Source organism: Coregonus lavaretus (assembly GCF_964263955.1).
Source record: "Coregonus lavaretus genome assembly, chromosome: 8".
Taxonomy (NCBI): Eukaryota; Metazoa; Chordata; class Actinopteri; order Salmoniformes; family Salmonidae; genus Coregonus; species Coregonus lavaretus.
This window is the reverse complement of record NC_139995.1, coordinates 13,282,755-13,571,112: the sequence shown is the minus strand read 5'-3', so window position 1 is coordinate 13,571,112 and position 288,358 is coordinate 13,282,755. Positions and strand designations below refer to the sequence as shown.

Sequence of the window (288,358 nt, the reverse complement as noted above, 5' to 3'; positions counted from 1 at the left end):
TGTATTTGGATGAGCCAGTTTCGCCAAATAACCAGGCTCATTTCGAGGAGAAACAAAAACAGGACACAGCTCTTTTTCCCACAAAAATCCTTCACCGGGGCACCTCAGCAGTTCCCGAGGCGTGAAGGAAAGGGTCTAGGCCAGAGGCGGGATACCCCGGGCCAGGGGGCGGCTTCAAGGTCGGTTTTTGATCGTCTTGGTGCTTCTGGGCAGTGGCGGACGTCTTAGCACAGACGCCATGCTGGGTCGAAGGAGAGCGGAGTGAAAGAAGCAGACCTTGCCACCCTAGCTGGAGGCCGGGGGAGTGTTCTTGGGGCCCTCCTCCCCAAGCACTTACGGTGCCAACAGTGCTCCCAAGTGGCTCTCAATGGGAACAAGTTACTGGTTGCCGAAGTCCCCGTACCCGGTGTGGGCTGGGTATCAGAACGGCGGTACCACGAAACCACATTGTTTCTACCCAAAATTCCTCTGTGTTCAGGGGTATTGAGAGTGTGCTGTCGTCCAGATGTGGGCATTCCCCACATTCAGACACACGGTTGTCATGAGTGGTGGATATGAAAACAAGCATGACAAAAAAAAGTAATATATCCCAGTCCTCAGGGTGGCACTCTTCCCCTTCAGGAGATAATGTTTGGGAGACTGGCAGCGTGATCTGTCCAGTGGCGGGCATGCACAGTTTCACCATGTTTAATGAGGACGGTGACGAGGAGGTACTGTTTGCGGTTCGCTGTGCATCCTCCTCCTTTTTGTGGCATCATTTTGTCAATGGTCCTCGAGGTCCTAACGTCTGTCTTGAGAGAGATTTCCTCTCTCCTTCAAAAGCAGCCTATTCGGGTGGTCCCCATGTCAGAAGTACAGAGTGGTGGGTACAGCCGGTACTTCTTAGTTCCCAAGAGTGATGGAACGTTGTGTCCCATCCTGGACTTCCGTGATTTAAACAAGCACCTCAAGGTTTGCAAGTTCAAAATGCTCACACTTCACCGGCTATTGTTGTCAGTGCGTCCCAGCGATTGGTTCAAATCCATAGATCTGAAGGATGCGTATTTTCATGTGGCCATACATCCTCCCCACAGAAAGTTTTGGAGGTTTCATTTTGAGGGTGTGGCCTATGAGTTTCTGGTCTCCCTATCACCCGCACCTTTTCTATGGTGGTGGAGGCGGCTTTGGCACCGGTGTGGTGCCAGGGAATAAGAGTATTGGTCTATCTGGATGATTGGCTGGTCGTAGCGGAGTCGAGGGAGCATGTGGAGCTCTACACGCTGGTTTCCCATATTCAGTGTCTGGGGTTCATAGTGAATCTCAAGAAAAGTTGTTTGATGCCGGCTCAGCGCATTCATTTTCTGGGTCTCATTCTGGACTCAGTTCTGAATCATGTGTTTATGTCACAACAGAGGATGGTCGCATTCCAGCTCTGTCTGGAAAGGTTTCAGCTGGGGCACTCGGTGCCTGTGGTTATTGGGTCTGATGGCCTCTATGATAGCTGTGGTGCCTATGGGATCCACGACTGCTGTTGCAGGGGGTACTCATGGGCCAGGTAGTGTCCCACAGGGTGATCACTACAGATGCATCCTTACTCGGATGGGGAGCGCTGTGTGTGGACTACTCGGAAAGAGGGATTTGGTCAACAGCGCAAAGAGCGCTGCATATCAATTACCTAGAGCTACTGACTGTTTTGCTAATGTTGAGGCGTTTCCTTTTGATGATGGAAGGCCAGCATGTGATGGTAAGGTCTGACAACAGGACGGTGGTGGCGTACATACAGGCAGGGGGGGACGCGGTTTCTCTCTCTCCTAAACCTGGCCTGTTATCTGCTCGTATGGAGCAGTGCGCATTTCCTGACGCTCAGGGCTACATATCTTCCCGGATCTCTCAACGTGGGTGATAGAGAATCATTGTACCATCTAAACCGCTGTGAAATATATTTTTCATAACCAAAAATATTGTATTTTCAGCTGTTTGAAGCTGGTGTACAAAACCAAAAATAAAAGACGCAAAAACTAAACTTATGAACGGGAAGCATAGAAATAGCCACATTGAACAGATCTACCGCTTCTTAGACTTGCTTTCAATGAGAATGACAGATCTATAACACACGTGAATTTGGTCAGGTCTCCCAAAAAGTTACATATTGCAGCTTTAAGTGTGTGTTATTGAACAGTGAATTGCATTTCATGTCACTGTTTACATTGTATTAATCCTGCACATGTAGAGTTTAGCACACTATATTTCCCTCAGAGTTTAGTAAGTGTAATGCTGTGTAGTCAGCAGCTGTGTTAATAAGCTAATAAGTAAGTTAGCATGGTGTATCTGTAGCATGGTTAGCGCCTTAGCACTTCATATTGTGTATTTGCATAGAGAACTTGTGAATAGCATCATTCTCTTAGTAACCGCTTACACGCAAGTTCTGACTGAGAACTGGTGTAAGCAGACCACTATCTCAAATCAACTGCTGATAATCTGAATAATCCTTCCAAATTTTGGCAAGTAGTTGTAAGTCTGACATCATAGAGCTGTGCCTCAAGGATACATTTTAGGTCCACTGTTGTTAATTATCTATATCAACAACATTGGGAGACATTGAGACAGCTGATGTACATTTTTATGTGGATGACACTGTTCTCTATTCAAGTGGCAGCAGATTGACTTTGGTTTAAAAACAAACTCAAATGGCTTTTAACATCATTCAACAGAATCTGTACGATTTGAAGCTTGTTCTGAATTCCTCTAAAACCAAATACATGGTATTTTCCAATACGAAACACTCTGAAAACCATGTCATCACTACCTTGGAAAGGAATTCTATAGAGCAAGTCAAGACGTACAAATATCTGGGAGTTTGGGTGCATGAGAAGCTGAGCTTCACTAATCATGTTGAGAACCTGCTAAAGAAGATAAAGTTGAGAATAGTTTTTTATTACTGGGATCAGACATGTTTTTCGTTGGAGGCCAGAAAAGAGCTGGTACGGTGTAGATTACCCTCTATCTTGGACCACGGTGATGTGATTTATATGCAGACCTCAAGCACTACCCTGAAGGCACTTGATTCTGTGGATCATGCAACGCTTAGGTTTAGTACCAACCAAAAGCATCTGACACATCACTGTGATCTCTATCGTGCTGTCGGCTGGTCTTCGTTGACTCTACGTAGGCTTAAACATTGGTATGCTATGACCTATAAGGCCATTTTGGGAAAACTGCCACTTTATCTCTGTTCTTCTTTGATAAGGTCAGAAAATAAATACCAGCTACGGTTTCACTCCTACTTACTTTTAACGGTCCCTACAATCAGAACGGATCATGGCAAAAAGTGTTTTAGCTACTCAGCTCCGTGATCTTGGAATTCTCTACAGACCAGCTTGAAACTCCAGGATCGTGTTTCCTTGGAGGAGTTTAAAAGTTTGGTCGACTCACATGTTACTGAGGAATGTGATTGTCATTAGGAATTGATGCGGTGGTACATATGATTGATTATTTTATCTATGGCGCTTGTATGTTTCTGTAATTGAAATGTATATGTGTCTACCTCAAAACAAAATGTATGGTGTGTCTATGTCTGTAAGTTGTTACAGTATGTCTGATATTTGTCTCAAACATTGCTCCCCCCTGCTGCTGTCTTGGTTGGACCAGGTCTCTCTTGAAAAAGAGATGTAATCTCAATGAGACTAACCTGGATAAATAAAGGTTAAAAAAACAAGTTTGTTTAATTATTACCACAGAGAGTTTATAACATGTGCATCCGTGGTAATCCTTTATTAGTGGACGACGGGTCGCAGCCATAACAGTTATTTCAGTTATACTGTATGAGGAGTTATTATACACCAGTCTATTATATTGATGGATGCCTTTGCATACTATTTGGGTCATGATAGCACTTTAGTGCCTTTCCAGTGTATTAATACAGTTAGTATTTATTAGTTAGTCAAGCCTAAGATGGCGCCGGTGCACGTTACTTCAGTAATTGTGTTGTGTCCCACCCTTTCCGGTGTCTTTATGGGATTCAGTGAGATTCCATCCATTCAGTTATTAGTGATGGTATAGTCATTAATGTGCTACTACTGCTAACTAGTGGTGCTTTAGTTTAAGCCTTTGATGTGTAGTAACCTGTTATAGTGATGCCATATAGTTTCTATTGTCATGCAATATCATTGTATAATAGCTGTATATCATTCCTGATATTGATGGCACTTTTGTTAACTGCTTCTTCCTATAGGAAAACCACACATACACACACATACACGGACGCTTTCACACCGAAGTGTGCCTTGTGTCAAGCTATAGCTCTGTACATGCTGTGCTGCCTTCATACGGTGCTGTTATATACTGTCTATCTTCAAGTCAACTGCAAGTCAACTATTCACTGTTTCTTCCCATCAATGCATTCTGACCGACGCCCAGATGCAAGCACACCCATACCAAACCAACAACCTAAGAATAATACAGTCCTTTAGCCCACTATATTGTGGTCCGTTTGAGCCGGATAAAAGTGTTTACTCCCGGATCGAGATGCAGCGAGTTACCGGTGAAGCCTGGACCTGGTCTGATCAACCATGGCACCAAGCCTCACCTTATCCAAGTTATAGTAGCACAGCACAGTATGTACATGGGCAAGAAGACGACCTTCAGCCTCGCATGGAGGGAGCTGCCAAGACGACACCCCTCACTCCACCCAGTCCCTTCCTCTCCAGCCAGGCCAGATGGGACACAACTCCAGATGAGTGGGAGACCTTCAGAGAGTACAGGTCCGTCCTAGACTCCCATCTGACCCACGAGGACAGAAGGACAGTCTCACTCAGCTATGTGAGCAACAAGAAGAGAGCTCATACCCCAGTCTATAGCTAGACTCTCTCCCACTAAGCCAGCCTCTACAGAGCCCTCATCACGAGGCATCCCTGTAGCAGAGAGAGTTCTGCCGACACCACCACGGCCCGCATCAGAGCCTGCTGAGCATACGGAGCCATCACCCAATGAAGAGGATAAGACTTGTGAAGGACAGTATGACAACTGTGAGTTGACTGACCCTCCACTGTGGCCTCCAGTTAGTGATGAGTCACTACTGCTGTGTCATCAGAGTGACACTCCAAGCCTTCAGTGCGGCTACCAAGAGCCTTCTCCAGTAGCTATGAGTTCCCTCAGTCCCGGCACTCACCACACCTGTCTGAAGGCTATTCATCCACTAGTGGTCCAGCTAAGAGACATACTGTACCTACCTGTCAGCTCCCAGACACTTCCAGTGTGGAGAACCAGCCCGCTGACGGTGGTAGGGTGTATCCCTGCCACTGGTTCTCAGTTTGCTTTCAGCATGGGTATCCATCCTGTTCCTGACAAGGTGTTCCAGTCTGCCCCCGCTGGGGACTCATCAGCCAACAGTAGCCTTCAGCCAACCGCTGTTACAGAGTCGCCACGGGCTCCTGCTACAGAGCTAAAGTTAGTCAGCATGGTGGACTCTTCAGCTGATCCAGCTACAGAGCATCAGTCAGCAGTAGCCATCATGGAGCTCCAAACCACCTACCCCTGTCCCGGAGCCCAGACCAGCTACCACAGATGGGTCCCAGACTGCCCTTACCCCAGGGTTAATGCTGATTACAACAAAGCTAACTCATTCTTCCCTCAGGTTACAGTCTGCCAAAGAGTATGGGGCTGAGCCTACCCCTGTTAGGTCAGACTCAGCGTCTTCCACTCAGGAGGGGCAGCGTTCTCTACCCATGGGTGCCCAGCCTGCCTCTATCATTGAAGACCCGCTGCCTCCTACCCTGGCAGCCCAGCCAGACCTGGACCTGAAGGTACAAGCTGGCCCTGTCTTCAGGTCCCCACCTCCTGCAACAGAGATCCATCGTGTTGTAGCCACAGGGCCACAGACCGCTGTTGATGCAGATCATCAGCCAGCACCTCCCTCTCTGCCACCAGCCGCAGCCCAGGGATCCTCAGCCCCTGTCACAGTATCTCTGCCACCAGCTGCAGCCCAGGGGCCACCACCTGGCTCTAAGCTAAGAGTCATCCCTGTTCCAGTTAGGGGGCTTCAGAAGCCAACAATAAGCCCCCACCTGCCCCTGATGAAGAGCCCAGCTCATCTCCAGCCACGGGCCCTCCCATGTTGCCAGGACTACAGTACTACAGTATGTCTTACAGGTCCCTAGCTTTCAAACTGTTCCCTTTCTCACCTCCTCTGTTTGCTTCTAGTGAACAATGGAGGTTGCATGGCCTGTGTCTGGTGTGTGCTTTACGTAGGTATATGAATAGGACCAAGGATATCCCAGTTTTTGACCATCTTTTTGTCTGTTTTGCTAATCCAGCTCGGGGTAGGGGCGCTTTCTAAGCAGCGTCTTTCTAATTGGATTGTGGAGGCTAGTTTCCAGTGTGTTTGAGCCTTAGGCTGCCGTGGCAGAGCAAGAATACACAGTTTCCAGGTTACTGCAGGTTTCCTGTGGGTTTGAGCCTCGGGCTGCCGTGTAGCCTCCTGTAGCTCAATTGGTAGAGCATGGCGCTTGCAACGCCAGGGTTGTTGGTTCGATTCCCATGGGGGGCCAGTATGAAAAATATATGCACTCACTAACTGTAAGTCGCTCTGGATAAGAGCGTCTGCTAAATGACTAAAATGTAAATGTTCAACGACTCTGGTCATGTTATGCAGCGTGCATGTGCGCTTTGACAGGTGTTCTGTTGTTTTAGACTTGCGGTTGCTTATACAAGTTCTGATGTTTCAGGCTCGCAAGGTAAGTAGTGTTCTTGGAACTGTGGGGTCTATGGACTTTGGCTGAAGTGGTAGCGTTTCAGTTGACATAGCCAAGTTGGCCTCATGAGGCTCTGACAGTTGATGCTGCTCAGGTAAGTATTAGGGAAAAAGGTGGCTTCTGTAACCCCTTTTTGGAGCCGGTGGAACCTGTGTGTGCTTGGGCTGCCGTGGGCCTCCTAGTTTGGTAGTTTGACCCTCTGAGCCGGCTTGGGGTGTGATTATATGTCCCCATAGTATGTTATACCGAGTGACCAACTGAAAGGGAACATACAGTTCTGACTATAACTACTGTTCCCTAAAAGAGGGAACGAGGTATGACATATTTTGGCCCCGCGCCAACAGGGGGTTTGGGTTTGCTGACGAGCGGTACTGAATTGATTAAATGAATGCGAACGTTGGTATTATAGCCAGGAAGGTGGGGCTTCCAAGGGCAGGCTCGGCGTCAATTGGCCCATTGGGAGTGATTTCAGTTCTCTTCAGGTGAATATGATTGGTTGTTGACTCCCCATGGTATTGTATACCTCATTCCCTCCTTCAGGGAACAGTAGTTATATTCATAACTGTACGTTCTCCCTCCTACTATGTTCATTCCTCAGGTTTGCTCATCTTCGTACTAGGTAGGTACTACATAAACAGTACAGTTTACCTCAGCAGTGAAAAAGCCTAATGCAAACCAGATAAAGAATGTGACGAGACACATACCTTTTAAAATAGTCATGATCAATCTAATGGAAACAAATCTCACTCTCACTGTTTCACACAGAGGAACATGTAGGTGTTGTATTTGAATTCAGAAAGGAGAAGAACAGTACACACACACAGTCTGCTCTATTCTGGAACTGAATGTCTGAACTTAGTCCTGTCAGAATGGGCCAGCTTGAATGGGCAAGCTAGAGGAGACTGTGAAATTAACACCTTTCAAGAAATCCTCATATTCCAGCCATTTGTTGTTGGATAGAGATACATATTAGATTATTTAAAACAGTATGAGGATGGGATATAATCTTGTCCTGCATTGCTTCTAAACGTCTGTATATATGTGCACAGGCTCACAGGAAAGAGACACGTAAACATACTGTACATGTTTCTAGTCTGATTGAAATTATAATAGTAATAATAGTAGCAGCAGACAAGGGTTTCAGACAAGAGACAGGACATTTATTTACAAAAGCTACAGCATGTTGGAGCTCTGCTATGTTCTTCAAAAGCAGTTCAGGCTCTGTAGATAGAGTGAAATTCCCCTGACTAAGATGCCTGTGGTGGGTTGATAGATGGGCAGAGAGAGATAGTCACTGTAGGCCGATGTTGAGGAGCATGATGAAAGTGAACATGTTTCCCCCTGAGAGAGAGAGAGAGAGAGAGAGAGAGAGAGAGAGGTGGAGAGAGAGAGAGAGAGAGAGAGAGAGAGAGAGAGAGAGAGAGAGAGAGAGAGAGAGAGAGAGAGAGAGAGAGAGAGAGAGAGAGAGAGAGAGAGAAATGTTTCAGGCCACTGTCTCAAGACTCTGTCTGTGTCCAGGACCCTTGGGTGTAGCCTCTGTGGAAGCTCCCAGTAGCAGCCATCATGGTTCTCCTGCTCATGTCTGTGACTGTGCTGCATCTGCTCACTCTGGCCATGCTGTTCATCGCCACCATGGAGAAGGTGAGACACTCTCCACTGTTAGCCAAATAGTATTCATGCATAAAAAACTAATAGTGAAAGAAAAGCATTGTAAGTTAGAATTTTGTAAAGTTAGTGTGGGAGAGGTGGAACAATTATTGTTATCGATCAATAATGACAAACCTCCTGGCATTGACAACTTAGATGGAATGCTACTGAGGATGGTAGCTGACTCTATGGCCACTCCTATCTGTCCTATCTTTAATCTGAGTCTAGAGGAAAGTGATTGTCCTCCACTACCCAAGAGTGGTAAAACAGCCTTTCCTGGTTCTAACAGCAGACGTATCAGCCTGCTGCCAGTTCTTAGCAAACTGTTGGAAAAATGGTGTTTGACCAAATACAATGCTACTTCTCTGTAAACAAGTTGACAACAGACTTCCAGCATGCTTATAGAGAAGGGCACTCAACGTGTACTGCACTGATACAAATGACTGATGATTGGTTGAAAGAAATTGATAATAAGAAGATTGTGGGAGCTGTACTGTTAGATTTCACCATAACCTGTTGTTTTATGGCTTTTACATCCTCTGCCATATCATGGATTCAGAGCTATTTACAGTGGTGTGAAAAAGTGTTTGCCCACTTCCTGATTTCTTATTTGTTTGCATGTTTGTCACACTTAAATGTTTCAGATCATCAAACAAATTTAAATATTAGTCAAAGATAACACAAGTAAACACAAAATGCAGTTTTGAAATGAAGGTTGTTATTATTAAGGGAAAACAAAATCCAAACCCACATGGCCCTGTGTGAAAAAGTGATTGCCCCCTACAACCTAATAACTGGTTGGGCCACCCTTAGCAGCAATAACTGCAATCAAGAGTTTGCAATAACTTGCAATGAGTCTTTTATAGCGCTGTGGAGGAATTTTGGCCCACTCATCTTTGCAGAATTGTTGTAATTCAACCACATTGGAGGGTTTTTGAGCACGAACTGCCTTTTTAAGGTCATGCCACAGCATCTCAATAGGATTCAGGTCAGGACTTTGACTAGGCCACTCCAAAGTCTTCATTTTGTTTTTCTTCAGCCATTCAGAGGTGGACTTGCTGGTGTGTTTTGGATCATTGTCCTGCTGCAGAACCCAAGTTCGCTTCAGCTTGAGGTCACGAACAGATGGCCGGACATTCTCCTTCAGGATTTTTTGGTAGACAGCAGAATTCATGGTTCCATTTATCACAGCAAGTCTTCCAGGTCCTGAAGCAGCAAAACAGGCCCAGACCATCACACTACCACCACCATATTTTACTGTTGGTATGATGTTCTTTTTCTGAAATGCGGTGTTACTTTTACGCCAGATGTAATGGGACACACACCTTCCAAAAAGTTCAACTTTTGTCTCGTCAGTCCACAGAGTATTTTCCCAAAGGTCTTGGGTATCATCAATATGTTTTATGGCAAAAATGAGATGAGCCTTAATGTTATTTTTGCTCAGCAGTGGTTTTCATCTTGGAACTCTGCGATGCAGGCCATTTTTGCCCAGTCTCTTTCTTATGGTGGAGTCATGAACACTGACCTTAATTGGGGCAAGTGAGGCCTGCAGCTCTTTGGATGTTGTTGTGGGGTCTTTTGTGACCCCTTGGATGAGTCGTCGCTGCGCTCTTGGGGTAATTTTGGTGGGCCAGCCACTCCTGGGAAGGTTCACCACTGTTCCATGTTTTCGCCATTTGTGGATAATGGCTCTCACTGTGGTTCGCTGGAGTCCCAAAGCTTTAGAAATGGCTTTATAACCTTTTCCAGACTGATGGATCTCAATTACTTTCTTTCTCATTTGTTCCTGAATTTCTTTGGATCTCGGCATGATGTCTAGCTTTTGAGGATCTTTTGGTCTACTTCACTTTGTCAGGCAGGTCCTATTTAAGTGATTCCTTGATTGAGAACAGGTGTGGCAATAATCAGGCCTGGGTGTGGCTAGAGGAATTGAGCTCAGGTGTGATAAACCACAGTTGAGTTGTGTTATAACAGGGGGGGCAAACACTTTTTCACACAGGGCCATGTAGGTTTGGATTTTGTTTTCCCTTAATAATAACAACCTTCATTTCAAAACTGCATTTTGTGTTTACTTGTGTTATCTTTGACTAATATTTAAATTTGTTTGATGATCTGAAACATTTAAGTGTGACAAACATGCAAACAAATAACAAATCAGGAAGGGGGCAAACACTTTTTCACACCACTGTATCTACGAGAACAGAGGGTTTTCTTTAATGGAAAGTTCTCTAATGTCAAACATGTAGGGTGTGGTGTGCCGCAGGGCAGCTCTCTAGGCTCTCTACTCTTTTCTATTTTTACCAATGACCTGCCACTGGCATTTAACAAAGCCTGTGTGTCCATGTATACTGATGATTCAACCGTATACGTGTCAGCAACCACAGCTAATGAAGTCACTTAACAAGGAATTGCAGTCAGTTTTGGAATGGGTGGCCAGTAATAAACTGGTCCTGAACATCTCTAAAACTAAGAGCATTGTATTTGGTACAAATCATTCCTAAGCTCTAGACCTCAGTTGAATCTGGTAATGAATGGTGTGGCTGTTGAACAAGTTGAGGAGACTAAATTACTTGGTGTTACCTTAGATTGTAAACTGTCATGGTCAAAACATATAGATTCAATGGTTATAAAGATGGGGAGAGGTTTGTCCGTAATAAAGAGATGCTCTGCTTTTTTGACACCACACTCCAAAAAGCAAGTCCTGCAGGCTCTAGTTTTGTCTTATCTTGACTATGGTCCAGTCGTGTGGTCCAGTGCTGCAAATAAATACCTAGTTAAGCTGCAGTTGACCCAAAATAGAGCAGCACGTCTTGCTCTTCACTGTAATCAGAGGGCTAATATAAATGCTATGCATGCCAGTCTCTCTTGACTAAGAGTTGAGGAGAGACTGATTGCATTACCTCTTCTCTTTATAAGAAAAACTAATGTGTTGAAAATTCCAAATTGTTTGCATAGTCAACTTCGACACAGCTCTGACACACACACTTACCCCACCAGACATGACACCATGGGTCTTTTCACAGACCCCAAATCCAGAATAAATTCAAGAAAGCGCACAGTATTATATAGAGCCATTATTGCACGGAACTCCCTTCCATCTCATATTGCTCAAATGAACAGCAAACCTGGTTTCAAAAAACAGATAAAGCAACATCTCACGGCACAAAGCCTCTCCCCTATTTGACCTAGATAGTTTGTGTGTATGTATTGACATGTAGGCTATGTGTGCCATTTTTAAATGTATGTAGTTCTGTCCTTGAGCTGTTCTTGTCCATTAATGTTCTATAATATGTCATGTTTAATTTTTTGTGTGGACCCCAGGAAGAGTAGCTGCTGCTTTCGCAACAGCTAACGGAGATCCTAATAAAATAGCAAAATAACAAATCCAACTCTGCAGCACTCCCTTTCCTGGCTTATGTTGCTGATATGAGTATCAAAGGCTGAGGAGAGCAACCACAACATTGTTGAATGTCAGCATATTGATAGTGCTATGGTGCTGAAGAAAAACCCACCGTGACCTTATATAATATGCAGGAATTTGATTTATGGATACCTAATCACATCTAAAGCTCTGAAGGAATCCAGCAGTTGGTAGTAGCCTACCCAGTTTTATGATTTGGGCAGATTTCCTGCCTACTGAACTAAACCTTTCTTGTATTGTGTGTCTCTCTCTAGTCCTGGTGGGTCTGGGCCGATGCTGAGTTCACAGACCTCTGGTATAACTGCATTCATGACAACGTAACGGGAAACTGGCTGTGTGCTGTCTCTAATGAAAATGGTAAATAAAATAGGACATTTTATCTAGTGATCTTTATGATCTAGTCTCCATGTGATTGAGGATGTATATTTATGTAACTGTGTCCAACCAGTATTCTGTGTAATTATGCCTTTGAGTGATCATGTGCATTATGTTTGTGTTTTGTGTTTCCAATATAGTCTTCATATTCAATGTGTCTGTGTGTTGGTCCCAAAGACATGGAGTCTTATGGCTCTTCTCTTGTTCCTCCAGACTGGCTGCAGGCTGTCCAGGCCCTGATGGTCTTCTCTGTGGTCTTCTCCTCTATCTCCTTCCTGGTCTTCCTGGGTCAACTTTTCACCATGTCTAAAGTCGGGCTCTTCTATTTCACAGGCCTTTGTCAGGTCTTCGCAGGTACTGTACTGGACAAGAACTTACCAGTTTATGGCAACCAGTTATTTTGTGTGTGTACTTACTGTATGTTATTTGAGAGGTTTTGTCATTAACCTAAATAAGTTGTTTCCTCATTCTCTGTTAGTTGTGGTTATTCATTCACACACATTTATTCTCTGAAGAGAATTTACCCTCCCTGTCCCCTATCTGCTTTGCTCCTCCAGGATTCACATAATTTGCTGCCTCGCTCATCTTCACGTTCCACCGTAAGGAAATCCTGGAGGACTCCAGAGACCTGAGCATGGGTCACTTTGGCTATTGCTTCATCCTGGCATGGTCCTGTGTACCCCTCCTGCTCTTCAGTGGAGTTCTGTATGTCCACCTGCGCAAGAGGCAGTGAGCCAAGACAGATGTGAGGGCAATAAGCAGCATCATTCAGTATTTCTTGGTATTGTTAGCCTGTTATCACTTGACTGTAGTGAACAACAACAGATATGCAATGTACGATGAAAGAGAGGTCTTTATTTTCTCTGTATTAAATTTCCAATGGGATTTATATACACTACATGACCATAAGTATGTGGACACCTGCTCGCCGAACATCTCATTCCAAAATCATGGGCATTAATATGGAGTTCGTCCCCCCCTTTGCTGCTATAACAGCCTCCACTCTTCTGGTAAGGCTTTCCACTAGATGTTGGAACAGGGGGCATTGTCATGCTGAAACAGGAAAGGGCCTTCCCCAAACTGTTGCCACAAAGTTGGAAGGACAGAATCGTGTAGAATGTCATTGTATGCTGTAGTTTTAAGATTTCCCTTCACTGGAACTAAGGGGCCTAGCCCGAACAATGAAAAACAGCCCCAGACCATTATTCCTCCTCCATCAAACTTTACAGTTGGCACTATGCATTCGGACAGATAGCGTTCTCCTGGCATCCTCCAAACCCAGATTTGTCCGTCGGACTGCCAGATGGTGAAGAGTGATTCATCACTCCAGAGAACGCGTTTCCACTACCTCAGAGTCCAATGGCGGCGAGCTTTACACCACTCCAGCCGACGCTTGGCATTGCGCATGGTGATCTTAGGCTTGTGTGCGGCTGCTCGGCCAGGGAAATCCATTTCATTAAGCTCCAGACAAACAGTTATTGTGCTGACGTTGCTTCCAGAAGCAGTTTGGAACTCGGTAGTGAGTGTTGCAACTGAGGACAGACCATTTTTATGCGCTACGCGCTTCAGCACTCTGTGAGCTTTTGTGGCCTACCACTTCGTGGCTGAACCGCTGTTGCTGCTAGACGTTTCCACTTTACAATAACGGAACTTACAGTTGACCAGGGCAGCTCTAGCATGGCAGAAATTTGACAAACTGACTTGTTGGAAAGATAGCATCCTATGACGGTGCCACGGGCTCTTCAGTAAGGCCATTATACTGCCAATGTTTGTGTATGGAGATTGCATGGCTGTGCACTCGATTTTATACACCTGTCAGCAACGGGTGTGGCTGAAATAGGAGAATCCACTCATTTGAAGGGGTGTCCACAAACTTTTGTATATATAGTGTATGTATTGTGTACATACTATTACTTTATCTGTGAAATACACTTTTTATATTTAATCTATCAATTGAGTCACTTCATTTTATAGAACATTTTTGACTGTCGGCAATATTGCTGCAGTTTGGGTTAATTCTGTCGTTTCTGTGATAAAGTATTTGATTGCAGAAAATCTTCCTCATGATCAGCAAGAAAAGCCTCAAGACATGGAATGAACTGGAGAGTGGCACTTGTGCGTTTAATTCCCTTGTGAAAGCTTGTTTATATTCATACCATATGCCCATTGTGGAGAACTCCAGTATGCCATACTTTAATAGCCATTATGTTCTTGGAGTTTCAGAGACACTCCTGTGAAGGGGCATTCATAGGTAGCTACCACACTTACAGTACACCACAACATTATCTTTCTCTAAAAACACTTTATGGATATGGTCAAATAACATCAATAACTGACTAAATGATTGTTCCACTTTGTAGAAACCCATATCTCATGACATCATTTTGAGCACATACGGTGGAAATTCGACGAGAGTCAATAGAAGGTGTGGAAAGAGAGGACTGCCTCCAGCGAGGCTTCACCAGATACCTAGGTGTCTGGTTAGACTGTAAACTCTCCTTCCAGACTCACATAAAGAATCTCCAATCCAAAGTTAAATCTAGAATCGGCTTCCTATTTCGCAACAAAGCCTCCTTCACTCATGCTGCCAAACATGCCCTCGTAAAACTGACTATCCTACCGATCCTTGACTTCGGCGATGTCATTTACAAAATAGCCTCCAACACTCTACTCAGCAAATTGGATGTAGTCTATCACAGTGCAATCCGTTTTGTCTCCAAAGCCCCATACACTACCCACCACTGTGACCTGTACGCTCTTGTTGGCTGGTCCTCACTACATGTTCATCGTCAAACCCACTGGCTCCAGGCCATCTATAAATCACTGCTAGGCAAATCCCCGCCTTATCTTAGCTCATTGGTCACCATAGCAGTACCCACCCGTAGTCTGCGCTCCAGCAGGTATATCTCACTGGTCATTCCCAAAGCCAACACCTCCTTTGGCCGCCATTACTTCCAGTTCTCTGCTGCCAATGACTGGAATGAATTGCAAAAATCTCTGAAGCTGGAGACTCTTATCTCCCTCACTAACTTTAAGCATCAGTTGTCAGAGCACCTTACCGATCACTGCACCTGTACACAGCCCATCTGAAATTAGCCCACCCAACTACCTCATCCCTATATTGTTATTTATTTTGCTCTTTTGCACCCCAGTATCTCTATTTGCACATATTCTCTTGCACATCTAGCATTCCAGTGTTAATACTATTGTAATTATTTTGCACTATAGCCTATTTATTGCCTTACCTCCATAACTTGCTACATTTGCACACACTGTATATATATTTTCTGTTGTATTTTTGACTTTATGTTTTTTTACCCCATATGTAACTCTGTGTTGTTTTTATTGCACTGCTTTGCTTTATCTTGGCCAGGTCGCAGTTGTAAATGAGAACCTGTTCTCAACTGGCTTACCTGGTTAAATAAAGGTGAAAAAAAAAAAAAAAAAAAAACAGGCAGTCAGGGGGAGTCTGACTCCAGTCCTGATCCTGCGGCCAGCAGACCTGCCCGTCTGGCTAGACCGGTCAGAGGACAGTCTCAGGAGTCAGCTATGGTTTTCTTTCATCACCACATAATAGATACAGTGGGGGAAAAAAGTATTTAGTCAGCCACCAATTGTGCAAGTTCTCCCACTTAAAAAGATGAGAGAGGCCTGTAATTTTCATCATAGGTACACGTCAACTATGACAGACAAAATGAGAAAAAAAAATCCAGAAAATCACATTGTAGGATTTTTCATGAATTTATTTGCAAATTATGGTGGAAAATAAGTATTTGGTCAATAACAAAAGTTTCTCAATACTTTGTTATATACCCTTTGTTGGCAATGACACAGGTCAAAGTTTTCTGTAAGTCTTCACAAGGTTTTCACACACTGTTGCTGGTATTTTGGCCCATTCCTCCATGCAGATCTCCTCTAGAGCAGTGATGTTTTGGGGCTCTTGCTGGGCAAGACGGACTTTCAACTCCCTCCAAAGATTTTCTATGGGGTTGAGATCTGGAGACTGGCTAGGCCACTCCAGGACCTTGAAATGCTTCTTACGAAGCCACTCCTTCGTTGCCCGGGTGGTGTGTTTGGGATCATTGTCATGCTGAAAGACTCAGCCATGTTTCATCTTCAATGCCCTTGCTGATGGAAGGAGGTTTTCACTCAAAATCTCACGATACATAGCCCCATTCATTCTTTCCTTTACACGGATCAGTCGTCCTGGTCCCTTTGCAGAAAAACAGCCCCAAAGCATGATGTTTCCACCCCCATGCTTCACAGTAGGTATGGTGTTCTTTGGATGCAACTCAGCATTCTTTGTCCTCCAAACACGACGAGTTGAGTTTTTACCAAAAAGTTCTATTTTGGTTTCATCTGACCATATGACATTCTCCCAATCCTCTTCTGGATCATCCAAATGCACTCTAGCAAACTTCAGACGGGCCTGGACATGTACTGGCTTAAGCAGGGGGACACGTCTGGCACTGCAGGATTTGAGTCCCTGGCGGCGTAGTGTGTTACTGATGGTAGGCTTTGTTACTTTGGTCCCAGCTCTCTGCAGGTCATTCACTAGGTCCCCCCGTGTGGTTCTGGGATTTTTGCTCACCGTTCTTGTGATCATTTTGACCCCACGGGGTGAGATCTTGCGTGGAGCCCCAGATCGAGGGAGATTATCAGTGGTCTTGTATGTCTTCCATTTCCTAATAATTGCTCCCACAGTTGATTTCTTCAAACCAAGCTGCTTACCTATTGCAGATTCAGTCTTCCCAGCCTGGTGCAGGTCTACCATTTTGTTTCTGGTGTCCTTTGACAGCTCTTTGGTCTTGGCCATAGTGGAGTTTGGAGTGTGACTGTTTGAGGTTGTGGACAGGTGTCTTTTATACTGATAACAAGTTCAAACAGGTGCCATTAATACAGGTAACGAGTGGAGGACAGAGGAGCCTCTTAAAGAAGAAGTTACAGGTCTGTGAGAGCCAGAAATCTTGCTTGTTTGTAGGTGACCAAATACTTATTTTCCACCATAATTTGCAAATAAATTCATTAAAAATCCTACAATGTGATTTTCTGGAAAAAAAAATCTCAATTTGTCTGTCATAGTTGACGTGTACCTATAATGAAAATTACAGGCCTCTCTCATCTTTTTAAGTGGGAGAACTTGCACAATTGGTGGCTGACTAAATACTTTTTTCCCCCACTGTACTTGTCTTAAATGATCTCCAATGTACCTGTCTGATTAGGATGAATAATATCCAACAATATCTTTTTAATTCTAGGCGCTATGCACTTTGCTATAATTTTTTAAATCACAACAAAGAGATCTGCATGGAGGAATGGGCCAAAATACCAGCAACAGTGTGTGAAAACCTTGTGAAGACTTACAGAAAACGTTTGACCTGTGTCATTGCCAACAAAGGGTATATAACAAAGTATTGAGAAACTTTTGTTATTGACCAAATACTTATTTTCCACCATAATTTGCAAATAAATTCATTAAAAATCCTACAATGTGATTTTCTGGAGAAAAAAATTCTCATTTTGTCTGTCATAGTTGACGTGTACCTATGATGAAAATTACAGGCCTTTCTCATCTTTTTAAGTGGGAGAACTTGCACAATTGGTGGCTGACTAAATACTTTTTTTCCCCACTGTATCTCACCATCGGTTGAGACACTGCATTCTCCAACGCCTTACTCACCCTCGGACACAGGGAACAAGACAACAACCACATAATACAAGAATATCCATACAAACGCTGACCGCCCCTAAGATGGTGGCTGCTATGGTTTTCCATTTACCAAACATTTCATCAAACCACCCTATCCACGATGTACTAACTTCTGAGTTCTCAGCTCATTCTTCACTTAGAGCAGTTAATTCTGCAAGAGCTCTGGTGACCGTCCCATCCGGTGTGGTGTTGTTAGGGATAAATGTGCAACAATGGCTTACCATTCTATAGACACCGCCCCTTTCTGCCTGATCTAGAGCCATCCTCTTTTCCTAAGTCATGAGTGAGATGGCGGATAATTGTTCAGAGATCCCTTTTACTGCATCCCTAGTCTGGCCAATAAATAGTTGTTGGTCGTAATAGATATAATTAATCCAATCCACAATTTTGTTTATTGTCACCCACCAAAAGAACGTGGTAGTAAACCCTTCCCCTAATTGTTTCATAGCTTGGTATCCATCCGATACCCCCCTTGGTATCCCAATCGCATCCATCTAAATAGGGCTATTCTCCTTCTTGTTAAAACTCCTCCTACGTCTGTTTAACCCTTTCCTTGGTTCCTGGTGACTAATTCTAACTAGCTGAATCAGTAGAACCAGGGCGCCCGTATCTAGCCACCCTTTTGGTATTCTCTGCCTTCTACTTTACTGGCACACGCCCACCACACATCGGTTACAGGGGCTGTAAGGTTCAGAATTCTCTCCTGTGCTTCTGAACTTAAGTCAATCACATTACTACTATCTCCAATTGATAATTGGTGATGTCTTTGTTTCTCTTTACCCCCCATCTGGATGTTCAGTCCCGCCCGGTCTCATATCCCCGTCCCCAAGTGTGTTTAAACACTTGAGTCTAGGAACAATCCGCCGTGGGGGCCGAACACGAATATAATGGGATTTTATAATCCCAAGTTGCTTATTGACATGTACCCCACCCGTTGGCTACGTCCCTAACCCTTATTTTGAATCCTACAGTCTGCCCTTCTCTGACTCCCATTTTGTAGGCCACTCGTCCTTGACGGTCAGTATGTCGGTCGCTTCTCTTCTCTTTTACTTCTTAACAATGGTAAGGGCATAGCGTAATTGGTGGTGGATCTTGACATATCAAGACCATTGCCGAGACTATGATGCAGCTCAAGTCACCCATATTCCCAAAAACCGCCAACCCTCTCCTGTCCTCAGTCTTTCTGCTTCGTACTACCCCATACTCACACCCTGAGAACACACTACAGTGATGATAGGTCGGGGTAGGAGATCTTCGTTAACAGAGGTGATCCCCAGACCCTATTGTTTCAGTTCTTCTCTCTAACTCTGCGTGTGTTCAGTGGTGCTTGTATGTGTTCTTACCTTTTTGCAGTGGGTAACGTGGACCCAGGTTGCTCTTTCTGCTATTCTATTGGCAAAGGCAGTGACCAATATAACCAGATAGGGCCCTTCCCAACAGGCCTGCTTCCAGTTTTTCTTCTTTAGGGACTGGATGCTCACCAGTCACCTGGTTAGATAGTGTGGGTCACCTTCTCCTTTAGTTCACCTGTGGGGCACAAAACCTCTGACATACCGGTGTGGTTAATAAACTACCTTCCCACGTTTTCTGCTAGGGTGCTCTTAATTTCTATTTCTGCCTGCTCCAGTCCTCCTAACTCAGGCATTCTGTATGGTCTACCAAATCCCTTCTCCAATGGCAATAACCCTTCTTCATCTGGAGTTCTCCTGATCGTCATTAATACTATCGGTAGACCTTGTACCCCATTTCTTCTTGCTCTCCTGTGTGTTTTCCTTAACCCCTCTCTAATCATACCGTTCACATCGGTATTCTCTTTCTAGACTGTATCTAAAAAAAGTTTTTTTAAGTATTTTGTCCGCTCCTTCATATATTTAATCCTACCATCTACTATCATCCCCCCTTTTGACACATGTCTCTGCCCATGTGTCAATATTACCACCTACCTAAACAATCACTTAGGTAATATTGGTAATTTATCATCCAATTGCCATCCCTTATTTATTTTTAAGACTGTCCCTTGCTTCTTTATTGCTCCTCCCACTTCCTTTTGTCTTTTATGGCGGCTAAATTCGACTTTTATTCAGTTCAGAATCAATAGTAATCCAATCAATCAATCCCTTATCTTGTAAAAACACTCATGTTTAGTTCAAACTCTGTTCTACCCCGGCTCTCCCGGGCTTGACCTGAAGACTGATGGTTGGACATGACAGGTCCATACTTAATTCTTTCAAACCTAACACAAACCCCCCTTCATGCTGTAATCAATCAAGAAGATAGCAAAGGAGAGACAAAGGTTTTAGCCTGAACTCTGCTCAACCCTGGCAGCTTTTTCCTCTCTGTTTGAGGAGAGAAGCAAAAGGCTCCCTTCTGCTTTCATTCACTGATAACGTAGGACAGCCATAGGACAGCCATGGATTCCCACTTCACTTACACACTGAAATAACCCAACTAAGTCTTCCGCCTAGCAACAAAGAATTCAAACTCTATGTTCGTGATTAACCCAGTTATATCTAATAGTCCACTAAAAAATCTCCCTCATCACCATCTTTCTTAATCACAACCAATGTCATATATCCCTCTTTACTCTCTACCATTTGGGTAAAATCCCTGTTATATGTAGGAAAAGCTAAGACTGTTTGGGAAGTGAGCAACTTTTTTATCTTCATAAATTGTTCCTCCTCCTCAGAGTTCCAAATGATTTTACCATGGGCTGCCATTGCCTTCCCATAGATAAGATCACTTAATTTACCAGTATGCAGTACATAATGGAGTACCCAAGCTCTACAGTAGTCTATCATTCCCAAAAAGCTCATCATTTGTTTCTTGTTTAATGGTTTTGGTACTTCAAGTATAGAAGAACACAAATCTTTCTGTATTTCGTCTCTGCATTTATTCCTTAACTCATCCTTCTTCATCTATTTCTGGACAGCTAGTCCCTATCCTAAATTCTCCTATCCAGCTTCCTATTATTACTATCTTCCTGATCTTATTACTAAATCAATGATCTAGGTAATAGCTGTTTCGCATTAGATTGTGCCTTCCTCTGATTACTGCAGCTCATTGCATTAATTTACTTTCAAATACCAACTTGTTGTTTATTAAAACATAATAAAAATGAAATTTAAATGACAACATTTGATAATATCTCAACTTACTTCTATCCCGTAAAAGTAATCCAAGATTAGTACAATTGACTAGCAACAGGTATCCCTCATTCAGGGAAAGCTCTCTCTCTCTTCTGTTATTTTATGGTTCAAATCATATTATTACCAAATTATAATCTTTTTCACAGTATTATAAATTACCCTCAACTTGATAAAATAAACTATCTTAAAGTCCTCCTCTCATGCCTTTAGAATTACCAGTGTGGATGATTAATTAACACCAGAAAGTCAAAACAGAGTTCAGAGGCCATTGAAATCATTCAACAAACTGTTCCATCCCATAGTATAGTAAACATTACCATCATTCTAAATATTTCATAAATGTTACTTATCCCAAGTGTTCATTAAGTCCTCATGACATTTATTCTCATAAGAAATCATGTATACCCTAAACTCAGTCAAAAACTGAAGAACTCCATAAAATTCACTGTGTGCTTCTTTAAGACGTATCACCTTTGAACTGTTGAAAACCCCCTAAATTCAACATAACAACCCTTTATAAACATCATACTAGGTGTGTTGTTTTTTATTTGAAAAACCCAATTGAAAAACAACAACCAAAAATAGCCAGGCCCCACTTAATTTGGTAGCTCACTTTTACGACCTAAATACTGCATAACTTCACTACTGCTCCCCCTAGCCCTGGGCAACATTCCAATGAGATAAGCTAATCTCTTTCTCCTGGAAGAGGAATTATACATTTTGTTAACCTTCAATTACCATCAGTAATCTAAAGATGGTAAGTACACACAAAACATGATACAGATATCCCCAGTCCTAACTCATCAATAATCGTTTGTATCAATCTAATTCCTCATAACTAATCTATAAAACCACTCAAAATTCCTAGAGTATACAATGATTATGTTTAATTGATTACCCTTCAGATCATATCCTCTTTAAATCTCACAATGATTATTGAACCCCTAAATCTGCTCCATGTGATCTCATCTCAAATGATCCATTATCAATTATTTGACCAACACCATAGGAAAATCTGTCACCCCTTCTATTGTTCCTGTCGCCCCTGTAAATGTCATATTTCATTCATTAGCCAATACAATCACATACTCCATGTAAGTAAGACATTATATTTTATCCCAGGCACATCCTTAACATAATGCTATAGGAGACTTCCATCAATCCTGGAAGACACTATATAATACCACGTTTCATTAAGTTCACTACACCTTCTAAAATAACCCTATAACCCCTTTCTATTAATTTAATCATTGCAACCTGTTGCATTGATGTTTTTAAAATATAAACCTATTGTTGAATAACTTCATACTTATAACCAATGTTTATTCAATCCATCATACTAATAGTCACAACTATATCCCATTGTTCAACGTACCATAAACAGATTATCGTTTTAGATATCACCAATTATTTTCATACACCACTGGTGTTACCCAACCTATACAATAAAGTAATAACCATTAGACTTTGTCAAAGAAATGCTTTTCATTCAACTATTCAAACTTCTGCTCGATACAGTCAAGCAAGTACAACTCTTTTACCCGGGAACTAGAACCATAAATTATTTTCCTTTGTCCTCAACTCAAATTATTTTCACAGCTCTATCGCAATTTTCAGTTTGCTATTCAATTTCTTTAACTGTTCTCTCTGATTAGGCCCTAATTAATAAAACAAATACTTGCTATCGTTGATAAGCATACATTTAATTATATTCCTATCATTTGAACTATGAACTGTCTCTCACCCCTTCCCCCCCCCCCTCCCCCCTGCTCCTTCCTACACAACGGGGGAGGCGCGGGGACCTGCCCTAATCATCTTCCTTCTTACGAAATCATGTCATTAGTACTTTTCATAGACCTTTTTAGAATATTCATCTACTTAAGCTATCTAATTCAACCTTTCACATTTCTCAATCCACCTAGTAATCTAGGTCCATAGCCCCAATGCGAAAGCTTTACCCACTGTCCCTACCTGGGTTCGAACCAGGGACCCTCAACATACAGTGGGGGAAAAAAGTATTTAGTCAGCCACCAATTGTGCAAGTTCTCCCACTTAAAAATATGAGAGAGGCCTGTAATTTTAATGGGGCCATGTATCGTGAGGAAAAAAATTAATGGGCCATGTATCGTGAGATTTTGAGTGAAAACCTCCTTCCATCAGCAAGGGCATTGAAGATGAAACGTGGCTGGGTCTTTCAGCATGACAATGATCCCAAACACACCGCCCGGGAAACGAAGGAGTGGCTTCGTAAGAAGCATTTCAAGGTCCTGGAGTGGCCTAGCCAGTCTCCAGATCTCAACCCCATAGAAAATCATTGGAGGGAGTTGAAAGTCCGTGTTGCCCAGCGACAGCCCCAAAACATCACTGCTCTAGAGGAGATCTGCATGGAGGAATGGGCCAAAATACCAGCAACAGTGTGTGAAAACCTTGTGAAGACTTACAGAAAACGTTTGACCTGTGTCATTGCCAACAAAGGGTATATAACAAAGTATTGAGAAACTTTTGTTATTGACCAAATACTTATTTTCCACCATAATTTGCAAATAAATTCATTAAAAATCCTACAATGTGATTTTCTGGAGAAAAAAAATATCATTTTGTCTGTCATAGTTGACGTGTACCTATGATGAAAATTACAGGCCTCTCTCATCTTTTTAAGTGGGAGAACTTGCACAATTGGTGGCTGACTAAATACTTTTTTCCCCCACTGTATATATCGTTACAAATTTATAGGTACCTCTCAAATAATCGCTTCGTGGTGTTTTTAGACAATTCTTAATCAACACAAATCACTTCTTCAAACTTTTTACCCGTGGAACCAAAAAATAGACTGTCATTTCCCGGACACTGCCCTTTCCATTATCTCTGCAGTCGCGATGGTTATGACCTGTTTTGTTAAAGTATTTACACGGCGCCTCACACTCTCTTGCAAAATTACCTTCCTTGTTACAGTTAAAGCACTTCCTCTTATCTCCTCCCATATTCTTTCTCCCTGGCTTATTATAGCTATCTAATCTCTTCAACTCTCTGTGTTTAAATTCTCTAGTCTTTCCTGACTCTTTCGAGCCTCCAAAAACCATACTCTCGCTGTCTCTAGCCCCCTATTCTCGCTGTTTCTTCAAATCCGTTCCACAGTTTACATGCATCCGCCTAATCATAGCCTCTAATTTCTCTACATCGAGATGCCCAATAAATCCATACCTCTTCTCCCAAATTGATCCATAATCAATATTCCTTTGATCTCTTCCTAACATATATCTTTCATTCCCCGTTAATTCTCGGACCTCTTTAGAATATTTATTTCCCATGGTAGAAAAATTAGAAATCCCCCCGTTTAGTAATAATTCAATCAATAATTATTTTCTTTGGGACTTATTATTAGGTGCGACTTTTGAGCAAATGTTATGATCTGCTTTTGTAATCAACCATTTAAATTATTCAACCCGTAACCCAGAGTTTTTTAAGACCCCAGTTTCATGAAACGGATGGGACAACCATTTTTTTCTCACGCGACCTATTTTAGTCCCTTCCTTGAAACAATTATCACGTATTTCGATGGATCATTAGGTCTCACACGTATACAACCTTATACGATTTTTTGCTAACACTATCCGTAACCTAGAGGTCGTAACTGCTCTAGTTTCATGAAAGAGTTAGAGCAAATCCCCAGTTGTTTATGACTCTTGACTTGTTTAATGTATCTATCTCACACAATGATAATATCTCCCTTCCTGTTTATATTGTAAACACTGTACCCCGTACAATCTCAATATTAACTAGTTTATTTTGGTAATGGCCTATTACCTTGAGTCATTTCAGACGCCCTTCCTTCCTTTAAGTTACTGTGCTTTACCACTCTAGAATATGGCAAGTCTTATGAGATTTTGGTAATTATTCTCTGCCCTTCACAAGAATTACTATTCTTATACAAGTTCAAATCATTTCACCAAAACCCATGAATAAAAATTACTGACCTTATCCTTGCAGTTGGGATTTAAATGCTTTTTCAGATCTCGTCAACGTCTTTATCGTTCATAAGGTTCATCACCGGCCTGTTTATAACCTTAACGTCAAAGGCCAGGTCTATTCTATACGGATGTTATCATCCGCCCGTGCACGGTTTTCGGTGTCCTCAGAACGACAAAGACGTATTTTTGAGATCCGGCTCGAAGGACCATTTGTCACGACAATTTATATCTCTAATTAATCAAACTTAATGCTCTGAATAATTCCCAGAGGGTGTAAGGCTCTGGTTTAATCATGAATTAAACAAAGGTCCACAACCGGCAAGAATGATCTGTATGTTTAATCATGGAGAGCTCTGCCGCCAAAAAACACATATACAGCTTTTATACCACTTCACACAAAGGCACTTTGCTCCGCCCACCTTTAGGAGGCCTTTAACCAGTTTCTCAGTTCCCTTCATCCTGGAATGTTTGTCTCAGCAGTTTCTAACTCACCCCCTCTGTTAGTGGGTTTATAATGATAACCCTAACACAGTTCAGACAGTCATCATCAGTATTGGGGTTAACAATTTTAGTCATAATCATAATTCCTCTATCACCGTGAAGCACAGGGGTGGCAGCATCATGCTGTGGGGGTACTTTGCTGCAGGAGGGACTGGTGCACTTCACAAAATAGATGGCATCATGAGGAAGGAAAATTATGTGGATATATTGAAGCAACATCTCAAGACATCAGTCAGGAAGTTAAAGCTTGGTCACAAATGGGTCTTCCAAATGGACAATGACCCCAAGCATACTTCCAAAGTTGTGGCAAAATGGCTTAAGGACAACAAAGTCAAGGTATTGGAGTGGCCATCACAAAGCCCTGACCTCAATCCTATAGAACATTTGTGGGCAGAACTGAAAAAGCATGTGCGAGCAAGGAGGCCTACAATCCTGACTCAGTTACACCAGCTCTGTCAGGAGGAATGGGCCAAAATTCACCCAACTTATTGTGGGAAGCTTGTGGAAGGCTACCCGAAACGTTTGACCCAAGTTAAACAATTTAAAGGCAATGCTACCAAATACTAATTGAGTGTATGTAAACTTCTGACCCACTGGGAATGTGATGAAAGAAATAAAAGCTGAAATAAATCACTCCCTACTATTATTCTGACATTTCAGATTCTTAAAATAAAGTGGTGATCCTAACTGACCTAAGACAGGGACATTTTACTAGGATTAAATGTCAGGAATTGAGGAAAACTGAGTTTAAATGTATTTGGCTAAGGTGTATGTAAACTTCCGACTTCAACTGTATGTACATGTAGGTAGGGGTAAAAGTGACTAGGCAATCAGGATAGATAATAAACAGAGTAGCAGCAGCGTATGTGAAGAGTGTGAAAGAGTGTGTCTATGTGTGAGTGTGTGTGAACGTGTGTGTGTGTGTTGGAGTGTCAGTGTAGTATGTGTGAGTGTGTGGGTGGAGTCCAGTGAGTGTGCAGGTGGAGTCCAGTGAGTGTGCATAGAGCAAGAGAGTTAGTGCAAATAAAAAGGGGGGTCAATCCAAGTAGTCCCGGTAGCCATTTGATTAACTGTTCAGCAGTCTTATGGCATGGGGGTAGAAGCTGTTCAGGAGCCTTTTGGTCCCAGACTTGGCGCTCCGGTACTGCTTGCCATGCGGTAGCAGAGAGAACAGTCTATGACTTGGGTGGCTGGAGTCTTTGACAATTTTTAGGGCCTTTCTCTGACACTGCCTGGTATAGAGGTCCTGGATGGCAGGGAGTTCGGCCCCGGTGATGTACTGTGCCGTACGCACTACCCTCTGTAGCGCGTACGGATAACCAAGCAGTTTCCAAGCGGTGATGTAGCCAGTCAAGATGCTCTCAATGGTGCAGCTGTAGAACTGTTTGAGGATCTAAGGGCCCGTGCCAAATCTTTTCAGCCTCCTGAGGGGGAAGAGGCATTGTCGTAACCTCTTCATGACTGTGTTGCTGTGTTTGTGACCTGCTCCGACCCGCTCCAATACAGCCCCGTCGATGTGAATGTGGGTGTGCTCGGCCCTTCGTTTCCTGTAGTCCATGATCAGCTCCTTTGTCTTGCTGACGTTGAGGGAGAGGTTGTTTCTGACCTCCTCCCTATAAGGTGTCTCATCGTCGTCGGTGATCAGGCTTACCACCGTCGTGTCGTCACCAAATGTAATGATGATGTTGGAGTTGTGCGTGGCCACGCAGTCGTGGGTGAACAAGGAGTACAGGTGGGGACTAAGCACACCCACCGTGTTGAGGGTCAGCGTGGCGGATGTGTGGTTGCCTACCCTCACCACCTGGGGGCGGCCCGTCAGGAAGTCCAGGATCACGAGACACGAGACTGTTAGGCTATGGTTCAACCCAGCACTCAGAGAAACAAACACGACTAAGGGAGTGGAAGAAACAAAAATTATTTTAATAAAAGTTCAAATTGTCTTAGTCCAAAAACAACTGAAGTAAAGGAACAGAGTGGGCTAGTCGGCTCCGGAGGAAGGAGAGGCTGAGGCAGGCAGGCAGGCAGGCAGACCGGCAGGCAGGAAGGCAGGCAGGCAGGTTGGGAGGTATGTCTGAACTGAAGACAAAACAAACGACAGGTTAAGGAGAGTAAAGAGCCAGGCTGAAGACAAAGACAAAATAACTCTACTGGTGAGCCAAGTTACCGCTCTGGTAAGAACAACGATCTGGCGCCGGTGGAGAGCCATGCCCAGGAATTAGTAGTGCAGGTTGATGAGAGAATAGGATGCAGCTGCGTAGGCAGGTGTCACGCCCTGGCTCTGGGGACTATGTTATGTTGAGCCAGGGTGTGTAAGTCTATGTTTATTTTCTATGTTGGTCTGAGTGACTCCCAGTCAGAGGCAACGAGTGTCAGCTGGGTGTCTCTGATTGGGAGCCATATTTAACTGTTTGTCTTGCACTTTGTGTTTTGTGGTTTCTTGTTCCTTTTGGTTTGTGTATCAAAGGACTTCACGTTTCGTTCTTTGTTTTGATCACGTGATCTAGTCATTAAATATAAATATGTTCACCCGCAACGCTGCGCCTTGGTCCTCTCTGTTCGACGATCGTGACAGAAGAAACCACCTTAACCAGACCAAGCAGCGTGTTCAGGAGCCATCGCTGGCAGATCTCCATGGCAACCTCGACTGGATCAAGCAGCGGGACGAGGAGAGAGGATGGACGTGGGAGGAGATGATTGCGAGTCTGGCAAGAGGGAGGAGAGACCCCCAGGAAATTTTTAGGGGGGGGCTCACGACGTCGGGCCAGCAGGTGTACGGGTTAGAGCGGTGCAAAGCGTTGGCAGAGAAGGCCGGCAGGTTAGGGGGGCCACTGGGCACAGAGGAGAGGGAAAGTGTGGAGGCACGGCGAGAGGTACTGGGGTGTGTTACCAGTCCGGTCCGGCCCGTTCCTGATCCCTGCGTGGGGCCAGTGGTGTGTGTCCCCAGTACGGTCCGGCCTGTTCCTGCCATTCCCACCAAGTCAGTGGTGCGCGTCGTCAGCCCAGCCCGGCCTGTTCCTGCCATTCCCACCAAGTCAGTGGTGCGCGTCGTCAGCCCGGCCCGGCCTGTTCCTGCCATTCCCACCAAGTCAGTGGTGCGCGTCGTCAGCCCAGCCCGGCCTGTTCCTGCCATTCCCACCAAGTCAGTGGTGTGCGTCGACAGCCCAGCCCGGCCTGTCCCTGCTCCACGCACAAAGCCTACGGTGTGCGTCGACAGCCCAGCCCGGCCCGTTCCTGCTCTCCGCACCAAGTCTGTGGTGCGCGTCGCCAGCCCAGTCCGGCCCATCCAAGCTTCCCGCACCAAGCCAGTGGTGTGCGTCGTCAGCCCTGTCCGGCCCGTTCCTGCTCTCCGCACCAAGTCTGTGGTGCGCGTCGCCAGCCCGGTCCGGCCCGTCCAAGCTCCCCGCACCGGGTCAGTGGTGCACGTCGTCAGCCCGGTCCGGCTCATTCCTGCTCCCCGCACCAAGTCAGGGGTGCGCTTCGTCAGCCCGGTCCGGCCGTTCCTCCTCCACGCATCAAGCCAGGGGTATGCGTCGTCAGTCCAGCACAACCCGTGCCTGGGTCATGTCCGGAGCCGGATCCGCCGCCGAGGCGGAGTGCCCACCCGGTCCCTCCCCTGTTGTGGTTGTTTGGCGCGGCCGGAGTCCGCGCCTTTGGGGGGGGGTACTGTCACGCCCTGGCTCTGGGGACTATGTTATGTTGAGCCAGGGTGTGTAAGTCTATGTTTATTTTCTATGTTGGTCTGAGTGACTCCCAATCAGAGGCAACGAGTGTCAGCTGGGTGTCTCTGATTGGGAGCCATATTTAACTGTTTGTCTTGCACTTTGTGTTTTGTGGTTTCTTGTTCCTTTTGGTTTGTGTATCAAAGGACTTCACGTTTCGTTCTTTGTTTTGATCGTGTGATCTAGTCATTAAATATAAATATGTTCACCCGCAACGCTGCGCCTTGGTCCTCTCTGTTCGACGATCGTGACAGCAGGAATCACTGGAAACAACCCGCAGCTGCACAGGAGAGGCAGATCCTGAGCACGCCCCCTGATCCACTCCAGACACACCCACATAAAGGGGACAAACACACATACAGATACAACAGACAAAGAGGGGACAAAACAAGGAGGAAGGGAAACAGAAAAGGGAGAGACAAGCTGCCCACATAACAGAGACTGTCTTACGTTGTGCCAACTAAACTGTCCCTTAGTGGTAGAGCGTGCTCACCCCCTGGACGTTGTGTGCTGAAGATTGTATGGTTCTCAAAGTTTCCTAATCACAAACAATTAGTTATTCTTCAAATTGCTTGACTTGGCTATAGCATTAAGTAAGATGGCTAGCACGACCGAAATGACGAATGCTAACCAGCCGGGTTCTGGTTCGCGAACATGCCCCAATGAATTAAAAGATACTCACGTTTGTTGACTTGTATGCCTCGGCTCGGTACATGCTCAGGCTGCCGTCGCTAAAATCAGTTTGTGTGCGAGACTAGGGGATGGCTGGCACTGTTTCCCTACTAGTCCGCCGTGCAGGTTCTCTTGACAATAGTGTAGCATTCTTTAAGGGGCTTGACGGTTCCGATAGTGACTTCCTCTCCCGGGTGCCCGTACCTCAGCTCAGTCTGACTTGTGGGAAGCGGAGATGGTTTGGGTCATTGGTCGAGTCGAATGTCTCCCGGCTCCTGTACGCTCTGTCACCGGTTACGGGAGGCTTGATTAAGCACCGCTTGCCTCTCTTCCCAGAAGGTTGCGGGTCCCACCTCGGTGATCCGGTCCTACGTAAACTTTTGAGACCAACCTAGCTAACAAGCGCTGCATAGCATGTCCCTGGTTGCCTCAACTTGGGTGCAGATATTTTATCCAGGTGGGACCCGCACCCTTCTGGGAGAGAGGCAAGCGGTGCTTAATCAAGCCTCACGTAACCGGCGACAGATCGCTTAAGAAGCCGGGAAACATTCGACCCGACCAACGACCCAAACCATCTCCGCGTCCCACAACTTGTATGCGCCCACTCCACCATTCTGGCAGCGTCTTGGGCGTTGTTTAAAGGGTTGACCATAGTGAAGGTGTCATAATACCCATAAAACCTAGCGGTCAAACAGGGAAATGGTTCCAATCGTTTTTCCACCATTCATTTTTCCCATAGGGGATTTTAGAAACTTAAAACAATGGCTGTGTTTCGTGTAGGCTTACCTTGGTGTGACGTTTTGATAACCATGTAAATCTCTCTCATACAAGGTGACAATTATCAATATATTCGGCTCTATTTACTCTCAGATTCGAAAATGCTAATTAGCATCAAAATAGACATCATGCTAGACTACAAATCCCTGCTAGCTCCTGCACGTCATCTCTAGCTGGCATGGGTATTTATGGGTATTATGACTCATACTGTGGTACTCTATAGGATATATTTGTGCTGCGGCGAGTTGGGCATCACCACACACTTTTTTGAGGTTTTATCGCTTGGACGTCACTGCTGGGACAGGGGAAAGTCACTAGGCAGCGCGCCATGTTTGCAATACCTAGACTGCCGCATTTGGCAGGGTCAGGTCTGGGTGGTCTCCCATTGGCCCTTTCATTTAGTATCCATTGGGGTCGGCTTGGGGTGTGGTTATGTTTCCCCATAGTATGTTGTACCGAAGTTGACTGACTGAAAGGGAACGTAACATTATGAATATAACTACTTTTCCCTGAAGGAGGGAAACGAGGTACAACACCTGTTTGGCCCCACGCTGCCTGTTTCTCGGCTTGGTGAAGAGTGGTATTAAATTGAAGGAATGAATCCGAGCCTCACGCTTATCTCCTGTGGAAGGCGGGGCTTCCAGCGAGGAGTGGATTGCATTGGCCTTGTCAGGCGTGATTGTAGATCCTTCAACCGAAGTCGTGAGAGTATGACTCCCCCATAGTATGTTGTACCTCGTTTCCCTCCTTCAGGGGACAGACGTTATAGTCATAATGTTAAATTCTTTACCACTGTGGTTTGCTATAGTTCAAGTTAACTTTTTTTGTCCCAGAGTAGGCAATAAAAACATAAAATCCACAGTCACAAACAACAATGCTATTCATTCTTCTTATAGTTCACACACAAGCTATTATACCTGAAAATATTGACAACCTTTGGAAATAATTGTATTTTTACTGTATTATGTTTTGAGTTATAACATGATTGGATTTTCAGCATGATTTTCCTCCATTTCCATTCCCACCTCTCTGAATTATGGTCAGATGATGGTCTGGTTTGACAGGAAGTGCATTTGTAGCAAGATAAAGTTTCCCTACCCTGAAAGTCTAGACAAATAGGTCTGTGAATCGTGTAATGTAATCACTGTGTCTGTCTGTTTCCCTGCCTCAGTCTCATCAGAGACAGCACAACAAAGACAAGCCCTACAAGTGTCCGAACTGCTACCGTGCCTACTCGGACTCCGCCTCACTGCAGATCCACTTGTCTGCGCATGCCATCAAAAACGCCAAGGCCTACTGCTGCAGCATGTGTGGCAGAGCCTACACCTCAGTGAGTAGGCTATGGGGCAGCATGAGCTAATGTTTTCACAGGATGTGGGCAAACATTGTCAACGTCGTTAGCGACGGAGTCCTAGTGTTGTTTCTTAATTCTCATTCAATATATAAATTGTATTGGTACTGTAGATCAACACTCTAGACTCTTTTTAAAATTACACTTTTGGGGAAGCATTTGTACCTCGTTGTCTACTGAGGCTTGGTGTTAACTGAACCTTTATTTGATGTTTGTCCTCAGGAGACCTACCTTATGAAGCACATGTCCAAACACACGGTGGTGGAACACCTGGTGAGCCATCACTCTCCACAGAGGATGGAGTCTCCAAGTATCCCCATACGGATCTCCCTCATCTGAGCACTTCACCCTGACACCCTACCCGACACCCATGGAGGAACCCCCTGTAAGGTTACCCCTCCACTTAAGCGTAATCAATCCCAGATATTGGCTTTTATTTGTTTGTTTGTATTCCCCCATGTGGGTTCCAAAAATGTGTCAAACTGTATTTGTACCTTATCAAGAGGTATACTTTCTTTCTTTTTTTACACCTCCCTGTCATCTAAATGGTGTGGTTGGGTAATGTTTGGGACATCCAAAGATGATTTTACAGCACTTTCAGGCCTCATAGTATTGGCCAAAAAGGTTTTTAGTCTACTAAGACTATAAAAGGCATTGCTCCAGGCAGCTAAAAAGTTAACCATAGGTGTTATAATGCATTATAGGACCACTCCTATTTTCTTTTTATATTGTCCTTTTCTCTCTTTACTCTTTGCAAAAGTATATTTACATTGGGAACTTTACCTTCCTTTTGGTTAGGTCAACTGACTGTCACACCCTGGCTCTGGGACTCTATATGTTGAGCCAGGGTGTGTTCATTCATTGTGTTCTGTTTCTTGGTTGGGATGTTCTAGGTTGTTGTATTTCTTTGTTTGAGTGACTCCCAATCAGAGGTAACGAGTGTCAGCTGTTGGCTCGTTGTCTCTGATTGGGAGCCATATTTAAACTGTCTGTTTTCACCTTGTGTTTGTGGGTTTTTGTTCGTAGTCAGTCATTGTCACTGTGGACTTCACGAATCGTTATTTGTTTTGTTGTTTCGCTTTAATTAAATAAAGCATCATGTTCGTGCAACACGCTGCGCTTTGGTCTATTCCTTTCCAAGACGATCGTGACAGAAAAACCCACCGTAAAAGGACCAAGCAGCGTGTCCAGGAGCAGGCAGACTGGACATGGGAGGAAGCGCCAGGAAAGGAGATAGAGAGGCTGGCGGTGGGCAAAGTGTGGTCCTGGGAGGACATGCTCGGGGGCAAGGGACCTTGGGGTAGGATCAAGGCCCTGGCGAGAGAGGAGCAGCGGCGTCAGCAGTGCCATCGTCGGACGGACGAGAGGCACCCCCAAGAATTTTTTAGGGGGGGGCACACGGCATGGGCGACTGGGCAGCAGGAGGCTGCCACAGGGCTTATTGGGCGATTTGGAGAGGAGGCCACCGGGTTTGGGGGGCCAGAAGGCAGGTTCGCGGAGCCTGGACGGAGAGCGGAACCAACTTCCCGTGCTCAGGCATGGCAGCATGGGACGGGGCAGGTTCCGCGGTATGCGGAGCGGCGTACTGTGCCACGAGTGGTCCGGCATAGTCCTGTACGTTCTGTGCGAGCACCCCGCACGTGTCGTGCGAAGGTGGGTATGCAGCCAGGACGGAGTGTGCCGGCTCAACGCTCGTGGTCTCCAATGCCTCTCCGCGGTCCCGGATTTCCTGCTCCAGTGTCACGTGCTGTTATGCCAGTACGGGTACACAGCCCTGTACGTCCTGTGCGGATGCCACACACAGTGCGTGTGAGGGTAGGCATTCAGCCAGGACGGGTGGTGGCCGCTCTTCACTCCAGGTCTCCTATCCGTCTCCACAGCCCAGCCCGGCCTGTCCCTGCTCCACGCACCAAACCTACGGTGTGCGTCGCCAGCCCAGCCCGGCCTGTTCCTGCTCCACGCACCAAGCCTACGGGGTGCGTCGCCAGCCCAGCCCGGCCTGTTCCTGTTCCACGCACAAAGCCTACGGTGTGCGTCGCCAGCCCAGCCCGGCCTGTTCCTGCTCCACGCACCAAACCTACGGGGTGCGTCGCCAGCCCAGCCCGGCCTGTTCCTGTTCCACGCACAAAGCCTACGGTGTGCGTCGCCAGCCCAGCCCGGCCTGTTCCTGCTCCACGCACCAAACCTACGGGGTGCGTCGCCAGCCCAGCCCGGCCTGTTCCTGTTCCACGCACAAAGCCTACGGTGTGCGTCGCCAGCCCTGCCCGGCCTGTTCCTGCCACTCGCACCAAACCTACGGTGCGAGTCGTCAGCCTGGTCCAGCCCGTTCCTGCTACTCGCACCAAGCCAGGGGTGCGAGTCGTCAGCCTGGTCCAGCCCGTTCCTGCTACTCGCACCAAGCCAGGGGTGCGAGTCGTCAGCCTGGTCCAGCCCGTTCCTGCTACTCGCACCAAGCCAGGGATGCGAGTCGTCAGTCCGATGAGGCCCGTTCCGGCTCCACGCACCAAACCAGGGGTGCGTATCGTCAGCCCGGTCCGGTCCGTTGCTGCTCCACGCACCAAGCCAGGGGTTCGCATCGTCAGCCAGGTCCGGTCAGTTCCTGCCTCACGCGCCAAGCCAGGGGTGCGCGTCGTCAGTCCGGTGCCTGATCAGGTACCGGGCAGCTGCTCCACAACGGAGCTTGAGCAATCCGCTCCGTCGATGTCCGGTCCAGATCCAGCCAGCGGGGTCAGACCGGACCGGGGGCGCTACGGGGGAATTGTGGAAGGGTGGTGGTCAAGCCCGGAGCCGGAGCCGCCTCCGAGGAGGAATGCCCACCCAGCCCTCCCCTGTTTGGGTTTTGTTAAGGCGCGGTCGCAGTCCGCGCCTTTAGGGGGGGGTACTGTCACACCCTGGCTCTGGGACTCTATATGTTGAGCCAGGGTGTGTTCATTCATTGTGTTCTGTTTCTTGGTTGGGTTGTTCTAGGTTGTTGTATTTCTTTGTTTGAGTGACTCCCAATCAGAGGTAACGAGTGTCAGCTGTTGGCTCGTTGTCTCTGATTGGGAGCCATATTTAAACTGTCTGTTTTCACCTTGTGTTTGTGGGTTTTTGTTCCTAGTCAGTCATTGTCACTGTGGACTTCACGAATCGTTATTTGTTTTGTTGTTTCGCTTTAATTAAATAAAGCATCATGTTCGTGCAACACGCTGCGCTTTGGTCTATTCCTTTCCAAGACGATCGTGACACTGACCAATAAGACAAATTCCTAAATCATGAATCCAAGTATTTGTTTTTGCTACTCCTAATGTCAATGTTTGCATCATTTTGTTACTTAAAAAGGAATTGTTCTCATGTAAGCTTTATCACGTTTAAGTATGTCTCTTAGACACAATGCACACAAAATACTTTCCAATTGGAGGGTCAATACCTATGTTTTATTGTTGTAGTTGTATTTTTCATCTTGTTGATGTTATTGTCCATGGTATTAAAAAGGACACTGCTGAAGGCAATCCTGAAAAGCACCAAAATATATTTTTAATCTGATGTTGGTATTTGTAGAAACTCAGCATGTAAGAGTAAAAATATTTTGGTTCGCCTAATTTATGTATTGAAGAAATGTAGCACAAAAAATTGTCCATTATGGAACTGATATATTTGTTGGTTCAAGCCATTCCAGTACCTGACAGATTTTCAACAAGATTTTAATGGAGGCAGACAACTAATTTCTTCAAACACACATTTTATTATAGGTAGAGGGTTCAATGTGACTCGATTGAACCCTCTACCATTTGTCATGCTGTGGTAAATGACATGCATGAGCTCTGCCTGTGTGGTACACATATTTGTTTTGACCGACGTTGATGAGGAAGGGGTCTCCTCATATTTCCTTTTATCTTACCTATGAAATAGGAATGAAAAGTACAAATACGAGAATTCACAGGTTTGCAACCAAATGAATGTAATCCTTTTAAATTGTTATATTTTCCCCATGTCTGCCAGTGATGGATATGGTGTGCTATCTGGTAGAAAATGGCAGAGCACATTACAAAATGTGATCCCTCCTGGCCTTTCATTGGTTAACACCTGTGAAACTCTTTGCGAAGAACAACATGTGTTGCCTCATCACTGTCTCCTTTTCTATTGAGTGATTATTTGTACATTTATTCTGCAGCTATGTCCTGCAGGTTATTTTATGCCCTTTAATGTTTGAATTGAAAATTAGTAAATTGCTGTTTTGGGTGTCCCATGAAATATGTATAGATATCTTTATGTACTAAAAGACCTCCTTGTGTCTTGTAATCACTTTGCTCTCATGTCTAAATATGAATGATTAACATTTTGTTAATTTTATACACATTTAAGCCTTAACTTTTATCATTGTATTACATTTTATTTGCCCCATATTGATGCTTCTCTGTAACCAGAGTTTTATGCATTTTTATTTCATAGCATGGAATATACTGTAAATAAACTATATTAACTGTTAACCCCTTTTCTATAGGAAATGATTATATAGGTCTAGCTATTATTACAAAAATCATTTTTTCATTTGTCATGCATTGTGGTACCATATACACATTACACACAGTCAAGACTTAGAGTGAATTTACTTTGTGTAAGAATTAGCAAAAAATAAAAGTATGAAAATGTTCCAATAGTTTTGGATTATTTTTATTGGCCAATATGTCCTTACATAATAATGTATAAATTATACTTCAAGACCTACATAAGCATTTCTTATCAACTGTTGTTCCTTGGCAAACATTTATTTCAAATATGTATATGATGCTGGAGATACTTTGCCTTTCAGTTAGGCTACCTGAGTAAGGTATGTACTGCAGTCAGGAATGGTCACCTCATCCACCTGAATCAACAGATTCCCTCATGCCTGTTCATAGCCCCAAATTGACTCCCATACCATTCTATGACCTTTTGATGCCAATAAGCATTTGAAATTGTACTCTTGATACTCGCCTGGTGATGTTCAGCACCACGCTTTCGTGATGGTATATCTCGCAATTTATTTTGACCTGTCCTTGATTCTTTTCCCTTGTTGCTTTGGCACACACGCCTCATCTCGAAAGTATCTCGCTCAGTCGTGTGATATGACAAATGAACTCAGGATAATCCGACGAATTGTCAGATGAGTCATGTTGGCATGGGGAAAGATGCCGCGTTCACGTGCTATCCGAGTTATCGGAAGATCTTAGTTCCAAGTGGGACATTTCATTTTAACGACCCTACAAGACGTAATTACAGGGAAGCTCGGAGAAATGTTTGTTACCTGAGTTGCCGAGTTGTGACGTTTCACCACTTACCTTTTACCTTTTCAACCATATGACAACACGTTTCCCACGAGCACATGAAGCCACCCAAACTTCTCCCCCAGGATACTACTTCTCTTGAGATTAATGCCGCGTTCTGATTCGTTGAACGCTGCAGTTATATAACTACAACCAGCTAGCAAGTGATAGTTTCCTAGTTCTGACTAGTGATAGTTTCCTAGTTCTGACTAGTACTTGAAAGCGGCATCAGTTTATTATAGACGCATCAACAAGCAGGTGTGTTTACAAGAGCAGGTAGGCTACAATATTTCCATCTACACCTGATGACATTGATGCTGTTTTTAATTTGTGTTAACGCACTAATTCATGTTTTTGTGATATTTGTGCCTTATCCCTGCTGTATTTAGGCTACTTTAGAATCACATATGTATGATAAATGTATAGCCTAAATTTAAGTAGGCCTACATTTTATTAACCTAAATCCAAGTAAATAATTACTTATCTTTATAATGCGCTGTTCATCATGGCCATAATAACATCAGTTTGGTATTCACTTTAACAATGTAAATGTAAATCCCTCAGCATATTCGTTTCACTCCGTTATACCATCTGAAACAGACTTCGGAAGAGAAAAAAAAAACGCATTGGCAACACAATGAGGTAGGCTATGACTTATGTGATGATGCATGTATGTCATCTATGTTAATAGACTTATTATTTAAGATAAAGTTAATTACCCGTTAATTATATTTATTTAAAATTCATTTTGGGGTATTCATTCATTCGAACAAAATTAAACACCTTGACTGGGACCATGCTAATCCAAACTCCCGGGTTCACGTTCTAGTTGGAACTAGCAAAAAATATATATTTTAAATAAAATCCCTCTCATAACCCCTGAACTAATAAAATTGATCACAATAAATGAAAGGGTCACAATGTTGGGACAATAATATTTCACTGTCAAAACAGACTTAAAAATTAAAACGTCCTGGTCTTTTATGTCGTTTTGCCATGTTTTCAGGTAAAACAGGAAATATAGGCCTACTGATGACAGTTATTGCCTTGACTCCCTATTGCACCTTCTGAAAATATTTTCTTTTCTATTTTCCAGCAGATTAATGTACAAGGCAAAGTGTGTATTAACATTTGCATTCTGTGCCTCTGTGCTGCTCTTCATAGCCTACTTCACACCTACATCAGTAAGGTAATCATTTTCCAAACAGTAGCACCCCACCCCATGCATCTCTCTACCTAAACCAAAAAATTAACATACCATACCCTCTTCCTAATCAAACCGATAACTCCTTCTCCCATTCGCCAATCAATGGCTATATATTTCACTAAATCCATCTCATATGTTGAAGGTATGGTTGTTATCTAGTGAACTTTCCATAACCAGAAACACATTACCAGTCACACACAATAGAAACAATCCATACACTTCACCTAGAAACAGAAAGGTGTGTACGTTTTGACCCAGCATGTTGCGTTGCATTGCAGGTACTTGGAGGGGTTCCTTCCCATGAGCCGATGTCCTCTAGCCCCTGCAGAGAAGCTGAAGCTGGGGAACAGTATAGATGCCTCCCTAGACCTGTGGTAGGTAGCTTAGTGGGTAAGAGCGTTGTGCCAGTAACCGAAAGGTCGCTGGTTCTAATCCCCGAGCCGACTAGGTGAAAAATCTGTTGATGTGCCCTTAAGCAAGGCACTTAACCCTAATTGCTCCTGTAAGTCGCTCTGGATAAGAGCGTCTGCTAAATGACTAAAAATGATTGTCTGCACAATGACATGCCCAGAGCATGCCATTACTTTCACTGTGTTCACTACTTTTATTTGTTTTGTGTTGGAGGCTGACAATGAAATCTCAAGATCTTTTTAATGACGTGCATTGATATCAAACTGTGTTATTGGTAAAAGTATGGGGCTAAGCTCAACACAGTTCTATACCACAAATAGTTCCTTGTAATAGGTTACTTAGTGCAATGTCAACCACATAATCTGCTTGTTCAACCTGCTTGGCAGTATATTTGGGAGAACGGGCAGTGGTTTTAGTTAGAGGTATGTTTGTTTGTCAGACACTGTATGCACAATAATTAGCTAGTCAGCCAGCAGTCAAATGCTTCATGCTTTAGTGCAGGGGTATTCAAATGTTACCCTACGAGGTCCGGACTACCCCACTGGGCACACGCTGGTTGACTCAACGTTGTTTCCACGTCAATAAAATCACGTTGAACCAACATGGAATAGACGTTGAATTGACGTCTGTGCCCAGTGGGACTGCTGGTTTTCTGTTCTACCGGGGCGGCAGGTAGCTTAGTGGTTAAGAGCGTTGTGCCAGTAACCGAAAGGTCGCTGGTTCTAATCCCCGAGCCGACTAGGTGGAAAATCTGTCGATGTGCCCTTGAGCAAGGCACTTAACCCTAATTGCTCCTGTAAGTCGCTCTGGATAAGAGCGTCTGCTAAAATGACGTAAATGTAAAATAATTAATTGCACCCACCTGGTGTCCCAGGTTTAAATCTGTCCCTGGTTGGAGGGGAAGAATGGGGAAAAAACCAGTGGAACTAGCTTTGAGTTCCAGATTTGAATTTGAGTGCTTTAGTGTATACAGTGCATTCGGAAAGTATTCAGACCCCTTAACTTTTTCCACATTTTGTTACATTACAGCCTTATTCTAAAATGGATTAAATATATTTTTTCCATCAATCTACACACAATACCCCATAATGATTAAGAAAAACCGTTTTTTAGATTTTTTTGCAAATGTATTAAAAATAAAAAACGTATATGACATTTACATACAGTGAGGGAAAAAAGTATTTGATCCCCTACTGATTTTGTACGTTTGCCCACTGACAAAGAAATGATCAGTCTATAATTTTAATGGTAGGTTTATTTGAACAGTGAGAGACAGAATAACAACAAAAAAATCCAGAAAAACGCATGTCAGAAATGTTATAAATTGATTTGCATTTTAATGAGGGAAATAAGTATTTGACCCCCTCTCAATCAGAAAGATTTCTGGCTCCCAGGTGTCTTTTATACAGGTAACGAGCTGAGATTAGGAGCCCACTCTTAAAGGGAGTGCTCCTAATCTCAGCTTGTTACCTGTATAAAAGACACCTGTCCACAGAAGCAATCAATCAATCAGATTCCAAACTCTCCACCATGGCCAAGACCAAAGAGCTCTCCAAGGATGTCAGGGACAAGATTGTAGACCTACACAAGGCTGGAATGGGCTACAAGACCATCGCAAAGCAGCTTGGTGAGAAGGTGACAACAGTTGGTGCGACTATTCGCAAATGGAAGAAACACAAAATAACTGTCAATCTCCCTCGGCCTGGGGCTCCATGCATGATCTCACCTCGTGGAGTTGCAATGATCATGAGAACGGTGAAGAATCAGCCCAGAACTACACGGGAGGATCTTGTCAATGATCTCAAGGCAGCTGGGACCATAGTCACCAAGAAAACAATTGGTAACACACTACGCCGTGAAGGACTGAAATCCTGCAGCGCCCGCAAGGTCCCCCTGCTCAAGAAAGCACATATACAGGGCCGTCTGAAGTTTGCCAATGAACATCTGAATGATTCAGAGGAGAACTGGGTGAAAGTGTTGTGGTCAGATGAGACCAAAATGGAGCTCTTTGGCATCAACTCAACTCGCCGTGTTTGGAGGAGGATGAATGCTGCCTATGACCCCAAGAACACCATCCCCACTGTCAAACATGGAGGTGGAAACATTATGCTTTGGAGGTGTTTTTCTGCTAAGGGGACAGGACAACTTCACCGCATCAAAGGGACGATGGACGGGGCCATGTACCGTCAAATCTTGGGTGAGAACCTCCTTCCCTCAGCCAGGGCATTGAAAATGGGTCGTGGATGGGTATTCCAGCATGACAATGACCCAAAACACACGGCCAAGGCAACAAAGGAGTGGCTCAAGAAGAAGCACATTAATGTCATGGAGTGGCCTAGCCAGTCTCCAGACCATAATCCCATAGAAAATCTGTGGAGGGACCTGAAGGTTCAAGTTGCCAAACGTCAGCCTCGAAACCTTAATGATTTGGCGAAGATCTGCAAAGAGGAGTGGAACAAAATCCCTCCTGAGATGTCTGCAAACCTGGTGGCCAACTACAAGAAACGTCTGACATCTGTGATTGCCAACAAGGGTTTTGCCACTAAGTCATGTTTTGCAGAGGGGTCAAATACTTATTTCCCTCATTCAAATGCGAATCAATTGATAACATTTTTTACATGCGATTTTCTGGATTTTTTGTTGTTATTCTGTCTCTCACTGTTCAAATAAACCTACCATTAAAATTATAGACTGATCATGTCTTTGTCAGTGGGAAAACTTACAAAATCAGCAGGGGATCAAATACTTTTTTCCCTCACTGTAAGTATTCAGACCCTTTACTCAGTACTTTGTTGAAGCATCTTTGGCAGCAATTACAGCCTCTAGTCTTCTTGGGTATGAAGCTACAAGCTTGGCACACCTGTATTTGGGGAGTTTCTCCCATTCTTCTCTGCAGATCCTCTCAAGCTCTGTCAGGTTGGATGGGGAGCGTCACTGCACAGCTATCTGTAGGTCTCTCCAGAGATGTTCGATCAGGTTCAAGTCCGGGCTCTGGCTGGGCCGCTCAAGGACATTCAGAGACTTGTCCCGAAGCCACTCCTGTGTTGTCTTGGCTGTGTGCTTAGGGTCATTGTCCTGTTGGAAGGTTGAACCTTCGCCCCAGTCTGAGGTCCTGAGCAGGTTTTCATCAAGGATCTCCCTGTACTTTGCTCCGTTCATCTTTCCCTTGATACTGACTAGTGTCCCAGTCCCTGCCGCTGAAAAACATCCCCACAGCATGACGCTGCCACCACCATGTTTCACCGTAAGTTCAGGCCAAAGAGTTCAATCTTGGTTTCATCAGACCAGAGAATCTTGTTTCTCATGTTCTGAGAGTCCTTTTGATGCCTTTTGGCAAACTCCAAGCGGGCTCTCATGTGCCTTTTACTGAGGAGTGGCTTCCGTCTGGCCACGCTAACATAAATGCCTGATTGGTGGAGTGCTGCAGCGATGGTTGTCCTATTGGAAGGTTCTCCCATCGCCACAGAGGAACTCTGGAGCTCTGTCAGAGTGACCATCAGGTGTTTGGTCACCTTCCTGACCAAGGTCCTTCTCCCCCAATTTCTCAGTTTGGCCGGGCGGCCAGCTCTAGGAACAGTCTTGGTGGTTCTAAACTTCTTCCATTTAAGAATGATGGAGGCCGCTGTGTTCTTAGGGACCTTCAATGCTGCAGAATTTTTTTGGTACCCTTCCCCAGATCTGTGCCATAACACAATCCTTTCTCTAAGCTCTACGGACAATTCCTTCAACCTCATGGCTTGGTTTTTGCTCTGACATGCACTGTCAACTGTGGGACCTTATATAGACAGGTGTGTGCCTTTCTAAATCATGTCCAATCAATTGAATTTACCACAGGTGGAATCCAATCAAGTTGTAGAAACATCAAGGATGATAAATGGAAACAGGATGCATCTGAGCTCAATTTCGAGTCTCGTAGCAAAGGGTCTGAATACTTATGTAAACAGGGTATTTCTGTTTTTTTATTTTTACTTTGTCATTATGGGATATTGTGTGTAGATTGAGGATTGTCTTTGTTTTTAATTTAATCCATTTCAGAATAAGGCTGTAACAAAATGTGGAAAAAGTCAAGGGGTCTGAATACTTTCCAAATGCACTGTAAGTCCTGCAATATTCAAATGCACTAAAAAGGGCCACTCCCTTGAGCATTGACAGCATGTTAACCTTGCTTCATATCTTCCACGGTCTCTAAAAAAAGGGGTTAATTACCCTTATTACCCTTTTATTCTATATCATTTTCCTGTTGTCTCCCTGAATGCTCCGATTCCATATACCACACAGTACACACTACAGTGAAGCCACTGTTTTTTGGCCATTGTTTGTTCTGAAACCCAGACCTCTGTCGGTTCTTTTCTTTCCTACCAGGTCCAGAGGTGATGTTCAGACCTGCACTTACTGGGGAGCCCCTGTGATCTGGGATGGGATGTTTGACCCAGATCATTACGACCAGGAGCACAGGAAGAACCACTCCTCTGTGTCTCTCACTGTATTCGCTGTGGGCAGGTCGGTTTTTCATCTGTTACCAGTTTAAAATCAATTTATCAATTCTTATGAAACACTTTTCAGTCACGTAAACAACATATTTGGAGATGTTCTTCTTGAACCAGAGTTTTACTCCTTCCCATCCCAAGGTATCTAGATGCCTACCTGAAGGCATTCCTTCTCTCTGCTGAGCGTCACTTTATGGTGGCTTTACCTGTGACATACTATGTGTTCACGGACGTTCCCGAGAGGGTACCAGACATCCAGCTTGGTCCTGGGCGTAGCCTGAAAGTTGTGAGGGTGCAGAGACACTCTCGCTGGCAGGACATCTCCATGATGCGTATGAGGGCTATCGCAGATGCCATCGAGTCACAGATTCGTCACCACAGCCGCTACGTCTTCTGCTTTGACGTGGACCAGGTGTTTGTGGGTCGGTTCGGCTCAGAGACTTTGGGAGACTGTGTGGCTCTGCTCCACGCCTACTACTACCACCGACCACAGAGCCTCTACACCTACGACCGCAACCCCAGGTCCAGGGCTTACATGGAGAGTGGGGACTTCTACTATCATGCTGCTGTGTTTGGAGGCTCGTGGCAGACAGTGAAGAAAATGACAGAGACCTGTTACCAGGCCATCATGGAGGACAAGGAGAACCAGGTGGAGGCTCTGTGGCATGACGAGAGTCACCTCAACAAGTACCTGTGGCTCCATAAGCCCAGCAAAGTGCTGTCTCCTGAGTACTGCTGGGACAGCAACATCGGCTACCGTGGTGACATACATGTGACCCGCCTGCTCTGGTCAGAGAAAAAATATGACACACTCCGGGTTACAGAGTGAGTAATCAGAACCTGTGTGCAATAATCTAATGAGCAAAAGCCCCTGAAGCTTCAAACATAGTCCACAGTACGGAGCTGCGATAGTCTACAGCCCAATGTGACTTATGCCCATGCCTTGTTCAGAGCAATGAGGCTTGTAAATATGTCACAATGGGCTGTCAGATTATTGGAGCTGTGAAACTGTGGAATCTTTGGCTTGTGTATTGAAACATGATTTTACCAAGTAGTACGTTTCGCTTCAGTTGTCTGGCGGTATTGTCTCTCCACCCACCCAGCTTGCTGTCTGTGGCTGCCAGGAATTCCCCTGTTAAACCCGGATGTCTAGTCTGGAACAAATGGGAAATGTATGCAAATGATTTAACTTAGGCTATGCTTGCACTGCTTCTTTTGTATGGTTAATATTTATTTGAGGATTATGAAGTAAAAATCTGTTCTATAAAGTTGTATTAGATATTGGAAATTGTTTTTTTGTATAATTAATTTTACAAATAAAGATGGATACCTTATCCAAGTTTATTTTTTAAGAACTTGTCAGGATCCACCCATAGCAACCCCACTCCAAAATAAGGGCTAGATTCGATCAGTAGCACTACGGGTTGAATCTAGGCCTAACTGTCTAAAAATGACAACATCTCAGGTTGGGGATATTGCATGCCTCTAAGGACAAGGATTTACTGGCCACATGTCTTCGAATAACAACATTCTTAAAGGGAGGCTGAACTCACTGATTTTGCCTGGGTTTTTCTGCTACTCATTAAAATGAGATTTGCTTCTTTGGGGTGCGATTCAATGTGGGTGAATTATGTAAGGGATAAATGCCAATGTTCTGTACATTATCTTGAAAAAAGTGGATGACGCAATGGGACGGCGAGTTAGCCCTTCTAGCCTGTCAGAAACAAATATTCAACAATGCTGTGGTATAAGTTCGCTATATCGTACCCTGGCAGTTATTGTTTGTCCCACTTTACTCACCGTAGTTGAGTCATCCCAAACATCCTGAGCCACCATACGATCTCTGACCTTGCCTAAAGGAATAACTGTTGTTTGTGATGCTAATGTTAGCTCAGGAATGTTTAGATGTTTGAGTTGGGGTGGGGGGTAAAACCAAAACAACTTTTATAAAGAACAAGTCTTGTTCTTTCAACATAACATTGGCGACGATTGGTAGTTCTGCTGTCTGTAAAGAAATGGGGGGACAGTAGGTTGGTTCTGCTGCTACGATTGGATAGCGTGTACAGCAGCACACGTGCAGCTGTGCTCGGGATGATGTGGGTGCTGCCAGCAGTGCCAGGCAACGGTCCCGTGTGGGCAGGATTGAAAACGGTGATGTTCTCGATTCTTTGACAAATTATCCTATTTACACCCCTTTTAACAAATTATTACTGTTTTTCTAAGTCTAAATACTGTTCTACTAATTACTCTCCTTGGTTTAAACTTAAAGCAGCAATCAGCAGTTGAAACAATAACAGAGCGTGCTGCCCACCCGTTTTGGTAAGAAGCTGAGGGATGGGGCAGGAGAAAGCTAACCTCTCAAATGCATAGACAGAGCTATGGATGCAAGGATTGATCAAAATTATAGTTTGAACCATGTTTTGAGGCTATATAGTGTTTGTTTACAAACGTTGTAGTAAAACAAGCTTATATTTTGGGTTCTGATGGGGTACGACAGTTGAACTAAGCTCATGAGGCATTTACAGTACCAGTCAAAAGTTTGGACACACCTACTCATTCAAGGGTTTTTCTTTATTGTTACTATTTTCTACATTGTAGAATAATAGTGAAGACATCAAAACTATGAAATGACACAAATGGAATCATGTAGTAACCAAAAAAGTGTTAAACAAATCAAAATATATTTTATATTTGAGATTCTTCAAAGTAGCCACCCTCTGCCTTGATGACAGCTTTGCACACTCAACCTGGAATGCATTTCAATTAACAGGTGTGCCTTCTTAAAAGTTAATTTGTGGAATTCCTTTCCTCCTTAATGCGTTTGAGCCAATCAGTTGTGTTGAGACAAGGTAGCTCTATTTGGTAAAAGACCAAGTCCATATTATGGCAAGAACAGCTCAAATAAGCAAAGAGAAACGACAGTCCATCATTACTTTAAGACATGAAGGTCAGTCAATACGGAACATTTCAAGAACTTTGAAAGATTCTTCAAGTGCAGTCGCAAAAACCATCAAACGCTATGATGAAACTGGCTCTCATGAGGACCGCCACAGGAAAGCAAGACCCAGAGTTACCTCTGCTGCAGAGGATAAGTTCATTAGAGTTAACTGCACCTCAGATTGCAGCCCAAATAAATGCTTCACAGAGGTCAAGTAACAGACACATCTCAACATCAACTGTTCAGAGGAGACTTCGTGAATCAGGCCTTCATGGTCGAATTGCTGCAAAGAAACCACTACTAAAGGACACCAATAAGAAGAAGAGACTTGCTTGGGCCAAGAAACGCGAGCAATGGACATTAGACTGGTGGAAATCTGTCCTTTGGTCTGATGAGTCCAAATTTGAGATTTTTTCCAACTGCTGTGTCTTTGTGAAAAGCAGAGTAGATTAATGGATGATCTCCGCATGTGTGGTTCCCACCGTGAAGCATGGAGGAGGTGGTGTGATGGTGCTTTTCTGGTGACACTGTCTGTGATTTATTTACAATTTAAGGCACACTTAACCAGCATTGCTACCACAGCATTCTGCAGCAATACGCCATCCCATCTAATTAGCGCTTAGTGGGACTATCATTTGTTTTTCAAAAGGATAATGACCCAACACAGATGGATTGATGGAGTGCTGCATCAGATGACCTGGCCTCTACAATCACCCGACCTCAGCCCAATTGAGATGGTTTGGGATGAGTTGAACCTCAGAGTGAAGGAAAAGCAGCCAACAAGTGCTCAGCATGTGGGAACTCCTCAAGACTTTTGGAAAAGCATTCCAGGTGAAGCTGGTTGAGAGAATGCCACGAGTGTGCTAAGCTGTCATCAAGGCAAAGGGTGGCTACTTTGAAGAATCTCAAATATATTTTGATTTGTTTAACAGTTTTCTGGTTACTACATGATTCCATATGTGTTATTTCATAGTTTTGATGTCTTCACTATTATTCTACAATGTAGAAAATTTTATAAAATAAATTTAAACCCTTGAATGAGTAGTTGTGTCCAAACTTTTGACTGGTACTGTATGTGTTATTCTTCAAGAATCAATGGGTACATATCATTAATATAAGTCAAAAAATGGATGTAGCAACTGCTGATTGCCCCTGTAAATACTGACAATGTGAAAATATCACAGAAGTTATATGACACAAAATAAACTTTAATAGACTGTTAATCCACAATGCATAGAATATATGTAATATAAAAATAAAACAATTAGTCCTGTCATGGCATTATTCATTGCAGCATTCCCGTCCTAGGTTTGGCTGTAGCTGCCTGTCTGTCTGTCCTCACACATCGTCACTGTCCGAGCTCAGTGCATCTGAGTGGGTATGGTGGTCTGCCCTGGTCAGAGGGGAGGTCAGGTTCAGATTGCTGTCCCACACCCCTGGGGATGAGGTCAGGTTCAGATAGCCCGTCTCCACAGGCTGCATGGTCAGGGTAGAGAGTTGAGAGGTGAGTGAAGAACTTGGAGAGGTGGCTTCCTCTGTGTGACTGGCCTTGCTCCTATAGATGTTGTCCAAATGGCTTCTCATGTCAAATGCTCTGGGCAGAACTCTGTTGACCACAGAAAACCCATTGTCTTACTTTAAGGGAAGTGCAACAAAGATGCTCTGTTTAAGTGGATACGGTATCCTTTCAAGACAATGGCTGTTTTGGAACAAAATTAGAACATAAACAGAACAGTGACGTTTCTTTACCTGGTTTTCAGATGACTAGACGTTAGCAGTGTGCTCTCAAAATGAGACATTTTCTTCAATTCCTGATTTAAAAAACAAACGGAAATGTGTCACGTTATGGTGAGGCAAAATCCCACTTTCAAGTCAACCTCATGCCCTGTCTTTTAACCTTATCCTGCACTTTTAAACATATCCTGAACCCCGAGCTAGCATTCTCCAGCCACAACTTTATCCATCTTCATACACACACAATCAATTAAAAACTCTCTGTTCTGTGCAGTGCTGTGTTTTAGGACTTAGATTAAATCATAAAATAAATTCCATATAGCAAGAATGCATCCAGGGTAAATCTAGGCTCATGAAAACATGAGAATGTGGAACGCACAACTAGAGTTGTTTGTTGACAACCTTAAAGTGCAATTCCACCACTTTTCAATCTCCTTTTCATTATCTCCAGCACAATAACAGTGTCTATGTGAAAACTGTGCATTTCTATGAGATTCGCAGTGACGTGGGGAGTAATAAAATAACATCCCTTTTGCTAGAAACTCGTTGCAGGTTTTGAAAATCATTGTTTTTCTTACTTTTAATCCTACCCTGTGATGTCATAGAAGCATTTTTAGGACCTTTCTTCTCTTTTTAACTACAGATTATAGAAACACGCTGTTTTCACATATGTAGACACTGGTATTTTGCTGGAGATGATAATGAACATGAGGTTGGAAAGTGGTGGAATTGCCCTTTAACAATCTGCTACATTGCCCCTTTAAGGGAATCTGTGATTGCTACATCAATTTTTTTCTTTTAAATTCATGATATGCCCTATTGAATCTTGAAGAATACAACTTATAAATTCCTCATGAGCTTAGTTCAATTGTCTAACCCCATCATGCCCCAAAACAAGCTTGTTTTACTCCTTTGATGATAAACAATGTAATTGGAAACAAACACTGTATATCCTCAAAACATGTTTAAAATTTAATTTTGATTGATTTTTTTGTAGATTTTTTGGACAATTTTAAACAACACAACCACATGTACAATGGATGGTCAGACCTTGCATCCATAGCTCTGTCTACAAATTTGAGTGGTTACATTTCTCCTGCCTCATCCCTGAGCTATTTACCAAATCAGTGGCAGGGTTGGCCGTTTTGTTATTGTTTGAACTGCAGATTGCAACTTTAACGCCACTAAGTATGAAGTCCAATTATGACTGGCTTTCCAAGAATACAGACTATGGGCAATTTAAATCGTTTGATACTTTGACAACTTAAACAACAATCCACATTTCTACGCCACCCAATGTACCTGTACATTAGCGCTGCGTGCTTTATGGAGATTATTTAGAGCGCGCTGCAATGTTGCTCCATTAGGTATCAGACCGGACATCTCCACTATGGTGTCCTGTAAGTGCTTGCTTTCCTTCTCCAGGAAATCCACACTGGAGAATGAAACACCACACTCAGACACTCCACAGCCACATCCAACACTCAACAACACTACAGGAGGTTCAGTAGCTGTGCTAAATGATGGCGCTGTAGTCTCATTCCTGTGCTAAATGGTGGAGCTGTAGTCTCATTCCTGTGCTAAATGGTGGAGCTGTAGTCTCATTCCTGTGCTAAATGGTGGAGCTGTAGTCTCATTCCTGTGCTAAATGGTGGAGCTGTAGTCTCATTCCTGTGCTAAATGGTGGAGCTGTACTTTCATTCCTGTGCTAAATCAGAGGCGGTTAGTAGTACTTGTGTTTAGTAGTATTGGTGGGGTTCAGTACTGTATTGAGTGGTGTTAGTGGGGGGGGGGGTTCTGAATACCTGCATTGAGTGGTAGTGGCAGCAAGCACACTGTTGATTGTTTTCTCCTCCACGTCATTCAGTTTTCCGAGCAGATCCCTCTTCTCTGCCAGCAGTTTCCCATTTTCCTCATTCATGTTCACTATTATCTCTTTCTCCTAGAGAAAACAGAGAAAGTTTCTTAGTTCAGTTTTGCATAAATGGCATCAATTGGCATTGTCCAGATTTAGGGCTTGGACAGACCACAATACTCCGCACCTCTGCAGTCATTTTTGTGTGTGTTCAAATAGCACAGTACATCGGCCGTCAGCCTTGTTAAAATACTCCAGGCCAGAACGGGCAGTAGCGTTGCTTGCTTTGTTTCCGTTGGTATGTCCATGTTCTGTAAACGGCCAAAACTACCTTTTCTGCGCTAATGTTGCTAACTAGCTAGCTAGAATTTGTATAATGTCCTTGCTCATACTTTAGCTAGATGGCCACAACTAGATAACTAGCTAGGAAGATCATGAAGAAATAATTTAATTCACTCTCCATTATACGATTATGCCAGTGCTAGCTAACGGTTGGCATCATCATTCGCTAGCTAGATTAAGACTCGGTCAAAGATTTTGGGAACCTTTCATCTGTGACTCCGTACTGCACTGACATTCGGCAGACAGGCATTTAAATTACTTAATGAAAACAAATTCATTGTAGGGCTGCAACTAACGATGATCTTAATCAAATTCTGTCTTTCTATGAAAATGCCTTTTCATTAAATAAAATACCAGAACAATGCACATCTACTAATAATGAATAAGCTTTTGTAGCAGGTGAAAGCATTAGACTATAGAAAATGAACACAGGTCTCAATAATAATAAGGCTGCAATGGTGAAATAAACACTCTCGGCCAACGCACCGCTTTCATTGCACAATTGCGAAAACACGGCGCTCTTTTGACGCTTCGGATTCGATTTCCAGCATTTCAGCACCATCACCTAATCACGCTTGGAAATTATGTTCCGATCGGCGCATATCCAACCGGCAAGATGATGATTTTACCAAGGAGAAGGTTAGAGTGTGTAGCCGATTCGGTGTTCTTGGTGATTTTCGTGGTCACCACTTCTCTTGGAACGGTTTTCGCCAAGGATACGGCTTTTGTGGAAGTAGTGCTGTTTGAGTCAAATCTAAATGGAGATTATACTACATACACGACCGGGTTGCAAGGACGATTCTCAAAGGCAGGAGCCACTATCAGCGCGGAGGGTGAGATCGTGCAAGTATGTACAACTCCGTTAAGTTGTGGGAATGACATATCCTATATGTTGCTACGGCTGTGTTTGCTTATCAGTAGAGCCTGGGCGTTCATTCTATTTTGTTACTCTACTCTAAAACTTTTTCGGTGGGGGGAGGGGGGGGGGGGGGGTGGGGGGGGGGGGTGTTAGTGTGAGTTGAGTTGCACTGTGTCTGTTGTATGTGTGAGGATGGTACTAGCCTCCTACTGCTAGCATATGTGATTACAAGATGGCTTCTATCTTTTGGAACTCATTCACATGCACATTGCAGGTTATTTTCGGGATAAAAGCTCAGATTCTCCCAGAATCTGCCATGGCATATACGTTCAATAACCTTTTTTCCCGGATAAACATGGTTATTACACTTGTAAACGTTCCCAGGAAAATCATAGAAGTTGTTCATCATAACTTGATCAGAGTTACAATTGATAGAGATGGTTGGTCACAGCTGCATCAAATAGGATATTGTCTGGAACTAATCAAGAAACGTTATGTCAAATAACGTCTAATGATTTGATTCAGCAGTAGATCTATAGGTAATTTCGTACTCAATTAATTGGTGGATGGTTGTTTGTTTTCATAATTGACTTATTTTTTTATTCTAATGTAAATTGAGTTCAACCAATAGAACTCAACCTCCTACCTACTGTACCGTCTCGTTGCTAAGTTACATTATCAATCTTTAACAGACAATTTCTTTGAAGTAGGCCTAGGCTAAGTGATTGTGTGTGAATATTTTGTAACAACATAAAAATGGAACAAAGTTGAACAAACTATCCCGTATATTTTAGTGTACAAGCTTGTTACTTAGTTTTGGTATGGCGGTTATACATAACTACTTCACCAACCATGTGATGTTCGTAATCATTTCCCGTAAGCACCATCCGGAAAGTGTAGCCTACTAAATCCTTTGATGGTTGACCAAGACTGCAGCGGTGTGGATGTTGGGCCACCCTTCCAACCCCGCTGTAGCCTACCCTACATGAAACCGGGGCAATGTGGTCTATTACTATCAGTCATGATTTTGAGAACTATGCTGGGAGAAGGAAACTTTCTCTGAGCTAGTTGTCTTTGAAAAATTATAAGTTACATTTGTTAACTGACGAACGTGCAGTGACATTAAGTTTGAAAAGGCCAGTGCTGGAGAGAATTGTAAAGATTGGCCTAAAAGCCCGCTTAAGGGAAGTGTGCCCCCCTGGGTAAAGAATGTACTGAGCCCCTCACTCTCTGATTATTGTCTGGAGTGGGAGAAGGCAGTGCTGTTTTTGTAAATGTGGAATATAGTGTGTTTATTATTAAAGAAAACATAATAGACTACTTAAAAATAGTCTTTATTTTCTTCATGTGATTTATTTAGAATTATAAACTGGTGGTTCGAGCCCTGACTGCAGATTGGCTGAAAGCAGTGATATATCAGACCATATACCACGGGTATGACAAAACATTTATTTCAGTTTTTTTTTGGTAACCAGTTTATATAATAGCAATAAGGCACCTCGGGGGCTTGTGGTATATGGCCAATATACCACGGCTAAGGGCTGTATCCTGGAACTCCGCGTTGCATTGTGCATAAGAACAGCCCTTAGCCACATGGTATACTGAACAAAAATATAAACGCAACATGTAAAGTGTTGGTCCCATGTTTCATGAGGTGAAATAAAAGATCCCTGAAACGTTCCATGCGTACAAAACTGGTTTTGTTTCAGTAGTTGCTATTAGTTGCTTATGTGTTTGTGATTGATTGACTAAGAGAGATGGCAACCTTAAGACTGTATTTTTGAATTGTTAAAGTAATGGCATTTCAAACCATAGAGGCCTTGTTATAATGCATTAGTAAGCCTTGCGTAATGCAAGTGGGTAGGTCCTCACGCATGATACTTTATGCACCAGACCTTATTATGTTTCTGAAATGATTACTTTGTACCCACAGGTATAATGCAGTTATAATGTGAAGATACCAGCATCCCAATATGTTTTCCATGGCAAAAATGAAAACACGATCAGACCATACTCTTTGATCTTTAAAAAACCTGCTGGATTTAAAATATTGTGTGCTATAGCTTGTAAAATCTATAAATGTGACTTTGAATGACAACATAATGTTTGTTTCCAACATTAGGGTTGTTTTCCTAATGAAGTTAAACCCGCTTTGTGTTCTGTTTCCTTGATACTTGATACTAATGAGTATCGCGATACTGGTATCATCCTGGCCCTTGTTATAATGAATTGTAGAAATTGATATAATCATACCAAAATACTTTCACTACTGTCCCCTCTAGGGCTGGGAATTGCCATGGACCTCACGATACGATATTATCATGGTACTTAGGTGCCGATACGATATGTATTGCGATTCTCATGATTCTGTATACTGAGGAAACCAAACATTACGAATACCCTCAGAACAGCCTCAATTCGTTGGCATGGGCTCTACAAGATGTCAAAAGCGTTCTACAGGGATGCTGGCCCATGTTGACTCCAATGCTTCCCACAGTTGTGTCAAGTTGGCTGGATGTTCTTTGAGGGGTGGACCATTCTTTAAACTGTTGAGCATGAAAAACCCAGCAGCGTTGCAGTTGTTGACACAAACCGGTGCGCCTGGCACCTACTTCCATACCCCGTTCAAAGGTACTTACATTTTTTGGCCCTCTGAGTGGCACACATACACAATCCATGTCTCAACTTAAAAATCCTTCTTTAACCTGTCTCCTCCCCTTCATCTACACTGATTTTTAGTGGATTTAACAAGTGACATCAATAAGGGATAGCTTTCACCTGGTCAGTCTGTCATGGAAAGAGCAGGTGTTATACTCAGTGTATGTATTGCGATTCGATACTGTGATTTTATTGTGATTTGATGTTCCAAACATATTGGGCGGCAGGTAGCTTAGTGGGTAAGAGCGTTGTGCCAGTAACCGAAAGGTCGCTGGTTCTAATCCCCGAGCCGACTAGGTGAAAAATCTGTCGATGTGCCCTTGAGCAAGGCACTTAACCCTAATTGCTCCTGTAAGTCGCTCTGGATAAGAGCGTCTGCTAAATGACAAAAAAAAAAAAAAAAAAAAAAAAAAAAAAAAATCTCTCAATCACAAGCCTCCTTCATTGTAAGTAGCCTGCTAATATCTATATTTCAAGTCTTGCCACTGCCGACTTGAATCTAATGTAGCTAGCTAGTGAACGCACCCCCCTGTCTGTCTACATCTGTTCGAACAGCATGTTAGCCTGTCCACTTTGTTTAGATGTTGAAATGAAGTGGCCTACCCGGATAAGAAGATGCTTATTTAGAGCTCAGAATGAGAACGAGTTGCTTATCTACTTTATGTAGCCCACCCACTTAATTTAATAAATAAAATCGTTTTTTTCTCACGTAGTATAAGCACTCGGATGCAAGCGTTAGCATAATTAGCATTCACATAGAGTTGGAACTGCTTGTTGTGAGTGGTAGGGCTTGGTTTGTGTATGTGATTAGGGGGGATGGTGCAGAGCACAGAAAGAGCGAGGGAGACGAGACCAAAAACAACACAATATGAGAACGCAAAATCAGCTAACATTCAATCTTGACGAGTACTCGATTATGAAAACTCTAATTGAAGTCGATTTTAATGAATAATCAATGCAGCCCTAATTCATTCTGATTTGTTACTACCAATTATGTATATAAACCCCATTCGGTTGCTACCTACAGTGGCTAGATAGCTAGCTTTTGGAGGAACCGTTCCAATTTGTTTCATGTGAAGTGTGATTGGCTTAGCTAATTACTGTATATTGTCAAACTTAAGCAAAATAATGTATATCCTTCAAGCACAAAACTCCCTTAGCTAGATGCAAGACTTGCAAAAAAAACAACGTCAAAATTAGTTGCAGATGTTTTATTTTAGTTAAGATCCATTTTGACTGTTTTGAACATGAAAGTGGCTGTCCAGGAAAAGTGCCCTCCTCGCTAGCTGAGGTTCATGCTCTCTGATTGGCTCAGAGTTGTCAGGCACACAGCAGGTGGTACCTATTGTTGTGCCAGGCAAGGGAGCTGACCCCTATGTGAAGGCTGACAATCTCGCTGGTGGGTCTGACCTCTTACCCTGGCTGATGAGGTTAAGGCGAGAGCCAGGTCTCTCTCAAGGCTTTGAATCTTCTCATCACGACATCCTGTCTCCTTCAAAAAAATCTGTTTGGCTCGCCGCATTTTGGCTTTGTGCTGAGATCGCTTCTCTGCGTTCTTGCTGTGGGAGCAGAGGAAACCAAACCACACAGCATTGTTGAGCACCAGAAGAGAGTGAACGTGTGACCACAGTAGCCAGGCTAAGTCCCTGGTTTTGCTTTGTGAATGTTCTCTAGGCTCTTTACCTTTTCTGTAAATCCAGGCACGTGAGGACTTCCATGAGCTCCTCTGTCAGTTTCTCACAATCCTCCTGCCTTGCCTCCAGGCATTCCTTCAGGATGACATAATCAGCAGGAATCTGTGGTCAGTCAGACAGGCAGGCAGACAGAAAGAAAATATCAACATCTACATAGGCTAGATGAGGGTCTCAGTTTACATTGGTTCCAATACCATGACATTCTGACTGAAACACCGATACAGTGGGGTCTGAAATTATTGACACCCTTGATAAAAAGATGAGCAATAATGACGGTATAAAATAAATAATTCAAATACTGAGCTATGTTGTATGCTAAAATTGTTTTTGAAATTATTATATTTTATACTAATACTAGTATGCTAGTATGCTAGTTTTATATGAGAACCTCTCACCATGAACAATAACAGGGGAGGTTAGTATGTCTTGGGGGTATGACCTTTGACCCGCTGTCACTTTCTCACTCATTATTATTTGTAATCATGGTAGCATCCACATTAATGTAGAAGTGTTTAGAAACATATTCTTATTTAGAATAAAAGTGACTCCAAAATGATACAATACATTATTTACCATTCATTTCGATTGGGCACAAAATAATCTCTAACCAAAACTGCAAATGCGTAGAGTCACAAGCTTGATGTAGTCATTGCGTGCTAGGAATATGGGACCAAATACACAACTTTTGACTACTTTATAAGAATCTTTAGGGGTGTCAATAATTTTGACCTCTACCTTTTGGGAGAAAATGTTTTATTACTATTAACAAAATCTCTTCCTCTCAGCAATTCTATTAGTTTAAAATAATATAATTTCCTCTTTTTTTTGGCATACAATATAGCTCAGCATTTGAATTATTTATTTTATACAATCATTATTGCTCATCTTTATCAAAGGTGTCAACAATTTCAGACCGCACTTTATATTAGTAATTTGACAGCTTCCTCTTGGAATTAAGAGAGAGTGCCACGCCCCACAGTCAGAGGGTGCCAAGACACTCACCTCCTGCCTGGCTGTGCTTGTCTGACTCTGTAGGACATCTAGCTGTGTCTGCAGGCCTTTAAACCGGCGGCTCAGCTCTGAGTTAGTGCGGTTCAGGGAAGCCTCCACCTCTCGCAGGGAACGCACCTCCTCCTGCAGCTCCTCCTCCCTCTGCTCCCACAGCCTCCTGAATGAACCACACACACTGTTAGACCAGGACCACAGATCTACAACTGCACAAGCTAACCGCTACAAGACCATAACCGACCATCACACAGCTGGTTGCTGGTTTAAAAAATTTAACTGAAGCAGCAGAGGGGCCTTTAGTAGGAGAAGGTACCTGTGGAGCTGGTTGTCCTGAGTCCTAATGGTCGTGTACCTTGCCTCCTCCTCTTGCTGGCCAGACTCTGTGTTGCGGTTTCTTTCCACGTTCAGCTGGTGCTCTGTGCTCTTCAGCTGCTGCTGCAGACCCTGCATCTGGGTCAAAGAGGCAGTGGAGGGAAGAGGTAATTTACCTTATGTTGTGTGGAAAGTATTATTATTCTGTTTTGCTTGGTCAGAGAGCTCAGAACTACAGATATATACAGTTGAAGTCGGAGGTTTACATACACTTAGGTTGTAGTCATTAAAACTTGTTTTTCAACCACTCTGCAAATTTCTTGTTAACAAACTATAGTTTTGGCAAGTCGGTTAGGACATTACTTTGTGCATGACACAAGTAATTTTTCCAACAATTGTTTACAGACAGATTATTTTACTTATAATTCACTGTATCACAATTCCAGTGGGTCAGAAGTTTACATACACTAAGTTGACTGTGCCTTTAAACAGCTTGGAAAATTCCAGAAAATGATGTCATGGCTTTAGAAGCTTCTGATAGGCTAATAGACATTATTTGAGTCAATTGGAGGTGTACCTGTGGATGTATTTCAAGGTCTACCTTCAAACTCAGTGCCTTTTTGCTTGACATCATGGGAAAATCAAAAGAAATCAGCCAAGACCTCAGAAAAAAATGGTAGACCTCCACAAGTCTGGTTCATCCTTGGGAGCAATTTCCAAATGCCTGAAGGTACCACGTTCATCTGTACAAACAATAGTACGCAAGTATAAACACCATGGGACCACGCAGCCATCATACCGCTCAGGAAGGAGACGCGTTCTGTCTCCTAGAGATGAACGTACTTTGGTGCGAAAAGTGCAAATCAATCCCAGAACAACAGCAAAGGACCTTGTGAAGATGCTGGAGGAAACAGGTACAAAAGTATCTATATCCACAGTAAAACGAGTCCTATATCGACATAACCTGAAAGGCCGCTCAGCAAGGAAGCAGCCACTGCTCCAAAACCGCCATTAAATAGCCAGACTACGGTTTGCAACTGCACATGGGGACAAATATCGTACTTTTTGGAGAAATGTCCTCTGGTCTGATGAAACAAAAATATAACTAAATTACACAATTTTCTTCATAATTCATTTGGTACATGTTAAAGAGGTTAATGTAAAATAATGAAATATGTCGGCTTTCACTTGTGGCACTTCCAAGGCCTTTCCATTGTGATTGTTATGGTTGTGTCAGTCATGTTATGTGCTTGGGCTATTGTAACGCGTTCGGCCAGTTGGCAGGTCAGAAATGTCAGTTTCCTAGTACCGACTAGCACTTGAGTGCTGTATTATGCCAACTTCACGTTCTCGTGGAAAATGGGAAGTTGTAGCTCTGACATGATTGTGTTCAAGTGGTTTTGAGGTCGGAACAATTCTTAGACCAATGAGATTGGCAACAACATTTTCACTATTTCTCACTTGTAATTCCTACTTGGAGGGTCATTCAAGTGAAACTTCCCAGTCGGAACTAGGTATTTCCGATAACTCTGATAGCACCCTGAACGTGACATTAATATGTGTGATCGACAACAGTAGGGTCTGGGTCCCGGCGTGTCCAGTCCCCATACCCATTCCATAGGAGTGAGTGTCAGTAGCCTACTATATGTCCATGCTATGTAAAGTAAGTATGGTGATTATTATTAAGGTTCTGGTCGTCTGAGATACCAACAAGTAAGGCTATACAACATACAATATCAATAAATATATATATATTTTTTCCTATTAGTGTATTTGAGTTTGTTCTGTCGTTTCTGGATGATTAAATTGAAATTGCAACCAACTTTCTATGGCTTGTTTTAGATATAGTGATATTTGAGAGATGATTTCATTTCAAATAACTGAAAGTGAGAGGTTGTGATCTGAATAAAGGGGTAAAATGCCATTATTGAACATGTGGTGATTAGAACAAAAGATTTCACTCTTGACTTTGGCGACTATTATTGCACGGCAGTGTCCTAATGCACGCAGTGGACTATTGGCATCGTTTGCCATAGCAGGCTGGCATTAGATTAGAACAGAAGATTTCACTCTTGACTTTGGCGACTATTATTGCGCGTAAAGGCCGGCAGTGTACTATTGTTTTGGGCGCGCAGTGTATTATTGCGGGCGCACGCAAAGTGTATTGTTTTGGGCGTGCAGTGTGTTGTTTTGGGCGCGCAGTGTATTGTTTTGGGCGCGCAGTGTACCGTTTTGGGCACGCGGTCATAAAAAAAATAAGCAAAGCATCCCTTCTGATAGCCGACAGCTCCGCAACGGGCCAATCGGGGTGGTGGGGAGATGGTGTCCAATCAGCAGATGCCACTGCCGGCTTTATACATTTCACATGGGCATTTCGAGGCTATACTCCGACTGTCTAAGAAGGAAGCTAGCGCCATGGCCAGAACCAAGCAAACCGCTCGCAAATCCACTCGTGGCAAAGCCTACAGGATGCAGCTCGCCGCCAAGGCTGCGCGCAGGAGCGCCTCCCCGTTACAGGCCCGGCACCGTGTCTCAGAGAGATCCGTCGTTACCAAAGCTCCACTGAGCTGCTCATCCGCAATGTGCCCTTCCAGCGCCTGGGGAGAAAAATCGCCCAGTTCTTCAAGACTGACCTGCGCTTCCAGAGCTCCGCCGTGATGGCCCTGCAGGAGGCTAGCGAGGCTTACCTGGTCGGTCTGTTCGAGGACACCAAACTGTGTGCCATCCACGCAAAGAGGGTGACCATCATTGCCCTAGGACATCCAGCTGGCCCGCCTTATTTGCAGAGAGCGCGCGTAAATTATGACCTGATCTCCAAAATCCCACCTCAATATTTCCATCAAAAAGGCACAATTGATCTATTTATACGTGGTCCTCTGTAGCTCAATTGGTAGAGCATGGCGCTTGTAACGCCAGGGTAGTGGGTTCGATCCCCGGGACCACCCATACGTAAACATGTATGCGCACATGACTGTAAGTCGCTTTGGATAAAAGCGTATGCTAAATGGCATATTATTATTATTATTATTATTAATATTATTATTATAACTTTTTGGCCATAATGACCATCGTTATGTTTGGACGAAAAGGGGGTGGCTTGCAAGCCGAAGAAGACCATCCCAACTGTGAAGCACCGGGGTGGCAGCATCATGCTGTGGGGGTGCTTTGCTGCAGGAGGGACTGGTGCACTTCACAAAATAGATGGCATCATGAGGAAGGAACATTATGTGGATATATTGAAGCAACATCTCAAGACATCAGTCAGGAAGTTAAAGCTTGGTTGCAAATGGGTCTTCCAAATGGACAATGACCCCAAGCATACTTCCAAAGTTGCGGCAAAATGGCTTAAGGACAACAAAGTCAAGGTATTGGAGTGGCCATCACAAAGCCCTGACATCAATCCTATAGAAAATATGTGGGCAGAACTGAAAAAGCGTGTGCGAGCAAGGAGGCCTACAAACCTGACTCAGTTACACCAGCTCTGTCAGGAATAATGGGCCAGAATTCACCCAACTTATTGTGGGAAGCTTGTGGAAGGCTACCCGAAACGTTTGACCCAAGCTAAACATTTTAAAGGCAATGCTACCAAATACTAATTGAGTGTGTGTAAACTTCTGATCCACTGGGAATGTGATGAAATAAATAAAAGCTAAAATAAATAATTCTCTCTACTATTATTCTGACATTTCACATTCTTAAAATAAAGTGGTGATCCTAACTGACCTAAGACAGGGAATTCTTTACTAGGATTAAATGTCAGAAATTGTGAAAAACTGAGTTTAAATGTATTTGGCTAAGGTGTATGTAAACTTCCGACTTCAACTATGGGTGCCAATCTTATCCACAGTAATGCAACTGACTCAACTAACTGCATGGAATTTAAATGTGTTTAATGAACTGGAACAAAGTTGATTGGAACAAATTTCACCGGCCCTCTGCGGATATGGATTGGCCACCCCTGGCTTGAGACTATAGGCTGAAGACTATGAATGACACTGCACTCCTGCATGGTGTCTCACCTCTGCCTCCATGGCTTTGAGCTTGGCCCTCTCAGCGCTCAACTTCTCCTGCAGACGGCTGCAACTGTGGGCTTTCTGGCTGCTCTGGGCCAGCCCCTCCCTCAGCTCCCTGCTCTCCTGCTGCAGAGCCCTCTGCTCCAGATGGCTGACCTTAGCCTGGTCCTGCTTCAACTCAGCACACACCTGAACACCACCACAACCACACACACAACCAGTACATTTAATTTACAGTGCCTTGCAAAAATATTCATCCCACTTGGCGTTTTTCCTATTTTGTTACATTACAACCTGTAATTTAAATGGATTTTTATTTGGATTTCATGTAATGGACATACACAAAATAGTCCAAATTGGTGAAGTGAAATGAAAAAAATAACTTAAAAATAAAATTCTAAAAAATAAATAACGGAAAAGTGGTGCGTGCCTATGTATTCACCCCCTTTGCTATGAAGCCCCTAAATAAGATCTGGTGCAACCAATTACCTTCAGAAGTCACATAATTAGTTAAATAAAGTCCACCTGTGTGTAATCTAAGTGTCTCAGTATATATACACCTGTTCTGAAAGGCCCCAGAGTCTGCAACACCACTAAGCAACGGGCACCACCAAGCAAGCTGCACCATGAAGACCAAGGAGCTCTCCAAACAGGTCAGGGACAAAGTTGTGGAGATGTACAGATCAGGGTTGGGTTATAAAAAAAATATCTGAAACTTTGAACATCCCACGGAGCACCATTAAATCCATTATTAAAAAATTGAAAGAATATGGCACCACAATAAACCTGCCAAGAGAGGGCCGCTCACCAAAACTCACGGACCAGGCAAGGAGGGCATTAATCAGAGAGGCAACAAAGAGACCAAAGATAACCCTGAAGGAGCTGCAAAGCTCCACAGCGGAGATTGGAGTATCTGTCCATAGGACCACTTTAAGCCGTACACTCCACAGAGCTGGGCTTTACGGAAGAGTGGCCAGAAAAAAACAATTGCTTAAAGAAAAAAATAAGCAAACACGTTTGGTGTTCGCCAAAAGGCATGTGGGAGACTCCCCAAACATATGGAAGAAGGTACTCAAGGAAAACGCTATGTCTGGCAAACCCAACACCTCTCATCACCCCGAGAACACCATCCCCACAGTGAAGCATGGTGGTGGCAGCTTCATGCTGTCGGGATGTTTTTAATCGGGAAACTGGTCAGAATTGAAGGAATGATGGATGCCGCTAAATACAGGGAAATTCTTGAGGGAAACCTGTTTCAGTCTTCCAGAGATTTGAGACTGGGTTCACCTTCCAGCAGGACAATGACCCTAAGCATACTGCTAAAGCAACACTTGAGTGGTTTAAGGGGAAACATTTCAATGTCTTGGAATGGCCTAGTCAAAGCCCAGACCTCAATCCAATTGAGAATATGTGGTATGACTTAAAGATTGCTGTACACCAGAGGAACCATCCAACTTGAAGGAGCTGGAGCAGTTTTGCCTTGAAGAATGGGCAAAATTCCCAGTGGCTAGATGTGCCAAGCTTATAGAGACATACCCCAAGAGACTTGCAGCTGTAATTGCTGCAAAAGGTGGCTCTACAAAGTATTGACTTTGGGGGGGTGAATAGTCATGCACGCTCAAATGTTCTGTTTTTTTGTATTATTTCTTGTTTGTTTCACTATAAAAAATATTTTGCATCTTCAAAGTGGTAGGCATGTTGTGTAAATCAAATGATACAAACCCCCCAAAAATCCATTTTAATTCCAGGTTGTAAGGCAACAAAATAGGTGAAATGCCAAGGGGGGTGAATACTTTCACAAGCCACTGTACAAACAGAGAAACCATGATTTGTTTTCCAAATGTAATCCATAGAATGGTCCTTTATTTGTTGACATATATTTGACATTTGTATCTAAAAGCATATTCGAGAAATAATCAAAGTTGGCATATTTATTAGATTTTGGCCTTACCAAGGCATCCTTTAAGACTCTATAATGTTTCATCTGTAGGTGCTAGCTAGCAAAAATTGGTGTCATATGAATCTTTACCGCTTGCTTTGTAATATGAGTAGTATTTTGGTTTCCACAAAATATCTTACATGAATTTATGAATATTGAAAAATATAAACATGAATATTGAAAAACCTAAATGTTTGGTTTGGATAATTTTCCTATATATTGTAGAACATAATAAACTCTACGGGCATATCAAAGTTCCAGAGTGGGATCTCTGCTAGTTTTAACGTTTTGGCCCATTTTATACAGAGAAATTGGCATAGTAGGCAATGTAACCAATTACAGCCCTCCTTTTACTTGTATCATTGCACATCCTGCAAATCACCAGCAGAGAGCAACCATTTTGAATAAATTTTCACATTCACTCTGTTGGTAATGCTTACCAATTGGATCATAACTCTAAAAGTAGCAGAAATCCCACTCTGGAACTTTGATATGCCCGTAGAGTATATTATGATTTCGTTTTTTCAATATTCATAAACTAATGCAAGCAAATTGTTATTGAAATCAAAATACTACTCAGATTACAGCGCAAGTGATAAAGCTTTATATGACACCAATTTCTGCTTGGTAACATCTACAGATTAAACATCATGGAGTCTTAGGCCTGGGTAAGGCCAAAGTGTCACAAATATTCCAACTTCAATTAATTATGCTTTAAGATATAAATGTCAAATATATGTCAACAATCCTTCCTCCAAAGGACCATTCTATGGATTAAATGGAGTAAAAATTACAAAAATCATGGTATTATTTTGTCCTGTTTTCGTAAGGAATCACTCCTGAGTAGGGTTGTAAAGCTACCGTTAATTTTTACATTTTAGTCATTTAGCAGACGCTCTTATCCAGAGCGACTTACAGGAGCAATTAGGGTTAAGTGCCTTGCTTAAGGGCACATCGACAGATTTTTCACCTAGTCGGCTCTGGGATTAGAACCAGCAACCTTTCGGTTACTGGCACAACACTCTTACCCACTAAGCTACCTACCAAATTTACCGGAATCTTCTGTCATTTTGGTAATTAACTGGTAATCTATGGTAATTTTGGTCATTTACACTTGAATAACTTTTAAATGTATTTATATATAGTATTCATTTTTGATATCTCTGTCCATATTGTCCATGGAAAGACAATAGTGGATAGACCATATGGTTAAAGAGAAAATAGCCTAATTAATGAAAAAAAGCATATAATCAACAATGGCATTATTTTTCAATTAACTCTGCATCTCTTCCAACTATTAACATAGTAGACCTATTGACATAGTAAAAAAAATAAAAGTGTGTAAAAAAAATATAAAGGATATTTCATGCTGAAACCCTCCTATTAGACACCAGTGGTATTCACTAAGTTGATAGTTTGTATTTAGGATAATGTTTTACAGCTTTCTTTCAATTTTATTTTATTTTAAAATCATCTTATTTGATTATTTTATATATTTCACATGTGATAAAGCCACACAGAGGACCAGAGATAATTACAGACACCTGTGATAATCTGAAGTACCCAAAAAGGGCCACTAGATGTAATCTGTTAAAATTCCCCAAAACCTTGAAAGTTACCAAAATTCTGGTAGATTACTGGTAAACTTAGAAAGTTTCCAGTAATATACCTTCCCTTTGCAACCTACTCCTGAGTACTTGGAGCACCTGGAGCAGCAAATGCAGCAAAACTGCCCTTATAAATGCCCTATTTATAAGTAATCAAGCAATGTACTGTACAGTGAGTCTATGAAGTTACATTGGACCATGATGGAAAGATAGGTTAGCTTTTCTAAGTTGTTTTACTAGGGGGGGAATTCAGACCCGAGTTACGAGCGTGTAAATGGAACTTTCTTCCCTTTTATGTAATTTTCTCTCTACGCATATTCTGACCTCATAATTCCACCACCTTTATGCGTGAGGCAAACGATGAATAAGGTCGAGCAACTGGTCGGTTCCAAATGGAAAAACATCTAAAAAAAAAAATCCATTATAGAAATAACACCATTCTCCATGCACCGTAATTTACTAATTGATGAGAGCTAATGATAAGAGCTAGGTAAATGAGTAATCCGTTTGGATAAGGGGATTGTAAATATAAATTACAATTGTTTTAGATGTATCTTACCTTATGATCTTTGGAGACAAATGTGAAACTAGTCATATAGCAGCAAACTGAAGCATATCAACATGACAGGTAGGCTATGTGTACCCCTTTCCCACAGTGAAATATATGAAATGATGTGCCTACAGAATTTAAATTGAATGGCCTTATAACTTGCAGGGATAAATCTTGGAGACGCAAGCCAAATGAGATGACAAGCCAAATCCGTGCAGAGTGACAGTTGGGCCAAATTTAACCTTTGTGCGCTCTAGAATGTTTCGATTTCAGCCCTATTGCTCACTAGCAATTATGGATAATATTTAACATATTACAAGTTGTTCAATAACTTGGGACATGTAGCCCACTTCATGGAATCATCATGGAACGCAGACCAAGCCTGGCAGTTTAAACCTGGAGCCTGGCACATGGTTTACGATGACTGGACTGTTGTCATATCAGTTCCATGATCAGTGAGGATTAAAGTCGATTTATAGGACTGCTGGTCAATCCCTACTGTTACACGTTTCTCCCCTTCCAGTATTAAATGGATTGAACAACTGAATGGCCACTTTCAGGATTAATCAAACCACTGTATTTTTTATTCAACAATATATTTAGTGCATAAAGGCTCTCCAAACCGTTTTTTTAATGAAGTAGGTAGATTCCTAAATAAGTTTCTAACACTAGATAATCTACAAGATCAGATTATTTTACCAATTGGTGCTGAAACTGAGATATTTTGATAGCTTTCTTTCATTGATCCCTACTATTCTGAACCCGTTCTCTCTATATATTATAGTGAGTCTGTCGAGAAAATTCAAATAAAATGCACACCGTATTACAACATCCCGGAGTCGCCTCTTCACTGTTGACGTTGAGACTGGTGTTTTGCGGGTACTATTTAATGAAGCTGCCAGTTGAGGACCTGTGAGGCGTCTGTTTCTCAAACTAGACACTCTAATGTATTTGTCCTCTTGCTCAGTTGTGCACCGGGGCCTCCCACTCTTCTTTCTGTTCTGGTTAGAGACAGTTTGCGCTGTTCTGTGAAGGGAGTAGTAAACAGCGGTTTCTCGCCTTCATTTCTCAGAACAAGAATAGACTGACGAGTTTCAGAAGAAAGTTATTTGTTTGAGCCTGTAATCCAACCCACAATTGCTGATGCTCCAGATACTCAACAAGTCTCAAGAAGGCCGGTTTTATTGCCTCTTTAATCAGAACAACAGTTTTCAGCTGTGCTAACATAATTGCAAAAGGTTTTCTAATGATCAATTTGCCTTTTTAAAATGATAAACTTGGATTAGCAAACACAACGTGCCATTGGAACACAGGACTGATGGTTGCTGATAATGGGCCTCTGTATGCCTATGTAGATATTCCATAAAAAATCAGCCATTTCCAGCTACAATAGCCATTTACAACATTAACAATGTCTACACTGTATTTCTGATCAATTTGATGTTATTTTAATGGACAAAAAAATTGATTTTCTTTTGAAAAAAAATGACATTTCTAAGTGACCCCAAACCTTTGAACGGTAGTGTAGGTTGCGTTCCCCTGCTCAGATGTTGCATGCATCAACCAATGGTTGGGTGCCACATCATCGACTGGCATCGGGCACCAGATTGCTATAACATATGTGGTTAGCTGTTAAGTAAAATACCTATCCAGGCATTGTAAGATCTAGCATGCGTCAGCAACGCCTAGGCAGAGGAACGCGCCCATGCACTCCTCTGCCCATAGACTGGGGTTTAATTCCCCACTCCAACCCTTCAAACTGTTTCTCCCACGTACCTGCCACGTACCTGTCTCCCCTTCTGTAATTTCATAACCGTCTCAATAAAGTGTCAAGATACCCCCCAAAAGACAGGTTGTTTTCTAATCAAATCATGGATTAACTGAGATTTCCCTATTTAGACAATATCTCTTTAGCCTGGGTACCAGTCTGTTTCTGCTATCTTTCCACTTCTTTCCACTCCTTGATTTTGGCATGACAAGGATTATAGGCAGTGGAATGTTAGCTTAAAACAGGATCTGGATTTCACTAAGCATTTACTGTCTTTTTGACGTCCGTATAAGACTTATTTTCGACATCTTGAAAAGACGCCTTCTAACCCTTCATTCAGCACCTGAAATACACGCGATATCAACCTCTGGAAAGGATGTCTAAAAGACGTCTCTTCAACGTAAAGGAAAGGTAGTCAGGAAAGAGGATTAACATTTTAAGATGATTTTTAAGATTAAATATAAGGTGTATTTAAGCAATTTGTTGTGAGATAAATCTATATTATGTTACTATTCTATCAAACTTAAAACTTGCAATTTCATTCCATTAACAAATCAGATAAATATTGGCATTGACAATAGGCTAGGTCCTAACCTTAAACACATTATTGGTCCTAACTAACCCATTCACACTAATTATGTAGCCCCTCCTAGTGGCCACAGAATAACACTACACCATCAGACGTACAGGAGTCATCCTCACCTTAAGCTGCAGTTCCACTGCCTGGCTACTGTGCTGCTGCTGCTTGCTCCGGCCCAGAGCTTCATCCAGCTTCAACTCCAGCTCCTCCCTCATATTCTCCAGATGTTCATATTCCTTCTTCTCCTCATCCATCTTAATCTTCAGATCCTCATACACCCTCTCCACCTCCCCTTTCTTAGTCTTCAGATCCTCATACTCCTCTTCCACCTCCTCTTTCTTAGTCTTCAGATTCTCATACTCCTCTTCCACCTCCTCTTTCTTAGTCTTCAGATTCTCATACTCCTCTTCCACCTCCTCTTTCTTAGTCTTCAGATCCTCATACTCCTCTTCTACCTCCTCTTTCTTAGTCTTCAGATCCTCATACTCCTCTTCCACCTCCTCTTTCTTAGTCTTCAGATCCTCATACTCCTCTTCCACCTCCTCGGTCTTATCCATCAGCAGCTCCAGAACCTTCTCCTCCTCTTCTCTCTGCTTCTTCAGCTCCTCATACTCCTCGTCCTCCTCTGCCTTCTTTGTAACATTCATCAGCTCATCGTATTTCTCCTGCAGCCGCTGCAGTTGATGCTGCACATCATTTAGTTTGTCAGTGATTTCGGGCTGCTGGAGGTATCTGCATGAAAGAGAGACAAAGACCATCTGACATCACAACAAATTCCACTTTCCTTTCCTCTTTCACTCAAATGAATTAACTGGAATAACATCTACTATCAACCAACACAAATCTGAGGCATATACTGGGTTTGGTTTTGGGCTAAGTTCTAGAGACAAAGTTAAGGTGGGACCTTTCATGGGTCTTGTCCTGGTCCAGGAGCACTAGATCTGTCTGGAGAGAGACAGTGTGCATCTGAGGGGCGGCCATCCCTTCTCCCTGACACACACAACACAGGACAGGCAATTAAGTGACACTTCAATTATTTTGAAGCAACAGATATTTCTATAAAGATGGTGATATCAATAGCTGATTAGTTGTAGTTTGATGGGGTCTCATCTCCATACTGTGTTTGGTTGTACCTTAGCCAAGTTATGCTGCAGTGCTTCTGGGTGGATCTTAGTCGCATTGCCAGAGTCCTTCATTTTCTCCACCTTAGGAACAACAGCATGTCCACATTACATACAGTAACTATCGTGACCTTCACCCCCCTCATACAGTGTAGCCAAAATGACTGCATCTTGTCTATTGTCAATTTCTTTATGACAATTTAAGAAGGGGGGGGGGGGGGATAACTGAATCCAGGAATGGCAGATTACCATCTCTAGGAGGGCCTTTCTCTCTGCGTCCATGGTGCGCACCCTGGTCCTGAGGGCTCTGATCTCCTGGTCCAGACGATCATTCAGCTCCTTGGCCTTACGCAACTCCACCACGTCTACGGGAGGGACAAAGGGACATTTTACCCTCCAAACTGTGGGCGTCACTGTCTCCACATCAGTTACAGTTAGTCAGTCTACTTCTGGAAAAGCCTAAAGAGATATTGTGCAGTTCCTTTGACATTCTGAAAGGCTCTTCTCTGAAAATACTCCACAAAGGATTATGTTTTCCGGTAATCCAAAAAGGAAAGGAAATAACTTCTTACCACATTTCTTGAGCTTTTCTACTTCCTGTCTGAGCTGCTCTACCTCCTCCTGGGCTCCCTGCAGCTCTGGCTCTGGGTAAAGCACACACACACTTATTCAAGACTGACATCGGAGAAATACATAACACACAACTGATACACACAGACCAATGACAACACTGGCACACAAAACATGCACACATTAATACAACAGTAACCCTCACTTAGCAGAGAAAAGGGCTGTGTGAAATCTGGTCTCACCATAGGCACTCTGGGTCATGCGGGCTGACTCCAGCTCATCGGTCAGACGTCGGATCTCTCTGTGGGCCATGGCCAGGCGGCGTGACGCCTCCTCCAGGTCTCTCTCTAGACGGGCCCACTCCCGCTCCACACTGAGCCCTGACCCCGGCCTGAGCTCAACCTGGGGAGAGGAAGAGAGCAGACCACACCACTGATCATGGAGAGGAATCTATTATCTCTGTCTACAGGAGTACCATGGATTTGACTAATCATTCTCTGCAGGAAAAGTCATTTGAAAAATCATTGTTGTGAGTCATTAGCTGTTCCTCAAGCTGAGAAAGTTAAAGGGGGTTAAAACAGAATAAACAGAAATATTATATATTTTTTATTGGTCAGGAAATCACACGTGCAGTACATGCATTTTGTTTCGACAGGATACCATTGACACTGAGGGGTGCAGACTCACAAAATACCCATTACATCCAGACACCCAGAAACATGGAACAATGTTAACTAGAAAGAGGTTGTGTTTTTTGTCATGAAACCTGTTCTTGAGGCAGCTCTTCGGAGTGGTCACTAGCTGGCACAGCCACAAAGTCATAAAATCATTAACCCTAACCTTAACCACATTTTGACTTTGCAGCTGGCCCATCTAGCAAAAAATCGCTCAGTTCTGCCTCCAGGACAAGACTCATCCCAATAAACGTCAACCTGCAAAGAGAACAGGATGAAAGAAAGAGATGCAGCAAACACAGAAATTAGAGGGCATGCACAGGGGTCCCCACACCATGCTAAAGAGTTTCAACATAAAATAGAGCATCTTATTCAGGCTTGGCTAAGTGTTGATGGGGATGCAGTATTATCTAAATGGACATACTGAGGCAAAAGTCAAAGCCTGTTTGCGCTGAGCTGCCTTGCGGAGTCCAAAGAGCCTCTTCCATGGGCTCTGGCCACATGCCCCCTTGTGGAAAGACAGTGGAATGAATGAACAGTTTAGTCACAGACAGGGGTCTGGATCATCTTCTCTCTCCATGGTCTTACCAGTGGAGCTGCAGCATGTCCACTGTGTCTATAACACCCTGATTTAGCGAATTCACTATAACAACATGAACCAACTATAGTATTTCCATGTAACTATATATCTCCATGTAACATTTGTGACAGTTACTAAACCACTGGAATGGAATGAACAAGAAAGAAATGTGACTTCTAAAGTACTTTGGTTAGCCCTAATTCTTCTTTCTAAACTCAGTATAATCTTGGACTGAGAAAAAGCATGAGACAGCGAGTTGGTCTCACCTGGTCCATGCTCTCTTTGGGGCCCTGAGTCTGGGACTGAGTCTCCTGATGACTGGCAGAGGGGGTGCCTGCCTGGGCATCGGGGGCCTGCGGGGCCTGGGGGTCATCAGGTCTCTCCAGCAGGGAGGCCCTCTCCACTAGCAGGTAGGCCACCTGTTCACTGGGGGTGCTGGGGATCACTTCTGCCAGGCCCTCCTGGTACAACATCTCAGCCACCTCATTCATCTGGGCGTCTGCACACACACACACAGTAAGGAAGAGAATCAAGTGTAAGTACAGTGTAACAATTACTTATTACAATACCTACTACACTTCACTTAAAGGGGACTATTACACATTGATAAGGACACTAATGACACATATGATAGGGAATGGGATACACATTTGAATCCTACAGACGAAGAACCATATGTGTGTTTAGATTGTAGTGTTATAGACTTCATGAATCATTATAAAAAGTAAGGAAAATATGTATGAAATCAAAAACTAGAAAGTATAATTGAAAAAGAGAAGTGTGATGTCATGATCGTTCAGTAATTACACTTGATGAGGTACAGTGGGGAAAAAAAGTATTTAGTCAGCCACCAATTGTGCAAGTTCTCCCACTTAAAAAGATGAGAGAGGCCTGTAATTTTCATCATTGGTACACGTCAACTATGACAGACAAATTGAGAAAAAAAATCCAGAAAATCACATTGTAGGATTTTTTATGAATTTATTTGCAAATTATGGTGGAAAATAAGTATTTGGTCACCTACAAACAAGCAAGATTTCTGGCTCTCACAGACCTATAACAACTTCTTTAAGAGGCTCCTCTGTCCTCCACTCGTTACCTGTATTAATGGCACCTGTTTGAACTTGTTATCAGTATAAAAGACACCTGTCCACAACCTCAAACAGTCACACTCCAAACTCCACTATGGCCAAGACCAAAGAGCTGTCAAAGGACACCAGAAACAAAATTGTAGACCTGCACCAGGCTGGGAAGACTGAATCTGCAATAGGTAAGCAGCTTGGTTTGAAGAAATCAACTGTGGGAGCAATTATTAGGAAATGGAAGACATACAAGACCACTGATAATCTCCCTCGATCTGAGGCTCCACGCAAGATCTCACCCCGTGGGGTCAAAATGATCACAAGAACGGTGAGCAAAAATCCCAGAACCACACGGGGGGACCTAGTGAATGACCTGCAGAGAGCTGGGACCAAAGTAACAAAGCCTACCATCAGTAACACACTACGCCGCCAGGGACTCAAATCCTGCAGTGCCAGACATGTCCCCCTGCTTAAGCCAGTACATGTCCAGGCCCGTCTGAAGTTTGCTAGAGTGCATTTGGATGATCCAGAAGAGGATTGGGAGTATGTCATATGGTCAGATGAAACCAAAATATAACTTTTTGGTAAAAACTCAACTCGTCGTGTTTGGAGGACAAAGAATGCTGAGTTGCATCCAAAGAACACCATACCTACTGTGAAGCATGGGGGTGGAAACATCATGCTTTGGGGCTGTTTTTCTGCAAAGGGACCAGGACGACTGATCCGTGTAAAGGAAAGAATGAATGGGGCCATGTATCGTGAGATTTTGAGTGAAAACCTCCTTCCATCAGCAAGGGCATTGAAGATGAAACGTGGCTGGGTCTTTCAGCATGACAATGATCCCAAACACACCGCCCGGGAAACGAAGGAGTGGCTTCGTAAGGAGCATTTCAAGGTCCTGGAGTGGCCTAGCCAGTCTCCAGATCTCAACCCCATAGAAAATCTTTGGAGGGAGTTGAAAGTCCGTGTTGCCCAGCGACAGCCCCAAAACATCACTGCTCTAGAGGAGATCTGCATGGAGGAATGGGCCAAAATACCAGCAACAGTGTGTGAAAACCTTGTGAAGACTTACAGAAAATGTTTGACCTGTGTCATTGCCAACAAAGGGTATATAACAAAGTATTGAGAAACTTTTTTTATTGACCAAATACTTATTTTCCACCATAATTTGCAAATAAATTCATTAAAAATCCTACAATGTGATTTTCTGGATTTTTTTCCTCATTTTGTCTGTCATAGTTTTTTGTACCTATGATGAAGATTACAGGCCTCTCTCATCTTTTTAAGTGGGAGAACTTGCACAATTGGTGGCTGACTAAATACTTTTTCCCCCCACTGTATACACATTCCAAAAAAAGACATTTAACAATATCAGATTTTTTGTTCCTCGTTGCAAAGGTTTTGTTTCCATAGGGTTAAATTTTTTACATCTTATCTGGGTTCTACAGTACATCAGGTCCCACCTTGCTGGAGTGTCACGTGTTGCAGCTGGGCCCTGAGGACCTCATTCTCCTGCTCATACTCCTGGGCCAGGGCATCCCTCTTCTCTGATAGGCTACGGATGTGCTCCAGGTACCTCTGCACCTGAGATAGACACATGAGATAGACACATATCATCAGCTCAGGCCCTGAGCTTTGGCTGAAACCAGAAGAGTGAGTTCCTGTACCCACCACACGGACACACCACATGGTACCATGGGGCCAATCAGAGAAACATTATTGAGATGAATGTATGTGCAGCCTGTAAAGTACAGTGTAGCATCATATCACAGACAAAACTCTAGGCGATGGCTCACCTCGGCCATTTCAGCAGAGTGGCGTGCTCGTAGGCTGTCCAGGTCATGGGTCACGGCGACGAGGCGTCCCTCGCTGTGCTGGAACAGCCTCCATAGGAAACCCAGCTGCTCCTTCACTGAGGCCCCGGGGGCCATGCCCTTCTCCTGCAGACAGAGGACCACATACCCCAGTTCCTTCTGCTCCTCCTGGGGTTAACATGACAAAGAGACAGGGACAGACCACAGAGATCAGATACTGATAGGCACCTTCTATTGAATGGAATGTCTCAATGCTGTTTCTTGTATTTGTATTTGTATTTGTATTGATTGACTATCAGCTATAAAGCAAATTGCTGCTCGGGGATAATACATCTCTACTCTACTCTACTATGAAGATGGTCAAAGACAAGGAAAAAAGAAGAACATCCTTCTGCTCTGACAGGATTGGGATCTGCTCTGGGTACTGGGCAATGGTTTACACCTGAGAGACCTGAGACACACTTATCATCAGTGTCTCAAGGTATCAAGGTAACTTTTAGGTAACATAACCCTGTGTTGAGAAAGATTAGTGCACTCTCTGAGACTAATTTGATTTAATTGAAGGAAAAAATGCTGAACTTGTCAGATCACCTGCCTTGCCAGGCAGTTTCTTACTTATAAAAGTTTTAATATGAAGCCTGTCAATGGCACTTTGATGAGGAGGCATGGATTGTATCTCTGACACATAACTTATTAATGTTTCATCCACATCTCATGCACTGTACTGTTCAGTATGACAAACTAATTTTACAAAACATACAGTAGACTTTCTTGGGTTAAATGCAGAAGACACATTTAGGTTGACTGCATTCAGTTGTGCCACTGACTAGGTATCTCCTTCCCCTTCCTTCTGTTCTCTGTGGAGAACTATGCCCCATACTGTTGAGACTTTGGATCCACATGACCTTGGGAAACAACTGTTGCTTATTGGCGTCAACTGCAGTTGGGATAGTCAAGAGAGGTTTGCCTGAAATGTGCAGCTGTTTAAATGCCCCCCATATTTTATCCAGACCTTCCCAACTATTTTAAGAGTTGTTTTTGGAAAGGAATCTTACATTTATAATTCACTATGAGAAAAATGCCCAAGGTAAATCATGGTAAATCAAGTCTGCGGTTAATGACAGTTGATTATAGTCATCATTCTAGTTTTGCCAGAGAAAGTCTGTCACTGTCATGGAGGGTTTGTAGCCTAGATACTGCACTCACTGTAAACTTCTTTTGACGGGTTGTCAGAAAAGTTGAATGGTAAATGTTGATCAACAGTTGCAAATCGGCTAGTATAAAGTCGTCAACATCAAATTGTAAAACTATGAAAGAAAGAGGGACTTACCTCACTCTGCTCCATATATTCCATGATAGGCGAGACAACTCGAAACAACTGGAAGATGACTATTATTTAGGCGTTTAATCCCCCAAAATAAGCGATGCGAAACATAAAAGTGATTTGCTTCTGCAAAAAAAATGGCTGGAACAAACTCGCTTTCTAAAGTGGAACACATTATCGTTATGCGACGCAACAATGTTGCATTGCATTCCAGAGCCACGCATCGCGTAATAAGGCATTGAGCAGTCCACGGGTTTTTAGATCGGACATGGCTGAATACAAAAGGCGTTAGCAGACCTACTGTAGAAACCCTCACCCAGTGAGACGCATGGACGACGACTCCCAAGCCAGCACAATTTCCAAACAAGGATACGTTTTTTTATAAGCTATTCTCTGACTCCTTTCTCTTTATAAACCTTATTTCAAAACATGATCAATTTATCTATTCTATTTTATTGTTAATTTTAAGTGTCATGATTGTAGTTATTTTTCTGTCGTCTGTTTTTAGTATGCCACGGATCAGTGCACAGATGGTCTCACTCCCTTCCCATCATAGGCTACCGTTATTTTTGACTGGGTGGGTTTTCTCGGAGTCGTGAACGCGCACCGGGATACCAGCGCACCCTTCGCTTCTATTTTCTGGCTACAGAATATGAAACACCGAGGAAAAAATAAATTGACCCACGCCACCGTGTCCTATAAATCTGTTTAGAATATGTACGTTTTTGTAGCCAACTCTCCCAATCATAGGCTTTAATATTCCTCATGTTAGTTTTTTATACACAGACCTACTACTTAATTAGGAAATAATCTTCATTTGTATCGAAATAATACGGTGAATGTAACTGAATGACAGTAACAGAGATAGTGAACTTTGTCTCAACTTGTCTCAACTTCTTCTCCATAACAGCAGAAACACTAGAGGGCGCACGTATAATGCACAACAGATATGCAACAAAAGACCAAGCTGAAACTCTGATCAAGATAGGGGGGTCATTAGATAAAAAATAAACATAGATCTAGTGGTCAGGATAGAGTAGGATAGACAGTAGGATAAAAGTACTAAGCCTAACCATAGCCCTAACTTAACCCTAGCTTCATGCCTACACCCCAGTTCAACCCTAACCCTAGTATCAGCCTAATCTTGGCATAACCCTAACCCTAGCCTTATGTTCAACCCTGGCTCAAACCTTAGCCTAACCCCTCCAAATAGGGCTCCAGGGCCTCTGAATTCCCAATTTAATTGTGCTACACCTAGAATTTAGCAGAATTTCTACATTGGCCACTTGACCCAACTTCCACTAGATAGCCCAGCCACAAAGTCAAAACAGCTTTCCCATTTTGACACAGATGCCTGGTGGGAGAAATCAATAAGTGAGTCACAACACTGGCAGGTTAGTAATACTGTGAAACACTATCATTCCACTATTACTGCAGCTATATTATGGACATTTTCTGAAATTACAATGCAAAAATATAAATACAAAACATATGTGTAGCACCTTTAACCCCTGTATGTAACCATAGACCAAGCTGCAATTCAGATCAAAATAGGGGTGTCATTATATACAAAAATAAACATCAGTGTTCAGTTTAATGGAATTGAATTACATTGAATTTTATCAAGGCACTTTATGGAAAAATGTAAATTAGTTAATTTGGTTTCTTTTTAGATTATTCTATTTTATTGTATGTTTGTTGTCAAATATTGCCTTTACATCCAAATAAAACAGATTTTGTGTTGTGAAAATATTTTAGTTTGTCTTATTGTGTTAACTTTTAGCCTACTTGTTGAGGTTTCTTGTGTGGTCTCAGTTATCCCGCTCACTAGGAATCAAAAGTGTTCTCTAATGAGAAGCAATTTCCTCCCATTGACTGAATCCAGCCTGGCAACAGTAGCCTACTGTCCTGTACTACAGACAGACTAACCCAGAATGGGTTATACAGTACATCTCCCATATTCCCACACAGTCACCTCTAGATCAAAGCAATGGATCACTTTAAACTGGTAGTCTACCCAACTATAGTGTGACTTTGGATACAACTCGACAAAACAAATACATGAGGTACATTTCTCCTGACAAATGGAATAATGTATGTTGATATGACAGTTTAGATCCTTCTGTCTCTATAAACTGACACATACACTACCAGTCAAAAGTTTGGATACACCTAGTCATTCAAGGGTTTTTCTTTATTTTTACAATTTTTTTACATTGTAGAATAATAGTGAAGACATCAAAACTATGAAATAACACATATGGAATAATGAAGTAACCAAAAAAGTGTTAAACAAATCAAAACATATTTTGTATTTGAGATTCTTCAAATAGCCACCCTTTGCCTTGATGACAGCTTTGCACACTCTTGGCATTCTCTCAACCAGCTTCATGAGGTAGTCACCTGGAATGCATTTCAATTAACAGGTGTGCCTTCTTAAAAGTTAATTTGTGGAATTTCTTTCCTTCTTAATGTGTTTGAGCCAATCAGTTGTGTTGTGACAAGGTAGTATACAGAAGAAAGACCTATTTGGAAAAGACCAAGTCCATATTATGGCAAGAACAGCTCAAATAAGTGAAGAGAAACGACAGTCCATCATTACTTTAAGACATGAAGGTCAGTCAATATGGAACATTTCAAGAACATTGAAGTTTCTTCAAGTGCAGTCGCAAAAACCATCAAGCACTTTTATGAAACTGGCACTCATGAGGACCGCCACAGGAATGGAAGACCCAGAGTTACCTCTGCTGCAGAGGATAAGTTCATTAGAGTTACCAGCCTCAGAAATTGCAGCCCAAATAAATGCTTCACAGAGTTCAAGTCACAGACACATCTCAACATCAACTGTTCAGAGGGGACTGTGTGAATCAGGCCTTCATGGTCGATTGCTGCAAAGAAACCACTACTAAAGGACACCAATAATAAGAAGAGACCTGCATGGGCCAACAAACACGAGAAATGGACATTAGACTGGTGGAAATTTGTCCTTTGGTCTGGAGTCCAAATTTGAGATTTTTGGTTCAAACCGCCGTGTCTTTGAGAGACGTGGTGTGGGTGAACGGATGATCTCCGCATGTGTAGTTCCCACCGTAAAGCATGCAGGAGGAGGTGTTATGGTGTGGGGGTGCTTTGCTGGTGACACTGTCTGTGATCTATTTAGAATTCAAGGCACACTTAACCAGCATGGCTACCACAGAATTCTGCAGCGATACGCCATCCCATCTGGTTTGGGCTTAGTGGGACTATCATTTGTTTTTCAACAGGACAATGACCCAACACACCTCCAGGCTGTGTAAGGGCTATTTTACCAAGAAGGAGAGTGATGGAGTGCTGCATCAGATGACCTGGTCTCCAGAATCCCCCGACCTCAACCCAATTGAGGTGGTTTGGGATGAGTCGGACGGCAGAGTGAAGGAAAAGCAGCCAGCAAGTGCTAAGCATATGTGGGTAGTCCTTCAAGACCATTGGAAAAGTATTCCAGGTGAAGCTGGTTGAGAGAATGCCAAGAGTGTGCAAAGCTGTCATTAAGGCAAAATTAGCACATACATTATTTTATCGAACCCACAACCCTGGCGTTGCAAACGCCATGCTCTACCAACTGAGCTACATCCCCTTGGCGAGGTCATGAATCTAGAGGGTATGGAGAAGGCAGGGCTCGTTTGCAGACCGATGGATGGAAAGCTGGTGAGTAACTAAGCTCCAGAGGCTAACAAGGGGGCTAATCCTAGCACAGTGCTTCCGAATAAACAGTGCCGGTTCTTGGCAGATCAGCTGGACAAAGTGTACCAGGCTGAAGGTGTGGTGGCCCAGTCGTTGAACGTGGTCACAATGCTGCAGATGTATCATATCGATTTGCTGCAGGAGCTGAATAAGACCGTGGAGGCGGGGAAGCCGGTTTCAGAGCTTCTCAACTAAATCCGTGCTACGGCTGATTTTGTGCTGCGTCTGTCCCACTGTGCTATCCTAGTTGTGGGGAAAGTATGGTAGCGACGGTGGTGGCTCAGCGCCACCTCTGGTGGACGTAGTCCCAGATTCCTGAGAGGGACAGGCGGATGTATTTGGATGAGCCAGTTTCGCCAAATAACCAGGCTCATTTCGAGGAGAAACAAAAACAGGACACAGCTCTTTTTCCCACAAAAATCCTTCACCGGGGCACCTCAGCAGTTCCCGAGGCGTGAAGGAAAGGGTCTAGGCCAGAGGCGCGATACCCCGGGCCAGGGGGCGGCTTCAAGGTCGGTTTTTGATCGTCTTGGTGCTTCTGGGCAGTGGCGGACGTCTTAGCACAGACGCCATGCTGGGTCGAAGGAGAGCGGAGTGAAAGAAGCAGACCTTGCCACCCTAGCTGGAGGCCGGGGGAGTGTTCTTGGGGCCCTCCTCCCCAAGCACTTACGGTGCCAACAGTGCTCCCAAGTGGCTCTCAATGGGAACAAGTTACTGGTTGCCGAAGTCCCCGTACCCGGTGTGGGCTGGGTATCAGAACGGCGGTACCACGAAACCACATTGTTTCTACCCAAAATTCCTCTGTGTTCAGGGGTATTGAGAGTGTGCTGTCGTCCAGATGTGGGCATTCCCCACATTCAGACACACGGTTGTCATGAGTGGTGGATATGAAAACAAGCATGACAAAAAAAAGTAATATATCCCAGTCCTCAGGGTGGCGCTCTTCCCCTTCAGGAGATAATGTTTGGGAGACTGGCAGCGTGATCTGTCCAGTGGCGGGCATGCACAGTTTCACCATGTTTAATGAGGACGGTGACGAGGAGGTACTGTTTGCGGTTCGCTGTGCATCCTCCTCCTTTTTGTGGCATCATTTTGTCAATGGTCCTCGAGGTCCTAACGTCTGTCTTGAGAGAGATTTCCTCTCTCCTTCAAAAGCAGCCTATTCGGGTGGTCCCCATGTCAGAAGTACAGAGTGGTGGGTACAGCCGGTACTTCTTAGTTCCCAAGAGTGATGGAACGTTGTGTCCCATCCTGGACTTCCGTGATTTAAACAAGCACCTCAAGGTTTGCAAGTTCAAAATGCTCACACTTCACCGGCTATTGTTGTCAGTGCGTCCCAGCGATTGGTTCAAATCCATAGATCTGAAGGATGCGTATTTTCATGTGGCCATACATCCTCCCCACAGAAAGTTTTGGAGGTTTCATTTTGAGGGTGTGGCCTATGAGTTTCTGGTCCTGCCTTTCGGGCTCTCCCTATCACCCGCACCTTTTCTATGGTGGTGGAGGCGGCTTTGGCACCGGTGTGGTGCCAGGGAATAAGAGTATTGGTCTATCTGGATGATTGGCTGGTCGTAGCGGAGTCGAGGGAGCATGTGGAGCTCTACACGCTGGTTTCCCATATTCAGTGTCTGGGGTTCATAGTGAATCTCAAGAAAAGTTGTTTGATGCCGGCTCAGCGCATTCATTTTCTGGGTCTCATTCTGGACTCAGTTCTGAATCATGTGTTTATGTCACAACAGAGGATGGTCGCATTCCAGCTCTGTCTGGAAAGGTTTCAGCTGGGGCACTCGGTGCCTGTGGTTATTGGGTCTGATGGCCTCTATGATAGCTGTGGTGCCTATGGGATCCACGACTGCTGTTGCAGGGGGTACTCATGGGCCAGGTAGTGTCCCACAGGGTGATCACTACAGATGCATCCTTACTCGGATGGGGAGCGCTGTGTGTGGACTACTCGGAAAGAGGGATTTGGTCAACAGCGCAAAGAGCGCTGCATATCAATTACCTAGAGCTACTGACTGTTTTGCTAATGTTGAGGCGTTTCCTTTTGATGATGGAAGGCCAGCATGTGATGGTAAGGTCTGACAACAGGACGGTGGTGGCGTACATACAGGCAGGGGGGGACGCGGTTTCTCTCTCTCCTAAACCTGGCCTGTTATCTGCTCGTATGGAGCAGTGCGCATTTCCTGACGCTCAGGGCTACATATCTTCCCGGATCTCTCAACGTGGGTGATAGAGAATCATTGTACCATCTAAACCGCTGTGAAATATATTTTTCATAACCAAAAATATTGTATTTTCAGCTGTTTGAAGCTGGTGTACAAAACCAAAAATAAAAGACGCAAAAACTAAACTTATGAACGGGAAGCATAGAAATAGCCACATTGAACAGATCTACCGCTTCTTAGACTTGCTTTCAATGAGAATGACAGATCTATAACACACGTGAATTTGGTCAGGTCTCCCAAAAAGTTACATATTGCAGCTTTAAGTGTGTGTTATTGAACAGTGAATTGCATTTCATGTCACTGTTTACATTGTATTAATCCTGCACATGTAGAGTTTAGCACACTATATTTCCCTCAGAGTTTAGTAAGTGTAATGCTGTGTAGTCAGCAGCTGTGTTAATAAGCTAATAAGTAAGTTAGCATGGTGTATCTGTAGCATGGTTAGCGCCTTAGCACTTCATATTGTGTATTTGCATAGAGAACTTGTGAATAGCATCATTCTCTTAGTAACCGCTTACACGCAAGTTCTGACTGAGAACTGGTGTAAGCAGACCACTATCTCAAATCAACTGCTGATAATCTGAATAATCCTTCCAAATTTTGGCAAGTAGTTGTAAGTCTGACATCATAGAGCTGTGCCTCAAGGATACATTTTAGGTCCACTGTTGTTAATTATCTATATCAACAACATTGGGAGACATTGAGACAGCTGATGTACATTTTTATGTGGATGACACTGTTCTCTATTCAAGTGGCAGCAGATTGACTTTGGTTTAAAAACAAACTCAAATGGCTTTTAACATCATTCAACAGAATCTGTACGATTTGAAGCTTGTTCTGAATTCCTCTAAAACCAAATACATGGTATTTTCCAATACGAAACACTCTGAAAACCATGTCATCACTACCTTGGAAAGGAATTCTATAGAGCAAGTCAAGACGTACAAATATCTGGGAGTTTGGGTGCATGAGAAGCTGAGCTTCACTAATCATGTTGAGAACCTGCTAAAGAAGATAAAGTTGAGAATAGTTTTTTATTACTGGGATCAGACATGTTTTTCGTTGGAGGCCAGAAAAGAGCTGGTACGGTGTAGATTACCCTCTATCTTGGACCACGGTGATGTCATTTATATGCAGACCTCAAGCACTACCCTGAAGGCACTTGATTCTGTGGATCATGCAACGCTTAGGTTTAGTACCAACCAAAAGCATCTGACACATCACTGTGATCTCTATCGTGCTGTCGGCTGGTCTTCGTTGACTCTACGTAGGCTTAAACATTGGTATGCTATGACCTATAAGGCCATTTTGGGAAAACTGCCACTTTATCTCTGTTCTTCTTTGATAAGGTCAGAAAATAAATACCAGCTACGGTTTCACTCCTACTTACTTTTAACGGTCCCTACAATCAGAACGGATCATGGCAAAAAGTGTTTTAGCTACTCAGCTCCGTGATCTTGGAATTCTCTACAGACCAGCTTGAAACTCCAGGATCGTGTTTCCTTGGAGGAGTTTAAAAGTTTGGTCGACTCACATGTTACTGAGGAATGTGATTGTCATTAGGAATTGATGCGGTGGTACATATGATTGATTATTTTATCTATGGCGCTTGTATGTTTCTGTAATTGAAATGTATATGTGTCTACCTCAAAACAAAATGTATGGTGTGTCTATGTCTGTAAGTTGTTACAGTATGTCTGATATTTGTCTCAAACATTGCTCCCCCCTGCTGCTGTCTTGGTTGGACCAGGTATCTCTTGAAAAAGAGATGTAATCTCAATGAGACTAACCTGGATAAATAAAGGTTAAAAAAACAAGTTTGTTTAATTATTACCACAGAGGGTTTATAACATGTGCATCCGTGGTAGTCCTTTATTAGTGGACGACGGGTCGCAGCCATAACAGTTATTTCAGTTATACTGTATGAGGAGTTATTATACACCAGTCTATTATATTGATGGATGCCTTTGCATACTATTTGGGTCATGATAGCACTTTAGTGCCTTTCCAGTGTATTAATACAGTTAGTATTTATTAGTTAGTCAAGCCTAAGATGGCGCCGGTGCACGTTACTTCAGTAATTGTGTTGTGTCCCACCCTTTCCGGTGTCTTTATGGGATTCAGTGAGATTCCATCCATTCAGTTATTAGTGATGGTATAGTCATTAATGTGCTACTACTGCTAACTAGTGGTGCTTTAGTTTAAGCCTTTTATGTGTAGTAACCTGTTATAGTGATGCCATATAGTTTCTATTGTCATGCAATATCATTGTATAATAGCTGTATATCATTCCTGATATTGATGGCACTTTTGTTAACTGCTTCTTCCTATAGGAAAACCACACATACACACACATACACGGACGCTTTCACACCGAAGTGTGCCTTGTGTCAAGCTATAGCTCTGTACATGCTGTGCTGCCTTCATATGGTGCTGTTATATACTGTCTATCTTCAAGTCAACTGCAAGTCAACTATTCACTGTTTCTTCCCATCAATGCATTCTGACCGACGCCCAGATGCAAGCACACCCATACCAAACCAACAACCTAAGAATAATACAGTCCTTTAGCCCACTATATTGTGGTCCGTTTGAGCCGGATAAAAGTGTTTACTCCCGGATCGAGATGCAGCGAGTTACCGGTGAAGCCTGGACCTGGTCTGATCAACCATGGCACCAAGCCTCACCTTATCCAAGTTATAGTAGCACAGCACAGTATGTACATGGGCAAGAAGACGACCTTCAGCCTCGCATGGAGGGAGCTGCCAAGACGACACCCCTCACTCCACCCAGTCCCTTCCTCTCCAGCCAGGCCAGATGGGACACAACTCCAGATGAGTGGGAGACCTTCAGAGAGTACAGGTCCGTCCTAGACTCCCATCTGACCCACGAGGACAGAAGGACAGTCTCACTCAGCTATGTGAGCAACAAGAAGAGAGCTCATACCCCAGTCTATAGCTAGACTCTCTCCCACTAAGCCAGCCTCTACAGAGCCCTCATCCCGAGGCATCCCTGTAGCAGAGAGAGTTCTGCCGACACCACCACGGCCCGCATCAGAGCCTGCTGAGCATACGGAGCCATCACCCAATGAAGAGGATAAGGCTTGTGAAGGACAGTATGACAACTGTGAGTTGACTGACCCTCCACTGTGGCCTCCAGTTAGTGATGAGTCACTACTGCTGTGTCATCAGAGTGACACTCCAAGCCTTCAGTGCGGCTACCAAGAGCCTTCTCCAGTAGCTATGAGTTCCCTCAGTCCCGGCACTCACCACACCTGTCTGAAGGCTATTCATCCACTAGTGGTCCAGCTAAGAGACATACTGTACCTACCTGTCAGCTCCCAGACACTTCCAGTGTGGAGAACCAGCCCGCTGACGGTGGTAGGGTGTATCTACCCATCCCTGCCACTGGTTCTCAGTTTGCTTTCAGCATGGGTATCCATCCTGTTCCTGACAAGGTGTTCCAGTCTGCCCCCGCTGGGGACTCATCAGCCAACAGTAGCCTTCAGCCAACCGCTGTTACAGAGTCGCCACGGGCTCCTGCTACAGAGCTAAAGTTAGTCAGCATGGTGGACTCTTCAGCTGATCCAGCTACAGAGCATCAGTCAGCAGTAGCCATCATGGAGCTCCAAACCACCTACCCCTGTCCCGGAGCCCAGACCAGCTCCCACAGATGGGTCCCAGACTGCCCTTACCCCAGGGTTAATGCTGATTACAACAAAGCTAACTCATTCTTCCCTCAGGTTACAGTCTGCCAAAGAGTATGGGGCTGAGCCTACCCCTGTTAGGTCAGACTCAGCGTCTTCCACTCAGGAGGGGCAGCGTTCTCTACCCATGGGTGCCCAGCCTGCCTCTATCATTGAAGACCCGCTGCCTCCTACCCTGGCAGCCCAGCCAGACCTGGACCTGAAGGTACAAGCTGGCCCTGTCTTCAGGTCCCCACCTCCTGCAACAGAGATCCATCGTGTTGTAGCCACAGGGCCACAGACCGCTGTTGATGCAGATCATCAGCCAGCACCTCCCTCTCTGCCACCAGCCGCAGCCCAGGGATCCTCAGCCCCTGTCCCAGTATCTCTGCCACCAGCTGCAGCCCAGGGGCCACCACCTGGCTCTAAGCTAAGAGTCATCCCTGTTCCAGTTAGGGGGCTTCAGAAGCCAACAATAAGCCCCCACCTGCCCCTGATGAAGAGCCCAGCTCATCTCCAGCCACGGGCCCTCCCATGTTGCCAGGACTATAGTACTACAGTATGTCTTACAGGTCCCTAGCTTTCAAACTGTTCCCTTTCTCACCTCCTCTGTTTGCTTCTAGTGAACAATGGAGGTTGCATGGCCTGTGTCTGGTGTGTGCTTTACGTAGGTATATGAATAGGACCAAGGATATCCCAGTTTTTGACCATCTTTTTGTCTGTTTTGCTAATCCAGCTCGGGGTAGGGGCGCTTTCTAAGCAGCGTCTTTCTAATTGGATTGTGGAGGCTAGTTTCCAGTGTGTTTGAGCCTTAGGCTGCCGTGGCAGAGCAAGAATACACAGTTTCCAGGTTACTGCAGGTTTCCTGTGGGTTTGAGCCTCGGGCTGCCGTGTAGCCTCCTGTAGCTCAATTGGTAGAGCATGGCGCTTGCAACGCCAGGGTTGTTGGTTCGATTCCCATGGGGGGCCAGTATGAAAAATATATGCACTCACTAACTGTAAGTCGCTCTGGATAAGAGCGTCTGCTAAATGACTCAAATGTAAATGTTCAACGACTCTGGTCATGTTATGCAGCGTGCATGTGCGCTTTACCAAGTCATGACAGGTGTTCTGTTGTTTTAGACTTGCGGTTGCTTATACAAGTTCTGATGTTTCAGGCTCGCAAAGTAAGTAGTGTTCTTGGAACTGTGGGGTCTATGGACTTTGGCTGAAGTGGTAGCGTTTCAGTTGACATAGCCAAGTTGGCCTCATGAGGCTCTGACAGTTGATGCTGCTCAGGTAAGTATTAGGGAAAAAGCTGGCTTCTGTAACCCCTTTTTGGAGCCGGTGGAACCTGTGTGTGCTTGGGCTGCCGTGGGCCTCCTAGTTTGGTAGTTTGCCCCCCTGAGACGGCTTGGGGCGTGATTATATGTCCCCATAGTATGTTATACCGAGTGACCAACTGAAAGGGAACATACAGTTCTGACTATAACTACTGTTCCCTAAAAGAGGGAACGAGGTATGACATATTTTGGCCCCGCGCCAACAGGGGGTTTGGGTTTGCTGACGAGCGGTACTGAATTGATTAAATGAATGCGAACGTCGGTATTATAGCCAGGAAGGCGGGGCTTCCAAGGGCAGGCTCGGCGTCAATTGGCCCATTGGAAGTGATTTCAGTTTTCTTCAGGTGAATATGATTGGTTGTTGACTCCCCATGGTATTGTATACCTCATTCCCTCCTTCAGGGAACAGTAGTTATATTCATAAGTGTACGTTCTCCCTCCTACTATGTTCATTCCTCAGGTTTGCTCATCTTCGTACTAGGTAGGTACTACATAAACAGTACAGTTTACCTCAGCAGTGAAAAAGCCTAATGCAAACCAGATAAAGAATGTGACAAGACACATACCTTTTAAAATAGTCATGATCAATCTAATGGAAACAAATCTCACTCTCACTGTTTCACACAGAGGAACATGTAGGTGTTGTATTTGAATTCAGAAAGGAGAAGAACAGTACACACACACAGTCTGCTCTATTCTGGAACTGAATGTCTGAACTTAGTCCTGTCAGAATGGGCCAGCTTGAATGGGCAAGCTAGAGGAGACTGTGAAATTAACACCTTTCAAGAAATCCTCATATTCCAGCCATTTGTTGTTGGATAGAGATGCATATTAGATTATTTAAAACAGTATGAGGATGGGATATAATCTTGTCCTGCATTGCTTCTAAACGTCTGTATATATGTGCACAGGCTCACAGGAAAGAGACACGTAAACATACTGTACATGTTTCTAGTCTGATTGAAATTATAATAGTGATAATAGTAGCAGCAGACAGGGGTTTCAGACAAGAGACAGGACATTTATTTACAAAAGCTACAGCATGTTGGAGCTCTGCTATGTTCTTCAAAAGCAGTTCAGGCTCTGTAGATAGAGTGAAATTCCCCTGACTAAGATGCCTGTGGTGGGTTGATAGATGGGCAGAGAGAGATAGTCACTGTAGGCCGATGTTGAGGAGCATGATGAAAGTGAACATGTTTCCCCCAGAGAGAGAGAGAGAGAGAGAGAGAGAGAGAGAGAGAGAGAGAGAGAGAGAGAGAGAGAGAGAGAGAGAGAGAGAGAGAGAGAGAGAGAGAGAGAGAGTAATGTTTCAGGCCACTGTCTCAAGACTCTGTCTGTGTCCAGGACCCTTGGGTGTAGCCTCTGTGGAAGCTCCCAGTAGCAGCCATCATGGTTCTCCTGCTCATGTCTGTGACTGTGCTGCATCTGCTCACTCTGGCCATGCTGTTCATCGCCACCATGGAGAAGGTGAGACACTCTCCACTGTTAGCCAAATAGTATTCATGCATAAAAAACTAATAATGAAAGAAAAGCATTGTAAGTTTGAATTTTGTAAAGTTAGTGTGGGAGAGGTGGAACATTTATTGTTATCGATCAATAATGACAAACCTCCTGGCATTGACAACTTAGATGGAAAGCTACTGAGGATGGTAGCTGACTCTATGGCTACTCCTATCTGTCCTATCTTTAATCTGAGTCTAGAGGAAAGTGATTGTCCTCCACTACCCAAGAGTGGTAAAACAGCCTTTCCTGGTTCTAACAGCAGACGTATCAGCCTGCTGCCAGTTCTTAGCAAACTGTTGGAAAAATGGTGTTTGACCATATACAATGCTACTTCTCTGTAAACAAGTTGACAACAGACTTTCAGCATGCTTATAGAGAAGGGCACTCAACGTGTACTGCACTGACACAAATGACTGATGATTGGTTGAAAGAAATTGATAATAAGAAGATTGTGGGAGCTGTACTGTTAGACTTCACCATAACCTGTTGTTTTATGGCTTTTACATCCTCTGCCATATCATGGATTCAGAGCTATTTACAGTGGTGTGAAAAAGTGTTTGCCCACTTCCTGATTTCTTATTTGTTTGCATGTTTGTCACACTTAAATGTTTCAGATCATCAAACAAATTTAAATATTAGTCAAAGATAACACAAGTAAACACAAAATGCAGTTTTGAAATGAAGGTTGTTATTATTAAGGGAAAACAAAATCCAAACCCACATGGCCCTGTGTGAAAAAGTGATTGCCCCCTACAACCTAATAACTGGTTGGGCCACCCTTAATAACTGCAATCAAGAGTTTGCAATAACTTGCAATGAGTCTTTTATAGCGCTGTGGAGGAATTTTGGCCCACTCATCTTTGCAGAATTGTTGTAATTCAACCACATTGGAGGGTTTTTGAGCATGAACTGCCTTTTTAAGGTCATGCCACAGCATCTCAATAGGATTCAGGTCAGGCCTTGACTAGGCCACTCCAAAGTCTTCATTTTGTTTTTCTTCAGCCATTCGGAGGTGGACTTGCTGGTGTGTTTTGGATCATTGTCCTGCTGCAGAACCCAAGTTCGCTTCAGCTTGAGGTCACGAACAGATGGCCGGATATTCTCCTTCAGGATTTTTTGGTAGACAGCAGAATTCATGGTTCCATTTATCACAGCAAGTCTTCCAGGTCCTGAAGCAGCAAAACAGGCCCAGACCATCACACTACCACCACCATATTTTACTGTTGGTATGATGTTATTTTTCTGAAATGCGGTGTTACTTTTTCGCCAGATGTAATGGGACACACACCTTCCAAAAAGTTCAACTTTTGTCTCGTCAGTCCACAGAGTATTTTCCCAAAGGTCTTGGGTATCATCAAGATGTTTTATGGAAAAAATGAGACGAGCCTTAATGTTATTTTTGCTCAGCAGTGGTTATCATCTTGGAACTCTGCGATGCAGGCCATTTTTGCCCAGTCTCTTTCTTATGGTGGAGTCATGAACACTGACCTTAATTGAGGCAAGTGAGGCCTGCAGCTCTTTGGATGTTGTTGTGGGGTCTTTTGTGACCTCTTGGATGAGTTGTCGCTGCGCTCTTGGGGTAATTTTGGTGGGCCAGCCACTCCTGGGAAGGTTCACCACTGTTCCATGTTTTCGCCATTTGTGGATAATGGCTCTCACTGTGGTTCGCTGAAGTCCCAAAGCTTTAGAAATGGCTTTATAACCTTTTCCAGACTAATGGATCTCAATTACTTTCTTTCTCATTTGTTCCTGAATTTCTTTGGATCTCGGCATGATGTGTAGCTTTTGAGGATCTTTTGGTCTACTTCACTTTGTCAGGCAGGTCCTATTTAAGTGATTCCTAGATTGAGAACAGGTGTGGCAATAATCAGGCCTGGGTGTGGCTAGAGGAATTGAGCTCAGGTGTGACAAACCACAGTTGAGTTGTGTTATAACAGGGGGGCAAACACTTTTTCACACAGGGCCATGTAGGTTTGGATTTTGTTTTCCCTTAATAATAACAACCTTCATTTCAAAACTGCATTTTGTGTTTACTTGTGTTATCTTTGACTAACATGCAAACAAATAACAAATCAGGAAGGGGGCAAACACTTTTTCACACCACTGTATCTATGAGAACAGAGGGTTTTCTTTAATGGAAAGTTCTCTAATGTCAAACATGTAGGGTGTGGTGTACCGCAGGGCAGCTCTCTAGGCTCTCTACTCTTTTCTATTTTTACCAATGACCTGCCACTGGCATTTAACAAAGCCTGTGTGTCCATGTATACTGATGATTCAACCGTATACGTGTCAGCAACCACAGCTAATGAAGTCACTTAACAAGGAATTGCAGTCAGTTTTGGAATGGGTGGCCAGTAATAAACTGGTCCTGAACATCTCTAAAACTAAGAGCATTGTATTTGGTACAAATCATTCCTAAGCTCTAGACCTCAGTTGAATCTGGTAATGAATGGTGTGGCTGTTGAACAAGTTGAGGAGACTAAATTACTTGGTGTTACCTTAGATTGTAAACTGACATGGTCAAAACATATAGATTCAATGGTTATAAAGATGGGGAGAGGTTTGTCCGTAATAAAGAGATGCTCTGCTTTTTTGACACCACACTCCAAAAAGCAAGTCCTGCAGGCTCTAGTTTTGTCTTGTCTTGACTATGGTCCAGTCGTGTGGTCCAGTGCTGCAAAGAAAGACCTAGTTAAGCTGCAGCTGACCCAAAACAGAGCAGCACGTCTTGCTCTTCACTGTAATCAGAGGGCTAATATAAATACTATGCATGCCAGTCTCTCTTGACTAAGAGTTGAGGAGAGACTGATTGCATTACCTCTTCTCTTTATAAGAAAAACGAATGTGTTGAAAATTCCAAATTGTTTGCATAGTCAACTTCGACACAGCTCTGACACACACACTTATCCCACCAGACATGCCACCATGGGTCTTTTCACAGACCCCAAATCCAGAACAAATTCAAGAAAGCGCACAGTATTATATAGAGACATTATTGCATGGAACTCCCTTCCATCTCATATTGCTCAAATGAACAGCAAACCTGGTTTCAAAAAACAGATAAAGCAACATCTCACGGCACAAAGCCTCTCCCCTATTTGACCTAGATAGTTTGTGTGTATGTATTGACATGTAGGCTATGTGTGCCATTTTTAAATGTATGTAGTTCTGTCCTTGAGCAGTTCTTGTCCATTAATGTTCTATAATATGTCATGTTGAATTTTTTGTGTGGACCCCAGGAAGAGTAGCTGCTGCTTTCGTAACAGCTAACGGAGATCCTAATAAAATAGCAAAATACCAAATCCGACTCTGCAGCACTCCCTTTCCTGGCTTATGTTGCTGATATGAGTATCAAAGGCTGAGGAGAGCAACCACAACATTGTTGAATGTCAGCATATTGATAGTGCTATGGTGCTGAAGAAAAACCCACGTGACCTTATATAATATGCAGGAATTTGATTTATGGATACCTAATCACATCTAAAGCTCTGAAGGAATCCAGCAGTTGGTAGTAGCCTACCCAGTTTTATGATTTGGGCAGATTTCCTGCCTACTGAACTAAACCTTTCTTGTATTGTGTGTCTCTCTCTAGTCCTGGTGGGTCTGGGCCGATGCTGAGTTCACAGACCTCTGGTATAACTGCATTCATGACAACGTAACGGGAAACTGGCTGTGTGCTGTCTCTAATGAAAATGGTAAATAAAATAGGACGTTTTATCTAGTGATCTTTATGATCTAGTCTCCATGTGATTGAGGATGTATATTTATGTAACTGTGTCCAACCAGTATTCTGTGTAATTCTGCCTTTGAGTGATCATGTGCATTATGTTTGTGTTTTGTGTTTCCAATATAGTCTTCATATTCAATGTGTCTGTGTGTTGGTCCCAAAGACATGGAGTCTTATGGCTCTTCTCTTGTTCCTCCAGACTGGCTGCAGGCTGTCCAGGCCCTGATGGTCTTCTCTGTGGTCTTCTCCTCTATCTCCTTCCTGGTCTTCCTGGGTCAACTTTTCACCATGTCTAAAGTCGGGCTCTTCTATTTCACAGGCCTTTGTCAGGTCTTCGCAGGTACTGTACTGGACAAGAACTTACCAGTTTATGGCAACCAGTTATTTTGTGTGTGTACTTACTGTATGTTATTTGAGAGGTTTTGTCATTAACCTAAATAAGTTGTTTCCTCATTCTCTGTTAGTTGTGGTTATTCATTCACACACATTTATTCTCTGAAGAGAATTTACCCTCCCTGTCCCCTATCTGCTTTGCTCCTCCAGGATTCACATCATTTGCTGCCTCGCTCATCTTCACGTTCCACCGTAAGGAAATCCTGGAGGACTCCAGAGACCTGAGCATGGGTCACTTTGGCTATTGCTTCATCCTGGCATGGTCCTGTGTACCCCTCCTGCTCTTCAGTGGAGTTCTGTATGTCCACCTGCGCAAGAGGCAGTGAGCCAAGACAGATGTGAGGGCAATAAGCAGCATCATTCAGTATTACTTGGTATTGTTAGCCTGTTATCACTTGACTGTAGTGAACAACAACAGATATGCAATGTACGATGAAAGAGAGGTCTTTATTTTCTCTGTATTAGATTTCCAATGGGATTTATATACACTACATGACCATAAGTATGTGGACACCTGCTCGCCGAACATCTCATTCCAAAATCATGGGCATTAATATGGAGTTCGTCCCCCCCTTTGCTGCTATAACAGCCTCCACTCTTCTGGTAAGGCTTTCCACTAGATGTTGGAACAGGGGGCATTGTCATGCTGAAACAGGAAAGGGCCTTCCCCAAACTGTTGCCACAAAGTTGGAAGGACAGAATCGTGTAGAATGTCATTGTATGCTGTAGTTTTAAGATTTCCCTTCACTGGAACTAAGGGGCCTAGCCCGAACAATGAAAAACAGCCCCAGACCATTATTCCTCCTCCATCAAACTTTACAGTTGGCACTATGCATTCGGACAGATAGCGTTCTCCTGGCATCCTCCAAACCCAGATTTGTCCGTCGGACTGCCAGATGGTGAAGAGTGATTCATCACTCCAGAGAACGCGTTTCCACTACCTCAGAGTCCAATGGCGGCGAGCTTTACACCACTCCAGCCGACGCTTGGCATTGCGCATGGTGATCTTAGGCTTGTGTGCGGCTGCTCGGCCAGGGAAATCCATTTCATTAAGCTCCAGACAAACAGTTATTGTGCTGACGTTGCTTCCAGAAGCAGTTTGGAACTCGGTAGTGAGTGTTGCAACTGAGGACAGACCATTTTTATGCGCTACGCGCTTCAGCACTCTGTGAGCTTTTGTGGCCTACCACTTCGTGGCTGAACCGCTGTTGCTGCTAGACGTTTCCACTTTACAATAACGGAACTTACAGTTGACCAGGGCAGCTCTAGCATGGCAGAAATTTGACAAACTGACTTGTTGGAAAGATAGCATCCTATGACGGTGCCACGGGCTCTTCAGTAAGGCCATTATACTGCCAATATTTGTGTATGGAGATTGCATGGCTGTGCACTCGATTTTATACACCTGTCAGCAATGGGTGTGGCTGAAATAGGAGAATCCACTCATTTGAAGGGGTGTCCACAAACTTTTGTATATATAGTGTATGTATTGTGTACATACTATTACTTTATCTGTGAAATACACTTTTTATATTTAATCTATCAATTGAGTCACTTCATTTTATAGAAAATGTTTGACTGTCGGCAATATTGCTGCAGTTTGGGTTAATTCTGTCGTTTCTGTGATAAAGTATTTGATTGCATAACATCTTCCTCATGATCAGCAAGAAAAGCCTCAAGACATGGAATGAACTGGAGAGTGGCACTTGTGCGTTTAATTCCCTTGTGAAAGCTTGTTTATATTCATACCATATGCCCATTGTGGAGAACTCCAGTATGCCATACTTTAATAGCCATTATGTTCTTGGAGTTTCAGAGACACTCCTGTGAAGGGCCATTCATAGGTAGCTACCACACTTACAGTACACCACAACATTATCTTACTCTAAAAACACTTTATGGATATGGTCAAATAACATCAATAACTGACTAAATGATTGTTCCACTTTGTAGAAACCCATATCTCATGACATCATTTTGAGCACATACGGTGGAAATTCGACGAGAGTCAATAGAAGGTGTGGAAAGAGAGGACTGCCTCCAGCGAGGCTTCACCAGGTAGTCAGGGGGAGTCTGACTCCAGTCCTGATCCTGCGGCTAGCAGACCTGCCCGTCTGGCTAGACCGGTCAGAGGACAGTCTCAGGAGTCAGCTATGGTTTTCTTTCATCACCACATAATAGATAACACAAGGGCAGAACGCATAAAACGGCTTTATTGTGGAAGATAGCCACACAGAATCCACAAGTTGGAACACAAGTTGTCAGCTGTGCACTTCAGGGTAAGTGGTGATTATCTCGAGGAAACAGGGTAGTGATCCGACCCTGGCTGTGAGAGACTGAAAGGCTCTGTCAGCAGAGCAGAACGCTTGGAGCAGAGCGAGAGGCAATGTGAGCAGAGAGACGAGGAGGAAGGTGAGAGGGAGGGAGGAGTTGTTCAAGAAGGGGAGGAGGATAAGAGAATCTGTAACCAGTTGGAGGTAATCAGTCCTATTTTAGGATGTGAAGTGTGAGGGGTGAGTCTATCTTCTGTCATCACTAACATTATCTCCATATTTTCATCGTTTTTAGTGGTTAGAATCTATTTAGATTATATATCATAACTCAGAGCTATTTGTTCCTTATGTCAACAAGAACTTGTGACATGTTTGTGAAAGGCTGGGAATTTTTTTTGCCAGTGTTTTCAAGTTCTTTCCCCTGAAGATATATCTGGGTCACAGCCTAAGCTGTTTATGGAAATTAACTTATTTAATTGATTGCTTTCAGTGACATCCAATGCGAGAAACAAGATTCATTGGTGACTGCATTTCTTTCAGAGGAAACAGAGGTATTGAAAAGGAGAATTCTACCGTACACAATGTTCCAGTAACAATTAGCATATCATTACTAGCTAGTGTAATTGGTGTAATGACTTTGGCTGGACCTGTGCTGCCCTAGTAGTGCTTGTAGGTGGGGGGGGGGGGACCCCCCCAGAGTTCAAAAGACAATCCTCATTCCCAAAGACCGAGGAGGATATATACTGTACAGCCATGTCAAACTCCCAGGAACAGAGTCTGAATAAGGACGTGATATTTCTGCCGGTGTCTGAGTCCAGCCCGGAGTACCTCCACTGCGAGAGGGAGCGCTATGCGCTAGAAGGCCTGCTGAGTGCAGGCCCCGGGGCCTTCTACTCCAAGCTGAGTGCAGAGCACCTCGTCCCTTTCCTCTCCCCAGAGGAGGTGAACCAGATCAGTGGCTGGGTCAAGGACTACCACAGCAGCTATGAGGAGGTGGAGGGGGCTGAGGAGGGGGGCAGCTCAGGGGTGCAGAACTTCTCTGCCAGGTACTTCCCCACCCACTCAGACACCCCTGCACCCTGCCTGGAGCTGGGCTGGCCTGAGGGGGTCACCTGGGTGGGAATGGGACACGCCATGGTCTACACCAGCCCACCAGCGGATGGACAACCTCCTATCAGAGAGATCATCAGAAGACTACTGCAGGGGGCTAGCAAGGTATGTCTGAATGATTCAATATTATATAGTCTTAAGGCACAATAATATAATTTGGCCTACATGCACTTGGTACATCAGTAAAAATCTTGATTGTATGATGTAAATTAGTAGCGGATGGCTGAGTTCATCGCAACTACCTTACTGAGACCTAGAGGTACTGTCACCCCAGATCCAGAAATGCCTTTGCTTTGCTGAGTCTGTGTTATTGATGGTGCTTCTTGAGTATGTTGTGTTACGGTTCAGAGGGTTTTGAGTTTGCGAACTGATTGGGAGGAATATCCAGTCTGTCACATATCAATATTCCTCTGATGGAGTGTCTGCTATACAGGTTATTGCCATGGTGACAGACAGACTGACAGATAGCACTGTGATTGGTGATCTCCACACCATCGCTTCACGGGGAGTCCCTGTTTACATCATCCTGAACCAGAGATCCAACCAGGAGAACTTCCCCCCTCACAGGCTGAGGCATCCGGTGAGTAACTACACCATATAAGGACTCAGAAGTCCATATCACTACAGACTCTGACTCATGATGTCATTCATACCACATAGCCAATCCCACATAACTTCTCAATTCACACAGTACCAAAACAGCTCAACATATTAATAATCTCTGTCACAGTGCATCAGGTTTCATAAGAGCAGAATGTCATGAACCTGACGTCTGGCTCTTCAGAAGCTGACACACACCCAGGCTGACTATAGTCTCTGGTAACTCCTTTTTTTGCATGTGTGGAATGTAGCATCTGGGTGAAGCAACACAACTGAACAGGTTGTTCTGCATTCACTGTGTCAGTCTGTGCGTCTCTTGGTGTGGCTAAGGTCACGTCTGTGGTAATGATATACTGTATATGCTGGCAGAATTGAAGTCAATCCAAAGTCTATGTCTGAATCGACAGGGTTGAAATAAAGTTGATTTCCATGTATTCTGCTCTTCATAGAATATGCAGGTTCGTGTTCTTGGAGGAAAGACCTTCTGTTCGCGGGAGGGAAAGATAGTGATGGGGGAATTGAAAGACAACTTCCTCCTGGTGGATTTGGAGACAGTGGTTAATGGTAGCTACAGGTAAAGTAGCTAGGTGTTTTCCACTGTTTCTAACCTATTACACACTCAGTTTCCCTCTGACATCAAATAACAGCTTGTTATTGTGTTCACCAGCTTCACATGGTCAGACGCCCACCTGCACCGGCAGCTGGTGACAGTGCTGAGTGGCCCGGTGGTGGAATCCTTCGACCGAGAGTTCCGGATCCTCTTTGCAGCCTCACTTCCAGTTCCAGACACATGGAAGGCCGGCAGGGCCCCGATAGATGAGCCCCATCACCACTCAGTGCTCCTTGACCTCAACAACCAGCCCAAGTATCTCCCTATGGATCCTATCGACAGCCCCCCTCCTACCCCACCTGCAGACTCCACCCTGGACTGGGAGGCCCTGGGCGTTATCCACAGAGGAAGTCCTGTCAATCAACACAGTGAACCCATGGACATGAATATGAACATGGAAGAACCACTGCAACATTTTACAGCAGTGAACAAAAAGCCACCTTTTGGGGAGGAGTTTTGTCCGAAGGAGGTTGATCACCGCACAACTACGCCTGTGAATGAGAGAAGGTATGTGTGATGAAACCAGAGGGATTCCCACAATGTGATTCCCATACTTGTGTTTATGCCACAGAAGGCCAGATTTCCTAACCATTTGAAAACAGTGACAAGTTTTTGATAAGAGAGTATAAGGCTCTAAAGTGTACAAAAAGTCACTTTCATGCATTCAGGTATGATCATTTACCTTTCATTCCCTTTTAAACATATGTCAACAGGTGCAAACATAGGACCCAAGTGGTTAATATAAAGATCCAGTCCATTAAAGAAATTGGAGGCCCCTTACACTTCATTGTTGTGATTTAAAAAATTCTAGCAAAGTGCATAGCGCTTAGAATTAAAAATATATTGTTGGATATTATTCATCCTAATCAGACAGGTACATTGGAGATCATTTAAGACAAGTACAGTGGGGAAAAAAAGTATTTAGTCAAATCAAATCAAATCAAATGTTATTGGTCACATGCGCCGAATACAACAGGTGCAGACATTACAGTGAAATGCTTACTTACAGCCCTTAACCAACAGTGCATTTATTTTTAACAAAAAAAGTCAAAATAAAACAACAACAAAAAAAGTGTTGAGAAAAAAAGAGCAGAAGTAAAATAAAATAACAGTAGGGAGGCTATATATACAGGGGGGTACCGGTGCAGAGTCAATGTGCGGCGGCACCGGCTAGTTGAGATAGTTGAAGTAATATGTACATGTGGGTAGAGTTAAAGTGACTATGCATAAATAATTAACAGAGTAGCAGCAGCGTAAAAAGGATGGGTTGGGGGGGCAGTGCAAATAGTCCGGGTAGCCATGATTAGCTGTTCAGGAGTCTTATGGCTTGGGGGTAGAAGCTGTTGAGAAGTCTTTTGGACCTAGACTTGGCACTCCGGTACCGCTTGCCGTGCGGTAGCAGGGAGAACAGTCTATGACTAGGGTGGCTGGAGTCTTTGACAATTTTGAGGGCCTTCCTCTGACACCGCCTGGTATAGAGGTCCTGGATGGCAGGAAGCTTGGCCCCAGTGATGTACTGGGCCGTACGCACTACCCTCTGTAGTGCCTTGCGGTCGGAGGCCAAGCAGTTGCCATACCAGGCGGTGATGCAACCAGTCAAGATGCTCTCGATGGTGCAGCTGTATAATTTTTTGAGGATCTGAGGACCCATGCCAAATCTTTTCAGTCTCCTGAGGGGGAATAGGCTTTGTCGTGCCCTCTTCACGACTGTCTTGGTGTGTTTGGACCATGATAGTTCGTTGGTGATGTGGACACCAAGGAACTTGAAGCTCTCAACCTGTTCCACTACAGCCCCGTCGATGAGAATGGGGGCGTGCTCAGTCCTCTTTTTTTTTCCTGTAGTCCACAATCATCTCCTTTGTCTTGGTCACGTTGAGGGAGAGGTTGTTGTCCTGACACCACACGGCCAGGTCTCTGACCTCCTCCCTATAGGCTGTCTCATCATTGTCGGTGATCAGGCCTACCACTGTTGTGTCGTCGGCAAACTTAATGATGGTGTTGGAGTCGTGCCTGGCCATGCAGTCATGGGTGAACAGAGAGTACAGGAGGGGACTGAGCACGCACCCCTGAGGGGCCCCCGTGTTGAGGATCAGTGTGGCAGATGTGTTGTTACCTACCCTTACCACCTGGGGGCGGCCCGTCAGGAAGTCCAGGATCCAGTTGCAGAGGGAGGTGTTTAGTCCCAGGATCCTTAGCTTAGTGATGAGCTTAGAGGGCACTATGGTGTTGAATGCTGAGCTGTAGTCAATGAATAGCATTCTCACGTAGGTGTTCCTCTTGTCCAGGTGGGAGAGGGCAGTGTGGAGTGCAATAGAGATTGCATCATCTGTGGATCTGTTGGGGCGGTATGCAAATTGGAGTGGGTCTAGGGTTTCTGGGATAATGCTGTTGATGTGAGCCATGACCAGCCTTTCAAAGCACTTCATGGCTACAGACGTCAGTGCTACGGGTCGGTAGTCATTTAGGCAGGTTATCTTAGAGTCCTTGGGCACGGGGACTATGGTGGTCTGCTTGAAACATGTTGGTATTACAGACTCAGTCAGGGACATGTTGAAAATGTCAGTGAAGACACTTGCCAGTTGGTCAGCACATGCTCGGAGTACACGTCCTGGTAATCCGTCTGGCCCTGCGGCCTTGTGCATGTTGACCTGCTTAAAAGTCTTACTCACATCGGCTACGGAGAGCGTGATCACATAGTCATCTGGAACAGCTGGTGCTCTCATGCATGCTTCAGTGTTGCTTGCCTCGAAGCGAGCATAGAAGTGGTTTAGCTCGTCTGGTAGGCTTGTGTCACTGGGCAGCTCGCGGCTGTGCTTCCCTTTGTAGTCAGCCACCAATTGTGCAAGTTCTCCCACTTAAAAAGATGAGAGAGGCCTGTAATTTTGTGGTCCTCTGTAGCTCAACTGGTAGAGCACGGCGCTTGTAACGCCAAGGTAGTGGGTTCGATCGCCGGGACCACCCATACACAAAAAAAAATGTATGCATGCATGACTGTAAGTCGCTTTGGATAAAAGCGTCTGCTAAATGGCATATTATTATTATTATTTTCATCATAGGTACACGTCAACTATGACAGACAAATTGAGATTTTTTTTTCCAGAAAATCACATTGTAGGATTTTTAATGAATTTATTTGCAAATTATGGTGGAAAATAAGTATTTGGTCACCTACAAACAAGCAAGATTTCTGGCTCTCACAGACCTGTAACTTCTTCTTTAAGAGGCTCCTCTGTCCTCCACTCGTTACCTGTATTAATGGCACCTGTTTGAACTTGTTATCAGTATAAAATACACCTGTCCACAACCTCAAACAGTCACACTCCAAACTCCACTATGGCCAAGACCAAAGAGCTGTCAAAGGACACCAGAAACAAAATTGTAGACCTGCACCAGGCTGGGAAGACTGAATCTGCAATAGGTAAGCAGCTTGGTTTGAAGAAATCAACTGTGGGAGCAATTATTAGGAAATGGAAGACATACAAGACCACTGATAATCTCCCTCGTTCTGGGGCTCCACGCAAGATCTCACCCCGTGGGGTCAAAATGATCACAAGAATGGTGAGCAAAAATCCCAGAACCACACGGGGGGACCTAGTGAATGACCTGCAGAGAGCTGGGCCCAAAGTAACAAAGCCTACCATCAGTAACACATTACGCCGCCAGGGACTCAAATCCTGCAGTGCCAGACGTGTCCCCCTGCTTAAGCCAGTACATGTCCAGGCCCGTCTGAAGTTTGCTAGAGTGCATTTGGATGATCCAGAAGAGGATTGGGAGAATGTCATATGGTCAGATGAAACCAAAATATAACTTTTTGGTAAAAACTCAACTCGTCGTGTTTGGAGGACAAAGAATGCTGAGTTGCATCCAAAGAACACCATACCTACTGTGAAGCATGAACGGTGGAAACATCATGCTTTGGGGCTGTTTTTCTGCAAAGGGACCAGGACGACTGATCCGTGTAAAGGAAAGAATGAATGGGGCCATGTATCGTGAGATTTTGAGTGAAAACCTCCTTCCATCAGCAAGGGCATTGAAGATGAAACGTGGCTGGGTCTTTCAGCATGACAATGATCCCAAACACACCGCCCGGTCAACAAAGGTGTGGCTTCGTAAGAAGCATTTCAAGGTCCTGGAGTGGCCTAGCCAGTCTCCAGATCTCAACCCCATAGAAAATCTTTTGGAAAGTTGAAAGTCTGTGTTGCCCAGCGACAGCCCCAAAACATCACTGCTCTAGAGGAGATCTGCATGTAGGAATGGACCAAAATACCAGCAACAGTGTGTGAAAACCTTGTGAAGACTTACAGAAAATGTTTGACCTGTGTCATTGCCAACAAAGGGTATTTAACAAAGTATTGAGAAACTTTTGTTATTAACCAAATACTTATTTTCCACCATAATTTGCAAATAAATTCATAACAAATCCTACAATGGGATTTTCTGGATATTTTTTCTCATTTTGTCTGTCATAGTTGATGTGTACCTATGATGAAAATTACAGGCCTCTCTCATCTTTTTAAGTGGGAGAACTTGCACAATTGGTGGCTGACTAAATACTTTTTTCCCCCACTGTATATGGAGGATACAACCATCACAGCTCTGCAGATTTTGCTACGAAGAGAAAGAATCATTAGATCATTTGTTTTGGTACTGTCCATATGTAGCTTGTTTTTGGTCACAGGTCCAGGAATGGCTGAAGAATTGCAACATCTACCTGGAGCTAACTCTGCATATAGCACTGATGGGTGATTTAAAAAGTCATAGTCAATTGATCAATAATATAATAATACTCTTAGCAAAAATGTTGATCTTTCATTTACAATATGTAGAATCTATAAGAATAGAAAGATTCAGAACTTTTGTGAAACATCACAACACAGTTGAAAAACTGGATGGTGTTCAGAGATCGATGGGAGGGGTTGAGTGGAGCTGAAGGATGGGACTAAAATCAAACAAAAGATAACTATTGTAAACTATACTGTGTCCGTAAAATGTATATAGCGTGTATAAGCTGGAAGTAGAAGCCTAAGAGTTGTTGTCCATTAGTTTGCTCCAATTAGGGGAGGAATGGTAGGGTTAGGGGAAAATAATAAAGGAAAATATATTTTAAAAGATATATACAGTACCAGTCAAAGGTTTGGAGACACCTACTCATTCAAGGGTTTTTCTATATTTTGACTATTTTCTACATTGTAGAATAATAGTGAAGACATCAAAACTATGAAATAACACATACGGAATCATGTAGTAACCAAGAAAGTGTTAAACAAATCAAAATATATTTTATATTTAAGATTCTTCAAATAGCCACCCTTTGCCTTGATTGCAGCTTTGCACACTCTTGGCATTTTCTCAACCAGCTTCACCTGGAATGCTTTTCCAACAGTCTTCAAGGACTTCCCACATATGCTGAGCACTTGTTGGCTGCTTTTCCTTCACTCTGCCGTCCAACTCATCCCAAACCATCTCAATTGGGTTGAGGTCGGGGGATTCTGGAGGCCAGGTCATCTGATGCACCACTCCATCACTCTCCTTCTTGGTAAAATAGCCCTTACACAGCCTGGAGGTGTGTTGGGTCATTGTCCTATTGAAAAACAAATGATAGTCCCACTAAGCCCAAACCAGATGGGATGGCATATCGCTGCAGAATGATGTGGTAGCCATGCTGGTTAAGTGTAAATAGATCACAGACAGTGTCATCAGCAAAGCATCCCCACACCATAACACCTCCTCCTCCATGCTTTACGGTGGGAACTACACATGCAGAGATCATCCGTTCACCCACACCGCGTCTCACAAATACACGGCGGTTGGAAACAAAAATCTAAAATTTGAACTCCAGACCAAAGGACACGTTTCCACCGGTCTAATGTCCATTGCTCGTGTTTCTTGGCCCAAGCAGGTCTCTTCTTCTTATTGGTGTCCTTTAGTAGTAGTTTCTTTGCAGCAATTCGACCATGAAGGCCTGATACGTGTTCCATAATGGCGTAAAAGTGCGGTCGTGTATTCTGTTGTGTCCTTGTGTAAATGGGCAGTTTTTTGTTTTTTTGTCTTTCTTTTCGTATATATTTCTCTATCTCACGTTCCATCCTTTAACTAAATATACTTTCCTGCAACCCGCCTCACCCAATGTGGAACAGATTCTATTATTTCTTTATTTTTATCAAGAACCTACGGCTGAAACTAGCCAGCTAGCCATCTAACTAGCTACTTGCTATTAGCCACTGTTAGCGGTCTTCACCTCTGACCGTGGCCTGCACTACCTACCAGCCAGCTCTAGCCTGGACAATTATCGGCCAGTCTGCACAACGTGCTATCGACCCAGAGCATATCGGATTTTCTGCCGGAATCACTGAATCACTGGACCTTAACACCGGATCATCGCAACTAGCTAGGTGCAACTGAATGGCTGTTGTTGGCTAATCACCACTGTCCCGACGCACCAGTTAGCCTTGAGCTAGCCTCGAGCCAGGCCCATCTCCCGGCTATCTACCTCTCTGTCAACCGGATGAGACCTCCTAGTGTCGACACGGAGCCCCGCCGATCCATCACGACTGGTCTGCCGACGTAATCGTCTGATGTGGTTTCAACAGGCTTCCCGTTGCGACGACCACAAAGATCCATCTGCTAGCCCCGGCCTGCTAGCGCGCACAATCAACAGCCATGCCTCCTGCTCGCCTGTGCTGTAGCAGCCTACGAACTGCTCCAGGACTTACCTATTGCTGTTCACTGGACCTTCTGATAACTCAGCTACACAGCTGATGCCTGCTGGAATGTTCCTTTACATGGTACCCCATCCTGTTTATCTGTTTAGCCTCAGCCCAAACTTTCATCGCCATTACCAGTTGTTGTCTTAGCCCTCTCAAATAACACCTGTGATTGCGTTATGCCTCTCTCCCATGTCGATATGCCTAGCCTATTGCTGTTTGGGTTAGTTCTTATTGTACTATTTCACTGTAGAGCCCCTAGTCCCGCTCAACCTGCCTCAGATAGCTCCTTTGTCCCACCCCCCATACATGCGGTACCTCCAGTGATGCCATATCTTTCATCGTTACCCAATGCTTAGGTGTACCTCCACTGTACTCATATCCTTCCATATCCTTGTCTGTACATAATGCCCTGAATCTACAACACCCGGAAATCTGCCCCTTTTATTCTCTGTACCCAACGCACTAGAAGACCAGTTCTTAAAGCCTTTAGCCGTATCCTTATTCTATTCCTCCTCTGTTCCTCTGGTGATGTAGAGGTTAACCCAGGCCCTGTAGCACCCAGTATCACTTCTACTCCCCAGGCGCTATCATTTGTTGACTTCTGTAACCGTAAAAGCCTTGGTTTCTTGCATGTTAACATCAGAAGCCTCCTCCCCAAGTTTGAGTTATTCACTGCGTTAGCACACTCTGCCAACCCTGATTCACCAGAAATTCAGAAATGTCCATCCCGAACTACAACATTTCTGTCTAGATAGAACTGCCAAAGGGGGTGGAGTTGCAATCTACTGTAGAGATTTTATTTATTTTTATTTTATTTAACCTTTATTTAACCAGGTAAGCCAGTTGAGAACAAGTTCTCATTTACAACTGCGACCTGGCCAAGATAAAGCAAAGTAGTGCGATAAAAACAACAATACAGAGTTAAAACTTAAAGACAAAAATACAACAGAAAATATATATACAGTGTGTGCAACTGTAGCAAGTTATGGAGGTAAGGCAATAAATAGGCCATTGTGCAAAATAATAACAATTAGTATTAACACTGGAATGATAGATGTGAAAGAGATGATGTGCAAATAGAGATACTGGGGTGCAAATGAGCAAAATAAATAACAATATGGGGATGAGGTAGTTGGGTGAGCTAATTTCAGATGGGCTGTGGACAGGTGCAGTGATCGGTAAGGTGCTCTGACAACTGATGCTTAAATTTAGTGAGGGAGATAAGAGTCTCCAGCTTCAGAGATTTTTGCAGTTCGTTCCAGTCATTGGCAGCAGAGAACTGGGAGGAATGGCGGCCAAAGGAGGTGTTGGCTTTGGGGATGACCAGTGAGATATACCTGCTGGAGCACATACTACGGGTGGGTGTTGCTATGGTGACCAATGAGCTAAGATAAGGCGGGGATTTGCCTAGCAGTGATTTATAGATGGCCTGGAGCCAGTGGGTTTGGCGACGAATATGTAGTGAGGACCAGCCAACAAGAGCGTACAGGTCACAGTGGTGGGTAGTATATGGGGCTTTGGTGACAAAACGGATGGCACTGTGATAGACTACATCCAATTTGCTGAGTAGAGTGTTGGAGGCTATTTTGTAAATGACATTGCCGAAGTCAAGGATCGGTAGGATAGTCAGTTTTACGAGGGCATGTTTGGCAACATGAGTGAAGGAGGCTTTGTTGCGAAATAGGAAGCCGATTCTAGATTTAACTTTGGATTGGAGATGCTTAATGTGAGTCTGGAAGGAGAGTTTACAGTCTAACCAGACACCTAGGTATTTGTAGTTGTCCACATACTCTAGGTCAGACCCGTCGAGAGTAGTGATTCTAGTCGGGTGGGCAGGTGCCAGCAGCGTTCGATTGAAGAGCATGCATTTAGTTTTACTTGTGTTTAAGAGCAGTTGGAGGCTACGGAAGGAGTGTTGTATGGCATTGAAGCTCGTTTGGAGGTTTGTTAACGCAGTGTCCAATGAAGGGCCAGATGTATACAAAATGGTGTCGTCTGCGTAGAGGTGGATCTGAGAATCACCAGCAGCAAGAGCGACATCATTGATATACACAGAGAAAAGAGTCGGCCCAAGAATTGAACCCTGTGGCACCCCCATAGAGACTGCCATAGGTACAGACAACAGGCCCTCCAATTTGACACATTGAACTCTATCTGAGAAGTACCGTATTGGTCCGAATATAAGACGACCCTGATTATAAGACGACCCCCCGTTTTTCAACACAAACATTTAGAAAAACAGATTTGCAGACTAGATTTGCCGAACAAAGAACTTCATTTTATTTTAAAATAACAATATTAAAAACACAGTGAATTAAACACAAAGGCAAACTATGTACAGTATGATTCAAAATTAATATCAAGCAATAATAAAGCAACATTTTTAAATAACAGAGAAAATACAGGCCACACATTTAACTAAACTTAACAAAAATTCGCCAAACTTCTCCTCCGATGTCTCTCTATCCCTCACACACGTCCTCTGCCCCGCTGTGTTCGCTCTCGCTGTCATCGCTCCCCAGCTGCTCCGCTTCCACCGGCTCCTCCCAAAGCACGTCGTCCTCGCTGCCGTCCAATGCATTTGAGATGCAACATTTTTTAAAGCCATCGATGATGCTCTGTGAGGGAATAGCATCCCATGCATGCAGGATCCATTCACACAGTAGACTTCTCTCCGAAGTCTGACGGCAGGCGTTGGGCCAAACTCGTTCTCCGTCTAAGTGACAGTCCATTACGCCGCATCATCCTACGACACCAGCCGAGGCTGGCTTTAAATCCAGTGATGTTGAGCTCTCTGGCGATTTCCAGGGCCTTAACCTGGATGACAGCTCTGGTAATGGGCATTCCCTCACTTCTTTTTTCCCTGACATATTCAAAAACCCTCCGGTCAACCTCAATGAAACGACCACTTTGAGGACCACGGAAGGATTTTCGCTGACTGTTAGCATCTTTTAGACGTTGTTTTTCTGCTCGCCATCTTCTTACATTACACTCAGTGACCCCGAATGTCTTGGCAGCTTGGCAGTTGTTAGATGACTCTGCCTTATTGACAACCATTATTTTGAAATTGGCATCATAGCTCCTCCGCTGTTGTTTATTGACCTGGCCCACTTTTGAGCCACTTGTCTCTAAATGGTCAGCCTGTCTTTCCATCTTTAAACACCGGTAACGGGCTGGTTGTTAAGGACGCCTCTTCCCTCCGTCCGGAACGAATTTTTGGCGCCATCTGTGCCCGCGAATGTGTATTGACATTTAAAGGGAGCGCCGAAGAAGAGAAACTGCGCTCTGAATACTAGACCCCGAATATAAGACGACCCGACTTTTTTGGACCTATTTCGAGGGGAAAAAAGGCCGTCTTATATTCGGACCAATACGGTAGTTGCTGAACCAGGCAAGGCAGTCATTTGAGAAACCAAGATAGCCTGCAGAGCTCTATCATACTATCCAGGTCTGTGCCCAAACAGTTTGAGCTTCTACTTCTAAAAATGCACCTTTCCAGAAATAAGTCTCTCACTGTTGCCGCTTGCTACAGACCCCCCTCAGCCCCCAGTTGTGCCCTGGACACCATATGTGAATTGCTTGCCCCTCATCTATCCTCAGAGTTCGTACTGCTTGGTGACCTAAACTGGGATATGCTTAACACCCCGGCCGTCCTACAATCTAAACTAGATGCCCTCAATCTCACACAAATTATCAAGGAACCTACCAGGTACAACCCTAAATCCATAAACATAGGCACCCTCATAGATATCATCCTGACTAATTTACCCTCTAAATACACCTCCGCTGTCTTCAACCAGGATCTCAGCGATCACTGCCTCATTGCCAGTGTCTGTAATGGGTCCGCGGTCAAACGACCACCCCTCATCACTGTCAAACGCTCCCTAAAACACTTCAGTGAGCAGGCCTTTCTAATTGACCTGGCCCGGGTATCCTGGATGGATATTGAACACATTCCGTCAGTAGAGGATGCTTGGATGTTCTTCAAAAGTGCTTTCCTCTCCATCTTAAATAATGCCCCAAAATTCAGAACTAAGAACAGATATAGCCCCTGGTTCACCCCAGACTTGACTGCCCTTGACCAGCACAAATACATCCTGTGGCGTACTGCATTAGCATCCAACAGCCCCCGTGATATGCAACTTTTCAGGGAAGTCATGAACCAATATACACAATCAGTTAGGAAAGCAAAGGCTAGCTTTTTCAAACAGAAATGTGCATCCTGTAGCACTAACTCCAAAAAGTTTTGGAACACTGTGAAGTCCATGGAGAATAAGAGCACCTCCTCCCAGTTACCCACTGCACTGAGGCTAGGAAACACTGTCACCACGATAATCAAGAATTTCAATAAGCATTTTGCTACGGCTGGCCATGCTTTCCACCTGGTTACCCCTACCCTGGCCACCAGCTCTGCACCCTCTGCTGCAACTTGCCCATGCCCCCCCCCGCTTCTCCTTCACCCAAATTCAGATAGCTGATGTCCTGAAAGAGCTGCAAAATCTGGACCCCTACAAATCAGCTGGGCTAGACAATCTGGACCCTTTCTTTCTAAAATTAGCTGCCGAAATTGTCGCAACCCCTATTACTAGCCTGTTCAACCTCTCTTTCGTATCATCTGAGATCCCCAGAGATTGGAAAGCTGCCGCGGTCATCCCCCTCTTTAAAGGGGGTGACACTCTAGATCCAAACTGTTACAGACCTATATCCATCCTGCCCTGCCTTTCGAAAGTATTTGAAAGCCTAGTTAACAAACAGATCACCCGACCATTTCGAATCCCACCGTACCTTCTCCGCTATGCAATCTGGTTTCCGAGCTGGTCATGGGTGCACCTCAGCCACGCTCAAGGTCCTAAACAATATAATAACCGCGATCGATAAAAGACAGTACTGTGCAGCCATCTTCATCGACCTGGCCAAGGCTTTTGACTCTGTCAATCACCACATTCTTATTGGCAGACTAAATAGCCTTGGTTTCTCAAATGACTGCTTCGCCTGGTTCACCAACTACTACTCAGATAGAGTTCAGTGTGTCAAATCGGAGGGCCTGTAGTCTGGACCTCTGGCAGTCTCTATGGGGGTCCACAGGGTTCAATTATCGGGCCGACTCTATTCTCTGTACATATCAATGATGTCGCTCTTGCTGCTGGTGACTCTCAGATCCACCTCTATGCAGACGACACCATTTTGTATACATCTGGCCCTTCATTGGACACTGTGTTAACAAACCTCCAAACGAGCTTCAATGCCATACAACACTCCTTCCGTGGCCTCCTACTGCTCTTAAACGCTAGTAAAACTAAATGCATGCTCTTCAATCGAACACTCCTTGCACCCGCCCGCCTGACTAGAATCACTACTCTCGGCGGGTCTGACTTAGAATATGTGGACAACTACAAATATATAGATTTTCTATTGTGATATTGACTGTACGTTTTGTTTATTCCATATGTAACACTGTGTTGTTGTTGTTTTTATCGCACTGCTTTGCTTTATCTTGGCCAGGTCGCAGTTATAAATGAGAACTTGTTCTCAACTGGCTTACCTGGTTAAATAAAGGTGAAATAAATTTTTAAAAAATCACACAGTCCCTTCTGAACAGTTGATGTTGAGATGTGTCTGTGACTTGAACTCTGTGAAGCATTTATTTGGGCTGCAATTTCTGAGGCTAGTAACTCTAATGAACTTATCCTCTGCAGCAGAGGTAACTCTGGGTCTTCCATTCCTGTGGCGGTCCTCATGAGAGACAGTTTTATCATAGCGCTTGATGGTTTTTGCGACTGCACTTGAAGAAACTTTCAAAGTTCTTGAAACGTTCCGTATTGACTGACCTTCATTTCTTAAAGTAATGATGGACTGTCGTTTCTCTTTGCTTATTTGAGCTGATCTTGCCATAATATGGACTTGGTCTTTTACCAAATAGGGCTATCTTCTGTATACCCCCTATTTTCTCTCTGTATATTTTGAATACTTTTATCTTGTGGGGACAGTAGCAGTTTCTGTATAATCGGTGCTGAGGTCTGTTTGTTCTTTTTATGTTACAGAATATGGGCCAACAATACCAGTTTGGTGACAAAAATTCAGCTGGATAATCAAACGACTATTAAGTCAGTCCACTCTGGAAATATGAGACTCATATGTGCTCAGTTTGCAATGTTATGGCATCCTTAAGAAGATAATGAGTTTACATGAGAATAACTTTCCACAATACATGAATAGTAATGTTATAACACCTGTCTTTTTCAGATTATTTTGCAGCAGAGCTTTACCCTATCAGACAGATAACCAGCCGTCCACTGAAACAGAAACCCAACACAAGTGTGTAACGCTGTGATAATTGTGACTATAATTGTGATTGTGAATTAACTTTCAGAACTCCAATTAATGAAATGGGTACATTACCATAGTAAACCATACTTGGTCAGTAAATAGTGCTACAATGCCATTTTTCTCTTTAAGGGTCCAACCCAAAACATATGTCAGACACCTCTCCAAACAGAGGAGCTATGAAGTTTATGAGAAAGAGTCTGTGGGGCCCAGTGAAAACAAAATGGAGACAGGCCCACGAGAAGAAGTTGTGGCCTTTCCCTCCAGAGAGAGAAAATATCGTCCAACTAGAAGGGAAGATGTTATGGCAGTGGAGTTAGGCTCAGAGGCAACCAAATCTGGAGTCAAGTCTGGTGCTGATAGCCCCTCTACTTTTAGGGTGAGTCTCTGGTTTATAAATATACACACAGTTCCACTGCTACTGATTCATCCTGTATGGAATGACGATTCTGTATCATTTGGAGTAAAATAAAATCCGATACTGTTCAAGGACAGAGTATGGACAGTGAAGGTTTGCCTTTCTCTCATGCAGAGACCTCTGATACTGAAGGTGCCTCAAAGTGAAAGCTTCACCTCTTTGAGTGACATCATGAGGAGGCTCCAGCCTCGTCAGAGCTCTTCAGCCCAGCTAAGGAGGGGTGCTATGACCACCGTGTCAGATCTCAGCAGTTCCATGATGGACCTGAGTGTGATGCATACAGACCCAGGCTTTAAAGAGAGGGGACCATCAGTGCCACAAGCCAGTGTAAGTGTAAGGATTTAAGGATTTATGATTTGTGTGTGTGTGTGTGTGTGTGTTCCTTTCCCTGTGTGTGAGCAAGATAAATATAGAGTCCATCTACTGAGACATTCTCTGGTTTACTCTTTTCCTGACAGTACTTTGACCCTATTCGAATGACCCCAGCCCTCACCCTGATGAGGAAGAGGAATGATGAGTTTAAAACTGGGATCCTTAGGCCTCCCAAAACCTTTCTGCCTCCTACCACCAGGCCTCGCAGTGGCAGCTTTGGACTCCAGAGGGATTGGAGAAGGCCTCAGAGTGACGGGGATCTAGGGAAGGAGGAGAGAAAGTGATTGAGTGAAGAGGTTGGAAGAGAGCAGGGAAATGTTACTATGCGAATGGGACAGACAATGGTAGCTGCATTGAGAGCAGAGCCTAATGTTGAATCACACTGACAAATTTGATGTGCAACTTCAGTGAAAATGGTTACTGTATTTACCTAGAAGATGAAGCAGGGAAGCCATCTGTTAATGACAGCAGGTAAAGGCATTTATGGAGGTCCTTACGTTTGAAATGTATTGAGCTGGATCAATAAACTCAGTTGATCATCTCTCATAATACCGACATTGTAAGTCCTACAAGATGGTAAAATGCTCAGTAGAACAAATCTAAATAACTACAGTATTCATGGTTTCAGGCCCCACACAAATGTTTAAGTACAGGTCTTGGACTAGAATAGTAGATTTCTTGACATATTAATTTGTTTCTTATGGAATATTGGATTAGGACTGTATTTCATTAATAAATATAATAAATATAGATAATAAAAATAACCTTTCATAGTGTTAATTCACACAGTTTCATCTGTCTAAGATAACTTTCAATCTTATGACATTTTGTTTACTATCATGATTAACTGTGTCTCTGTCCTCGCAAATACACCATATTTTATAGTCCAAGGAACACTAAAATGTATAGGATCAGAGGATTGGAGAAAATTCATATTTTCCACAGTATATCTTTCCCTTTCAGCCAAATAGTCATATTCTGGTTCAGTCACTAGATGGCGGTAGTATTATGAGTATGGTGTGCTTGAGGTTATATGGAAGAAACTTGGAGAGGCTGGGGTCCTTCAGGTTCCTTGGGGTATACTTTGATACTAGACGGACCTGGGCAGAACACATTGAAAGAGTGGTGGGAAAGTGTAAGAAGGTGCTAAATGTGATGCGCTGTCTGACGGGGAAGGAGTGGGAGGCTGGGCGTTCCTCATTGAGGACCATGTATGTTGCATTGATCCGATCCATAATAGACTATGGCTGTATAGCGTATTGTTCGGCAGCCCGGACCTCAGTGGAAAGCTAGATGTCATACAGGGGCAAGGACTCAGAATATGTAGTGGGGCATTTCGGACCTCCCCAGTGGCTGCACTACAGGTGGAGATGGGGGATATGCCATTGAAGATTAGGAGACAGCAGCTGGCAATGAATTATTGGGTCAACCTATAGGGACATGGGGTGTCTCATCCTGCGAAAGGGATTTTACAGGCATGCTGGGAACATGAGCGAAGACAGAACACAAGCTTTGGGTGGGTGGGTAATACCCAGGCGAAGGAGATGGGACTGTATGGAAGGGAGTTTAGTCCAACGGTAACTAATCCTGTAAATCCACCATGGCTACTCCCGCCTCCAGTAGTTGATCTAGAAGTGTTGGAGAGACTACAGAAAGATAGGGAGGGTGTTGATCCATCTGATTTGTTTAAGAGTCGTCTGGATACTGTGTATCAGGATTTTGTGGTCATTTACACAGATGGTTCAAAAGATCCAAGGACACGACATACAGGGTCAGCATTTGTAGTGCAGGAATGTGGGGTGGCAGTCAGGAAACGTATTACAGATAATCTGGCTGTATATACGGCGGAGCTGATGGCCAAACTGTTGGCCTTACAGTGGGTGGAGGAAGTCAAGCCAGACAGAGTAGTTATTTTCTCTGATTCATGCGCAGTGTTGATGAGTCTGCAGTCTTTTAGCTCACGTAGCAGACAAGACCTGCTGTATGAGGTACTACAAACCCATGGTAGGGTTAGACAGATGCGTATAGAGACAAGCTTTACTTGGGTCCCAGCCCATGTGGGGGTGGAGGGGAATGAGGCAGCTGATGTACTGGCTAAACAAGCACTTAGTAGTGGGGATGTTGATGTTGTAGTTTTAATGAGCAAGGCAGAGGCAAAAAGCCTGATATGGACAGTGATGGTGCAGAGATGGCAGGAGCAGTGGAATAGAGATAATAAGGGAAGGCATTTATTTCAAGTACAGAGGAAAGTCGGGGAGGGGAGGACGGCCGGAAGGGACAGAAGAGAGAAGGCTATTTTTACAAGATTAAGGGTGGGACACAGCCGGTTGAATAAGACTTTAAATGTGATAGGAAAACATCCAACAGGAAAGTGTGATTATTGCCAGGAAACAGAGACTGTGGAGCATGTATTGCTACAGTGTGGGCAGTATCAGAGGGAAATAGAGAGGATGAGAACTTCATTAGATATAGTCTAAAATATTTTGTTATATTTTTTAAGAGCAACGGGGCTGACAGTTAGGATTTAGTTTCTCCCCGTCTCTGGCCCACACTCCAGTACAGTAGGTGGCGGTAATGCACTATAACGTTGGATGCCAACTGCCGATAAACCCCACCGAAGAAGAAGACGAAGAAGCCAACTGGCGTAGAACAACCCGGAAGCACGTGGAAAGAAAATAGAAAATGTGACGCTGCTGGTAGTTGCCAACAATTGTTTGTCAATTTCAAGTTTATTGAGTCACGGGAATAGAGACAGCATTATTACCACCCCGAGGACTTTAATTATGTATTGATATATTATGCTTGTCATATTTATATTTGGAAGATCACCTTTCTAGCAACTGAAAAAGTTATCCCACTAGTAAGATAGCTAGCAAGCTAACGTTACTCCACTGATCTTCTCAACATGGTTCGAGCGCTAAGGTACGTTAGCTAGATTTCTTTGTATAAACAGTCAACTTTAGTTCAAGATGCTAGACATCTAACCTCTGAATTGTCATATGAGATGGCAAGAATGTAGTGTTTATGACGTCCAGGGCCCCGTTTTTCAAAAGTTATTTATCAAGATGCCGCCTATCGGATACGATTAAATGCATATGAATAGAACGGGAGTCCCCATTAAAGTCAATGATTTGTCCGTTCAATTCATCCAATTTCTATGCATTTAATCCTATCCGGGAGGTGAAATCCAGATAGATAACTTTTGAAAAACTGGGCCCTGGCTTGGATGTGACAACTTTTGCCCCTCGCTCCACTCAGAACCAAACGAGCCCCTAAGGTGAAGAAGACGGAACAGTTTGACAAAGATGACCCTGAAGCATATAAGGACATGCCTGTCCCAGATAAGGTACAGTATATTAGGTATATATGTTATGGAGAAGCCTGTGTGAACAGAAGTATGATTAACTTCATATGATATCAACATCTGCACAATGTTGATTGTCAACAAAGCTTATGGAGTTTGTCCTTTACTTGACCAAGAGTTGTCATTGTTGCTTTAGATCAATTTTAAGTTACCATTCAATCTCCTTAAAACTTCAAATATTTTTAACAGAGATCCTCACAGTATACGAAGGATAAGGTCGATGAGTTCCACGAAGACAAAATCTCGGTGAGTCTCCATCTATATTTCTGTAGTTCAAGTTCTTTCCTGAAATCTTTGAACCCTACTCAGTCTTAATGTTGTATATTTTTGCCACTAGAACCTCCTGGCACGTGGTGTTCAGATGGACAGTGACCAGGAAGATGGTGATGAAGAGGTGAGTTAAAGGCCAACAACTGCAAGTAAACAGTATCTTATAGAGCAGAACTTGAATGACTTATCCATGCAGACATCACATTGAGCTGATGATTATCATGTTGTTTGCAGGAGGAAGTGATGGCTCTGGACCTCTCTGACTCAGAGGATGATGAAGAGGAGGAAGAAGAGGAGGCTGATATGGACAGTGATCTGGAAGGGAAGAAGGATGATGGTAATTATACAGCCCAAAGTCAACCTACTATAGCAGTTTTTGTACCCACTCAACTATTGACCTGGTTTTTTATGTGCATGTGTATTTTGCTGAATTAACATATTAAATGTGGTTGTCTGCTCCTAGATCTCCCCAATGATATGGCATGGGGAAACAGGAAGAAGATGTTCTATGACTCTGACTATGTGGCTGCCAGTGAGTATTTCAAATTGTATTAATTCATTCTTCTATCATTCCTGAATATTTCAATCTGGTTGATGTAGTTATGTTTGTTTGACATAGGCTGTTTCCTTGAAACTACTCACTTTTTGTTGTTGCAGAGGGAAAATCTCAGCAAGACGTAGAGGCAGAGGATGAAGAGGAAGAGGAAGAAGCTAAGAATATTCAGAGACGATTGGCTGCCAATCTTAGCGAGGAGGACTATGATCTTAACCTCCTTCAGGTATACATTATCAGCAACAAAGTATACATGCTTGAGCCTTCAGCTCTATCAAAGTAAAGAAACACATTTTCCTGTTGTCCTCATTGTGTGTGTGTGTATGTGTAGGAGTTCGCTGTAGAGGAGCAGGGGGTAGAGAAGGGTGTGGAGAAGGAGAGGATTGTGAAGGACCTGAAGCAGATGTCCCAGAAGGAGAAGATGAAGCTGCTGAAGAAAGAGTCACCAGAGCTACTGGAGCTCATTCGGGACTTTAAGGCAAAGGTATGATAACCACAACCTAACCACTACTGTATGTACAGCAGAATAAGAAACATACAGTATAATCCACACTTCATTTTGTTGAACCTGTAACGAGTTGCAGTATGTTGGTGTTAGTTACTACTGGTGGTGTTGAGTGGTAATGCCGTACTGTTTGCCAATGGTGTTGTGTGCAGTTGGCAGAGCTGAAGGACGAGCTACAGCCCCTTTTGGAGATGGTCAAAGATGGACGGATCCCACCGGGAAAGGGTGCCAACTACCTCAAGACCAAACAGCAGCTTTATCTAAAGTAAGTGTGAATGTTATTTGTAACATAAATTGCATAAACAATGCCAATGAGAATCAACTCGCTTATTGTTATTTCTGTCCTTAGTTACTGCACAAACATCAGTTTCTACTTGGTCCTGAAAGCAAAGCGTATTCCCGCACACAACCACCCAGTGATTGAAAGACTGCTGACTTACAGAAATGTGAGTAGATGCATTGTCGTTTGTGATTGATACAATTGTAGGTATACCATGTGTAGTTGGTATGATTCAGATCGTGTCCTATAATAATAGTGTTCTGACTGTCCCTGCAGCTGATAAATGAGATGGGTGAGGTAGACTCTCGGCTTGCCCCACAGCTGCACCAGCTGCTCTCTGCAGACCAGAAGGAGAAGTCTGCTAGAAAGTCAGAGAGCAGCAAACCGATCACCAACAAGAAGGTCAAGGTGAGAAATTAGTTTGATGTTGGTCCATTAGGTGATATGGATGATGTACATACTTAAAGGTAGACTCAGCGATATGACGTAGATGCACAAAGTAAACATAGTGGGTGAATTTCCTCAATTTAGAGCGTTGAAGCACAAGGCTAAACTTCCCTGCTGCATTGGTCCTGTTGCTACCACGCTGTAACAGCGTAAAGCGAACCTGTGAACATGCGCAAATACTGTGTGAGAGGGAAGTCTTGTGTCTTGTCAAACACAAATCTGCGATGATGCTTGTGGCAACGTCATTTCGCTGAGTCTACCTTTAAACTGGACTGGTCCCTATGTTGTCAGGTGTCTGAAGAGGCTGGGGCGGAATCATCTGAAGACTCATACTCTGACTTGGATGAGGAGGCTGCCCTGCGCTTCTACAGAGGAGTGGAGGAGAGGCTGAAACTGAAGAGGAAGAGCAAGGACCCACAGGATCAGGAAGGGTGAGTGTTACCCAGGTACATTATAGAGCCCCACAGTGAAGGTGTCATAATACCCATAAAACCTAGCGGTCAAACAGGGAAATGGTTCCAATCGTTTTTCCACCATTCATTTTTCCCATAGGGGATTTTTGAAACACTCCAAATAAGGGCTGTGTTTCGTGTAGGCTTACCCTGCGGTGACGTTTTGATAACCATGTAAATATCTCTCGGACAAGGTGACTTTTATCAATATATTCAGCTCTATTTACTCTCAGATTCGAAAATGCCAATTGGTATCAAATTAGACATCATGCAAGACTACAAATTTCTGCAAGCGCCTACACGTGTAATCTCTAGCTGACACCTTTGCTAACAGGTATTGTGTCAATTAAAAAATTGCCCAATACCGTTCACAGAATTATCAATATAAAGAAATGTTGCCAATTCATTCATTACTACATTTAGCTAACAGATAGTTAACCCAGAGATTCTTAAGGTTGCCTCGATTCGGCAGTCTCGTCCAGATCATCATGGCATTTGTAGTTCTTTTTGATAGCCACATTAGCAGCTAATTAGCGTTTCATTGGTTGGGGGTAAATACAGGCGAATATATTGATAAGTCTTCTTTATCTTGGCCAGGTCGCAGTTGTAAATGAGAACTTGTTCTCAACTGGCTTACCTGGTTAAATAAAGGTTAAATATATATATTTTTCAAAATAAGTCACCTTTTCCAAGAGATTTACACGCTTATCAAAACGTCACGCCAGGTTAAGCCTTCATGAAATACAGCCCTTATTTTATTAAGTGCCCTTACAAAAAAAGATTGCTGTCTGAGTCCAGTATAACTGCAGTTTGCTGCAAATACTGCATCCAAAATAAGTTTTTTTTTACTACAGTAGTTTTGTAGTGTAACTGCAGTTACAGTGCAGTATAACTGCAGTACTCTGCAATTACTGTGTCCAAAATACCACAGTCGACTGCAGTTACTGCAATCTTTTTTTGTAAGGCTGTTTCTAAAATCCCCTATGGGAAACATTTATGGTGGAAAGACTATTCTAACCATTTCCTTGTTTGACCGCTAGGTTTTATGGGTATTATGACTCATACTGTGGTACTCTCTTCAAGTTCACAGAGTAGGAATGAGATAGGCAGGGCTTGATGGTAGATCTATTTCCTCGTTGCAGATTGGAGGAGGCAGGAGATGAAGAGGAGGTGGATCCAGATGCAAAGAGACGCATTAGCTACCAGGTACAGTGTAACACCCTCTGAGAATTAGAAATGAATTACACACATTCAAGTATACAGCAGCAATGATTTATTGTTCATCTTAGCCTTCATGTACAATATTAACTTGTTTTCATGTCTCTTGTTCACATTTTCATTGTATAAAGCACAGTATGAGACATTTATTCTCCCAATATATCATGACCTTCATATCAATCTTGTGCTTTGTATGTAAGAGTATTATATTCCCTTCCTAGTTTAAACCATTAGTCTAATTAGTACATGCTGCTCTATCCTTTCTGAAGATGGCCAAGAACAAAGGGCTTACACCAAAGAGGAAGAAGATTGACCGCAATCCCAGAGTCAAACACAGAGAGAAGTTCAGACGAGCCAAGATCCGCAGAAAGGGACAGGTTTGTAGACTACATTTAAACTTGAAGTTGCAGTGTATAAAATGTATACAAATGCTATGGATGATTGATTTATAAGTGCTTCGCAGGAATTACTGACACCTTCAGGCAGATCTTTCAGAACCGCTGCTGTATACTGATATTATATACAGTATTTGATAGCAAAATTGACAACTTGTGTCAATTATGGGCCAAATTTTAAAGACTGTTGGAATTCATAGTTCTTCAAACAAATCTACATAAGTATTGAATGTATTCCAGGTTCGTGAAGTCCGTCGTGAGGAGACAAGATACAGTGGAGAGCTGTCTGGTATTCGTGCTGGAGTTAAAAAGAGTGTCAAACTCAAGTAACCAGCCCAACTGTTTCCTTTAAGGAAGATTGTCAACAGTTCCCTGTGGACTGATTTGTCCAACACAATGTTGAGGTTTAATGTCCCAAGTCTGTCACTTTACTGATGTACTATTGTCTGTGACATTACTCTGACAATCTGCTTTGTTGTAATGAAACTGCTATAAAGTTGTTCTTAATCAAGTAAAACTTTATTGTTTGGCCTTATCATTCCACAACCCACATGTTGTAATCTGCTTCCAGACATAAGATGGTCAAGGATCGTTTTGCTGTTTTTATGTAATGTATTTTTTATTTTATTTTTTTACAGCAGACAGTGAGTACTGAAACCTACTTACCCATGCACATTGTCTGATCTAGGTGGCGAAAGCCAAGCCAGATAAAATAAAGATCCAAAGTCGACAAGCATGAACTAAAGCCAGATGTAAGCAGAGTTTAGTACAAAGAGATTGTCCCAAGCCCAGGGACTTGTACTGTCCATTAGTGTTTCTACAAGTTGCCAGGTCTCCTAGTAAGCAGCATTGTTTAGGGCTGACCCCAATTAGTCAACTGGTCGATTGTTTGGTCGACAGAATGTTTTAGTCAAGCAGTAACCTATATATATATCAAGCATAATTTGGCTTTTAGTTTAGGCCTCAGCAATGGATTAGTTCATGGAGATGGTTGCAAATTTGCAACCATCTCCGTGAACTAATCCATTGCTGAGGCCTAAACTAAAAGCCAATTTATGCTTGATCTGAAAAATGTGGTCGGAGGCTCCATTATGGATGGTGTGACGCAATTGCTGAGCCTCCCAGGACCGCATCACCATACGCCTCCCTAATTTTGTAACAATGCTGTGAGCTCAGTATAGCTCCGCGTTGACATGATTGGTTGACGGTAGGTGGGGGCGGTACATCCTATATAAACACAAACTCACTTCCTTGACAACAGCTCTGCACTGCTCTATGACTCACAAGAAGTATGAGTGCCCTGACTTCTGCTGAGGCCATATCACTGTAAATGCTGCATGGCCAATGCAGACGTGGGATTTACCCAGATGCATAATGCACTTCTCCCTCCAGAATGAGCGCTCTCCCGACAATGTGATTCATAACTTAATTGTGTGAATTGTTTGCGTTTGTTAGTGTATATCAATTTCTCATTGCATACATCACCAGTAGTAGGCTACATTTACCGTTAATTCCTATAATTTCTAATCTACAATGTTTGTTACATTGGTTACAGTAATTATTTTACTGCATTCAATATTATTATTCCAGTCTTCCCGTTATCCTTGTCCGAGTGGGCACATTGTTTTCAGAGTGCACAACCTATGCTACACTTGTGAGAAACAAGTGTTGGTTTATTTACGAGTTTTGTCAATTTAGTCATTGTCTTTTGTTTGGAGCGCACGCATAAAAGTAGGCCTATAGGCTACCTGGCCTGCGCGCAAATGTAGGCATATAAATGTGGCCATTTGGGGATCTTATTGTATTCTGATTGGCTTAACGCACCACCACTAATGACCTGTGGAGCTTCTCAAAGTGATGTTTTCTTCACCTCAAACAGCAAGCAAACTAAGTCTGTTTTTACATCCATTGAGAATTACAATAGTTCCTCAATGTATTTGAAAAATCTTTCCAGCTCTCTCCCTTTCGTTAACTACTCAGCGTGAAAGGAAAAAATGTAATGCTCTGATCCAGTGGAAACGTCACAAAATAGGCCTACCTGATTACTTCTTATCAGTGCTTGACTTGGACTGAAATAGGTTCCGGTACTCATTTTGGGTGCTGGTACTGTTTATATTTTGGTGCAGGAGCGCCACAATACTTTTGAGCTAATATTCTATAAAGAGGGCCAGGAGCTCAAGCAGTAGAACATTTGAGTTGCCCGTACTCTGCTCCGGTGAGCTCCTGCCCAATTCAAGCACTGCTTCTTATCCCTTGCGCAAACAGAATATTTTACACTATTTTGCAACTTTGCTAGTGCAAGCTTCGGGCTGGACCCAACTTAATAGTTGATACAATGTTTCAACTTCGTTGCAGACAGGCATGTGTAGCCAATGTGATTTATAGGATATTTATTTTTATCAGGTTATTTTCTACCTGGAGGCTGCAATGTTTTCATTTGTTGGCTTTATGTAGGCTATTTTTACTTTTTAGGTTGATCATTTAGATTTGGATAGAATTTTGATTAACCACATGAATATGATTTTGAGATATGAAGACGTTATTTTAAATGAAATGAAACTTTAACAAAAATGTGATCGGTAGAAATGGTAAGATAAATTGGCATGTTAGTGGCAACTTCAGGAGAGTAATGGCAGAATCTGCGAAAGCCGGGAGGAGAATAGTTGGGTCATGTTTTCTTCTGGTTATCTAGATCTCTGGCGCCCTCTTGAGGCATGTCTTATTTAATCAAACCGTGAGCTTAAAGCATCAGACAAGCTCAAAGCATATAGTTGATTTTATTAAAACACATAGGGTGTGTCAACAGTACTAGTTAAAAGTTTGGACACACCTACTCATTCCAGGGTTTTTCTTCATTTTATTTTTTACATTGTAGAATAATAGTGAAGACAAACTATGAAATATAACATATGGAATCATGTAGTAACCAAAAAAGTGTTAAACAAATCAAAATATATTTTATATTTGAGATTCTTCAAATAGCCACCCTTTGCCTTGATGACAGCTTTGCACACTCTTGGCATTCTCTCAACCAGCTTCACCTGGAATGCTTTTACAACAGTCTTGAAGGAGTTCCCATATATGCTGAGCACTTGTTGGCTGCTTTTCCTTCTCTCTGCGGTCCGACTCATCCCAAACCATCTCAATTGGGTTGAGGTCGGGGGATTGTGGAAGCCAGGTCATCTGATGCAGCACTCCATCACTCTCCTTCTTGGTCAAATAGCCCTTACACAGCATGGAGGTGTGTTGGGTAATTGTCCTGTTGAAAAACAAATGATAGTCCTACTAAGCCCAAACCAGATGGGATGGCGTATCACTGCAGAATGCTGTGGTAGCCATGCTGGTTAAGTGTGCCTTGAATTCTAAATAAATCACAGACAGTGTCACCAATAAAGCACCCCCACACCACCTCCTCCATGCTTTACGGTGGGAAAAACACATGCGGAGATCATCCGTTCACCCACACCGCGTCTCACAAAGACACGACAGTTGGAACCAAAAATCTCCAATTTGGACTCCAGACCAAAGGACAAATTTCCACCGGTCATTGCTCGTGTTTCTTGGCCCAAGCAAGTCTTCTTATTATTGGTGTCCTTTAGTAGTGGTTTCTTTGCAGCAATTCTACCATGAATGCCTGATTCACACAGTCTCCTCTGAATAGTTGATGTTGATGTATCTGTTACTTGAACTCTGTGAAGCATTTATTTGGGCTGCAATTTCTGAGGCTGGGAACTAATGAACTTATCCTCTGCAGCAGAGGTAACTCTGGGTCTTCCATTCCTGTGGCGGTCCTCATGAGAGCCAGTTTCATCATAGCGCTTGATGGTTTTTGTGACTGTATTTGAAGAGACCTTCATGTCTTAAAGTAATGTAGTTTCTCTTTGCTTATTTGAGCAGTTCTTGCCTTAATATGGACTTGGTCTTTTCCAAATAGGGCTGTCTTCTGTATACCCCCCCTACCTTGTCACAACACAACTGACTGGCTCAAACGCATTAAGAAGGAAAGAAATTCCACAAATTAACTTTTAAGAAGGCACACCTGTTAATTGAAATGCATTCCAGGTGACTATCTCATTAAGCTGGTTGAGAGAATGCCAAGACTGTGCAAAGCTGTCATCAAGGCAAAGGGTGGCTATTTGAAGAATCTCAAATATTAAATATATTTCGATTTGTTTAACACTTTTTTGGTTACTACATGATTCCATATGTGTTATTTCATAGTTTTGATGTCTTCACTATTATTCTACAATGTAAAAAATTGTACAAATAAAGAAAAACCCTTGAATGAGTTGGTGTGTCCAAACTTTTGACTGGTACTGTATATATGGAAAAATACACAATCGACTGGTCGAAAGAACAGACAACTTTCGGTCAACAAAGATTATATTTAGTCGGAGACAGCCTTAGCATGGTTAACTGGGGTCTCAGCCTTGTTGGGTTATGAATTGGCTGTGAGCTGCAGTCAGATTACTGACAATCCTGTCCTCAATCTCTACATCTCTGCTTGCTTCCTCATCTGTGAGTACCAGCTCGGCCTGAGTGTCAGGGGTCACCACCACTACGTAACCTCGTCTGGTGTCCAGTACATTTGCTACCACAGCCTGGTGCCGGTAGGTGTCCAGGGCCCGCCGCGCTCTGTCCAGCAGGATGGACGGGTCTGTCTCCAGCTTGAAGGAAATCACAAATGCCTGTGGAGCCCAGTCCTTCACCAGCGGCGACAACATCTTGGGGACCATCTTCATACTGATCTATAGGACAGAAAATAGGCTTTACTTAACAGTGGATCTGTAATAAAGATCATGTGCTTTTGTATTTGATGGCTTTCTTTACTCACCTGAAGTGGTCCATTGGAAGACTGGATCTTGTGCTCTGGCATGTCAGATGCTGGGATATAGAAATCCGACACTGCTGCAGCCAAATAAAACATGGCATTGGACCCTGAGGGGAATGAAAACAGAGCGCATGTTAGTTATCCCAGCACATGCAGGTACTGTACATCTTAATAAGCCCTGCTACTTCTAGTTGAGCGTCAGTACCTACCTATGGGGCTGAGTGCCTGTGCTGCTGCTTTGAGGAGGTGCAGGTACTCAGACAGGGTGCTGAACTCCACAGGCAGAAGAAGCCCTGCCTCTTTCACCGCCTGGTAACGCATCAGGACTTTGGCAATGTTGGGAAGTGCCTGCTGGTTGACCACGACTTGGTCAGAGACCGAACCGACCTTTCCACTCTCCAGCTGCAGGCTGTCCAGCAGATTAATCCCAGAGTAGAGGCGTGTGAAAGGATATAAGGAACGGTGTCTGTGCAGGAAGATCACAGCATAGCCTGACTCTAGGAAGTACTCTGCCGAGGAGGCTCCGCGCCGGCCACTGCTGAAGTTATCCAGGAAGCGCACAGTGCGAGACTCCAGGGGGACTTTGGTGCCTCCTGAGGTGATAAGCACCACCCTGTGCCCTGCAGCCCTGTGCTGCACAGCAAAAGCTGCCATCTGCCCTTTGACCTCCTCTACATGGGAGGGAACAGCAAACTCTTCAGACAGCTTCCCTTCTGCAGTGAGGGTCCCGGGGTCTGCCATGCTTGGTTGGCCGGGGAGAGGGGGGGAACATCAACTTACAAGACAAAAAAAACATTGAAAAGGAATGTGAAACCTAACATGCATTGCCAAGTGTGTCATTTGGTTTAAAGCTGCAAAATGTAACTTTTTGGGTGACCAAACCAAATTCACATAGAAATGTGACTTATAGATCTGTCATTCTCATTGAAAGCAAGTCTAAGAAGTGGTAGAACTGTTTTGTGTGTTATTTCTATGCTTCCCATTCTTAAGTTTCGTTTTTGCATCTTTTGCACACCAGCTTCAAACAGCTGAAAATACACTATTTTGGGTTATGGACAAGATATTTCACAGCGGTTTAGATAGAACATTGATTATCTACCCTATACTTGTTTGTTATGTCTCACACTGAAATTAGGCGAACTATTAGAATTTTAACAACCAGGAAATGGCGGAGCATCTTTAAATGTCAATGAGAGGAGCCATGCCATGAATCTCTAGAGTTAAATAATTAAAGTTTGTGGTAGGAATAGGATACTTGTGACCTTCACAAACTTTTGAGGGGACGAATAGTAGTCACTGGTTGATTATTTGAACGTGTATCTGGTTTGCCTATAGGATAAGTATGTTAGACTCACCTTTGTCTACTAGCTACAACTTTAACTGCACTTTACAGCAGATATGCCTTAGAAAATGACAGGTTCAGTGAAAATGCGGTTCACACTCGCTGCTATTACTAGGATGTTCATTGGCACGGGCCTAAGATCGTTCGTTTAATGTTGCAGTTGTCAGTGAATTAGCTTAATATTTATATGAATCTTATTCATGAATAGAAACATTCCTTACTTTTAAAGGCACCGAGAGTAAGAAGTAGCTGATGATTGAGAAGTATCGTGCGACTTCCGGATGCTGTCTGGCGTGACGTCTTCTTCGATTAGCTTCATTCATTGGAATGTAAAGAACTCAAAATTATGTCGCCACCTAATGTCGTGGAAGCTGAATTGTCAGGTGACTTTGCATTACAAAGTATTCCAACAACAAAAGGAATGTAGGGGCTAGCCTATACATTGTGTTTCAGTTATTTATCACACTTAAACAATTTTGTCAGATATAATAATAACCCACGTAGTGATTGAGTGGCCTTTATCTAGACACCTTTAGTCACAGGCAAACAACCTCCTGTGCCATAAAGGTCCAGACCTGGCAGAGGCTGTAGTAAGCCTCCGTAGAAAGGCTATACTAATAAGGCAAACTTCAAACAAAAGCCTGAGACTGCAGGATCACCACACTGCTACCAGCAATGCAGTGATTGAAGGGGTTACAGCTGGGCTAAAACCAGCGACAGGACAAGTGCACTACCTACAAGTCCACATCTCTTGGCAGAGGCTGTAGTCCTGGAAGGAGCGTATAGGAGAAGATGGTGGAAACTGAGGTTTTGTTTGAAACTGCTAGTGAGTCAGGTGAAGATAATAGCACAGAGAGGAATGGATTGTGATTGAATAAGTGGGATGGGTTTTGTTTATTGACATGCCTATTTCTGTATTTTGTATGATGTTGTTTTTCCCCCTTTCACGCAATGGATTTTTATTTTCTCATTCAATACCCCGTCCAGCTGGTGGCGGTAATGCACCATTAATATTGGATGCCAACCGCCGTTAAACCCCATCGAAGAATAAAAAGAGCCTGTAATCCGCTTTCACAGTGAGCTCCGGAAGTATTGGGACAGTGACAAATGTTTTGTTGTTTTGGTTCTGTACTCCAGCACTTTGGATTTGAAATGATACAATGACTAAGAGGTTAAAACGCAGACTGTCAGCTTTAATTTTAGGCTATTTTCATCCATATCGGGTGAACCGTTTAGAAATTACAGCACTTTTTGTACATAGTCCCCCCATTTTAGGGGACCAAAGGTATTGGGACAAATTCACTTAAATGTGTATTAAATTATCCAAAAGTATTTGGTCCCATATTCCTAGCACGCAATGAATACATCAAGCTTGTGACTCTACAAACTTGTTGGATGCATTTGCTATTTGTTTGGATGTGTTTCAGATTATTTTGTGCCCAATAGAAATTAATGGTAAATAATGTATTGTGTCATTTTTGAGTCACTTTTATTGTAAATAAGAATAGAATATGTTTCTAAACACTTCTACATGAATATGTCCTGAATGAATCGTGAATAATGATGAGTGAGAAAGCTACAGACGCACAATTATCATACCCCCATGGTAACCTCTCACCATTACAATAACAGGGAAGGTTAGCATTTTTGGGGGGAGTATGACGAATCTGGGTTTGGCGGATGCCAGGAGAACGCTACCTGCCCGAATGCATGGTGCCAACTGTAAAGTTTGGTGGAGGAGGAATAATGGTCTGGGGTTGTTTTTCATGGTTCGGGCTAGGCCCCTTAGTTCCAGTGCAGGGAAATCTTAATGCTACAACACACAATTACATTCTAGATGATTCTGTGCTTCCAACTTTGTGGCAACAGTTTGGGGAAGGCCCTTTCCTGTTTCAGCATGACAATGCCCCCGTGCACAAAGTGAGGTCCATACAGAAATGGTTTGTCGAGATCGGTGTGGAAGAACTTGACTGGCCTACACAGAGCCCTGACCTCAACCCCATCGAACACCTGTGGGATGAATTGGAACCCCAACTGCAAGCCAGGCCTAATCGCCTAACATCAGTGCCCGACCTCACTAATGCTCTTCTGGCTGAATGCAAGCAAGTCCCTGCAGCAATGTTTCAACATCTAGTGGAAAGCCTTCCCAGAAGAGTGAAGGCTGTTATAGCAGCAAAGGGGGACCATCTCCATATTAATGCCCATGATTTTGGAATGAGATGTTCGGCGAGCAGGTGTCCACATACTTATGGTCATGTAGTGTATTTAGGCAGGAAGAAATATGATTTGCAACCTGTTTGAAGCTCAAGTGAAGCATTTTCAATGTTAATCCACTGGAGGTGCTGTTGCCTCACCAAAAACTGTATGAGGAAGCTGAAACGATACTGTACTAGACTAGTAGTGATCAGACGTTTTAGAGTCCAGCAAGGTATGATGAATTGACCAAAATGTCAATACATGTCTCATGAAGATGAACATTATTAAGATAATGATCCATGTAGCTGACAGGATGCTTCTAACAACAGTGCAATAGATCTAAAGTGAAGAAAATAGCAAAATTATTAATTTATTGCAATTAAATATTACCTCTTGTAGTACTGTAGTAACTCCTGTAGTAAGATTATTAAGAGCTAACACCTCGATCACACCTACAGTGTCATTACGCAAAATGGTACACAACATCATCTGGATATGTGTGCAACAAAATTTCAACTTTCACATGCTACCATTTCCGTCAAGCCATCAATGCATACAATTCGATGTATACGTTCGATAAATCCAATGTATGCACCACACAGAGCGCACTGCATCTGACTCTGCAACGCAATGCTGTAAGGAAAATGCAGTGTTCCATTGGAAATGAATGTACTTCTGGTGTACCAAAATGCGAAGATAGTGTTGGTGTGATCGAGGCGTAAGAACACATAGAAACAACTTGTTTTTGTATCATATTTTTTATTTTGTAGTTATTATAATGATTGAGTAAATATGTGTCGTTATTCTTATTGTTATTCTTACTACAGTTATTATGATTGTTGTTTTATTAAAGTAGTTGCAGCAGAGAGAGAGAGAGAGAGAGAGAGGACAGTGAAGTAGGGGACTAGTTTTTGTGGCTGTGTACATCTCCAAGTGCAGTTTGTAATTTGTGTCGTTCTCATTATTAAGATAATGCTCCAATAGGCTGACAGGATGCTTCTAACAACAGTGTAATAGATCTAAAGTCAAGAAAATAGCTAAATGAATAATTTATTGCAATTAAATACAACCTCTAGTAGTACTGTAGTAAGATTATTAATAGCTAAGAACACATAGAAACAACTCTTTTTAAAATCATGTTTTATTTTGTTGTAATTTTATGATTGAGTAAAAATGTGTTGTTGTTATTATTATTACAATTATTATTATTATTTTATGAAAGTAGTTCGAGCAGGCAGAGAGAGAAAGAGAGGGCAGTGAAGTAGGGGACTAGTTTTTGTGGCTGTGTACATCGCCGAGTGCAGTAATGTAGCCAGTGCAGTATGTAATTTGCGTCGTTCTCTGAATTGTATTGAAAGTAGTTCCGGGTATTTTTTGTAGCCTGTGTAGAAAACGACAGAGTCCCGGATGTTGGCTGTCGAGACTGGACTCGAGAGAAAGGCGAACGAGAAAAGGCAGAGAAGCCGAAGAGGGACGACACTGGCGAGAGTTCAACGGGTCTTACCTAGGACAAACGCACCTGAGCATAGGCACCTGAGGGACTTTCTTGTTGAAGAAGACGTGAAAGGGGAGGGGCAGATATTTCAACACTGCCCTGGACCAAGGCAACGACCTGACATACCCAGGGGTAAGTGAGCTGTAAGAACATGGGAATGGTAGTTGAACTGAGGCCCATGAAATGGACGACTTTCATGGGGAAGTAAGCTGTACTGAAGTTCTGGGGATTGAGTTCAGCAATCAGGCCTTGATAGTTTTATTTTAGCTGGGACGGGGCATATGGGGACATCATTAGTAACGATCCAGGTAGCTCGTTGCCAGTTTGCTAACATGATAACTAGCATGCTTGATCACACTACGTAGATAGCTATAACTCTCGAATTTGACAGCTAGCTAGCTAGTTAGTTAGCACCATTGACAACTGAGCAACTTTGACAGCAAACGCCACGGTAACATTCGTTCTTCCATATATTTAGCTAACTAGCCATATTGCAAAGAAGCCCGACCATTCTTTGACACGGTGTGTTGCTAAAATGTTAGCCAGCTATTTACCCTAGCTAAGTGGCTATCGTTAGCTAATTTGGGAATGGGTCACACTGTGCGCACACACTGTCTTTAGCTAGCTCGAGCTAGCCAGCATGACTGTTTGGTACGTTTGGTCCCTCATCAGCTGTTGGAATGCGTTTCGTCTGTCAATTTAATGTTGTCTGACTTTGTGGGATTTCCCCAGATATGGATGATAACTAGTCTAAAACAATCAATTATGTCTTAAGCGTCTGTACTTTAACTAGCTAATCAGAAATGTATGCATTGTCAAAATGTCACTGGCTAGTTTAGCTACCTGAAGTGAAGAATTAAAGGGGGAAAAAGCACTTGAGGGCAAGGCTGTGTTGATTCAGGTTATATTAGTTTTGACTTGAACAACCTATGACTCCAGAACCAGGGATGTAGCATCCACTCCTGATTTGTTAGCTACAGATTGTACGCCAGATAATGTGATATTACCAAAGATTGTTGGTGTCCATACTGGGCGTTACAGGAAAGCCCCATACAAACCGCCGCCATAGATTTAGTAATTTACCTGTACATGGCGATATTTTCTTCGTTCTCGATTCCGTGAAAAAAGTATCTTAATGTCCGTTTCCAATTACAAGTAGTTCTACAAAAACCAGCGAAAACAAAAATATATTAAATCCATGGTTTGTACTGCGTGAGGATGTTCCTCGCCATCGTAGCTTCTGCACATTTAGCATTTCCCAGCATCTTTGCAGGAACCAGGTGTTGGAACCGAAATTATTTTTCCAATAGTTCTGTTCCGAGCAGAACCTGTATTAAGTTCTGAACCGATTCGAACCCCCATAAGTTACGGTTCATATAGTTCCCTTTCGTTGAATTTTTGGTGTGAAATCAACATCGTTTTTACTTTTAGCTCATTAATTTACTCCCATAATTAGCGCCGATAGAGCAGCAAGGGGTAAGATAGTTGTTTACATGTTTGATTGGTCAGATAATTACAGGAGCTAGATGTAACTGAAATTTCACAGGTGGGGAGAGCAGGGTGGACATGGAGGGGGATTGGCTTGAAACTCTGAACGTCATGACGTTAATTTGAATGTGTTTAGGCAATTACTAGCACCATAACTTCACCGAATTAGAGAGTTATATAGCTACTAGACATTAGAAAAAATAAAACATTGTGACCCAAAAATAACATTATTAACCGGTTCTCAAGATTTGAAATGAACGATTCCGTTCTGGAACACTAGAGATCACTTTAGTTCCCGGTCCTGTTTCCGTTCCTCTGAAAATGTACTTATTTTCCCTGAACCCGTTCCAACCCCTGGCAGGAACTAGTCGTTTCTATGCGACATGGCCGCAGCCATGTAGTAGTAGATGACAGCGCGTCATACAATGTGACCAAAAACAAAGTTCTGCAAACATGCAAGAGGTATACAGTGCATTCGGAAAGTATTCAGACCCCTTGACTTTTTCCACATTTTGTTACGTTAGTCTTATTCTAAAATTCATTAAATTAAATGTTTTCCTCATCAATCACACACTACCCCATAATGATAAAGCAAAAATAGGTTGTTAATAAGTAAGCAAACATTTCTAAAAAAATATGTATATCTTATTTACTTAAGTATTCAGACACTTTCCTATGATACTCGAAATTTAGCTCGGGTGCATCCTTTTTAGCACAGTTGACAGTGCATGTCACAGCAAAAACCAAGCCATGAGGTTGAAGGAATTGTTCGTAGAGCTCTGAGACAGGATTGTGTCAAGGCACAGAGGGTACCAAAACATTTCTGCAGCATTGAAGGTCCCCAAGAACACAGTGACCTCCATCATTCTTAAATGGAAGAAGTTTGGAACCACCAAGACTCTTCCTAGAGCTGGCTGACCGGCTAAAATTGAGCAATCGGGGGAGAAGGGCCTTGGTCAGGGAGGTGACCAAGAACCCAATGGTCACTCTGACAGAGCTCTAGAGTTCCTCTGTGGAGATGGGAGAACCTTCCAGAAGCACAACCTTCTCTGCAGCACTCCACCAATCAGGCCTTTATGGTAGTGGCCAGACGGAAGCCACTCCTCAGTAAAAGGCACGTGACAGCCCACTTGGAGTTTGCCAAATGGCACTTTAAAGAGTCTCAGACCATGAGAAACAAGATTCTCTGGTCTGATGACACCAAGATTGAACTCTTTGGCCTGAATGCCAAGCGTCATATCTGGAGGAAACCTGGCACCATCCCTACGGTGAAGCATGGTGGTGGCAGCATCATGTTGTGGGGATGTCTTTCAGTGGCAGGGACTGGGAGACTAGGCAGGATTGAGGGAAAGATGAACGGAGCAAAGTACAGAGAGATCCTTGAAAACCTGCTCCTGAGCGCTCAGGACCTCAGACTGGGTTGAAGGTTCACCTTTCAATAGGACAACGACCCTAAGCACACAGCCAAGACAATGCAGGAGTGGCTCAAGTCTCTGAATGTCCTTGAGTAGCCCAGCCAGAGCCCGGACTTGAGCCCGATGGAACATCTCTGGAGAGACCTGAGAATAGCTGTGCAGCGACGCTCCCAATCCAACCTGACAGAGCTTGAGTGTATCTGTAGAGAAAAATGGGAGAAATTTCCGAAATACAGGTGTGCCAAGCTTGTAGCATCGTACCCAAGAAGACTCAAGGCTGTAATCGCTGCCAAAGGTGCTTCAACAAAGTACTGAGTAAAGGGTCTGAATACTTATGTAAATGTATTTTTAGTAATACAATTTTTTACATTTGCAAACATTTCTAAACCTCTTTTTGCTTTGTCGTTATGGGGTAGTGTGTAGATTGAGGGGAAAAACTATTTCATCCATTTTAGAATAAGGCTGCAATGTAACAATGTGGAAAAAGTCAAGGGGTCTGAATACTTTCCTAATGCACTCGATAAAAAACGATTTTAATGTCTTTCTGAATTTATGTTTTTTGTAGAATCAACTGCAACTGGAAATTTCAAAGAGTTTTTTTCTCCGAATCAAGAACGAAAAAAGTATCGGCAAGAATAGGTTAGTTGAAAAATGAATGGCGGCGGTTTGTATGGGACTTTCCTGTAATGTAAAATCTTTGGTTATATCACATTATCTGGTGTAAAATCTGTAGCTACTGATTTGTATGTTCACATGTCAACGAAACAGAAGTTAGGTTTTTGTCTATTTCTGTGCCATCTCTGCTATATGTCCTACTAACAAATACAAACACATCTCCAACTTAGTCCCACAAAGGTAGCCCAGACCTGATTTGTCCTAGTCATCCATTATTTAAAGCTACAATATAACTTTTTGGGCAACCTGACCTAATTCACATAGAAATGTGAGTTATAGATTTTTCATTCCCGTTGAAAGCACGTCTAAGATCTGTTCTATGTGTGTTATTTCAGTGCTTCCGGTGTCTTTACTTTTGGTTTTGTATATCCGCTTCAAACAGCTGAATATACAATATTTTTGGTTATGGAAAAGGGGTTTAGATAGTTCGCCTAATAGAGAATCATTGTACCATTAGAATTTTAGCAACCAGGAAATGGCGGTGCGATTTCTGCATAGTGTATTTTTAAATAGCAGCTACAGTGTGCTGTCTGCATGCACATGCAGCCCTGAAGCTGTTGTTCAAGTATTGATATCACTCCACCGGCATATTTTATTCTGTCTACAATAATGACTTGAGTAATCCTTTGGTTCTATTTGACTTAGTTTTTAGAAATGATGACGTGCATAAGTCACAAGCATCTGATTCATCAAAGTACAGTTTTTCTTACTGAGCAGTAATGGGGAGGGCTTTGCAAATGTGGGTGACGAGATATTCATTGTTATTCATTGTGCCATCGAGGTTCTCACACGCTCTCTCCCTCTTCCCTAGTGATGGATAGGTGTTCTCTATTGAGCCCCAATTTCCCTTTGGAATCAATGTTGTACTGTCCTTCCTGTCCTTTCCACAATCCTTACATGCTGTCCACAGTTTGAGTCTTGAGGACAGGGATGGTGGTCGGCTTTTAGATTGTAACCTAATCTGATCTGATAGTGATGATAAGTGGAGTAATCCTCTTCTATGATATTTATAATACTTTTTGGCATCCCCCACTTCGCATTTGTTTCACACAACATGCAGATATAATTTTTAAATGTGTGAATTTCTCACTTACATTGATGTGCTTTCAAAGACTTGTATGAATTGTGAATGAGTTGTTTCTGGATGACTGGATAGTAGAGCGGGGGATATTGTGCGGAGTGATGCAGCATTGTTGCGGCTGTGGGCGCTAAACTGTTCTCTGAGCATTGTGAAATTAGCCCATCAGTCTGTTCATCAAAGTCTTCAACTTTATGCTATTGAGGATTTTCATATCCCTTATCTATGCAAATTTATGGACCATGTATCCTAGACTTTGAACAGTATTGGCCACAACGTTTGTATCTGCATTCAATTAGGTAACTTTTAGATGCTTTGTGTAGTTGGTCCTGTGTAATTCAATGTATCTACTAATCATTTTAAGGATTAGGCTACCCCTTTCAGTACAGAATTGTAGGTCTAATCTTTATCTTAAAATAACCTCAAGCGGGGTTAAATGCACAATGGCAGTTGAGGAATTAGAGATGCAGCATCTGCTTGTTTGGTCTTTCTGTAACCATTTCCATCCAAGGATGCACAGCATTTCAAGGAGATGAGGCACAACTCGACCACAAGCAAAGCACTATGGGGTTAAATCCGCTAAACATAAGCATTCCACAAATAAAACCAGCACATTGAAAGGGGCTATACCACCCACCCAATTACTGCCTTACTGTTCTTGACTGAAAGATTCCATTCCTCACAAGCTAGATTGGCATGTTTTCTTGTGATCAGGAATGGGAATATCTATACAGTGTGATAATGGTTTCGGGTAGTGTTTCAGATGTACCCTCACAAGGATCATGCTTGAGTCTGCCTGCTGTCTTTTCAGAGCCCTGTGTGGAAGACCCGCAGTTCAACTAGCTTTTGAGATTTTGTGCAGCGTTGATTGATCCAGCTGTGCTTAACAGTGGTAATACAAAGATCTGTTGAATGAAACAAAAGTACTTTTTATTTCTTTTAAATCAGTGGAGCCTGTTCAGTGGCTTAAGGTATTTATCTTATCTTCCTGCAAGTACTGTATTTCACAGGTTTTGCGTTTCATACAATTGTGGAATCCCAGTATTGAATATTGTGGTATTTCTTTAATAAGCGTAATAGGGTAATGACACCATTATGGAGAGGTGGGTAGGGTCTCCAAACTGACAAAGCCTTGCTAAGAGGCAGTCTCTCACCTTTCACATACCAGCAGCTCATTTGGAATTCACCTGTGGCCCTGTGCCTAGCTCCGTCTCACTGAGGGGCTTTTTAATTTCTCCCCTCGTTGAAGTGATTATTCAAATGGAGTCCGTGACACGCAGTTATCAGACGGCTGGTGGTAGCTGAGCCCCAGGCCAGGCAGGATGAATATACCAGTCCTCTGCTGCCCAGGGATCGGACATTCAGAGCCCAGGAGGGAGGCTATCCATTCAGACGAGCCCAAGCAGTCAGATGTCAAAATATAAGCAATCATCATCCTATAATATATTATATTATAGGCTGGGCTGTTCTTTGATGGACTGGTGACTGACAATGGTAGTGCTAGTGTAGAGAGCAGTATGTCTTTATTGATTGATCATATCTTTATTTCTAATCAGGGATTTTTCTGCCATTAATCCTTGGGCAGGCTGCCAAACAGTGGGATAGAGAAATGCTTTATGTTAATTTAAACGACTGAAACCAGATATAAAGTATGTAGAAAAGATAATGGATATTTAGATTTATTTGTTTTATAATATCATCTTTGAGAACTAACAATCACCAATATAAAAGCTAGACAAGGAGAATTGAAAATTCCAAAAACAATGAATTTAGCAGTATTTATTTGAATGTTTTGAGCAAATAACACAACATTAGTCATGAAAATGCATAGATTTGCAGGAAACTAGCTTTTAAACTGAAAAATTCTCTCAGCTGCATGGCGAAATGCGTGGAATTGCAGGAAATTATCTTTAAAACTGCAAAAATGTCCCTTGGCGCCATGAAGAAATTATGGATAACGTATGGTCTGTGCTTCTATTTTATCCCAGAGTCATGTTTGCCTGAAAATATGGTTATCTCTCTACAAGACTCTCCATTGTGCATTGGGTGGACACAAACATGCTCCTCTGTTTGATGCTATGATGGCAGGCGACTATTGCAGGCAGGCAGGGCCCTCTCTGAAGCAGCTCAAGCCTAAGTGACTCTGAAGGGTTAGTTTGAAATCTCTCCTATGTTCTGCTCTAATCCAGTATGAAGTTTGTGCTCCTGGTTGCGGTGTAGCTCAGTCTTCATTAGCAACGCTGTGCATCACCAGAATGCAGATGAGCTATGAAGCCATCCATCTCCTGGAAATGCGTCCCTGATTCCAATTTCAATCATATTTGCAGTCATATTGTGTGAGCCCACTTCTCCATGTTAAAGAAATATCTTTATGTAAGAGATCAGAGGGCTATAATTGCACTTAAGTGAACCTCATTTAGTGCTGTCCAGAGCAATTGCAGTTCCAGGCATTTTCGGGGGCCTGCAGCATCTGTCATTGAACACTCTCTGAAGCTGTGATCTCAAATGGTGAATAGATTGACATTGGCAAAGCATTATGGGGAAACGGAATGTTCAAGGATGGATTTTAATTAGTTTTTGCAGGTTTTACGCAGCTGTTTTGCATCTAAGGAAAGCCATAATTAAAAATGACAATTAGAAACGCATTCTTTTTAGTAATGATTAAAAATAAATTATTCTCAAGGTGCTGTAAGGTGAAAGAAAGCCAGCACTTTTCCTCAGACGAAACCCCCCAGGGCTTGTGGGAGATGTTTTATCATTAATGTTATTCAGGAGCCAAATTTTGAGTTTTGCTCAGCTGTGCGCTTTAATCTATTTTTGCTGTAAATGTAATGAATTTTTAAAGAGCCCTTCGCTGGATACGGGTGGATGTGGGAATGCAGTTCTGAGTTTTCAAACGAACCCCCCCCCCCCCCACCACCACCCTCCTCATGGGATGGAGAGAGCAAGTTTACTGAACTACGCTTTCATTTTTTTTATTCATCTAGCGATACACTGTCTCTCCCTCTCTCCAATATGGTAGGCTGAAAATACGTCTGTGGACTGTATTTACGCTGTAAAATTTGGGCAGAAACTAGTTGTGGACATGGATCAGGTGAAAGAAATGTGATGTTTAATTCATCTGATTGCCCAGAATTATCTAAATAAGTATACAGATTTGAACTCCATCTTCTAATGTGTCCATGTTGCCATCCACTAGTTTAGTTAGATAAGGGCCTTGTTTTGTGTTCTGGTGCCATGTCTCTGGACCAAACTTCCCCATGTTGACTATTGAAGCCGCTACAGAGGAAGCAGCTACCCACACTGTGGCCTGGTGGGTTGGAGCTAGACAATGTGTGGGTGAGATAGGATGGGAGGGAATCATGAATTTGTCTCTTGCAACATGGGGCTGTTGTTCTCTCGGAATAGGTTACACTAGGCCTAACTGCCACAGGAATTGACTACAATGAAGGTTTGACCATAAATTACGTGTAGATTAGAACATCCATAGTAGGACCTTGCCTCTGCCATAGGTCCCGTGTAGCTCAGTTGGTAGAGCATGGCGCTTGCAACGCCAGGGTTGTGGGTTCGATTCCCACGGGGGGGCTAGTATGATTATTTATTTTATGTATGCACTCACTCTGGATAAGAGCGTCTGCTAAATGACTAAAATGTAAAAAAATGAGACTAACAGTATGCTTAATGATTGACTGACTGCTAATGCCTTGATGTAATTAGTTCATCATATTGTACCCTGTGTCCTTGAGTTGTGATAGCGTATTACAGGACCTTTCATATTCTTCTTTGCCTTTTCTGTCCTATGCTCAGTAGAAGCAATTGATATGCCTATACGATTCACACTCTTAAGAGACTTGTGAGCTGTGTGCTGGCGAAGGATTTTGCTAAGCTTACACAGCTTAAGTAATGATAATGGAGCTCTCATCGTACTATTTAGTATCCATTTTAATTACACTGGCTAGATTATACGCTCTCAGCGAATGCAAATTTCACCTCCAAGTTAAATGGCTTAATAACTTACTAAAGATGACCTTTTTGGGAGAGGAATCGTCATCCTAAAACCAAAGTTATAGCCAAGTCCTGTTGCTGAAAGCATTAATAACATTGGCGTAACACAATGACCATTGATGTGTGCTGTGTGTGTGTGCCTGTACATGGGGAGCAGTTGTGTGTGTGTGTGTGTGTGTGTGTTCATACTGCCAGCCTCTGTGTTCGGTGAGGAAAAGCAGGGTAGGTTTAATTAAGTCTTTGCTCTTAATCCTGATGAGTAAAGTCAGGCTAAATGGGTTAGTAGTATGTGGAGACATTACTCGCTGTGACGGTCACTGTCCCAAGGCAGTCCTGCTGGGGTTGAACCAGTTAGACAACCATTCAACCAGCCTCGCCTCTATGGCCTCAGTAACTTTGCTCAGCCTGGGCAAGTGCCTTCTCCCTGTACCTCAGCTCTCTCTCTCACAATGCTAATGCAGACCAGACAAAATATCTCTACTTCATTTTGGAGATTTTATCTAGACTGTTGTGATGTGGTGCAATGCTCATGATCTTTAGGGATGATAGCCACGTTTTTCAGATGGATTATTTGGGGGGAGCAGTGTTTGGCTAGATGTCTCAACCCTATGATTTAAAATTGTCTTTACCCTGTGCCTCAACGTTTTCTGCCTGCTCAGCAGAACGACTTAAGTCTCCCCACTATATTGTGTGTTTCTGAAATGCTAATAAATTACTCTTCACGTAGTTCATGTGCACATGAAGGTTTCATTTGTGATTCAGAAAATCCCAGCATGAAGCCAAGGAATCTCTGGAGTTTGAGGAAACGTCGATCTGTGGAGCCATAACCGACACAATGAGTGATTATTCTCTTCCCCTGCCAGTCCCCCCCCCCCCCCCCCCCCTCGCTCTCACTCACTCTGCTAACCCCATACAACTACATTCACTAGCTGCTCCTCACTTAGCAAACAACATGTCTGTAGAGATTTCTGAAGAATGTATCTTGTTACTCAGATGAGTCATACTTCCTCTGGCCTGTGTGTTTCTCCCTCAGAGTGGATGAATGAGCGGGCGTGCGGTGGGGGAGGGGAGGGGCAGGATGACTGCGGTGCACTGCCACTGTGCCATGGCCCATAATGTAATAAGGAAGTGTCAAGGCCACGACACACTTCATGCAAACTGCGGCAGAGCTTTGTATATGGTCCCTTCCCAAATTGTTTTCCACAAAAGTAAGTAGAACTACATGTGACGTAAATGTAAATGTAAAACGACGCTGCCTTTGCGTGAAGTGTGTAGGGCCCTTTTTTATGTGTGTCGGCGAGAGGCAGATCAATGGTGCTACAGAATGGCTGTCCCCAGGTGGCTGATGTGATGGACAGTGGGTCAGCCAGGGTGAGTCATCCCCTGGTAAACTGACGGCCTGGAATCCCAGCCGCTGGGCCTGGCAGGGCTGTGTTACGCTGGGCCTGGCAGGGCTGTGTTACGCTGGGCCTGGCAGGGCTGTGTTACGCTGGGCCTGGCAGGGCTGTGTTACGCTGGGCCTGGCAGGGCTGTGTTACGCTGGGCCTGGCAGGGCTGTGTTACGCTGGGCCTGGCAGGGCTGTGTTACGCTGGGCCTGGCAGGGCTGTGTTGCGCTGGGCCTGGCAGGGCTGTGTTGCGCTGGGCCTGGCAGGGCTGTGTTGCGCTGGGCCTGGCAGGGCTGTGTTGCGCTGGGCCTGGCAGGGCTGTGTTGCGCTGGGCCTGGCAGGGCTGTGTTGCGCTGGGCCTGGCAGGGCTGTGTTGCGCTGGGCCTGGCAGGGCTGTGTTGCGCTGGGCCTGGCAGGGCTGTGTTGCGCTGGGCCTGGCAGGGCTGTGTTGCGCTGGGCCTGGCAGGGCTGTGTTACGCTGGGCCTGGGAGGGCTGTGTTGCGCTGGGCCTGGCAGGGCTGTGTTACGCTGGGCCTGGCAGGGCTGTGTTGCGCTGGGCCTGGGAGGGCTGTGTTGCGCTGGGCCTGGCAGGGCTGTGTTGCGCTGGGCCTGGCAGGGCTGTGTTACGCTGGGCCTGGCAGGGCTGTGTTACGCTGGGCCTGGCAGGGCTGTGTTACGCTGGGCCTGGGAGGGCTGTGTTACGCTGGGCCTGGGAGGCAGGCCCCGTGGCTGGAGCCTGCTGCACCTGGTCGTGTCTGAAGAAATTACTGCCTCCATCTCTGGTGGAATTTGGTGTGGTGTTAGTCTTTGTCCAGTGCAGAAATTAAGATTCCTTCATCAAAGCGTGCACTTTGTTACGTCTTGTGCAATAGGGCTACACACACATCCGCCAACCTTGAAGTCTAGGTAGATTATAATTTTTTTACAACAGGGAAATTCTATTAGGCTACTGTTTACATTGCACAGTGCACAGACTCCATTTATTTGAAGTAGTCATTGTTATGTAGCCTATGTCAACTGTATTGAATGTATTAGTGTACAGTTATAAATCCTATGGCATTAACATTAGTGTTGATAACGGGTAGTGTTTGACTGCCATTAGGCCCCACTCGGCTTAGTCTTGTCTTCCCTATACCTGTACTATTTGATACCTTGCCAGGATCAATGACTCACAGGAGACTGAGTGACCTACTTATGTCTTCTAAGTGTGCCAGAGATACTTATATTTGCAGGAGAATACAGTGGGTAAATATAAGTAAATTAAAATGTAGTTAAACCCATTTTAGGATTTAAGCACCCAAAGGCTGTGTCAGCATGGTAGTCACCTCAGAGAATTCCCTTCATTATCGCAGCGCCGCAGAGGCATTCTGCAAACATTTCAGATGTAATATCTCATTAGCAACAAATGATTGAATTTTATATTGGCTCTCCCTCCTCAAGCCAATTCCAAAAATGTCAGCAGCTAACTAATTAGCCTTGTCAAAGTCCATAATGGTATACTTTCTGTTTGTATCTAATTTATCCATGTTGTCACTCAGAGACTTATGATTCAATCGATATCGAAGGCTTTTAGTTAGTGTAGTGGCACTGGGCATGAAGGGGAATAGGCCTATATTGCCTAGGCCATCTTGGTCTACCCCCATACGTTTGAATAGTCCGTAGTATTGGGGGGGGATCGATCCAGTTGCATATCGCACTATTATTTTGGGACTATATAGATATTTGACTCAAAGTATCGATTTGTAAAAAACATAATAAAAATATATATACATACGCTACAGTAGGTAGCATTAGCTAGCGCTAGTCGGCTGTACATGCGTCTATTGCGAATCGGTTAAGTTATTTGAATTCCATTTAGTTCCGTTTTTTTTCTGTGAGCTCAATGTGCACAATTTATCTAGAGATAAATCGACATAGTTTAGTGCAGACAACGTGGTAATTAACTACAATGACCATAATCCATTGCGCACCTACTTGTCCAGTCTGTTTCTTTTACGCCTGAATTGGATGATGAATTGGAATGAAATAGTCATCAAATTAAACAGTGTAATATTCACAACTGGAATATTTTATTAAAGTAATGTCAATGAGTGATTAAGTGATGAGCAGGAACTACCATCATGGGACTTTTATTCATTGTTTTATTCTGTTACATTCAACCCACAATGTAGGTGCATTTAATGTTTAAAAAAGAATTGAAATTGAAGAGAACTAGATTATTTTGTTACCGAACCGACCTCAAGGCACTAATCACTCAGAACTACCTGCGCCAAAACTCTGGTATTTTTCATCCTATAGCTTGTAATCGGTCATCTTTTTAAATAGTGAGCCAACATGTTTTCGGCACTTATTTCCCTGACTGATCAAAACTCATTTACTCCTGCTCTCTCTCGTCTCTCTGCAGCAGACATATAGTGAGCAATATGTTTGGAACATCAACTTGCAACAAAATCGCAGTATTGAATCGCAATACATATAGAATCGTGAGAATCAAGACAATCGTAACACATATCGTATCGTGAGATCCTTGGCAAATCCCAGCCCTAATAGACCGAAAAACCGATTCTACATGAATTACGTTTTAAAAGAGACAAAAAAAGTTTGGTTAGTGGTTACCACTGAAAAGAAAGCAGAGGCAAGATCAATGCATAAGAGAGTAGTCTGATATGAACTGGCTTTGATTGGAAAACGATGCTGTTTTCCTATGCGGACAGCATCTCAAACTAATCGCTAATTGCCGTTTTTCGGCATGTTGCCTCATTGAAGCAGAAACAAGCTGTGCCGTTGAATGCGGTGTCTTTGCTGCTCTTTTCCCCCTCTACAAGGCTTTGCTTCTTTTGAAATGTCAGTTTTGTTTGAGTCTGCCGCCTTCGCCTTGACACGATCGGCCCCGCTGTGTCCGACCCACTGGAAACCCCCCCGGCATGGCCGCCCCAGGGTGTGTGTTCACTCATTTATTCGGTTTCCTCTAAAATACTGTGACGCCTTCACTTCCCTTCTTTCTGGTATCCGTCCCTCTATTAAGATAGAGGCAGAGCTGGTCTGAAAGCCTGTGTTCGGTAGGGGGTGAGGGAGCGACTGTGCGCATGGGGACTTTAATGACTAAATGTGCGCTGTAGAAACTGACCACACTCCTAAGTTCTGTAGCTCACAGAATGTCTTGCTGCAGAATGTCAAAGTGATGTTCTGACAAAAGGGATCATGATTGAGGATGAAGAAATTAGTAGTGCCTCTTTGGCTAATACTGATTTACTACTGGGTGAAGATGTTCATGACTGATAATCCCCATAGTGCTCTCTTCACACTATCCCTCCTCAGAAATGACTGGCTTTGAAACCCCCTTGCCTGCCTGATGCCTGTTCTTTGACTGACATTTTGTCCTTTTAACTTCAAATTTTAAGAGTTCATAGCAGTGAGGCTGTATTTATTTTGTTAGCGTTAGCCTATTTGTTTTCAACTCTTGCTGTTTTGCAGCCCTACTTACCATGCTAACTTGGCGTTCAAGGCAAGAAGTTGCAAATGCACATTTTAGAACCTAAGGTGTAACGTTAATATTTACCTTTTTTTATTTTAATCCCCCAAAATGTGATCCATGCTACTCTAGTGCTAACAAATGTTTAGAAATTCTCACTGTCATGAGAGCAAAGAATTGTATTCAGTTGAAGAAGTACATACAGTATGATCTGGCACCTGTGTAGCTATTCGCTAGGCTTAGTGTTTGGGTCTGTAAATGGCATTATCTTGGAACAGTCAATACTAATGTGAAGCTCCTGGTGGACAGTCTGCTCTGCTGCACTACATATCCTCTCCTCTCCTCTGAACCAGTGAGTCATGTTGCATGCCACATGACGCACCACTTTCGCCAAGTGAGTCATCTCGAACAAAAGCACCTCATATGGAGGAGGCTGAGGGAGAACCAGGAACGTCTCCTTTTCTGAGAAATTCATTTTTGAAAACTTTAATTATTAAATTGCAGTAAAAGGTCATATAACTATTCTCATGCTGTCCACTAGTGGCTTCTCCGAATCTGTCTAGTCAGTTGCCTAGTTTGTGAGCGTCCGCATACTGTTCACAGAATAGTCAAAACGTGTGCATGCATTCTGTTTTCTGCTAACCAGGAATTGATGAGGATTGTATAGCATAGTGAATTGTTGAATGCAATTTGTAGTCATTGTCCTATCCATTGCATGAATTCTCTCATTTCTCAGATATTTCCAGCAATCTTGGCAGAGAACTGAAAGCAGCATAGTGTTGTGCATTTCATCTGTTTTGAATAGCTTTTATTTTTATTCACATGCTTGCTATCAGACATGTCTTCCATGGCTGTTTCACAAAATCCATAGGTCCCCCTAGATTTGGATTTTAACTCTAAGTCAGGCATTCAACTCTCCTGCCTTGTTTCTAATAATCCCACTGTATCAATTGAAGTCTGTTAGTCAATTCTGCTGTAGATTTCATAGTGAATCTTCTTTTCTGTGGCTCTTCAGTGTGTTAAGGTGTAATTCCTTTCTCACTCACTGTTAAACAGAAGCCAAGCCGAAGACCAGACCCTGAAGAGCAATGGAGTCTTATTAACCTATACCGCTCTATTTGCCCTTGACCAGCACATGCTTTCTCATGCTTAGGTTATAATAACGCTGTAATGACAGGCGGAGACGGCTGAGACGCGCGAATAAGAAATGATCATTGTCTTGGGCATATGAGCTCTCTGAGGCAATGGAGACTGATTGGATTGGAGCCCTCGTATTGTGGCGGTCTCGCCCTCTCTCGTCAGCTGAACAGTTCTGATTGATGAAGCGCACGCAGTGTCTCCTGCAGGAAGTACGGTTGACATTGTTTCCATGTATTTTCTGCATATGGCTGTTATTCATTGTGAATATTATGGATAGTAAAATGTTGGTGTGTAGCCCCTAGACATAGGCTACCGGTACACCATAGAAATATCTATGGTGTTGGTTGTCTGCATGGCCCCTTTAAGGGGAGCCTGTGTCTGTTTGCTGGCTGTTTCTGGAGCCCCTAAGTGAAGCTCTCTCTGTCAGATGAGTGAAGCTCGGCAGAGGCAGCCACTGGGAGTTCTGTTTCATCTCGTCTCATACAGCTCTGGAGCAGACATGCAAATCTGCTTTAATGAGCGCAGCCGGTGTGTGTGTGGGGGGGGATGTGCTCAGGAATTTAAAGTGGAGAGAAAGGGAAGGTAAGGTGAGCAGCCGACAGTGGCGTGCCAGAGCAGAAGAGGAGAAAAAAGGCTTTGGAATCTGTGAGGGAGGTTGAGGGTTATGTCAGTAGACGTGATAGGAAGTCTCCTGTCTCGAATAAAACATTCATTAGCCCCTCTGATATCTGACGTGGCTCCCTCTCTTTGGTGCTAAAACACTCTGGGGTGAAGCTGCAAAGGGTTTTTGGTAATTATATTTTCAACCAGCATCAACAGTAATGTACATTGCTTCACGCAGAGCATTACTGTAATGAGGCTTTTAAAGTTTTGATTCGTCTGGCTGTTTAGCATCCCAAAACTGTTCATAACAATCCAGGTTTTCCAAGCCGTTACAGTGATATAATGTCTAATCTACAGTAAAAAGCAGGGCCATTGAACAAGATTTTAAGACTAACAGTTTTCAGTCATGCTGTGGACTTTGCCACCTTTGCTACTAATAATGCAGGGTACTTTACCTGATCTTGGGAAAGTAATAATCCATGAGGGGTGAATGTCATGTGACGTCTGGATGATCTGTAGCCATGATATAGATGAGCTTTGTGCTGTCTGTAAACGAGATGAAGTCCTGGATCAATGTAGGATTTATCGGCTTCAGCCACTGTCATATAATGTTAATACACTGAGGAATTAAGACTCCATTTTGATGAGCTTTTGCAAATCGATTGGCAGTTAACAACCTCATCAGCTGCCACTGACTTGAGATCGGAATTTCCCTGGAGGTCCTTATAGCTCTGCAAACTGGCTATGCGCTAACTAGGCGGTTTCTATAAAATACTAGACCAATTTTATATAATATCCACAGTAGTGCACTAAACAACCCAGAGACCATTCTCTTTTTATAAATAATGTCATAAAATATTGGATTTATTATACATGGTGGATATGATGACAACATACTCAGCGTGGTCCACTGCTTTATGCGTCTCCAGATGTTTCTAACCACATATCTACAAACAGCCTTGACACCGCTGTTTCATGGGAGGAGCAGAGGGTGACCACACCAGTCTGACCCACAAATACAGTACAGTTCGCTAGTGACCAGATTGAGGAATTGTCAGGCAACTCCCACGCTCCCCTAGCCTTCCTCCCCTCATAAAATGCGAGTTCCATAGCAGAAGCAGGCTTCTCCTCAATGCCTGCCTGGGCTTCTGCCTTCTCTCTGACAACACCAGTCTCTGATAACCGCCTGGCTATGGCTGCGTCCTCACACTGGAGGGAGTTCCTCTTTGTCTGTCTGACAGCCAGGCTACCATGGCATTGAGCCATGTCACTGGACATAGCACTGCTGTGCTGTTCTCTGATGCTGCTGCTGTTTGGGAGGCTCAGTGGGAGTGGTGGCAGGTGGCTTTGTTCTGTTGCCTTGCAGCTTCAATGGAAGTAAACAAGTTCAGCCAGCCAGGTCTGGGCAGGATACTTGATGGTCTGCCACTAGCTATGGATTGTTCCTTTTTCGTCATTTCCAACTGTGTGGACTGGTCAGCAGGTGGAGTGACCTCGGATCAGATCTGTGATCATTGTCTTGTCTTGTGTTTGCAATGTCTCTGCCAGGCAGTATGATTTCAGTCTGATACTGCTGTACAGTGTCTGTTTGGACAGCCTGTCTGAAATGGCCGTCGCTTCATTTGAACATCATGCACTTGGCTTTGGGTGATGATTTGCTTACATTGAGGTTTTAAATCTAAATAATATACCTGGTCTCATGATAAATCCTCTGGGTTAGTGATGACCTATTGTACCCTTTTATGAGCAATATCATGTTGATTATTCCCTTTCGCCTGGAGGTATTTGAACAGCAAAGGCCTAGAACAACAATGACTCGTACAGTTACCTTCTCTCCTCTTCCACACCCAGGTAAACAGTGTGGTCTCTTGGAAACCAAATGAATTGACGCAACCTGGAACAGTGTGTGTGGGAAGGGTGATGTTGACAGGTGGAGATGCTAAATGCCTGTCTATCCCCAACTCTTTCAGTCACTCACATGGCCTAAAGCTTCCAGAGAGCTGCCTTCTGAAGTTTTATAGGTGGTGTCTCAGCCAGGGAGAGAGAAGGAAGCCCTTGCTGCTCCATTCATAGACTGTTCTCTCTGCTACCTCACGGCAAGTGGTACCGATACGCCAAGTCTGGAACCAAGCCATGAGACTAAATAGTTAGTCCGGGTTGACCATTTAACTATCTGCATTGACCCTTTTTGCGCTAACTCTTTTGACTCATCACATACGCTGCTGTTACTGTTAATTATCTAGCCTGTTGCCTAATCACTTTATCCCTACCTATATCTACCTCAATTACCTCATACCCCTGCACATCGACTCGGTACTGGTACCCATGTATATAGCCAAGTTATCGTTAGTCGTATTTATTCCTTGTTTATTATTTTTCAATTTCTTTTTTTTTTTGCATTGTTGGTAAGGGCCCGTAAGTAACCATTTCACAGTTAGTGTACACTTGTTGTTTACAAAGCATGTGACAAATACATTTTGATTTGATTTGGAAGGCTTCCAGAGAATGGCAGAGGAATTTATAACCAGTTATGACCATGGCTGTGTCCCGGTGACTCATGGTATCCCTGGTCAAATTCCACAGCTGATTGTGGTTTCTCCACTCTCTGTCAACTCTCTCATTACTTAGGGGCTAAGGGAACACACAGCAGTAGTCTCACTCTCTAATGGAATGGGATCGCTCTCCAGAAAGAATGTAAAGATCTGTAATGGATGATTTATCCATTGTTTCTCCTGGCAGTGAATATGGGTCACCGATGGACTGGCTGTGACCCATTGATTGAGTCTCGGGGTCACTCACAGACCTGATGATGGCATGTTTTCCCCCTCGTGCACACACCCGCAGACCGCTCTGACATCACATCAGCAGCCCTCTGCAAAGATGGCCTCCTCTGCCTGCCTGCCCTGCGCCAAACGGCTACACTGTCTGAGTAGAGCAGAAGCTAAACTGGAGCGCCAACAAAAGATGAAACTATTGACCTGTGACTTAATCCTCTAATCTGTGCTGTGGTGTTGTGCAACCACAAATGCAGAGGCATTATCGTTCCGGGGAAAGGGCACAGTTTTATGACGGGTGGCCCAGCCGGCCCCTTTGCAATGTGCCATGAATGCCCATCAGGCTCTTATTGCGAATGCCCACTCTAGCATACGCTTTGTCTTAGTGAATTACTGGTTGGAAGGCTGCAGTCTGTTCCACACTGTTTTGTTATGCGTTTATCTGTCAGTGTGTACTGGGCTGCATGTGTTTTCCATTGGCTACTGGGTGGTGTTATCTCACGCAGGGTGGATGGTACAGTGAGGCCTTCTGAGCATTTTAAAGAGGGAGGGGAGGGAGCTGGTGCAGTGAAACGCTGTAATGGACCTCGAGGAGTCAAAGAGCAGCTCTTCAACAGCATCCAGCTCCGTCAGGCAGTAAAGTCTTTTAATAAGCTGTTAATTATTTCTGAGAGATTGGATATTGATTTAAAATGCAAAACGGTTTTAATTAAAACTCAAATGTTAATGCCATCCCAAGTGAAGACAATTTTTAGGCTTAGTTGAGGAGAAGCTCTAATGACTGAACTAAAGCACCTTACTCTCCCAATTAGAATAGTTTATTTTTCTTTACTTGTAGCACTAAATAAGGCTGACTAGTGTTGTAACTGTATGTTGCTCTAGTATAACTCCATCTCTGTGCAACCTAGTGTGCTGCCTAGTCTGAACCCTGTCTCCATTTGAAATTCATGACATTATTCCAGCTCTGTGATGTGGTTTCTGAGCATGCTTTGCCCACCCAGGTAATTCCTTCAACTCACGCTTGGGCAACTTCAGCTTGTTCTCATTTTAACACATTTTGGTTGCCATGAGGAAGAGCGCTTGTGCACAGTCATTTGTGAAGGGGGTGATATGGGATTTACAAATGCACCATGTTGTGCTGGAACTCAATATGAAGACAACGCTTTTTATTCAGGTAGAGTCTATAGGTTTTAATTGCAGGAGGACTGATTGATAATAATGTGAGTTTGCTGTAGCTCTGCTGACGTGACACTGGAGCGAATCATCTCTGGTCCAGAGGCAGTGCTAGTGCCTCCCTCCTTACCTTGCTGCCGTCTGCCCCAGAGCCTGGCTCAGAATTTAATTGTGGCCTATAGGATGGGATCTGGGGAATGCTGATGAGGGAAAGGCTCTCAAGAATACCACCAAAACAGTCCTCCTCCTGCCAGTCCCTTAAGTGGTCTATTTGGGATTCAGCAGCAGTCTCTCTCTCTCTCTCTGTCTCTCTCTTTGTCTCTGTCTGTCTCTCCTGCTCTGGCTGCCAGGCTGGCGTGGCGTCAAGCTCCCCGGGGGGGAGTGTGTTAATGCAGGCCCGGGGACCAGGGTAATTGGGTTTGCATGGTCGGTGTCAGGGCACCCCCACCGCTCCCTACACAAAGGCCACCTCCCAGCCAAGCTGTTAGGGACAGAAAGACAAACCCCTCCTGATCACTGGTGTAATTCATTGGAAAGGCTTATTGAATTACTGGAATGCTGTATGTGGTTTTTGTGAGGACCTGCTGCAGATTGCACAATGAGCTTGAGGGCCTTGTGTTTGCCTGCCTGCGTGCGCAGCTCTCTCCAAGCCAAGCCGCTTGGCTCTGAACGCTACCGTGAATAACGGCAGACTGCTAATTTCTAATATCCCCGAACTGCGTAATTACTGCAGCTTCCATTCAGATTCCTTGCTCTTGTTTCCGGTGCCCAGGGGTCACGTTAGAGTTCAGAAATCTGCTGTTTCAAACCATTTCACCTGCGTTTTATATTAAATGTAGTTTTTTTTCTTTGCTTCAATAGTGATCAGGGGCGTGCAACTATAGTTTACCTTCACAGAAAATACATTAGTGCAAAACATTGGGCAGAAAATAGCTTCATTTTCATTAATGACAACAGAAGTGCAACGCTTTGTGGCTAGCAGCCACAAAAGTAAATGAGCTTACAATGAAAAAGCAAGGTATTTTTTGCAAAGACAATTCATGGCCATCATATTTTTCATGTTAATCATAGAAAGAATACCGCAAGCTACATTTCCTAATGTTTTGCATGAAGTTAATCTTGCATTTTACCAGAGAAAAGTAGGCTACACCGAGATAAGTACTAGAGAAAAGTAGGCTACACCGAGATAAGTACTAGAGAAAAGTAGGCTACACCGAGATAAGTACTAGAGAAAAGTAGGCTACACCGAGATAAGTACTAGAGAAAAGTAGGCTACACCGAGATAAGTACTAGAGAAAAGTAGGCTACACTGAGATAAGTACTAGAGAAAAGTAGGCTACACCGAGATAAGTACTAGAGAAAAGTAGGCTACACCGAGATAAGTACTAGAGAAAAGTAGGCTACACCGAGATAAGTACTAGAGAAAAGTAGGCTACACCGAGATAAGTACTAGAGAAAAGTAGGCTACGCCGAGATAAGTACTAGAGAAAAGTAGGCTACGCCGAGATAAGTACTAGAGAAAAGTAGGCTACACCGAGATAAGTACTAGAGAAAAGTAGGCTACGCCGAGATAAGTACTAGAGAAAAGTAGGCTACGCCGAGATAAGTACTAGAGAAAAGTAGGCTACGCCGAGATAAGTACTAGAGAAAAGTAGGCTACACCGAGATAAGTACTAGAGAAAAGTAGGCTACACCGAGATAAGTACTAGAGAAAAGTAGGCTACACCGAGATAAGTACTAGAGAAAAGTAGGCTACACCGAGATAAGTACTAGAGAAAAGTAGGCTACACCGAGATAAGTACTAGAGAAAAGTAGGCTACACCGAGATAAGTACTAGAGAAAAGTAGGCTACACCGAGATAAGTACTAGAGAAAAGTAGGCTACACCGAGATAAGTACTAGAGAAAAGTAGGCTACACCGAGATAAGTACTAGAGAAAAGTAGGCTACACCGAGATAAGTACTAGAGAAAAGTAGGCTACACTGAGATAAGTACTAGAGAAAAGTAGGCTACACCGAGATAAGTACTAGAGAAAAGTAGGTTACACCGAGATAAGTACTAGAGAAAAGTAGGCTACACCGAGATAAGTACTAGAGAAAAGTAGCTCCACATCAGAGGGCTGTCGGCTGATGGAATGCCTGTTCATTAATTCTCATCCAAGTGGAGAAGTGCAGCAAACTCAAAATTAGTCTGATTTCGAGCAATAATTACAATAAGCATTTTAAATCTGCGTTTACAAAACCCAGCAAGATATTACGTATGTTTATTTTTTATTTTTATACAAATATTCTGTGTGGAAAAATGACAATTGGCATTAACGCGACCCCTGGTGTCTGTTTTGACCATGTCTGCATGTAGGGGGTCACAGAGTCTGTCTGCGCTGTAACCTCATGACGCAGCCTGGCTAGTAGGTTATGCTCAGAGCAACAAGAGTGAAGGTGTTCCTGTCTTTGCCCGCTTGCCCTTTTCAGGCCACGTTGACAAGTCTCTTCCGCCTTGATATGTGTAGTATTTTAAAGCTTGAATCCTGAATTGAAATGATAACAAAGCAGCCACCCCACCTTTTTTTAGTAAAAAGCTTGGTAAAAAGCTGAGGGATGGGCCTGGAGAAAAGGAACCACTCTCAAATTCATAGACGGAGCTATGGATGCAAGGACTGACCATCCATGATATTAACGTTTTAACCATGTTTTGAGGCTACACAGTGTTTGTTTACAATTACTTTGTTATAAACATTGGAGTAAAATGAGCTTGTTTGGGGTTCTGAATAGGGTAGGGCAGTTGAACTAAGCTCATGAGGCATTTACAAGTTATATTCTTTAAGAATTAATGGTTACATAAGTCCAAACATTTTAGCAACTAAGGATTCTAGCTTTTAAACTGCCCCACACACAGCATAGTGGCACTCTCCACTGATTGGCAGAATAGTTATGGAGCATGGTGTTTAGTCACTGGTGAGCTAGGAGCAGGTGAACTGAGAGAACCCACCTCCCCTGCAATGTACTACAGTATACCGTAGACTGCTTCACACAACCGCCAGACCCAACCAACTTAATAGACAGGTTCTCAACACCAAAACGGAACTCCACACGCACAGTTAGCAGCTATTTGCAGACACAGACCCCGTCTCTGAGCCCAGCTTGGCTGCGGGCTGCAATAAGCTGAACGATGTGCTCAGCAGTTTGAGCAGTGAAGGGATAATTGACACATCCTAAAAATGCAAGTAAGGACTGGGTTATTAATGCTCCCTCTCTTCCTGGCGGTGGCTTCAACGCACCATTAAGCCTTTAATTGAGAAGGAAGACTGAAATTAAAAGTCGCTGCCTTGGCACTACAGTTACCTACTTTTAGTTTTTTAATGAAGATGAGACCCACTTGGGGCGTTCACGCGACATGATTACAAACGCTCACGTGGAATCACAAGGGCCAGCCATGTTCTTCCAATAAGCCGTCTGCCTCCAGGGCTGGAAAAAGTGAGGAATCTCCCTTTTGACTGAAGGACAGGTTAGCGCGGTTCCCACCCTGATTCTCTCCCCCTTGCATATCACTAAAAAAACGAGGGCTTCTCAAGCAGTGGAATAAGGATGTTGATAATGGAAGGTAAGGCCTGGGTTTCGGTCAAGAGTGAAGATAATGCCAAGAGCTTGTTACCAGGTTACATCACTGTTGTGAGTTGTATGCCAGCTCTTCAGGCGTAGCAGAGGGAACTCGCTGAGCGATTCCCGTCTCTTTCGCCAAGTTACAGTACACGTTTTTTTCGTTTGTAATTTAACAGACGCTCTTATCCAGCACGGCTTACAGGCGCAATTAGGGTTAAGTGCCTTGCTCAAGGGCACATCAACAGATTTTTCACCTAGTCTGCTCTTCAGTTACTGGCCCAGTGCTCCTAACCGCTAGGCTTCCTGCCATCCCTCCCGCTACAGGAAGATATCTCTGTCACAGCAAGCTTTTCTCTTCCTCATCTTTCTTAGTTACTCTGTCACTCTCTCGCGCTCTCTCACAGGCTAGGCTCTGGGCAGCGTTTAATCAGCAGTGGTATAAATATTTATTGTAGAGTTTTTGACTACCAGTGAAGGTGTTGGGTCTAAAGGAGATGTGCAGCACTAGTATCATGGCCATGGGTCTCATGGTCTTGTGTCCAGGCAGACATATGCTGCACTGAGCTGAAGTGTAAACTGTGACCGACGCATGACTGGAGTATATAGGGATTCATTCCAGATAGGTGCGGTGGAAAGAAGACTGCTCTGATACCTACTAAAAGTTCTGCGTCTGGAAGTGTGAGTGAGAATGTGGAGTCTGGATATGCTCCTGAGTGGCGCAGTGGTCTAAGGCACTGCATCGCAGTGCTAACTGTGCCACTAGAGATCCTGGTTCGAATCCAGGCTCTGTCGCAGCCGGCCGCGACCTGGAGACTCATGGGCGGCGCACAATTGGCCCAGTGTCGTCCAGGGTAGGGGAGGGAATGGCCGGCAGGGATGTAGCTCAAGCCATGGTTGTGGGTTCGATTCCCACGGGGGGCCAGTATAAAAAAAGATGTATTCACTAACTGTAAGTCGCTCTGGATAAGAGCGTCTGCTAAAATGACTAAAATGTAAAATGGATATCCCTTTCTCCATGTTAGGAAATGGTTAAGGATATCTACAGGTTTCTATAGCAGGGTAAAGAAAACGAGGTAGCTTAAGGTACTTGGAAATGTAGCCTATATGGAACTATAAGCAGGTACTGAAACTATTGCTTGCCAAGTGTAAGCCTATGCAGCAAACAGTGGAAAGGGGGAGGGGTGAGTTTCAAACCCAATTCCTTCAGCTACATCCTCTCAACACCATGATGTCGTCTGCTGTGATGTTATGACGAGGACAGCAGGTTCCATCATTAGTCACCCTGTTGCCTCACAGAGGATGACGCCTACTGACAAAAGGGTTTGGCACTACATAATGGCTGCACTGTTTGAGCCATATCGGGCTTATTCACAGTGAGACATGACTGAATCACTGTCGGTGCTCGATGTGTAATAAAAAGGTAGGGAACTTGTTGGATTAAGGTATTTGAGGTGTTTATTCTTCTCAGTTCTAAAATGTGCCCCCAGAGCACCACACTCAAAACAAATTAAAGTTGAGGAAAAACCCTGGTTTATGAAAGTGACAGACTCAGCCGGATCAAAGCTTTTCCACGTGTGTGGCGTGGTAATCTCCTCCCTGGGGCTCCTAAGTTTAGGGGCCTGAACACTCTGACCACCGGATGGTCCTGCCATTGGCTGCCTGTCACAGAGCCTTGGCCTGATGAAGGCAGAGGGGCTGCTGCCGCTCTTCATCATTCCTGCCACAGCCAGGGTTCACCAATTTTTAGACGATTATGAAGCATCTGGATCATTAGCATGCGGTCAAATGGCATTCGTCTCAGTGTTGCGGGTGGAGCCACTGTCATCAACCTGCTGTCTGTCAGCTTGCTGGCCTCATGGCAAGCCAACGGGGTCTGGCTGCATCCTAATCCTGCTTCATCATCCTATTGTAAGGATGCAGCGGATCACTGCCACTGAGCCACAGGTTAGGAGCAGCGACAGACAGTCAGTCAGTCCGTGCAGGGGATAGTCTGCTAGTTGTATTTCAAAAGAAGAAAAAAAATCTGGGTATTGTGGCTTGTGTTCAAATGCAATTTGTAGTAGAACAATTAGGGATTCGTATTTTCAATGGTACATAAAGATAATGAGAATGGTGTATTAATTTGATCTAGGAGCGGGTTGGGCGCCGACCTTGCCGCTCTGCTATCTTTTTAAAGTGGAAAATGACTCATTAGCAGGTCGTGACTCACCTTTTTATTTCAATTAGCTCCAGAGCCACTGTGGCATTTGGTTGTGTCAGGTAAAGCAGCAGTGAGCTTGCATAAGTGCTGCTACTGCATCTCCTTTCACAGATCAGGGTCTTAGTTACCACTAGGCTGAGGCTCCAATCAGTGACTTGGTGCAGAGTATAGCCTAGTCTCTGTGAAGGGCATTCCTGCTGCTCCTCAAACCCTCAGAGGCCTGGGAGGTATTTATTACAGCAGGCCGGGCGTGTGAGCCACACACACACACACAGTGGAGATTCCTCTCTTTCTCCTGCGGGGCTTTCTCTCCACCATAGTGCAGTGTCACTCTTACACAGGGGGCTTGTTTTGCATGGCTGCCTGCCTTCACCTATCTACAGTGGGGGGAAAAAGTATTTAGTCAGCCACCAATTGTGCAAGTTCTCCCACTTAAAAAGATGAGAGAGGCCTGTAATTTTCATCATAGGTACACGTCAACTATGACAGACAAATTGAGAATTTTTTTTCCAGAAAATCACATTGTAGGATTTTTTATGAATTTATTTGCAAATTATGGTGGAAAATAAGTATTTGGTCACCTACAAACAAGCAAGATTTCTGGCTCTCACAGACCTGTAACTTCTTCTTTAAGAGGCTCCTCTGTCCTCCACTCGTTACCTGTATTAATGGCACCTGTTTGAACTTGTTATCAGTATAAAAGACACCTGTCCACAACCTCAGTCACACTCCAAACTCCACTATGGCCAAGACCAAAGAGCTGTCAAAGGACACCAGAAACAAAATTGTAGACCTGCACCAGGCTGGGAAGACTGAATCTGCAATAGGTAAGCAGCTTGGTTTGAAGAAATCAACTGTGGGAGCAATTATTAGGAAATGGAAGACATACAAGACCACTGATAATCTCCCTCGATCTGGGGCTCCACGCAAGATCTCACCCCGTGGGGTCAAAATGATCACAAGAACGGTGAGCAAAAATCCCAGAACCACACGGAGGGACCTAGTGAATGACCTGCAGAGAGCTGGGACCAAAGTAACAAAGCCTACCATCAGTAACACACTACGCCGCCAGTGACTCAAATCCTGCAGTGCCAGACGTGTCCCCCTGCTTAAGCCAGTACATGTCCAGGCCCGTCTGAAGTTTGCTAGAGTGCATTTGGATGATCCAGAAGAGGATTGGGAGAATGTCAGATGAAACCAAAATAGAACTTTTTGGTAAAATCTCACCTCGTCGTGTTTGGAGGACAAAGAATGCAGAGTTGCAGCCAAAGAACACCATACCTACTGTGAAGCATGGGGGTGGAAACATCATGCTTTGGGGCTGTTTTTCTGCAAAGGGACCAGGACGACTGATCCGTGTAAAGGAAAGAATGAATGGGGCCATGTATCGTGAGATTTTGAGTGAAAACCTCTTGCCATCAGCAAGGGCATTGAAGATGAAACGTGGCTGGGTCTTTCAGCATGACAATGATCCCAAACACACAGCCCGGGCAACGAAGGAGTGGCTTCGTAAGAAGCATTTCAAGGTCCTGGAGTGGCCTAGCCAGTCTCCAGATCTCAACCCCATAGAAAATCTTTGGAGGGAGTTGGAAGTCTGTGTTGCCCAGCGACAGCCCCAAAACATCACTGCTCTAGAGGAGATCTGCATGGAGGAATGGGCCAAAATACCAGCAACAGTGTGTGAAAACCTTACAGAAAACGTTTGACCTGTGTCATTGCCAACAAAGGGTATATAACAAAGTATTGAGAAACTTTTGTTATTGACCAAATACTTATTTTCCACCATAATTTGCAAATAAATTCATAAAAAATCCTACATGTGATTTCCTGGATTTTTTTTCCTCATTTTGTCTGTCATAGTTGACGTGTACCTATGATGAAAATTACAGGCCTCTCATATTTTTAAGTGGTAGAACTTGCACAATTGGTGGCTGACTAAATACTTTTTTCCCCACTGTATGCCTGTGACTTTAGGCCCCTCTCTTCTGCTGCTATTTTAAGCCAGAGAGGGCATCGAGCCTAGTGAGAGAGGGACTGTTTGTGGGCAAAGAATCAAGGCAGATACAGAGGGCCGAGCATAGGCTAGGATGGTTGGCACAATGACACAGGGCTGGTTGTTTACGGCAGAGGCTCCGCCTGGGGGAGGAGGGTTTACTTCCCTCGAGTCAGAATTCCTCCTGAGCCATTCCCCCATTTGGCTGGCAGTTGTGAAAACAATTCCCTCTCTAGCATTAACTGAGTCAGCTCTATATGCAGCAGGGAGAGTGAATGGGCTAACTTGCAGGGGTGGTGGTTGGATATCTGGGCTGGCCTGGGATCAGGTGTTATGGAGTGTTTGTTAGACAGCCTTGCCTGGTGTTGTGAACCATCTCTGTAACAAAAGTTGCACAGCGTTGACCACCAATATGTGGATTTAAGGCCAGACTGAGTCTATCAAACCTGCCTGTTTATCCAGTATCCAGTAAAATGGGAAGCATCCATATGTTTTGAAAGTACCTAAAACCAGTCAGAAGTGCACCATGTCACTACAGGAAATATGGTACTAATTTGATAGTGTGTAGCTAGCTGCCAGACATTTGTGTAATTAATTATGCTCATCAACCTTGTTAAAGTGTCATTTCAAAATGTGTGTAGTTGGACTAAACCCTGCCTTATCTTCTTCCAGGCCGCACTCAGAGACTGCTAGACAGCTGAGCTGGGTCAGCCCTGCCCTCAGCTGCCACTCACTTCACCTGGCCTGCTCTCCACCCGTCAACCCCCCCCTCTACCACCAGATTCCCCCCAGTCCAGCCTGCCGTCGCTATGACGTCGGAGCTGGAGAGTAGTCTGACCTCCATGGATTGGCTGCCTCAGCTGACCATGCGGGCGGCAATCCAGAAGGCAGATGCCCAGGGGGGCCACGGGGGACAGGGCATGGGCAAGAAGAGCGCCATGCTGGACCCCAACACCACGCTGGACCAGGAGGAGGTCCAGCAGCACAAAGACGGCAAGCCGCCCTACAGCTACGCTAGCCTCATCACCTTCGCCATCAACAGCTCGCCTAAGAAGAAGATGACCCTGAGCGAGATCTACCAGTGGATCTGTGACAACTTCCCCTACTACAGGGAGGCAGGCAGCGGCTGGAAGGTACGTACTATAAGAGGACAGTAGAATGGATGTCAATTCTGAGCTGATGACGTTTACATTTACGTCATTTAGCAGACGCTCTTATCCAGAGCTACTTACAAATTGGTGCATTCAACTTATGATAGACAGTGGGACAACCACGTTTTTTTTTTTATGGGGGAGGGGGGGTGGGGGGTAGAAGGATTACTTTTATACTATTCCAGGTATTTCTTAAAGAGGTAGGGTTTCAAGTGTCTCCGGAAGGTGGTCAGTGACTCCGCTGTCCTGGTGTCGTGGGGGAGCTTATTCCACCATTGGGGTGCCAGAGCAGCGAATAGCTTTGACTGGGCTGAGCGGGAACTGTGCTTCCATAGAGGTAGGGGGGCTAGCATGCCAGAGGTGGATGAACGTAGTGCCCTCGTTTGGGTGTAGGATCAGAGCCTGAAGGTAAGGAGGTGCCGTTCCCCTCACAGCTCCGTAGGCAAGCACCATGGTCTTGTAGTAGATGCGAGCCTCAACTGGAAGCCAGTGGAGTGTGCGGAGGAGCGGGGTGACATGAGAGAACTTGGGAAGGTTGAACACCAGACGGGCTGCAGCGTTCTGGATAAGTTGTAGGGGTTTAATGGCACAGGCAGGGAGTTGCAGTAATCCAGACGGGAGATGACAAGTGCCTGAATTAGGACCTGTGCTGCTTTCTGTGTAAGGTAGGGTCGTACTCTGCGAATGTTGTAGAGCATGAACCTGCAGGATCGGGTCACCGCTTTGATGTTAGCGGAGAACGACAGGGTGTTGTCCAGGGTCACGCCAAGGTTCTTTGCACTCTGGGAGGAGGACACAATGCAGTTGTCAACCGTGATGGCGAGATCATGGAGCGGGCAGTCCTTCCCTGGGAGGAAGAGCAGCTCCGTTTTGCTGAGGTTCAGCTTGAGGTGGTGATCCGACATCCACACTGATATGTCTGCCAGACATGCAGAGATGCGATTCGCCACCTGGTTATCAGAAGGGGGGGAAAGGAGAAAATTGTGTGTCGTCTGCGTAGCAATGATAGGAGAGACCATGTGAGGATATGACAGAGCCAATTGACTTGGTGTATAGAGAGATTAGGAGAGGGCCTAGAACTGAGCCCTGGGGGACACCAGTGGTGAGAGCACGTGGTGCGTAGACAGATTCTCGCCACGCCACCTGGTAGGAGCGATTTGTCAGGTAGGACGCAATCCAAGAGTGAGCAGTGCCGGAGATGCCCAACTCTGAGAGGGTGGAGAGGAGGATCTGATGGTTCACAGTATCAAATGCAGCAGATAGGTCTAGAAGGACAAGAGCAGAGGAGAGAGAGTTAGCTTTAGCAGTGCGCAGAGCCTCCGTGACACAGAGAAGAGCAGTCTCAGTTGAATGACCAGTCTTGAAACCTGACTGGTTTGGATCAAGAAGGTCATTCTGAGAGAGATAGCAAGAGAGTTGGCTAGAGACGGCACGCTCAAGAGTTTTGGAGAGAAAAGAAAGAAGGGATACTGGTCTGTAGTTGTTGACATCGGAGGGATCGAGTGTAGGTTTTTTGAGGAGGGGTGCAACTCTCGCTCTCTTGAAAACAGAAGGGACATCGCCAGCGGTCAAGGATGATTTGATGAGCGGGGTGAGGTAAGGGAGAAGGTCTCCGGAAATGGTCTGGAGAAGAGAGGAGGGGATAGGGTCAAGCAGGCAGGTTGTTGGGCGGCCAGCCGTCGCAAGATTTCATCTGGAGAGAGAGGGGAGAAAGTAGTCGAAGCGTAGGAAAAAGACCTCACACAGTGGATGGTTTGGAATGCTATCGAGTTACTTTTGTAGACATTGAGTTGGACATAAAGCTCTGTCATTCATAATAATCACCACACTGTAATTTCCCTAAAGCTCAAAGCAAGCTTTACATCTTTGAATAAAAAATACAAAAAATAGGAGCAGCCCTGAGAACTGTGAAGTGTAAAATCCTGGATGAATATTCTGAGCGATGGCCCTATCTGAGCAAACACAGACTAAATAACCCATTCATGGCTGGTATTATTCATTGCAGATGCCTTGATAGGAGAAGGCCATTGTGTAGGAGAGAGACAGTGCTGTGTCATCATCTCAAGGAGCACATGATATGCACAGATGAAGCTATGCTGATTGCCCTTTTAAAGAGCCCAGATGGAAATTGATATTAGAATGAGTTTTCCAATCAGTAGACATTTATACGGAGTAGGATCTGAGGCACTGGTTTATGGCAGTCAGACATGATGTATGCAGCCCATTTCCTGTCTGTGTGTGTCTATGGGGGGAGAGATAAGAAAGGATTCAACATTAAATGGGTTGATTTGGCTTCATATCAGCTCAGTTGATAGCAATATCTTAGATTGAGATTTTATTGGGATCCCCATTAGCTGACGCCAATGGCGACAGCTAGTCTTCCTGTGGTCTGGTGCAAAAAAACGAACAATACATTACAAAGACTATGTACAAAAACAAACAAATTGTTAGCCTACACAGTTTGAACATATGTTAACATCTGTACTGTATGGTGATGATTTGTATTTAGGCTGACAATATTCAGGCTGTGATGTGAAAAATGTGGTAACACTACGCATGTTTTGCTGTCTGTTCATTGATTTACTTTTTCAAAGACAATGTTGTCTTTTAGATGATGGATCACAGGAGCAGCAGCATTTTAATTAAATTAGCCCGCTGATAGTCCTGGAATGCAATATGCAGCAGTAGTCATATGTTCATGTCAAATGTTTTTACCTACTATGATATGTATACACCTATCCACCTCATTTTCGATCGCTTTTAAAATGCAGAAACTATGAATACAACTTCCTCCATGCTCACGCATTATCATAATTCATATGCATGCCACTAGAAATCCCTGCATTAGCAGGTTTCTTTTAGGCGAAACTGCCTGACAAAATACAACATATTACTGACCCTTGTAGAATAAATTGCTGAGAAACCCCATAACTGATCCAAATGGTTGCCCAATCAGGCAGGCTAGAGTGCAGTTATCTGAAAATGAATACCGGGATGCATTCAAAACGCCAGGCATTTGAGGGGTTATTCAAATTGCATAGGCTATTCACTGCAGTTTCCTGCCTAGACTAGAGTTTTGTACTCGTTCTTCATTACATTGTGTTTTAGCCTAGGTAGGATACATTTCTTGTCCCTAAAAAACTGTAACATATGGTAGCTTTTCCAGCTGCTTATCCCTGGACGGAGAGGGAAGCGCACTCAGCGCAGCCTCAGGAGGCACATAGTGTAGCTACCTAATATTTCATTATCTAATAAATGTTTTATTTCGCTGTGTAAATTGACTGGATATATTCACTGCAGTATTAAGCCTAACATTGAGCTTATGAATGATGGTCTAACATGCATACGTTTATACTTAGGCTATAGGTTACATCTGTTTTGTTCTGTTGCACAATTACGCACCTGGCCTCTCCGCTGCCACGGCTATTCCTGGAGTCCCAGGAAAAGCCACACTACAATTGAAAGAGAAATGCGCGCTTGCTCTTGTTTGCTGAATGTAAAATAGGCTACAGCATTAAGAACGTCCGCGGAGTTGGAAAGGAGAAGCCCATATTTTCCTATAGTAGGCCTATCTTAACACCGACAACATACACCGTACGAGTGGCCTGCTAAGGTACCTTTCTTGTTGTTCTAAACTGTCAAGAATAGACCCAAACTGATCCAAATGGTTGCATAATCAAGCCTAGGCTGTTGGCCTATGCAGTCACTTCGGCATGAAACGAAACAGGACCTTTTGAGTGGTTATTCAAATTAGCCTACATCACTGCAGTTTACAACCTATGGACAATAATTGTGTATTCACTTGATAAATAAATAATTAAATAATTGGTCATTTAGCAGACGCTCTTATCCAGAGCGACTTACAGGAGCAATTAGGGTTAAGTGCCTTGCTCAAGGGCACATCGACAGATTTTTCACCTAGTCGGCTCGGGGATTAGAACCAGCGACCTTTCGGTTACTGGCACAACGCTCTTAACCACTAAGCTACCTGCCGCCCATATGATAACAATAACAAATTCCTTGTTGCACTGTGTTGTAGCCCAGATATAATCATTGTCTTGTCTAAAAACATAGGCATATGCCTAATCACATCGACGGGGCTGTAGTGGAGCGGGTCAAGAGTTTCAAGTTCTTTGGGGTCCACATCACCAACAAACTATCATGGTCCAAACACACCAAAAAAGTCGTGAAGAGGGCACGACAATGTTTTTTCCCCTCAGGAGACTGAAAAGATTTGGCATGGGTCCCCAGATCCTCAAAGTTCTACAGCTGCACTATCGAGAGCATCCTGACCGGTTGCATCACCACCTGGTATGGCAACTGCTCGGCATTCGACCGTAAGGCACTACAGAGGGTAGTGCGTACGGCCCAGTACGTCACTGGGGCCAAGCTTACTGCCATCCAGGACCTATATACTAGGCAGTGTCAGAGGAAGGCCAAAAAATTGTCAGACTCCAGTCACCCAATTCATAGACTGTTCTCTCTGCTACCGCACAGCAATCGGTACCAGAGCGGCAAGTCTAGGTCCAAAAGGCTCCTTAACAGCTTCTATCCCCAAGCCATAAGACTGCTTAACAATTAATCAAATGGCCACCTGGACTATTTGCATTGACACCGTGTGACACTTAGTCTATGCAGGGTCGCTTTGCCCCTACCTACATGTACAAATTGCCTTGACTGACCTGTACCCCTGCACATTGACACTGTGCCGGTGCCCCCTGTATATAGCCTCTGTTTTGTCATTTTATTTTTTACTTTGGTTTTGTTTGGTAAATGTTTTCTTAGCTATATTTTCTTAACTGCATTGTTGGTTAAGGGCTTGTAATGAAGCATTTCACAGTAAGGATGTATTCGGCGCATGTGAAAATAACATTTGATTTGAGCTTTGCGTTCCCGGGGACCACGAAGCATAGCCTGGAGGAGCTCACTTCAGAATTGCCATTTCATCATATTAACTTTTTTTCCCTTGCACTTTGACGGGTAAATATTTAGCCTATAGCCCTAATATTTAGCTAGTGAATGGCCTAATATCTAGCTAATATTTAGCCTCTTACCTCTGCTACACATCACGAGCCGCTCTTTTCCAGCTGTTCCCGTGCGTAACCGGCTGTAGGCTATGCAAGTCTCTCCGAAATAGGCCATTCCTCTTTTCGTAAAATCCCAGGAAAGCTATAGGACACTTCTTATACTCAATTTTTTATGCTAAGCCTAATAGCCTATTCGGGGAAAGAAACAGGCTTGCTTTTACTAGTTGCTGAATGTAAAGCAGGCCTACAGCATAGAAAAATGCATATCGGGGAAAGTAGAGGAGAGCGTGCATTGGTGTGATGACTTTTGGCCAGTTATGATAATACTGTTACATAGCCTAGATGAGCACAGTGAAAAAGAAGACCCAGAGGAATTGACAACATTAGAAAAATGGAAATCATTTGCAAACTACTTGAACAATGAGGCTATGACATGCTGTAAAAGAAGAGCAGGCTAAATGGCGTTTGTTGTTGAATTGCTACATTTAAATACAAGTTACTATATATTTTTCCTTAGGCCTACATGTGCATTGAAGTTTTATTTGCAGATGTCACTATGACAATGAACACACCCTGAAAGCACTGAACGGTCTGAACCAGTATCTGCGTTAGCGACGTCATGAATGGTCTTGTTACCACCTTATTAATAGACAACGTGCAGTTGGATGTGTTGATCAGTTTACAGGTGCAGGACTTTAGAACGATGAACTTTCTTGTGGATGCTCACCAATGTTTTCTAGTTATGTAGGTTATAGTTTATCATTATAGTTATTGGCTTTGTGGATAGCCCTTAACTCTTACACCACTAACCTAATTATCACAACATAACTACTAGTAGGTCTAGCTGACGTTAGTGAACTTAAATTAAATGCATATAAAATTACACTTTTACTTGACTTTTATACTCTATAAATTTGACTCCTTTAAATATTTTGTTACTCTAGCAAGTTTGCAACCAGCGCGCTGCAGTACGTAAGGAAGTCGAATCCATCGCTTCCGTTGTTTGGCTGTGCAAATAGCAACATTCGAAAATGAGGTGGAGAGCGTGTGTCTGCTTCCTTTAGTGTGTGTGTGTGAGGGGTTGTTGTGAGCATGTCTGGGTGGGGTGAATGTAGGTCGGATGCAGTCATCACTCCACTTTTCACCTGAAGATGTTGGCTGGGCTGCAGGAGTTTAGGACCCAGAGCACGCGCGCGTCTGCTCTGTATGATAATGCAGGCTGTGCCGCCGAGATGAGACCGGGCTAATCCAGGCGCCGGCAACTCATTTAATCATCTCAATAGAACTCCATTAGCCCACGCTTTTAAGAAATATCAATAAGTGCTGTCAATAGGAACAGATAATTCATCAAGGTCAAAAAATGAGTGCGCCGTTTGAAGGAGGGAATAAGCACACAGCGACCACGAGCAGGCAATTAAACAGAGGCTTTCTTACGCCCTCTCCAGCTCTCTAAAGCACTTTAGATACAGTTTTGCACTCTTAAGCGATGCAGAAGAGTTTAAAAATGGGATCTCGTTATATGGGCCTGTGCTGTAGGGCACGCTCAATAAGCTGAAGAGAACAATATTTGGGGAATAGCTAGTACATGGAGAAACACACTGGCGTGTCATGTCTTATATGTTGTTGGCCCAGTAGGCCTCTTACATGGATACTTGCTTAAGGATATATCGTCCTTTCTATAGTTATTTTACCCCTTTCATCCAATAGCATATTTGTACCAATGTCACCGAGCATGTTTCATGATAGAATAATATATGTACATTTTTAGTGCTTCTTGGATTCTAAAACCGACCCCTCTCAGTCTTGTGTCCTCTGTTCACTCTAGCCCAATTCAATCTTGCTGCTCAAACTAATCCATTCCAGTCCGTGTCATTGCAATGGAGGACATGTGGCGCTGGCCCTAATGACTTTCTCCTGATTTAAAAGGCAAATAAGAGTGATCTGGTCTCTTCCAGGTTAGGATGTGGCTGCTTCGCCTGTCCAAAGCTCTCGATGCTGATGAGACTTTTAATGCTATCAAGACGTCTTGGCCGCGTGTCAGTTTCTAAGGTTATGAGTTTCACACTGGCTGGCTCCTGCCTGAGCGACCGCTAATGAATTTAAAGCGATCAAGTTCTACCTGATCTGCTTGGGTCTCTTACCTCGGCCCTGTAGTGACTTGTTCTCTCCTCAGACCACACAGCCTATAGGCTACCGCTGAAATGCTTTAGTGTGGGATCCTTCGTTGTGCGACACGTTCAGTATAAGCCTCAGTGTTTAAATGTATAGACACTACCAGGCACCCAATCTATGCAAAAGCTCTTGTTATCCGCTGATATTTGAAATCTCTGTGTACAAAACAGGTTCATAATCCCGCTTCGAACCGGCCGTCTAATCTGATTAGGCCCTCTGAAAACATGTGGCCGGCCGGGCCTTGGCAGATGTGCGCACCCACAGATGACTCCACCGAAACTCCTCTTTGCTCCGCTCCAACTCTGGGAAACCAGATTGTGTTGGTGCTCTCGGATAGAACACACCCACACACGCATGTACATGCAACCACCCCCACCCCCAATCCAATAGCAGCTGACTGTGTAGCCACCCACCTCCATCTCAGATATTGCTCCCCTCACCTAATGTCGTCCAATGCAGACAGAAACTCTTTCCCTGCAGATCATTCCCTGCTGCATTTCTCGCAGGTGAAGGATGCCAAAGAAAATGTGGAGCAATTCTCAACCAGTTTTAAAAGTGCTTGAAATGTTTGCTCTTGAACTTTAACTGTTGAGGAGGAGGTTGTTGCTACTGGTGTGATTTCCCCTGTTTTCCACACCTGCGTGAAGGCAAGCTGGGAAAGAATGCATGCTGATTGCCCAACAAACACCATCTCCCCTACTGCATCTCCACATGTCCTCACAGCTACTGTATCGTTGATGGAGAAACGTCTCCAGTGTCTAGGAGGCTATAAATCGGCCAGTCTGCAGACTAGAGATTGGGTATGGTGCTGCCTTCTGCATGGGCCCTGGACAGACCTAGCCTCTTTGATCTCATTATAAAATGCAAATGCACAGCACCCTAAAGGGATCAAAGGTTGCCCTTCCTATTGGATGGCGCAGGCTTAATAATAGCAGCCTGGAGCAGTTTCTATTTTTTAAGGAGTGATTTGGGGAGCTGCCGTTCCTCCGGGACGTTGTTTACTTTGGAGATAATGTTGCTGCTCACTAACGTAGTGACTGACTGCAGCACAGAAATCCCAGGCAGCTCCTGTTGCCTATTTTAAATGTGATCAGTCAGGTAAGCGTGTTTGTGCTTCTCTCTGCCCCTGCTATCTCCCACCTCAAGCTTGGGTTTCAGGGCGTGGAATGTGAAAGTGTAAAATTGCTTCAGCGCTAGACTCTGATACCTCCATCTGCTTCTCCAGCCTGTATCATCATTACGCTGTTAAGCAAGCATTTAAATTTTAAACGCTTTGCAGATATTGAATAATTCAGCAGCTGAGATACATCTTTAAAGTAACTAACGCTTATTTTCCCTGGTCCCAAAAAATACGACCATTTTAGAACACCGTTTTTATCATGCTGTATCAAAAGCACTGACCGTGAGAGCCCTGTTTTTTTATATATATATATTTTTTAGGTATTATTTTTAGCGACTCAGTCTCTCCCCAGATTGTTGTTAATTGTAGATGCAGCAGAAGTGGCTGTGTGGAGGCCCGGTGCCGACTGTGTTGGTGGTGGGAGTAGTAGTGATTCATTCGGCAGCCGGTTTGATCCTGCTGTGTGGCGGGTTCCCGTGTCAGGAAGCTCCTGCCTGGCTGCCCGCCCACCAGCCTCACCTTTCCTCCCCCCACCACCACCCACCGCCTCCCCACTGCTCACGCTCTGCCCCTTGGAGTGGGCGGGGAGGACATGCTGGCTGGCATACCTCGCATCCATTTGGCAGGAGCTGCTGTCCCCACACCCTGCTGAGTGAAGAGTGGACTACATTGAGGAACATGAAAGGGCTCGGGGCTCTGGAGCTGTGGAGAGCTGTCTCTCGTGGCCTATATGTACCGATTTTGGCTCCGTTTTTATTTGTAACAGTATCTCTTCCCTGCCCGTGACCATGACTTCACAGTTCAGTCTATCTATAGGTTCCATTTCATACGAGCATATTTTAGCCTAAACGTTATCCTCTTTCTACCCTTTCTGTGCTGAGCAACACATTTTGCACATTTTAGCATCCGTCATTAGTCGCGAATTGATTTGAAGCTCCCTCGACTGTGATAATGAAATCTGTTAAATAAAGTCAATACCTGACTTGCAGCCTGACTCTGAGACACCAGTAGTAGTACTGCTGCTGTGCTGTTTAGATTCATTCTCTCCACCGATAGTGCTGGACAGTGATCCACTGTTGAGCTCTGGACGGGGTGCGTACTTACTGAGTCACTGCTCCTGGCCTTTCTGAAAAGCAGTGCGTCTCGGTCTGTGTTATGGGGGGCATGTTGCTCAGCCACTGAGGGCTACAACGACACTAAAGCAGTGGGGAAGCAGGATGTTTTCTACAGCTGCTCAGTAGCTGGGGGTAGGGTTTGGACTGATGCAGTGAGACATTGAAGCACAGTACAGGGATGAATTTGGATTTGCTCAGATTTATATGTGCCTATTTAATAACTGAGGAAAGGAGGTGGTTCTGTATTTTATGGCTTTTCCAGATCTGTTCGCTTATGTGGCGACTGAGATCATCACCTCCAATGGGCCGTGCCCATGCTTTGTCTCAGATCTGTGGCTGGAAATGGAGACTGTTCGGGGAGGGGGAGGGGTGGGGGGGAATCACCCTAGCTTCATAGTTAGAGTTATGAACTGCAAGGAATTTTAGGCACTTTAAAAAACAACTCCTAAAACTGGAAAAATCTTTAGCTTAATCCTCAGGTTCTTCTGAAGGGAAACAGATGGGGTGTATGAGAATCCTTCAGTCATCCGTTTGTACCCAATCAGATTTGAATTTTGATGTTTTTATTGCATTGTAGATGTGATTTTCTTCTGCGGTGGTGTGTGCATTTGGCCTTTCTTATGGTGTTCCTGGTCTATGACCTGTCATCGTAGCGAACGTCTAACAGGCCTAAGGGCAGGGCTCTGTGGTTTGCGCAATCATGTGACATCATCATCATTTAATCCTGTATTTAAAGCCTTATACAGTGCCTTCGGAAAGTATTGAAACCCTTTGACTTGTCCACATTTTGTTAGGTTGCAGCCTTATTCTAAAATTGATTAAAATGTTTTTTAAGTTGCATAAACATCTCAAGGATGATCAATGGAAACAGGATGCACCTGAGCTCAGTTTCGAGTATCATAGCAAAGGGTCTGAATACTTATGTAAATAAGGTATTTCAGTTTTATTTTTAATACATTTGCAAAGAATTCTATACCTGTTTTCGCTTTTTCATTATGGGGTATTGTGTGTAGATTGCTGAGGATTTTGTATTTATTTAATCCATTTTAGAATAAGGTTTTAACGTAACAATGTGGGAAAGTCAAGGGGTCTGAATACTTTCCAAAGGCACATAAATGAGAATTACATCAAATGAAAGCAGTTGTCTGAGGATGGTGCTAAACCATCTGACATAAAAAGAAAAGGGGAAAGTTTGATGGAAAAAGCTTTAAATAAAGGTAAAACACGGCACTAATATGAGATACAGTGAAAGCTTAACCATGGCTCCAGTATAAGAAGACTGTGAATCCCAATCATGAAAGCCTCCGCTTGGCCGGTCTTGTTTTAATTTAAAGCTAGACGTTTTAATTGAATTCCTACTCATGGCCTTTCGGTGTTAGGGCAGTCTGAGCCTAAGCATGGCCTCTCATAGGTACTGTGATTTTGCCCGGAAAGAGGGAGGGGGGGGGGGAGATGGATAGACAGAGGGGCAGAGAGAGAGTGGGTAGGAGCTGAGCCATGATGAATTCTACATGCTATAAATAGTGCCCAGTCCTTGGAATCCGCCTTTAACTCTGAATCTTCCCTGTTAAATCCACCTAAGCTGGGCTAGGCCAGCTACTGCTGCTGACGCTGGCTTCTGCTATATAAAAACTATTTTCATAAATGCTCCAGAAAATGTGAATGATCAAACAAAGCAATCCATTTTCTCGTGTTTTTAATAAAGTATGTGACGGATTTCTTCCCTTCTGTCTCCAGGTCTTTGTTTGATTTCATTAATAATATCCATAATTGAGGTAGTCGGCTCTCCCTGTAGATCAGTTTGCCTCCTGTGAAGCTCGCTGCTAATTTGTCAGCTGTTCTCTCGTGCTCAGTGTTTCCTTTTTGAAAGAAAAGAGGAAAGAGAGAGTGGGGGGAAAAAAGCTCCAGCCATGACTAATTAGCAGAACCTGTGGGAAGGTCGAGGGGAACATGAGACTGACTGGTGATCAGGCCAGAGGTCTGGAGTTCTGGAGGCTGGCTGAGGTAAGCTCTTCACTGAGCATATACAGTTACACCTACAGGGATCTGCGCTACCTAGCTTATACATCCACACTGCAGATCACCATCATCTGATAGGAATTAAAAGCAGAGGTAACAAGCCCTAATGATTGGCATGTTGATATAATCAGTATGGATAGTAATTATGGTGAGAACATGCCTGGCTGATGTCATTTCATTTAATCTTCGTTTAATCCGTCCTTTAGCCTCCATGGTAATTACTTAACCCTGATCAACCCTTTGGTCATTGTCCCAGAGCTAATAACCTCACACTGCCGCTTGCGATCTCCGCTTTCTGCAATGAAATGAATGTGGTGTGAACGCCAAGATATCTCCATGTGCAGAGCGTAACATGGCTACATATTGATTATAATGTCATCATTGCCCCAAATCGGAGAGCTTTTGTATGCCTCTTTCTGTAAGCCTTGCTCACGTCGGGACGGTCTATGAGTGAAACTTGATCTCCATGCCTTCGTGTCCTCATTGGGGTCGGCGCTCTACGGAAAGGGGGACAGTGACACAGCTGTGGCAGCAGAGCGGAGCCAGTGATGGATGACATGTCAGAATGGGTTACTCAACCTTCCCTCCACTCCTATTGACAACCACAACTCTCCCATCCAGCATCAGTGTGGCTAATCGCAGGTCACAGCAGCCACGGATATGACACATGAATATTGCTGGTTGTAATTGCTCATTTGTCAATGTCACCGTTTTCAATGCAAGTTTTCTGCAGTTAATTTATCGAATGAAAGTCCCATTAACAAACATCAAAGAAATTGATTAAAGTAAATGTGCTATGAGGCAGGGGCTGTATAAACAGAAAGGCTGCAGTAGAAAACCAATGTGGCTCACAGCAGCTCAGTTTGACTATGCTTACTAGTCGCAAGTGTCCAGACAGGGTTGTACTCTGGAATCTTAGCAGTGACCAGGAAGAACGTAAACAAAGGTGTTTTAACAAGTGTTTGTTACCTTGTGGTTTTGCTCAGGCTCTATGCAGGCTACGGTAGGTAGATGCGTTGAGTTAGTTCTGTCCTAATACAACAATATGTAAATGGTCTCGGTGTTAGTGATGGTGTGTAAATGCTCAGAGCAATTGTTAGCCCCAGCTTTGAGCCCTGCAGCCTCTAACTCTGATAGCCGCGAGGCGACAGCCCTCTTCCCCACCAGTTAATTGCCTCTGAATTAGCCCATTAATGTGGTCGTGTAGAGGGATGAACGGGTGCTCCAAGGTGTCTGGCCTCTCTTGACCACTGCCATGTATTATTTATGGGTCAGCGAGTCTGTCAGCTCTACATTAACTTGGCTAATGGACTGTTTAGGAGGTCTGTGGCTTTTAAATCAGTAGCAAGTCAAATAGGATTCGGGGAAAGTTCTGGTTTGGTCTGAAGTTGGAAGCTAAGGCAGCACTTCAAAGTCTAAAGGCTCTTCTCTGTTCCTCTATACATTCCTGTAAGAATGAATAGTGCACCCTTAGGACAGGTTACCACGGGAGATCTACCTCAGATACGGGATTGAGTCATGCTCTGTCTGCCTGTGATGCAAAGGCATGACGTGCTTGGCTGACCCATATGAACTTGTTTGTTTTCTTTTAAGTTTGATTCTGTCTAGGTTACTCTGAGGTAGGATACTTTCTCTCTGTCCTACTGGGGGATTGTTTGGATATCCAGAGGCTTTAGATCACATGTATCAAACTCATTTCACGGAGGGCAGTGTGTCTGCAGGTTTTCGCTACTCTCTTGTACATGATTGATGAATTAAGGTCACTAATTAGTAAGGAACTCCCCTCATCTGCTTATCTAGGTCTTAATTAAAAGGAAAAAACATAAACCAGTGGACAGAAGGCTAGGGCTGGGCGATTTTTATATGGCCAAAATATCAATATTTGTTTCACATTTTTGACGGTAACTTCTTTTTATATAATACAAGTTCTAAATTTGCTTTATGAGTAGTGCATCACCCTAGGGTGGCGGATGCTATGTATTGAAAAAGAAAAAAGGAATGCACTCACTATAACTGTAAGTCGCTCTGGATAAGAGCGTCTGCTAAATGACTAAAATGTAAATGAAAATGTATTGGCCATTGAGAGGCTTTGAAGCCACCGGTCGGTCATATTGGCACTCCCTAGTAGGAGCAGTCATCCAATGGAATTCTACAGTATTTCAATTAAATGTTTCAAGGACAAAATTACATATATTTAAAAAAAGACTAGGGAAGATATTTTGGTTTAGTGCACATAATATAATTAAAGTATGCATTAAGGTGTCTGTAGTAGACTAAACGTGTCAAAAACGAATGTAGACCTCAATAAATGCATTTCTATAGCTTCCAAAATCTATTTTACAATTTGAGGAGTACCAAGATGGCTGTGTGGTGGCTTCAATACAGCGCCCCCTGTCAGTCATCCAGGGTTTATACACATCATTGGTGGCAACGCATACATTCTTAGTGATTTCAATGGGTCTTTCTCCATTCTGATTTGTTTTATATTGTTCAATCAAACTTCAACCCTAAATAATTTTCTGCATTTCTTGCACTTTTCTACAATGCCAGGGCTGTATGATACAGGCAATCAATCAAGGCCTTCTTTTTAACCAAATGTTGCAATTGCAATTTTCACTTGGGTGAACTGTTGCAATCATGGAAATAGAATGATTATTCTAATGATATAGTTAGAATATAATATTGTGCACTTTGTATACAGTGTTTGACATGACAACTATTGAAAAAGCCAGGAGGCGTTATTGTCAGGGTAGGAACCAAAGTGTTGGCCAGTGTTTCCCAGGGGAACCTATAATCTTTGGCTACATGAAATGTGTTCTCTTACTTCATGTAGCTAACATATTCATGCTTCACCTATTCCTCTGATTTAGAAGATGTTGTAGAAACAACATGCTGATTTTAGGCCTACACCAGCACAGGTATCAGGCTGTATTAGCGAGCTACGTTGGCTCTGACTCAGTACTTTTATTAGTTACCTAGCTAGCCAGCTAACTAGCGATTAGCATTAGTGGCTAACACAATTTATTTTCGCCACAAGTTCCTAAGAAAACACGAACTAGCTTTTTGCAGACAGTAAGATGCACAAACTAATAGTGTAATCATAGAACGCCGTAGATTTATATTAAGACGCAAAGTGGAAAGCAGCATCGTTTTCATATTGTTGCATCTGCTACATTGATCATGCAGACTGAAGTTGAGTGAAGTTGTCGAGCAACAACTGCGCTCCTTGAGTGACAGGGGGCGGGGCTTGGTGAGAGAGACGACACAATCAAGGAGCATAGTAAACTATAAAAACAGACGTTACACAAGGCCGAGTGGCGTATCACATTTAACAAACCAAACATTGAAATACCATTATAGAAGGTAAAGTAAAATCCAAAACCGGTCCGTGGATCAATACCGGTGTGTGTGTGTGTGTGTGTAGTCAAATATGGTATTCCGCCCAGACCTACACTAGGCCCTCCATGGAATGAGTTTGACGCCCCAGCTTTGGATGGAGGTAAATAATAATAATAATAATATGCCATTTAGCAGACGCTTTTATCCAAAGCGACTTACAGTCATGCGTGCATACATTTTTTTGTGTATGGGTGGTCCCGGGGATCGAACCCACTACCCTGGCGTTACAAGCGCCGTGCTCTACCAGCTGAGCTACAGAGGACCTGAAGACCCCTTGTCTATTTGTGAACCCTTCATGTATCCTTGTCTTTTCCCTGCGTGTTCTCTATTAAGAGCGATGGGAGAACAAAACTGAATATGAAATGATGGACCCATATTTCCACTGAAAATATTATTTTCTTGCAATTCATTAAACAAGCAAACTCCCAGAGGCAGTCAGTTTGCATTCACCACGCATAGTGAATATATGATGCCTCCAGAGAACTCCACCACGTTTCTGATGAGATCGTCCCAATCGCAAAAACGTACTTCCTCCTGCCTTTTAGTGGTGCTCAATCATGGCTGGCAAGTCATTTCCGTCTCTATGACATTGAATACAAAATGCAAATGACTTATTTCACTCCTATTATTACAGTTTGACCCTCTCGCTACATTAGATGTGATGGGGTGATTGACTTATTTTCCATCCCAGAGACATCATTTTGCTATTCTCAGGCTTTTTAAAAGTCAACAAATGTGACTGCCTAGAATGGTAAACTAAGGAATGAATGCATGTTGCCTACATTTTGTTGTATGCTCTTATTTTGGAGTATAAGCTCTGTAAATTCAATGTAGGCATGGAAGCAAATTACAGGTCAATGTATTTTGTTTCTCTGCCAGACTTCATGACATAAAACGACCACATTTATTCCCCATCCTTTAATTATCTTTACAAAATCATCGTCAAAGAAGCAGCAAGGTCAAGACAAAATGTAACCTACATGTAATTATCTGCCCCTCAATATTATGCCCTCTACCTCAAAAAGTGTAAATGCATTTAGTTTTGGTTAGAAAAATCTCCCAGACAGGTAACCATTTACATATGCCTATTTTCCATCTACTGCTTACACAGCTAGAGACACGTACAAGGCCATATAAATCAGAATGTATACCCAATACGTCTTTGTAGTATTTCATTCGTTCTACTCTTAAGTGGGCGGTTGGCACTACTAGGTACCGAAGAAGATAATTAAGTGGCGTACTGACAAACGGCTTTCATCAGATCTCTCATGTGGAACTGAGAGCATGCGACGGCTTTCAGGGAGGATAAACTGGAGGACGTCACTTTGCCTCCAATCTCTCATGGCCTTGCGCTGCCTCCGCAGGGAGGGAGGGGAGAGCCATGTATTGCACAGAAGCGCAAAAGTGCAAGCTTGCATCCGTCAGAAAGGAACAGACCCAATGTACAGCCAGGCTTATTGTCTGCTTCCCTCTAATGGCAAATATTGCAAATTCAGAACAGTTTTGCGTGTTATGTCAAATGGTGTATGCAATGTGTGAGGATTGTTTTCCCTTATTTGAAAACCTGTCAATTGTCTTTTGTTTCCTCTTGGAATTTCACAGTTCGGGAATCAAGTCAGACAGAGTGGAAATGCAATTGGCCCTCATCTAAATGATACAGATCTTGTATTTAGACATGTTTCCTTTGTCTGGACAGTTAATTCAGTGAGACCTTCAGTTCAATTTGAACATCACCAGACTGGTAAAATAAGCCAAATAGACAGCCCGGGCAATGAAGCAAATTGTAGGCTAGGCCTATATGTTCACTACTTTTTTCAACTTCTGGACCACCTGGTTCCTTAGTCCATTCCTCTAGACCAGATTCTTCTTAGTCTCCTGTGCTGTGCTGTACTGACCAATTCATGATTTACTGAACAGTGGCTCCATCTCTCTCCGTTCTCCTGACTGTCCATGTCCATCATGTCTCCGTAACCCTGGTTGTCTGTAACATTGAGAACACTGTCAAAGGCCAGAGATTGACAGAGAAGATAATGTTCTTAATAGAGCCATCCCCATTAGTTTAAGGGAAATGATTTAAGCTTGTCTGTAGGCTGCTGTAGTTAAGTACTGTAGCTAGGCTCCTGTGTTGTTCGTGTTGCGGACGGAATCCAGACATTAAAACTAATTAAACTGTATTCAAATGTACTGAACTTATTAGAAAATGCATTCATTTGCCCAAGTTAATCATAAGACATGAACAAAATGCATCAGTTATTCGTAATTTCCCTGCAACTTTCTGAAACGGCACAGGAATGCCCCTGTTTGTTTTGTTTGTGTGCATTTTGTGTAGCCATTAGTGATGATGCAAATGATAACCTTCTGGTAGAGACAAAGGCTTTCCCAAAAACCTTCTCAATGAAATGTTAACTACAAAGTAGCCTATGCCTACCTGGCAGGATGATGCCATGATTATTTGCATCACTCCAGTGACCATTTGTTTAGCGAACTCTGCAATCACATGAGCGCTACAGAAACATCGCTAACCAAACAACAATCTCTTGCTGGTGTGCACATGCATTAAAGGGTAACTACACCCCAAAATCAAATTCTTCAAAAGTGATCTCCTGATGTGGTTTAAGCATTGTTGTGGACTTAACATCCAATTTTGTTTTTCTTTAAAAAATGTGTGATTTTGAAAAAAAACGAACGGAATTTGGGAAAAACTCAACAGAATCAGGCCAAAAATAAAACAGATTTTATAAGGCCCTATTTATGAGTGGAGCTGCTCTGCTCTGGAGACTGTGGAAAGCCCTTTGACTGTGTGTGCTCTCAGCACCAGGCAGGGGAGAGCTCTCTGAAGGACTATGATTAAAAGGGTTCAGACGAGTGGCTCAGATCTTTTGTCATTGTGTTGACCTGTCATTCAGTGTTACATTTAAGTGAATTTTTCCACAGCCTTTCAAATAAATTCACAGCAGCCAACTTGGCTCCCAATTTTGAATTGGAAGTGTTGAAAAATCTAAAATGTTGCACTGAAGAGTCAGGGCTGTAACCCTGAATGCATCCAGAAAATAATGCAGAAGGGTTTAGACATTTTTTTTCGCAGACTGAGCTCAAGGTTACCCAACAAAGCAGGTAAAGATGTGGGTGTGAGCGAGGTTGAGCTCAGAACACTTCCATTGTGGTGCTTTTGGTCTCCAACCCCCTCCTACTCTGCTGACAAGGGAACATCCTTGGTGCAGCATTCATAAACTTCTGTGCCACTCCAGAGAATAGGAGTTTGTCTGTGCCTAAACTGTATATGTGGGTTGAAGTATCCTTGGATTACTTTCACAAAGTTACTCTTCAGATGAAGATGGATATCTTTAGGATCACACTCTCTATGCCTAACTGAAAAGCCAGAATATGGGAAATACTGTTTCGAATAGCAGAGTATCTGTCAGTGCATTTTGGATAGACAGTGACTGACTGGCGTGAGGCGGCTCAGCCTGTGACTGTCGTCTTCTTCCCTCTGCATCTTGTTGTCCCCTGCATAACTGCCTGGGAGGGGCTCCATGTCTCCCACACCTATTTCCATTCCCAGTCATGTCTCCTCTTCACAGCGAGCCACGCACTCAAGCAGGGGTGGGCAATCATTTTGTCTAGAAGGCAGCAAAAAGGTATTATTATTTTTTTTGTCACAATCTGTTTTACAGGCAATAAAAGGTGCAGTTATTTCAAAGTTTATACCTAGGTCCACATTTAATCGGCTGACGGACTGGCTCCAGACCGTGGGCTGTATTTTGCTCACCCCTGCACTAAAGTGTAGTTAATATATGCTAGTGCCTCTCTAAGCCTGGCAAGCGAGGCTTAACGACCCCATATGATGGACAGGAACCTGCCTGTCTCTGCCATCTGCCTATTACCTAACCTGTCCCTATGCATATGTACGGAAGATGTACAATAGCCTATACAGAAGTGTATTTCAGATATGTATGGAATCAAATGACCTTAGCAGGCAACTCTCACCATGGTTATCCAGTGGGTGTAGTCAGCACAGCATCAACTGGGGTTAAAACTGCTTGCGTGGGTTGCTTTTTATTGTACTGTATCTGAAGCTCTTGAGAACCAAATGCTAAGGAGAAACCTTTCTAAATAGTCAGTGCGTTTTAAAAGCTTTATCTGATTAAGCAAAGAGATTATTGTACAGTAGAAACAGGAGTTATCACTCTGTGGTTAGTTTGACCACTGATTTCTTTGCCGGCTATGCGCATGCATTTATTTATCTTTTTAATATCCGTGTGCACGCATATATCGCTTTCATAAATTTAAATGTACATGTGAGTTATGGGTTAAATTTAACCATTTGAAAATACCATTTCCCTATGGTGTAATCTCACTTTGCAGAAGTAGAGCATGTTCTGTTTTAGATTAGGCCTACCTCATGTTACACACAGGTAGGCTAGATGGGATCTTCAGCAGAAACGTTGCGTTCCTTGATCGACATGTTTTTCTATTTCGACTGTTCCCATTTTGTCTTTACTTCACATGGGCTGGTGTTCAACTTGCATGGTGTAATGGGGTTTAGGGCTGTTCCCAACAACAACAAAACCCTTGGTCGACCAAGAGTCATCTGTTCTTCCGCCCAATCGATTGGTCGTCATTTTAAACGTGGATTTTTCCATATAGACACCCTATGTTTTAATAAAATCAACTATATACAGTGGGGGGAAAAAGTATTTAGTCAGCCACCAATTGTGCAAGTTCTCCCACTTAAAAAGATGAGAGAGGCCTGTCATTTTCATCATAGGTACACGTCAACTATGACAGACAAATTGAGGAAAAAAAATCCAGAAAATCACATTGTAGGATTTTTAATGAATTTATTTGCAAATTATGGTGGAAAATAAGTATTTGGTCACCTACAAACAAGCAAGATTTCTGTCTCTCACAGACCTGTAACTTATTCTTTAAGAGGCTCCTCTGTCCTCCACTCGTTACCTGTATTAATGGCACCTGTTTGAACTTGTTATCAGGATAAAAGACACCTGTCCACAACCTCAAACAGTCACACTCCAAACTCCACTACGGCCAAGACCAAAGAGCTGTCAAAGGACACCAGAAACCAAATTGTAGACCTGCACCAGGCTGGGAAGACTGAATCTGCAATAGGTAAGCAGCTTGGTTTGAAGAAATCAACTGTGGGAGCAATTATTAGGAAATAGAAGACATACAAGACCACTGATAATCTCCCTCGATATGGGGCTCCACGCAAGATCTCACCCCGTGGGGTCAAAATGATCACAAGAACGGTGAGCAAAAATCCCAGAACCACACGGGGGGACCTAGTGAATGACCTGCAGAGAGCTGGGACCAAAGTAACAAAGCCTACCATCAGTAACACACTACGCCGCCAGGGACTCAAATCCTGCAGTGACAGACGTGTCCCCCTGCTTAAGCCAGTACATGTCCAGGCCCGTCTGAAGTTTGCTAGAGTGCATTTGGATGATCCAGAAGAGGATTGGGAGAATGTCATATGGTCAGATGAAACCAAAATAGAACTTTTTGGTAAAAACTCAACTCGTCGTGTTTGGAGGACAAAGAATGCTGAGTTGCATCCAAAGAACACCATACCTACTGTGAAGCATGGGGGTGGAAACATCATGCTTTGGGGCTGTTTTTCTGCAAAGGGACCAGGACGACTGATCCGTGTAAAGGAAAGAATGAATGGGGCCATGTATCATGAGATTTTGAGTGAAAACCTCCTTCCATCAGCAAGGGCATTGAAGATGAAACGTGGCTGGGTCTTTCAGCATGACAATGATCCCAAACACACCGCCCGGGCAACGAAGGAGTGGCTTCGTAAGAAGCATTTCAAGGTCCTGGAGTGGCCTAGCCAGTCTCCAGATCTCAACCCCATAGAAAATCTTTGGAGGGAGTTGAAAGTCCGTATTGCCCAGCGACAGCCCCAAAACATCACTGCTCTAGAGGAGATCTGCATGGAGGAATGGGCCAAAATACCAGCAACAGTGTGTGAAAACCTTGTGAAGACTTACAGAAAACGTTTGACCTGTGTCATTGCCAACAAAGGGTATATAACAAAGTATTGAGAAACTTTTGTTATTGACCAAATACTTATTTTCCACCATAATTTGCAAATAAATTCATTAAAAAATCCTACAATGTGATTTTCAGGATTTTTCTTTTCTCATTTTGTCTGTCATAGTTGACGTGTACCTATGATGAAAATTACAGGCGCCTCTCATCTTTTTAAGTGGGAGAACTTGCACAATTGGTGGCTGACTAAATACTTTTTCCCCCACTGTATAGGCTACTGAGCTTGTCTGATGCTTTAAGCGCTGTGATTTAAAAATGAGCCAGAGATCAATATAGCCTAAACAGAACATATTTTCCTGACTCCTCCTCCAACTGCCCTTCGCAGCCGTTAAGCTCCAGAAGTTGCCGGTAATAGGTTACACCAGCGGTCGGCAAACTTTTCCATTTGGAGTGCCAAGTTATCGTACCATTTCTACTGATCTGCGTGCCAGTTATGATTTTCATATACACATTTTCGTGGAACAGTTTCATTTAATTTAGAACGGTCTTCATATCTCAAAATCAATGTCATGTGGTTAAGATTTGTAACTTCTATTGCCATTGCCAATATGTAAAAATAACCTACATAAAGCCAACAAATAAAAACATTGCAGCCCGCAGGTAGAAATCCTGATATTGGCTACCCATGGCCTGTCTGCAAGGAACTTGAAACATTGTATCAACTATTAACTTTGTCTGTCCTGAAGTTTGTGCTAGCAAACTTGTAACATTGCATAAAATATTCTGGGACCTCAGTTTCCTGCACCAGTGAGCTCCTAACACTATTTGCACAAGGGATAAGAAGTAATCAGGTAGGCCTATTTTATGACGTTTCCACTGGATCAGAGCATGACACTTTTTTTCCCCTTTCATGCCGAGTGGTTATCGAAAGGGAGTGAGCTGGAAGGATTTTTCAAATAACCCACGTTGAGGAACTATTGTCATTCTCAATGGATGTAAAAACAATTTGTTTACTTCCTGTTTTTAAGGTGAAGAAAAATTGACTGAGGCTCCACAGTGATGGTGAGTTAAGACAATCAGAAATAGTATCAGATCCTCAAATTGGCACATTTATAGGCCTACAATTGCGTGCAGGCCAGGTAGCCTAGGCCTACTTCTATACAAGATTGACAGGAGCGCTCTAAACAAACAAAAGACAATAAATAAATTGACTAAGAAATTGAATGAAATGAACCAAATCTTGTTTATCACAAGTGTAGCCTAGGTTGTGCACTGCAAACAACGTGTCAACTCCTACAATGAGAACGTTAAGACTGTAATAATAATATATTGAGTACATTAACAGAAATTACTGTAACCAAACATACGAAATTATGGGAATTAGCAGTAAATATACTACTGGTGATACTGGTGTGCCAACACTGCGGCCTCCACAATGGATTAGTCCATATATACATACACACACAGTTGAAGTCGGAAGTTTACATACACCTTAGCCACATTTAAACTCAGTTTTTCTCAATTCCTGACATTTAATCCTAGTAACAATTCCCTGTTTTAGGTCAGTTAGGATCACCACTTTATTTTAAGAATGTGAAATGTCAGAATAATAGTAGAGTGCTTTTATTTATTTCATTACATTCCCAGTGGGTCAAGTTTACATACACTCAATTAGTATTTGGTAGTATTGCCTTTTAAATTGTTTAACTTGGGTCAAACGTTTTGGGTAGCCTTCCACAAGCTTCCAACAATAAATTGGGTGAATTATGGCCCATTCCTCCTGACAGAGCTGGTGTAACTGAGTCAGGTTTGTTGGCCTCCTTGCTTGCACACGCTTTTTCAGTTCTGCCCACACATTTTCTATAGGATTGAGGTCAGGGCTTTGGTGATTGCCACTCCAATACCTTGACTTTGTTGTCCTTAAGCCATTTTGCAACAACTTTGGAAGTATGCTTGGGGTCATTGTCCATTTGGAAGACCCATTTGCGACCATGCTTTAACTTCCTGACTGATGTCTTGAGATGTTGCTTCAATATATCCACATAATTTTCCTTCCTCATGATGCCGTCTATTTTGTGAAGTGTACCAGTCCCTCCTGCAGCAAAGCACCCCCACAGCATGATGCTGCCACCCCCGTGCTTCACGGTTGGGATGGTGTTCTTCGGCTTGCAAGCACCCCCTTTTTCCTCCAAACATAACGATGGTCATTATGGCCAAACAGTTCTATTTTTGTTTCATCAGACCAGAGGACATTTCTCCTAAAAGTACGTTCTTTGTCCCCATGTGCAGTTGCAAATCGTAGTCTGGCTTTTTTATGGTGGTTTTGGAGCAGTGGCTTCTTCCTTGCTGAGCGGCCTTTCTGGTTATGTCGATATAGGACTCGTTTTACTGTGGATATAGATACTTTTGTACCTGTTTCCTCCAGCATCTTCACAAGGTCCTTTGCTGTTGTTCTGGGATTGATTTGCACTTTTCGCACCAAAGTGCGTTCATCTCTAGGAGACAGGCTTCCTGAGCAGTATGACTGCTACGTGGTCCCATGGTGTTTATACTTGCGTACTATTGTTTGTACAGATGAACATGGTACCTTTAGGCGTTTGGAAATTGCTCCCAAGGATGAACCAGACTTGTGGAGGTCTACAATCTTTTTTCTGAGGTCTTGGCTGATTTCTTTTGATTTTCCCATGATGTCAAGCAAAGAGGCACTGCGTTTGAAGGTAGTCCTTGAAATACATCCACAGGTACACCTCCAATTGACTCAAATGATGTCAATTAGCCTATTAGAAGCTTCTAAAGCCATGACATCATTTTCTGGAATTTTCCAAGCTGTTTAAAGGCACAGTCAACTTAGTGTATAAACTTCTGACCCACTGGAATTGTGATACAGTGAAATAATCTGTCTGTAAACAATTGTTGGAAAAATTACGTGTGTCATGCACAAAGTAGATGTCCTAACCGACTTGCCAAAACTATAGTTTGTTAACAAGAAATTTGTGGAGTGGTTGAAAAAACGAGTTTTAATGACTCCAACTTAAGTGTATGTAAACTTCCGACTTCAACTGTGTATATGTGTATATACAGTGGGGAGAACAAGTATTTGATACACTGCCAATTTTTGCAGGTTTTCCTACTTACAAAGCATGTAGAGGTCCGTAATTTTTATCATAAGTACACTTCAACTGTGAGAGACGGAATCTAAAACAAAAATCCAGAATCACATTTGTATGATTTTTAAGTAATTAATTTGCATTTTATTGCATGACATAAGTATTTGATCACCTACCAACCAGTAAGAATTCCGGCTCTCACAGACCTGTTAGTTTTTCTTTAAGAAGCCCTCCTGTTCTCCACTCATTACCTGTATTAACTGCACCTGTTTGAACTCATTACCTGTATAAAAGACACCTGTCCACACACTCAAACAGACTCCAACCTCTCCACAATGGCCAAGACCAGAGAGCTGTGTAAGGACATCAGGGATAAAATTGTAGACCTGCACAAGGCTGGGATGGGCTACAGGACAATAGGCAAGCAGCTTGGTGAGAAGGCAACAACTGTTGGTGCAATTATTAGAAAATGGAAGAAGTTCAAGATGACGGTCAATCACCCTCGGTCTGGGGCTCCATGCAAGATCTCACCTCGTGGGGCATCAATGATCATGAGGAAGGTGAGGGATCAGCCCAGAACTACACGGCAGGACCTGGTCAATGACCTGAAGAGAGCTGGGACCACAGTCTGAAAGAAAACCATTAGTAACACACTACGCCGTCATGGATTAAAATCCTGCATCGCACGCAAGGTCCCCCTGCTCAAGCCAGCGCATGTCCAGGCCCGTCTGAAGTTTGCCAATGACCATCTGGATGATCCAGAGGAGGAATGGGAGAAGGTCATGTGGTCTGATGAGACAAAAATAGAGCTTTTTGGTCTAAACCACTCGCCGTGTTTGGAGGAAGAAGGATGAGTACAACCCCAAGAACACCATCCCAACCGTGAAGCATGGAGGTGGAAACATCATTCTTTGGGGATGCTTTTCTGCAAAGGGGACAGGACGACTGCACCGTATTGAGGGGAGGATGGATGGGGCCATGTATCGCGAGATCTTGGCCAACGACCTCCTTCCCTCAGTAAGAGCGTTGAAGATGGGTCGTGGCTGGGTCTTCCAGCATGACAACGATCCGAAACACACAGCCAGGGCAACTAAGGAGTTGCTCCGTAAGAAGCATCTCAAGGTCCTGGAGTGGCCTAGCCAGTCTCCAGACCTGAACCCAATAGAAAATCTTTGGAGGGAGCTGAAAGTCTGTATTGCCCAGCGACAGCCCCGTAACCTGAAGGATCTGGAGAAGGTCTGAATGGAGGAGTGGGCCAAAATCCCTGCTGCAGTGTGTGCAAACCTGGTCAAGACCTACAGGAAACGTATGATCTCTGTAATTACAAACAGGTTTCTGTACCAAATATTAAGTTCTGCTTTTCTGATGTATATGTCATGCAATAAAATGCAAATTAATTACTTAAAAATCATACAATGTGATTTTCTGGATTTTGTTTTTGATTCAGTCTCTCACAGTTGAAGTGTAGCTATGATAACATTTACAGACCTCTACATGCTTTGTAAGTAGGAAAACCTGCAAAATCGGCAGCGTATCAAATACTTGTTCTCCCCACTGTGTGTGTGTGTGTGTGTGTGTGTGTGTGTGTGTGTGTGTGTGTGTGTGTATATATGCATGCCACTGCTTGACTAAAAAAAATCTGTCGACCAAACAATCGACCAGTCGACTAAATGGGGTCAGCCCTAATAGGGTTTTTATATTTATTAGTTTTTACCTTGGCATGCGTTTTGTTGCAGCAAGTAAACTGTTAATGTTTTATTAAATGACATACAAGCTAGTAAATATCAGAGACTAAGGGGTTTAAAGCCTAGCATGCCAAGACTGCTACAAGATACCAAGGGAGGCAGATCATATGCCTTTGAAGCCTGTAAACAATCAAGTTGAAAATCGTTGCAGTTGACTTCATGGTTCTTCAAGTGTGGGCTACGGGTCTCTCAGTACTTTGGTAGTTATGAGAGATTTTCGGTGTGTGCTGTGCGTCGAGACTGTGCTTGACTGTGTGCATCTACTCTTCAGTTAGTTGGGGGAGAAAACAGTGTGATAGGCGGGAGGAGGGGGAGTGAAGGAATGTTTCAGGCAGGCAGACCTTTTAAGTACTGTATGGGTTGTGTGGTTGGCTTGTATATTTAGAAGGGGTTAGGGGCTGAGGTGTGGTGACTGTTGGAGGTAGAACCTAACCTGACTCCTAATCTCACCAGGTTCTATACAGTCAATCAGAGGCCTCATCTCTACGGCCCTGGGGTCACTGTTCATCACGGATTGAAAACATCTTGTGAGATTGCACTCGGTCAGACTAGTTTAGCACCTTTGTGTGTTGGTGTGTGCACGATGTGGGTGTGTGTGTACACGGTGTGTGTGTGTGTGTGTACACGGTGTGGGTGGGTGTACGATGTGGTTGTGTGTGTGTGGAAAAAGATGGTGCTGTATGAATGCTGTGGCGTTCAACCATCCCACACGCCTTCCCACACCCACTACAAATAGACAGCGAAGGTGCTACATTCCTTAGCGGCTGTGGAGATCTCTGAAGCTGAGGTCAGGTTTATGTTTTGTGTAGGAATGGGACCTTGTATAGAATGTGTGTAACAGCAATGCAAACTAATCTACTGTACAAATGCTTTATCCTCACTGCTGGTTGTATCCTAGCTGTGCTGTGGCTCAGGCCTTGTCTTCTTTATTTCTCTCTCTCAGAATGCTGCTGCAGGCCTTATCTGAAAGATCACATCCCTTTCTGTATGACAAGACTAGATCTGATGTATGCACTGCAGCAGCAGTGGCGCAACTCTTTTTGTCTGCCTCAGTCATTGACATGGAGTTTACCCACAGGTCAATTAAAGGTCATGCTATCCTTGTACTGTTTGCTTTTGGCTACACGGGCCTGTATCTTTTTACATGCTTGTTTAATTTGCTCTGAAAAGCCTTGTGGTGCTGTCTAAGTCTTTAATTGTTAATGTTGAGAAGAGATGTTGATTTCATAGAGTTGGGTTGAACTTAAATAGCAGGGAAGCAGGACACGTTGTGATTGGTCCATTTCATTTTTTCATTTATTTTTCATTTTTAGTCATTTAGCAGACGCTCTTATCCAGAGCGACTTACAGGAGCAATTGGGGTGCCTTGCTTAAGGGCACATCGACAGATTTTTCACCTAGTCTGCTCGGGGATTAGAACCAGCGACCTTTCGGTTACTGGCACAACGCTCTTACCCACTAAGCTACCTGCCGCCCTGAGGGGATCATCATTAGGACTTCCTATCCAGTCAAAGGATATTAGCTTGTGGCTTTATTGGGAATGTAAAGTGAACTTGTGGGTACATTGTTAGTGTTATTATTGGGGAAAAGTGTCATAAGAAACTAACTGTAGAACTCCAATACAACGGCTCTGGGTTATGCAATCCTGACACTCCTGCTGCTCACAGTCACTCGTTTTCCCACACTCTGCACAGTTGTGGGAAAACATGTTGATCACACACTGCTGCAAATCCGAAGGCATTTAACCCATTTGGAGTTTAAACGCTTAAAGAGCTCATCTGGGCCTACCCTTACTTAGTAAGATGTTTTTTTTTTTTTTTTTATGGGCTCACATGTAAATACTCAACTTTACATGAGGATTGAGAAATGTCATGAAAACCTTGTTGGGATGCCTGTCAGTAGGATATCTATTTGAGGTAGACATGCAGCTGCAGAAAAGGACTGCATTAGACCTGTGTAGAGTCCTCTTTTCTCCACGGGTTCTCTCTCTGAGGGAGAACTCTACCTCCCTGCGTCTGTTGCATCCTGGTGAGGCTGCGGTCCGCTGAGTCTCAGCACTGTGTGTGTGCAGGGTGCTCTGACCCCCTCCCTCCCTGACTGTGAGGAGAGGAGCAGGGCTCTGACACGGCCTGTCCCTTTGGCTCACTCTGAACGTTTGACACGCGGAGCGAGGACGTCCGGGTGACCTACTTTCCCCTGGCTGCCCTTCTGCTGAGCCGCAGCTCCCCGCTCCTCCGCGGAGGGGGTCGGGAGGGTGGTGGTGGTGAGTGATGTGTTAAGGCGGCACAGGGCAGGGACGGTGCTGTCCTGGTGTGTTAGATCACCATGTTAGGAGACGCTGTGGTGTGTGTGGGAGGCGACAGTGGGAGACGCACACACTGGATGGGCATGAGCTGCACTGTGGGGGTTGCAGGTACATGCTGGGCAGCACTTGGGATGGACCCCTGCTGAGCTCTCTGCTCCATCTGACTCACTTTGCAATACTGCTTAAACTCCGTGACCCCTTCTACTTACTGTACTTCTGACCACACTGTGGGTACTGATCTGGAAGCTCCATCCTCATTGTGTGCCAGTACCACTCTCTACATACTGGAGATGCTAAGGCTAATTGTAGTATAGCTTTTCCAAAACGGACACATTATGGCTAACTGGCTAGGTGGGGGGATTCTCACCAGCGCGTTGTCATCTTATTCATGGTTTCTCCTCTGCCTCCCTGCAAGGATGCCATGATCTCTCAAATGGAGCTGAAGTGGCTGTCATGACGTTTCTCTGAGACACTGCAGTCGTAATGTGTTAAACGCTTCTATTCACTCCATTTCACCCTTTCTCCCACGATTGACCCTCAGCCTGTTAGTTTCACACCAGTGATTTTTAAGCTTAGAGAAGGGAGCGTGTTTGACAGAATACAGCATGTCGCAGGAGCACAGAGCCTGTCAAAGAGAAGAGTTCATTAAAAATTAAACCTCTTAATGCAGTGGCAGTACTCTAGGCTGGGTCGAGCTGGATGACTGTATCAATGATTTAAACCTGCAAGAAGGCCCTAAATGGAGACTGAGCAACATCTCGCCCTGTGTGAGGCTGAGCGCTACTTGCCCCGCTTTCCTCATGGCATCAAGTGCATGACATAACTCCCACTCCTCGTCGGCGGAGTCTGTGGAAGGTGGAGGGTTTTACTTAGGTCTTAAGTGCTTACGCTTGTAAGACATTGTAAGGTCTGCATTACACGCTGTCTCCTATTTCTCCCTCTTCCTCCCTTCTTGTCTTCCTAGGGGCCTAAATGGCCTTCTTTATGTTTTCCAAACTGATGGCATGCATCACACCCTTTTTGTTCCTGCACCTGAATGTAGGCTATGAATATTTTGTATAGCCTACTGTATGTCTATACAGATGTCAGACATGCAGCTGAGTGTCCCCACTTGAATTGTGGTCATGTCACCTAATGCAGTGGTTCCCAAACTGTGGGGGATGCTCCCCAATGCTGGAAGGGGGGCCTGAGTGAAAACGTTTGGGGAACCCCTGCCCTAATGCAGGAGGTAGTGTAGGCTAAGACTGATGGATAGATACCGTCCTGCTGATTTTAGTGCGGTCTGTGAGAACACATCTCTCCATCCAACCACGGAGACTGACTGACACACTCCAACCCCAGTCTAACACTAGGCTGGAAGAGATAGCACTGATGCTATCAGACAGTGCCACAGATTTTGGGGTTTGATTAGCCTAGATTAGAGTGTCTTATGTAATTGTTTTTTTTTTTGTAATATATTTTAGGTTTCTATAATGAACACTGATCTGCTCTGCTGTAACAGTCCTAACACTTTTTGTTGTAAGTTTGGTGTATTGGATTTTTCCATTTCAGGGGATTTTACCAGTGGAGATTGACATTATCCTCTCTTCCTGAGGTTTACTTTCTCTATACTGATGTTACAATCAGCGCCATCTTATGCTGTACACCTCGCATCCGCCCAACAAACGTCCAACTCGTCTGAGGATCTCAAAGCTTTTTAGTGCAGCCATCTGTCAGTACTAAAATGGAGTGGAGATGTGTGCGTTCGGCGAGTCCGCTAAGCCCATGGCTGGCCCAGCTCCAGCTGATTCCAGGAGGCTGGCTGGCTGTACCCTGACGGTGTTATTAAACCAGGAGCACCACTGCACTGTACAGCCTACATTATGGCTGGCCCAGCTCCAGCTGATTCCAGGAGGCTGGCTGGCTGTACCCTGACGGTGTTATTAAACCAGGAGCACCACTGCACTGTACAGCCTACATTATGGCTGCTTCGAGCCCCCGATCAGGCAGATAAATCAACCTCCTCCCTCTGTCGGTGAGGAATAGCGAACACCATAACGAGTTAACTTTCAGAATGATCGACATCATTTATTTCCTTCCCCCCAAGGAGCCTTGTGTAGCATTAATTAATATCAAGCAACATCCCAGCGAGGGATTCATTTGGTATGCGTGTCTCTTAATTCAAGCTGAGCTTTGATTGTTGGCGCCCATGTCATTTGAGAAGTAGAAGCAGCCAGGCTGCTGTTACCATGGTATGGTTAGGCCCTATGTCTTCCTGGTAGCTTTGGCCAGGTCCGGTCACTATCAGTGTGTAGACTGACATCTAGTCACAGATATAGCAGATTATTTCCTTGGTGTCATTAAAACAAGTTGAGCTTGACAGCAGGAAATGGGACTTGACACAAAGGATGACAGTGTACCATGCTGCCAAGCTTCTCCTTTGTCTTTCTCACAATGGCACAGCCTCTGTGGCTATGATATGCTCTCTGCTCAAAGACACAAGACCTCTTCCTTTAATGGGATTTTTAATCGCTAAGCTCTAACCCCGATTTTTCTCTTTCTCTCTCTTCCCACAGAACTCAATACGGCACAATCTGTCATTGAACAAGTGTTTTCTCAAAGTGCCTCGCTCCAAAGATGACCCAGGAAAGGTAAGAAGGCAATTGTTTATTCAAACCAAAGATACAGAGATGACAGTAAATGTAGTGGAAATAAGTGGCTGGTGTCCACAGGTGGACATGCTAGTCTAGGCTCACTCTTGCAAGAAGTTCTCAATATGATCTAATGCTATCTGCACTAGAAACATGTTCACTTTGAACGCCTGCCAGTGCTCTGACAGTCTGGAAATGCATGGCATGCTCATAATCTATTATGAACGTTCCACCCCCACAAAATTGCATGGCAAATGTAAATACTGTGTTCTTTTTTTAGACCTGCAGGGCAGACAAAGTTTGACGACGTGGTAAAAAGTCACTGGCCTTGTGGGAATAGTCCAAAATAAGGCCATAGTAAGGGCATTTCAAGTAATGCTCCAAAAGTGCCTCTCAGGGGCTGGCTTATGAGGACAAAAGCCCTCAGCTCAGCACTTAGGGTGAGAGGAGAGGGAGACCACGCTGACACATACAGCACCTGCCTCCCAGCCCCTCCTGCCCTATCATCTCAGGCTGGCAGGGACTGCTGCTATGACACACCACCAGCTCCCATACCAGCCTGTTTTACCACACAATCGCTCCCATCTCTCGCACTGTCACGTGTGTTACTAGTATCTCCCGCTACGTTTTGTTTCTCACATGGTTGGACCATGTGGCCCTATATTTAGTGTATCCTGGTTATGTGAATTGGTCTAACCATATGTAAGATGGACTTAATCCCTGTTTTGTCTGGAGAACAGGCACACAGACAGAGAGAGAGAGTGGCTTGAAGCGCTGTAGAGGTTTGGGACTGAATGCTAATTTCATGTTTTGCTGTAATCCTCTGATATTGACACTCCTGGGAGCTGCACTAAATACAAAATAATCTATTGCTGTATGGGTCCCATTCCAAATGCATGGCCAACTTAATTTGGAATTTTCCTCACTCTCTTCCCCCCCCCCCCCGAAGACAACTTCAAAGAAGCGCTAGCCTCTCTTGATATGTTACATCAATATTGTAATGTGGCAGGAATATGAGCTGGTCGGATGAGATAGGAGAGCGAGATGATGACATGCATAGCGTACTCCTTCACCGTGGAGGTGAGGGGGCAAAGTGCCGTTACGGCTCCCACTGCAGAGACCTATTTATTTGACATAATGTTAACTGGTAAGGAATGCTAAATGTGCACCATGATTTCTTTTTTATAGGTTGACATACAGTACTGTAGGAAAATCACCGTCCTCTGAGAGCAGCAGGTAATTAGGGCTTCTGGTGAAATCATCACATGGCCATCATGGCATTTGTTTAGAGACTACATGGATGATAGAGCTTGGATTCGTTACAGTTGTAGCTTACATTATGGACTGTTCTGGCTTCACTATGATGCAGTATATTTGTGAATAATTTAAGGAGTCTTTATATGGGTCTGTTTTTTTCCCCCGTCGAGTCTCAGGGGGCGTGTGGAGAAATGCAGAAACTCCCTTCCCAAGGGTTTGTGCTTAAAGATTTTTTGCCTAATTAAAAGAAACGCCGCCCGGCTCTCCACCGGCACAGTGAGTCTGAGTCTACCAGGAGCTCTAATTGAAACAGTTAACCCCAAAATCATCATACATCTAGCAGTGAAACAGATGCTATGATCAGAACACGCAGCTCACCTTCAGACGTCCTTAGACGTTTCTCTGTCCGTTACGCTCAGCCTCTTGCAGTGAAGACAACATAACCAAATATACCAACAATGGAATTAGGCTACGGAAGAGTGAATATAATGGGATTTACTTCAGCCATATATTGTTACTGCTTCTTTATCTCTGGTTGATTGCACTGTGAATTATTCTCCCTCTGAGGAAATGCTAATTGACCCCAAGCTTTGAAAATATTCAAACATATTGTATTGTTGCAGCAGTGGGGTAAAGTTGCAGTATTTCAAAATGAAAGCTAGGAGAGAAACACAGGACCGTGCTTTAGATGGCAGTAGTACCGTGACTGGAGTATGAAATGGGCCTACTACAGTACACATGTTCTATGGATGACTTTAGACACAGGTTGTTGCAACGGTACCTCTCCTCTTCTGTAGACTGACAATTTCTCTGTAAATATCAGTTATTCTCTCTGCTAAGGAAGTAATTTTAAAGGTCCTGATCTCACTTTCCCCTGACAATTGAGAATGATCTTATCAGGAGTAATATTAAATATTTTTTAAAATCACAACTTGTAAAGGCCTGGGGGTGAGAATCTCATTTGAACCACTGTAAGCAGTGTTGCTTGTGGCTTCAGGGAGGAACAACATTGAAAAATTAATTAAATGGGGCCGAATGCAGAGATAAATAATGCAGCCAGGGAGTGGAGTTGTGTGTGGAGCTGCAGCCTCAGAGCCAGCAGGTCTATTCTCTCCTTGATTAGCTGGGCTCAGACCTGAACAGAAACCCAACACGCTGCTCCCCTGCCTGGAACAGCAGCCCAGCTACACTAGCTTCAGGAGGGGCTCACCATTTCAACAGCCCCCGTCTCTAACTAAAGAGCACCAGAGAAAAGGGAAGCCTTACCACAAAACACAGCTCCCTCCAATTACAAACAACCCAATCCATTGCTAACATCCCTGTGGTATCAGGCCAGGCAAGGCATTGTCTGTTCTGTTCTTTACTGCGGTGCTCAATGGTCCTTTCTCTCTCCACAGGGCTCCTACTGGGCCATCGACACCAACCCAAAGGAAGACGCCTTGCCCACACGGCCGAAGAAGAGGCCGCGGTCCGGAGAGAGAGTAAGTCCTCTAGTCAACACACCCTGATTCTTTGTCTTCATACAGATGTACAGTGGGGAGAGCAAGTATTTGATACACTGCCGATTTTTGCAGGTTTTCCTACTTACAAAGCATGTAGAGGTCTGTAATTTTTAGCATAGGTACACTTCACATGTGAGAGACGGAATCTAAAACAAAAATCCAGAAAATCACATTGTATGATTTTTAAGTAATTCATTTGCATTTTATTGCATGACATAAGTATTTGATCACCTACCAACCAGTAAGAGTTCCGGCTCTCACAGACCTGTTAGTTTTTCTTTAAGAAGCCCTCCTGTTCTCCACTCATTACATGTATTAACTGCACCTGTTTGAACTCATTACCTGTATAAAAGACACCTGTCCACACACTCAATCAAACAGACTCCAACCTCTCCACAATGGCCAAGACCAGAGAGCTGTGTAAGGACATCAGGGGAAAAATTGTAGACCGGCACAAGGCTGGGATGGGCTACAGGACAATAGGCAAGCAGCTTGGTGAGAAGGCAACAACTGTTGGCGCAATTATTAGAAAATGGAAGAAGTTCAAGATGACGGTCAATCACCCTCGGTCTGGGGCTCCATGCAAGATCTCACCTCGTGGGGCATCAATGATCATGAGGAAGGTGAGGGATCAGCCCAGAACTACACAGCAGGACCTGGTCAATGACCTGAAGAGAGCTGGGACCACAGTCTCAAAGAAAACCATTAGTAACACACTACGCCGTCATGGATTAAAATCCTGCAGCGCACGCAAGGTCCCCCTGCTCAAGCCAGCGCATGTCCAGGCCCGTCTGAAGTTTGCCAATGACCATCTGGATGATCCAGAGGAGGAATGGGAGAAGGTCATGTGGTCTGATGAGACAAAAATATAGCTTTTTGGTCTAAACTCCACTCGCTGTGTTTGGAGGAAGAAGAAGGATGAGTACAACCCCAAGAACACCATCCCAACCGTGAAGCATGGAGGTGGAAATATCATTCTTTGGGGATGCTTTTCTGCAAAGGGGACAGGACGACTGCACCGTATTGAGGGGAGGATGGATGGGGCCATGTATCGCGAGATCTTGGCCAACAACCTCCTTCCCTCAGTAAGAGCATTGAAGATGGGTCGTGGCTGGGTCTTCCAGCATGACAACGACCCGAAACACACAGCCAGGGCAACTAAGGAGTGGCTCCGTAAGAAGCATCTCAAGGTCCTGGAGTGGCCTAGCCAGTCTTCAGACCTGATCCCAATAGAAATTCTTTGGAGGGAGCTGAAAGTCCCGAAACCTGAAGGCTCTGGAGAAGGTCTGTATGGAGGAGTGGGCCAAAATCCCTGCTGCAGTGTTTGCAAACCTGGTCAAGGAAACGTATGATCTCTGTAATTGCAAACAAAGGTTTCTGTACCAAATATTAAGTTCTGCTTTTCTGATGTATATGTCATGCAATAAAATGCAAATTAATTACTTAAAAATCATACAATGTGATTTTCTGGATTTTTGTTTTAGATTCCATCTCGCACAGTTGAAGTGTACCTATGATACAAATTACAGACCTCTACATGCTTTGTAAGTAGGAAAACCTGCAAAATCGGCAGTGTATCAAATACTTGTTCTCCCCGCTGTAGATACCCTCGCTTAACACATGCCATTTGCCCGAAATTATGATTGGCCTCGTGTGGAAAATGGGGAAACCATATTATAAGCAATTTTGACATACAGCGCATTGTTTTTTTTTTTTTGTCATTTTCAATCTCTACCTCCCTCTGATCGTCTCTTTGTCACATCCTCTTTCTCTGCGTCTCTCTCCTGTATACTCGCGCGTGCACACACACCTAGTAATTCATCGCTTCCCTTTATGTAACTCCCTCTCGATGTGGCTCAGCCTTGTCATGTAGCAGGGTCCTTATTAAAACTATGCCCCAGGCTGCCATTATTTACATGCACTACATGACCAAAAGTATGTGGACACCTGCTCATCGAACATCTCATTCCAAAATCATGGGCATTAATATGGAGTTGGTCCTCCCCTTGCTGCTATAATGGCCTCCACTCTTCTGGGAAGGTTTTCCACTAGATGTTGGAACTTTGCTGCGGGGACTTGCTTCCATTCAGCCACGAGTATTAATGAAGTCGGGCACTGATGTTGGGCGATTAGGCCTGGCTCGCAGTCGGCGTTCCAATTCATTCCAAAGGTGTTCGATGGGGTTGAGGTCAGGGCTCTGTGCAGGCCAGTCAAGTTCTTCCACACCGATCTCGACAAACCATTTCTGTATGGACCTCGCTTTGTGCATGGGGGCATTGTCATGCTGAAACAGGAAAGGGCCTTCCCCAAACTGTTGCCACAAAGTTGGAAGCACAGAATCGTCTAGAATGTCATTGTATGCTGTAGCGTTAAGATTTCCCTGCACTGGAACTAAGGGGCCTAGCCCGAACCATGAAAAACCGCCCCTGACCATTATTCCTCCTCCACCAAACTGTACAGTTGGCAATACGCATTGGGACAGGTAGCGTTCTCCTGGCGTATGCCAAACCCAGATTCAGTCGTCGGACTGCCAGATGGTGAAGTGCGATTCATCACTCCAGAGAACGCGTTTCCACTGCTCCAGAGTCCAATGGCGGCGAGCTTTACACCACTCCAGCCGACGCTTGGCATCGCGCATGGTGTTCTTATGCTTGTGTTCGGCTGCTCGGCCATGGAACCCATTTAGTGTGCTGACGTTGTTTCCAGAGGCGTTTGGAACTCAATAGTGAGTGTTGCAACCGAGGACAGAAATTTACGCGCTACGAGTTTCAGCACTCACCAGTCCCGTTCTGTGAGCTTTTGTGGCCTACCAATTTGCGGCTGAGCCGTTGTTGCTCCTAGACGTTTCCACTTTACAATAACAGCACTTACAGATGACCGGGGAATCTCTAGCAGGGCAGAAATTTTATAAACAGACTTGTTGGAAAGGTGGCATCCTATGACGGTGCCACGTTGAAAGTCAGAGTTTTTCAGTAAGGCCATTCTACTGCCAATGTTTGTCTATGGAGATTGCATGGCTGTGTGCTCTGTTTTATACACCTGTCAGCAACAGGTGTGGCTGAAATAGACAAATCTACTAATTTGAAGGGGTGTCCACATACTTTTGTGTGTATATATAGTGTACATTGTATTCTGCAGTAATGTTTCTGAACAAACAAATAATGGTTATACTGAGCGGGAGCTTTTGTCTTTAAATATGCATGAGTCGTGTCCAGTGTAATGTACAGCTTCACTGGTTTGGTCAAGTGCCCAGATTGACCTGGCTCCATCCCTTTCTCCCAGGCCACTGCAGTCTGGCCTCCCCTGTGTAGCCCACCATAGGCTACAAGACACACAGGGGAGCTTCTGTTGAAACACTGAGACAAAGAGAAAGGCAAACGCACCCACTCCGTTAACCACCCACGTGTGTGTCTATCTGTGGTAGTAAGATAGGGAGACGGATCGAGCGACGCACATCCCATTCTATGCATGTGTGTGTGACACGCACTGTATGTGTAAATGAGCTTAAATATAGTCATTGTGTAATTCAAAAGCATGACAAATGCACAGTATTCACACTATTCACCCTCTCAAGTTTGTACATGTATGTTGTTAGTATGACACGTGCACGCCACCCTCCCCTAGAGCTGTGGCTGTCTGCCTACAAGGCATTCCATTAAGTCCTCAGACAGTAGAAATGGTGAATCTCATTTATGTTTATCAAGAATTAAAAATGGTATTGTTGCCAGCCAATCCTCTTACAGTAAGCAGTTTTGGGAGACAGGCGTGGTGGAGTCATCTCCCGAGCCGTGTGGGGAGCAATGGGGACTCTTTTCTCCATCGCCTCTGGAAATATTTCAAATGTGACCTAAATAAAGGGGTTGCTCCTTTTTTGTTATTTATAAATGGTCCTGATGTATTTTACATACTGGAGATCTGCATCCCTCCCTCTTGCCTGGAAGGAAAACTAGCTTTCCAACAAACACGGCAACATGAGTGTTAGGACCTTTACCTCCACATGTGGCTTGAGGTCCTGTATTATTCTGATAATTAGTTAAGAACTATTATTTTTGTGGTCCTTTATTTGATAATTAGTGATTCTTTTTGGTCTCCTTCCCCCAGGCTTCCACACCGTACAGCCTGGAGTCGGAGTCTTTGGGAATGGACTGTATGATCTCTGGAAGTGCCTCTCCAACGCTGGCAATCAACACTGTGACTAACAAGGTACCTACCCAGCATGCACCTGCACACACTGCACCACCCTGACCCTCCCTCCCTCCACCCACCCACCCACCCACAGCTTATTCCCCACTGAGAGTAGCACTCAACTAGGATAAACACACACACACACACACACACACACACACACACATATTTACAGCTTCTTTCCAGTACATCTCACACTAACACACGGCTGCACTGCAGCACAAGAAGCACTGTATACATAGATACTGTAGTGGTGAGTATGTGAGCGGTCAGAAATCCCACTCATTGCTCACGGAGCGGTCTTTGCACACCGTTCCAGCACTCAATGTACTTCCCTCCGCTCTGCAAAAAAATGCCGCTCCATAAATTTGGGGTTTAAAATATAATTAAAGAAACACCCCATTGACCATTTGGTTTTGAAGTAGGCTATCATAACAAGCTTCAACATTTCAACAACATGTTATAGGGCAGACAATTAAACAAGGACCTACCTGATTGTCTTGCCATCAATTACACAGGCTGTGTAACCTATTTCTTGGTCGACTCATATCAACATCTCAGCGCGTTTAGCGGTGGGGTAGGTTAAATAAATACAACAGGATAGCCCTGATTTTTAAAAGAACCGTGATGAAGGAAATAAAAAATTGCTGGGCAGAGCATGCCTAGAGCTCGTGGCTGAGTGGGACCGGAGCAAAATTGGAGTGAGGGAGAAGGCCGAGCCAACATTTTAAAAAAATACGCTCCAGCCAAATTAGGCACGCTCCACTCCAGCTCCATTCCGCTCACATATACACACACACAGCACCACAACAAGGGATTACGCGTACTGTGAAATACGATAGCGATACTCTGCCGTTCTGCAATATGATAGACCCTACACACAGACTTTGCTATGTGATACTCTACACACTAGGGTTGAGGTCAATTCAGAAAGTGCACTGATATTCCCATTCTTTTCAATGTGGAAAATGTAAAATTGGAATTTGTTTTACTTGTTGAATTGACTGGAATTTAAATGGAACTGACCCCAATCCTGCTAACACACCTGGAAGCTAAAGGAAGTTGATGCCCAGTCCTTCTCTTCTCTGTCCATCAGTGTGGTTGGGGACATTACCCTCTCTGCTGCAGGGCTTTGTGTGTGTGTGTGGATGGCCCATACTGTATAAACCTCACTGCAGAGAGATGGAGGGAGAAACCACAGAGACTGCAAGCTGTTGGCTCTGAGTGCGCTCTTCACTCTGAAATTGAAATAGGCTTTTTAACCTTAAGCCCTCTCCTCTGGGCCCAGTGGGGGCAGCTCTCTGGAGGACTTTTAAAAAGCCTACAAGAGTCGCTTATTCATTTACTGCAGCAGGCATTAAAAAAAGACTGGGTTTAATATAAATGGCCGGGAGGCGTGGTGCTCTGGGGTAGAGTAGTTGGGGTGGGATGTGTTGGAGTGCAGAGTGTGTCTGGCCGTGTGTGTGTGACCGTGTGTAAATTCAGTGGGCAGTTAGGGGAGTGTTGTTTTGTGAGTGTCTGCCTGTTGTCAGAGGCCTGTCTTTGGGGTGTGGGAGGTGCGCTGTATACACACACATACAACACACGCTTCTGTCTTTCCTCCTCCCACCTCAACAAATAAGCACTTGGCATTGATTTGCCGGGGAGGTTTCAAACCTCAGTTGGGCATTTAACACGGACGTCCTCCATAGAAGAACAACAGTTTGATTTCACACCATAAGAATCATGCGCTGGAAAACAAAACAAAAACACAACTTCTGAACATGCCCGCTCCAGGCAAGATTACAGCAGGGCTGTGTGTGTGTGTGTGAGAGGATGTTATTATGTGTATTTTTGTTCTCCTGATTGTAACTGTTGCTATAGTAAAGGTAAGATCGCAGCAGCAGATCTGAGCCCTACTCCTGAGAGAGCTGGTTTCTCATTGTAATACACTGTAAATGCACAACTGGCCACGCCTCTTTCAGTGCACTGTGCCAAACCACAGGAATTCCCTCTCCCTCTCTATCCCCCTCTCTATTTTCTCTCTCAAATTCCCGCCTTCTCTGAGAGGTCAATGGGAGGTTGTGTCAGGACTACAGAACCAGTGAGAATCCCGCCACTGTCCTTCAGACATTCCTCTTTCTCTCTCCCTCATTCCCTCTTAAACAAACACACATTATTTCTCTATTCTGAGGTAGACGGAAGTCTGGCACTAGTGTGCTAAAGGAAGGGGATTGTAGAGAGAAGTGTGTTTACTGAGGAGAAGTCTGGCCTTGTGCTTTGCTTCTCTCTCTCTCTCTCTCTCTCTCTCTCCCTCTTAAATCCCCTGAAGAGGGATTCTGCAGAACACTGGCTGGTATTGTTAGACACCTGGGTGAATCTCGCTTTGATTTCATAATCCATGTCTCATGCTCCAGATTAGACTCATGTAAAAGACACCCCTGTTTTTTTTACTTAATTCACTGCTAAGAATATCACACACACTGACTCCCTACCACCAGACACACATCAGGATTTCTTGTAGAGGGAGCTGCTGCCTGTGTGAGCACACTTGTCTTTGTTAGGACTGCATGACTTTTTGTGCTTGTTTGTCTGTATTTCTGTGTGTGCTGTGAGCAGTGTGTGTGCTGTGAGCAGTGTGTGTGCTGTGAGCAGTGTGTGTGCTGTGAGCAGTGTGTGTGCTGTGAGAGTCATGATGACACTGGGTGTTCGTCTGTGACTGTGATGTGCATGCTCGAGTGGGCGTCTTGACTCGGACTCTGGGGTCTGTGGAAACCACAGAGGAGTGAGCTTTGGAAGTCATCACACTTTATGGATGAGGAGAGGATAAATTGATTAATGGCGAGCAGCTTAAGGCTAAAATCCTCTTTCACGACTGTAAAATCCTCTTTCACGACATTACACATAACATTTCTATTTCTGCAGCACACTGAGTTTGATTAGCATTGTAGTGCTGATTCTCAGACGTGCCTAAGCCCTCAGTCTTAGCCGTTCATTGAGTTCCCCGTTCACGCTAATGAACACTGGAGCCCAGCCCACACTGAGTGGTGGAAGGCTAGAGTCGACTAATGAGCTTCTCTAACGTCCCCTTCCCCCACCACACTTACAACACAATGCAATGCAATATAATACTGGATCCAATGCTCTCTCTTCTGACTGTTGTCATTAAAGCACAACATTTCTGTGTCATTCTCTGGCTGAGAAAGTGAGAGCTTAGAATGACAGACTATACTGAGTGAGAGTAGGAGCCAGATCTGGGTTCAAATGATATTTGTTTTCTTTCATAATATAGAATATAATAAATACTTTCAACGTTTGGTTTGATTTAAGCTTTCCTGGTTTGAGATTTGCTGGGTTTTCACTTTTGTGACTTCCATTGTGCCAGGCAAGCACAATCATGCACAAGTACTGGAGGGCGGTCAGGCCTGGACTTCCCTCTGGCCTCAGAAAGCAAAGCAGCCTTCATGTCCTGCTGTTGTGTGTTAGACCGAGAGGGCGCAGGCAGGGCCACAGCCACTCGGCCCAAAGGCTGCATGTCTCATTGTGCAGAGCACAGAGCCCAGCCTTGTTCCACTCAGCCTGATGAGCAGGGAGCCCCGGCCGGCCACTGGGCAAGACTGGGACGCATCACCAGCACAATCCAGGCTGAGGCTGCCAAGACCTGCATGGTCTGTCACACCAGTTTTTCCCTAAGGATTTTTTTCAGCTGCGGTTTTAGAGGCCTTCTTGGATGCAGAGACAAAAGGTTAATGTTTTTTAAAGCACATTTTCTGAAATTCTACAAATTTTGCTATAGCTTATGCCTTGTTCTTATGCTATCTGAGTGACTCAAACATTATAACAAAATCAATGGTGGCTCCATGCCATGACATTTTTGGAATTTCTGATTCTCCCGGACTGTCTAGTTTTTATTTTGGTGATTGTTAGTTCTCAAAGAATATCTTATTTAAAAAAAAATACACATAGGTCCATTATCTTTTCTATGTACTTTGTATCTGTTTTAGTCATTTAAGTTTACACTGAAAACGTTTTACCATCCCATGTTTTGTATTTGTATAATAAAATAAAAAAACTAATGCAGTGGCGGCCACGATTCTGCTAAATGCATATAAGGGTAACCCTGCACACACACCAGCCAGCCGCATCACGCATAGCTGCCATTCCACACAATGGAAAAAAACTGAATGCAGCGGCTATTCTCTCCGGATCTCATTATATTCATTACCAGATTGTTTCTACCGCCAATGCTAATTATTTGCGGTCTGTTGTGTTACGCCACAATGCACTTTTTTTCCCCTTAGCAAAACCTTTTCAGATGATAATAATGAAGATGGTTGTTTTGAAGTGCTCTGGCTGCTTGCGTTGCTGTATTGAAAGGTCAGGGTCTCGGTTACATTGAAGACCTTTGTTGGCCGTCCCAAACCGATTTGCGCACTGTGAGCAGATGGGTCTGACACGGCCAGTAGTGTGACCTTTAGTAAAGAAGGGGACGTCCACCCTTACCTATCCAGAAAGAAGAGCCTTTACCTGGACACTTATTCAGAAGAGACCCCTGGGGCTCTGCTGGTTGTGTAGCCTCAGTAAAGGTGTTCCAGGCCAGCCACAATCTCAGTTCAGAGAAAGCACTCTGCAGTAATGACAAGTGCTAACATCCAGTACACAAAAGCTTTGCATACACGCACAGGTATCAAATTCCTAGACACGCGCACACACACAAATCAAATTCAGTTTGTTACGGAACCAAACTGATTTGCATACATTTTTACCATCAGAATGATAATGATTTTAGATGGCATGCAGTCATTACTGGAAACCCTGTTGGTGTATCTCCAGGATGTGCGGTATGCAAGAAAAGCTAATGCAATGCCTTTCATCATATTTCAGGTGGCATTATACAACCCAGATCAGGATGGGAGTGACAGCCCAAGAAGCAGCCTTAACAACAGCCTGTCTGACCAGAGTCTGGCCTCAGTCAATCTAAACAGCGTGCACAGTTACACACCGGTAAGACCTTAACTGCAGCCTCTAACCACAGTGCTACAGCTCTACACACTGCTAAGACCAAGCACCACAAACAACTACAGGATCACAGCTAGACACAATTTAGACCTTGTACAGTGCATTTGTAAAGTATTCAGACCCCTTTTTCCACAATTTGTTACGTTACAGCCTTATTCTAAAATTGATTGAATTATTTGTTTTCCTCATCAATCTATATACCCCATAATGACAAAGTGAAAACAGGTTGTAATTTTATTTTGCAAATGTATTAAAAATAAAAAAACATACCTTATTTACATAAGTATTCAGACCCTTTGCTATGAGACTCGAAATTGAGCTCAGGTACATCCTGTTTCCATTAATCATCCTTGAGATGTTTGTACAAATTGATTGGAATCCACCTGTGGTAAATTCAATTAATTGGACATGATTTGGTAAGGTACACACCTGTCTATATAAGGTCCCACAGTTGACAGTGCATGTCAGAGCAAAAACCAAGCTATGAGGTTGAAGGAATTGTCTGTAGAGCTTTGAGACAGGATTGTGTCAAGGCACAGATCTGGGGAAGGGTAGCAAAACATGTCTGCAGCATTGAAGGTCCCCAAGAACACAGTGGCCTCTATTCTTAAATTCTTAAAAATAAGTTTATAACCACCAAGATTCTTCCTAGAGCTGGCCGCCTCGCCAAACTGAGCAATCGGGGGAGAAGGGCCTTGGTCAGGGAGGTGACCAAGAACCCGATGGGCACTCTGACAGAGCTCCAGAGTATCTCTGTGGAGATGGGAGAACCTTCCAGAAGGACAACCATCTCTGCAGCACTCTACAAATCAGGCCTTTATAGTAGAGTGGCCAGATGGAAGCCACTCCTCATAAAAGGCACATGACTGCCCGCTTGGAGTTTGTCAAAAGGCACCTAAAGGACTCTGACCATGAGAAACATGGCCTGAATGCCAAGTGTCATGTCTGGAGGAAACCTTGCACCATCCCTACGGTGAAGCATGGTGGTGGCAGCATCATGCTTTGGGGACGTTTTTCAGCGGCAGTGACTGGGAGACTACTCAGGATCAAGGGAAAGATGAATGGAGCAAAGTACAGAGATCCTTGATGAAAACCTGCTCCAGAGCGCTCAGGACCTCAGACTGGGGCGAAGGTTCACCTTCCAACAGGACAACGACCCTAAGCACACAGCCAAGACAACGCAGGAGTGGCTTCGGGACAAGTCTCTGAATGTCCTTGAGTGGCCCAGCCAGAGCCAATGAATACTGAATACTTTCCGAATGCGCTGTATATCAACCTCTAACCACAGTGCTAAACACCAGCGAAGACCAAAGAAGCACCACAAATCACTGCCACTGTATCACAGCTAGGCATACAGTAATTTAGACTATGTATGTCAATCTGTAATCACACTGACAGCTATATACCTCTAAGACCGAGATCCTAAAACAGCTACTGTCTGCAACACAGCTAGACATACAGTAATTTAGACCGTGCATGCCGACCCCTAACCGCAGTATCACAGTTACATAGCGGTTAGTTAGCTGAAACCCTGGAACTTTAACACAGTGAAGCAGCTCCACTCTGAAGGCAGTGCCCCCGACCGGGGGGGTTAAGAGAGAGAGAGAGGGAGATATGTACACGCTCTTGGAGAGCAGATGGAGAGCTTGCTGCCTGTGATGTCCTCCCACCAGAGATGCCCCCTTCTTTGGTGTGGTCCTCCCGCTTTCCAGGGCGCTCTCTGCTCCAGGCTCTCTGCATCGATCCGTTCAGACTGATGGATGTTCCTCCAGTGCTGCTGAGACCAGTCTCTTCTTATTACTGCCTCACTTCAGCCAGCCAGACTCTGACTGGATTCTATAGCAAGGCAATCTATACTGTAGCCCCAGAGTATGGCTTCAAAGCCTTTAAGTGAAAATAAGGAATCTTCCTAGCGACAGAGTAGTGATGGCTCCATTATTAGTGTCCTTCACATGTTAAACCTGGGATGGCTTGAACGCTACCTCTGTGATGCGGAGGTAAAAAATGTGGACTTTAACTTCCAGACTACTTTTGTTAAGTCTCCTCAGTTATAGGATAGTGATGACTCCATATTAGTGTTCTTCTCATGATGATAAACTTTAGACAGTCTTGCTAGAGCACAACATTGCCTGCACTCTCATACACCAGCTGATAAAAATCGACCCCCACGCGTATACTGTACATGGGTAAAATGAATGGTTATTTGTACAAGGCTTTGGTATTGATTTTGTTTTAAATACATTTTGCAGGCCATCTGAGTATTGGCTTAGTGTTCATGTTGGTTACTAGTTGAGATGAGGCTGCAAGCAGCGATCAAGACTGTCAAAGGCAAGTAAGTAGCTGATAGATTGAAGAATGACCACTGTACACGCTGACATTTAGCTGCTTATACATGTTCATTATGTTTTCTTAGAAGTTCGATTAGCTTAGGAGACAGGACTAAGATATAGGCATAGATCTGTTACACGCAAAACGTGTTTATTTATTTAGTGCAATGTTTCAGTTTCGCTCTTGTTCTCCAGTAGATCTATGTGCAGATATCCACCGATATCTCTGAGAAGTGTTTCCCCAGTCGAGAGTCAGTTTGATGGCGTAATCAGCACTCTTCAACCGTTAAAGTGAAAGTTGTAGTCTGTTTGACTGTAATAGGTTTGTATTGTGGATAGTATGTTAGACTGAGGTGTGACCGCTAGCTTGTACTGAATGACTGAATAATAGTGTTAGGTACTAAGAAGAGTAGATTTGATTTAATTCACTGCTCCAAAATCTCTCTCCTCTCTTTCTCCTCCTCTCCTGCTCTCTCTCTTCCTCCCCAGGTGACTAACCATCCAGAGCCAGTGTCTCAGTCCATGAGCCTCCAGCAGCCCCTCCAGCAGCCCCCCCAGCCCCAGTACAGTATGCCAGAAAGGGACAAGCAACTCCTATTCTCCGACTTTGAAGATCTCAGTGCCTCCTTCCGCAGCCTTTACAAGTCTGTCTTTGAGCAGTCCTTCAGCCAACAGGGTGAGTGCTCGTCAAGTGGGGTGACACATATCGGGTGCTGTAGTAGACAAGTTTGCGCACGAGGCCAGGGTTATTCTATGGCCATTGTTTTGCACTAAACTGTTGGTCAAAGGAGAGTGGAATTGGTACTAATTAAGTTAAGTGAGTTGGATGAATAGTGATTCAATAGGCAGTAGTCGTAGTGCAAATCCATATGGCTGTTTTCATGGTCTACTGTGTGCTAAAGCCACATGCTAAATCCTCTGGCCTCATTCCCAATCTAAGCACAAAAGAGTCAGAGTTCAAAGCAGAATAATGCAGTCGGTTAATGTGTGTGTGTGTGTGTGTGTGTGTATGGAATCATGTAGTTACCAAAAAAAGTGTTAAACAAATCAAGATATATTTTATATTTGAGATTCTTCAAATAGCCACCCTTTGCCTTTATGACAGTCTCCAAACTTTTGACTGGTAGTATATAGATAGATAGATAGATAGATAGAGTTGAAGTCGTAAGTTTACATACACTTAGGTTGGAGTCATTAAAACTTGTTTTTCAACCATTGCACAAATTTCTTGTTAACAAACTATCGTTTTGGCAAGTCGGTTAGGACATCTACTTTGTGCATGACACAAGTAATTTTTCCAACAATTGTTTACAGACAGATTATTTCACTTATAATTCACTGTATCACAATTCCAGTGGGTCAGAAGTTTACATATATTAAGTTGACTGTGCCTTTAAACAGCTTGGAAAATTCCAGAAAATGATGTCATGTTTTTAGAAGCTTCTGGCTAATTGACATCATTTGAGTCAATTGGAGGTTTACCTGTGGATGTATTTCAAGGCCTACCTTCAAACTTTGCTTGACATCATTGGAAAATCAAAATACTTCAGAAAAGAAATGGTAGACCTCCACAAGTATGGTTCATCCTTGGGAGCAATTTCCAAACGCCTGAAGGTACCACGTTCATCTGTACAAACAATAGTACGCAAGTATAAACACCATGGGACCACACAGCCGTCATACCGCTCAGGAATGAGACGCTTCTGTCTCCTAGAAATGAATGTACTTTGGTGCGAAAAGTGCAAATCAATCCCAGAACAACAGCAAAGGACCTTGTGAAGATGCTGGAGGAAACAGGTACAAAAGTATCTATATCCACAGTAAAATGAGTCCTATATCGACATAACCTGAAAGGCCGCTCAGCAAGGAAGAAGCCACTGCTCCAAAACCGCCATAAAAAAGCCAGACTACGGTTTGCAACTGCACAAAGATTGTACTTTTTGGAGAAATGTCCTCTGGTCTGATGAAACAAAAATAGAACTGTTTGGCCATAATGACCATCGTTATGTTTGGAGGAAAAAGGGGGGTGGCTTGCAAGACGAAGAACACCATCCCAACCGTGAAGCACGGGGTGGCAGCATCATGCTGTGGGGGTGTTTTGCTGCAGGAGGGACTGGTGCACTTCAAAAAATAGATGGCATCATGAGGAAGGAAAATTGTGGATATATTGAAGCAACATCTCAAGACATCAGTCAGGAAGTTAAAGCTTGGTCGCAAATAGGTCTTCCAAATGAACAATGACCCCAAGCATACTTCCAAAGTTGTGGCAAAATGGCTTAAGGACAACAAAGTCAAGGTATTGGAGTGGCCATCACAAAGCCCTGACCTCAATCCTATAGAAAATGTGTGGGCAGAACTGAAAAAGCGTGTGCGAGCAAGGAGGCCTACAAACCTGACTCAGTTACACCAGCTCTGTCAGGAGGAATGGGCCATAATTCACCCAACTTATTGTGGGAAGCTTGTGGAAGGCTACCTGAAACGTTTGACCCAAGTTAAACAATTTTTAAAGGCAATGTGATGAAAGAAATAAAAGCTGAAATAAATAATTCTCTCTACTATTATTCTGACATTTCAAATTCTTAAAATGAAGTGGTGATCCTAACTGACCTAAAACAGGGAATTTTTACTAGGATTAAATGTCAGGAATTGTGAAAAACTGAGTTTAAATGTATTTGGCAAGGTGTACGTAAACTTCCAACTGTAGGTAGATAGATAGATAGATATCTATCCATCTATCTATCTATCTATATACTACCAGTCAAACGTTTGGAGACTGTCATAAAGGCAAAGGGTGGCTATTTGAAGAATCTCAAATATAAAATATATTTTGATTTGTTTAACACTTTTTTGGTTACTACAGGATTCCATGTGTGTTATTTCATAGTTTTGATGTCTTCACCATTATTCTACAATGTAGAAAATAGTAAAAATAAAGAAAAACCCTTGAATGAGTAGGTGTGTCCAAAATGTTGACTGGTAATGTGTGTGTGTGTGAGAGAGAAAAGTGTAAATGCAGCCTGTAATCTCGTATATTTTTACGATGTTTTATATATGTATTCTTTATTTCAGATGATTACAAGATTGCAGCATCAAACCTCTATATCTGTTGGCGCATTTTCCATAATGATGATATTCATAATAATATAAACCTATCACAAAGGGCCAGATCAAGTGTGGCTCTCAAAGCCTGGCAGCCCTTTAGAACTTAATGCTTTTTGTTTGTAATCTGATTGACTGATGAACAAAAAGCACTTGACAAGTGGTTTATGGGCAAACGCAGACAAAGCTTTTCCTTGTATAACCTACTTTCACAAATCAAATGCATTTCATGTTAATGTTTTCAAAGTCTTCCTCTCCCTTAATCTATCATCTAGGTTTCATTAGTTTAAAGTTGTTACCTTTTTATATGCATAAAAGTGAAATCTCTTTGTCAGACAAGCCCTTGCAATTAAAAAGTGTAAATAAGCGAGCGAGAGCATTTCACACCCTGGTGCTGTAGACAGTGAGCTAATTCACCAGCTTTGATAATAGGTAATGAGCTCACATTATTATTCTGGGGCTGCAGGCTAATTGCTTTCTGTATTTCCCTGGTTGGACAATGGGCTTTCTGTACCGATAAGAGATGCACCTTTGGTCACCCCTGCAGTGAGTGTTCTGGGGCGATTGCGGCGGCACAGGGCTGAAGTCGGCTCTAAAAGCACTCCAGTGAAATAGGTTTACCGTGCCAAAGCCGTGATGGACAGGGCCTCTTAAGAACCGCTCCCCTACACTCAGATGATTGCTGTTGGATGTGCAGATGTTCCAGTCGTGCTTGTTTCGAAATAGTGCAGCAACACAATGAAAATTGTCGAAAATAATTGCAGTGTTGGGAAGAAGAAAGGCTCGGGCTCTCTGTGGCCTTCAGAAGCTCTGCTGCTGCTGACCCGTTCTTTTAGCTGCTCGTTCAAAATGGCAGCTGTGTCGTCTGAAGTGTAGTGCTCCTTGAACAAGGGAAACCCAGATCTACTGATTATATAATGTTGTCATCATTAACTTGAATGGGTGCTTTTACAGCTGAAACCTACAAGCCTGCTTGGTGTTAATGACTTATCTGCAATATTTAAGTGGTTTGCTGTAGTTTGTAACATTGTATGTTTATATCAAAAAATGACTATTCTCCTAAGCACAGAGTAATAAGGATGACTGTGTGTGTGTGTATATGGACTTCCAGGTTTGATGGGCATGCCGACGGAGTCGTCCCAGCAGACCCATACCGCCTGCTCCTATCAGCACTCCCCCAGTGGCACCATCAGCACCCAGAACAGCCTGACAAACAACCACTCCAGCAGCGGTGGCCAGGTGCCCCTGTCCCACCCTCCCCAGCTCCCGGGCCACGGCTCGCCCCACACACAGCACCTCTCCCAGCACGGCCAACACGCCCAACACACCCAGCACCAACACCCACACTCTCAGCATGGGCAGCACCCCTCACACGCCCAGCACCCGCAGCAGCACACCCCGCACCCCTCCCAACATGCCCAGCAGCACGGCCAGCATCCCTCCCAGCAGCAGCATCAGAGCCTGGCTCACCAGCCCCATCCTGCCCAGCAACAGATGGCCTGCAACACAGGTAAGACCTGCCTCTTTCCTCCGCAACACACACACACACACTCACACACACACTCACACACACACTCACACACACACACACACACACACACACACATACACACACACACACACATATTCACATGCATTCAGAGATAACCCAGTGAGACACAGCTGGACTGAGCTGCCTCAGTATCTTTTTGTTCTGCATTAAGTACAGAGACCTGCTTTTGGTCAACAGACCGTAAATCATCATCTGATTTATGCGGTTTGCTGTAATGAGAACAAAGCAAATGCTGCATCCATACAGCAGATAGGACCTCTGGAGCCCCACAACCTTTTTAGAGGGAACCGGCTCCTCCCGGTGGCCAAAGTAGAGTACTCTTGCAAATAAATGAAATGCTGATTGCTCTCCAGCCTCTAAAACCCAGTCTGTACTCCCCTCTGTGTTTGCAGGTCTGCCCTCTGACTGGTACCCCAATCTGGACGCACTGAAAGAGAGCTGCCGTATTGCCAGCAGTTATAACTGGGCTGATGTCGACCTCTCACCTTTTCAAGGTGTGGCCATGAAGGATTATGTGAATTCCATTGCATTGACACATCCAACTTAAGCCTTAAGAGATATGCGAACAAATTATACAGTTGGCTTATTTTTGCAATGTGTTAGGCCTTTTAATATTCTTCTTATTGTCAACCTGTTATTTTTTTACCAATATTTTTAAAAGCTGTTCATTGTGATTACAAGAGTCATTTTATCCAAATGATTGAATGCCTTAATGCCCGTGATGAGCACCAACAGGCACGTTTATTGGAGCTCTGTCATTGGTGTGCTGAAGTGTTGCCAATCAAGGGTTTAATTTGAAGGAGCTCTTCAAATAAAGAACGCTGCTTTCAAGTTTAATGACCAAATGCAGTGTAGCTCAGCAGGTCAGAGTTGATCCAATTACAAATCAAATTTTATTTTATTTGTCACATGCGCCGAATACAAGTGTAGACTTTACTCTGAAATGCTTACTTACGAGCTCTTTCCCAACAATGCAGTTAAAAATTAAGAAAATTAGCAAATAGATAAAGAAAAAAAGTAACACAATAAAATAACAATAACGCGGCTATAAACAGGCTATATACAAGGAGTACCCGTACCGAATCAGTGTACTGGGGTATGAGGTAGTTGGGGTGATTTGAGGTAATATCTAAATGTAGGTTTGGTTAGGTGATTGATTTAAGTATGACAGGGAGCTCGGTGATGCACTGGGCCGTACGCACTACCCTTTGTAGCGTCTTGTGGTCGGATGCCGAGCCGTTGCCATACCAGGCGGTGATGCAGCCAGTCAAGATGCTCTGAATGGTGAAGCCGGATAACTTTTTGAGGATATGCCTAATCTTTTCAGCCTCCTGAGGGGGAAGAGGCGTTGTCGTACCCACTTCACGACTATGTTGGTGTGTTTGGACCATGATGGGTCCTTAGTGATGTGGACACCAAGGAACTTGAAGCTCTCGACCGTCTCCACTACAGCCCGTCGATGTGAATGGGGGCGTGCTCGGTCCTCCTTTTCCTGTAGTCCACGATCAGCTCTTTTGTCTTGCTGAAGTTGAGGGAGAGGTTGTTGTCCTGGCACCACACTGCCAGGTCTCTGACCACCTCCCTGTAGGCTGTCTCATCGTCGTTGTTAGTCAGGCCTCCCACCGTTGTCGTCAGCAAATGTAATGATGGTGTTGGAGTCGTGTGCGGCCATGCAGTCGTGGGTGAACAGGGAGTACAGGATGAGGGTCATCGTGGCGGATGTGTTTTTGCTTACCCTCACCACCTGAGGGGCAGCCCGTCAAAGTCTAAAATCCAATTGCAGAGGGAGCTGTTTAATCCCAAGGTCCTTAGCTTAGTGATGAGCTTGGAGGGCACTATTGTGTTGAACGCTGAGCTCTCGTCAATGAACATAATTCTCACGTAGGTGTTCCTTTTGTCCAGGTGGGAAATGGCAGTGTGGAGCGCAATAGAGATTGCATCATCTGTGGATCTGTTGGGGCGGTATGGGAATTGGAGCGGGTCCAGGGTTTCTGGGATGATGGTGTTTATGTGAGCCATGACCAGCCTTTCAAAGTTTTTCATGGCTACAGATGTGAGTGCTACGGGTTACCTTGGCGTTCTTGGGGCACGGGGACTATAGTTTACAAGTCCTGCCACATCCGACGAGCGTCGGAGCCGGTGTAGTAGGATTCGATCTTAGTCCTGTATTGACGCTTTGCCTGTTTGATGGTTCGTCGGAGGGCATAGCGGGATTTCTTATAAGCGTCCGGATTTGTGTCCCGCTCCTTGAAAGCGGCAGCTCTAGCCTTTAGCTCAGTGTGGATGTTGCCTTTAATCCATGGCTTCTGGTTGGGGTATGTTCGTACGGTCACTGTGGGGATTACGTCATCGATGCACTTATTAATGAAGCCGGTGGCTGATGTGATAAACTCCTCAATGCCATCAGATGAATCCCGTAACATATTCCAATCTGTGCTAGCGAAGTATACAATAGCAAAGTAGGTTTTAATTAGATATCACCGCTAAAGGTTAGTTATGTAATAAAGGATGTTTTTTTACATAGACAAACTTATCTACACCCACTTTTGACATTTATGTGGCGTGGACATTTTGACTGGTGATTTTTATAACTCAACTGTTGTCGAGACATTTCCCTGCAGTGACTAGCAGCTAGTACTACTGAAATGGTTTGACTGGTGTGCTGCTGAGGTGGCTGTGTATTGCTGTTTTCCTTGGCTGATGATGCATTTGGGTCTGACCCCGTGCAGGACTGAAGGAGAGCATGAGACAAGCAGAGCTGAACAACTGGTCCCTGGAGCCCACCCAGATCGCTGATCTCTGCTCGTCTATCAACCAGTTCTTCACCCGCACCGGTGTCATTCAGCCACAGGGGGCAGTGCAGCCACCGCCCGTACCCGTATGCCATGGCTCCATGCACCCCAACAAGCCCAGCCAGCACATCACCACAGGTCAGTGAGCCTCACCTCTAACCTACGTCCTAGCTCACACTATTATTGCATTTAGCATTTCAGACCACTCACATTATCAGGACATTGATGATATTTTCCTTTTAATGTGAACTTACATTGCAATAATGCTGGGGATGATGAGGATTGTTTAAGCTAGCGCATACATTATTTTGGGATTGGGATATTTGAGTGAAGTTTGTCTTTCTCTCCACAGGAAATCTCTACATGGACTCCAGACAGAGCATGTCTATGATGGGGCCCCCAGGGTACCCCCACATGCCCCCCATGAGCAGCGCAGGCCCCACCATGACAGGTACAGTACATCTGCAGCCCCCATTCAACTAAACTATGTCTCAGCCAAGGGCATGGTCTATACAGTACACTCAGAATCCATCAAACCTATCCTTCCACATTAAACAAGCACTACAACAACACCTTGACAGGTCCTTTTCCCATTCAACTACTCATTTAACCAATGAAGCTTCTACAGTGTATGTGTATTTGTGTGTGCCCTCACTCCCCTTCTCTCCTCTCTTAGGACACCATGCGCAGATGAACCAGCAGCACATGATCCCTCCCAGAAACTTCCAGATGCACCGCATGCCAGCAGATGACATCCAGGATGACTTTGATTGGGACTCCATTGTCTAATGTTAGATGTTCTGCCCCTAACGAGGAGCGTCCAGGAGGTGCAGAGGAGATGAGTGTATGAGGAAGAAGCCAGGCTGAGCTGTATGCTCACAGTAAAAGGAGACTGACTGTTGTTGGTGGGATACAGAACCATAGAACAGGTGTCACTTTCGGAGGAGAGAACGAGAGAGACTTCAGAGTCCTGACATTTTTTACAAACAAAAACAAAACATGCAAAAAAAGTGTTACTTTGAAGACAATCATATTTAGTAAAACATGTTTAAGTGGTGGCTTATGTGCTTGTCTTGATGAGGCAAGTAGCACACGTTCATGTCAAAACACATGCTCCAGTCTTCATCCCTCAGCCAGCCCTCTTCCGCCCCCCTCTCCTAGCCAGCAGCCTTCCAAAGTCCCCCCAGGTCCGTCCGTAACTGTTGTGTGATTTGAGCGACTTGTTATCCTTCTCGTGTTGGCTTTAGGCCTCAGCTGCTTCTTGGATGAGTTTCTCTCTTTAAATTCATTGTTATTCTTTTATGGAAAACGCAGGCAGCCTTTGAGTAATGTGATTGTGCTTGTTGGTCCCCTTTTGGGTGGACGATGGATCCCCAATGGTGGGTTTATTGGTAGTAAGGTTAGGTTTACAGTAACTGAGGTTATGTTATGACCAGGTGTTTTGTATTGAACTATGCTTGATATAAAGATCACAAATGCTTAATCATAGAGGGTAATCCATCCAGTTGTCCTTTAACCAACCCATCTGGTCCATAAAAAAAAAAATAAGAAGCTAATTGTGTAAATTCAGCAACATTACCGGCAGTATTTGTGGTTTTGTGTCAACAATGTATCATACCTTTATCTCCAATACTCCAACAAGTCTGAAAAAGATGCATGAGTAGGTGACTGTAAGAAATCCGTCCAGACCTCCTTTTCACCTTCTTTCCTTTGTTTGACTTGTTGAATAATACTTAGACTGCAAGTTGTCTCATTCTCAATCACTACATCCTTTCACTAGTAATAGTTAATACACAATGAATTTGAGTACATGTATACGGATATTGTCTGTAGGTGTCTCTTCACCTATTAAATTCAGTGTAAATACTACACAAAGAGCTGTAGGATATCTTCCTATTCTCTTCTGATGCAGGAAATGTACAGATTAACTCAATTATTCAGTCATAAGGTCTACTACAAGCCATGCAATAGGAATGTTCTTCATTCAGATGCTATCCATCTGAAATCATCTGAATCAGTATCAATCTCCCCCAATATCTTCCTTGCTGTGAACCAGTCAGAGTCAAGGCAGAGAATATGCTGTAATACAATCAGGAACAATAAGAAATACAAAAAGTGTGTGTGTGTGTGTGTGTTTTGATTTTATTGTAATTTTAGGGCTATGATTGTTTGTTGCAATCATCTGCATATGCTATCAATGAGCACAAAACCGATGCACAAAAAAAGAGATGAATGCAAGGGTTAGAGGCAGATATGCATTTTGTAGGCAGGGTTTCTTATGCAGAGAAATTTGTACTTTGGTCAACAGCCAAGTGGAAAGAGAAGATGGGAGACTAGTGGTGCTGGAAACACTCCTGTCATCTCTGTCCCTTAGTGGCTACTGAATCAGACTTGTCCTGAACCCTCAACATGGTTGCTTGCGCTGAACCTATACGCGAGCTTGGTCTGGGTATAGCACAGTTCAGCTTACCTTTTCCCTTCATTCTTTCACTATGGATCCCTCATAAACTAAATCTTCACTGTTGCCCCCCTTAGACAAACTAAAGCTGGGGCTGGATTTTGTTTCTCTCCATCATCGCTGAATATGTTTTTTTTTGTTTTTGTGATCGAACGACAATCGTGACAGGGTTTGTAGTATGACATTAACACCGCTGAGCCCAGACACCTTTGTCTGTTGTGACAGTATACATGTGAAGATACTGTTTGGCTATCCTTTTGAAACAGGATGCAGAACACATAAGTGGGGAGGCTTGGATGGAACTAGAGCTAATGCTTCACAAAACCCTATACTGCCAGGCATGTCTGCAAGGTTTTACAGATCTTTTGGCAGCCAGTTCACTCTGTAAATGGTTCATACTGCCCATTTGTTTTGATCTTTTAGGCTAAATGTTTTTATTTGTTGCTTTTTCTCCATCTTTCTCCATCATGTCTTACTTCTGCTACTTTTACCTGTACCTGGTTTTGGGTTAGATTCCCAAATGTTCCTTGTATTTTAAACAACAGTTGTGTGTGGCTCATTTTCTTGCCTGTGGATACCCATTGAGTGTTTTAGGCTTTGTTTATTGGCCAAAATCAAATCAGTCAGTCATTTAAAGGGATACTGCGAGATTCTGACAATTGTTTTTCTACTTACCCAGAGTCCGATGAACTCATGGATACCATGTTATGTCTCAACTTCCTTTATACTGCACGTAAAGAGGTAGTTCGCAAGCCTCTGTTAGTGCAATGACTGGAAGTCTGTAGGTACACTAGCGTATGGGTAAGCAGAAAAATGGCTTTATTGCCAGAATCTCACAGTATCCCCTTAAAACAGTCAGAATGCTAATTCAGTTAAAATGCCAAGGTCACTTCATTAGTGAACAATAAATACTTTATGGAGAAGAGGTGAGGGTAGGGATGGTGAATTTACCATTTGACTGCTAGAGAAGGTCAGCTTGGGTCCTGTAGACTATTGAGACTGACCCAAGGAATGGGTGTTTTAGGGGGAGATGGTTTAAAAGTGGATCTAAAAGTGGAAGGGAAGTCTTGACAGCCCGTGTTTGGCAGGGCATGTTTGGTATGTTGCATTTCATTACTGGTAATGAGGGCACTTATGAAAAACACTAGAGGACCGTCAAAGGGTATGTAGTTGTTAACCCACCTCCCACAGTGCAAAGAGGAGATGGGAAGAGCTCATGGATGTGATGAGGGAAAGAGTAAGGGAAAGACAATGACTGGATCATCATGTTTATGCATCACCCTCTTTACTGAATCTGTGTGTCTGTCCCAGTACATTTTGTTTGAAAGGACAATTAACACGTTTAAATACCACTGGAGATGTACCTGCCAGAGAGATTACTATGATATGAAAAAAAGAAAATAAGCCTTGTTACATTATGGGAGATCTGCCAACAAGTACTGCTGATTGAGGCCTATTTTATTCAGTGCTGGTGTGTTGTGCTTCTTGTAAATAAATGTATTTTCAATCATCCCTTTTTCCTCTTGGGGGCGGGGCATCAAGGCAGGGGTGGGACTTACTCATGAAAGAGAGGAGGGAAAATAATAGAGTATTTTGTTATTGTCCAATCAGAGGGTGACAAAGTATGTATATATCTATATTGTATATATGTGATGAAAATGCGTTGGCTTTTTGTGTGACACTACCTTTTACCTGTACTATGGTTCTACATTCAGTGTTTCAATGTTGATAATATGTTTGTTTTTCTGTTTTTGATTTTGTCTTTGTCATTTCTTGTATTTGTTTTATTTTTCTCTATTTTTGGTTATTGCACGGTTTATTACTTTTGCTGTCCAATGAGGTGACACAGCTACTCTTTGTATTGGTTTAGTGCTGTAAAATAACTCCAGTGTTATTAGAATTGTCTATCCCACCCCCATCCCCAATATGCATGAATGGCACTTAAAGAAATAAAATATGTTAACTTCACTGTGGAATGGGGTGGTGTTTGTCATATTTTTTTTAATGTATTTGAATGAGGTATATGAAGCAGACTTGTGCTACAGTGAATTCTCCTGTGAATTATTTACTATTTTGAACAGTAGAAGTAGCTGCTATCAGTCACAATGTGTTTTGCAGTCTGTTTCGACTATAATAGTCGTGGGTAGGGGAATTGCACTTTCTATATGCACTGTGTAAAATTACAGCAATTATGATAAATCCGAGAAAACAAAGGTTAGGGTTGAATATAACATGTAGTAGTGCAGCGCCTCCTTGGTCACATCTCTCAAGCATGATACCTAAAATAGCTTTTTTGGTAAGTATTTTTCACCTGCAACATTCCACTTTGATCTGTGCACTCAATGTTTAAAAGTTTCCCAATTCTGAAGGTTTTCTAGGACCTAGTATTACTATCGTACAGTAGTGTTCCATACTCATTGTCCTTTCCCAAGTGAACATTTCACAGTCTTTCATATCAATAGTTACGTTTCCATTAACTTGTCCAGCTAATTGTTTTTTTTTGTCAAATGGTTGTAACAATCGCCTGCTACCGTGCATTTCCAAGTTTCCTCCAAACATGACGCCTGGTATTCAGACCAGAGAATCTTGTTTCTCATGGTGTGAGCGTCTTTAGGTGCCTTTTGGCAAACTCCAAGCGGACTGTCATGTGCCTTTTACTGTTGTATGTCTTCCGTATGGCCACTCTACCATAAAGGCCTGATTGGTGGAGTGCTGCAGAGATGGTTGTCCTTCTGGAAGGTTCTCCCATTTCCACAAAATAACTCTGGAGCTCTGTCACAGTGACCATTGGGTTCTTGGTCACCTCCCTGACCAAGGCCCTTCTCCCCCGATTGCTCAGTTTGGCCAGGCGGACAGCGCTAGGAAGATTCTTGGTGGTTCCAAACTTCTTCCATTTAAGACTGATGGAGGCCACTGTGTTCTTGGGGACCTTCAATGCTGCTGAAAATTTTCGGTACCCTTCCACAGATCTGTGCCTCCAGACAATTCTGTCTCGGAGCTTTACGGACAATTCCTTCGACCTCATGGCTTGGTTTTTGCTTTGACATGCACTGTCAACTGTGGGACCTTATAGACAGGTGTATGCCTTACCAAGTCATGTCCAATCAATTGCATTTACCACAGGTGGACTCTAATCAAATTGTAGAAACATCTCAAGAATGATCAATGGAAGCAGGATGCACCTGAGCTCAATTTCAAGTCTCATAGTAAAGGGTCTGAATACTTACTTTAAGTAAATAAGGTATATATATTGTTTTTATAATGCATTTGCAAACATTTCTAAAAACATGTTTTTGCTTTGTCATTATGAGATATTGTGTGTAGATTGATGAGAAAAAATATCTAATTTAATCAATTTTAGAATAAGGCTGTAACAAAACAAAATGTGGAAAAAAAGGAAAGGGTCTGAATACTTTTCAAATGCATAGGTAAGACTACAGTATGACAAGCGGATTGATGACACTACTTCAGTAAGATGGGAGAGCGGTCATCCCAAGGAGACTCTTGCCGGGAAGCTCTGGCTGGTGATGATCTGGTGAGGGTGCTCGTGGCTCCCGGACAGGCTGGTATTCTAGCTGAGGCAGCGGCCGGAGTGCCATCTCTCTCGTCGGCTGGGGTGTTGGCTGGAGCACCAAAGGTGACCGGACTGGCTGTAGTCCCAGGGATCGCTGATCCAGCCCAGGCGACCGGACTGTTGGTAGTCGCAGGGGTCGCTGGACTGGCCTGGGTGCTTCCAATAGGGGCCATTGCAGAGGAGCTGGCTGAGCTGGCTCCCACACAGATGACCAGTGGACTGCAGGCCGGCTTTAGAACTGCAGGGCCACCTGTGGAGCTGCGAGTGGCAGAAAATCATGCTGCTCTGCAATGTAGAGCCTGGGTGGCTGCAGAACCTCACTGCGGTCTGCAACTGGCTCCTCCAACGCCATTTGTATTCCCAGGGTGAAATATTCCAGTCCCTCAGGGCTGGCGACAGGAATAGCCCCTTGCACACCTGCATGTAATCCATGTGGTGGAGGAGAGGGGCCATAACGTTTATACTGCGCCATTGGCATAGGCTCCAGAGAGAGGGCATAATCCAAATGATGGTAGTCCACTGGATACCCCGGAGCCATACTCCTCTGGACCGTAGGTGGGCAGTGTGGAAAGTAGCCTGTTTGGGCTCTGTGGGACACCATAGTGTAGTAGACAGCTGTGACAATTACAGATAAGAACTCTAGTAGATAAAAAGGTCTGAAGCTTAGTTACCATGAGGTATTCTATATTAGGTGAGCAAAAGCTCGAGACAAAGCAATAGGGTCGGGTGTGAAAAAGGGAACAGCTGAGTTGGAGTTTAAGTCGGATTTGAAGTCGAAATCGAGGTTAGTAACTGTCGATCTAATGTCCAAAAGTGCTTCGCCGTTCATATGTGATAATATGAACTTTCTGTACAAAAAAAGTAACTAAATAGCAAAGTCGGGTTGGAACTCATAAGGTGTCGGCTTTCTCCATCTGCGCCATCTTGTAATCCAATTTATGCAACCAAGTATGAAGAACAATATACACTGAGTGTACAAAACATTAAGAACACCGTCCTAACATTAAGTTACACCCCACCCTTTTGCCCACAGAACAGGTCAATTCGTCGGGGCATGGACTCTACAAGGTGTACTCCTGAGTGGCGCAGTGGTCTAAGGCACTGCATCGCAGTGCTAATTGTGCCACTAGAGATCCTGGTTCGAATCCAGGCTCTGTCGCCGCCGGCCGCGACCGGGAGACTCATGGGCGGCGCACAATTGGCCCAGCGTCGTCCAGGGTAGGGGAGGGAATGGCCGGCAGGGATGTAGCTCAGTTGATAGAGCATGGCGTTTGCAACGCCAGGGTTGTGGGTTCGTTTCCCACGGGGGGCCAGTATAAAAAAATAAAAAATGTATTCACTAACTGTAAGTCGCTCTGGATAAGAGCGTCTGCTAAATGACTAAAATGTAAAATGTAATGTAAATGTGTCGAAAGCGTTCCACAGGGATGCTGGCCCATGTTGACTCCAATGCTTACCACAGTTGTGTCAAGTTGGCTGGATGATCAAAATCAAAACCCAAATATCCAATGGCTCTAGGAACATAACAGCATCCATAAATCTCGCAAATCTCAGTTCTGGAAAATACTAACTTTATGACCAAAATATTATGCTATTTACACTTTGTAGTCAATTGTTACACTATAATAAACATTTCTGACTAATATTGATGCAACTAATATTGATACACCCGAGAAACTGTTAAGCGTGAAAACCCCAGCAACGTTGCAGTTCTTGATACAAACCGGTGCACCTGGCACCTACTACCATACCCTGTTCAAAGGCACTTCAATATTTTGTCTTGCCCATTCACCCTCTAAATGGCAGATATACACAATCCATGTCGCAATTGTCTCAAGGCTTAAAAATCCTTCTTCAACCTGTCACCTCCCCTTCATCTACACTGATTGAAGTGGATTTAACAAGTGAAATCAAAAAGGGATCATAGCTTTTACCTGGATTCACCTGGTCAGTCTCTGTCATGGAAAGAGCAGGTGTTCTGAATGTTTTGTACACTCTGTGTATATACATGTCACACAACTCACTTTGTACACAAACATCCCACATGTCCAAAGAGATGAGTGCAGTTGATGTGCAGGACAGAGATTATGTTGCTGCTCTCTCTGTCACTGCTTGGAGGAGACAGAGAGGGAGGACCCAAGATGACTGCCTGTGATTGGCTGACCCCACAGTGTGATAAGGTCCCTGGCAACCATGACCCCTAGCAATCAACGCTAGCCTGCTAGTCTTCTGTGGGGGAGGGGGTGTCTACTGCAGTAGTTGGAGTTACAGAGTTTGTGTCTCTGAGAGAGGGCTGTAAGATGATGTGCTAGGAGTCACCGGCAGGGAATTCGTAACAATAGCGAATCATGTTACAAAACAAGTTTGCGGCGGGACACAAGATGCTCGCGAATGGGTTTTGAATGTTTGAAAAAATATTGCAGTTTTGAAACTGCAGTAAAAGTGCAGTAACTGCAGTCGACTGTGGTATTTTGGATGCAGTAATTGCAGAATAACTGCAGTGTACTGCAGTTGAACTGCAGTTATACTGCAGTAAAAAACCCTGTGTTATTTTGGACGCAGTATTTGCAGCATTCTGCAGTAATACTGCACTCTAACTGCAATCTTTTTTCGTAAAGGGGATGCAAGTGTGCATTGTCTCAATTCTCATTTTGCCCAAAACAGTTGCAGACACATCAGCAGGTGACCACTCGATAAAGGGTTTAGGTGCCAAGTGTTCTTTCAACAGAAAATTGGTGACGTGTTGTCTTATGTAAACAAGTCTGAGTCCCTGCATAATGTGGGCAGGTCTATCTCACTGTCTATAGGTTCTGCCGTATGATTGGATAGAGCACAATCAGTGCAGCTGTTTCTCCGTGCATGACAATTCTTCCTAGGCGTTACCATCCCGGGTAAGTGGGCAAGTGGGCATGATCGAAGTCAAAACCAAACCCTCAAATATCCAATGGCTCTAGGAACATAACAGCTTCCATAAATCTCGCAAATCTCAGTTCTGGAAAATACTAACTTTATGACCAAAATATTATGCTATTTACACTTTGTAGTCAATTGTTACACTATAATAAACGTTTCTGACTAATATTGATGCAACATAGGCCGTTTTAATCCTGATAAGTTTTTTTTTTTTTAGTTCAGCTGCCCTTTAACAATGCCAGGGGTTTGCTAATGAATTCTTAAATCTGTTTGCCAACAACATGAATAAGAGATACTTATTGCTCAGGTTGACAATTCACCATGGATAATGAATTGGATACTCTTGGTAGGTTTGTGACTTTGTAAACATTTATTGCAATGACAGTGTGCTGCTCTGCTGTTGGTAGATGGAAAGGGGGTTTAGGCAATGTCATCACATACATTACATGGGAACACAGCCTCCTCTGGTGGCCACTAACATGTTTGAAACAACTTTGACAACAAATATTTTCCCTGAAGCAGTAGCTAGTTTTATGGGTACTGTATTTCATTATTTTAAAGTAAAAATAAACTGGATAAGATACCATGTGATTAAATCAATGTGATGGTGTATTTAAGAGTACTTCCATTCATAGTCCGAAGGGAAAATCTATTGGGGAGTGAGCCGGCATCAGTATCCTAGGTGCCATATTATGCCACTGTGCTCTTGAGCAAGGCACTTGACCCCTAAAACAACTCTAGGGGTGCTGCACCTCAGGTTTTTCAGGGTTCCCAGGTTTTTGTGTGTGTGTGTTTGGGAGTTGGGGAGTTGGGTTGAGCAAAAAACTATCTCTGCAATTTCTTCTTCTTCTTCTGCTACTCTGTAATACTATATCATGCTTTCTTTTACAGTACAGAGTAGCCCTAATACTCCAGCAAAAAAATGTATAACGTAAACTTCCACACCCTGAGTGTAATAAATAAATGAAAGGATAGGTCATATTTACCTAATATGTAAATAAATAATTATGAATGTGTAAATGTCTTTGACACCAGCAACTCTATCAATGTTATTTGCCTGATCTAACAGGTCCAATAAAAATGTAATGTGATTGATCAATCTCTTGTAATATCTAGCCTAAATGCCATTATCATGCAAAGATCATCCTTAAACAATTTGGCACTTTATGTTCGGCTACTGAGTGACTTGGGGGCGTACATCTTTGAAAACAAATATTAATATTTAATTAAAAAATGTCAAGAGATGTCTGTTGTCCACAGTAATTGCAAAAATCTTGAAAGGGCCGAATTGAACATTGCCCCTCGATTGTTTTACGAGGAGCTTGCCTGCCTCTCCCAACTACGACCCGAACGAATAGTTAGTTATTGGATAACATTTCGATTCAAGCCTCCATCCGCCATTTTCAGCAGATTGAAAGAAGGTAGACAAAAATCATAGTGCTGATCGAAATAAAACAGGTAAATCCACAAATATGTCCAGACGGGTATCCCAATCAAACCTGTAGGCGACACAGGCCTACATTGGAAAACCAGAGACGCCTTGTCGATGGTTGCATCGGCTTGGAATAGTTTACCATGCGAGTGGTCGATGCAATACAAGGGTAACAATAAAACGCATTTTGTCATATTATTTGACAAGGATGGACTATATCAAACATCTCGCGCAAATTTTCGGTCAAGCGCATTTCACAATCTGAAAGAAAAATGTGTTATCCTCTGGATCTATTTGTTTGTAACAATGAAATACTTGCTTGATCTTGGAATACAACTTCAAGCACATAATGTAGGCAATTTTTTAAAATCCCAGTTGTAAAATGTAGTGGTAAATCTAGGCATTAGGCCATTCTAGCAGATAAGTAGGCTAAAGCAATATGCACGGTTAAATTAAGGCAATATTTTTAGCAGTATGCTTTTTTTTGCCCACTGCAAATAGCCTTTTAAAAATAAATAAAAATCATGCGTCATTATACTTCAGGCTATGGCATATTCTGATTTATTTTATTTATGAACTAAGAATTTGGAAACGTCCTTATATCCATAAGAGCGTCTGCTAAATGACTAAAATGTAAAATGTAAACGATAACAATATTGGCCTATATGCGTTTTTTAAGCACCAACCCTTAAATTGATCGTGCTTATATTGCTTGTAGGTCTAATTGATTTGTGAACAGTGTAGGAATGTTCTGGATAAATAATCGTTTATCCGATGGGCAGTAGGCCAGTCTCTCTTCGTTGTAACTATAAAATTATCCTCAGTGGAATGTTTTATTTATTTGTATTTATTAATTCAATAGGCCTTAAGTCCTTATAGCCTACCCTACCCTATATTCTACATGAGGTGCAGCCTATATATAGTCTACTGAACACTGCACATTATCTTGCATCTTTGAGATAGGATTAATTTATTTGAGTTGATCACTATTTCAGGCTATATAAAATAATCTCTATTACAAAAATGAGTTATTACACTGAATTCATCCTATAATCTCAAATATATGCATGCTTGCATGTCTGCAAGCTTGAAAAAATTGGCCTGGTCGGCATGTAATCTGCTTTGTGTAGGACTTTGTCACAGATGAAGAAAACCATGTCACTTCAGTCACAGCTGGTGGAAAGCCTACATAAAGGAGAGTGTGTTATTTGGAACCAGTGACAGCCAGGACAGTTTGCCTTAGAATCCCCACTCCTTTCCTGATAAGTTATCCATCATGAGAAACAAATACAACTTCTTACAAAATGATATTTCTCCTCAAGCTTGTTGTAATAAGAACAACTTGATTGCACAAACATGCAGATCTGTGTGGTGTTGGCAGATCATATACTACACCTTATTGTTGTTAATACAGGGGCAGTTAATCTTTACATTTTAGTGTCATGCACACATAATTATAGTTGAGTAGTAATGATAGCTATCCCCTTGATAATCAGTACAGTGATTCTGCCGGCATGTGGCATTGGCATTCTGCCTCAATGCTATTGTCCTACCATGTCTCCTGTGCTGCCTCCCCTTTAGATCCCATGTGAGCACAGCCTGCCGAAAGTGCCAGACCATTGCGGAGTCTTACCTGAGCAAAAGAAGGCAATACATTTATGCCCATTCTGTACATGAGTTTTAGTGTTCCCGGTGTGAGAGTTAAAAAAATGTTTTGGTCAGGGTGTTGGTCTGTTTGAGACATGAGGATGTGTTATATTCTAGGTGACCATGGTTGTTCCTGGAGGGACAAAGGAAACACTTGCTGACATTCCGCACCATGTGTGGAAGAGCTTGCCCGACAGCATGAGACTAAGCCCCTCTGCTGTTGATCAAAGTCGCATTGGTGAGTTGAAAATTAGCTGCTTTGGGTTTGTTCTAACTTCACATTTTGGGTTTGTTCTAACTTTCAGTTGTATAGATAAGTGATCAATGATCATTTGTTAGTTGTAAAATTCAACTAGCAGCAGTACATCTTACGATAAGCAGTGAGTGGCTGTGTGGTTTCTGACTCTGTGGTGTTCGCTGGTGTGGTCTAGGGCCCTGTGTTTTGGTTGATAATGTCACATGACCTGGATTTTAACCTTTATTTGAACCTTTTTCCAGAAATGATAATTACACCAAAAATGAAAGCAGTTGTCTGAGGATGGTGCTAAACCATCTGACATAAAAAGAAAAAGGGGAAAGTTTGATGAAAAAGCTTTAAATAAAGGTTAAAATCCAGGTCATGTTAAATGATCAACCTAAACACAGGGCCCTAGGGGCTGGTGGAGCTCCTGATACTGATGACCATACAGTAACGACAAGTGATCACAAGGGAGAGGATGAACTAGATCTGGCAGTGGAAGCAGAGTACATTATGAAGGCTTTCAACTCAAGAAAAATAAGCATCTCCAGCCTGTCCTGGCTTGCCTCACAGAATCGGCACACCTTAACAAATGTTTTGAAGCCGAAAGCTTCTCTATATTGCATGGTGAATTTTGGAATTTCATTCCACTCTTTTCCCCAGGTGTCTGGGCCTCTTGGTTCATCCCTAAAGGCAAGAGGTTCGGCCCGTTTGTATGAGAGAAGAAAAAGAGGTCCCAGGTGTCCAGCAATGTTTACATGTGGGAGGTGAGCAGCAGAGGATAGAGTGATAGCCTCAGATCTACCTTAACACACATTTAGGTTGTACACATTACAGGCACAGCACACCCTCCCTATTATATATATACACTGTTGTCCATTTTCATACATACATTTTTAAGATTATCGGCTAGATAACCAAACTGTCCTCTGTAGGTGTATTTTCCCGCCAGGGGCTGGATGTGTGTGGATGCCACAGACCCCATGAAGGGGAACTGGCTATGGTATGTAAACTGGGCAAACTCCACTCAAGAACAGAACCTTTTCCCCATGGAGATAAACCGAGCCATTTACTACAAAGTGTTACGGGTAAGTTAGACATTTAGTCTCACTGGTAAAATGTTATTCTCATTCAGTTGATCACTAAAGCAGAGTGATGGGATGGTTTGCTATTTAGGCATGTGAATTAGAGCGGGGCAATATGGACAAAAATCCCTATCTCGGTAAATTGCTTGAATTGATGCGATAACAATAAATAGACATTAATGTGCACCATAGTTTAAGAAAATTATCCTTTAAACTACTACTACTAGTTTGATGGTTGTAGCCATCAATTGTCCCATTAACTATCACCCATATAAGCAAAATTATTACATTTCAAACTTAACATTTCTCTAGTATAGGCTACGTATTGTAATGAACGATATCAGCAAAATGCCTGCGATGAGTGATCTGTATGGTCAGTGTCGATCATTTTCGGTTTATCGTCCCAGCTCTAATGTGAGTATAGCGTATTGGCTATTTAGATCAAGTTTGTTTGGGGGTTATTCTTATTAAAGGGGCAATCAGCAGTTGCTACATCCATTTTTTGACTAATAAATTAATAATATGTACCCATTGATTCTTGAAGAATATAACTTCTAAATGCCTCATGAGCTTTTAGTTTAGCTGTCGTATCCCATCAGAACCGAAAATATAAGCTTGTTGTGATCCAAATACTATATAGCCTCAATCATGGTTAAAACTATCATTTGATGTCATGGATGGTTAGTCCTTGCATCCATAGCTCTGTCTATGAATTTGAGAGTGGTTACATTTGTCCAGCCCCAACCCTCAGCTTTTTACTGAAAACAGGGGCGGGGACGGGGAAAAGCTTTGTTAGTGTTTCATCTGCTGATTGCTGCTTTAAAGCCAAATGAGAGAATTACAACCTTTTGGTCTTTACCATTTTAAGTGGCTCTTTCTATAATTCATGAAAATTTTACATTTTTATGTTGTCTCTGGTATACCTGGGTAGGCTAATAAATAATTAACATAAAAGGAATTACATTTTAAAGTACAGTTTGCCACCCAACTACCTTAGCTACCAAAATGTCAAGACCTAACATTCCTGTTGTTGGACTCTGACTTGACAGACACAACAGGGGCCAAAATATTTCGTCCTGTCTTTCAACAAACTTGTCACTGATTGGTTCCCACTCTCATCTTTCCTTGTAACAGCCAATTGGGCCAGGGGATGAGCTGCTAGTGTGGTACAATGGGGAAGACAACCCTGAGATAACAGCTGCATTAGAGGAAGAAAGAGGCAGCAGTCTGAGCAAGAAAAATTCACCCAGGGCAAAGCGAGGTAAGGCGTACACCCCTAAAATACAAAAATCCTGTCTTAGATTTTGCAGGACATTATTTACCAAACTATTCGACACGATAGTTCGCAGTGGGTAGCAGCAGTCGAAGAAAATTGTATTTACGCCCATTCAAAGTTTAATTATTGATAGCATGCTAACTAGCTAGCTTAGCTAACTGTAGCGAGGTGTTGGTGCAGTCAATTTTCCTTCCAAACTTTCAATCTCAAAAAGTTCGCTACTTTTATGTTACTGTTACTTCGTATAAAATAGTGTGATTGCAGCTAAATTGGTAGCTATTATGTAACAACACAGACAGTACGCCACTGTCAACATTAGCTAGTCAGCTAAATAAGTTAGCTAGCTAACTCAGTGCAATGGCTGGCTCGTCATGTCGTTTTATATGACGCGACCTTTCCAGATTTACAACTCAGTTGCGAGCCACGTTATCTGATCCGTTGATTACATTAGCTACTTACCTACATTTAAAAGGTATCCAGCTAGTTAGTTCTGTTACAATGCTTGCAGGTTATGGATTTCATAGTCTGATCTGTTTGTTTCGATCGGAGCTGTCAATCCAGTTCAGGTAGCTAGCAGGCTAGGTCAAGCCCGGACGTGCCAGACAACCCGTGCAGGGAAGATGGCAAGCGCTGGCTTTGTGTTCAGCAAATGGCTAACTGATCAAAACAGGTGCCGTTGTGATAAAGGGAAAAAGTAGCTATGGTTGATAACTTAAGGTATGTGTCATAGATGTGTTGTAAACCCTTAACGTTAGCTACATCTAGTCAGCTACCCACTGCTAGCTAGCTAGCTGGATAAATTATCAATTCTGTTGGTGCCATCGCTAGGAATATATGCCTGCCCTGAAAATAAACACCCTTTGTTTTAGTTTTTTCGATGTAACCAAGACTACTTAGCTGAACGTTTATCTATTTTGTTCATTTCCCTAGGTAAGTGTGAGCTCTATTTTCATTTGGCCTGTGGAGGGTAGCTAGCTGCACTAGCTAATCAGCTAAAACCAATGCAAAGTTGAGGTAGTGCAGACTAGGCCCTGGATGAATGCAGTTGCACAAGCTCTGAAGTCCCACCCTTCCTTTCTCAACAATACTACACCTTCAGATTGAGTTGCATTTTTCATAATTATCTTTTGATTTAGGCTAGCTGCTAGAATGAAATACATAGAATTTGAGAATTATTTCTCCATGTAATTGGCCTAGTGTTTATCTTTCAATATGAAGGAAAGTGTAACTGTTGGTGGTATATCCACAGTAGCTACTGTAGGTCTATATGATTTTTAAGTTTGTGGTGTAGGCCTATGCATGCAACCCTTGTCTTTTTTGAATTTGCAGTATGATTTATTGACTCAGTGAGTTGTTGTTAGAAGTCTCAACATTCTGAATTCTGTAATATTGAGATTGAGTCTGCTTGTCATTCATCTGCAATCCCTCTATGATAAATTATATTAGCATATCTGTATTTTACAGAATGTATTTGACCATGCTGGTCAGATGACTGAGCTGTAGCATGTGTTTCTGTGGCATGAATCAGGCTTTGTAGACCAGGCCAGATTACCTTCTTGTCACAGCAACTCCAGTGATGACTGGGTGCTAGCCCAGGCAGGCTGAGATTAAAACTCAAAATGGTCTCCTGCCTATGGGCATAAATACCGCAATGATGAGCCATTCCATAATTCTCTAAACATTTTTGTTTTCATTATGTATTTATTCTTGAAATATTCAGAATGAGGGCATCAAGGCTGTTAAAAGTAATTTAATTTAATTGTATTGGATGCTTAACTGACCTTTTAACCTGCGGCTGGTTGTAAAAAAAAACATTGTTAATATTCAAAGAGAATTTTACATAAGCACACGTGGTACTTGACCTAAATTTTTCAGATCCTGTTCAGCAGTCATATCTTGCTTTGCTTTCTGTTAGCCACATTTTAATGTTATGAGTTTGTAATTCCATGTAGTTTTAAGTGCCAACCAATACGCAGCACAGTTGTGAGTTGAGGTGTGAAAGTGAATTAGTACACTTCCCCCGCTAGATGTTCACTCATCTGAAAATATCCTTTCTAATAGTGGATTTACTTACATAGAAGTAGTCCAATGTCAACATTTGAAAGAACTAAATTCCACATCTTACCAGTATTGCTTTGGTGTGAAATGGTTTATTTGAGTTTAGCTAATGTTTGTTGGTTGGTGTGTGCTTTCCCCCATAGCCAGAAGAAAGCTGTTGGAGAGAGCCAGACAGGCTGGTTTGGGTGCATTCCGTGGGCCCAAGCAAACAGGCGTAACCAAACCTATTGTCAGAGAGATGTGGGACACAGAGGAAGGTTAGTAGTTGTCCCATTATTATGGATATTTGTGTAATTTGGGGAGTCAGTTCAGGTGTAACTAGGGCTATGGTGGTTATGACATTTTGTCAGCCAATTATTGTCATGCAAAAGACTGCCGGTGTTACGGTAATTTACCGTTAATTAACATAAACAAGTTTAGCATATCCAGGCCTCCACGTGTTCAAGCAGCTGATGCGCGCCTTTGGAACATCTACATTTAACAAGTTGAATAAATCAATGTAATATACACCATCACAATAAATCCATTATTTATTTTAGTCAGGACTAAAGAAACATTATGATATGAGGAAAATGTATTTTATAAGAACAGAAATGAGTTGGCCAACTGTTATCTGGCTATGCTCCATGCCATAGGCTGTAGGCTTGTTCATTTAGCTGACAAGATATGCTTGTAAGTCCCATGACATTATTTTATATTATATGATTTTATAGTAAGAAGAATATAATTGAACTTACCTGAATAAAATGAAGCAGGTGTGCATATGAAGTGGCTATGTTGAGCGTAAAAAGTGATCATTTAAAAAAGTTCCTATATGCTAGGTTTAGAGTTACTTGGCAACTTTAGTTGTGAATGATACAAACCTTAGAATGCATTATAAATCAAAACATATATGGGCTGCATGATGCGACTATAGGCTATTGATGATTTGAGAAATTCGCTAAAAAGGTTTGCTCTGTTCCTTGCATCAGGCTGCATAGCTGTTCTCTCATCAAGTGATCATATTTTCGCCCATCAGACTATTCTCAATTTAATCTTGTCTTTACTAATATGGCAAATGTGTTTCTATTTAGAATGGTCCATTATCAAATGGGCAGGGGCAGGAGAAAAATTACATGTCATATGTACAGTTGAAGTCGGAAGTTTACATACACTTAGGTTGGAGTCATTAAAACTCGTTTTTCAACCACTCCACAAATGTCTTGTTAACAAACTATAGTTTTGACAAGTCGGTTAGGATATCTACTTTGTGCATGACACAAGTTATTTTTCCAACAATTGTTTACAGACAGATTATTTCACTTATAATTCACTGTATCACAATTCCAGTGGGTCAGACGTTTACATACACTAAGTGGACTGTGCCTTTAAACAGCTTGGAAAATTCCAGAAAATTACGTCATGGCTTTAGAAGCTTCTGATAGACTAATTGACATCATTTGAGTCAATTGGAGATGTACCTGTGGATGTATTTCAAGGCCTACCTTCAAACTCAGTGACTCTTTGCTTGACATCGTAGGAAAATCAAAAGAAATCAGACCTCAGAAGAAAAATTGTAGACCTCCACAAGTCTGGTTCATCCTTGGGAGCAATTTCCAAACGCCTGAAGGTACCACGTTCATCTGTACAAACAATAGTATGCAAGTATAAACACCAGGGGACCACGCAGTTGTCATACCGCTCAGGAAGGAGATGCGTTCTGTCTCCTAGAAATGAATGTACTTTGGTGCGGGAGGAAACAAGTACCAAAGTATCTATATCCACAGTAAAATGAGTCCTATATATACCTGAAAGGCCGCTCAGCAAGGAAGTAGCCACTGCTCCAAAACCGCCATAAAAAAGCCAAACTTACGTTTGCAACTGCACATGGGGACAATGATTGTACTTTTTGGAGAAATGTCCGATGGTCTGATGAAACAAAAATAGAACTGTTTGGCCATAATGACCATCGTTATGTTTGGAGGAAAGGGGGGGGGGGGGGGGGGGGGGGGGGGTGCTTGCAAGCCGAAGAACAACATCATCCCAACTGTGAAGCACGGGGGTGGCAGAATCATGCTGTGGGGGTGTTTTGCTGCAGGAGGGACTGGTGCACTTCACAAAATAAATGGCATCATGAGGAAGGAAAATGATGTGGATATATTGAAGCAACATCTCAAGACATCAGTCAGGAAGTTAAAGCTTGGTCGCAAATGGGTCTTCCAAATGGACAATGACCCCAAGCATACTTCCAAAGTTGTGGCAAAATGGCTTAAGGACAACAAAGTCAAGGTATTGGAGTGGCCATCACAAAGCCCTGACCTCAATCCTATAGAAAATGTGTGGGCAGAACTGAAAAAGCGTGTGCGAGCAAGGAGGCTTACAAACCTGACTCAGTTACACCAGCTCTGTCAGGAGGAACGGGACAAAATTCACCCAACTTATTGTGGGAAGCTTGTGGAAGGCTACCCGAAACGTTTGACCCAAGTTAAACAATTTAAAGGCAATACTACCAAATACTAAAACTTCTGACCAACTGGGAATGTGAAGACATAAATAAAAGCTGAAATAAATATTATTTTCTGACATTTCACATTCTTAAAATAAAGTGGTGATCCTAACTGACCTAAGACAGGGAATTTTTACTAGGATAAAATGTCATGAATTGTGAAAAACTGAGTTTAAATGTATTTGGCTAAGGTGTATGTAAACTTCCGACTTCAACTGTACTCTTATAATCTCCACCCGGCACAGCCAGAAGAGGACTGGCCACCCCTCAGAGCCTGGTTCCTCTCTAGGTTTCTTCCTAGGTTCCTGCCTTTCTAGGGAGTTTTTCCCTATGCACTGGAACAGTGAATGGTGGCCTCACGCTTTCCCGGTGGTCAGTTTTTTCAATGATGCCCGGAAGGCTCCTTCGGTTTTATAGCGGAGCATGTGCTTAGAATGAGCAGCTGAGAAATAAATATAAGAACACTTATTTCACTCGCCACAACCACTGTTTGAGGAGCATGCTCTCCCTACGCAACAGGTGATATTCCGCCCAAACTATGGACAGTGGGGAGAACAAGTATTTGATACACTGCCAATTTTGCAGGTTTTCCTACTTACAAAGCATGTAGAGGTCTATAATTTTTTATCATAGGTACACTTCAAATGTGAGAGACAGAATCTAAAACAAAAATCCAGAAAATCACATTGTATGATTTTTTAGTAATTAATTTGCATTTTATTGCATGACATAAGTATTTGATCACCTACCAACCAGTAAGAATTCCGGCTCTCACAGACCTGTTAGTTTTTCTTTAAGAAGCCCTCCTGTTCTCCTGTTCTACCTGTATTAACTGCACCTGTTTGAACTCGTTACCTGTATAAAAGACACCTGTCCACACACTCAATCAAACAGACTCCAACCTCTCCACAATGGCCAAGACCAGAGAGCTGTGTAAGGACATCAGGGATAAAATTGTAGATCTGCACAAGGCTGGGATGGGCTACAGGACAATAGGCAAGCAGCTTGGTGAGAAGGCAACAACTGTTGGCGCAATTATTAGAAAATGGAAGAAGTTCAAGATGACGGTCAATCACCCTCGGTCTGGGGCTCCATGCAAGATCTCACCTCATGGGGCATCAATGATCATGAGGAAGGTGAGGGATCAGCCCAGAACTACACAGCAGGACCTGGTCAATGACCTGAAGAGAGCTGGGACCACAATCTCAAAGAAAACCATTAGTAACACACTACACCGTCATGGATTATAATCCTGCAGCGCACGCAAGGTCCCCCTGCTCAAGCCAGCACATGTCCATGCCCGTCTGAAATTTGCCAATGACCATCTGGATGATCCAGAGGAGGAATGGGAGAAGGTCATGTGGTCTGATGAGACAAAAATATAGCTTTTTGGTCTAAACTCCACTCGCCGTGTTTGGAGGAAGAAGAAGGATAAGTACAACCCCAAGAACACCATCCCAACCGTGAAGCATAGAGGTGGAAACATCATTCTTTGGGGATGCTTTTCGCAAAGGGGACAGGACGACTGCACCGTATTGAGGGGAGGATGGATGGGGCCATGTATCGCGAGATCTTGGCCAACAACCTCCTTCCCTCAGTAAGAGCATTGAAGATGGGTCGTGGCTGGGTCTTCCAGCATGACAACGACCCAAAACACACAGCCAGGGCAACTAAGGAGTGGCTCCGTAAGAAGCATCTCAAGGTCCTGGAGTTGCCTAGCCAGTCTCCAGACCTGAACCCAATAGAAAATCTTTGGAGGGAGCTGAAAGTCCGTATTGCCCAGCGACAGCCCCGAAACCTGAAGGGTCTGTATGGAGGAGTGGGCCAAAATCCCTGCTGCAGTGTGTGCAAACCTGGTCAAGACCTACAGGAAACGTATGATCTCTGTAATTGCAAACAAAGGTTTCTGTACCAAATATTAAGTTCTGCTTTTCTGATATATCAAATACTTATGTCATGCAATAAAACGCAAATTAATTACTTAAAAATCATACAATGTGATTTTATGGATTTTTGTTTTAGATTCCGTCTCTCACAGTTGAAGTGTACCTATTATTAAAAATTACAGACCTCTACATGCTTTGTAAGTAGGAAAACCTGCAAAATCGGCAGTGTATCAAATACTTGTTCTCCCCACTGTATGCCATGGGCTCTCCAACCCTGTTCCTGCAGCTACCCAGTGCTAAATTTGTTTAATTTTGGAGTATAGGTTAGACCAATTATGTACCAAAGACATCTTAAATCAGTTTTATGTTTTTCAGCCATGCGTAATATGCTGTAGGCTATGTATTGTATAATGACACAATCATCATTTTAATTCAGGGTTTTTTTCAGGCTTGGGCTCATATGCATAAACTCTAATATGCGTATGCCCGCAGCAGCCCTAGGTATAAGCTAGTTAAGTCCTGTTATTCATGTATTTCAATTTTTTTGTTGTTGTTACATTTAAATTAAATGATGTAACTGTAACTCTGTCGTTCTGCTGTTGTAGGTCCAAATGACGAGGACGAGAGACTCTCCACATCAACAGGGCCTTCCAAGGGGACTCGGGAGAGCTCCCCCATGGGGAGTAACGGCCTCTCTCAAGCCCAGTTCATCTCAGCAGCAATGAGAGGGGAAGAGGAGGAGGGTGATGAAGAGGAAGACCTAGGGGATCTGCAGCAGCCGCCGTCGCTGACACTACAGCGTGCTCAGTCTGCTACTGAAGCTGAGCCGGAGGAGAAGATTGAGCAGCCTGATCTGCCACTAAGCCATAGCAGCCCAGTTGAGGAGGGGCCTGGGAGCCTTCAGCATGACACTGAGACTGCCTCATCCCTATCAAGGCCTGAACCAGAGGCAGACCCTGACCCCGACCCTGACCTGGAAGGTGACCCCCACGGAGAGGAGTCCCATCCCTGCCAGCACTGCGAGCGCCATTTCTCCACCAAACAGGGCCTAGAGCGCCACACACACATCCATGCCACTGCAAACCAGCAAACACACACATTCAAATGCCGCTACTGTGGCAAGTCCTTCGGCTCGCAGGTGGGGCGTCGGCGCCACGAGCGGAGGCATGAGAACGGGCCAAAGAACAAAGGCCAAAGGCCTGGCTCACTAGCTGGGACTGCTACTTTACTCACTCCTCTGGGGCAGGCTGGTGGCCACTATGTGGTCAGGGGCTCCCCTGTCCCTGGAGGACCTATGCAGAGCCTTGAGGTTGTGAGGAAGGACCCTGCGGCTGAGAGTGACCGGCCCTTTATCGTGGATGAGAATGGTGAGACAAAGGAGCTTCATCCTTGCAAGTACTGTAATAAGGCTTTCGGCACTCATACCAACATGCGCAGACACCAGCGCAGAATCCACGAGCGCCACTTACTGCCCAAGGGTGTCCGCAGGAAAGGCATGCTGCTGCAGGAAAGCCCATCCCAGCAGCAGCAGCATCATCTGCCTGAACAGTCCCCTAGCGCCAGCCCACCCCTCGTCTATGTGCCCAGTGCAGACACTGAGGATGAGGGGGACCGAGAGGAGTACATGGTCGACATATCCAATAACATCTCAGAGAATCTCAGCCTGTACATCGACGGCAAGATCCTGTCCACTAGTTCAGTCAGCGGCTGTGAGGTGATCGAAGTGGACTCCAGTTCTGCAGCACTGTTTGGTCTCGATGCAGTGATGATCAGCCCCAATCAGATCAGTCAGGCTCTCAAAGTGGACACCAGGACATGTGCTGTGAAGCAGGTCTCGAATCTCAGCCAGCCCATGACGAAAAGGAGAACGTCGACACCCCCGCTCATGCCCAGTCTTAAAATGGAGTCTGAAACTGGGTCCTCTTCCGCCTCCTCGTCTTCCTCATCCGCCTTGTTGGTGGGAAGTGTCTTCCCTCAGTCCTCAGACTCATTAGCATTTCAAAAGGAGAAAACGGTTTATCTGTCTCCTAAGCTCAAACAGCTCCTCCAGACCCAGACAGACAATCAGAAACCCACCATCACCCTGATAGCAGAGAGGCACAGATTAGCTCCCCCTCTCTCCGTTACATCGCTGCCTGCAGCCTCAGGCAGGTTTAAGAGAAGAACAGCTTCCCCCTCCTCATCTCCACAGTGCAGCCCTGCGCTGAAAGCAGACGGCTGTAAGAGCGAGGCGGGGGTCTCGTCGTACACCCTCAAAGTGCCAAATCTGGAGAGCCTGGGCATGTCCCCTGCCTGGAGTCTGTCCAGCAAGGAGGAGAGGGATACTGTGAGTCCCAGCGGGAAGGATGGGTGCAGCTGGCCTGCCTCTCGGACCGGAGGGAACTCGTGTAATCAGCATCCCTTGGACCTGTCCAGCGGCATCAGCAAGAGGAGTGACAGCTTCAGCAAGACGCCCGGGGAGGCAGTGCTGGATTTAAGCATGAGTCGGAAGAGTACAGCGGAGCCAGAGTCTAAGGGAAGTCCATCTCCGGCACAGCCCCCCACCAAGAAGAAGAAGCCTAACACCAGCATGCTAGAGAAAGTGTTGATGAATGAGTATGCTGGCTTAAACCCAGCAGAAGAGGAGGGCTCTTCTCCCTTGGGAAGCCCAGATTCTCAGTATACTTCAGGCAGTGGTACAGGCACCGCTTCTCACAGTCCCTCTTCCAATCTGCCCTCTGAATCAGCCCATCCCTCTCCCCCCTCTCTAACGCCTGTCACTATGAATCCCTCCTCCCCTTGCGGCTCCAGTCTGACCTCTCCAACGCCACCTCCCCCTGTCCTACCCACCATGCCCTCACCAGACTGCCCTACGCTCAGCTCTCTCCCTGTCCTCTCCCCCAAAATGTCCCCCAGATCCATCGACCATGGTGAGGATGAGCCAGTTTGCATATCGAACTCTACCACAGCAGAGACAATGTTAGCTGCAGTAAGTAACAGTTATAGAGATGAGGAACATATCACTAAGCCAATAGACTCCACCCACAATACAGATCCCCTTACCAGGGAAGCTATATCAAGCCCCTCTACAGAGCCCTCCTCTGTATCTGATGCTGTCGCTCTGAGTCAGTCCTCAACACAATCGAAACCTGCAAGGATTGGGAACCAAAGTTCGGTGGATGTCCAAATTAATCAAGACCTGGAACCGATTATTACTGAGGGACAGGAGAAATCCCAATGCTCTGAACTCCCTGTTTTATCATCCGTAACAGAATCCCTCCTCTCTGCCTCGTCGACCTCGCCTGCTGCCATATCAGATATCCCAGCTCCACCAGTGGTCTCACCACCATCACTCTCTAGCACTGTGATTAAAGGGGAGCCCCAGCACAATGATCAGCTGGCTGACTTAGTCCTTTCTCCTAGTGGCACAGGGTCTTCACCTCTGTCTGCTGCTGCTGACTCGTCGTTGTCGGAAGAGGAGGAAGAGGGATCGGAGCCAGAGCCCTTCAGTAAGACATTTGTGTGTAATGTGTGTGAGGACCCCTTCCGTTCCATCAAAGAGCTCAGTCGGCACATCCTAGAGCACGCCGCTGAGTGGCCCTACAAGTGTGAGTTCTGTGTGCAGCTGTTCGGGAACGCCCCGGCTCTGCTGGAGCACCGCACGGCCCTCCACGGCGTGGGACGCATCTTTGTCTGCTCCGTCTGCTCTAAGGAGTTTGCCTTCCTCTGCAACCTCCAGCAGCACCAGAAGGACCTGCATCCCAGCCAGCCGTGCACACACACAGCGGTGGAGAGCGGCAAGCCGAGGCCACAGAACTACACAGACCCAGCCAGGGCCAAAGAGGAGAGTAACCCGTCCTCAACCACAGCCATAGGGCCTGAGTCCTCTGCTGAAGTTGCCTCCTCCCAGGGGGTCTCCGATGTGAAGAAAGAGGAGCAGCCTGATACTAATGGGAAGCATGAAGAGGATGGACTGGAGGACCCAACTGAAGAGCTGTACACTACTATAAAGATCATGGCCTCTGAGGGAGGCAAGCCTAAAGGCCCAGATGTACGCCTGGGCATTAATCAACACTACCCCAGTTTCAAGCCACCCCCCTTCCCCTACCACAACCGCACGGCTGCAGGCTCGGTGGCCTCGGCCACCAACTTCACTACACACAACATCCCCCAGACATTCAGCACTGCCATCCGCTGCACCAAGTGCGGCAAGAGCTTCGACAACATGCCCGAGCTGCACAAGCACATACTAGCCTGTGCCAACGCCAGTGATAAGAGGCGGTACACTCCCAAGAAGAACCCCATCCCTCTCAGACAGATAGTGAAGCCTCAGAACGGAGCTCTGTCGCCTGCCTCTGCTGCCAACGCAGGGCACAACGCCTTCCGCAGAATGGGCCAACCCAAGAGGCTCAACTTCAACCAAGAACCTCCTGGCAAAACCAAGATGAGTTCCCTCGGTAAGAAGAAGAACCAGCTGGTCCAGAAGGCCGTAACTCAGAGGAATGAGACTGCTGCTACTGCTAACAAGGCCCCTAGCCAGGTTAAAGAGGAGACGCCACAAGAGCAGGAGATCCACGTATGCCCTCACTGCAGCCGAGAGTTCACCTACCCTGCCAGCCTCAGTAAACATATAGCAGGCAGCTGCCCCATGAAGCCTGTCTCTAAAAAGGCCAAAAAGGGAGCAGCAGCAGAGGCAACACCAGCTGTAGACAAAAACATGAGCCTTCGAAGGAGAACCACAGACTCTGAGATCCAGCAGCCAGAGCCGGTTCCCAAAACGCTTAGCAAAACCCGGGCTCGCAACTCTGGACCTGTCCCTGCGGAGGCTGAGGCCCCACCACCGGTGGGTAAAGGAAAGACGGCTGCCACACAGGTGTGCACCAAGAGGCCAGCCTCTTTCCCAGCTGCCACAGTTTCTCTCAGCAAGAAAAGTAAAAAAGGCAAAGTTCAATCTTTACCCCCCACCCCGTTGCCCTCCGAGACTCCCAGTGACTCTGCACTGCGGCCAGCAGCTCAGACAAAGCAACGCATGGGCAAGGAAGTGCAACCCAAGAAGGGAGCAGAGGTGAAATCACCCCCACAGCAGCAGTCTCAGGTGCCGCCTAAGAAAGAAGGGGAACGGTTCTCTCTGCGAGCGAGGGAGAGAGCTGTTGGGCCGGTGACCCGGAGCCTACAGATGGCCAACACTGCAGCTCCTGTGGAGGTGAAAACAGAGGACCTCTCCAGCCAGGAGGCTAAAGAGACCCAGGTAATGTTACTTTCAAACAGTGTCCAGTCTCAGCCCATGTAGAATTATTACCTAATTCATTCATACTTTCAACACAACGTGGTTCTATTAATCAGGTTCTGTGTTGCACTTCAAGGTAGAGAAGACGTATGTATAACTGTAGTTGATACTTGTTGATATCTTGATGTGTTGTCTCGTGTCTTCCAGGAGTACTTGCTGAAATGAACCAGGTAGGGCAATGTGGATTCTGAGGATTAAGAAGTCCCTGGCTAGGAGGATGACTCTGTGCTGGCTCACCTCTGAGGAGAAACTCTGGCCTTCCCAACACTCTGACAAACAGACAGGCAGAGAGACGGACAGACAGGAGGATCTGGAGGTGGGCTGGCTCAGTTAAAGGACAACGTGAACTCTGCTCCCATCACATCACATCACACGCTGTGTTGGCTGAACAGAGGGAGGGGCACCTGTCTCTACATCACTCTCTGTGAAATGAGCCTGAGACAAAAAAGTAACGATTAACAGACTGTTAATGACAATGAATAAATATAATATATATATAAATATATATTGTAAGTCATAACTTGACTCGTAACATTGATATTGGGGTTCCGTAACGGTTAAAAGCTGATATTGCAAATGGCAATCATTTATATCCGTTCACAAAACTGGTCTGGTGTTTCTTTCCCTCCGTTTTCATGTTTCCCTTGTTTGGTCGTTGAGATGTCGGAGGATTCAACAGTCTCTTAATGCATGTGCTGAATCCAGTATAACTAGAAAGAGCCCTTGTCCCTCGTCTGTGTGTCCCATGTTAAGTCCTGCACCTACTTTAATGTAAATTAATATGTAATGTTCCGTTGAGAATACATTGTAGAATATCTCTTTTAAGCAGATTTTTTAATTTTTGTTTGGGAAGCCAAGATAAAACGGAACTGTTTTCAACTGTAGAAATAGGTTGTCAGAAACGGCGTGTCCCAAGAGTGTGTGTATATGTGTTCAAATGTGCGTATGGGTAGGCTTGTACCGTATGTGTGGGCTGACAACCGTTTGCCCCTTGATCTCAAAGTTTGAGATGTCTGTTTTCTCTCTGGCATGTTTTCCTTATTTTGCTTATCAGAGGTGTACCAGTAGGGCACCCTGCCACAACTAGAACAATGCATCCGTACACCTCTGACAGTTAGTTCCCTGAGAAGGGATGGGGAAGAAACACTGCCACTTATCCAGTTTATTGACATTGTGGATTTCTCAGAGGCTCACATTTTGATGTCATACATAGTTATAAGTAGTCCCGTCTTGTCTGAAAGCACTTTAAAAAGAACATCTGCCAAACTGTTTTGATTTGATCGGTATGAATCCTTAAATTATGTGGGTTTAAATGTGAAGAATGGGATGTTGACATTTCTATTGCATATGACTGAAACTGGGTTGCCTCAGAAAGTCTTTGAAATGTAGTCATTGGAATATTGCCCTCATTTAAGACTCCCTATAGATTAGCATGTTTGTATTGTTCCCAAGACTTGATTTCATCTGTATGATGTAATCAAATGCATTAATCTGAAATATGTAGCAGCGATAATCATGAGTGGAGGATTGCCAAAATGTTCCACCATGATGATGTTCGGAAATATTAGAAAAGGTTTGAAAATTGTCCTGGCTGTAGATGTGGAGAGCAGTAGCCACCCAGTAATAAGGATGGCATTGAAAAGTTGCTTCAGTTCTAATGTTCCTTGCAGCGGTTAACATGCCACAGTAAGGTAATTGGATTGCTGGTTATTTCTGTACCTAAAGTCAAGGGTGGCTGGGAGGTAGTGTATCTTCTTTAATGGGATCTACATGTAGGCCTGTTACATGTTATAACATACTTTGACAAAGTATTGTACTTTGATTATGATTAGTCTCTATCTACCCCATGATCTGCTATGTAGAGGGATTCTCCCATCTCTCCCTGTTTACAATGTTCACTCCACTGTTGCTCCTTCTGGACCATCTGCCTTTTACAGCTGAGGTAGAAGAGTGGGATACGACTCAAGTGCTTGTAGCATGTTTGAAAAAAACTGTAATTGAACTATATATATTAGAAAGCTAATTTATCATATTTCCGTTGCCTTCCTGCATCGGTATTCCTGATAATTCTCTTCGGAGTGAAATTAATGGAGAATCTTCTAATATATGTTTGAGGATGAATGAACAAAGACATATCCCTGTTGACATCATTATGTAAAACATATTGTTCTAATTGATATATTAAAGCCTTTTTCAATTTGGCGTCTGTGTGCTGCCATGTATGATTTAATATGTTTTGGTTATGTCCTTTTTAACTTTAGTCATCGTACTTTCGGGCATCTGTTTGAGCCAGTTGAGGCACAGATTTGCTAATCTTGATCATAAGGTGGTGAGTATTTGGGATGCATAGTGATATGTCGATCAGTAATTATGCAGTCTGACTGCAATGCAGTCTATTTCAGACACACTGATACACTACTTATATATACAGTGCATTCGGAAAGTATTCAGACCCCTTGACCTTTACATTTTGTTACGTTACAGCCTTATTCAGTTGTTTTCCTCATCAATCTACAGTCGTGGTCAAAAGTTATGAGAATGACACAAATACTAATTTTCACAAAGTCTGCTGCCTCAGTTTTGATAATGGCAATTTGCATATACTCCAGAATGTAATGAAGAGTGATCAGATGAATTGCAATTAATTGCAAAGTCCCTCTTTGCCATGAAAATGAACTTAATCCCCCAAAAACATTTCCACTGCATTTCAGCCCTGCCACAAAAGGACCAGCTGCCATCATGTCAGTGATTCTCTCGTTAACACAGGTGAGAGTGTTGACGAGGACAAGGCTGGAGATCACTCTGTCATGCTGATTGAGTTAGAATAACAGACTGGAAGCTTTAAAAGGAGGGTGGTGCTTGAAATCATTGTTCTTCCTCTGTTAACCATGGTTACCTGCAAGGAAACACGTGCCGTCATCATTGCTTTGCACAAAAAGTGCTTCACAGGCAAGGATGTTGCTGCTAGTAAGATTGCACCTAAATCAACCATTTATCGGATCATCAAGAACTTCAAGGAGCGAGGTTCAATTGTTGTGAAGAAGGCAACAGGGCACCCAAGAAAGTCCAGCAAGCGCCAGGACCGTCTCCTAAAGTTGATTCAGCTGCGGGATCGGGACACCACCAGTGCAGAGCTTGCTCAGGAATGGCAGCAGGCAGGTGTGAGTGCATCTACACGCACAGTGAGACGAAGACTTTTGGAGGATGGCCTGGTGTCAAGAAGGGCAGCAAGGAAGCTACTTCTCTCCAGGAAAAAACATCAGGGACAGACTGATATTCTGCAAAAGGTACAGGGATTTGACTGCTGAGGACTGGGGTAAAGTCATTTTCTCTGATGAATCCCCTTTCCGATTGTTTGGGGCATCCGGAAAACACCTTGTCCGGAGAAGACAAGGTGAGCGCTACCATCAGTCCTGTGTCATGCCAACAGTAAAGCATCCTGAGACCATTCATGTGTGGGGTTGCTTCTCAGCCAAGGGAGTGGGCTCACTCACATTTTTGCCTAAGAACACAGCCATGAATAAAAAATGGTACCAACACATCCTCCGAGAGCAACTTCTCTCAATCATCCAAGAACAGTTTGGTGACGAACAACGCCTTCTCCAGCATGATGGAGCACCTTGCCATAAGGCAAAAGTGATAACTAAGTGGCTCGGGGAACAAAACATCGACATTTTGGGTCCATGGCCAGGAAACTCCCCAGACCTTAATCCCATTGAGAACTTGTGGTCAATCCTCAAGAGGCGGGTGGACAAACAAAAACCCACAAATTCTGACAAACTCCAAGCATTGATTATGCAAGAATGGGCTGCCATCAGTCAGGATGTGGCCCAGAAGTTAATTGACAGCATGCCAGGGCGGATTGCAGAGGTCTTGAAAAAGAAGGGTCAACACTGCAAATATTGACTCTTTGCATAAACTTAATGTAATTGTCAATAAAAGCCTTTGACACTTATGGAATGCTTGTAATTATACTTCAGTATACCTTAGTAACATCTGACAAAAATATCTAAAAACACTGAAGCAGCAAACTTTGTGAAGACCAATACTTGTGTCATTCTCAAAACTTTTGACCACGACTGTACACACAATACCCCATAATGACAAAGCAAAAACAGGTTTTTAGACATTTTTGGCAAATTAAAATAAACTGAAATATCACATTTACATAGGTATTCAGACCCTTTACTCAGTACCTTGTTGAAGCACCTTTGGCAGCGATTACAGCCATAAGTGTTCTTGGGTATGACGCTACAAGCTTGGCACACCTGTTTTTGGGGAGTTTCTCCCATTCCTCTCAAGCTCTGTCAGGTTGGATGGGGAGCGTTGCTGCACAGCTATTCTCAGGTCTCGCCAGAGATGTTCGATCGGGTTCAAGTCCGGGCTCTGGCTGGGCCACTCAAGGACATTCAGAGACTTGTCCCGAAGCCACTCCTGCTGTGTGCTTAGGGTCGTTATCCTGTTGGAAGGTGAACGTTCGCCCCCAGTCTGAGATCCTGAGTACTCTGGAGCAGGTTTTCATCAAGGATCTCTCTGTACTTTGCGCCGTTCATCTTTCCCTTGATCGTAACTAGTCTCCCAGACCCTGCTGCTGAAAAACATCCCCACAGCATGATACTGCCACCACCATGCTTCACCGTAGGGATGGTGCCAGGTTTCCTCCAGACGTGACGCTTGGAATTTAGGGCAAAGAGTTCAATCTTGGTTTCATCAGACCAGAGAATCTTGTTTTTCATGGTCTGAGAGTCCTTTAGGTGCCTTTTGGCAAACTCCAAGCGGGCTGTCATGTGCCTTTTACTGAAGAGTGGCTTCCGTCTGGCCACTCTACCATAAAGGCCTGATTGGTAGATTGCTGCAGAGATGGTTGTCCTTCTGGAAGGTTCTCCCATCTCCACAGAGGAACTCTGGAGCTCTATCAGAGTGACCATCAGGTTCTTGGTCACCTCCCTGACCAAGGCCCTTCTCCCCAGATTGCTCAGTTTGGCTTTGCGGCCAGCTCTAGGAAGAGTATTGGTGGTTCCAAACTTCTTTCATTTAAGAATGATGGAGGCCACCGTGTTCTTCCATCATGGAGCTCTACGGACAATTCCTTCAACCTCATGGCTTGGTTTTTACTCTGTGTGCCTTTCCAAATCATGTCCAATCAATTGAATTTACCACAGGTGGACTCCAATCAAATTGTAGAAACATCTCAAGGATGATCAATGGAAACAGGATGCACCTGAGCTCAATTTCGAGTCTCATAGCAAAGGGTCTGAATACCTATGTAAATAAGGTATTTCAGTTTTTTTATTTTTTATAAATTAGCAAAAATGTCTAAAAACATGTTTTCGCTTTATGTCATTATGGGGTATTGTGTGTAGATTGATGAGGGGAAATGTTTTATTTAATCAATTTTAGAATAAGGCTGTAACGTAACAAAATGTGGAAAAAGGGAAGGCGTCTGAATACTTTCTGAATGCACTGTATATAGGTAAGACTACAGCATGACAAGCGGATTGATGACACTACTTCAGTAAGATGGGAGAGCGGTCATCCCAAGGAGAATGTGCCATTAGAACGTCTCTGACTTTGATGGTCTTTCATCTGATCTAAATACATTACGTGCAATATGACAAGCAGGTGGGCCAATCCTTTATCCTGCCTTATCTTCTCGTCATGCCGAAGAATATATATTCATTTCTTCATTAAAGAACAAAAGTTGTTTGAAGCATGATCAGCCCCCTCTAGATGAACTATCTTGCTGTAATGCTTAAGCTGTAGTCTATCATTATTATTTGTTTGCTGTAGAGCCAGAATATTACCTGAGGCATTGCTGCTGGAATCGGGATGTGCTCAGAATGCCAAAAGCTCTGTTTATTTATTCCCTAGTCTACCCTTGACAGAGTACATAATGTAATATTCTGGGTGCCCATTGAAGCTAGGCTTATCTTGGCATTGACAAGTTGCGCCCAACTGAAAGGCTCTCTTTAAAAAAAAAAAGTTTAGATAGATACAGTAATCAAGGTGTATCAAAAGTTCTATTACTTTTCCCTAAGTATATATAGACTGTCAGAGAACCATGGCAGGCTTCCTGGTTCCTGTGATTTGAGTCTATTTTGAGAGCAGCACACTTGTCAGTAAGTTTGACATGTGAGTCATCTCATGCGTACAGCCCTCGCCTCGTTCCTCTGCTTGGGTGATACCTTGTGAAAGTCCTGTTCTGTGACAGGCAATAGAGCCTTTACACTTTCCAGTCAGCCTCATGAACAACAATGGCCTGTGTGCAAATTAGTCCTGAGTCACCTATCAGTATGCAAACTGCTGAAGAGTCACTGTGAATGTTCTACTTGAAAGTTATGAGCACTGCATACAAATTGCATCAGATGTATTCTGACAGTGGAATCGCTATCTTTGTTCCAGGAGCTGTATTGTTCCAGTGCAGCTTGACCAGGAAATGACCTCATCAGAAAATCAAGGTGATGGCCAGGACAGTGACCTTGAGACATCTGAGACTGGTGCTATAACAGCAACACAACAGTTAGACATCAATATGAACAGAGGTCAGAGAGTTAATAATAGATTTCAGTACTACAGTAAAAGCTTTAAAGTAAAATATAAATGTTTACCATCTGCCATTAAATTACACTATATTTACAATATGTCCTCCAAATACCAATTGTGCTTTGCTGTATGTATTTTTCATATTTCAAATGCGAATTGTGAGCTTTGTTTTCAGGTTTTTACAGCATGCAGTCTAAACTTCACCAGTGATGGAGTGCATTCATCTGACATGAACCCTGAATACATTTATTTAGAGGTGTAAACTTTGGTGCTGATGTTGGACATGGCGGCGATTCTCTCACTTCATCAATCCTGCCTGTCTTTTCCATTATTGCTGCTGTCAGTCATCAGAGAGACTACACTCGCTGTAGTCCACAGGGCTTATATATTATGCCACTATGTGAGTTTCTACTACACCCTCCCTCTGTTTGATTTAAATAAGGATAGCAATATTATTGGTACCATATTGTTCTTGGAGAACATTCTATTCAGTCTTTCACTGTCTTTTTAGATCTGTATCATACCATGGACAAAGTCTCATTCACAGTGAAATACAACACCTGTCTTGTACTGGCAAATAAAGCAGGGTAGCTTACTGGATGGAATGCTGTTGCATCTCCATCACATTGATGCTGCGTTGCCATGAATACGCTTAGAGTCAGATTCTGGCCTGTGCTGAAATTCATTTTGTCCAAGGCCCATCTGTCACACTCTCTCACACGCATTAATGGGCTAGGATTTGATTAGATTTTTGATTGATCAAGCCCACTCACTAGACGAGCTGCAACAGCAGCATTAAACCGTACTAGTCACAGGAGACTTGGAATGTCTTTAGGAGAAGAACTCCTCTAATGAATGTTTCACTAGATAGGTGTGTGGAGCTATAAGGTCTATAGATGAATGAGGAATTGAATGTAATGTGTGAATTTGATTTGAGAGGGTCTTTATTCAGTGGGATGGTGCGACGTGTTTATCTTCCCCCTGGTGCCATGGTGGTTTGGTTTATGGTTCCCCTGTGGGTCGGTGTTGTTGTTTATGGGTGCTCTGCAGCGTGTGTGTGTGGAGAGGAGCGCTGCGCCATGCCCCAGCTGTCAGAATGAAATATCACTGCACTCCTGATTGCTGTGTACAGGGCCTCAGCCGGATTCATAAAAATGCAATCCCATGCAGCTCTGTACCAGGCTTGCAGGAAGCACTAAATAAACTATGATACAGAGGAAAGCAGGCAGATTTAGAAAGTACTAATGCTGCAGATATAAAGTACCACGCAAATTCAGCATAACCAGATGTACATAACACCATAAGACCACAGTATTCATCGTTGGTGAATTTAGACAGGAACCTATCCTGTTTCTAAAGGGGTGCAATTTCTGCGGTGTTGTAAGCCCCATTGCTCTGTAACCTCCATTGTTCCAAACACTCAGCTGCTCTTAAACCCTGAGGAGCATGGTAGTCTGTCGTCTCTATAGAACGTGTCAGCGAGCTCTGTGGGAGGGGCATGACTGCTGCTGCTCACACATCACAGCACACAGCCTTCTGTGTCCTAAAAAAGCCTTCCCAGTCCTGAATTCCTGTTCAAAGAGAATGGCATTAAAGCCAACGAAGTTCGAGAGGGGATGAATAATGAATTCCAACGGGCATCACTCTGAGTTAGGCAGAGATTTCAGTGAGGAGCCATCTTCTCTGTGTCTGTTGTCATTGCTCATGTCATGCAACAGCTGAGCCTGTACCAGAGACTCAGTTTATATCTGGCCCTATACAATCTATTTGCCTCTGTTCATCTGCATGAGTGTTTGTGAGATAAGGGTACTTTTCAGTTACCTACACTTGTGTGTATGAGGTTAACTGTTCACCTACTTGAATGTCTTAGATTGGCTGAATATTCACCTGCAGACAGTAATGTGTATGCCTATTGGCTAATTATTTACATGACAAGCTAACGTTTATGGCCAGATCTTTTTTTAACCTGCAGAGCCACCTGCTTTAGCCAGCCAGTCGAGAGCTGATCTCCCACTGTTGGAGTGTCCTGTTCTAACGTTTCCTTTTTTAAAACATTTTAAAAAGGAGGATGTGAGTTCTATGGCCAGGTCCCCTCTGTGTACACTGTTAACAGCACAGCAGTGTGAGAGAGGTCTCAGTGACAATGGGCTTCCTAGGAACGTTTTGCTAACAGGGAAATAGCCTATTAATCGGAGGAGATGGCTGACATCCTGCAGAAGGTTCAGGACCTGAACAGAACAGAGAAAGAGAGGTGGACTCACTGAGAGCAATATGGGTTCTGTGCCATAATTGTATAGGAATAATAGTGTCATCATTTGTCTGAGGGTGGAGGTTTCCATGCCAACACCTACATAAATAATGGGCACTGTACGCTTCAAGGTGCCTCAGGATCTGAGGTAATATTCTCTCAATTGAATTGGATATTCCCTTCATTTCAACAGGTGGACATTTATGTGTTTTCAGATGGGTATAATCATTGGCACTCATCTCATTAAGTGCAATTTGTCAAATGCAACAGCAGAGCAGTTTGTTTACACACTACATGTAACATAGTGTAATACAGGGCCTCCTGTAGCTCAGTTGGTAGAGCATGGCGCTTGCAACGCCAGGGTTGTGGGTTCGATTCCCATGCGAGGCCAGTATGAAAAATGTATGCACTCACTAACTGTAAGTCGCTCTGGAGAAGAGCGTCTGCTAAATGACTAAAATGTAATACATTTAGAATGGTTTCAAGTAAGCTACTTGCTCGTTTTCAGTTTGTTTTCGGTTGAGTTTTTTGAAGGTGAAGCCTTAGGTGACAAATATAGAATTCATACTTGTATGCAACCTCTTTCTCCCTCATCCCTTTTTCCAGCACCAGGGAGAAATGAAGAGCTAAGGTTGCAGAAATCCGTTTCTCAGCAGCAGCTCCGGCTCTAAGACCGATAGAGGGGGTTTGCATGGGGGGGGGGGCGAGAGATGTTATTGCCGAAGCACAGCAAATGAGGGCTGTAAAGAGGGGAGGATTGAGGAAGGGAGGGGAGAAAGGGGGCATACTCAACAGATCAGAGAACAACAATCGTCTTTCCACCACCCATGGCCAGAGTACAGAGGCTCCTGCCTACTGCCTACACCCAGGGAGGAAGAGAGAGAGGGAGGGAGTTGTGACTTTCACCTGCTGGAGACACCAGCCTGTCTCTGCTCTGCTCTCTGCCTTCAGCTACACAACCTGCTGTCAGCCTTGCACAGACATAGAGCAAGATCACAGCACTACTGGACCAGCTGCACTCAGGGCTCTCTTTGCTGCTTCCTCTAACACTCCAGCACTCTCTCATTCTAACACACACACTCACACACTCACGCTTGCTGGCACACCCCCTCTCTATCTGTGAAGGGAGAAGCTCTGCTCGTGTCGGTGTGAGAGGTGGGCTGTGTTTCTCTCTGGCGGCATCAGTACTAGCAGTAGGACTGGTCCAGTGGAGGGCAGTCAACTCGCTCTCTCCAGACTCAAGGACAGCTCACGCTCCGGACTTGGGAAGCCCTCAACAAGCCTCTCTCCCTTTCTTTCTTTCTCTCTCTTTCTCTCCTCTCTCTCTCTGCCTCGTCGTGACGCAGTGTTTCTGACCTTCATCCCCCTCGTGTGCACAGCGTGGGCCAGTGGGACAGCCATGGAGGACACCCTCACCTGCAGCCCTGCCACCTTCTCCCAGGTGTTTGGACGTCAGGGACAGCTCATGCAGGCTAGTGAGTAACCAAACATACGCCATTGTTAAACATGTCAGTGTTTTATCCCCCATCGGCTGCCTGGAGATCACTCCCAGATCAGATCGTTAACAAGCCTGCTCTGCTTGTCAATTTTAACGGATCTCCAGGCTTTCCCTGCAATCTTAATTAAGCTGGTGCTTGGAGAGACTGTTTCAGATAGAGGGAGGCTGAGATCTCATGGGATTACTGTTGCACTAGTCTCTTTGGAGTAAAGTGGTGTTTCTATGTACTGTAGGTTGCTATTAAGGGAAATTGCAGTGGTCTGCAAACGGGCTTTAGGTAGTCTGAGTGTAAGGTGCACAAATGATTGCAGGATGTTTTGTTTTTGTGCCCATGAGGAAATGTGCAGTTTGTGTAGCAGTTAGGTCATGGTTACTCATGGTTAATATCTCAGTTGCTGTGTTGAGTTGAAACACTAGCAGGGCTGATTGAAACGTTAGTAAGGCTGATACATATCAGGTGTTGGTACAGTATGTGGAGGAGGGGGATCATTATATTATAGCAGTGTAATCTCACAGCAGTGTTGTCACCCAAAACACTCTTCAAAGTATGGACACACATACGTCTTTTATTTTCACAATCGTAAAAAAGAAATGTATATTGCTCCCTTGTTTGACAGGTTAAAATTAGAGCCCGACTAATATGGGACTTTTGGGTCCGATATGGATTTTAGGGAGGCAGATGTCAACGATTACTGATATATCTGCCGATATATTGTTTTTTTAGAGGAGGAATGAAAAACATACCTTTTGTGCACCAAAGGATTAACAGATACACTAAATGATGATTTCTTAACAAAATATTAAAATTAACATGATTTAAGAACATTTCATTCGTGGTTTACAGGATATCCACCAAAAAGCAACTACACTGAACATAAATATAAACGCGACATGTAAAGTGTGGTCCCAGATTTCATGAGCTGAAATAAAAGATCCCTGAAATGTTCCATACGCACAAAAAGCTTATTTCTCTCAGATTTTGGGCACAAATTTGTTTAAATCCCTGTTAGTGTGCATTTCTCCTTTGCCAAGATAATCCAATTGGCATGCTGACTGCAGGAAATGTTCATTTCTCTACCATAAGCCCCCTCCGCCGTTTTAGAGAATTTGTCAGTACGTCCAACCGGCCTCACAACCGCAGACCACGTGTAACCACGCCAGCCCAGGACCTCCACATCTGGCTACTTCACCTGCGGGATCGTTTGAGACCAACCACCCGGACAGCTGATGAAACTGTGGGTTTGCACAACCAAAGAATTTCTGCACAAACTGTCAGAAACAGTCTCAGGGAAGCTCATCTGCGTGCTCCCATGTCGCAATGATCTGTGCACAATTCCTGGAAGCTGAAAATGTCCCAGTTCTTCCATGGCCTGCATACTCACCAGAAATGTCACCCATTGAGCATGCTTGGGATGCTCTGAATTGATGTGTTCCAGTTCCCGCCAATATCCAGCATCTTCGCACAGCCATTGAAGAGGAATGGGCCAACATTCCACAGGCCACAATCAAGAGCCTGATCAACTCTATGCGAAGGAGATGTGTTGCACTGCATGAGGCAAATGGTGGTCACCAGATATGGTGGTCACCAGGTTTTCTGATTCACGCCCCTACCTTTTTTTTAAAGGTACAGTATCTGTGATCAACATATGCATATCTGTATACCCAGTCATGTGAAATCCATAGATTAGGGCCTAATGAATTTATTTCAATTGACTGATTTCCTTATATGAACTGTAACTCAGTAAAATCTTTGAAATTGTTGCATGTTCTGTTTATATTCTTGTTCAGTGTATATCCTCTAAAAATACGGCAGTAAATACAACACTTTTTTAGTTTACCTTAGGTACAGTGGATAAAACAGTTTTTTGGACATTTTTTTGCAAATGTATTACATAAAAAACTAAAACCTTGCTATGAGACTCGAAATTGAGCTCAGGTGCATCCAGTTTCCATTGATCATCCTTAGATGTTTCTACAACTTGATTTGGAGTCCACCTGTGGTAAATTCAATTGATTGGACATGATTTGTAAAGGCACACACCTGTCTATATAAGGTCCTACAGTTGACAGTGCATGTCACAGCAAAAACCAAGTCATGAGGTCGAAGGAATTGTCCGTAGAGCTCTGAGACAGGATTGTGTCGAGGCACAGATCTGGGGAAGGGTACCAAAACATTTCTACAGCATTGAAGGTCCCCAAGAACCCAGTGGTCTCCATCATTCTTAAATGAAAGAAGTTTGGAACCACCAAGACTCTTCCTAGAGCTGGCCGCCCGGCCAAACTGAGCAATCGGGGGAGAAGGGCCTTGGTCAGGGAGGTGACCAAGAACCCAATGGTCACTCTGACAAAGCAACAGAGTTCCTCTGTGGAGATGGGATAACCTTGCAGAAGGACAAACATCTCTTCAGCACTCCACCAATCAGGCCCCCTTTTGCTGCTATAACAATCTCCACTCTTCTGGGAAGGCTTTCCACTAGATGTTAGAACATTGCTGTGGGGACTTGCTTCCATTCAGCCACAAGAGCATTAGTGAGGTTGGGCACTGATGTTGGGCGATTAGGCCTGACTTGCAGTCGGCGTTCCAATTCATCCCAAAGGTGTTCGATGGGGTTGAGGTCAGGGCTCTGTGCAAGCCAGTAAAGTTCTTCCACACCGATCTCGACAAACCATTTCTGTATGTACCTCGCTTTGTGCATGGGGGCATTGTCATGCTGAAACAGGAAAGATCCTTCCCCAAACTGTTGCCACAAAGTTGGAAGCAAAGAATCGTGTAGAATGTCATTGTAAGCTGTAGTGTTAAGATTTCCCTTCACTGGAACTAAGGGGCCTAGCTCGAACCATGAAAAACTGCCCCAGACCATTATTCTTCCTCCATCAAACTTTACAGTTGGCACCATGCATTCGGGCAGTTAGCGTTCTCCTGGCATTCGCCAAACCCAGATTTGTCCATCGAACTGCCAGATTGTGAAGTGTGATTCATCACCCCAGAGAACGCGTTTCCACTGCTCCAGAGTCCAATGGCGGAGAGATTTACACCACTCCAGCCGACCCTTGGCATTGCACATGGTGATCTTAGGGTTGTGTGCGGCTGCTCGGCCGTGGAAACCCATTTCATGAAGCTCCCGACGAACAGTTCTTGTGCTAACGTTGCTTCCAGAGGCAGTTTGGAACTCGGTAGTGAGTGTTGCAACCGAGGACAGACGATTTGTACGCGCTACGTGTTTCAGCACTCGACGGTCCTGTTCTGTGAGCTTGTGTGGCCTACCACTTCGCGGCTGAGCCGTTGTTGCTCCTAGACATTGCCACTTCACAATAACAGCACTTAAAGTTGACCGGGGCAGCTCTAGCAGGGCAGAAATTTGATGAACTGACTTGTTGGAAAGGTGGCATCCTATGACGGTGCCATGTTGAAATTCACTGAGCTCTTCAGTGAGGCCGTTCTACTGCCAATGTTTGTCTATGGAGATTGCATGGCTGTGTGCTCGATTTTATACAGTGGGGGAAAAAAGTATTTAGTCAGCCACCAATTGTGCATGTTCTCCCACTTAAAAAGATGAGAGAGGCCTGTAATTTTCATCATAGGTATACGTCAACTATGACAGACAAATAGAGATTTTTTTTCTCCAGAAAATCACATTGTAGGATTTTTTATGAATTTATTTGCAAATTATGGTGGAAAATACGTATTTGGTCACCTACAAACAAGCAAGATTTCTGTCTCTCACAGACCTGTAACTTCTTCTTTAAGAGGCTCCTCTGTCCTCCACTCGTTACCTGTATTAATGGCACCTGTTTGAACTTGTTGTCAGTATAAAAGACACCTGTCCACAACCTCAAACAGTCACACTCCAAACTCCACTATGGCCAAGACCAAAGAGCTGTCAAAGGACACCAGAAACAAAATTGTAGACCTGCACCAGGCTGGGAAGACTGAATCTGCAATAGGTAAGCAGCTTGGTTTGAAGAAATCAACTGTGGGAGCAATTATTAGGAAATGGAAGACATACAAGACCACTGATAACCTCCCTCGATCTGGGGCTCCACGCAAGATCTCACCCCGTGGGGTCAAAATGATCACAAGAACGGTGAGCAAAAATCCCAGAACCACACGGGGGGACCTAGTGAATGACCTGCAGAGAACTGGGACCAAAGTAACAAAGCCTACCATCAGTAACACACTACGCCGCCAGGGACTCAAATCCTGCAGTGCCAGACGTGTCCCCCTGCTTAAGCCAGTACATGTCCAGGCCCGTCTGAGGTTTGCTAGAGTGCATTTGGATGATCCAGAAGAGGATTGGGAGAATGTCATATGGTCAGATGAAACCAAAATAGAACTTTTCGGTAAAAACTCAACTCGTCGTGTTTGGAGGACAAAGAATGCTGAGTTGCATCCAAAGAACACCATACCTACTGTGAAGCATGGGGGTGGAAACATCATGCTTTGGGGCTGTTTTTCTGCAAAGGGACCAGGACGACTGATCCGTGTAAAGGAAAGAATGAATGGGGCCATGTATCGTGAGATTTTGAGTGAAAACCTCCTTCCATCAGCAAGGGCATTGAAGATGAAACGTGGCTGGGTCTTTCAGCATGACAATGATCCCAAACACACCGCCCGGGCAACGAAGGAGTGGCTTCGTAAGAAGCATTTCAAGGTCCTGGAGTGGCCTAGCCAGTCTCCAGATCTCAACCCCATAGAAAATATTTGGAGGGAGTTGAAAGTCCGTGTTGCCCAGCGACAGCCCCAAAACATCACTGCTCTAGAGGAGATCTGCATGGAGGAATGGGCCAAAATACCAGCAACAGTGTGTGAAAACCTTGTGAAGACTTACAGAAAACGTTTGACCTGTGTCATTGCCAACAAAGGGTATATAACAAAGTATTGAGAAACTTTTGTTATTGACCAAATACTTATTTTCCACCATAATTTGCAAATAAATTCATAAAAAATCCTACAATGTGATTTTCTGGATTTTTTTTCCTCATTTTGTCTGTCATAGTTGACGTGTACCTATGATGAAAATTACAGGCCTCTCATCTTTTTAAGTGGGAGAACTTGCACAATTGGTGGCTGACTAAATACTTTTTTCCCCCACTGTACACCTGTCAGCAACGGGTGTGGCTGAAATAGCCGAATCCACTAATTTGAAGGGGTGTTCACATATTTTTGCTGGCTAGATAGCTAAGCTAACTGCTTTTCTGGCTAGCTAGCCATCTAACGTTAACTAAGTGAGAATGTGATGAGGTCAGTGCTGCTTGCTTGGTAAAGTGTACTTTTGATTATTTACTTATTCAAATATGCTGGCTGTGGAAACCTACTTACCGTCTACCCACCATGCTTACTCTCTCACATTGTGGCTGAATGATGTTCAATGAGCAGCTCGTAGAGCGCCCTCTTCAGGCATTTACATTTACGTCATTTAGCAGACGCTCTTATCCAGAGCGACTTACAAATTGAGCAGACATATTTATTTGTTCTATGTATATAATATCAGCACTTTATCTGTGGAATAAAGAATGATGCAAATATTTCTGTGAAAGGTTAAAATCGGACGACAATATCGGTCAACCGATTTATCGGTCAGGCTCTAGTTAAAATATCAGTGGGAAATGGTGGCGGCTTGCTTGGATTTGTTTTTTTAAATCTTTCATGACAGTATTTGATGTATTTATTTTTACACAGCATTAACATCAAGGCATTAGAATGAGGAGGCTGAGAAACTATTTAGGACATTTACATTGTCCAGACTGATGGCTGAATTATTGAGAGCTGAATCTATTACGTTTTCAGGTAAATTAACACATGCGTTGACAGGACTCTGCAACTGTTAGATCATCTCAATGTCGACCATGTTCCGCTGATGTCTTATTCAACAATATTCAGGGTCAGCTAGCTCCTAAATACAGATTATTTCCCTTGAGGACTACAGATTGACTTGCTTCCAGCGTGAATATCTCTCTCTCTCTCTCTCTCTCTCTCTCTCTCTCTCTCTCTCTCTCTCTCTCTCTCTCTCTCTCGCCCGTCTTGCAGAGAGAACTTACTCTCTGCAGAAAGTTCACGTCAAAGTATTTTTTGCACATCCGGAAGAGAGATAAAAGGCCCTAGTCTAGATTCAGAAATTCGTTATCAACAATTCAACGGAGACGCACAGTAAAAGCAATTAGATTGGGGATTCACAGTATTAAAGCATAATGGGCAGAAAGAGAGTTGTTTGTGATAATGAGAACATAACTCACTAACACATGTTCGTTGGCTGGGTGTAATGAGCTGTGGTGCGATGTAGTCTACTATATCTACTATCTTGTGATTTATTTAGCCAACTCTGCTCACTGCGGGGCCGTGGAGTGATTTGATGAGATAAACGAGCTTATCCAGCCTGGTGTTTGTTCATTGTCATTGACGAGAGTGTGTCTCTCTCGCTGTTCCGCTCTTCTCTTTGCATATAAATAATGCTCTTTGTTTGAATGTGTCTGTGGACTCATTAAGTGTGTTTGGTATGCAGGAGCGTATTACTGTCAGAGGGGTGACAGGGCCCTGATTAATATTCTGCCTCTGACTGGGGGGATCGCAGGCGGCTCAAAGCCTCTTTACTAAATGTGTGCTGGGTTTTGAAGTCCTGCTGATGATGAGACTCTTCTGTATCTAGGAGAGCAGAGCTAGGCCTTATTAGATAGGAGAAACTTCTCTGTCTCGCTCACACACACACACACACACACACGGAAAGGGGCTTTTGCACTTATGTAAATGCAGGGTTGATTGAGTCACACCGAATGTACTGTAGCTTGATTTGTGCTATCAAGCCCACTCTGCCTAACCAAATCTATCTAGCTAATGCAATTATACAAATCAGCTACTCTGTGAAGTTGCTGTTATTAATTCAATGTTTTTGAACAGGTTAGAGTTCTAAGATGACAGATCCAGTTTTTTTGTTGTTGTCACAAAACTAAACTAACTTGTAGGTTTTTGGCAGCGTGTTTATCATCGCCTATCAACATTGAATGGTTTATATTTCCATGTCATTCTCCAGGTTTGTCTTTCAATGCGGTTCTCTGCTCCTCAACAACATTTTAAGGGTGTCTGTAACATTGCAGTGTTATTGTATTTACATGAAAACAGGATTGTTTGTATCAAGGTAACACAGATCTCTTATCCTGACAGCATTGTTTTATGTGGGACCAGATTTGACCATAATCCAGCCTAAAGCTAGTGCCAAGAGAAACCACTGTATCTGGAAACTACAAAATATATATTTGAATTATTCACAACAACAAAACATTCTGTATACATATCTTACGTTTTGGGCAGTGTTTAGTCCCACTTTGTGCCTCCAAAAACACTGGTTGGGCCAACAAATTTCACAAGGGCCTATAAAGTTGGGAGATTGTCTTTAATGCATTAAATGCGTGTCACTCAAATCAATCCCATATCTGGGTCTGCTCTGGCTAAATGCCCCTTTACTGTACTGTCCAGTCACCTTTCTGCTCTGCTGAATTCCAGTGATGAGAGGACAGAGGACAGAGGACAGAGGACAGAGGACAGAGGACAGAGGACAGAGGACAGAGGACAGAGGACAGAGGACAGAGGGAGAACAAGGCGATCAGCAGATTAAAGTCTAAGGAGCCTATAACTCTTCATACCGTCTTCAACACTTCTGTGTGAGAGCGGGAGAGAGCGGGGGGAGGGGGGGGGGGGGGGGGGGGGGGGTCAGTGGACTGGCGCACGGCCAATGTTCCAACCCTCTTTCTGTGTGTCCAGATTGACTGCTAAAACATTAGTGTCATCTACCATTAGAATCACGGTCAGACACATTTGATATTATTGGCAGTGTCCTTAGTTCCTAATAAAAAGCCAGTCGCACTGTTTTATTAGGCTTACGATGAACGGCTCAGTCACAGTGGTTTTCATATCTGTATTTAGATTAGAGGTCCTTATTGACAGTGGTCACTGGGTATCCTCAGTGGTGCTGGTAATCACTCCATCAGAGTAAATACAGGCTTCATTTATACCTCTCTCTATCTCTGTGGTCTAATCCCCCATATTAGATTTCAGCACTACATTAGTGCATCTGACTGCAGAGATGGACATGCCTCATCTCTCTAATGGTCACTGTGTAAGTACGGGGTCTGTGGGACTATGTGTGTGGGTGCATGTGTGTGTGTGTACTGTCTTAGGGTAGTCAATACTGTGTATTTATATATGTATGCATATGTGTGTCTGCATAAGTAGTGACTACAGCAAGTGTGTAGTAGCCCCAAAAGTGTCTAATTGCTATTCTGCAGACATGTTGAGTGTCTGTGTAGTTGTGTAGTGGCTATTGTCCGCTCTGTGCTCTCTGTGCTAGGAGTGTACTGCTGAGTGAGGTCTCCTCATTAGTGCACTGTCCTCCTGCCTCTCTCTAAGCTGGTTCAATAAAACATTTACTCTGGGAAACCGCATGTCTCCCCTGGACAGGAAATCAACATGTTGACCGTGATTGGCAGGAGGCTCATCCCTAAGTGGAGGCATCTGTGGGTCTGGAGACAGAACATTTCTGACCAATCATGTCATTGTTGAGAGGGAGCAGACAGACACCTGCTGATGTCAGAGGAGGACAGTAGCCCTTTATGGAGCACTGAGCCAATTACAGAATCTGACTGCAATGTTCAAACTACGCTCCCCAGGCTTTTGATGTGTAGAAATGCCTGCGATGCTCATCATGTTTTCACACATTGCATTACAGTATTGTTTCTCTCTTTCATACTGATTTAGCTTTGGGCTTCTTTAGAACTCTCTATCGCTCTTTCTCACACACACACACACACACACACACACACACACACACACACACACACACACACACACACACATACATACATACACACACACACACACACACACACACACACACACAGCCTCCATTTCACACCTTCCTGCATTTTTGCAGATAGTAGCCAGTAATTCACTTTTCTTTTGTGATAAAATGTAATATAGTGTCATTGTTATCACAAAGCTTGTACGGTACTCAGGAAGAGTGGCTTGTTTAGAGATAGAGTTGCTTTCATGCTCCGGTGCTCAAGCTTTCTTAAGATCTGTTCAATTCTATATGGCATTAAAAAGCTCCTGGCAAACGCTTAGCTTCCCGTTCTGTTGCAGAGTTATTTTGGCAAGCAGCGTACTGTAAGTGGTACACACATGCACTTATACATGATTAATAGAATACAATACACCCTGGTCGAGTCCACCCAAGGATAAAGGCTGATGCTGTTTTACTGAAAATAGAAACAGCAGGAGCCACTTTTTCATTATAACTCTGCTCACAGATGCAGTGTTAATGAAAACACCACTGAACCTTCATACAACATAATGAAAAGTCGTGGTGCCAAGGGTTATATTTAGAGTTAACCTTTAGAAAACACAGGGTTACAATGCTTTCATTTCATAAGGAAGAGCCTTTTTGTGGTGAAGAAAGGTCTGTCAATGCCACCTCAAAATAAATATAATCCTATTTTAAATGTCTTCTCGATCCTATATGCATAGAGGCGGTCCAATTTCAACTATCATTACCTTCTCTCATTGTTACAAACATGCACACTCTGCTCTGTGCACTCCCATCTGTGTGGAGCGTGCCCTGCATGTTAAAGAGCTAGCCACTGGAGTACTGTAAAGGCTATATATTTCACCACAACGGGAGCCCAAGGCTAACTACTGATTCACTAATTAATATGGATTAACAATGTCTATGTTCTATGGGCTCTGCTCTATAGGCCGAGAGCTATTGGTGATGTGCTATGGACTATGTAGGGTACTACAGTCATGGTCAAAAGTTTTGAGAATGACACAAATACTAATTTTCACAAAGTCTGCTGCCTCAGTTTTGATGATGGCAATTTGCATATACTCCAGAATGTCATGAAGAGTGATCAGATGAATTGCAATTAATTGCAAAGTCCCTCTTTGCCATGAAAATGAACTTAATCCCCCAAAAACATTTCCACTGCATTTCAGCCCTGCCACAAAAGGACCAGCTGCCATCATGTCAGTGATTCTCTCGTTAACACAGGTGAGAGTGTTGACGAGGACAAGGCTGGAGATCACTCTGTCATGCTGATTGAGTTAGAATAACAGACTGGAAGCTTTAAAAGGAGGGTGGTGCTTGAAATCATTGTTCTTCCTCTGTTAACCATGGTTACCTGCAAGGAAACACGTGCCGTCATCATTTCTTTGCACAAAAAGGGCTTCACAGGCAAGGATATTGCAGCTAGTAAGATTGCACCTAAATCAACCATTTATCGGATCATCAAGAACTTCAAGGAGAGACGTTCAATTGTTGTGAAGAAGGCTTCAGGGCGCCCAAGAAAGTCCAGCAAACGCCAGGACCGTCTCCTAAAGTTGATTCAGCTGCAGGATCGGGGCACCACCAGTGCAGAGCTTGTTCAGGAATGGCAGCAGGCAGGTGTGAGTGCATCTGCACGCACAGTGAGGTGAAGACTTTTGGAGGATGGCCTGGTGTCAAGAAGGGCAGCAAAGAAGCCACTTCTCTCCAGGAAAAACATCAGGGACAGACTGATATTCTGCAAAAGGTACAGGGATTGGACTGCTGAGGACTGGGGTAAAGTCATTTTCTCTGATGAATCCCCTTTCCGATTGTTTGGGGCAACCCGGAAAACACCTTGTCCGGAGAAGACAAGGTGAGCGCTACCATCAGTCCTGTGTCATGCCAACAGTAAAGCATCCTGAGACCATTCATGTGTGGGGTTGCTTCTCAGCCAAGGGAGTGGGCTCACTCACAATTTTGCCTAAGAACACAGCCATGAATAAATAATGGTACCAACACATCCTCTGAGAGCAACTTCTCCCAACCATCCAAGAACAGTTTGGTGACGACCAATGCCTTTTCCAGCATAATGGAGCACCTTGCCATAAGGCAAAAGTGATAACTAAGTGGCTCGGGGAACAAAACATCGACATTTTGGGTCCATGGCCAGGAAACTCCCCAGACCTTAATCCCATTGAGAACTTGTGGTTGATCCTCAAGAGGTGGGTGGACAAACAAAAACCCACAAATTCTGACAAACTCCAAGCATTGATTATGCAAGAATGGGCTGCCATCAGTCAGGATGTGGCCCAGAAGTTAATTGACAGCATGCCAGGGCGGATTGCAGAGGTCTTGAAAAAGATGGGTCAACACTGTAAATATTGACTCTTTGCATAAACTTAATGTAATTGTCAATAAAAGCCTTTGACACTTATGGAATGCTTGTAATTATACTTCAGTATACCATAGTAACATCTGACAAAAAATATCTCATAACACTGAAGCAGCGAACTTTGTGAAGACCAATACTTGTGTCATTGTCAAAACTTTTGACCACGACTGTACATGCAATGGACCCTGTTTTCTGTTACTGGATTGAAGAGCATGCACTCTGTGTTATGAGCTCTGTACTACAGTGTCTTTAGAAAATATTTACACCCCTTGACTTTTTCCACATTTCGTTGTGTTACAGCCTGAATTCAACATTTATTAAATGTAGATTTTCTTGTAACTGGCCTACACATATCTCATAATGTCAAAGTGGAATTATGTTTTTCAAAATTGTTACAATTTATTTAAAAATGAAAGGCTGAAATGTCTTGAATCAATAAGTGTTCAAACCCTTTTTTATGACAAGCCTAAATAAGTTCAGTAGTAAACATTTGCTTAACAAGCCACATAATAAGTTGCATGGACTCACTCTGTGTGCAATAATAGTGTTTAACATGATTTTTGAATGACTACCTCATCTCTGTACACCACACATACAATTGTCTGTACGGTCCCTCAGTCGAGCAGTGAATTTCAAACACAGATTCAACCACAAAGACTAGGGAGGTTTTCCAATGCCTCGTAAAGAAGGGCAACTATTGGTAGATGGGTAAAAAAAAAAAAAAGCAGACATGTTTAATGGCTGTGATAGGAGAAAACATTGTAGTTACTCCACAATACTAACCTAATAGAGTGAAAAGAAGGAAGCCTGTACAGAGTAAAAACTATTCCAAAACATGCATCCTGTTAGCAACAAGGCACTAAAGTAAAACTGCTAAAAATGTGGCAAAGAAATTAACTTTATGTCCTGAATACAAAGCGTTGTGTTTGGGGCAAATCCAACACAACACATCACTGAGCACCTCTCGTCATATTTTCAAGCATGGTGGTGGCTGCATCATGTTATGGGTATGCTTGTCATCAGCAAAAACGAGATAGTTTTCTATGATAAAAATAAATGAATAGAGCTAAGTACAGGCAACATCCTAGAGGAAAACCTGGTTCATTCTGCTTTCCATCAGATACTGGGAGATAAATTCACCTTTCAGCAGGACAACAATCTAGAACACAAGGCCAAATATATACTGGGCTTGCTTACCAAGATGACATTGAATGTTCCTGAGTGGCCTAGTTACAGTTTTGACTTAAATCGGCTTGAGAATCTATGGCAAGACTTGAAAATGGCTGCCTAGCAATGATCAAACTTGACAGAGCTTGAAGAATTTAAAAAAGAATAATGTGCAAATATTGTGCAATCCAGGTGTGCAACGCTCTTAGAGACTTTCCCAGAAAGACTCACAACTGTAATCGCTGCCAAACGTATTGACTCAGGGGGTTGAATACTTATCTAATCAAGATATATTAGTTTTTTTTTTTTGTTAGATTTATTTTTCCACTTTGACATTACAGAGTATTTTGTGTAGATCGTTGACAGAAAATTACAATTAAATCCATTTGAATCCCACACAACAAATTGTGGAAAAAGTAAAGGGGTGTGAATACTTTCTGAAGGCACTGTATTGTCCTACAGTATGGGTGTTTGTACTATTGGTCATGTGCTCTGGATACTGTGGTGTTATGGTTTTGTATTGTGGCTCGTTGTGGATATATTAGTTCTTTATTACAGTGGTAGAGTAAATTGTTTTTGTCTTCATCGTTAGCTTGTTTCACTTCCTTCCCCACCTCTCTGTTTGTAGCTCTGTCGTTTGTTAGAGGAATACTGGAGGCTTGGCAAGCAGCTCAGCATTTGTATGCAGTGGAGGACTCAGCAGTGTAACTAAGGGGTTTTATATTCCAGACCAAGGGGAAAGGAGGACAGCGGCGCTGGGTACTGGGTAGGGACGACATATGTGTGGAGTCAGCAGACACAGGCAGCCTCGGGTTCAATGACGCAGAAACACAGAAACCCATCGAGAGCATGATGAGGCTTAGTTACAGTAGGCTGCTGCTTCTTTAAACACCTTCAAGACTCTCCATGCAGCGCCACAGCATTTACAGACCTGAGACAGATGCAGAGCAGGGCCAGATATAGCAGGCGTGAGGCAGGTTTGAAATGGTTTGAGTCTGGATCCTGCTTGTGCATTTACTCACTGATCTTATTTTGGGGAGAGTGCTAACTGAGCGAGAGTATAATTTACATATACTGCCTCTCAGAACCTGGAAATGCAGTCTCGTGTATCAAATGCTTTCTGTTTTTAACAGTCAACTTTCTCAGAGTTATGTTAGTGTGCTGACTGTGCAAGTGGGAATGTAGTTTTCTGCATCAGCGACATTGTACCAACAGGGTAACACTTTACTTGACACCCAGCATCATGACACGTTATGACACGGTCATAACCATGTCATAATATGTCATAACAGCTGACATAACTTGTCAAAACACTGTCATGACCCATATATTTACACCTGTTGTGACATATTTAAGTGATAATGCCTGAGAAGCCGGTGTTTGGAGGATATATTGGCACGGGGGTTCGTCTCGGGCCGCCAAACCGTGCCAATATATCCTCCAAACACCGGCTTCAAAGGCATTATCACTTTTATACAACGGGATACCAACATATTCAAATAATGATTGACATATTTTCATTAAAAACATTATTTTGATATAAATATAAATTGATATATTAATATATTTAGACTATTTCATCCTTCCACAAGATATAGTCCCGACACAAATCTAAGGTTGCTACCCAAGCCGGCTGGTCGTTCGTTCTATTGGTTCGGTTGCCAGAGATGCGACTCAGTCGTTCAGTCTTTTTGTTCTGTATCGATGGCCGTGATCCAGTCGTTTGTTCTAAATGTTCTATTGCCATACTGGCTGGCAACGTTCTTATCCCTTGCTTGCTAGCTAGCCAACTACGGCTAACTTACAGTCACATCAAAAAGTGCAGCCAGAATAACAGCAAAGTAGCTGCATTTGCATTTGTTTAAGCTGTTTTCTAGTGACATTTATTTGGATACATCCATAACAATGACCTAATGAGGCGCGATTTCGCCTGGCATAAAAAATTTGCTCACTCGCAGTGGCGGCTCCTGAAAAAATTCTCAGGAGGGGCAATTTTTCTGATGATTTAGGTGACCTACACACATTTTAAAAAAGATATGTCCAGCAACAACATGAAGACAGGGGCAGCATATAAGTCAATACCAGAAGCATTTATTGACTGATCTCAAAAGTGTTGGCTTACAAAATCAAAATAAGTTATCACAGTAAAAATAATCAAGGGTGTTCTTTCACATTCCTCAACACTGCATAAACAATATGCATTTCCATAAACAAATGAAATAAGAATGAAAACAGAATTTGAAAGTAATTTCTAGAAAAGGTAAACACAGCTATCTGTATGGCTTTGTAAAAATGAACAACCATATTCTGGCCAATTGTATAGATTTGTAAATATGAACAACCATATTCTGGCCAATTGTATAGATTTGTAAAAATGAACATGAACAGATTTTTATTTTTATTACTTTTTTTAAAATGAAAAAAAACTATTTTAAACAACATCAACTGTGAACTGATTTGGGCGTGTGTGTGTTAAAGAGACAGACAGGGAGGGACAAAGAGAGAGAGAGGCTACATTACTTGTACTGAAACTGTTCTCTTCTCTGTTTCAATACAGCAAAGCGTTCAATGACTTTCTCATTGAAATCAGGCATGCTGAGGACTAGTTCCCTCTCCATGGAAAGCATGGCCAGTGCATTCAGACGTTCCTGGCCCATTGAATTTCGCAGGAATGTCTTAACTCGTGTCAAAGTTGAGAAACATCTCTCAGCTTCAGCTGTTGTCATGGGAGTAGTTATGAGGATGTTCAACAGAGTCACAGTCTCAGAGAACGTCTCCTGGAGGTTGTAGCTCATGAGAACCTGGTACAGTGCCAGTGCACCACAGCCTCCCTTGAATTCAGGATTCTCATAGATCAGAGATAGTTCTGTCTTGAGCTTTGCCTTGCTCAGCATGGGGTATGCATTCACAGTGGCATTCAGAGCCTCATCAGGAAATGAATGGCAGTACCTTTCAAACATGTCTGCTTGCAGTAAGGTAGCACTCACAAGGTGGCCAGAGAAAGAGAACCTTTCTTTGGTGTGATCCAGGATGGTGTTGCAGACCTCTTCAGACAGCCTCTGCTTCTCCTCTTCTCTCAAAGCTGTTCTGGGTCTTTTGGCTCCTGTTGCTTCTTGCAGCTGCTGTTGAGAGGAGTCCCTGAAGGCAAACAGACCAATGTGTTTGTTGGCTTTGTACAGTATTGTTGTCTATGTGATGCACAGGTATATGCAATGTATCCATGTATAGTACAAATACTTAAGTTCCACTTAAAATGGGCAGGGATGCATAAAGTCTTTAGTGTTTAAGTTAGCCTTTGTGTCTCACATAGCCTGGATGTTCAGCACAGTATACAGTGGTGCTCATAAGCTTATGATCCCATGCTAAAGTTGACTAAAAAGAGGAATAAAAAAGAAAAGAAAATTGGTGTCCTTAAAGGTTGGATTTTCCAACTTTTTTAATTAAGTCATTAAGATCAATTTCCAAAAGATGATTTTTTTATTTTTTTATTCCTCTTTTTAGTCAACTTTAGCATGGGATCATAAGCTTATGAGCACCACTGCACAGTACACATAGTATATAAAATAAGATAGATTACACCACTGGCCATATATAATGAGAATAATGTGATTTCAAACACAAATGCAGTCTCCTTTCATGCATACATTTTCAAATAAAGCTCTGCTTTGAGAAAGATCGAATGATATTGTTTAATCTTACCTTATGGCCTGCACACTGCTTGTGAAGCTGTCGAGGGCACGTTTGATAAAGACAGCATCGATGTCCTTCTTCTGTAGCTTCTGGTACAGAATGTCGACGTGGGGCATGATTTTGTGAAAAAGCCGCAGGAAAAAAATAAAATCTTCATCATGTAGCATCCTCACGTAACCAGATGCCTCTCTCACAGTAAGCTGGTCAAATGAACCCAATGAACCCGTCCGGATGGCTTCAAAACATTCTATGAGGTCGTCTCGATTCTCGTAGACAGTGTTCACGACTCTGCTGTTGAAGTTCCACCGTGTGGATGAAGGTCTGGGCAGTCTTCGTGCAACAGTCTGGTCAAGAATGCTGGTGCGTTTGGGTGACCGGGAAAAAAACGTTGTAATCCCGCTCAGATCGGAAAAGAAAATGTTCACTTTTTTGATGCGAGAAGTAGCTTGATGCATGATCAAATTCAGCTGATGCGCATAGCAATGCACGTAATGGGCATTCTTGAAATGCTCACGCACCTTCTGCTGCACACCTGCCTTCTCTCCCCTCATCACACTGGCTCCATCGTAAGCTTGCGCAATGAGTTTGACTTTCTCGTCATCGGCAAAAAGACCGTTCAGTCTCTCCAAAAGTACACTGGCGATTGAGGCTGAGGTTGATTCCGAGATGGGAAGGAACTCAAAAAAGCGCTCCTGCACTTTGTGCTTGCTATCTATGTACCTCAGCACAAGCACCAACTGTGTCTGCGTAGAAACATCCGTGGTCTCGTCAGCTTGGATAGCTACGAAGTTCGCAGACTTCACCTCCTCCACAATATGTTCCCTCGTGACCGCTAGCATACACTCCAGTAGCTCGTTTTGAATGGTCTTTGATGTGCCCTTGAAAACTTTAGCATTTTTAAGATGGTCATCAAACACCTCATCTAATTGTGCCACAAAGTTGACAAGTCCAAGAAAAATACCAGGGTTGGTGGAGCCCTCAGTTTCATCTTTGCCTCGCAAAGCTAACTCAAACACTCCGCAAAACTTAACACACTGGATTAGCCGGCTGACTGAGGATATGGCGGTTCTTGCTAACCTCATCGTTGTGGCGGCGGACAGCTAGCCTGTATCCCTCATCCAGTTGAGTGGCAATATTCACTCTTCCCAAAGATGACAATCTCAAACAGCTATCCATGTGGGTCTTTGACAGCTCATGTTTCTTTATCTTTTCTGAAAGATGGTGCATGTCGGTTACACCAGTCGCTGTCCAAGCGGTGCTGTCTGCTGTGCCGCCTTCAGGGTGGAAGAGTAAGCAGGGGTAGCAAAAAACTGCATTAGCTACATCGCAGCCTGCTAGCCAGGTTTTCCGTTCATACCAATTTTTGGAAAATCCTCGGGTGTAGGACTTCCCCCCTTTAGTAGACACCTGTTGAATTATTAAATTTGGTCTGGGAGGTCCTAATTGTTTCGTTGCCAATTTATCTTCATTTGTTCGCCGACAAAAAGGAACTTCTTTCAAAGACACAATCGAGTTGGACTGAAGCCTAGCCATTTTGATAGTAGTAGTGAATTGATTGAGGCTGCTACCTGGTCTTTTCTTAGTTACGTTCATTCGTGGTTACGTTATGTATGACGAAAGCGCGTAAGTGCATGCCCACAGACACCCATAGAGAATGTATTGAAAGCTTTGAAATGTGAAAAAAATAGATTTTACATGGGAGTCTATGACAGACTTCTGGGCGATTTTCAACCTGACTGAAATCGCCCAAAAAACGGGCGGGGCCATTTGAAGCACGACTTTAGCCTGATTTGACATTTAGTGGCTGGCAGATCAGACGTGAACACTGATAACTGCTGTTGCCGTGATATAATTTTTTATAAATTTATTTAAAAAAATTATATATAATTTATTTTTATTTTTTTATAATTGATTAGAAAAAAAATCCCTTCCTTTTCCCGTTTGGCAGTGCGTCGCCCATATCGCCCTATTGAACAAGCCGTCCCTGCTCACTCGTCAAGATACTTGTTCAGAGGAGCTAGCCAAAAACACAGCTAACACAATCACTTCAAACTGAAGCTGGAAAGACTGCAAACTATAGTAGCTGCACTTCATTTTACCTTTACCTTTTTTCAATTCACATTTCTTTGTATACAGTGAGGGAAAAAAGTATTTGATCCCCTGCTGATTTTGTACGTTTGCCCACTGACAAAGAAATTATCAGTCTATAATTTTAATGGTAGGTTTATTTGAACAGTGAGAGACAGAATAACAACAACAAAATCCAGAAAAACACATATGTTATAAATTGATTTGCATTTTAATGAGGGAAATAAGTATTTGACCCCCTCTCAATCAGAAAGATTTCTGGCTCCCAGGTGTCTTTTATACAGGTAACGAGCTGAGATTTGGAGCACACTCTTAAAGGGAGTGCTCCTAATCTCAGCTTGTTACCTGTATAAAAGACACCTGTCCACAGAAGTAATCAATCAATCAGATTCCAAACTCTCCACCATGGCCAAGACCAAAGAGCTCTCCAAGGATGTCAGGGACAAGATTGTAGACCTACACAAGGCTGGAATGAGCTACAAGACCATCGCCAAGCAGCTTGGTGAGAAGGTGACAACAGTTGGTGCGATTATTCGCAAATGGAAGAAACACAAAATAACTGTCAATCTCCCTCGGCCTGGGGCTCCATGCAAGATCTCACCTCGTGGAGTTGCAATGATCATGAGAACGGTGAGGAATCAGCCCAGAACTACACGGGAGGATCTTGTCAATGATCTCAAGGCAGCTGGGACCATAGTCACCAAGAAAACAATTGGTAACACACTACGCCGTGAAGGACTGAAATCCTGCAGCACCCGCAAGGTCCCCCTGCTCAAGAAAGCACATATACAGGCCTGTCTGAAGTTTGCCAGTGAACATCTGAATGATTCAGAGGAGAACTGGGTGAAAGTGTTGTGGTCAGATGAGACCAAAATGGAGCTCTTTGGCATCAACTTGCCGTGTTTGGAGGAGGAGGAATGCTGCCTATGACCCCAAGAACACCATCCCCACGTCAAACATGGAGGTGGAAACATTATGCTTTGGGGGTGTTTTTCTGCTAAGGGGACAGGACAACTTCACCACATCAAAGGGACGATGGACGGGTCCATGTACCGTCAAGTCTTGGGTGAGAACCTCCATCCCTCAGCCAGAGCATTGAAAATGGGTCGTGGATGGGTATTCCAGCATGACAATGACCCAAAACACACGGCCAAGGCAACAAAGAAGTGGCTCAAGAAGAAGCACATTAAGGTCCTGGAGTGGCCTAGCCAGTCTCCAGACCTTAATCCCATAGAAAATCTGTGGAGGGAGCTGAAGGTTCGAGTTGCCAAACGTCAGCATCGAAACCTTAATGACTTGGAGAAGATCTGCAAAGAGGAGTGGGACAAAATCCCTCTGGAGATGTATGCAAACCTGGTGTCTGACCTCTGTGATTGCCAACAAGGGTTTTGCCACCAAGTACTAAGTCATGTTTTGCAGAGGGGTCAAATACTTATTTCCCTCATTCAAATGCAAATCAATTTATAAAATTTTTGACATGCGTTTTTCTGGATTTTTTTGTTGTTATTCTGTCTCTCACTGTTCAAATAAACCTACCCTTAAAATGATAGACTGATCATTTCTTTGTTAGTGGGCAAACGTACAAAATCAGCAGGGGATCAAATACTTTTTTCCCTCATTGTATATCCACAAAAATGATGCCAGCTGATTTCGACTAGCTGAGAAACACTGCCTGCCTGCCTGACTCGTCCCGACTCATTCATTACTATGGGACAGCTGGAGATCAAATTTTGTTAGAAAGTTTCTTAAGTCCTTTGTTGTTGTTGTAATTAATTATTTGCGGTCATGGGTTTTTCCAGCATATTTTAAATAACTTGCAGAAAATACACTTTATGACACTGTCATGAAGCATTATGACCATCCTGTGTCACTTTATTGGACTAAGAAAATATTGTCACGGATTCAGCTGTGGCTGCTCCTCCTCCTTGCTCGGGCAGGCTTCGGCGTTTGTCGTCACCTGAGTACTAGCTGCTACCGATCTATGTTTCTGTGTTCTACTTGTCTTGTCTTTATTGTTCACACCTGGTTCCCATTAGGTATTGATTACTTCCTTATTTAACCCTCTGGCTCCCACTGTATGTTGTGCGTGTTTGTTCATTGTTTGGTTGTCGTCTGGTGAGCGAGTTTGTTTTCTCCCTGCGTGGAGGTTATGTTATTCATGTTACCTACGAGTAAAGTACGTTTTCGATTAGCTCTGTGTCCTGCGCCTGACTTCGTCCTACCGCATCACACTGACATCCTGACAGAAACACGCACCAAAATATGGAGTCAGCAGGTACATTCATTTTGTCCGGATCAATGGAGGAACGTGTCCAACAGCAGGCGACCATGATCCAGACTCCTGGCACCGCAATGGAGCGCGTGTTGAACACTATGGAGCGATGGGAGAGAGGTGGTGGTCCTACACCTCCTCCAATTACACAACCACCCACACCGCGGTCCACCCCTTCGTCACCTGGGTCCAGTGGGATTCGGCTCTCGCTCCCGAGGGCATACGATGGTACAGCTGCCGGGTGCCAGGGTTTTCTGCTCCAGGTAGAGCTCTACCTGGCTACCATCCACCCGGCTCCCGGAGCGCACAGGACTTTGCACTGGACTTCAAGACTCTGGCTGCCAGCGCAGGATGGAATGAGAGGGCCCTGATCGACCACTACCGAGGCAGCCTCCAGGAGGACGTTCGTCGGGAACTGGCCTGCAGGGACACCACCCTTAACCTGGACCAACTGGTGGACATGTCGATAAGGCTGGATAACCTGTTGGCAACCCGCGGACGTCCAGATCAGGGGCCGTCCATTCCATCCCCTAGCACCTCCGACCCTACTCCTATGGAGCTTGGAGGTGCTGCCCTTAGGGAGACCGGAGGGAGGGTCATCTCCTGCACCAACTGTGGCCGCGGAGGACACACTGCTGGTCGGTGCTGGGAAGGGTCTTTCAGGAGTCGAGGCGGTAGGCAGAGCACTGGTGGACCGTCTCAGGTGAGAAGGCACCCGACTCACCCAGAGCTCCCTGTTGCGCATATATGTATTGATATTGTATTTCAGAGTTTTCCCCTCATTCCCAGCATAAGGCTCTCATAGATTCAGGCGCTGCTGGGAACTATTGATGTGCCCTTCCCTGTACACGCCTTAGATAGTCGTCCTTTAGGGTCAGGCTGATTAGGGAGGTCACAGCTCCACTCTGTAAGAAAATGCAGGGGGGTCATGAGGAGAAAATTAGTCTCTATCTGATTGATTCTCCTGCGTTTCCAGTGGTGTTGGGGCTTCCCTGGTTAACTTCTCATGACCCCACGATTTCATGGCAACAGAGGGCTCTCAAGGGATGGTCAAGTCAGTGCTCAGGGAGGTGTGTAGGTGTTTCCATAGGTGGAAAGTCCAAACCAGGTCTCCACCATGCACATTCCCCCCGAATATGCCGATTTGTCTCTCGCCTTCTGTAAAAAGAAGGCGACTCAATTACCACCCCATCCACAGGGGGATTGTGCGATAAATCTCCAGGTAGGCGCTGCCCTTCCCTGGAGTCACGTGTATCCCCTGTCACAGGAAGAGACGGCGGCTATGGAGACATATGTCTCCGAATCTCTGGGGCAGGGATACATTCGGCCATCCACTTCACCTGTCTCCTCGAGTTTCTTTTTTGTGAAGAAGAAGGATGGAGGTTTACGCCCGTGCATTGACTACCGGGGGCTCAATCATATCACTATCAAGTACAGTTATCCACTACCGCTCATTGCTAGTATGACGGAATCATTGCACGGGGCGCGTTTTTCACAAAATTGGATCACAGGAGCGCGTACAACCTGGTGCGTATCCAGGAGGGAGATGAGTGGAAGACAGCATTCAGTACCACCTCTGGGCACTATGAGTACCTCGTCATACCATACGGGTTGATGAATGCTCCATCAGTCTTCCAATCCTTTGTTGATAAGATTTTCAGGGACCTGCACGGACAGGGTGTAGTGGTGTATATTGATGACATTCTCATATACTCCGCTACACGGGCCGAGCATGTGTCCCTGGTGTGTCAAGTGCTTGGTCGACTGTTGGAGCATGACCTGTATGTGAAGGCGGAGAAATGTCTGTTCTTCCAGGAGTCCATCTCCTTCATAGGGCACCGCCTGTCCGCGTCAGGGGTGGAGATGGAGATTGACCGCATTTCGGCTGTGCGTAATTGGCCGACTCCAACCACGGTGAAGGAGGTGCAGCGATTTTTGGGTTTTGCCAACTACTACCGGAGGTTTATCCGGGGCTTTGGTCAGGTAGCGGCTCCGATTACCTCCTTGCTGAAGGGGGTACCGGTGCAACTGTAGTGGTCAGCTGAGGCGGACAGGGCTTTTGGTCATCTGAAGGACCTGTTTACCTCGGCTCCAGTGCTGGCTCATCCGGATCCCTCCTTAGCATTCCAGGTTGAGGTGGACGCGTCCGAGGCTGGGATAGGAGCTGTAATGTCTCAGCGCTCGGGTACGCCACCAAAGCTCCGCCCCTGTGCTTTATTTTCTAAGAAGCTCAGTCCAGCGTAGCGCAACTATGATGTGGGGGACCGGGAGCTGTTAGTTGTGGTTAAGGCTCTGAAAGTGTGGAGGCATTGGCTTGAGGGGGCTAAACACCCTTTCCTCATTTTGACTGACCATCGCAATCTGGAGTACATCCGGGCAGCGAGGAGATTGAACCCTCGCCAGGCAAGGTGGACCATGTTCTTCACTCGTTTTGTGTTTACTCTTACTTACGGACCAGGTTCCCAGAACGCTAAGGCAGACACCCTGTCCCGACTGTATGACACAGAGGAGAGGTCCATTGAGCCCACTCCCATACTTCCGGCATCGTGTCTGGTGGCACCGGTGGTGTGGGAGGTTGACGCGGACATCGAGTGGGCGTTACGTACCGAGCCCACTCCCCCCCAGTGTCCAGAGGGTCGTATGTACGTGCCGCTCGAGGTTCGCGATCGATTGATCTATTGGGCTCACACGTCACCCTCCTCTGGTCATCCTGGCATCGGTCTGACAGTGCACTGTCTTAGTGGGAAGTACTGGTGTCCCACTTTAGCTAAGGACGTGAGGGTTTACGTTTCCTCCTGCTCGGTGTGTGCCCAGTGTAAGGCACCTAGACACCTGCCCAGAGGAAAATTACAACCCCTACCCGTTCCACAACGGCCGTGGTCCCATCTATCGGTGGATTTTGTTACGGACCTTCCCCCCTCACAAGGGAACACCACGATCCTGGTCGTTGTTGATCGGTCTTCTAAGTCCTGCCGTCTCATTCCTATGCCAGGTCTCCCTACGGCCCTACAAACTGCTGAGGCCCTATTTACACACGTCTTCCGGCACTACGGGGTGCCTGAGGATATTGTATTGGATTGGTGTCCCCAGTTCACCTCAAGGGTCTGGAGGGCGTTCATGGAACGTCTGGGGGTCTCGATCAGCCTGACCTCAGGTTTTCACCCAGAGAGTAATGGGCAGGTGGAGAGAGTTAACCAGGATGTGGGTAGGTTTCTGCGGTCCTATTGCCAGGACCGGCCGGGGGAGTGGTCTGGTTTTATCCCCTGGGCAGAGATGGCCCAAAACTCACTCCGCCACTCATCCACTAACCTTTCTGCCTTTCAGTGTGTGTTAGGTTATCAGCCGGTCCTGGCACCTTGGCATCAGAGCCAGATTGAGGCTCCTGCGGTGGATGAGTGGTTTCGGCGCTCGGAAGAGACCTGGAACGCTGCCCATGTACGCCTGCAGCGGGCCATCAGGCGAGCGCCGACCGCCACCGCAGTGAGGCCCCGGTGTATGCACCGGGGGACCGGGTCTGGCTCTCGACCCGAAACCTGCCCCTTCGCCTGCCCTGCCGGAAGCTGGGTCGGCGGTTTGTGGGGCCATTTAAAGTCCTGAGGAGATTGAAAAAGGTTTGTTATAGGTTACAGCTTCCTCTGAATTACCGTATTAACTCCTCATTCCATGTGTCTCTCCTCAGGCCGGTGGTAGCTGGTCCACTCTAGGAGTCTGAGGTATGGGAGGTTCCTCCGCCCCCACTGGACATCGAGGGGGCACCGGCGTACTCGGTCCGTTCCATCCTGGATTTGAGGCGTCGGGTGGGGGGCCTGCAGTATCTTGTGGAGTGGGAGGGTTACGGTCCGGAGGAACGGTGCTGGGTCCCTAGGAGTGACATCCTCGATCCCTCCATGTTGAGGGATTTCCACCGTCGTCATCCGACTCGCCCTGCGCCGCGTCCACCTGGCCGTCCCCGAGGCCGGTGTCGGCGCACGGCTGGAGACGCGTGTCAAGGGCGGGGTACTGTCACGGATTCAGCCGAGGCTGCTCCTCCTCCTTGCTCGGGCAGGCTTCGGCGTTCGTCGTCACCGGAGTACTAGCTGCTACCGATCTATGTTTCTGTGTTCTACTTGTCTTGTCTTTATTGTTCACACCTGGTTCCCATTAGGTATTGATTACTTCCCTATTTAACCCTCTGGCTCCCCCTGTATGTTGTGCGTGTTTGTTCATGTTTGGTTGTCGTCTGATGAGCGGGTTTGTTTCCTCCCTGCGTGGAGGTTATGTTATTTACGTTACCTACGAGTAAAGTACGTTTTCGATTAGCTCTGTGTCCTGCGCCTGACTTCATCCTACCGCATCACACTGACATCCTGACAAATGCACTTTATGACACTGTCAAGAAGCATTATGACCATCATAATTATATATGCCAGATAGGCCTATCATGCACATGCCCTTATGTCAGTCATCAGTCAAAATGATGGTGTCTTGTCCTGCTCCTGAAATCTGCTCCTGCATTCATCCCAGTCATCAGCAACAGAGCATTGTGGTAGGTGCATGTCTGACGTCAATTTGTTCGCAATTACAATGATAATTTAATATGGTCAATTTCTGAAAATGATTTATAACAAACATACTGTTGACAAGTAGGCTATGGTGTAATGGAATGTTTGGCTTTGTATGGTATGTTTTGTGGGTTTTGACACTCTTATGTCGGTGTCATAACCAGCCATAAAAAATGTAATATATGTCACAATTGGTCTAAATATGTGTTATGACAGTGTTTTGTCCATATTATTACAGGTTATGACAAGTTATGTCAGCTGTTACAACATATTATGAAATGGTTATGACCGTGTCATAACGTATTATGATGCTGGGTGTCAAGTAAAGTGTTACCAGTAACGGTTTATAAAATGACAGCCGTGACAGTGCTATACTTTAATTGTAGTAGCTGAATTGTTGTGGAGTTGAAAAGGAGGAGGTTGGAAATTGCCCTCCATGAATGGCCATCCTAATCTCACTACCCTAGTTCTGCTGTCTACTGAAATTAAAAGGTGAATACACTCAAAAAAATGCTGGGTTAAAAACAACCCAATTTGGGTTATTTTGTAATCCAGTGCTGGGTAAATATATTCTAACCCAGCCAGTTGGGTTGCTTGAATAACCCAACATGTTGGGTTGTTTGGATGACCCAAACATGGGTACATTTACCCATCAGTTGGGTTTTTATAACATTTCATGTTGGGTTGACCCAGCAGCCGGGTCTTTTTTAAGGTCATCCGTAGGTTATTTTCAGGAGGAGTAGCCTATTAGGGGTGTGGCTTTCAGGTAGTTATTGTTGGCCACCCGTGAGAGTAAATGTAATTCCTGTTCATCATGTTACGTTCGTACACTGCAAATGTAAATGTTCCTTTAATATTTTTGCACATTACATATTTTAATATAAAATTAATACAATATTATTTAGATATTGTAACAAAGTGGTAACTATCCCAACATTGGGATATGGATAGGCTCTTGTGGAATTTATACACTTGTGTAAGCCTCATTAAAGCTACAAAAGTGTCAGTGTTTGTCACAGGTCATGTGATAATATGTACAACGGAACAGATGAATACAACAGAACAGATTAACTGGAATGACATTTACTCTCACGGTTGGCCAAAAATAACTATCTGAAAGCCACACAAAAAATATTAGACCTAGACCCAGACATATGGCACCGAGGACCAGACCCAGACCAAAACTGCATTTACATGGTCTGCAGTGGTCTGGAGATCAAGACCACAGGATCAAGACCCTATCTGTGCTGTTCAGACAGTAACCTGCCTGATCCAATCAGTAATAGGCTCTTCAGTAGGCACTCACTAGGAGAGATACTGTCAACATCATTAAGCTGCATTCCTCTCTCCACCGCTCTCCTGATCTCACGGTTAGCAGACATGTGAATATGGAACTGTCTGTGTGTGCGTGTGGAGCACTTGAAGGATGTGAGTGCCCTTTAACTTTTCTTCGGCACTGTCAAGCTCAGTATGCTTTGGTTTGAGTTGCCTTTGAATTTCTGGGGCTGTTTACGACAGTATGTCCTCATGTAAACCTGGTAGCCTTATATAATAAAAACAGTATAACCAAGTTTTTGCTAACACCTTTCCACCGTTGAATTACATATAATCAACTTTCATGGTGCTGTTACGAAATTGGATTTTGAGCTTCAAAGTGGGTGTGAAATAAGAATATTGGGTCCAAATGTGCACTATTTGAGTAATTCTGAGATCTAAGATGTTTTCTCAATAGCCTTATTTTAGGTTGTGAAGAGTTGCTAGCTATCAGACAGTGTTCCTTCCTGCTGCACAGTTAGGAACAGATCTGCCTCTACCATACTTTCTTTCCCTGAATGACAAACACACAGAAGACACAGGGTCTGAGACACAAACAGGCCTAATTGGCAGCAGGCTTGTCACAGATTCTCCCCATAGTCCTGTCTCTCCAAAGGACCCTAATTCAACCACTGGATTTGATGTGCCTGTGCCTGATGACAACAGTGGTGTCTGTGTAGTGGCTGAGTTCCTATGGGTCCCCTCTAACAAGCTCGATTTACCCTGACTCCTCAAAGAGAAGAGCCTTATCCTCATACGCTTTCTTCTCAGCTGGAAGAAGTGCACAGATATCTATTTTCTTCTCTTTCCTTCGGCATGTGTCATTCCCATCCTTCAGACATTTCTTCTTCATGTTTTGTCTTTCATATATAGTACAATAAAACCGACTGTTGTAACCGAGAATCCGTTATGCTTCTGGGTTGGTAGGCTCGGTGTTGTGGGCAGGCAGCATAAGGATGGGGATGTTAGCTGACCTTCGGCTGAGGATCGATCAAGATCATTAAGCCGGCCTTCCCTAACACCTGACCTCTTGTACAACCAGACCAGATGCTCCCCTCACTTCCCTCTCATTACATGCACCATTACATGTCTTCTCGATGATAGCCTCTCCTCACCGCACTCATTTGTCATGAATTTAAATTAGTCTGTGGGCTTTCTGGGCATGAGAGGATGCACGCTAATGTGAGTGTAATAATACTAAAATCTCTTCCAGCCAGGCAGCGTGGAGCATGCAGCCAGGCCTTTGGCATATTATCAAAGAGCCAAAGGAGGCTTTAATGTGCTGCTCCATCTGAAGCTCAGACTGAGAGCAGGGAATTCGAGCAGCTCCTAGTGCTGTTCACTGGGTTGTCTCACTAGGTGGCACACTGATCAAAGACATGATTGGCCTGTGGAGGGCACTCTCCTCCAGGCTGCCTCGAGCTGCTCTGCTCCTGCCTCTTTTCCACTCAGCATACTGTTCTGTACAGCTCGGTCCTACGGCACATTACGGCTTTCTCTAATCACAAATTTAGGAGACCCCTTGCTGACTCTCTGTGATAACGCCACGTCTGGAGACTTTGGTTTTGCTGGCTCGATTGCCTGAGTGATTGTGTGGATGATATTGAGGTGGATCTGACATCTTGATTTGTAATGCATGTGATAGTTGATGTGGTGAGTGCATCTGTCAGTCTGGTTTAAATTGAATAGATTTTATAGTAGGCTTTGATCTACTATTTGATCAACAAGCCCTTGAAAATAGACCAGACTTGATGATTTACACCATGCCCAGGCTCATACAGTAGCCTACCATGCCACATAACTACCAGATGGTGGCAGTGTTGATTTGTAAAAGTCAGGTGGAATCCCTGCACATAGGAGTGCATGCTGAAATAAATGATGCAGTGCACACACTGTTGTCAAACAGGGTAGGGAGAGTTCCCCAAAGGAGAGCTATTTATGGGCTCAGCTCACCTTCCCCCAGGTTTACCTGCTACCTGCTGGAACAACAGGTCAGTAACAACAAAACATAGTGATGAACCCACAAAGCTAACCAGAGCCAACTGTCTGTTGACCTTTTAAGGTTAAATCTGACAGATGGAGAGGTCAAGCCTGATAGGTCAAACTCTTATTTCTGGAATTTAGGGTCTGGGGGCCATTGGCTGACATTTACAGAAGGAAATGTTGCTTGATCATCGTGACAGCCACACTGGTATGCACTCTGAAATCACCCAGGATTTGTTTAACAATTGAATATGCTTACCATGTAGAATTTGATCATACTTAAAACAAATGTAGAAAACTCATGACAAATCAAGGCGCATGATTTGATTTGAAAAAAATACAAAATGCCCTTATGTTGATGACTTGTGCTAGAATAATGTAATGTTGGGTCCTCACCGGAATGCACCCTAGCACGATTCAAGCATTTTATTGTTATGAGGGCTGAGTATAGCTGATGACTTCTACAAGGTGTGACATGGGTTTTAACCCTTTGCTTTGGACGTCGAACACTGAACTGCTACTGCTTTTCAAGAGAAACAGACTGGATTGGTGGGATTCTCTAGGCGTGTGTTAATACTATGGCTTTAGTTATATTGTGATAGTATAAGGATTAAGAAGTGTTGCAGTGCCAGTGCCAGTGCTGCCTGCTCCTGCTGGCATCAAGACCCAGGAGTGCATAGGGAGGATGTAGGTTCTACTTCTACTGTCACCATAGCAACCAGCACTGAGATATGCTGTAAAAGTTTCATTAGAAATGTAAGGGGATTTTTTTTTCTCGCGCCTTCATTTGAATTTTGATTACTGTGCCTGTTGAAATACTTTGGAGTTTCTTGAAGGAGGGATAAAACGTTATTTTTTTTTTTCATCATCTCTCATTGTTGAGAGTATGAGTGGGCGGCTGTCTTTGTTGGCTTATCGTGGGTGAGCTCTGAAAGGGATGAATAACTATCAGTATAATTAGTGGGACCCCCACAAGGGAAACTAAAGGACCTACTTTAGTATTTATTTGCTGAACTTGAAATTCTTTGATACATTTCATTTTCACACACATTTAATCACATTCGATTTATACTGTTATGTGTTTTGGGAATATAGGGTAGACTTGAAGAGGATAGATTGCATTGCCATTTGAGTCGGGAGTACATCAAGAAGTAAAATAGAACAACTTAAAATATGCAAATGAAATTCTTGTTTTCCCCTCCCTTGGTAACAAACATTTTGATAGAATGCAGAACGTGGTCAATGGATTGGAATTGAATAGACACAGCTGTATGGCTCAGTGAAAACAATATATATACGAAAAGAAGATTATCAGCCTTTTACAGTGAAATTTCAAATGAGACATGTTTTTGAGATTCACTATATATACAAAAGTATGTGGACACCCCTTCAAATTAGTGGATTCGGCTATTTCAGCCACACCCGTTGCTGACAGGTGTATAAAATAGAGCACACAGCCATGCCATCTCCATAGACAAACATTGGCAGTCGAATGGCCTTACTGAAGAGCTCAGTGACTTTCAACGTGGCACCGTCATAGGATGCCACCTTTCAAGTCAGTTTGTCAAATTTCTGCCCTGCTAGAGCTGCCCCGGTCAACTGTATGTGCTGTTATTGTGAAGTGGCAATGTCTAGGAGCAACAACAGCTCAGCCGTGAAGTGGTAGGCCACACAAGCTCACAGAACGGGAACACCGAGTGCTGAAGCGCTTTGCGCTTAAAAATCGCCTGTCCTCGGTTGCAACATTCACTACCAAGTTCCAAACTGCCTCTGGAAGCAACGTCAACACAAGAACTGTTCGTCGGGAGCTTCATGAAATGGGTTTCCGAGGCTGAGCAGCTGCACACAAACCTAAGATCACCATGCCAAGCGTCAGCTGGAGTGGTGTAAAGCTCGCCACCATTGGACTCTGGAGCAGTGGAAACTTGTTCTCTGGAGTGATTAATCACACTTCACCATCTGGCAGTTCGAAGGATGAATCTAGGTTTGGCAGATGCCAGGAGAACGCTACCTGCCCCAGTTGCATAGTGCCAACTGTAAAGTTTGGTGGAGGAAGAATAATGGTCTGGGGTTGTTTTCATGGTTTGGGCTAGGCCCCTTATCTTAACGCTACAGCATACAATGACATTATAGATGATTCTGTGCTTCCAACTTTGTGGCAACAGTTTGGGGAAGGCCCTTTCCTGTTTCAGCATAACAATGCCCCCATGCACGACGCGAGGTCCATACAAAAATGGTTTGTCAAGATCAGTGTGGAAGAACTTGACTGGCCTGCACAGAGCCCTGACCTCAACCCCATAGAACACCTTTGGGATGAAATGGAACGCCTACTGCGAATCAGGCCTAATCGCCCAACATCAGTACCCAACCTCACTAATGCTCTTGTGGCTGAATGGAAGCAAGTCCCCTCAGCAATGTTCCAACATCTAGTGGAAAGCCTTCCCAGAAGGGTGGAGGCTGTTATAGCAGCAAGGGGGGGACCAACTCCATAATAATGCCCATGATTTTGAAATGAGATGTTCGACGAAAAAAATAAAATCCAAAGCAATTCAATTTAAAGTTGGAGACATAACTCTTGCAAATTGTGTTGTCTCAGACAAAAAGTAGAGAACATCATCAAGACCTTGATTGGTAATGGTATGCTTGCTAAACCCAGCTTTTAGGTTGATGAGAAGTTTATTCATTATTCCCTATGGTACTGTTTGCATTTCAACAGAACAACATTTCCCTTTTTCCATTGGGAAGAGTGGTTATCCAGACTAGGTACCAAACCCATTGTGGTGCAGTAAGACCAAACTGCTCTCTACATGCACGGGTAAGCTCCTATTTTACTGAAATAAGGTTGTTCATCATTTATATACAATATAATTGCAATGTAAGGTTCTTAAGGTAATAAATGGTTTATACACATGTAGTCACTGATGTTAAGTAATACATGAACAAATGCTAATATCTCATAAATAGTTGACTGGGTTTATAAGCAGACTATATCATAAAAACATAACCAGAAGTACATGTATAGCTCAATCAAGAGTTTTCTATGTAAACTCCTGTAATGACCAGATTTCAGCTGAATACAAGCACGTCTTTGCACCTTGAAGTCAGCTCCACTAAAGCCTGGGCTGGGCTGTCAACGCTAGGCTAATGCTGCTAGTGCTGTTCCTTAACATTACAACGAACACTTACAGTGTGTCTTTAAAAAGCATTCCTCATTAGTAAAGGATGTGTCGATAGTACATGTATGCTATGATTTATTAATATGATTTGTTAATGTGCGAGTGTCAGTGGCGTGTGTTTTAGTATATTGTGGTGTGTATAGAGTATGTGAGTGTTTCCCATTTGTCACTTGGCAACAGATTGAAGTGTAAGTGTTGTGTTGAGCTCCTGATTAGAACAGAAGGTTTTGTTCTACACAAACCAAAACAAGACTGTTGCGCCATAGAGACCACACATCTGATAAGGACCCAAGGGATCTCTGCAAGCTGGTAGGCATGGAGCAGAGCGAAGCAGGGGAACCCAAGCCATGTCTGCCTGCCTGTCTGTCTGTCTGCCTGTCTGTGTGTATGCCAGTCTGGGTGTTTGTTTTGGATAGACTGAGGGCTGTGGATTCTCAGATTCTTGATTCTGAGGAACACAAACAATGACGCACAGAATTCCAGAACCTTGTTTGTTTCCTTTTTTAGATCAATCTCCTGAATCCAAGTCAGTGCTGTGTTTTATATCCCTCTCCGCCTACAAATCTAAGCTTCACACACACATCTCCATCTGCTAAGCATCATCTTCTTCACACAGTCACACGTCAATGTTGAGAGTGACAGGATCAGTTGCTTTCTGAGGAACTGGGGGACCATGGAATGAGGTTTACCAAGGTGAAGTATTTGTCATTCTATCCTCAGAAAGGAAAAGATTTTAGAGCCAGCACTGTGGTCCATGCATAGTGGGCCTTTGGCAGCTATCTCTATTGCAGGCCGGATTTACTTTTGCAGAATAAATGCAGTTATTCTTTGACAGGTCTACAAAGTCCATTTTATTCTTTCTATCTCTGGGACACTTTAGCTCTCAATGAGATCTATTGTTTGGAGCATGGCTTTGAGAAAAGTGTCCAATTTCTCTGGAGAATTTAGATGCGTAGACAGTCAGGGGATGATTTGCACCCTCCCATGGATACTGATGCAGAACAATGTGGCAAACAATAAAATTACAGGCCTGTGTGGACGCTGTCAGATACCGAGCGGGATTGGGTTATTTTATGCAAAACAAACCTCTGAACTATAATGGATCTGTCCAAATGCCTGTTTGAGCAGCTTTACAATTAACATTACAGTTGCAAGCTTTCCAAAGCCTCAAAATGAGTCTCAATCTCTCCTCTTTCTGAAAGTAGCAGATCATGTTACTGTGTAGTCTTTAGTTTAGATTCAATCCAGGCTTTGTTCTCCAACATGATTGTGTTGGGTGCTTTCATGGCGTCAGTGCAATTGAGACGCAGACGAGTGGCGTTCTCTTGGTGGTTTCAGAACCTTGGAGACCTCTCATCCATTGATGCAGCCCTGGGCCTGAGGTTTGAAGTGTGAACCCAGCAAACAGGAGACGTCCTGAGGACATTCAGCAATGTTCCCATTAGGTCCTTTAAGGGTTTTGGTGTGATGTTATCCATCTGATGTTCTGAGAATGTTCTAAGAACGTTGCGTGATGGTTCCAAGGGAACGTTCTCTGGGGGACCTTTGTCTAGTTCCCTGTAAGTTCCCAGGATGTCATAGAGGACCATGTCAGGACCTTTTTAGGACATTTTCAGGACGTTGATTTTACTAGTCCTTAGGATGTCGCTTTATTGTCCCAAAGGAATGTTCTCTGGGGGACCTTTGTCTAGTTCCCTGTAAGTTCCCAGGATGTCACTGAGGACCATGTCAGGACCTTTTTAGGACGTTCTCAGGACTTTCATTATACATTTGTCTCCTGAGTGGCGCAGTGGTCTAAGGCACTGCATCGCAGTGCTAACTGTGCCACTAGAGATCCTGGTTCGAATCCAGGCTCTGTCGCAGCCGGCCGCGACCGGGAGACTCATGGGCGGCGCACAATTGGCCCAGCGTCGTCCAGGGTAGGGGAGGGAATGGCCGGCAGGGATGTAGCTCAGTTGATAGAGCATGGCGTTTGCAACGCCAGGGTTGTGGGTTCGATTCCCACGGGGGGCCAGTATAAAAAAATAAAAATAAAATATGTATTCACTAACTGTAAGTCGCTCTGGATAAGAGCGTCTGCTAAATGACTAAAATGTAAATGTAAAATGTACTAGTTCTTCCCAGCAAACAGAGGGCGTCCTGAGGACATTCAGCGATGTTCCCATTAGGTCCCTTAAGAGTTTCAGCGCCACGTTATCCCACTGACGTTCTGAGAACGTTCTAGGATCATCAAAACATGACGTTTAGGGAATGTTCTCTGAGGGACTTTTGTCCCTGAGCTAGGCTGAAACACCTGCATTTTGGAGCTGCCTTACTCAAGAAAGACACCATATTTGTATGCGGCTTTATTAACTTAAGCAACATTTTTTTAACGTTGTTTGCAAACTGATATGTAACATGAATGAATGCCAAAATAACATGCAAAACAGGCCCCCTAAAAAAGAAGACAAAACCTCCAGGGGACCATGACGCAACGTCCCAAGAACGTCCTCTGCACAAACCGGGAACTAGTCAAAACCTCCAGGGGACCATGACACAACGTCCTGACAAGTTTAGGCAACTGTTTTGTGTCGTCTCTGGGACGTCCTAACGACTCATTATTGTTTGCAGGGAAGTCCTTAGAACTAATTCAAATTGCCTCAGTAACTGTCCCACAGCACCAGGGCAGGGAGGGATCCCCAAAGCTGCTGAAGAATTGAAACGCTCATCTTTATTTCTCTCTGTACCAGCAGAACATTCTTATTCATCTATATTGCAGGGCTGGATAAGGATGATTGGGTGAAAACCCCAATCATTACCTTTAAATTGGTTAGTTTAGCGATTACACCATAACAAAACAAATCTGGCTCCCACAGGAAACACTATGCAGATTGATATTTTAACAAACATCACAAAACACAGAAATTCAGTGCGAAAATGCCCCTCTAGAGCTATTACATTAATAAGAGTGAATTGTTTTCTTACAGTTTTATGATTCTGCTGTTGACTGGTCTCATTACAGTTCATTGTTGTTGCCATTGTGTCTTTGAGTGGCTCTACAAACCCTGTAATGCGCTCTCTCCTCATCTGTGGAGGGCTACTAGACTGGCAAACACTAACCCAACGATGCTGTGGCGATTTCATTGACCAACCAGTGGATCCTTCAGGAACATTTATGTAAAAAAAAGCTTTAATGTCTATATTTGAATATAAAAATACCCTTGTTATAATACAAGGAACATAAATGATCACAGAGGCCTTGTTCAGAGGGCTATCTGAAAGACAACATGCTATTGATTTAAAGATTTATGCTTGAGCAAATAGTGAAGGGACTAGACATTTCCCTATATTTATAATGAAATAAGTCATGTAGCGCTTGCTGAGAAAGAGCAGTGATAACATTTCTCTCAGTTATGCTTATCGAATGCTTGAGTTCACACATGGTCAGCTCTCCAAGTGATTTGAATGCTTAGGCAAGGTATTCAATCATTGATCTGAAAACAAGCGTTGACATTTCCTCTACTGTTGTACTCTCTGTAGAATAAGGGGGCGTGTGTTCATTTCCATGCTAATTCCTTGTCTGCTTTGCACTTGCTGTGTGAATATGATCACATGTGAAGCTAGGAGCGTGTGCAGGAGAGCACCTCTCCAGTCCTTTGAGGGCTGCACATGTTTTCATTTCTACCGGGAACTTAATGGATCAATTCATGTTAGTGATTTCCCAGAGAGTGTACATATCTGTTTCCCCAGATGTAAACAGTCATTTATCAAAAGGCTAGAATGAAAACCAACAGACCCTGTGGCCCTCAAGGACTGGAGTTGTGTACCCTGGAGCTACATTAATGGAAGGAGTCACCTGCCTTATGAGTCTAGAGGTTGTTACACAACAAAAAGTAAAGAAGAGAAGTGGAGTATTATTCTAAGATGGTTTTGTATGTAAGCCACAGCTTGTTTATCATGTTATGTGAATAGTGGAAACCTATTTGAGCAAACTGTGCTTTCACTCTATTTTGCCATATTGAAGTTGGATTGTTATTGAATTGCTTTTTTGAGCTGAGCTCTCTCTCTCTCTGTCATTGACAGAATGCATTGAATGGAAATTCAAAGTACAGCTGAAGGTGTGTCTGTTCTCCACGTCTGACAGAATGTTGTTTTCAACAGCAGCGTTTTATTACACTGCAGCGTGTCTGCCCGCCGCCCGTCTTTCAGCCAGAGAGAGGCACACCTCGTAAATGTTGAATGTCAAATTAGAATCCATTTGTCAACCAGTGCCGTAAACATTACATTTTTCCCTGCCTCTGATTTGATGTGTGCCGCTGCCTGCCTGCGGGGCTGTGTGCTCATAAACATGTCTCTCTGGCTGTGTGATGCTGTTGCAGTTCAATAAAATGCTGAAAGGTGGGAACATAAATATTTCATCATTGTGTTGATAGACTGACCTTGGTTGTCATCAGGGACAGAGTCACACGTGACCAGGGTCCCTTGGTTCCACTTCCCTACGCTGACCTCTCAACCTACTCTGCAGGTCACCCTCCTCTTCACCTCCTCCGTGTGGCCACCCACCACAAGGTCAAATGTCATCTGCTCTCATGTCTGATATGCTGACCTGACCTCGCTGCTTAGACAAGCACAACCTCCTCCTCTCACCCCTAGACAGCTACTATAGCCTGTGTGGTTTGCACAGCTGCCTATTGAAGTGAAGACAGTCATTATCCATCATACAGTACACGGCCACATTAATGCTCCCATCACAGGGGCTTGGGCCAGAGAGGTTAATGGAGCATTTACAGCCTCCACAGTTAGGTCTCTATGAAGTAAACATAGTGTGTTAGTTTCAAGGTGCTGCACATATTGTTGCATCGACTCTAGTGGCTGAAAAACAAAGGGTTCCATGATCGCCGGAGCTTACAGCATGAACAAATGCAGCAAATGGGCTGGAGTGAGATTTGTGTGCTGGTAATGGACTTACTCTAATGATGCCCCCTTGGCTACGTGAGAGAGAGGGATTAATGCTGAGATGAGACCAGTGGAGGGTGCAGTGCTGTAGCTGTGGCCATGGGGATGGGAGGGCTTATAGCTCAGCACTCAGAATGCAAATGGATGAGATCAGCCAGGGCAGGGAGGGAGAAGATGGGAATGCAAAGCCAGAGTGAAGGAAATCAGTTGAGCTGACAGGTCACCATGGCAATGGATGGAAAGGCAGACAGTCTTATTGTTGTAAATGTTGTGTGTGTCTTTGTGTGTGTGAGTCAAATTAAATATGCATGACCCTGAACCTTTTCTTCTCTCACTCCCTTACCTCTCTGTCCCCCTCTCTTTCTCGCTACTTCTCTCCTAGCGGTCCAGTCTCTGAACAGTCTGAATGACCAGATAGCCCACTTCATGGTGACCAGGCCCAGCACTCTGTCTCGGGAAAACGAGGCCTTAATGCCTGGAGAGAGAGATACCTTGAAGAAGTCCATGGCCCTGATGAGGCACCTACTCATGGACGCACAGGTATGACCCCTGACCTCTAATCCCTGACCCCTGATCATTCACCTCCTTTAAAACCAGGGCAAGAGTCAAAAGGGAAAACAAGTCTCTGCTATAGGAGCCTACTGAAATCCAGTGAGGAGGCAGGATTTTTTTCACAGCAATTGAGGGCATTCATATTATGATGACTCATATTTGGGCTGTTTAGACTAGACTAGAGTATTTATAGTTAATTCACTCCAATTTCATTAATAAAAAACTGATTTCAACTGATACTGTGCTAGACTATTTCCCTGCAAGCAAACTAAGAGAGGACTTGAGAGCGTTAATGTGCTCTGTTAAATCAGTTTAATTCTGCTCCATCCTTTTTTTTATGGAATATTATGATGACGTTTGCAGGTATCTAATGTAGTCCTAGGGCATTTGTTCTAGACACTTTGTGTTTTGAGGATATAGCTTCTCCCAGGGAACGGGCACTGACAGGGCAGCTATGAGGATAGCTTCTCCCAGGGAACAGGTGTTACAGGAGGGGGTCGCAGTTCCGGAGCGACCCACTAGGTGTCATCCTCTGACAACCTTAGTCACCTCCTCACTCACAGTCTGGATAATCAGTATCCTATTGGTGTCTATCTGTTCACCTGAGGATTTATGCCCTCACTTCCCTGTGTTCCCTTGCTCAGTTTTCTCTGCTAGTTTCTCTATGTCCAGCAGTACTACTCAGTGTCTGATCATAGATCTATGTACAGGTACTTGAGAAGTGTTCTCCCTGTTTCGTTATTTGTTTCAGTCTTAGGTAGTATTTCGTATTTTGGCTGTCAGACGGTTTTTGGAGACTTATTTGCTCCGCCTTTCTTTTATCGTGATAAGTCCGTTATTTCGAATTTTGGCTTCGGGACCACCAGTAAAGATGCTTGTTTCACCATCTCTGCCCACTGCCTACTGTATATCCTGCACCACACCTGGGTCACACCTCAGCCCAACCCTTGGCGTAGTAGTGCAGTTGTGTTTTTATCGTATGTCTGTAAATAGCCTGTAAATACCCTATTTTTCTGTATTTTTCGTACATATTTCCATATCAGACTTTTCATCCTTCTACAAAATATACTTTCCTGCAACCCGTCTCACTCAATGTGGAACGGATTCTATTATTGACTTACCTTTATCTAGAATCTAGAATCTCCAGTTGAAACTAGCTAGCCAGCTAACTAGCTACTTGCTATTAGCCTCAGCTAGCGGTATTTCACCCAGAACATTGGATTTTTTCTGCGGGATTAATTTTAATCACTGGACATTAATCACCGGATATTCGGCCAGTCTGCACAGCGCGTTATCGACCCAGAACATATCAGTTTTTCCGCCGGAATCACTGAATCACTGGACCTTTAACTCCGGATTCATCGCTATCAGCTAGCTACAACAAAACGGACGCTGTGGTCTGGCTAATCATCCTGAGCTAGGCCCATCTCCCGGCTATCTACCTCTCTGTCAACCGGACGGGACCACCTAGTGTTGACACGGAGCCCCGCCGATCCTACACGACTGGTCTGCCGACGAAATCGTCTGATGTGGTTACGACGTTAACCCCGAAGATTCCATCCATCTGCTAGCCCCGGCCCGCTAGCACACGCTAGCCGTGGCCTCTTACTCACTAGTTTACCACCGGACCTTATGATAACTCAGCTATACAGCTGATGTCTGCTGGACTGTTCCTTTTTACGGTACTACATCCTGTTTATGTTTAGCCTCAGCCCAAACATGGTTAGTTTATTGTTGTTTCGGTTATTTCTAATTTTACTATATCACTGTAGACCCCCCAGCCTAGCTAAACCTGCCTTAGATAGCTCCTTTGCCCCTCCCCCTATACACGCGGAGACCGACTCAATTGATGCCTCCAGCGATGCTATCTCTTTCATTGTTACCCAACGCTTAGGTTTACCTCCACTTTACTCATATCCTTCCATATCCTTGTCTGTACATAATGCCCTGAATCTTTTCTATAACACCCGGAAATCTGCCCCCTTTATTCTATGTACCCAATGCACTAGAAGACCAGTTCTTAAAGCCTTTAGCCGTATCCTTATTCTAGTCCTCCTCTGTTCCTCTGGTGATGTAGAGGCTAACCCAGGCCCTGCAGCCCTCAGTATCACTCCTACTCCCCAGGCGCTATCATTTGATGACTTCTGTAATCGCAAAAGTCTTGGTTTCTTGCACATAAATATCAGAAGTCTACTTCCTAAGTTTGAGTTATTCACTGCGTTAGCACACTCTGCCAACCCTGATGTTCTAGCAGTGTCTGAATCCTGGCTCAGGAAGGCCACCAAAAATTCTGAAATTTCCATCCCCAACTATAACATTTTCCGTCTAGATAGAACTGCCAAAGGGGGTGGAGTTGCAATCTACTGTAGAGATAGCCTGCAGAGCTCTATCATACTATCCAGGTCTGTGCCCAAACAGTTTGAGCTTCTACTTCTAAAAATCCACCTTTCCAGAAATAAGTCTCTCACTGTTGCCGCTTGCTACAGACCCCCCTCAGCCCCCAGCTGTGCCCTGGACACCATATGTGAATTGATTGCCCCCCATTTATCCTCAGAGTTTGTACTGCTTGGTGACCTAAATTGGGATATGCTTAATACCCCAGCCATCCTACAATCCAAGCTAGATGCCCTCAACCTCACGCAAATTATCAACGAACCTACCAGGTACAACCCTAAATCCGTAAACATGGGTACCCTCATAGATATCATCCTGACTAACATACCCTCTAAATACACCTCAGCTGTCTTCAACCAGGATCTCAGCGATCACTGCCTTATTGCCTGCGTCCGTAACGGGCCCACGGTCAAACGACCACCCCTCATCACTGTCAAACGCTCCCTAAAACACTTTAGCGAGCATGCCTTCCTAATTGACCTGGCCCAGGTATCCTGGATGGATATAGATCTCATTCCGTCAGTAGAGGATGCCTGGTTGTTCCTTAAAAGTAATTTCCTCTCAATCTTAAATAAACATGCCCCTTTCAAAAAATACAGAACTAAGAACCGATATAGCCCCTGGTTCTCCTCAGACTTGACTGCCCTTGACCAGCACAAAAACATCCTGTGGCGTACAGCATTAGCATCAAATAGCCCCCGCGATATGCAACTTTTCAGGGAAGTTAGGAACCAATATACACAAGCAGTCAGGAAAGCAAAGGCTAACTTTTTCAAACAGAAATTTGCATCCTGTAGCACTAACTCCAAAAAGTTTTGGGACACTGTAAAGTCCATGGAGAATAAGAGCACTTCCTCCCAGCTGCCCACTGCACTGAGGCTAGGTAACACTATCACCACCGATAAATCTACAATAATCGAGAATTTCAACAAGCATTTTGCTACAGCTGGCCATGCTTTCCATCTGGCTACCACTAACCCGGCCACCAACTCTTCACCCTCTGCTGCAACTTGCCCATGCCCCCCCCCCCCCGCTTCTCCTTCACACAAATTCAGACAGCTGATGTTTTGAAAGCGCTGCAAAATCTGGACCCCTACAAATCAGCTGGGCTAGACAATCTGGACCCTTTCTTTCTAAAACTAGCCGCCGAAATTGTCGCTACCCCTATTACTAGTCTGTTCAACCTCTCTTTCATAACGTCTGAGATCCCCAGAGATTGGAAAGCTGCCGCGGTCATCCCCCTCTTCAAAGGGGGTGACACTCTAGATCCAAACTGCTACAGACCTATATCCATCCTGCCCTGCCTTTCGAAAGTATTTGAAAGCCAAGTTAACAAACAGATCACCGACCATTTCGAATACCACCGTACCTTCTCCGCTATGCAATCCGGTTTCCGAGCTGGTCACGGGTGCACTTCAGCCACGCTCAAGGTCATAAACGATATTATAACCGCGATTGATAATAGACAGTACTGTGCAGCCGTCTTCATCGACCTGGCCAAGGCTTTCGACTCTGTCAACCACCGCATTCTTATTGGCAGACTAAATAGCCTTGGTTTCTCAAATGACTGCCTCGCCTGGTTCACCAACTACTTCTCAGATAGAGTTCAGTGTGTCAAATCGGAGGGCCTGTTGTCTGGACCTATGGCAGTCTCTATGGGGGTGCCACAGGGTTCAATTCTTGGGCCGACACTTTTCTCCGTGTATATCAATGATGTCGCTCTTGCTGCTGGTGACTCTCAGATCCACCTCTACGCAGACGACACCATTTTGTATACATCTGGCCCTTCATTGGACACTGTGTTAACAAACCTCCAAACGAGCTTCAATGCCATACAACACTCCTTCAGTAGCCTCCAACTGCTCTTAAACACTAGTAAAACTAAATGCATGCTTTTCAATCGAACGCTGCTGGCACCCGCCCACCCGACTAGAATCACCACTCTCGACGGGTCTGACCTAGAGTATGTGGACAACTACAAATACCTAGGTGTCTGGTTAGACTGTAAACTCAACTTCCAGACTCACATAAAGAATCTCCAATCCAAAGTTAAATCTAGAATCGGCTTCCTATTTCGCAACAAAGCCTCCTTCACTCATGCTGCCAAACATGCCCTCGTAAAACTGACTATCCTACCGATCCTTGACTTCGGCGATGTCATTTACAAAATAGCCTCCAACACTCTACTCAGCAAATTGGATGTAGTCTATCACAATGCCATCCGTTTTGTCTCCAAAGCCCCATACACTACCCACCACTGTGACCTGTACGCTCTTGTTGGCTGGTCCTCACTACATGTTCGTCGTCAAACCCACTGGCTCCAGGCCATCTATAAATCACTGCTAGGCAAATCCCCGCCTTATCTTAGCTCATTGGTCACCATAGCAGCACCCACCCGTAGTCTGCGCTCCAGCAGGTATATCTCACTGGTCATTCCCAAAGCCAACACCTTCTTTGGCCGCCATTCCTTCCAGTTCTCTGCTGCCAATGACTGGAACGAATTGCAAAAATCTCTGAAGCTGGAGACTCTTATCTCCCTCAATAACTTTAAGCATCAGTTGTCAGAGCACCTTACCGATCATTGCACCTGTACACAGCCCATCTGAAATTAGCCCACCCAACTACCTCATCCCTATATTGTTATTTATTTTGCTCTTTTGCACCCCAGTATCTCTATTTGCACATAATCTCTTGCACATCTAGCATTCCAGTGTTAATACTATTGTAATTATTCTGCACTATAGCCTATTTATTGCCTTACCTCCATAACTTGCTACATTTGCACACACTGTATATATATTTTCTGTTGTATTTTTGACTTTATGTTTTTTTTACCCCATATGTAACTCTGTGTTGTTTTTATTGCACTGCTTTGCTTTATCTTGGCCAGGTCGCAGTTGTAAATGAGAACCTGTTCTCAACTGGTTTACCTGGTTAAATAAAGGTGAAATAAATAAATAAAATAAATTACAACAGGCACTGACAGTGCAGCTATGAGATAACTAACTCTACGCAGGACCTGGGAGAGACAAAAGTCCAACAAAACGGAATCGTCCCCAAATGTCGATGTTTGAATAATTGAATGTCACCTCGTTCAAAGCGGAGCATAAATAATGTAATGGGCTCTGTCTTTGTAAGCTCTCGATTCAAGTGAGCTTTTCAAAATCATTAGCCCTTACCCCCGCTATGACAGCATCAGCACTGCAGAAATGGCCATAATGTGACTAGGACCGGCTCACGGATTACTGAACGCATAAACCAAGGCCCCAATATCATGCCTACCCAAGTACCCAACAGTGCACATTCTTGCTGGATATTGTGTCCAATCTGGCAACACACTGCCTATCTTCATTGTTGTTGTATAGGGGAGTATGGCCATGAGCTAAAGCATTGTATTGTTTCTCACTCCATCTTCAAGATGTATGTAAAATGCTTGTTTCAATCACAATGCTTTCCATTGCCTTTTCTAAATAGTTATTTCCTGAACATAATGATCTCCTTTCTACATCAGAAGGGACTCTTTGTGTATAATATGTGAGCAAATTTCTATAAAAAGAATCCATCTGGCTATAGGGAGGGAGAAGTAATAAAACAATCGGCTCTTATCCTCTGGTTTGCCTTGGATCGTTTGATAATTCCTCTTTACAGTTTGTCTTACCCCTGAATCGTCTCATTCCTTTTCTGTTCTTGTTTTGCTAGATGTTCGCCGGGACTTGACACAGTGATGGATTTGGCTCATCCTTTAGTCACATCACACACTTACATGGGGGATATAGAGTCCCCTCGCCATTCTCCCCGAGATATTTGTCTGAGACGCTGCGATGTCATTGATTAAAGAGAATGTAATTCAGCAAAAGGCCATCGCCTTCTCCTCAGCCCAATCGTATGTAAGCCGGAGTGAATGATTGCTAGCCCGCAGTCAGTTTTTCTGCAGCTCAACAATATAAAACTGTACGGGTGATGGATGAGCAGGAGCCTTCTGCCATGAATGGACTGCTGATTATCTGTGTGAGAAGTTTGTAGCAGTTCAATGTTAAGTGAAGCATCCTGTAGCAGTCAAGTTGACTAATTGTCTACCTGTTGCCCTGACCCACTATCTTTACCTGCACCCATTTCCCCCCCATGAGGCCCGTCCTGTCACCTGAGCCCCTCCATGAGGCCCTCTTCTGCCCTGTCAGTAGGAGACACACAGTAGAGTAGCTATAGTATAGGCTGCCCCTGTTTGACTGACAGCTGCCTGTTGCCATGGCGACGAGCCCTGCATCCTCTACAGGAGCTTCCCTTATTTTGGAATGGTAGGCAGGCTTACACATCAGTCTGGGCAGCACAGTGTCTCTCTGCTATGTTCTCCTCTCCTCAGGGTACTGTATGAGCACAGTGGGACCTTTCTGAACTGTGCTGCCCAATGCTCTGTTTGATCAGTCATGATCACCGTGATGACATCCTCATATCCATATTGCTTGACTCTACCCACAGAACCTCTCAAAATAGGAGGTGAGAAAAGTCAAGAGGCTATTCTCATCTTACCTACACAGGAGCAGTGTCTGCCTGCCAGCCTGTCTGCCAGCCTGCCCAAAGTGTTTTGCATTCATTGAGGGTAGCTTAGCAGCAGGCAAGAATTTGAAATCAGTCTCTCTCTCTCTCTCTCTCTCTCTCTCTCTCTCTCTCTCTCTCTCTCTCTCTCTCTCTCTCTCTCTCTCTCTCTCTCTCTCTCTCTCTCTATCCCCCCCCCCCCCCCACCCCCCCCCACTCTCTCCACCTGTGTTAGCCGTCAATCTTGGGGTAAGTCTGAACCTGAGTTCAGCTTGCTGACAGCAGGGCTACAGCTGCTTCTCTCAGCCTAATTGGTTCTGTGGCAGAGCCAGACTGGGCTGTTCTGGTGCCCTGCGGAACCTTAAAGAGCCAACACACCCTCACCTCGCCGCCCTTCAGCCTGCTCTGACATCATCACCCGCTGTCACCAGCCCGGCACAACCCTGCGCCTGCTCTCACTTCATCACCCATCATGTTGTGGGTCATTAGATTGCTAACACTAATTAGTGCTTCTTGTGGTTGAGGAGCGTGAGCGCCAGGCATAGGGCTGCTGAAGGAGGATAACTGTCACCAAAGGTATTCATTTTTTTCGTTAAATACTGTATCATAATGATGACATCTGTTTTACTCCATCTAGTTGG

The 288,358-nt window shown here is 43.9% G+C and overlaps 8 protein-coding genes and 1 pseudogene across 10 annotated transcripts in view; 8 read left to right on the top strand and 1 right to left on the bottom strand.

The window, feature by feature from the left end:
- Positions 1–8,291: 8,291 nt before the first annotated feature.
- LOC311133371 (epithelial membrane protein 3-like) lies at positions 8,292–12,904 on the top strand (annotated as a pseudogene). Its single transcript has 4 exons — positions 8,292–8,369; positions 12,051–12,153; positions 12,385–12,525; positions 12,729–12,904. The product of its transcript is annotated as an epithelial membrane protein 3-like (transcript).
- Positions 12,905–37,937: 25,033 nt separating this feature from the next.
- Positions 37,938–44,234, top strand: LOC311133436 (alpha-1,3-galactosyltransferase 2-like; the record flags this gene model as incomplete). Its single annotated transcript, XM_084166926.1, has 5 exons — positions 37,938–37,942; positions 38,400–38,489; positions 38,786–38,881; positions 43,281–43,418; positions 43,547–44,234. 5 exons carry the CDS (start codon positions 37,938–37,940, stop codon positions 44,232–44,234), a joined length of 1,017 nt encoding a protein of 338 aa, XP_084023052.1.
- Positions 44,235–86,768: 42,534 nt separating this feature from the next.
- On the top strand, positions 86,769–91,328 carry emp3a (epithelial membrane protein 3a (MAM blood group); the record flags this gene model as incomplete). Its single annotated transcript, XM_084167045.1, has 4 exons — positions 86,769–86,846; positions 90,475–90,577; positions 90,809–90,949; positions 91,153–91,328. 4 exons carry the CDS (start codon positions 86,769–86,771, stop codon positions 91,326–91,328), a joined length of 498 nt encoding a protein of 165 aa, XP_084023171.1.
- A 2,700-nt stretch (positions 91,329–94,028) lies between these two features.
- On the top strand, positions 94,029–109,700 carry fam83e (family with sequence similarity 83 member E; the record flags this gene model as incomplete). Its single annotated transcript, XM_084166925.1, has 6 exons — positions 94,029–94,490; positions 94,819–94,965; positions 95,435–95,559; positions 95,653–96,088; positions 109,159–109,371; positions 109,503–109,700. 6 exons carry the CDS (start codon positions 94,029–94,031, stop codon positions 109,698–109,700), a joined length of 1,581 nt encoding a protein of 526 aa, XP_084023051.1.
- Positions 109,701–112,058: 2,358 nt separating this feature from the next.
- On the top strand, positions 112,059–117,442 carry utp3 (UTP3 small subunit processome component). The gene is made up of 15 exons (XM_084167546.1): positions 112,059–112,338; positions 112,675–112,762; positions 112,970–113,026; positions 113,118–113,174; positions 113,285–113,387; positions 113,514–113,582; positions 113,708–113,829; positions 113,935–114,087; positions 114,261–114,373; positions 114,458–114,554; positions 114,665–114,796; positions 115,127–115,266; positions 116,430–116,493; positions 116,775–116,882; positions 117,141–117,442. Exons 1-15 carry the CDS (start codon positions 112,322–112,324, stop codon positions 117,228–117,230), a joined length of 1,410 nt encoding a protein of 469 aa, XP_084023672.1. The 5' UTR covers positions 112,059–112,321; the 3' UTR covers positions 117,231–117,442.
- A 3,762-nt stretch (positions 117,443–121,204) lies between these two features.
- ppcs (phosphopantothenoylcysteine synthetase) lies at positions 121,205–123,374 on the bottom strand. 2 transcript variants are annotated; one of them, XM_084167544.1, is made up of 4 exons: positions 123,295–123,374; positions 121,941–122,506; positions 121,735–121,838; positions 121,205–121,648 (listed from the first exon to the last, which is right to left on the bottom strand). In XM_084167544.1, exons 2-4 carry the CDS (start codon positions 122,470–122,472, stop codon positions 121,325–121,327), a joined length of 960 nt encoding a protein of 319 aa, XP_084023670.1. In that variant the 5' UTR covers positions 122,473–122,506; positions 123,295–123,374; the 3' UTR covers positions 121,205–121,324. The 2 variants fall into 2 exon arrangements, with proteins under 2 accessions (XP_084023670.1, XP_084023671.1); XM_084167545.1 differs by having other exon boundaries at positions 121,243–121,648; positions 121,941–122,473; positions 123,295–123,363.
- A 3,320-nt stretch (positions 123,375–126,694) lies between these two features.
- foxj3 (forkhead box J3) lies at positions 126,695–208,262 on the top strand. Its single transcript, XM_084167480.1, has 12 exons — positions 126,695–126,896; positions 154,437–154,897; positions 185,495–185,569; positions 188,224–188,307; positions 192,430–192,531; positions 197,377–197,496; positions 200,328–200,514; positions 204,049–204,447; positions 204,882–204,983; positions 207,219–207,419; positions 207,634–207,732; positions 207,958–208,262. The coding sequence occupies exons 2-12, from the start codon at positions 154,574–154,576 to the stop codon at positions 208,068–208,070; spliced, it is 1,806 nt and encodes a 601-aa protein (XP_084023606.1). The 5' UTR covers positions 126,695–126,896; positions 154,437–154,573; the 3' UTR covers positions 208,071–208,262.
- Positions 208,263–221,802: 13,540 nt separating this feature from the next.
- On the top strand, positions 221,803–235,801 carry prdm2b (PR domain containing 2, with ZNF domain b). The gene is made up of 4 exons (XM_084168027.1): positions 221,803–221,889; positions 224,106–224,219; positions 228,939–233,560; positions 233,747–235,801. Exons 2-4 carry the CDS (start codon positions 224,201–224,203, stop codon positions 233,762–233,764), a joined length of 4,659 nt encoding a protein of 1,552 aa, XP_084024153.1. The 5' UTR covers positions 221,803–221,889; positions 224,106–224,200; the 3' UTR covers positions 233,765–235,801.
- A 7,988-nt stretch (positions 235,802–243,789) lies between these two features.
- Positions 243,790–288,358, top strand: part of kaznb (kazrin, periplakin interacting protein b) — a gene marked incomplete at its 5' end in the record, with an annotated part of 125,205 nt that continues 80,636 nt past the window's right edge. The window contains 2 exon segments of the mRNA XM_084167022.1: positions 243,790–243,865; positions 280,621–280,778. Of these exon segments, the coding sequence (XP_084023148.1) occupies positions 243,790–243,865; positions 280,621–280,778 (234 nt within the window).

Excerpts from the sequence above, each read along its gene's own strand:
- utp3 (XM_084167546.1), top strand. Across the intron at positions 113,175-113,284 it reads AGGAAGATGGTGATGAAGAG|GAGGAAGTGATGGCTCTGGA; the intron begins GTGAGTTAAAGG and ends TGTTGTTTGCAG. Across the intron at positions 116,883-117,140 it reads AGATCCGCAGAAAGGGACAG|GTTCGTGAAGTCCGTCGTGA; the intron begins GTTTGTAGACTA and ends AATGTATTCCAG.
- ppcs (XM_084167544.1), bottom strand. The coding sequence starts at position 122,472 with ATGGCAGACCCCGGGACCCTCACTGCAGAAGGGAAGCTGTCTGAAGAG. Across the intron at positions 121,839-121,940 it reads ACAGGCACTCAGCCCCATAG|GGTCCAATGCCATGTTTTAT; the intron begins GTAGGTACTGAC and ends CATTCCCCTCAG. Across the intron at positions 121,649-121,734 it reads CTTCCAATGGACCACTTCAG|ATCAGTATGAAGATGGTCCC; the intron begins GTGAGTAAAGAA and ends TCTGTCCTATAG.
- foxj3 (XM_084167480.1), top strand. The coding sequence starts at position 154,574 with ATGACGTCGGAGCTGGAGAGTAGTCTGACCTCCATGGATTGGCTGCCT. Across the intron at positions 188,308-192,429 it reads GGCCGCGGTCCGGAGAGAGA|GCTTCCACACCGTACAGCCT; the intron begins GTAAGTCCTCTA and ends TCCTTCCCCCAG. Across the intron at positions 197,497-200,327 it reads GCGTGCACAGTTACACACCG|GTGACTAACCATCCAGAGCC; the intron begins GTAAGACCTTAA and ends CTTCCTCCCCAG.